Genomic DNA, 286,376 nt, shown 5'->3' with positions numbered 1-286,376 from the left:
GTTCCAGAGGCAGTTTATAACTTTAGTGAGGATCGGGAGATTAATCAATTACGCTGCATTAATGACGTCTGCGGTCAGGTGCTCTCATGTTCGCTCTGTTTACGTAGCTTTGTTAGCTCGGTAATTTAGACCAGCGGTCCCCAACCCCCGGGCCATGCACCTGTACCGGTCTGTGAGTTGTTTAGTACCGTGCCGCGAGTGTTGAGGTTCAGGTGTGAAATTTATGGTTTACAGGGTTTTTTTCTTCATTTTATTGTTAATATTTATTGTTTTTATCGTTACCTTGGTTTCCCTGTGTCTTTTCCCGTATGTTATGAATACATTTTATTTATTTATTTTTGGTGCCGGTACTCATTTTATTTTGTTGTATTTATCCGCGACACCTTAAAGGCCGGTCCATAAAAATATTGTCGGACATAAACCGGTCCGTGGCACACGATTAAGGCAAAACTCGGGCCACTCCTCTACTCTGAGCCCCTCCCGGATGGCCGAACTTCTCACCCTATCTCTAAGGGAGAGGCCAGCCACCCTTCGGAGGAAGCTCATTTCTGCCGCTTGTATCCGCGATCTCGTTCTTTCGGTCACTACCCACAGCTCGTGGCCATAGGTGAGGGTAGGGACGTAGATCGACCGGTAAATTGAGAGCTTCGCTTTTACACTCAGCTCCTTCTTCACCACGACGGACCGGTGCAGCGTCCGCATTACTGCAGCTGCAGCCCCAATCCGTCTGTCGATCTCCGGCTCCCTTCTCCCATCACTCGCGAACAAGACCCCGAGATACTTGAACTCCTCCACTTGGGGCAGGAACTCATCCCCGACCCGGAGTGGGCACTCCACCCTTTTCCGGCTGAGAACCATGGCCTCAGATTTGGAGGTGCTGATCCTCATTCCCGCTGCTTCACACTCGGCTGCGAACCGTTCCAGTGCGAGCTGGAGGCCCTCACCCGATGAAGCCAACAGAACCACATCATCCACAAAAAGCAGAAATGAGATTCTGAGGCCACTGAAGTGAAAGCACTCCGGTGACAAAGGCCAGCCCTGGCGGAGCCCATCACCCACCAGGAACGAGTCCGATTTATTGCCGGCAATGCGAACCAAGCTCTTGCAAGGGTTGTATAGCGATTCACGGAGAGGACAAACAATGAGTAGTTATTCTACAAGAGATAGTCCGTGACTGTGACATTTGTCAGAGATATTGCAAAACCAAGCCGAGACCTGCTGTTGGTCTACCCCTGGCTTCTGAGTATAATGAGACAGTAGCGATGAATCTACATGAGCTGGAGCCCGACGTGTGGTACCTTCACATCATCGACCACTTCACACGCTTCAGTGCCGGCAGCATCGTAAAGACAAAGAAAGCTGCAGAGATCATCAACTTCTTCATTCACACCTGGATAAGTTTTCATGGTGCCCCCAGGCAGCTCTACACGGATAACGGCGGAGAGTTCGACAACACAGAGATTCTGGACATGGCTGAAAACCTCAACATTGAGGTAAAGACAACGGCGGGGTATAGTCCCTGGAGCAACGGACTACTGGAGAGACATAACATGACACTTACAGAAATCCTCCTGAAGGGAAAAAAGGAACGAGGATGTGACTGGCACACTGCGCTAGACTGGGCCCTTATGGCCAAAACAGTATGCTTAATATACATGGTTATAGTCCACATCAACTTGTGTTTGGCCAAAACCCCAACCTTCTTTCTGTGTTGATGGATAAGCCACCTGCCTTAGAGGGCTGAACATATATCAGCATTACATGCTTCCAGGAAAGCATTTACTGAGGGAGAGTGTTCAGAGAGGATCAGGAGAGCACTACACAAGCAACTTAGGCCTAATTTTAAAACTTAGTAGCAGCCGCCATTGTTGGCAGCTTAAATTTGGCTGGGCCGCGCTATGAATTCTGGGATATGGTGGGCCATGAAGGACACACCCGACCCATCCTTCAAATTCGGGAAAATGAAGGACGCATTTGAAGGAGTCGACGAATTGGGACAGCCTTCGTCGCCTGGTAATCGGCCTTCAAATGCGGCCTCCAGAGGATGCAGCCGACGTTTTGGGACACAGTGGAAGTGAATCAGGCCTTTATGGTCAAATAGCTGCAGAGAAACCAGGCCTAAGGAAAAGCAACAAGCAGAACAGATTTGTTTGGGCCAAGAAACACAAGGAACGGACATTAGACCAGTGGACATCTGTGCTTTGGTCTGACGAGTCCAAGTCTGAGATCTTTGGTTCCACCTGCTCGGTCTTTGTGTGACACAGAAAACTTTAACAATGGTCTCTACATGTACGGTTCCCACCGTGAAGCATGGAGGAGGAGGTTTGATGGTGTGGGCGGGCTTTGCTGGTGACACTGTTGGGGATTTAGTTAAAACTGAAGACAGACCTGACCAGCATGGCTACCACAGCATCCTGCATCCCAATGCTCCAAACGTGACTTGGAAAAAATGCACCACTTCTATTTTATTGGTGACTATGTGATGTCATTTGAACACAGTGCTAATTACGAAAAAAAAGTATCTTTTCTTATTTAACACAACTTTCTAAATCACACATTTCTTGTATGACAAGAATAGCATTTAAAGTGTTTCAACATATTTATCTGTTTTGTTACGTTTGGCCGGAGGTGCTGTGATGTGTGCCTCTTGCAACAGAGGGCGCTGCAGCATCCCCAGCACCCATATTTCCCATGGCCTTGCAAAGGTGTCATGGGAGACAGTAAACTTTCTGACATGTATCGATGTACCATCCTGGAGGAGTTGGACTACCTGTGAAACCTCTGTAGAGTATGGCTTTATGCAGCTAGTGGTGACCTGACCATTGCCAAGTAAAATCAGTGGAAAAAAACAAACCGTCAGAAAAGATGAGGAGGAAAAAACTGTCAGTGGCCTTCCTGTTTGGGGGTTGTGTCATTGTTGCCCCTCCACTGTAACTGATGTTAATGTCATTAACATCAAAACACCTGAAACTGATTAACAACGTCCAGTTACTTACTAGCTAAAGTCTCAAGTTTAATATGTCAGATCTTTACAAGATCTTTTGTCGTATGTCTCTCTGCTTTGCTTTTGCAGTATGATGTGGTTCTTTTTTTTTTTTTTTTTTGGCCTGTCCCGTTTGGCTCTTTTGCATCAGAATTGTTGTCTAAAGGCAAAGAAAGATGCCCAACGGATTTACTTTACCAAATTGACCATCCCAGCCTTGCCGTAATGGTCCATTTGATTCACCTTTTATTGTTTATTTTATTTTCACTTACTGAATACGGGACAGACTTGACTGGGGGAAAGAAGGGGAGAAAGAAAGAGGGAAAGAGAAACAGCTGAGAAGAGGGACGGGGGAGAAGGGCAAAAGACAAAAACCAACAGAACGGGCAGAGAAAAAAAAAAGCATATATCAATCACCTGGATCACCTGCTGAGAAAGAAAAAAGAAAACAAGCAGAAGAGAACAAGAGTAATAGAATAAACAACATCACGATGATATATGGGAATATGACAGTAAATACTAAATGTTAAACATTATTGTGCAGCACATAAGATCAACAGAACACAGTGTGCTTTGAGGTAGGAGCCAAAAAGGGTGTAGTTTGTGGGTGTGATCACCCGTGTGTACACCTGTGAGCATGGACGCGCTTGTTTTTTGTTTTTTTAAAAGGTTCCTTCATGTAATGATCTGCTAGAGGGTGTGGGGGGGCCACAGCCCCGTCCTCCAGGGTATGAAGCAGGTATGGAGGAGATCAAAACTCCAGACATCCAGAGGCCCCCAGAACACAAGAGACCAAGGAAGACCAACAGAGGGGCAGCTGCGCCACTGTCCCGGAAAGAGCTGAGGAGAGTCCCAGATGAGGGTTCACTCAGCAGCCGCGGAGCAGAAGCCAGGGGGGGTTGCAGTGACGCGCCCGTGAGCTCCGCCGGCAGCCAGCTGCGCCTGAGTGACCGAGCCCCAGGCCGAGAGGCCGGGGGCACCCCACCTCCGAAGTGGCCCGAGCAAGCCCCAGGCTCCAGGCCCCGATAAGCGGCCGCCAAGGAGTGAGCCGGTGTGTACCTGGACGCCCATCCCCGGACACAAAGAACCACCAACGCACCGATGTCTGAGGGGGTCCGCCACTGGCAGGGGAAGTGGTGGTGGGTGGAGATAGGCCTCCAAACCTTGGAGGGCCTGAGATGTCCCCAGAGAGGTGGCGTCTGACACCCAACCTGACATATAGACACAAACATCCATTCCCACCCTCATGCTCTCATATGCACTTACTCCACACTCAACCAACGTGGAGACAGACATAAAGAGACGCTGTACACACGATCACACTCCCCAAGCGTACTCTACAAACCGGGTCTAGGTGCCCTTGCCCCTGGAGGGGGGAACTGCACCCAGATGTGGTTCTTAATCTTTTGCTCCGTGAAAACATCATTATTGAGCTCTTCAGCCAAATACTGAGCCTCTGAAAATAATTTGAATAGAATCGTCAGTAATCCCTGCACAACAGTTTTGTTAAAGCTGTTGAATAAAAGCTGAAAATCTGCATGACTTAATATTACAATCTAACAAATCAATTACTTTGCGTGTGTGTGTGTGTGTGTGTGTGTGTGTGTGTGTGTGTGTGTGTGTGTGTGTGTGTGTGTGTGTGTGTGTGTGTTTGAGGGTACAGATGGGGCCCATTTTGAATATTTTTCATTACTTCTGTTTGTTATCAAGATTCTAAAATGTGCACTTCAACTGGTGGCAGCTCTGGTCTTTACTCAAACCTTACGTTATTTATTTCTATTTATTGACTTTTTTGTCAAGTACTGATGGATACTTTTGTTGTGAGAAGACATTTTTTCATTGAAACTGTGCAAATCTGGAAAATACCACCCTATTTCAACTGAAATAAAGAGTTGTTTTTGTGGTTGCAATGCTGCTGCAGGGATAAAGACACGTACTAGAGATGCACAAATTAAGCTCACTAATTTATTCAAAACAGATTAAAAGGATGCTTAAGCATTAACGTGTTTGCAGGGACAGTCTGGCGGCACTACATGACCTTCATATACTTGCTACTTAATGCAGAAAGGTGTAGGAAGGATGGCTCCGCCCTAGAAGGCTGAGGTGTAAATGAGCCCAACCATTTCACCTAAGAGTAATTAACAAAGACGTGGAAGACAGAGAGAAACAAAACCTCTCCACAGTTCTGCCAAACCATAACAGTATAATGTGGGGAGGCTAAGTGATATCCAGGGTGGGTGGGGGAGATGGGTGAAGAGAAACTGAATCTTTTTGGTTCTAGTTATTGAAAGTGAGCTGTCGTGGCTTACTCCTTCAACTCAACCAGGGCCATAAGTTTCCCAGTCCCCAAAAAACCTCCTCAAGCTCTTTCTCCTGTAAGATGTCTGGAAATGAATAAGAAAAGGAAATGAAATACACCTACAGACCAGCAGAATGAGCCAAACTGTGATGTTTACCCAACATGAGCAGCAATGTTACCCTCGCTACAGTAGAGTGTGTTACTTGGGTATGACTTATCGGTCTATTATTTGACTTATCTACGTGTTTTGCTTAAGGAAAATAAAATAGAATAAACATAGACAGGACGACTATGGGGATGTACAGAGCTTCTGTCATTTTGTATTCTAATAAGTGGAGGAAAGCACTGTGCAACATGCAAGCAGGTACAAAACAGAGGAGTTCTGCTTCCTGTGAAGGCAAATTGGTGTTATCCTCATCAACCAGTGAACTCTAATGCCATACGTACGGAGACATTGGAAGACACCACTCGCACACACTCTGCAATCGGTCAGCTTCATTACTCATTACAGTGTGTGGCTGTAGGGGGATGAGGCCAGTCAGCAACATGTCTGACTTTCCGAAGTTTCACAAATGGATCCCAAGCAAGCACGTACCAAACACGAGCTTCGGTATTCTAATGTGCATTTATTACACGTTTTAAATAAATAAATCATCCGTAAAATTATTTTACACATCCTCAAATAAAAATATATTTATATATGTATAAAAACAGACATTCAGCGAGCAACGAGAAGACAAAGGGTTAGGGGATGTGTCCGTGGATTACACTTACACTTCAATGCATTTTGTACACATCGAGACAAAACAGTCAGAACACAAGCCTGTGAATATCAAGTATAGCTGCCATGTTGTTCCATTCAATGCTAGTGAATGTCTGTTTGGTTGAACTGTGTGAGCGAGATAATGAGCAATCCCAGTCAGGACGCAGCGCCCAGCAAAAAGTGTGGACTGCAGTGTTACCAACAAATAATTCTGATTATAGTCCTTGTTGCCTCCTGTACACTACGAGACAGTTTGTGTGTCTGAATATAGCGTTCCCTGGCAGTGAGGTCAATCAGGGTCCTTCAAGTCTCCTTGAGCAGCAGGCAAGAGTCCAAGAAGTGACTCCACTGATAAAAACAACGAACAATAATCAACACAGGGCACTCTACTAAAACGATATCCTCAAAAAGTCAAACACTGAGTCATGAGGATTAAAAACAAACTTTTCTTTTCCTTTACTTTTTTACACAAGTCAGTACTAAAAATCCGGAGTACAAAAATATATGTTTTTTGTCTTTGTGTGGCTTTTTTTACTTTACAAAAAATAAACTACTCATCAAGGTATCATATTTATCAGTATAAAACTGTCTCCAGAGGTTTTTGGGGAGAGAAGAGAAATCCAGTCAGGTTCTCCTTTTTCTCTGACTTTTCCGTTTTATTCTCTGACGGGTATCACGTACGCTTAGTCCTTTGACTGAAAGGGTAGTGGATGAAGTCAAAAGGCCGGTGGTGGCTCGGATGGGTGGGCTGGTGCCCCTTTGGCAGCCTCTTCATGAAGTGGACTTCACGTTGGTGCTGGCGTGTCCGTGAGCCCTTCCGTGGACGCCCCCGCCGAGTGAAAGCCATGTACCAGCCCTCATAACGGACGTTCTTCAGCGCCGTGTAGTTGTTCTCCAGAACGATTTCGGTGAAGATACAGTCACGGCCTTGTCCGTTTTTCTGCAAAATCACAAATGACAGAAAAAAGAGGATATTCACAAAAGATGTTAAAGATTTGCAGAATGAAAACCTTCCCCTCAAATGTGCAGCGTATGCTACAGTCATTACAAATCAAACAGAGGAAGATCACTATTCTCCCCCTTCAACAGACCTCCAGCAACCCTTGTGGGTCAGTTGCAGCAGCGCACACCTTCCTGTCATAAAGCCTTAATCAGACCCTAAGTGTCACTTTCATTCCAGGTTTGACTTCCTGTTGCATTTGTGGTTAAATTTAACAGCTCTGGTCAGCCAGAATAACAATCAGTAGATGCTTAAACACACATCACCCCCAGGTCTGCAGAGTTCAGTGAATCCCATTGAATTTAAGTTCCAGGTTACATCAGGTCTTTACGACAATAAAAGGCAGGCTATGAAAGATGGGTGACGTATGGATGAACGTGTGATGTCCAGTTGGTAACATCATAAAGTAAAAAAAGATGAGACAAAGTGTACAGTGTAGTTCTCTGAAACTGCACTAGCACGCAGTCCTGGCCTACTGTACAGAGTGTGTTAAAAATAGTCCTGGCACACTCCTGTACACACACTGAAAACACACACTTTCTGTCAATTCTTCAACACAAGCACACACACGCATATGCACGCACACATATACTGCGGGTGAGGTAGGTGGTGACTGGGCCGGTAGCTTGGGGCAGATGGTGTTCAAGGTAGGGTGCTGGGTGGGTGGAGCGTGTGTGTGTGTGGTAGGGTTACAGAAAGGCTGGCAGCTCTGTTTATTAGCCATCACAGTGAGAGAGGTCAGGCAGTCACCCACTAAGACACATCTCACATGACAATGTTAAATGCAGTATTGTGGAAGAGTCTTGAGCCAGCCCGCATTTCTTTATTTCTAACCCTTCCAAAGAGCCAGACTTTTGTAACTTTTAAAAGTGGTCCTTAGTAATAACTCTATGGGCTTTCCGAAGGTCTTCTTCAGTCATTTTCAGTCTGTCTGTTAGGCCACCTAACACTGACCTATGAATAATACGAGCATAAAAAAGGCTAAACCAGCGTTGTATCTACAAATAACGGCCAGCTTCAAAAAGAACCAGTTTTTCAGTTGTATCTTTAAGCATGTTGTTACTAGCAACCATTTACAAAAACACATAGTTTGTTTCCATGTCTTTTGTTGAATCTAAATGCCAAAGATAACAATTTAAGAACCATAAAGTAATAGTTGTGCACCAACAAGATGATTCCCAAAGAGCTATTAAGTGAAATGTTGGCATATCTCAGCATGGTGTGAAGAAATAGTTGAAGAAACTGGACAAGTGGAGGATAAAAGAAGAAGTGGCACATGTAAAAATATCTGCAAAACATGAGCAGATGAACGCCATGTCCTTCAGAATCAGGAAAAAAAAGAACCCAGATGTTCCTGTCTACTATACCGGCCACTGGGTTATGCGTATATGCCCTGTGTGCTAGCGTCTTGCATCCTGTGGTTGTGTGCTGGATTGTCTCCGGGGTATCTGCACAGCCTGCTCCTGGGCTCTTGTCTGGTGAGTTAGGGTCCAGCGTCTATAGATCTTGTGCTTACAGTTCGTTCTTGTGCTGTTTTGATTCGTGCCTCTGTGCTGTCTTTCAGTCCAGCTTTCTTCAGCCATTAGTAGCATGTTTCGGTATCAGCCAGTAGTACGTGCCGTGCAGGGGCTCGTCCTTCTATGATGGTTCCTGTTCTTGCTTCTCTTCTTTCTCTGGTTTTTGCTGCCTGACATATTCACTAAGCACACGATCAGTTGTGGCCATCTTCCTGGTGTACTCATTGGTCTTTGTTGTTTTATCCTAGTGGTTTTGACACTCACTAGTCCTCGACCTCCTTCCTTCCACTTAATGTACAGCCTCAGGGTGATGGACTTGGGGAGAAACCCTCCTTGCATGGTAAGGAGCTTTCTTGTCTTAATGTCACAGGGTGCTATCGCTTCCTCTGACCAGCTTATTATTCCAGCAAAGTATCTGATGACCATCAGGGCATTGGTGCTGATTGCCCGGTTGTTGCTTTTCCAATTCAGCTGACTCCTCAAGACAGAGCAGAGAAGACCAGTCGCTGCACCACCGAGATTTACTACAAGAAAGCCTTTGATTCAATCCCTGACACGGGGATCCTGGAATGGCTTGAACTGTACAAGACCAACAGGGCCCTAAGAACCTTCATCAGGAATTCAATGTGGTGAACAACACTACAGGCCAAGTTCAAGACAATTGCACAGGTCACCATCAAGTGCAGGATTTACAAAGGAGGAGCCCTGTCCCCACTGCTGTTCTGCATAGGCCTGTTCTGCCTCAGTGAGATCATTATGGATACTGACTATGGAATGGTGCAATCGTTAGCTGCCTTCTCTACATGAATGACATCAAGCTGTATGGATCAAACTAGGATCTACAGCAACAACATCGGAATGTCATTCGGATCGGAGAACAACAAGGAGAGGGAAGGTAATCAGAACTGAGTGGATTGCACTACCAGAAAGCATACACTGAGGACAGCTACAAGTAGCTGGGAATCCCACGGGGAAATGGAAACCATGAAGAGGAAAGCCACAACCACCAAAAACCTGCAGAGAGTCAGGCAAGTCCTGAGGAGTCAGCTGAATGGGAAGAAAACAATCTGGGCAATCAACACTGACTGCTGGTCATCAGATACCCTGCTGGGGTAATAAACTGGCCAAAGCAGGACAAAGAAGTTACTGACACCTCCCAAGACCCCAGAAAGAAGAGGAGTTAGAGGAGGAACCATCATGGAAGGACAGGCCCCTACACGGCATGTACCACCGCCAGATCTGTGTTCTAATCAGTCTACTAAAAACTCACTTTAATACATTTAGTTCAGTTTTAAAGTTTTGAAATCACTTCAGTCTCAACTTCACACCAGCTGGTGCAGGTGCAGCAGGAGGGGAGGAGTCAGAGAGAAACTCAGTTCGTAGAAGAGAACCTGCCCGCGAGCAGGTTACGTCGCAGCGTCTGTTACCCTGGTAAGTGACTCAGGGTTAAAGTTAACTCTCGTTCTGGAACTGAGAACCCAGAATTCCCCTCATCTCGGGTCGTTAGCTAAACCTGTTTCCTGGAATAGGACCAAAATGCTTTTGATACCCATCAGCAAGCTTCTAACATAATTCTGGTTGGATATTTGACCACTTTTCTTATCTGGCTGGTTTACTGGTATGAACCTGACTTTTAAGTATAGTCCACATGCCCATGTATAGCCCATGTTAATGTCAGCCTAGTTTATTTATTCCAAAACCAGTTTTTATGTGTGTTTGGGATCATTGTCCTGTTGGAACACCCAGCTGTGTCTGAGTTTCCAACATCTGTCGATATGATGTAAAGTTAAAGAATTAGGAGGTAATCCTCTTTCTCCTTTATTTCACCCATTTTGTGCCACGTACCAGTATCACTGGCAGTAAAACAGCCCCAGTGAATCCTGCTTCAAGCTAAGCTTGAAGGTGTTGTCACAGTCTCCGTCCATGGCAATGTAAAGCTGGTTTCATTATGGGCGGTGATGCTGGCATTGCAGCAGCTTTCACTTATGGCAGGCTTGAGTCCTGGTTGTTCCTGAATATCCTGGGCAAATTCTTTTCTATCTGAGGACAAAAGTTTGGGTTTCTCCTGGGACTTCCAGAAAGATGACACATCTAAATCACTAATTACATATAACTGCTTGAACAGATGATCATGGAATCTGCAACTGTTTAGAAATGGCTCCAAGAGACCCTCCCACTTTGTGCAAATCTTCACTGAGCTCCTTAGACACATTGTTACAAGCGTTGCTCTCAAGCAAGTTATTTTTATGTTGCAAAGAGAAACTACCAGCTGTAGTCAGTCCTGATCACTAATGTGATTTTAAAAGGCCTGGGCCTTGTCAAATTAAAAGACATAAGTGAGTGTGCATCTATATTTGAGTCCATACGATTACTTTTGGCCATGTGTGGATTGGAGAAAATCCCAAATAAATTCAAACCCAATTCTTGTTTTTTAAAATGATTGAAGGTGTGTTCTGTACATTCATTCCACTTTGGAAAATCAACAGTTCAAAGAAACTGTTAAAAGCAAATTTACCATAACATTTATAATAATTGTGTGTACACTTCTGGCCACACAGCGTATGTTTTGTCAAAACTGTGGGAGTGTATTCAGTCTGGACTATTTTCAGCTGTTGATGCCAGTGTCATTATAACTCTGTATTGACAATAAATTACCTGTAAAAATGCAATAATGATAGTTTAACATTAATGTATATATTTAGATAATTCATTGTCTATGAAAAAAGCCTTTTGTAAAGCTTGGACATCTTATTTACTTTAAAATAAGTTTAGTCAGGATCACATAAAGTCAGCTTCAGTTATCAATGAGTCCATGAATTTCTTTTAACCACATATTCATAGTTGTCCCACAGATTTATCTTTCTGTACAGCAACTTTAAAAAACTCCTCGTATTGATATCGACACGTCTCTGTGATTAAGCTTTCTGAGTAAACGTCGATAATTACTTTCCCACTATTACTAGACTTGATAAAGTGTTTGGTTCTGTGCTCGTCCTGTTGCATTAAATAATGTTGACCACTGTTTGATCAAAACTCAGATTATTAAACTTTTCCCTAAACCAGCCAACCAGTGGAACCAGCTCCCAGTTTGGACTGGGTTGACATCCCTACTTTTAAGAGTACACTTAAAGGTTTTCCTTTTGATGAAGCTCGCAGTCGGGGCTGGATGAGGTGATGCTGCAATGGGACTTGGCTGCTGGGGCTTCCCATGATGCAGTGTTTCTTTTTCACTCTTCATGTGTTTGGACACCACTACTGTATGTAATCATTAGTAATTAATTTTAAACCATGGGTCTCTTTCCCCTCACCCCCACAGGCAGCCTCGTTCTGCCTGTTTCTCTTTGTTACAGGAAACTTTCCTTCCTGCTTGCTCATGGGGTTGTTAGGGTTGTCTCTCTAATATTGTGGGATCTTTACTGTATAATATATGAATGTGAAATGAAATGGGATTGCACTGAACTTAATAAAATAATGTTATAGATTAGCTTGATTGATAGAATTAATCAATTAGTATTATTATTTTTTCTAATGCGCCATTAATTTTATGATTTTTTTTTTTGACCAGGATAATAGTCACTCTGACATTTAGTGTGAGGAAGAAGCTGTTTCCAGGTTTAGTCTTTGTTTTGCTTTTAATGCGATTTATTCACAGAAAAAAATAATGAAATAAAACGAGTAAATCAAAAATGACTGTTGCTGATGTCATTGATTAAAAGCATCACTAATATGGAATAATTTTCTTTAATGTGACAAACAAATGACTTGTTCTCTGACATGCTAGGCCATTTGGACCCTGGATACATGACCCTTTCAGTCATATGGTCAAAGTCTGATTCTTTTATATCAAAGAAATCTATTTTATTTCTCTGATCTCTGCAAATTTCTCTTGAGGTCTGCTTAAAGCAGTGGATGGAGCAGTATTTTCTTGAGCTGTACTGCTCCATCCATTATCATTTAGAATCAGCTAGTGAGTCGTTGGAGCATGAGCTGGCTGAAATCAGCTTTGAGCCTCACCTTGCCAATGAGCTTCCCTCTCTTGTTCATGCAGATGTATAGGTCAGTCTCAGCTCCCCTGATGCGCACTCGACTTCCAAAAGTATCTGTTTCCACAATGAGTTTAGCTACAGAGATCAGACAAAAGAGTTCAGTCAGCAACTACAACACAGAGATGGTTTCTGTGCCTTTTGTTAGACATTTTGCGTAAACATTAAATTCTGAATAAATGACTTTGCAGACTATGCAACCAGAAAAAATGAATCAAAAACACACACAAAAACGCTTGCATGTATTTCCAAGCATACACACTCTCATTCACAGGGAAGCCTATGGGACCATTCCTGGGGATTCATGCAAGTTGGAATTTTTGCAAAATGATAAAACCACGTGTCTCCTGAGCCTTTGAAACCTAAAGAGGCGATCCTGGCAGTCTCATTAAGACTCCCTTTTCAAATAATTCAGCACTGACCTCATGCATAGAGCGCCACATTTATCTCTATATCCTGAAAAGTACTGAAAGACATAGGAAATACAGGATTTTCATGTTTATGTTACTTTTTTACCCAAATACAAAAAATATTAGTAAATTCTCCTGTTGAAATAGTGCACCGTATTTCTATATCTCCTGGGTTTGCAGTGCATTCCTCTGACATTCACACACATATTATTTCAGAGCACCTTAAGACAACAGCAGATTGTCTATAACATTAAATAAACAATGTTTCAACAGTCACATTGTTTTAAATAGATTAACTATTGAGAAGCAGCAGTTACAGCTGAGCTGAACGATGGGCAGAGAGAATGTAGAAAGCACACAGACTTCCCCTTTCTCACTTTCTCTTTCATTCAAAAATGTACTTCAGGTGATCCTAGTTCGGACACACACACACACACATTCTGCAGCAGCAACATTTTAGACTCCTGTACAGACAGTAGTAAGAAGGACACTAAACACTATTGATGCTTAAAGAATAAGTAGATTAGCTCCATGGAAGACTCGAAATAAAACAAAGAGTGTAAAGCTCGATGAGGCCCATTAGATTCTGAGGCAGGACAGAGAAGGGTTAAAGGTGGGGGCTGACATGGGAGCAAGAACTATGCAGGAAATGTTCAGGAGGCATAAGTAGGATGGCTTCTAATAGCTCTTCCAGATCTGCATGATCTCTAGAGGATCGCCTCCAGCACCATCCACAGCCAACTGGACAATTTTTCTAGGCCTCTTCCCCTCGAATAGTACAGACTGAATTCAGATAGAGTGCAAAGAGGCTACAAGTAAGTAACTCAATACTAAGTAAATAATACTTAGTATTGAGTAAAAAAAGAAGATAATGTTGATATCGTTGCCTTTCTTGGGAAATTTAAGCATCTTCAGACAAGACAGAAACACACGGCTCCGGGATTAATGATTGAAACGAACTGACACATTTATAATGCACGTAATGTACTTGACGATGTTTAAAGGATCTTACTCTTTTAAAATAATTTCAGACATTTAAATACAAAAGGTGATTTTGCAACTATGTTAATGTTCTCTCTTAATTTCCATATAGTACAGTGGCCCACCTTTCACTGTTAACATGGTTGAATTACAGTGAGAAACAAAACCAAACAAACAATTGTGAAATATGTCAAATACTTCGGAAGCTTAAAAAAGAATGAACCAGGTTTCATTTGTAAGACTATAGTTTGATAAGCACAAATTATGGTAATGTTTAAAAGTAACTGAAATCTACCTAAATGAACGCAGATAAATCAGGTTCCGCGGCCTCTGCGCTGTGTGAAAGCGATTTTAGAGAGTTGTCGGTGCAGTTATTACAGCAGGAGTTACTGGATTTCTCTTACCGTGCGCATCTCCATCCTCGGCCATGGCGTTGATCTTCTTGTTGGGCAGGACCTGTACATGTTTGCCGCTGGTCCGGCTGTAAAGCTGGTAGATCCGGATCAACCTGCGGCTCGTGCGGTCCGTCACTTTGCTCTGTTCGCTTACATGCTGCGTGAAATTAGGCGGGGACTGATTGGTTACCTGTCAGAAATTAGACGGCATTACTTACTTATTTATTTAAAATTTACAAGGTCGGTCGCGCGGCTTCGGGTCGTTGACGGGACTGAAGCGCAGAGAGAAAACGCGTCCGTTTGTTTTTCTCACTTCTTTCTTTCTTTCTTTGGGTTTTTTGTTTGTTTGTGTTTTGGGGTGGTGGTGGGGGGTAACTGTAACAAGTTCCAGAAGAGCGGCTGCCAGATGAAATTAACAGGTTCCAAAAAGACGCACGGTGTGATAACAGGTTGTGCATACAGGAGAATGCGCGCCGCAATGCCCAGAAGAAGAAGAAAAAAAGACGTCGTATGATTGAAATAAAAGCTCCACTACTCATTCATCATGGTGTGAAATATTATGAAACTACTTTAACTTCGTTCTTAATGTGTGTTTTTCTTTCACTGCACTCTCTCTCCGTCGCGTTCCGCTGTGATGGAATGAGTGGAAGTAACGGAAACGTTGGATCTTTCAACCCCCAATCTGTGCCCGAGCATCTTGTGCCAGGGCCAATATGTTCATCAGCAACCTGTCAGCAGGCCGCGCGCCGTGGGAGCCATTCGATACTGCCGTATTACAACATGTTATGTTACCTTTCCCCCTCTCTTTATGATTGCTGCGCATCGCTCGCTTGGACTGACGGTTTTTAACCTAATTCTTATTTTTGCAACTAAAATAATTTGCAGTATTTTAAAGACAAATTGTAGTAATGACATACCTGCGCGTAGTAGAACAATGCAAATAAGTGCAGGAACCTGCAAAAGAAAGAATACCGTGCATTCAGTGACTTAATACGGGGCTGCGTGGAAAAACATTAATAGTGCGTAAAGAGTCGAGGTTAAGCAGGACAGCACTCACACACAGCTGAACCTGGATGGGATGGGTCGCATGTTGGATGAAGTCAATTTTTACTAGGATCCGTTAATAAGAGCACACAATCTACAAAATAAGCAACCAAGTCCAAAGATTTCAAAGGGATCCAGAAAACGGTCAGATGCGCTGACAGACAGGTTTAAAAAAGCACAAGGGACACATTCTTCATTACATCTGTGACCTTCGCCGACAAAATCTTGCTCAGTTGAAACGGCAGTTAGTGCTCATAATGTGTCACTAAGGTATAGCTGCCCGCGTCTGTCACAGAGCTACCCAAAGTGCACTTGGAGAAGAAAAGCTCTGCGATGAAGTTTCTTTCTTGTTTCTACGTACAGCCCGTCACTATATTCCTCCTGCTTTATAAATCCTCGTGGGTCCTCTACGGCCTTCAGGTGTGTTTGCAGAGTGAGCTTACTCGGTGTTGTTGCACTGGCTCGATGCTGCAGCTCCGCTCGGCTATGGCTGGACTACAGACAGGACTCTCCTCTCTCTGCTCTCATCCCGCAAAGCTCCCGTGTCAAGCCTCTCGCTCAGTGCTCACACACCCCCGGTAAAAATGGCAGACTGAGAACAAGCCCCCTTTTTCTACAGAACAAAAGCGACCCCCCACACCCCCAGCCCCACTCTTTCCTCCCTTGCCTTGATGCGAAACATCTCTTTACCTGAGTAGCGCTCCGGACTTTGTTGAGGAACAAAGAGGCGAGGAGGAGCCCTGGCTGCCCTAGGGACTGCATGAAAAATTAAAACCACCAAACAAATACAGTAAATTACAATAAGGCATCAGGGTGATGAACACTTTTCTGCGGGCTTTACCTGTTTGTCACAAAGGCGATTTGATGACCCCGCAGACGCTCGCGTTGATCAGTTCTGGGATGCAAACATTGAACAAACAAACCAAAACAAAAACACCCAAATACAAATACAAACAATTAAAAAAGAAAACAAAATCTGATAAAGACCACAGCCTCTCTTTCCTGCAACATTTAACTAGACTGCAGTGACTATCTGGCTTTTAAAGCCTTAATCTCATGGCAGAGGGAGACATTGGTTCATTAAGGCAAAGCAGACAGCAGCATGTGACCTTCGCACCTCACAGCCTCCCGAGTTATATTTAAGAAAGCCCTTAAAGACTTAAAATGGCCAGTGAGAACTTTATATTGCTTTGATGTGTGAGGCGGTTGGATGAGGAGGTGCGGGTTAATTAGATCAGGTGGAGTCATTCCTCTTTTTTTTAGATTATAAGTAATGTCCAGGTTTGCTCTGATGAGTTTTTGTTAAGAACACCCTTAAACCTCATTAGACCAAAGCCCCCCAGCCACTGAAAGAAGATGGTTTCAGTGAAGCATGTCATACAGACTGAAGCCACCAGTGGGTGCTGCAGCAGAAATTATTAGGTGTAGGAAAACACTGGTTGCCCCCAGTGTTCGTAGTGACAGTATACTGAATGACAGTTTAAAAAGAGAGTGACATTTCATCTATTATCTGCTCTACTGACAGGCTTCATGTTGGCACATAGTTTGTTTTTCTGTTTCCTCCCCTCCCTCTCATTAGCCTCCTCTGCTCCGTGGATGTGCGCACATGTGGATATACATCTGTGTGCAGCGACAAGTTAAACATGTAACCTCAGTTGAAACATTACATGGGTCAGTGTGTGAGGTAATGTGTGTATTGTGGCTGAAAACTGTAATAAAACTTTTTGCATGTGTCCTTATGTGTATTTGTGTCAGTATTTGTGTTAGATGAGTGGCAGGTAGCTGCTATTCTGTGTCCTGGCTCAGGGTCCTGTTGCCCTCCCCTTAACCCTGGGGGCCCTGCATCCATCAGCAGCCCTGCAGGGGGCAAACACCCTTCCCCCTTTTCTCTTCCTCTCTCTCCTCTTCTTCCACTTGTGATCACAGACACACCATTGCATTTATGAAAGCGCTGTGGTTTGAAGACGGTGGAAATGCTAGGAGTTTTATTGGGAGAGACCGGAGACGACAGGATAAAAAAATGAGTATATTGGAGGGACAGGTCAGGTTGAGGAGTTTGGAGACAAAATTAGAAAGCCGAGGTGAAGATGGGTTGAACATGTACAAAGGTGGGATAGCAAATATTTTGGTCAGAGAAAGTGAAATATGGAGCTGCTGGCCAAGAAGAAAGGAGGAAAACTGGTAGTGCAGAACTTGCAAAGAGTTGGTCTGACTGAGGAGGATGCTGGGATGGCAGCGGATGCTGTGGTGACCCCTGAAGACAGCCAAAAAAAGAAGATGACGAAGTCTCAGGCTTTTCAGGGACCCCCTATCACCCCCTCTATCCTTTTCACTACTAAACATTTGCCTTTATTAGATGTTGTTAACTTTAGTCTGTTATTTGCCAAAGTTTATGTGCTTGTTTGTGGTATCACTTTTTCTTCGTTCCTTCAACATTTAACCAGCCTTGACAGATGAGTGCCTTCCTAAGCATCTTCCAGTAATCAGATCAGTGTCTGTGTTCAACATATGCAGGGTATCTTTCTGTTATGTAGATTCACTTCCCCTAACATTGGCGATCAGGATCAGTTACAAAAAAAGATCAGTCAAAACCACAAACAAAACAAAACAAAACAAAACAAAACAATCATTAACATTAGGTAAGTCCTTGTTAGAACGTGAATTAATAGTTGATCAACGTATGGATTCACTCTGCCTTACAGCAGGTTACCCCTGAGTCCTACCAACTGTCACAATTAACAAGTGGCATAGAAACATTTAACAGTATTCCACAAAAACCCTCTTTTGTCTGATTATTTACTAATTAAATTTAAATTTACAATAATGGATTATGCCAGTCTCTCACAGCAGGCCTACTTGTTGTTCCTAGAGTATTTAAAAGTAGAATGGGAGGCAGAGCCTTCAGTTTTCAGGCCCCTCTTCTGTGGAACCAGCTTCCAGTTTGGATTCGGGAGACAGACACTATCTCTACTTTCAAGATTAGGCTTCAAACTTTCCTTTTTGCTAAAGCATATAGTTAGGGCTGGACCAGGTGACCCTGAACCCTCCCTTAGTTATGCTGCAATTGGCCTACAGTTTCATGGTCCTCCCTGGCTCCCTGCTGGAGTTTGGTCCTTTTGCTTCTTCTCTTTGTTTATTTTTGTTCTCTCTGTCTGGCCTTTGGCCAAGACACCTGGGCCCTATTTCAGGAAGCCGGTTTAGAAAACTCAGAGTGAAAAATGATACTCAGGGTTGAGTAACCCCGAACTGTCCAACTCGGAATATTCGGTTTCAGAAAGGCTGATAACAATTAGTTCAGTCAACGCGGAGTTGCTTTAACCCCAAGTTAAGCGCGCGCACGAGGATACATAAAGCCCTGATTAGTGGAGCACAGATTAAGCGAGTCACCATGGAGACGGAGGGAAAGAAGGCGCGGTCAATGTATTTTACAGCGCTTGAGGCCGAAATTCTGATGGCAGCATATGCCGATAACATGCAAATTCCGCGGAAAAAAGTAACACAGCCTCAGCTGCAAAAGAAAGTGAGCATGCATGGCAAAACATAGCCGACAGAGTCAATGCCTGAGTGTTAATATAAACATTGATCTAGGGATTTCCACCCATTTAACACGTTATTTTATTATATTATTTTATTTTTTATTTCATACATTTTATTTTGTGATGTGAGCGCAGGTGCAACCCAACAGGCCCCAAACGTTCCTGGCAGCAAGTAAAAATGAAATATAAAAATATAGTCCAAACAGGTAAGGTGTAATTGTATTATGAGCCATAGTGCTTGGTCTGTTTGTCCGATGTAAATCAATTGCAGTTAGAGGCTACATTAATTTCCCCTCTGTAAGCACTTATTGAAATTATCTGAGCACATTACAAGTACATATTTGCTTACTCTGTATGCTCAAATGTGACCCGTTATAGCCAACAGAAAAAAAGCGGAGGCCCGAAAAACAGGTGGGGGTCCTCCACCACCACCACCACTCACAGAGGCTGAGCAGTTGGCTTCCACATTTGTGATAATGTTGGCAGCATCACATATGATCTTCACAGTGCAGAGAACACAAATTAGCATCCATTACTGTAATGAAATAATTTGTTAGTTTGAAATGCTACAGGGAACTATGTACCTGCACATTAATGCTGTGGAAAGACTTCCTGTTCACATAGTCTCCTTCATTTACTGAAGGAGCAATGATTGGAATGTGAGTGCCATCTATACAGCCAATCACGCCTGGGAACCGTGAGAATAAATGTAAAATTTAAGTAGTAGTTCAAATATCACCACATCATAAATTAAGTTTTGTTCATCCTGATACCTGCAATTTTGTGGCATCCCTCTTTGATAAATCTTGTGGGTCTATGACCGGGGAACACCACAAACGAGTACAGGAGACGTTTCAGTGCAACTGTAACATTCCTGACTGCCCGACAGACGGTAGCCTTGGAAACGTGCAGCGTCACCAATATTATACAGAAAGCTCCCGTTTGCAAAAAACCGAAGTGCAATACAAATAATATGCAATGAACTGAGAGCATGTCCGCGATGTGTCACATGAGCAATATTAGGCCTGAGGATGTTATTCAAATAAATTATCGATTGTGCTGAAAAACGGTAACGTTCACACAGGAAATCATCAGGAAATGATAAAATGTCCGAACGCGCTCTAATCACTCTCTCCCGGCGGAGAGCTCTGCGGAGAATTTGGGCTTCAACATCTACTGGCTCTTCAAGGAAGGAGCACGCCATGTCTGACACTTCCTACAGTCAGGTTTCTGACAAAGAGGCGGAGAAGGTCAGGGTTAGTTGAAGTAAACCTGCTAGGGGGCAGGTTAGCTTCACGGAGTGTGTCGTCATAGTAACTCACTCAGAATTAATCTAAACTCGCTTTGTGAAACCGAAAACCCAGAGTTTCCGTTAACTCAGGATATACTTACTCAGAGTTTGCACTAAACCGGCTTCCTGAAATAGGGCCCTGCTGACAATTAGCCACCTGCAACTGACACCTGACCTCATCACTGCTGCCACTACTTTAGGTGATGGCTGAGCTGCAGTCTTTGCTGCATCATTGTACTCACTCTACAGGGAGTGCAGAATTATTAGGCAAATGAGTATTTTGTCCACATCCTCCTCTTCATGCATGTTGTCTTACTCCAAGCTGTATAGGCTCGAAAGCCTACTACCAATTAAGCATATTAGGTGATGTGCATCTCTGTAATGAGAAGGGGTGTGGTCTAATGACATCAACACCCTATATCAGGTGTGCATAATTATTAGGCAACGTCCTTTCCTTTGGCAAAATGGGTCAAAAGAAGGACTTGACAGGCTCAGAAAAGTCAAAAATAGTGAGATATCTTGCAGAGGGATGCAGCAGTCTCAAAATTGCAAAGCTTCTGAAGCGTGATCATCGAACAATCAAGCGTTTCATTCAAAATAGTCAACAGGGTCGCAAGAAGCGTGTGGAAAAACCAAGGCGCAAAATAACTGCCCATGAACTGAGAAAAGTCAAGCGTGCAGCTGCCAAGATGCCACTTGCCACCAGTTTGGCCATATTTCAGAGCTGCAACATCACTGGAGTGCCCAAAAGCACAAGGTGTGCAATACTCAGAGACATGGCCAAGGTAAGAAAGGCTGAAAGACGACCACCACTGAACAAGACACACAAGCTGAAACGTCAAGACTGGGCCAAGAAATATCTCAAGACTGGTTTTTCTAAGGTTTTATGGACTGATGAAATGAGAGTGGGTCTTGATGGGCCAGATGGATGGGCCCGTGGCTGGATTGGTAAAGGGCAGAGAGCTCCAGTCCCACTCAGACGCCAGCAAGGTGGAGGTGGAGTACTGGTTTGGGCTGGTATCATCAAAGATGAGCTTGTGGGGCCTTTTCGGGTTGAGGATGGAGTCAAGCTCAACTCCCAGTCCTACTGCCAGTTTCTGGAAGACACCTTCTTCAAGCAGTGGTACAGGAAGAAGTCTGCATCCTTCAAGAAAAACATGATTTCCATGCAGGACAATCCTCCATCACACGCGTCCAAGTACTCCACAGCGTGGCTGGCAAGAAAGGGTCTAAAAGAAGAAACACTAATGACATGGCCTCCTTGTTCACCTGATCTGAACCCCATTGAGAACCTGTGGTCCATCATCAAATGTGAGATTTACAAGGAGGGAAAACAGTCCACCTCTCTGAACAGTGTCTGGGAGGCTGTGGTTGCTGCTGCACGCAATGTTGATGGTGAACAGATCAAAACACTGACAGAATCCATGGATGGCAGGCTTTTGAGTGTCCTTGCAAAGAAAGGTGGCTATATTGGTCGCTGATTTGTTTTTGTTTTGTTTTTGAATGTCAGAAATGTATATTTGTGAATGTGGAGATGTTATATTGGTGTCACTGGTAAAAATAAATCATTGAAATGGGTATATATTTGTTTTTTGTTAAGTTGCCTAATAATTATGCACAGTAATAGTCACCTGCACACACAGATATCCCCCTAAAATAGCTCAAACTACAAACAAACTAAAACTACTTCCAAAAACATTCGGCTTTGATATTAATGAGTTTTTGGGTTCATTGAGAACATGGTTGTTGTTCAATAATAAAATTATTCCTCAAAAATACAACTTGCCTAATAATTCTGCACTCCCTGTAGTTAGTGTAGCCAGTAACCACCTCGTGCTTTCATTGTCGTGCTTCTGTGTGCTAACGCATTTTTCCTCTCCCTGGATTATTCCCTTCCCTCTTGGACTGTGGTGAGCGTGTGTTCTGTGAGGGTGAAGAGTGCTGGAGACTGGATGTTTGTTAACGGTTACCTGGATCCCCGGAGCCAACCTGGTGGTTGCACTGTCAATAAACGCACTTCTAATTGTGAAAGTCTCGAGTCCTGCATCACTTGGAAGTAATAAATGCATGAACTAGTTTTTCAGCGTCACTCTGAGACAGGATGTTTCTAACTTTAGAGATGTTGCACAAATGGAAGAAAGCAGTCTTACATATTTGTTTAATATGTGCGTTGAAGGACATGTCCTGGTCAAACATGACTCCAAGGTTCCTCACAGTGTTACTGGATGGCATTACCTTGGCCTCCAGTAACGCTGTGAGGAACCTTGAAGTAAGCTTTTGAACCCTGTGGAACTCCATAATTAACCTCAGTGTGTGAAGAGGACTCTCCATTTACATGCACAAATTGGAGTCTATTAGATAGATATGATACAAACCACTGCAGTGCAGTACCTGTAATACCTACAGCATGTTCTAATTGAGTCAGGTACTTCTGATTAGAGACCTTAGTTTTCACAGGAGCTACAGTATCCAGAGTCGTACGTAGTGAGGAGGTGAAATTATTAACAAGATGATCGACCTCTGTTGGGGCAGCGTTCAGATAGCTGCTCTGCTCTGTGTTGGTACAGGGCATTGGAGATGATAACAGTGGGTGGATTATATTCTTAAACTTAGTTACAGCGCTTTCAGAAAGACATCTACTGTGATAAAGTCTACTCTCCTCTGCTGTGTAATCAATTATTGTAAATGTAAATGTTATCAGGAAATGATCAGACAGGAGAGGGTTTTCAGGAAACACTGTTAAATGTTCAGTTTCTATGCCATATGTTAAAACAAGATCTAGAGTGTGATTACAGTGGTGGGTGGGTTCTTTTACATTTTGAGAGAAACCAATTAAGTCTAATAACAGATTAAATGCCATGTTGAGGCTGTCATTTTTAGCATCTATATGGATGTTAAAATCACCCACAATAATTATTTTATCTGAGCTCAGAACTAAATCAGATATAAAGTCTGAGAAATCAGAGAGAAACTCTGTGTAAGGCCCAGGTGGACGATAGATGATAACAAGTAAGACTGGTTTCTGAGTTTACAGCTGGGGTGGACGAGGCTAAGCATCAGGCTTTCAAATGAATTAAAAGTCTGTCTGGGTCTTTGGTTGATTAACAGGCTGGTGTGAAAAATTGCTGCCACACCTCCCCCTCGGCCTGTGCTTCGAGGTTTCTGGTAGTTAGAATGACTCGGGGGTGTTGATTCATTTAAACTAACATAATCATCCTGCTGCAACCAGGTTTCTGTAAGGCAGAGTAAATCGATTTGTTGATCAATTATTAAGTCATGTACTAACAGAGACTTGGAAGAGAGAGACCTAATATTTAATAATCCACATTTCACTGTTTTACTCTTTGGTTCAGATGTGGATACTGTATTGTTCTTTCTTTGTGTTTTTATTTTATTTTTTTATGTTTAAGTTGTTTATTTCAGATTTTTAGTTTGTTTGTAGTGTGTTTGGGAGCTGGGGGTCCCCAATTATCTATGAAGCCCACATCGTTTCTGGGACACCACTCAGACAGCCAGCAATTTAAGGAGAACATGCAGCTAAACATGTCACTCCTGGTCTGATTGGGGAGGGGACCAGAGAAAACTACACTGTTAAAAGTCCCAACATTGTTTTGGCAAAGTTGCACACCGATTCAATATTGATTTTAGTGACCTCCGATTGGCGTAATTGGGTGTCATTACATCAATTGGATCACAAAAGCGTGGATAAGTTTTTCAAGGTCCCTGTGTGGTATATAATGCTTAGCTTTAGAAATCTGGCACAATTGAAAGAAGCCAGATTTAACTGCAGATGACACTTGCTCATCGAGCTTAAAGGAGCTGTCCAAATAGACACCCAGGTTAATTAGAGAATGGCAGGGCGACCTGAGTCAGCAAATACAAGAAGATCATTGTAGACGCTTAGCAGGGCCGTTTCAGTACTATGGTGTGACTGAAATTTGTCAGTGATATTATTTGCTACTAAGTAGGCCTGTATTTGGAGAAAGACGACTTTCTCTAAAATTTTTGATACGAACGGAAGTTTAGAGATTGGCCTATAATTTGCAGGGTCTTTCTGATCGAGGTTACTTTTTTTAAGCACAGGGTGCACTGCCGCATGTTTAAAAGCAGTCTGGACACAGCCCACTAACAATGATAAATTCATTAAAAATAAGATGCAAGGCCCAATTTCCACAAAACCTTCCTTGATAATGTGGGACAGAAGGATATCGTGCACAGAGTTTGAGCTTCTCGATCGTTCAATTAATCCCTTAAGAGTAGGGAGTGACAACAGCTCTCTTACTTTATTGACATCAATTTAAAACAGACATTAAACTAAAAGAGCCATTAATTCAGCTGCACATATACTGTTCCTTGATTCAGAGCTGTGGTTTACCAGTGTGCAAATGGGAAGCCAGATGAAGACAAGGACATGGAAGATCCCAACACCAAGACACCCAATCACTTCCACTTTAGGTCTTCGGCTTCTGAATAAGAAAAACACAAGTTGTTAATATATTCAAAACATGAAAACAATCAAATTAACCCTCTGTGTAGCTAACCCTACTGCAGCAACACACTAGTGATATGCATAAGTTGTTACTCAACTTTAAGGACCTCCTTAAAGTAACAACAAAAGCTGGAATTGCATGGATGTTAAATTTACGGATTTCGGTACGTGTCCACACAGGGCTCTAACAGTGGATGTTAATGGGGAGGCAGTGTAGCTAAATAAGTGTAACATGTGAGTAGTCTGAAGACTTATTCAGCCTTTTCAACCACCTGCAGCTATTCCAAAGAGGTTTTGTCTTGTCAAAGCTTGTGGTCACAGGTGAGGGCAGGAATTAACCAGTAAATCTACAGTGATCCTGTAAATGTCCCATTCCAATCTCCCCTTACTTCTGAACAAGACTTGACTTAAACTACTCCACTTGGGACAATTCCAACCTGGAGTGGCTGCTCCACCCTTTCCCTGCTCAGAACTATGGCCTCAAACTTGGAAGTGCTAATTCTCATTCCCACTGTTTCACACTCAGCTGCATCTGACACAGTGTGAGCTGGAGGTTACTGCCTGATGAAGCCAAAATCACCACATAATCTGCAAATAGCAGAGAGGAGCACCTAAAACTTCCGTTTATAATTGGCTCCAGCTGGAAGTGTACTGGGAATTATTGTAACTTCCTACCAGCAATACAAACCAAGCTCCCACACCTCTGGTTTCCCAGACGCAAACAGCGATTGTTTAGCTTTTTCTTCAGCTTGATGACCATTTTCATGCCCTGTGTCCCCTAGTTCAAGGATTGTCACCTCAACAGGTACCAACCACCTTGCAGCAGCAACTACTTGTAGCCATTTCAGCAATGAATTCTGTTGTCCCAGGCTCATCTGTATGGAGGACCACATGGTTCGAATTTGGTGCTTAAATAATGAATTGTAAAATAAATGATGTATATGTAAATAAATTTACAAATGTATTTATTAACTTATTTTATTTATTCAAACATTACTTAATAAATGTATTATTTAATAATTTAATTTAAAATAAAAACACTATTTTTAAGTAAATTTTTCAAAATGAATTCTACATCAATAAATACTTCACAAATTCTCAATAAAAACACAATCCCAAAAACCATTTTTGTATTCCAAATAGAAAAAAGGATTTTGTTGAAATAATTTTCATAGAGGTCTAAAAATCACTGCCAATAATCTGGTTGTTTTAAAACACTTAAACATTTTTAAATGTTTTTGTGTGTCTGTAGGTCTGTTTGATGATAGTTTGGACTCCTCTGGGAGATGAGGACACACCCACATCCGTTCCATACCACAGTCATGGTCACAGCTCTGAGTCAGCTTTGTGGCATCAGACAGCCACACAGGAAAACCAGCACTTGGACTTCATATGGGAGAGAATTTACTTAGGAAGTCTGTAACTTGTACTTTTATTTGTTTTATAAGTTACATTTGATGGGTGGCTGTAGCTCAGGTGGTAGAGCAGGTCAGCCACTAATCAGAAGGTCGGTGATTCGATCCCAGGCTGCCTCCTGGCTGCATGCCAAATATCCTTGGGCAAGATACTAACCCCATGTTTGCCTACTGGTGGTGGTCAGAGGGCCCGGTGGCGCCAGTGTCCGGCAGCCTCCCCTCTGTCAGTGTGCCCCAGGGCAGCTGTGGCTACAATGTAGCTTGCCATCGCCTGTGTGTGAATGTGTGTGTGAATGGGTGAATGACTGAATGTAGTGTAAAGCGCTTTGGGGTCCTATGGACTAGAAAAGCGCTATACAAATGCAGGCCATTTACATTTAAGAAAAGTAAAGTTATTCACAAATTTTTATTCCTTTGTATTATGTACCACAGTCATACTGAACTTTACAGACCAGTTGTCAGCCACCTCCTGTACGTGGATGACATCAAGCTGTTTGCCAAGAGTGAACGAGACATCGATTCACTGATCCACACCACCAGGATATACAGCAATGACATTGGAATGTTGTTCAGACTGGAGAAGTGTAGTCGGATGGTAACAAAGAGAGGGAAGGTAGTCAGAACTGAGGGGATTGAACTACCAGAAGGCAACATTGCAGACATAGAGGACAGTTACAAGTACCTGGGGATCCCGCAGGCGAATGGGAACCATGAAGAGGCCGCTAGGAAAGCTGCAACCACCAAGTACCTGCAGAGGGTCAGGCAAGTCCTGAGGAGTCAGCTGAACGGTAAGAACAAGATCCGGGCCATCAACACCTACGCCCTGCCCGTGATCAGGTACCCTGCTGGGACAATAAGCTGGCCAAAGGAGGAAATAGAAGCCACGGACATCAAGACAAGAAAGCTCCTAACCATGCATGGAGGGTTTCACCCCAAGTCCAGCACCCTGAGGCTGTGCACTAAGCGGAAGGAAGGAGCCTGGGGGCTCAGGCAGCAGAAACCCAAGAAAGAGTAGGGAGAGGAGGAACCATCATGGAAGGACAGGCCGCTGCACGGTATGTACCACCGGCAGATAGAGGAGGTGGCTGAAATTCAGAAATCCTACCATGAAACCAGATAACAAGCCAATTAGTCAAACTGCTCTGTGTAATACGGTGACTACCCAAATACTTACCCTGTATGGCATTACTTTGGCCTCCAGGAACACTGTGAGCATATGTCCTTCCATGTGCATATTAAACAAATATATTGCATTGCTTTCTTGCAAACTTAGAAAAATTCTGAGTGTGGCTGAAAAATTACTTCATGTGTTTATTATTTCTGGGCTAGACTATTGTAATTCATTTTCATCATGTGTCCTACAAAATCCCTGAAAAACCGTCACTTGAGCCAAAGTGGTACTGAGCAGGAAACAGAGACTATATTCATTACATACTGGCCTCTCGTCACTGGCTCTGCACTGAATCAAATTTAAAATCCTTCAATTCCTCAATTACAAGCTCTTGAGATAACATCCCATCTTATCTTAAACATCTAATAGTACCCCAAAAGAGCAATTCACTCTCAGACTGTTGGTTCACTTGTGGTTCCTAAAAGTAGTACGTGAGGCAGAGCCTTTGGGTTCCACACCCATCATCTGTGGAACCAATTTGATTAGGGGGAGTACCAACCCCTCAGTTTTTAAGATTAGGTTCAAACTTTCTTTTATGATAATATTATAGTAAGGGCAGAACCCTGGTTCTGCCATGGGTTGCTTCCTGTTAAAAGGGAGTTTTTCCTTCCCACTGTCACCATGTGCTTGCACATAGTGTGTTGTCTGATAGTTGTCTTTTTTCTTGTGGCCGAAATGTGGTCTTTGGGGTCAAGATCATTCACAAGGATGAACGCAATTGGGATCGCTGGTTATGCCCTCTGTGGTTTGCAGTGCAGGAGGTTGCCCCAGGCCTCCATGGGCAAGGGCCCTTCATGGTGACATGGCGAGTATGCGATGTCGAATCAGAAGGTCGGTGGTTCGATCCCAGGCTGCTTCCTGGCTGCATGCCAAATATCCTTGGGCAAGACACTTCACCCGTTGCCTACTGATGATGGTCAGAGGGCCCGGTGGCGCCAGTGTCTGGCAGCCTCGCCTCTGTCAGTGCGCCCCAGGGTGGCTGTGGCTACAATGTAGCTGCCATCACCAGTGTGTGAATGTGTGTGTGAATGGGTGGATGACTGAATGTAGTGTGAAGCGCTTTGGGGTCCTTAGGGGCTAGAAAAGCGCTATACTTTACGCTATGCTTTACGCTATGCTTTACTTTTACACTAAGCTCTCTGTTCACCACAACAAACCTGTACAACATCTCTCCCAATCTCAAGTGGACACTTCACCCTTTTCCAACTGAAAGCCATGGCTTCAGACCTTGAGGTTCTAATTCTCATCTAAACTGCTTCATGCTTGGTTACAAACTCTTGGTATGAGCTGAAAGATGTTCCTCGGTGAGGCAGACAAAAATCAGATCATCAAAAAGACGAGATGCTAAGACCACCAAACCTTTCAGGTTTTACAGCTATGGCTAAAAATGATTACGACTAAGAATTGGTGACAAAGAATGGTAATAAATAAGTAATAAATGGTGGATGAAATGTGGACCGAGCTCTCAGTGCCTGTGTGTGGACCTGGTACTATTCAACAAGGGGCCTGACCCCCATATTAAACAAAGAACTGGTGCAGTGTTCCACACTGTTCCTCCCTGATCCACGGTTTGACACCAGAGCTCTGGCACAGACCTTCCCAACGAGGCTGAGAAGTGAAAACTCCGAAGTTGCAAACACGTCTTCTTCATTTTAAAAAATCTACCAAAGGAATCTAAAGTGACCAGTACTGTTAAAGAAACGTGAGGATTACAATATTGATTTCTACGTATGCTTTAAAACAAAAAACGAATATTTAATTTTTAAAATGTATTTATTTATGAACCAAATGTGTAATGCAGAGCATAGGATGATCTGATATCCTCGTGTTGGTGTTGTTCCCAGACCATCATGAAAATGTTGTTCCAGGTTCAACATTGCAAGTGACCAATCACATTGTTGTGACGTTATTCTTTTGCGCGCCAAGCCATTCGTGCATTTATGAAATTCCAATGTTGCAAGGACAATATCAGTTCTGCTTACTGTTTATTAAAGGGTCAGGGTCAGTTGATCGGCGGACAGAGGCGGTTTCTCGCAGCTTAAGTACAGTTTTTTGTTTTACGCCGGTTTTTCCCGAAGTCGCAAAAGTATGACGTCACAACATTCTTGATTGGTCACTTGCAATGTTGATCCTGGAACAACATTTAGTATGATGATCTGGGAACAACACCAACACGAGGATATCAGATCGTGCCAGAGCATATGCCTCCTATCCAGTACTAACAGGAAGGAATTATTTCACTGATCTTTCTGTAACTGTAAGACAGACCAAGATAAAGGATTTGCTATGTGATGGTAAGCTAAATGTTTTGGCTGTTCTCTTGGTGTGTGTGTGTTCATGTGTGTTTGTTGGGGGTAGGAAGTGGGCTGTACTAGTTGATACATTTGATTTGGGATGAGTCGCCTCTGACAGCAGCTGTCACAGGAATAGCAGGGGATAGTCCTTATCAATCAACCCTCCCCCTAGCTGCCAATCAAATCCCCTGACTACAGCAACTAGGGACCTGTTATCTACACAGCTGTCAGCCCTCTCTCTGCCCAACATGAAGAATGATGCAAATGAGTCAGGGATGGGACAGCGTCCCTCTGGGCCTGACATAATAAATGTGTCTTTTTGTTCTCAGCGTTATGAATCTAAATGTGAAACTGTTAAACTGGGAAAAGTTTTATTTTCCCACCATATCTCATTAGAGACCCCTCAGACACTGAGACGGTGCATGAAGCTGCATGGCTGTTTAAAGGAGAAGCCAACATGAATATATCTTTGGGCTGTTTCCTTCATCTGTGTGCATACATATTTACAAACAGTAGAATTAAATTGACCTGAACCCTCTCACAATATTTGGCAATATTTCGTTTTGCTCGTTCCCAAAGTCATGATAGAATTAACAAAAGAAACGTTTAGAATCTCTTTTCACTGGAATAATGCACACAAGGATCGTTATCGTTGCAGGACAGGTTTGAGAAAATTTTACTCTTCATTGAGGTCATAGCGCTAAAATTGGTTACACTGCACAGTTTTTAAAAATGTGTTACACAGTGTGTCTCTCTTTCACACACACACACACACACACACACACACACACACACACACACACACACTGCACTACAGTAACAGAGAGAAAGGCAAACTATTCCTTTTGTTGAACTGCAGCAGAATGAATATGTAAAAAAGGCCTCATCAGAGAACTGAAAGAACCCCAGCAGAGTCTGTGCTGACTCCCCCCCCACACACACACACACACACGCACACGCACACACACACACGCACACACACACACACACACACACACACAAAGACACACACAAAGACACACACAGTGGTCTTCTAAGGGACAACCAGGATCTAGCAAAGGTCTATATTTGAGGGATGTTTATGGATCAGTCGGCTTGGATGAAGCTAACAGAACGATGCATGTTGCCTCCTTCCCTTCCCATCTACCTAGTCCTGGCCTTACAGCAGTTATCTACTTCACCTCTGCCACCATCAGGGTCCCACTTCCTGCCATCATTGAAGACTTTGTATTTCAATGAATTCTGTTCAGTTTTTTTAAACGATTCTTCGTCCTTTTACAGCTGCTCGCTTTAGTGTCACCACAGTGGATCATAACATTTTCATGATTGTACCCATCTCACCATATCCCCCTGTCTTCTTCTGTCACAGCAACCCCTTTCCAAGTCCACTTGGTCTTTCTCTTTTCCACCTGCCTGGCTGCTCCATATCTAATATTGTTTGTCCAGTATGGCCAGTACCCTTCCTCTGTACATGTCCCAACCACCTCAGCCTTGCCTCTCTAACTGTCTCCAAACACTCAACATGAGCTTTGTGTCTGATATCCTCATTTCTGATTGCTGTCCATCGTTTCACTCCCAGTGAAAATCTTAACATCGTCAGATTTGCCACTTACAGCTCAGCCTCCTTTTTGTCAGTGCCGTCATCTCCAAATTATACATCATAGCAGGTCTCACCACAATCTTGTAAACCACACTTTCAGTCTCACTGCTACCCTTCTGTAACAAAGCACCCCTGACACTTGTCTCCAGCTACTTTAAGTTGTCTACACACGTGTGAACTTTCTGGCAGCTGCGGCTCAGGTTGTAGAGCGGGTTGTATAGTAGTCAAAAGGTTGGTGGATTGATGCCCGTATCCTTGGGCAAGAAAATGACCCCACTGGAGTATGAGTGAATGTTAGATAACACTGCTGTGGTAGCAAGTGCTGTGAGAGCTTCGATTGAGTACAAAGGTGCTATATAAGTATTGGTTCATTTACTGTCAGTCGTTTTAAATGGTTGACCCCAAGTATTTAAATTCATGCACCTTTGTTGTCTCTACTCCTTGCTGCAGGAGTGCGGTCGGACAGCAGGACAAGCTCTGAAACACAGCAGATCCACCTCTGATGGCGAGAAAAAGGTTTTTCAATAGCTTATAAAAGTGAATTGAATTGCCACAGTGTGTCAACAAAGTGGATTGTGAATCGGTGCAAAGGAAAATCAACGAGCAGAAAGTGTGTGTTTGTGTGTGACTGTGAGAGGAAGGAGAGGTTCAGCATAGCAACATAGTTGAAATAGGTGATGTCAGTTTTTGTAGAGTCGGAAACGCTGCATAGACACATGTGTGTGTGGTCATGTGTTTGTGTTGCTCTGCAGCCGCACTGTGCTGTTTGTCTCCAGTCTGTGGATCCCCGCCATCATCTGCAGAGCCCTGCCAGCCTCTCAGGCGTTCTCTCTCCAGCTGTGTCCCTTCAGTATTTCAACTTTGGCCAGTTTTATCGATTTATTTGCAACAATTATGAATCAGTCAAAAACATTTTGAGGAAAATTAAATTATGCCTTAGAATTTCATTGTACAGGGTGGGCCGTTTATGTGGATACACCGTAATAACATGGGAATGGTTGGTGATATTAATGGTTGGTATATGTGTCTTTCTGGCTGCTGTTACAACCAAATTTCCCCTCGTGGGACAATTAAAGAATTATTCTATTCTATTCTATTTTATTCTATTCTAAAGTCCTGTTTGTGGCACATTAGTATATGTGAGGGGGCAAACTCCTCAAGATGGGTGGTGACCATGGTGGCCATTTAGAAGTCGGCCATCTTGGATACAACTTTTGTTTTTTCAATAGGAAGAGGGTCATGTGACACATCACACTTATTGGTAATGTCACTTCTGTACAATTAAGAAGTACTGCTACTTAGTGCTGGCTGTTACTGCTTTCACAAAGGACATGAAAACTGGACTGACATCATATTGCAGTCTAAGCACAAGACAGATTAAACGTGGTCAAAGCCACAGAGGCCCTGATTTCTAAGAATTGGTTCCAGCACCAGAAAACAAGAATTTTGCATTAATACAGTTCTTTATCTTCCCTCTGCTGTCCCTTTGAAACGCCATCACGTCTGGCCTCATGTGGTAACCTTTGGTTTCCTGCTTGCATTAACCTTGATGACATCAACAATGATGTCACTGGATTTTTATCACAAAAGTATAGAAAATACAGTGACAAGCAGCACATTTATTATATTCGTCCACACATTGAGCTTTCATATTCTCTTCTGCTCTCATTTTCCTCCTACCAATCCTGCCAGCTCCCACCAGTCATTATTGTGGCCTCCTGGCCACTGCTGGTGCTGTAATCATCATAGCTGTGGTGGCCTGCTCATTACACAAGGGCTGAGCTGTGATTTGGACAAATTGTGATGAGATGTCTTCTCTTTTCCAAGGGTAAAAAACACTGGTTGGAACACACGAAGCTGGATCAGGAAAAAAGAATATAGAATATAGACTAGAAAGGGAAGAGAATGTCGTTTTAGACTTAGGCCCTTATTTTTGGATATTCATGCTGAAGTGCAGCCATGTGACAGGGTGTTGCCTGAATACCTGTGTGTGTGTGTGTGTGTGTGTGTGTGTGTGTGTGTGTGTGTGTGTGTGTGTGGTGTGTGTGTGTGGTGTGTGTGTGTGTGGTGTGTGTGTGTGTGTGTGTGTGTGTGTGTGTGTGTGTGGTGTGTGTGTGTGTGTGTGTGTGTGTGTGAGGGAAGAAGAAATAAGCTCCATTCAAAGACTTCAAAGTCAACTAATGAACAAACATCCAATTAATGGAAGTTGTGTTGAACACTTTGGTGTTTTTATTTTTATTGACTGAGTCAAGTCTCAGTACTTGACTGAGACTTTTTATGGTAAATGGTAAATGGCCCGTCCCCCCTGGGGACCCCAAAGCACTTTACACACTCAGTCATCCACCCATTCACACACTGGTGGAGGCAGCTACAGTTGTAGCCACAGCTGCCCTGGGGCAGACTGACAGAAGCCAGGCTGCCATATCGCACCATCGGCCGGGGCTCGAAACGGCAACCTTCCGATTACAAGGCGAACTCCCAACTCTTGAATACATAATCATAAAAAGTCTCCTAACCAGTCTCCTGGATGGATCCGACTCAGTTACTTTACTGTATTTAATGTTTTTACTAAGGAAGTCATTGGTATTAAATCCAAGTGAGTTGGACAAAACGAGCTACAGCCAAGTCCGATGTCCACAGCAGTGTATTTGATTTGTTTCTGAGCTTCTGACCCTGTGTTTGTGTTCCTCATTTCATGTTACACATTTCTCAAAGCATACATTGGGACCTCATCCAGAAAAACGTTGTTTTTTATGATAGAATCCTGGCTTCAGAGTTCACCTAGGTCAACCTCACAGATCGTCTTGGCCAGGTTCAGAATGTGGCCATTGTTGAAATCATAGGTTAGACCTGGTCAGTTTGTGCTGGCCTTTACGTGGACCGAGCTGCACCCAACAAGGTCGGACACACCTCTGACCGCAGCGCTTTGGGCCAAACCCACACTAACTGCTTTTGCCTTTGTTGTGCTGTTGTACAGACCATGTCATCCACAAACACAAGTTAATAAATTATTTGATCATTTTAAAGTTTTGATAACTTGTCTCGGGAGTCTCAACTAAAACTCTAAAAAATAACCTTTTGATCTTCAACATGTTTATTCATTCGAGCTTTGATGTCCTCTGCTGTGCAGTTTCTTCAGTGCTATTCAAATATCCACATTATATTTGACTATTTCTCTCTAGACAAACAGAATTAAAAGAACAAACTGTTGTGTGTCATTGAATGCAGTGTCCCCCAGCTCGTGTTTTTGTTTGTGAGAGCTGTCAAACACCATTATAGCTACTGAGAACATCACCACCTTCTAGCTGTCAACTGAACATACTACCACCTGCAATTGTCTCCCATCAGTGGAAATTGTTGTAATTTTCCTTCACACAGACTTGTACTCTGAAGACCATTCACTATGTAAATGTCATGAACATGTTGACAGGCTTATCTGTCAGGTAACGTTTGAACGTTTTGAGGCTGCAGTGCACGAGTGTAAACAAATCTGGAACTATATCTGCTTTGAAGGTTGTTGAGTTTGAATGTGATATCAAACATTTAGATGTTAGCCTTAAACATGCAAAGAAGCCGCTGTTAACAGCCAATCAACCCAAGGAGGGAAGTGTACTTTTACATCCATCATAGGAGAAACTAGAGAGGCTGCTATTGTTGTGTTTTGTGCATTAGTGACCATAAAGAGCTCTCAGAGGGCCCAATAGACCCACTGCTGGATTCCTTACACGGGGTCACAACTGTGAAACTGCATTGTTATTCAAAGAGGCTGACACTCAGGTCTTCTTTTTGAGGGCTGTTGGGGGATCCAACATTACAGGTAGTTGTGAACTACTACTTGTTGAGATGAGAACTTAGAATACAATGAAGTGCTGAAGGGCACAATGACTTCAAATACACTTTAAAGCAAACTCCCCTTGCACAATAGGAGGGCTGAGGCACTTCAAGTCACAGACACTGAGCCGCTTTAGGTATTGAACTGTATATTGATGATTTGTTGTTCTCTGGGTTTTTAATGTTGTAAACGAACAAAATAATAGCACGTCTGTGCCACATTTACTAGTGAAAGGAGAGTGAATGGAGGTGGCTCTGGTGATGTTTTTGTGACCCTGCAGAACAATAACGACGTGAATAATGCTGGGAAGCTTCCTGAGAGCCTGGTGCAGTTAGCAGCAGTGTGACTGAACTGTAAAGATGCTGTCACACGTTTCATTTCCACCTGCTGCTCTTTTGTCCTCGCAGCACACACTGTGTCATTAACGGCCTCTAGTGGCAGTGAAGTGTAGTTCAGGACAAGTCACCTCTTCATCTGTCTCCAGTCATTACACCACTACATACAGGGTGGATATATAATGTAATTATGTTTGTGGTGATGACTAAGTTCGGATAAATAGCACTCTCTTTAATGTTGTGGCTCATATATAGAGTTTTCTCAGTAATTACCTGAAGTAGCTCCAGTATGATTGTTACAAAAATACTGTGTTTAATGGGGACTACTTATTGTGAACTGAATTATTTGCATTTGGAAAAAACGTGTGTTGGTCAAAATACAGAGTATGTATTTTATAAAATATGTCGTCATTGTTGGCCTGAATACTTATATCTACAACATCTTCACTCTTACGCTTGATTTGTTTAGGGACACGTGTTGAATGAACCATGCCACATTCGGCAGCATTCATACTCTAAGCTACTTTTCTTAGTTTCAGTCTATATAACAAATACAAACATGCAGACACACTAGCACAGGACACTGATTGGAGTGCAATCAAACAAGTTACAGCAGTTTTTTCATGACCGGGTTAAAGAAAATCTCCCCTTCGTTCAGGGTCCAGCTTTATAGGTAAGGAATTCCACATGTTGATATCGCTAACAGGAAATGCTGTTTGCCAGATGGAGGATTTCTTGAATTGCACCTTGGACTTTCCTACAACTCTGCACTGCTGAACCACAGAGTCATTGGACACTTGGAGAGCTTATGTTTGGAAATATTTGTATATTCGTTTTAGATTAGCAAATATAATGAAATTAACAAAGCCTTCTACAGAACACTGCAGCTGCAATATAAAAACAAATAGGGATATGACTTGATTTTGACTGACAAGACCAATTATGTGATCTAGGACTAGTTCTGAAATAGTTTATTCATTAAACTAAATTATGATGCCAATTTTTATGGCCTGCAAATATTTCTATGTAAAATATTTATTAGCAGTTTTATACAACTGACAAATGAAATGCTTGAAAGCACATCAGTTTTTTTGGGAAACCAGTAAATGGTTAATCATTAAACTGACCCTGACAATAACTTTACATCTTCACTCTCACAACACTAGACATCAAAGCTAACAGGTAGAACAAGGCCCTAACACATACACATTGAGGAATGAAAGGCTACGGTCAATATACGACTGCCTTTGATGACGCAGGAGAATAAACATGTGAGCAGTGAAGGAGTCAGCCCTCAGATGTTTATTGGGAAGCCTTGTTAACATGTCAGCCTGTCTGTGGCCCCAGGGCAAAGGCAGTGCAGATTATCATTGAAAACTGAACCAGGACCAGTTAACACAAAGGTAACACAATCTGGCCTTCGCTGTAGATCCGATGCACTGCACAGGTTTGCAGAACAGCACCTGTAACGTACAGACCAACATGTATGTGTTGTAACGTGTTGTAACTGGCAGTGTGCACTTCTTTCATCGTGACACCTGCCCTTGTTTCCAGTGCAGTGAAACTGTTGCAAACTATTACACCGTGCCTTCAGTTTAGGTTTTTTCTTGTTGTTATTTGCATACAAGCGCATCTTTTCATCCACTTAATAGGTTCAATTCCAATATTGCTTCTCTCACTGCAGATCTGTGACACACAACAGAGGGAACTGGCCTTTTATTTATGTCGATGTTTCTTTCTGAAATGCAGCATGTTACCCTGTAAGCTTTGTTGTTTCTTTTAAAAAGAAAAAGCTGTTCTTCTTCTCTTGATGATGCGTACAAGCCTCAATCCGAACTCTTTTCATTTTAAATGTGAAGGTTACAAACCTTCCTTTGCTGTTGAGCTTTGACGGTGAAAAATATAATGAAATGGTAAATTTAGTTGACAGCAGCTTAAAATCAATCAGGTATCCACCAAGTATAAGAAAGGATGAAAGAACTGAGAAGTCTTGTAAAAAGTCGCATTATTTACTATAATAACTTTTCGTAAGTATCTCCCTCAGTGTGTCCCCCCCCCTTTGTTTGTTTCTGTGAGCTGGTTTTATATTAGAAATTGAGGTGTTGTTAATTTTGCAAAAATGACAGATTTTGAGCAGAGGTCTTCTTTAATTATTAATTCTTTAATAGGATGAAAATTTAAGCAGATAAACCAAATCACATCATTATGGTGTTTATCAGGAGTTTGGCCCCTTATATCCAGTAAATGTTGCTAAGACGTTTTGAACAATTCCAGGCTCCCAATAGCAGCAAATCTACAAACACAACCGGAAACCCTCTCTTAGCTCACATATAGTTACAGTTCTTAGCAGGTCAACATCATGTTGTGGTTTGTGGTTAAGAGCAGTTGTAAAAGATTTTATATCTGGATTTGTGAGTACTGCTGTGATTCACCTTAAAGCTGGCCGATCAGTGTCTGTGTGTGTCAGACTGGCTGTAGGAATGTGGAAGATAAGAAACGTGTCTCTAGCCAATCATCATGCATGAAGCACAGAATCATTCTTTACATTGAAACTAATCAGACAATAATCTAATATAGGTTAAGCAAGATAATGAATAAGCAAATATATTCCGAATATTGAAATGATTCTAACAACAGGCCTCTGGAGGAGCTGGTTTGTGCTAGATGACCTTGGGGTTTGTGTGTAAGAAGGATGGGGGGGGGGGGGGGGGGGGGGGGGCTTAATTATAACGTAACGGCTTAATTATTGTTCCGAGGATGTTTAAAAGTAAGTGCCTTCACCTTTCAGGACACTCTCCTGTGGGACTAGCTCGCAGTTTGGATTTGGGAGAGAGACACTCTCTCCACTTTTACGATTAGTCTAAGAACCTCCCTTTTAGTTAAAACATGTCTTAGGGCTGGACCAGGTGACCCTGAATCATTTTAGGCTGCAATAGGCCTAACTGCTCGGGGCTTCCCTTAATGCACTGAGCATTAAGACTAAGTGTTTATACACCACTCATTTAGTCATCTTTGGGCGGGGCCTTGTAATTGCCAAATTAATGTTTTGGTATCAGCCTGAGGAACTTGGAAACAACTTGAAGTTCTGGACTTCAAGTATCATTTCACGTCACATCAGAGAAGCTTCCTTAGGTCTAAAACCAAATGGTGGAGAGTCACAGACATTTAAATCTCCATCTCATTTATTTTCACTGTGGCGTGTGAAGACCAATATAAACTATCCGATTAAACACTGTAATTAAATAAAATATTTTCTTATTCAAATGATTACTGACATATAGATGAGAGAAAGAGAAAGGGAATCAGCACTACTGGGAATCAGCACTACTGGGAACCAGCGGCGGAGCCAGACATTTGAAACGCCCGGGGCTTAGCCCAAAAGGGTAGTATGCATGTGGGATTTGGTTGGTTTTTTTTTTGTTGGGGTAAGAAATGACTGAAAGATTAATAGGCTCTGTTTTGAGTTTTGTTCAAAAAAGAATGACTTCATATAGGGAAAAATATATATCACATGTGCAGGACACCTTAAACTAGTTTTTTAATTAAGCAGCGAGGCAGAACAAAGTCAGGGCTGTATCAAGGCACGAGGACTAAACCCCAATTCAACCAGACCCAGAACTGATCCAGAATTAAATCAGGACTACTGAGGACTTAACCAAGACAGAACCAGAATCAGAACTAGATGATAGCAGCACTAAAAATCATCATAGACCTGCACTACACTATTTTTTTAATTCTACCAAAGTACAATATTTAGATTGAGAAAAGTTTATATAATTATTTAGCCTTGTTGTGCAAACAAGCTGCATAACTTAATAAATACAGAATTTGAAAAATAACAAACCTAAAAAGAAACACTAGGTACGAGATACATGAGGACCTATGATACACTGATACTTTTGGTAAACAACCATTTGACTAACATGTGTGTCTCACCTGCTCTTGTTCATCTCTGTTCTGTCCTCATTCTCCATCTCCCTCTCTGTTCCTCTTTGTGCTGACAATCATCAAATATACAGTTGAAACCAGATATTTACAAACTCTTCAGATAAAAACACTTTTTTAATTGTAACATCAAGCCTGGGGCTCGCTCGGGCCACTTCGGAGGTGGGGTGCCCCCGGCCTCTCGGCCTGGGGCTCGGTCACTCAGGCACAGCTGGCTGCCGGCGGAGCTCACGGGCGCGTCACTGCAACCCCCCCTGGCTTCTGCTCCGCGGCTGCTGAGTGAGCCCTCATCTGGGACTCTCCTCAGCTCTTTCTGGGACAGTGGCGCGGCTGCCCCTCTGTTGGTCTTCCTTGGTCTCTTGTGTTCTGGGGGCCTCTGGATGTCTGGAGTTTTGATCTCCTCCATACCTGCTTCACACCCTGGAGGACGGGGCTGTGGCCCCCCCACGCTCCCTAGCAGATCGTTACATGAAGGAACCTTTGGAATGCAAGCATGCTGATCCACACAGGTATGCACACAGGTGTACACACGGGTATTCACAGACGCGGACTACACCTTTCTTGGCTGCTGCCTCAAAGCACATTGTGCGCTGTCTATCTTGCGTGCTGCACAATATCGTTTATTATTTAGTATCTACTGATATCTACTGCTAGCTAGTTTATTGTGATGGTGCCGTTTTTTTTATTATGTTGCTCTTTGCTGTTTGCTTTCTCTTCTGTTTTTTTTCTCCATAGAGGTGATCCAGGTGTTTTGTTTGGGGTTTTTTTTTCTCTCTTCCCCCCCTTCTCACCGTCTCTTCTCCCCTTTGGTTTTCTTTCTCTCCCTCTCTTTCTTTCATTCTCTCTCCCTGTCCTATCCCCCAGTCATGTCTGTCCCGTTTGTAGCAACTGAAAATAAAACAAATTCATAATTATAATAAAGGTCAATCAAATGGACCAATATGGCAAGGCCATGATGATCCACTTGGTAAAATAAATCCACTTGGCATCTTTCTTGGCCTTAAGACAACAATTCTGATGGCTAAAGATCCAAACGGGACACAAAAAAAGAAAAAAAAAATTGTAACATAAAATCAGACTAAATGTTTATTTCTTTAGATTGATAAATATAAAAAACATATTTGTTAACTTTAAGCGTAAAGAGAGAAACTATCTGTATTTCTTAATTGTAAATGGCACCAAATTGTATTCAAACTGAGCCACACTTATGGAGCTCCACAGTTCTCTTCCTGGTGTTTTGTTGACATCTCCTGATGTCCCCATGTCACAGAAACAGGCTCTGTGTTTTGCCTTATGTGCATCCACAGCTGTGCCACCAGTTTACTCACATGGACTCTACTAACCTATCAGAAGCTTCTTCAGCTCAGAATGGAATCGTCTGGAGTTTCTTATTAATTAACAAACTTAGTGTACATGTACTCCTAAATTGGATCAAAGTGATAATAAATAGAAGCTCTGTCTCTCTTTATTCTGACATTTAACTAATTCAAAAGATGTTTCAATATTTATCTAAAACAAAAGTTTACTCTAAATTGATGTTGTGCAGTAAAAATGTTTTATGTTTTCTCCCTAAAGTGTAAATATCTGGTTACAAATGTGAATATCCTGCTGTGTACTGAAACCCCTCTTGGGCTACGTCCACACGTACACGGGTATTTTTGAAAACGGAGATTTTCCGCTTCCGTTTAAAAAAATAATCCCGTCCACACGTAAAGGCAGAAATGAAGGAAAACGCTGCTAGGAACATGCCAAAGCAGCAGGTGGCGCTATACTCCTAACTGTGTAGAAATGTTGGCCAATCAGAAGTCGGCGGGAAAAAGTAAACAAAGCTGGGGCATAGAAGCAGAACCGTGTGGAGGGACAGTAACTGTGTGTATATGTAAGCATTTAAACACTGCAGAGAGTAGAATTAACAGTAACAGTATTGTAGAAATTCATTTCACCGAAACAATAACGTGGCGCACAGTGTGACGTCAAAAAAGGCGCACATCTTTGACGCTGCGTTTTCTCCGTTTTTCTCGTCCACACGTAAATGCAAAAACTGAGTTTTAGAAAATATCCACCCTGCCCGGAGTTTTAAAAAATCTCCGTTTTCAGTGACCAAAAACGCCGTTTACGTGTGGACGAAAGGTTCAAACACATAGAAAAATCTGCGTTTTCAAAAATACCCGGGTACGTGTGGACGTAGCCTTGTTTTGCATAGAAATATACTGAACAACATACAAAGCATAATATATAAAATAACATTTACCTGAGTTTTTTCTTTGAAAGAAGCCTCTCATGTCCATTCTTATCTTTCAGTGTATAACTGAAACCGATTTAGTCGGGAGGGTAAGAACTGAGAATATGAAATAAACACACGTAAGCTAAGACTCTAAAAAAAATAGCATTTGTTCGGCTTTTCATTTCGCCATTTGTTGATTCACTTGAAGAGCAAGTAACGTAATATTGGTCAAGTGATCAGTTTGATATCAATCTTTCGTGATGCACCGTCATATTTACATTATTTGTACGGTACGAATGATTTGCTTTGGTACCTGGTCAAACTTAAGCTCTCCTTAGTATGGCTGGCTCCGTCTCTCCAACAGCGCACTGACGGGCAGCAGCTGCCCCGCCCCCTCGCTCAGTCGCTTAGTGCCTGAGCTCGGATCATACCAATATCAGGGGGGATTCACGCACAGTCGTAAATTCCCACAGTGTGCACTATGTGCTTCGAATATTGTGTGTACTTTTTGTTTTATACAGTTGTCAGCCAGACATCTAACTATGAAAAAAATTACACTCCAAAAGACCCCGGGCTTAAGCCCAGTAAGCCACCCCCACGCTCCGCCCTGCTGGGAACCAGTTACCAAGAGACAAGTCAGAAACAGATAGAAGACAAAAACCTAGAGCAGAAGCTAAGTAGGACTGAGGGACCATGACACTGCCTGCTTATAGAGTCCACCTATTGGTTCTTGCGAGTGATGGTGTGATGAAGCCCTGTGAATGTGCCGAATCTTTCCAGCCAAACTCCAACTTACAACGCCTCCATCTCACCTGCACCCGTTTTGCACACACCCTACAGTAAAATGGAAAATGACAAAGTTCACAGGTTGGGGTCAAATGCCAATCATACATATTCTCTCCTCTGTAATATGCTTTGTCAATATTTTTGATATTTATAATTGAGTGATTTGTATATATTAGTGCTATTTCTTGAATTTGTAAACTCTGCAATATATTGTATTGTGTTGTAGGAACTGTAACCCACACAATTTCCTTAGGGACTAATAATGTGATCTGATTCTGATTCCTGATACTGAATCGAGCAGATCACACAAAGACCTGTTTGACAGCTCATTTGGATGTACTGACATCTACTGGTTATTCGAAGTACAGCAGCCCTGTTGTGATAATACATGGCTGTGTCCCAATTCAGAGACCGCACGCTTGACGTACGCATTTTCACCGCCACGCGACGACGGCTGTCTCAATTCGAAGTGTACTTCAAATGCGTACTCCAAATGCACCGTCGATTTCCCCAAGCGTGGTCCGGTGCACGCTTCGTGGTCCCATATATCCCACAATTCATAGCGCGGCGGTGGGTGTGGATAATTTTGCCGCAAAATACCTCACAAGAATGGCGCTCCCAGTGGCTGCAGCCAGACCCTCCAAAATATGGCAGACGGCAGAAGAGTGAACTGTCAAAGTAAGCACTGAATATGATGTCACTTACTTATGTGCAAATGTTTAATAACAAAGAACATTAAAACATTACTGTTGGCCACATGTCGGCAAAGTTATGTGACATTAGTGATGTTTGTACTTTCAGCGTTAACTTGGTTTTAAAGCCTCTCTCTCTCTCTCTCTATATATATATATATATATATTATATTATATATATATATATATATATATAATATAATATAATATATATATATATATTATATTATATTATATATATATATATAATATAATATAATATATATATATATAATATAATATAATATATATATATATATTATATTATATTATATATATATATATATATATATATATATATATATATATATTATATATATATATAATATATATATATATATATATATATATTATATTATATATATATATATATATATATATATATATATATATATATATATATATATATATATATATGCACTAGGGCTGCCACAAACAATTATTTTGATAGTCAACTAGTCACCGATTATTTTTGCGATTAGTCGACTAATCAGATCATCATCCATTGGACGTACAGCGTACAGCTTATTGCACCAGCAGCATCTGCTCTTATATAACTATCATTAGCTTACAGCTTTAAGTGTTTAAGGTCTGTGCTAACTAAAAATAAAGACAAGATGGTAGTTTATTAATTTTTAATGAAATTTGCAGATTGTTTCGGTGAAGTTTAATAAACTCCTTGCTATCTAAAATATAACAGGACACCGGAGTAAATTCTCCAGCATCTCACACTTCTGATGATCAGCTGTCTGCTTGACGTTTATTCAGCTGTGTAAAAACTATAACTTTAATCTCAGCCAAACCGATTTACTCAGGAACAAATAAAATACTAAAGAAAGCCAAACAACAACATATTTAATTTATCTAAGTGACTCATATATCATGTTTAACCTGAGTAGTGAAAGACGGCGGTGGGTTTGAAAACGATTTGCCGGGAGTCCGGTGTTCTCACGGCTCTAGTGACCCTTGACCCCGGCTAGCTATCGAGCTAGTGGGTAACAGACGTCTCCGAAAACGTCGGAGCGCTTTTGAAAATATGCGGTGTCCTGATAAACTGAGCAGATATTTGAGGTTTACACAGCTACATTCTCGCCTGAAAATATGTTAAACGTTTATTTTGTGACCCAGAAAGAATAATAAGAATAATATTAAAACTAACTAGCTGCCGCCATTGTTGGAAACTGAGCTGGGCCGCGCTATGAATTCTGGGACACAGCTTCTTCTTCTTCGGGGTTTAACGGCAGCTGGCATCCTTGTACATGCAGTGCTGCCATCTTCTGTTTCAGTCCGTTATTACACTCTTAAATCCTGCTACTCATTCCTGCATCCTTTGTGATCTTACAAAGCTTCAAACGATGCGTCAACTATTAAATTAGTCGTCGACGATTTTAATAGTCGACATAATCGTGACTAGTCGACTAATCGTGGCAGCCCTAATATGCACACAAGGGCAGCACAGTGGCACGGTGGTTAGCACTGTTGCCGCACAGCAAGAAGGTCCTGAGTTCAATTCCAACATCAGGCCGGGGTCTTTCTGTGTGGAGTTTGCATGTTCTCCCCGTGTTTGCGTGGGTTCCCTCCGGGTACTCCGGCTTCCTCCCACCGTCCAAAGACATGCAGCTTGTGGGGATAGGTTAATTGCTTAATCCAAATTGTCACTAGGTGTGAGTGTGAATGGTTGTCTGTCCTTGTGTGTTGGCCCTGCGACAGACTGGCGACCTGTCCAGGGTGTACCCCGCCTTTCGCCCTATGACAGCTGGGATAGGCTCCAGTGCCCCCCGCGACCCTGAAAAGGACAAGCGGAAGCGAATGGATGGATGCACACATAAAACCTGAGATAATGAATTTTCATCAGCTTCACTGAAGCTTCAGGTATTCTAGATCTTTGGGTTACTTAACTCTCCATATGTGAATGAAAAGCAGATATTTTGTTAAGGCTTGAACACACATTTGATTGTGTTATTGAAATTTTCTTTAAATGTATATGATAAAAAAGACGAGTATTGTTGGCCCCTGGATGCTTTTTTCCACATGCAAACAGAGCAAGTGTGGGTACAGGTGCACAGTTCTGTTAATGGGGTCACACTATTTCAGCAGTCAGAAGGTAGTAATAGGCCAAGATAAGCAGCAGTGCTTAAATATATTTTTAAAATGTGTAAATGTTCATAATTTTGGCATTGTTTACATTGTTTACAAGAATGGTTTTTTCAGTTAGACTGGACTAGCAGACACTTCTTTTCTGACCACTAGAGGTCAGCAGGGAGTTAGATTTGTGTTTTTGAGGGTGAATAAAAAATCCAGTGCCTTGGATTCTTTTGTCTTTCCTACAGTTTAGATATGTTAGTAGCATAATTTTCTTATTACTGTACAATGCTGCTGGAACATGACAGTCAACTATGCTTGGTAATGAAAACACAGAAAGCACAGTGGTATAGGACTTCATTTATGTAGTTATCTTTTGACAATTCACAACTTTTAGACTTATGTACACATTTTCATGTATTTAAACTGTTTCACTTTCTGTATAAATTATATTTTAGCAGACTTTGCAAAACAATTCAACCAGCACAGCGTAATGACACAGTCTAAAATATCAGGACCAACTTGAGAAAACATCATGTTTAACATCAGGTAATATACATATGGAACAAATGGTGACATTTAACAACATGCAGTTTGTTATTTGGATTTCTTAGATTGTGACTTACTGACTACAAAAGATTAAAAAAAGATGTATTTCTGTCATGTACTGTGTGTGGTACTGTGCACAACCCGTTTCTTACAGGCTGTTGTGTCTACAAGCTCTTGTTTCCTACTGAAAGGAAGACAGTTTATTCTGTGCATGTCTGATTTCATTTCACTCATGCTGGCTAAAAAGCCAATTTACAGAATTTACCACCCAAACTGTCTGCAGTAAGCATCTTTTAAAATATACATAAAAGTGCAGTAGCAGTAACAGTATCCACAGCATCTGAGGTTTTTCATGATCAAAGAAATAACAATTTGTTTAATATTTATTATTTCTATAAAGCTGGGTCAATCTCATCCTCTCATGTTTTCTTTGTCCCAACAAAGATCTTATCTAATTAATTGCTTCCCATTCCACATGCTAATGCTGACTAAACAGAATATGAACTTGTCAGTTGTAAGAAACTAACAACCTAAACAACCATCAGCTGCTTAAACCCAAAAAATGTAAAATGACACACAAAAGGGACAAACAGCTGGTGTCTGAGCTCCTTCTGGGACAATTATTTTTTCACTTGTATTTTGGTTAAGTGTAGAACCCAAAATGACTGGTTACAGTGAGGAGAGAAATGAAGTTTACCTTTCAGAAGAATTACTAGCTGGGCTTTATTTGAAAATGACCTGTTTTTCCATGACCCCAGAGGTCATTTGTATTTTAGTTTTTCATGAATATACTTTCCCTTCCACAGACAACATAATTAAAACGGTTATTATTTTTTTAAGTACAGTTGTGGTTACAATTTCTTGCAGTTGTGCACATCACTGCTAACATTTTTCATAGCACCGTACTCACCAAGATAATCAAGGTTGAAATCATGACTGACATAAAAACATATTTATTTGCTGGGTCGAGATAGAACAAGGGCACTTACCTAATGTACCTCAGGGAAACTGAAACTAGTATTTTAGTGTAGAACAACCATTGAAACTCTGTATAACACTCTCGTCTATTTTCTTACCCAATTATCAAACTAGGGTTGTTGGGAGTTACAGTCCGTTCCATAGGCAGATCTGGTCCATTACAGCAGGCCAAAGAGGAAATGGGTTTTTCAAATGTAATGACATTTGTCTTAAGTCTGCGTACCATACAGGTTGATTGTTTCCAACCTGTCTGGCTGTTTCACTATATGTATAGTCCTGTGATGTCACCATGCTCCCAGAGTAATACTTTTGAATTAGCACCCATGAAGTAAATTTTCTTACAAATCTTGGATATAAATATTCAGTTGACAGAATAACTTCACTCAGCTATAGCACACTGGGTACAGGTGAGGTGTTGTTTTGTTACAATGTACATACCAAAGGAATGAATTGGCTGTGAAGTCTGAGTTAAGGTACAGACAAAGAGCTGTCAAACTCCACCGAAGCATGTTCTAGACCACCGTAGCCATTCAGCTTCCGCAGCTTTAGCTGGTCAACATGGATCAGACTCTGGGTCTCTAAGACTGCTTCTTTCTTCGAGAACATCTGGCTGATTTCCATGAAGGTCTTGTTTTTGGTCTCTGGGATCACAATGTAGACATAGACGGCAACAGATGCACAAATGGTGGCAAACACTAAATAACAGTAAGCTCCGGCTGACATCTGGTGGTTGGTGTTGCAGGTAAATGGAAGAAAGAAAGAAAAGGACAATTGGTTTTAAATCAAAGGTGACCCATGTCACTTTGAGTAAACTGACATTGTGTATGTCAGAATAGGTAGTTACTCTTACACTCTGACGTTTCCTTGGACTACAGGGAGTAAGAAACTGAGAAGGATTTCTGAGGCATTCACAGTGATATATCGACTTGAGGGAGATAAAACAAAGCGTAACACTGCATTACTCCCATTATGCAAACTGAGCATTAGTTCTGAAGTCGAGCTCAGCCAGCAGCACATCAGCTCACGACTGCACCGGTGTCCTTCTGTCTTCATTTAGCAGGATCGATGTAGGCGAAGCACTTTGAAACCTAGAACTACCCCGGTCTCCTCCACATGCTGTTAGTGGCTTCACCAGTATCCTGTCTGCTGTCACTGACAGCTGCTCTATTCCATCCTGTGTGCTCCCCCTGATTTAACAGCTCCCTGACTTTATGCTTTTAATAGATTCTTAAGGAATCTATTAAAAGCATAAAGACCTAAACTGGATCCTGGATAAGTGGGTACTCGAGGACTACATCAATCAGTTCTCTGCATACTACGTTTGTAAAGAAATCCACGACCGTGTATAGCTTCTACCTGTAAGAATGGGAAGACGAATCCCACAGTGAAGTTGGACAACCAGTTGAGTGAGCCTCCTATGATGTAGGCTGCAGGTCGGTGAGATTGTTTAAACAACTCTGCCGTGACCAGAAACGGCACTCCAGCTGCAACAGGAAAAAGACAGGACTTACCAAACATCAGTCACACATTGCTGTTGGATGCTCTCGCAGCGATTTCATAGTGTTCACAAGTCATTTAGTCTCACATTTGAGACAATTTATAAGTAACAAACACAATCTGACTCTTTTGGTCTCTAGTTCCAAAGTTCTTCATCCTATAGCTCCAATTATTGATCAGGATAAGGCACTTTGTCCACCTTACATCCATATGCAGCTTTATAACATGCACCTGGATGAAGCCGGAGCATCCAGAGGAAACACAGAGATAACAGATAGTTTTTATTACAAAACTAATGTGCAGATTAACAGGGTGTGTGCAAGCAATTATATTATTTATGTTCATGATTTTATAATACATGTTCATTTATCATCTCTCGTACCAATACAGCCTTTGGGCCTAAAAATCCGCATATGGACACGAGAAACGTGTCAAAGAATGCATATCATTAATATTTAACTGTTATAGTCAGTAAAAACGGCTTTATTTGTCTCTCTTACAGAAGGTCCTAGAACCTAGAGTCAAATATACAGTCAGGGAACTTCAAATTAGAACATTTGAATGCATATCACTTTTATAAATAATTGCATTTATTAAACTTTTAAATGTCTGAATAAATGAAAATGTAACTAGAGCTGCAGTACAAAAGATTTTCAGAGACAAATTAGAGACAAATTTTTAAAGGCATGACCTGCAGAGGGTGCTGTTCAACCACTACACAGAGCAACCCAAACCTCCTGCAACTCACAGGTTACAAAAGAATAACATCACACATCAGCTGCAATCAGAGCAGACTACACTCACCTGTTTACTACTCTAGAAACTATTGTCATCCACCTGTACAAAAGCTTAAATTACATTCTGGTTTATATAACTCTTAAAACTCTTTTAGCAGCAATCAGTGATAGTCTGTTTATCTGAGATCATGCACGAGTCTCTAAACACACTATTGTTCATGGCTCTGCCCAGCAATAGTTCACATATAACCCATCCACAAATCCTGGCTAGTAAAAGATTCCAGTTTCCAAACACACGCGTTTAAATGGATATTAAACATACCAAAAATTCCAAAGGTTTCTAAAACATGTGGGAAAAAGAAAATCGTTTCGCCTGTAGCTGTATGAATGCCATGCCTGCTGACATAATGTTGTCTACTTGATATTAACCCTCTCCAGGCAGGCGTTGCCGATTTCCAACAGTTAAAAACTAACAACCTGATTACCCCACATACATATTTTATGAGTTTCTTTTACCACTGCAGGACTTGGTTGTGCATTAGCAACAAAAAACTTGAGCCTGAGAGGGTTAAAACCATTTAATCACTGTCAAATATGAAATGGGCAGCAGTTAGATTTTTGCAGGCAGCCACCGCTTTGATGCATCAACTAGTTTGTTTTTTGGCTCTTATGTTTTTATTTTTTCATTTTTTGCTTCTGTCGACATCATGTGATAACCACACCAAAATAATACTTTGAACAGGTAAATCTGTTAATAGTTGTCATTTAAATGAACCAGTCCTTTAACATGCAGTATAAAGCAACTTGCCTGGGCCAATACAGAAGCCAGCAATAATGCCCACCACACAGCAGACACTGATGTAGCGCATGAATGACAAATGAGCCTGCAATGAGAACAAACAGCAGAACATTGAAGAAGTCTGACAGTATTTATGTAGCTTCTCTAAGCGAAAATGAGTCTTTTTGTTAAACACTGCTTTAAATATGTATTCTCTCTCTCACACACACACACACACACACACACACACACACACACACACACACACACTTACCTGTAAAATGAGGGCCAGTGTTATCCCAGTACTGCAGATACCCATCATAGCAAAACCCCCAATCATGAGAGGCCTGCGGCCCAGCTTCTCTATAGTAAAACACTCAATAAGGAGAGACAGATGCTTTATTAGACACTACTGAGTGGAACACATGTGTTTGTGTTTCGACTCAAGGTGTGTTTACACCAACTTAGCATACAAAATGAGAAGCACTAGCCTAGCTCACCTTAGAAATACAGAGTCAATGGGCTAATGATGATGTTTAAAATAGCAGTTTGGATGGTCGTTAGGTGTGTCGCAATACTAGAGTTTCACATTTGATGCTAATATACAGGATACTTTGGTACCATAGGGGGGAAAATGACGACAACAACAAAAAAACATGCTGTTGCTGATCAGGGCTTCGTTCCTTTTGCTGGAAGCTGAATGTTAGGACTTGGAATGATGTCACTCCTCAGTTAACCAAATGTCAGAAGCAGCATGAAAGAACTTGTGGAGCCAATCATCCATTTGCACCACTGTGACAATCTGTTTTTGTTCCAACTTAAATGCAACATCATTTGAGTTGTTAAGGAACCTATGGCGTTATTTTTGTGCCACTATTCTGAGCGCATGTAAAAAATGTTTGCAGGTGCAAGTTTTGCATTTTGAGGAGAAATTTACTTTGAGCGAAGAAAAACTAAATTTGAATGAACAAAATTCATTGCTGCGTGCAAAAAGTGTATTGCAGTGTTTGCTATTATCCACACACACACACAACAGCAGCCCCTCTCACTCAGTTTTTGCATTTGCGCTCGCTCACAACGTGTTTCTCGCGCTCTCAACATTTCTGCCCGTGTGCGCTCAACTTTCTGTACACCGTTATATTTGTGCCACAAAACCAGCCAATCACAGACTTGGATGCAAAAAAATCTGATTGGCTGTTTCCAGCAAACATCCGCTGATACTAGAAAGTAATATTAAATCAATTCTAACAACAGCTGATCAAGCTTAAACGTGCTGCTGTTGTTTAGCGCGACATCCGCTGGTTTCCTCTTTCTGGCGCAAAGTGGGCGATAAACAAGAGAGACGGGACTTGTGATCTTTGATCAGTTTCATGACTGAAGTAACAACAGGAGAGGGAGGGGAGAGAATGAGAGAAGAAGAAACAGCTGTGCAGCAAAAACACAGAATAACTCCAGCTTTGTGTCTTTTTCATTGTAGCTGAAGTACCACACAAACTGTTCCTCTTCCCCTCAATACGGATGTGTTAATCAGTGTTGGTCAAGTTACTTGAAAAAACTAATCAGTAACTAATTACTGATTACTTCCCCTAGAAAGTAATCCAGTTACTTTACTGATTACTTATTTTCAAAAGTAATTAATTGCTTAGTTACTTAGTTACTTTTTAAAGTAACAGCCTGAGTAGGTGATAAAGCGATAGATCTTTCAGCCCAATTCTACTTTTTCTACATAATCCATCATACAAAATGTAATCAAATGGAAAAGTCTCTTTTTAAAACTTGTTTTATTATTTTTAATCTTTTAACTTTATGCATCAAGCAAAAATTTAATTATCTGCAACATTCTCTGAGTTGAATAAATTAGTTTAACATTTAAACCTATTTTCTGCACATTCCAGCACATAAAATAAAATATTTTGTGTGTTTACACTCAGTCTTTCAAATAGATGCAAGTAAAACACAGCAGAAAATAAATAAAGTCAAAGACTCAGCGGTCCTGTTGCTCTATTTTCACCTGTAAAGCAGGAGTGGGGTAGGCGGAGGTTTACCCTGGTGCAGGTGTGCCGCGGTCAGTGGAAGAATCCGCGAGTGTCTCTGTGAGTTTCCCATTACGTCGTAGCTACTCGGTGCTTGTTGGAAGTTTAGGGGTTTTTTTCGCTGTAAAAAGAAGTTTTCTTCCCACGCACAACGGACACTAATGTTTTTGTCACTTTTTATGGAATCAAACTCAAAGTAAGGTCAGTACTTCCACGCTTTAAACGCTGCACGCTCATACTCTCTCTGCACTCGATATATGATCCATTGTTGATCTGCACACAGCTGTTGTCACGAACGTCGCACTCGCTTACGTCCCTGTCGTGAGACATTCTCGCAAAAAATCACGGTTTTAGTAACGCAGTAACGCAGCGTTCCTACGGGAAAGTAACGGTAATCTAATTACTGTTTTTGCAATAGTAATCCCTTACTTTACTCGTTACTTGAAAAAAGTAATCAGATTACAGTAATGCGTTACAAGTAACGCGTTACTGCCCATCTCTGGTTGTAATTGGTCCAGCCCAGAGTTGATGATGACCAATTGACTAATCCACCACCTTTCATTGTTTATACTGTTACAAAAACAAACAAACATAAAACTTTGGCCAGTCCAGCTGTGCGGTCAGCTGGTGGGTAACAGGCATCTCCGAAAACGTCAGAGCACTTGTGCAAATATGTGATGTCCTGATGAATCGAGCAGATATTTGAAGTTTACACAGAAACATTCTCGCATGAAAATATCTTTAAAGTTTATTTTGTGACTCAGACAGAGTAATATTTCAAACTCCGCCACTCTGTGTTCCTCCGCGACTGCCTCGTTTGAGTTTTGGACAAATGCATTCTGGGATATTGCATTTCGTCATTTCGAGCTGATTGGAGACCAAAACAGCCAATCAGATTTTTTTGCATCCAAGTCTGTGATTGGCTGGTTTTGTGGTACAACTATAACGATGTACACAAAGAGTTGAACGCGCACAGGCAGAAATGTTGAGAGCGCGAGCGACACATTGCGAGCGCAAATACAAAAACTGAGCGAGAGGGGCTGCTGTTGTGTGTGTGTGTGGATAATAGCAAACACTGAAATACATTTTTTGCAGGCAGCAATGAAGTTTATTCGCTCAAATTCAGCTTTTCTTCGCTCAAAATAAATTTCTCCTCAAAATGCAACACTTGCACCTGCAAACATTTTTTACGTGCGCTCAGAATAGTGGCACAAAAATAACGTTGCTGGTAAACTTTTCTCAGACGTTTCCAGTTTCAGTTTTGGACATAAGACTTTTTAGACAACAAATATTAGTATTATGCTATCATGTGATGACTGTGTATTCGCATTAACATATGGGCAGTATGATAAACTTGCTTCCTTGCTTAGCACTGGTTAGCACCATTGCATGCACCAGTTTTTTGGAGCCATTCTGTATGGAGTCTTCATGCACTCCTACTTCCTTTCACAGGTCAGAGATGTGTTATGTTAATTGGTGATTCCAAATTTTCTGTTTCATATACATTACCTATAAAGGCCTATCAACAACTGGATTTTCACCATTTGACCATTTGTCTGATAAATACTTGCAGCAGCATTTGCAGTGTTGTTGTCAGCTACTGTTCATGTGTTCAGCTTTGCGCCACCTTGTCTGCTGCAATGCAGTGTGAGTCAGTGTGTGTCATCTGGAGGACGATGGTGCTGTTGCTATCGACACTGTTGCAAACTAGTACCTAATGTGATGGACTGATTCTTATATAGTGTTTTTCTGATAAACTCGAGCACTCAAAATATTTTGCAACAATGGAAACAGCTAGGCAAGGTGTTTCTCTCAGCTTAGCTTAAAGGAGGGAAGCAGGCCCCAAAATCACTTCCTGATTTCAGTTCTGTACATGATGAATATCTGTTTTTGTGGAAATAAAATGCAATACAACACTAATACAAAGGTAACATCAACTGCTATATAATTGCATGAATTCTAATTTGTATGCTTACCCCAATGAGTCCAGCAATGATCTCTATAATTCCTGTTCCTGCTGTGGTATACTGGATCTCTGGAGCTGGAATTCCAGCATTTTCAAAGATGCTGTTGGTGTAGAACCATATCTGTGGTGAAAGAGAAATGCAGGTAAATATCTGACAGTCAGTCAAGGTGTGATTGAAATGCTCACTTCCATATTTAATACAGTGGGTTAAAGACAAGTATTGCATAAAGTGTACGGAATATTTCTACATACAATGAACAAAAATATTAACGCAAACTTTTGTTTTTGCTCCCATTTTCCATGAGCTGAACTTAAAGATCTGAAACATTTTCTACAAACACAAAGGAGCCATGACTGTCAAATATTGTTCACAAATCTGTCTAAATCTGTGTTAGTGAGAACTTCTCGTTCGCCGAGATCATCCATCCCACCTCACAGGTGTGCTGATTGGACAGCATGAATATCGCACAGGTGTGCCTGAGACTGCCCACAATAAAAGGCCACTCTGAAATATGCAGTTTGATCACACAGCACAATGCTACAGATGTCGCAGCTTTTGAGGGAGCGTGCCATTGGCATGCTGACTGCAGGAATGTCAACCAGAACTGTTGCCTGTGAAATGAACGTTCATTTCTCTGCCATAAGCCATCTTCGAAGGTGTTTCAGAGAATTTGGCAGTACATCAATCGGACTCACAATCGCAGACCACATGTAACCACACCAGTTCAGGACCTCCACATCCAGCATGTTCACCTCCAGGATGGTCGACCAGGTGGAGACCAGCCACCCAGACAGCTGCAGCAACAATCGGTTTGCATAACCAAAGAATTTCTGCAAAAACTGTCAGAAACCGTCTCAGGGAAGCTCATCTGCATGCTCGTGGTCCTCATCGGGGTCTGGACCTGACTGCAGTTTGTCACTTTAACCACCTTGTGTCAGGTTTCAGTTAACGGACTCAGGCGCAGACCGGGACTCCTTACAGGATTTACAGATTTTATTTACACAACGACACCAGGTGATGCTATTTACAAAGTGCTGGAGGGAGGGGAGGGGGGTCCAGGGTTCCGGGGTATGTGAGGGAAAAGACGGGAATCTGACGTCCTCCAAAGGCTCTCTCTCTTCACTCCCCACACTGGGGAAACACCATCCACTCACTCGTCCACGGGATGACAGGCCGGCTGGGAAAGGTCCGGGATAGATCTGTACACAGAGATTATAGTTAGAGGCGAACAGACGGAACGAACTCACAGATCCTTATTTACAATCTACTGAGCGACTGACGCTGATAACTCAACGATCCAGCGACGAGTGACACAGTGCTGCTGTCTTAAATCGGCCTTGTGATTATCCCGATAGGCAGCAGGTGCGTGGGCCAGGGGCGGGAGCCCATAATGAGCATCGCCCCGGCAGGAGAGAGAGAGAGAGAGAAAACATGTTGCCTAATACAGAATCAGCTGGTGAGGCACAGGGACCATGACACCTTGAGTGGGCGAATGCTCTCATTTGATGGCGTCTGCCACGTTGGAGAGGTGTTTTGATGACAGATGTTTTTACTGTGCAGGGCAGATGGCAGACAGCTTGTGTGGCGTTGTGTGGATGAGCAGTATGCTGACGTCAGCGTTGTGGATTGAGTGGCCCATGGTGGCGGTGGGGTTATCATTTATCCATGACCATAAGCTCATGTTACAGCATGATAATGCACGACCCCATATTGCAAGGATCTGTACACAACTCCTTGGAAGCTGAAAACATCCCAGTTCTTGCAAGGCCAGCATACTCACCAGACATGTTTGGGACGCTCGGCTCGGCGTATACGACAGCGTGTTCCAGTTCCTGCCAATATTCAGCAACTTTGCACAAGTATTGAAGAGGAGTGGACCCACAATCAACAACCTGATCAACTCTATGCCCAATGCACACCATTTGCCTCACGCAGGCAACACATCTCCATTGGATGTGTTGCACCAGATACTGACTGGTTTTGCGACATCTGTAGCATTGTGCTGTGTGATCATACTGCATATTTCAGAGTGGGCTTTTATTGTGGGCAGTCTCAGGCACACCTGTGCGATATTCATGCTGTCCAATCAGCACCTTGACATGCCACACCTGTGAGGTGGGATGGATGATCTCGGCGAACGAGAAGCTCTCACTCACACAGATTTAGACAGATTTTTGAACTATATTTGACAGTCATGGCTCCTTTGTGTTTGTAGAAAATGTTTCAGATCTTTAAGTTCAGCTCATGGAAAATGGGAGCAAAAACCAAAGTGTTGCATTTATATTTTTGTTCAGTGTAAATCCCTAACAGTTTTGGTCTTTATTATTTTACAAAAAATTAACAGATGGAGATCTGGAGTTTATTCTTTAGTGTTGAAGTTCTATTTATTAGCTCTTCATTTAGAAAACATGTTAAAAGTGGCCAAATCACCAAAAATGTAAACAAATGATGATGAATGCACTTCAGCAGCAATAAGTGTCATGGAAAACTACAGTAATCCTTCCTTGGTTAAGTAAAACCCCTCTACAACATCAAGAGCACTCTTAAGAAGGTTGGCATGTCATTGTCAAACTAACACCTTGATGCATGTAAATACAGAAGGTTTACAAGGTGCAAAACACTGGTCACACTCAAGAGGATACTTTACTAAAAAATATAACTAAAAGAGCCTGCACGGTTCTTGAAAAAAAATCTTTGGACAGATAAAATCAAGATTGGCTTATACAAGAATGATGGGAATGGTATGGAGAAAGAAAAGAACAGCGCATGACCTGATATACACCACATCGTGTTTTAAACATGGTGGAGGCAATATGGTGGCATGGGCATGCTGAGACGAGTAGCAGGGGGAACTCTGAAGCGTAAATAGCTACACTGCTCAGATTCAGCAAAATGTTGCAGATCTGTTTGGACAGCACTTCACAGCACAGGGATAATGTTTGTGGCACTGTCCCTTTGCTTTGAAGAAGCAACCCAATAGTTTCTCAAAGTAAAGACACAGGATATTGTTCAGGTAAATAGGTCACCTGATCTCAACCAAGTAGAGGATGCTTTTCAGTGACTTAAAAAACACGACTTAAGGCAGAAAGTCATCTTTACTGTCTACAGTAAAGGCACTACAGAATATCAGTCATTTTGTTGAAGAAAAGCAAATGACAAAAGTAGTCCGTGCAGTCAACTTGTTGTATTTTTTTTTGTGTGGTTTATTAAAGAAAGGAAATTGGTCATTTTGTTTAAAATTATATATATATTATTAGGTTAATAATAATAATAATGATAATAATTTCTTAATAATAACGTCTGCTACAGAACTGCAATACAGTGCACAGAGAAACTCCAAGGGCTAAATCTCAGAGTTCTTGTTTTCAGTTCATAAATGTAAAATTAAAAAACAAAACTGAATATTTAGCTTTGAAAGAGTCACCAGAAAAAACACTAACAGGAAAAAGAACATTGCAGTATGTTTTAGCTTTAGCTGCTGAACAAACCACGAAACCTCTGGAAAAATGTTGCTTGGACAGATGAGACCAAAGTGAAGATATGTGACAATAATGCACAATACACAGCAAAAACACCTCATAGTGCTTTGTAGCCACAAGACCCAGGCACTTTGTAGTCACTGAGTAATCCATAGGCTTGTCTGAATACCAGAGTATTGTAGAGTCAAAGGTGAAGTCATCTGTCCAACAGCTAAAGCTTGGCCAAAACTGAACAAACTAACAGGAAAATAATCCCAAACTCAACAGCAAATCTAAAACAGGACGGCTGAAAATGAAAAGAATCGAGGTGTTGCTATTGCAATAACACAACTTTTTCAGCTAATATTTTAAAATAAGTATCATGTGATATATCACATTTTTGTTCATCGGAAGTTGTATTTACCTTATTTAAGTCCTTTAAGACCAGATTATGACTTATTATGATTATTATTTTATTAGAACTGGAATTTGCTTGTAAAAAAAAAAGGCAAAGCAGGCCATTAAGGTTATAATGACAATGGTTTTTAACTTTTTTTTCTTTAAAAAATAAAATAAAATAAACATAATTCAACAACAAAAAAATCAACACTATTAACCATATAACCATTAACCTTTTTTTTATATGTAAATTTTTATGTAAATTATTGACTCTCCTCAATTGTGCAGTTATTTACCTCTTTTTTTTAAACTTTTTTTAGAAGAAGTACACACACACACACACACACACACACACACACACACACACAACATATATACAAGGCATTTACCACTCTGATATCTTTTTTTTTAACATTGGTGACCATTCATCCAGAGACCGTTTTTAACTTTAGTCTTTCAGCAGTTTTTTCCACGACATAAACGGCCGTCAGACAGTTTTTTCACTCCTTCATTAAGATCACATTAAAATACATTACTAAATTAAAATACCTCCCCTCTGTAAACCTTTACCTTATCGTTGTAGAGGGGTATGTGTGTCCCTGGGATCCCAGGGGGAATCTTGCTGGTGGGCGTTTTGCCCCCTGGTAGGTATCCCATGGGAAATTGGTCTTGGGTGAGAGACCAGACAAAGAGCGATTCAGAAAACCCTATGAGAGCCTTAAGGGAACAGTTCACACTGCCCAGGATGGGGTTACCGCGACCAGGGCACTGCCATGGAGCCAGGCCTGGGGGAGGGTGAGCACCTAGTGGCCGGGCCTTAGTCCATGGAGCCTGGCTGAGTGCAGCCCAAAGATGGGGCATGAGATCACACTCCTGTAGGTCCATCACCTGCAGGAGGCACCGTAGGAGTCAGGCGCAGTGTGTGTTGGGAGTCGGACAAAGGCAGAGACCCTGGCGGACCAAAACCCAGCTTCAGAGGTTGGCAATGGGGACATAAAACCTGAAGGGGAAGGACCTGAACTAGTGTGAGAGGTGACAGATTGAGAGGTACTGGCTAGATATACTGTAGTTGGGCTCACCTCAACATAGAGCTTGGGCTCTGGAACCAATCTCCTGGAGAGTGGGATGGCTGGTTGAGGGTGCTCCACCTGGGGACTTCTTACTGGGAAACTTCAGTGCTCATGTGGGCAATGACAGTGAAAGCTGGAGGGTTGTGATTGGGAGGAACCAACCAGTCGTACCTGATTCTTTGCACAGTTCTCTTCTGCAAACCACAGTTTGTCCATACTGCACACCATGGTCAAACAGAAAAGTGTCCATAAGTGTACATGGGACCAGACCCCCCCGGGCCGTACGTCGAGGATCAGCCATGGCTGCATGTTCTGGAGGCTTGGGTGAAGTGAGAGACTGAGCTGTCAGCTGATCACCACTTGGTGGTGAGTTGGATTAGGTGGCCAGTGGAGGACACTGGACAGACCTGGTGCACCCAAACATATATGGAGGGTGTTCTGAGAACTCCTAGCAGAGGCCCATGAGATCATCAACTCTCACCTCCGGCAGAGCTTTGACAGGATTCAGGGAATGAGGACACTGAGTGTCAATGGACCCTGTTCAGCCCCATTCCTGAGGCTGTTGCACTGAACTGTGACTATAAGCTGGTTGGTGCTTGTTGTGGTGGTAACCCCCGAAGCAGCAGAAATTACATGCTTACTCACAGCAAAGTGGCTTTTCCTGGGCTTTCTCTCCTGCAATTGCTTTGCAATGTCTAATTAGTTCTTGGTATTTAAGAACCAGCTGTTTTCCACCAGATCCTTGTCACCATCATGGTGACCGTGATTCACAGTTTGTTTTTTGCTCCGTAGTACTCTGTTCTCATTCATTCCCTTGTTCCTTAGCAATTCCAAGCTCACTAACATGCATTCCTTGTAAAGTTTGAAGAGCACTGTCAGTTTAACTTAACTGAGTCAAACTGATAGCTGCCACTGCTTTAAAAACAAGGACACACCTGCTTTCCCACTTTCCACTGAACCACTCACCTTTCCTCTTGATTTCTGCCCATTCGCTGTAAACCCTCTGAAACATACTGTAAATCATGCAAGATACTGTCTCCAGTTTCACCATGGCCACAGTTAACTTCTCCTTTCATCTCCTACAGACACTCAGCTCTGCTCTGCAGATTGAGTTTTTTGGACAGAGAGGACAGATGGTTTGAAAGAGGAGTGAAAGAAGCATCTATGTCCACTGTGAGCAACCATCTTTGAACAGAGGCGGGGTTTACGACACCAACTCTCTGCCATCTATAATCCAGTTTTGAGATCCTTCCCAGACACCTTAACGCCCACTCACATCCTGGGCCATCTGACCTCAGGAATTCGCATGATAAGGTGGGGCCAGGTATCACAATGAACACACCCGAAACTCTGGCTGATTGGGACCCACACCCAGTTTCACACCTTGGCTCAGGTGATTAGAGGATCATCAGGGGTCCTTTTGTCCCTCTGTGGGGGGAAACTCCCACTAGGTTTATATCTGGGACTCTCCACCATTTGACCTTAGAACTGAAGAAGCTTCTCGGATGAGAGGTGAAACGTCTTCAAGCAACTTAAAGAAGTCCAGACGCTTTTCTTTGCAAGCGCCTTTGACTACGATGACCTGGATGACTGAGAACCTTCACAGACATACTGAGTTTTCTGTTTTCCAGCCTGAAAGTTCAGAGTTTTGTCTTGTGCAGGTTCACTCATTCACATCTTGGCGTTTACAGAGCCTGTGCCTGAGTCTGCCAACTTAAAGACTGTTAATTGTGCTCTTGGAACAGTCCTCTCAAAAAATATATTTTTTGTGTGAGCTGTGTGGAGGCTTTTGCTTCTCCCAGAGTCGAGTGCCCCACTAATCCCTGTCTGAGCCTGGGGCAGAGGTCTCCATGCAGCCAGCAGACTCTATGCTGTCAGCGTGTGAGTGCGAGCGCTTCAGCGCCAGAGCCCGTTCCACATGGTCTCCACATTCCAAAGATTCCTCAGTCTGGGTCATTGCAGTCCCAGACTTCAGTGGACTCCACACTGCCATGAATCCACCCAATGGCAAGGGTTAAATGCCTTCCGCGTAAGATGAAAAAAGCAGACAGGACTACTGGGAAGTCAGCAAAGAAAGATGGCAAAGGAAAAAGTTTATGGGGAATTGTATGTGAGGCTGGACACAAAGAATAACAAAAGGATTTCTATTCAGTGGCTAGAGAGGGAGAGGTCAAGCTGGGTGTGCAGCAGGTCAGGGTAACACTGATTACATGGAAATGTACAAATGAGTACTTTGAAGATCTGATTATGAAAATGATGAAGACAGAGAGGAGAAGGAAGTGCAGAGGATTAGGGCAGCTAGGAAGAGGATGGAGGTCAAGCAGAAATCTGCACGGAGTATTATTTAATTCAATTACATTTCTATTAATTCAAATCAGAACAGCAGTCGCCTCATGGTGATATTTAGATATATACTGTATTTATATTGTAAAGTAAAGAACCTAAAATAATACAGAGAAAAGAGTGAATGCCAAGACATGATGTTCACAAATAACACTGTGATATGTAGAGTAGGAAGCAGGTAGAAGAGAGCGAGTCAGTAGAAGTAATAAATAACACATGAAAATGACAGAGAGACAGGTGTAACAGTGTAGATGTAACATCATGTTGGGGCTGGTCCTAACAGCAGTAGCTGCTTCAGGCTCTATTTGTGAAGAGCACATTAACTAAATAACAATGGTAGTAAGATAGTACTGCTGGGATGTCTTCTAACAAGCTAACATGAGCCTCATGAGTCATTTGACTTACTGCATTTTAAAAAAGGATTTTGTTGAGTGTTTAATGTTTTTTGTGTAAAACCTTTTTTTGTTTGAACAATTAAATGATGGATGAATAATAACGTATTTAGAAATATTTATTTATAATTACACATATTATTTATTATTCGTTAAATTCTCACATGATTAATTTAATGTCTCACTCCACAAATTACGTTAAAAAGTCATTTGTAAATGAGTTTCATATTTTATATTCATATTTAACTGCAGACTTGCTGATCCATTCATAACATGCTTTATTTCAATGTGCGTGACTCTCTTGCTCCTCCATGCTTTAACACCTCAGCAGCTGTAAAAATGCAAAAAGGTTGATTTCTGCTACAACATCTACACGTGTGTATAACTATTTACTGTTCTTACAGCGTCGATGCCAGACAGCTGCATGCCAATGTTGATGACCACCACACTCAGCACCTGCCATCGGACCGTGTCATCCAGCATCAGTTTCCATACTGACAGTGTTTCCACTGAGAACAGGGAGCGCTGCTCCTCCTGCATCTCTTCAATCTCAGCCTGGATGTTACATTTAGCTCTGTACCACTTCAGAGCTAAGAGAAAAGAGTAGCGTGGTTATAGTGCATCGTTTAAAAATACACACACACCACATATACTTACCAATATATGTATATATATATATATATATATATATATATATATATATATATATATATATATATATATATATATATATAGTGAACTGGGGAGGAGGACTGTGGTCTGAGAGAAACTCCCTGGATTTATGAGATTTACATATAAATAAAAAAATAACAATGTTTCTGTAATGATTGCAGACAGCTTTTGAACTCCTCTGGGTTTCCACCTCAACACCTGAGAACACTGGACTTTCCCTGGCCTCAGTCAAACCTAGAAATAAAATCTTGTTCCCTGCGACTCTGACTTCCTCATCAACATGCATGTTGCATTTCCTGTTTATTAGTGGAGTATTGGTGATCTGAATCTTATAAAACAACGACAGCTGCACCTTTCAACCTGCCTGTATGTCTGAGTCACATGTTCTAACAGTTGTGTGAGATTTTTGGTTGAGAAGTCTACGACACGTAACACTGGCTGGTTTTTAACATCTTTTTTTTGATAAATAATATATACTGTAGCTAGGGCTGGATCAGGTGATGCTGAATCCTCTGTTACTTATGCTTCGAGGGGCTTCTTATTACATCACATGACTAACATGCGTCAACGTTTTCGAAAGTCTCCGTTTTCACTGTCCACACTGCGACGCGAAAGCACCGTTTTCAAATGCGTGTGTTTTCGAGAGCGTTTTCCAAACGCTGCGTTTTCCTTGAGCAAAAACGGCTTCTCAGTGTGGACGGGCGGCCAAAACGGAGAGAAAATGTGTGGACGTAGCCTTCGTGTCATCTGCCCGTTGGTGAAGCGATTGGCCAGAAATGCAGTATTTGACATATTTGTTAGGGTTCATCACACCATCACTATCATGTGATTGTAGCTGCTACCTGAGCATCCCTCTCTGGCACGCCGGCTGCTGTACGTACCCGGGGCTTCGGTCACCTGACCTTCCTAGCTGTTACAGGTCACATCCATGCCGCTGCTACTTCAGTCTGAATATGGTTGTTGATTGAGGCTGCTGGTCCTTTTGTTGTGATTGCCTGCAGATTATTTTCTCAGAAGCGTTTCCTCCATGGATTACTGGTATGTTCTTATTTTGTCCAATGAATTTAATTACTTTACTGGGGAGTAAACAGGTGAGTTTATAGGTCGTAGCTGCAGAAGCATATCGTTGGCCGTTTTTTATCTGGGACTCGAGCAGAGCAATTTGATTGGTATATACTTTTGTCATTTTTACCTTGAATGCAAATTTTACTACATATTGCAGGATGTTTGGGCCTCGGTGGGAGGCTCAGGCACAACCCACTGGATCTCTGTGGTGACCCAGAATGTTTAAGTCTTTGTAATCCCTCTTTTACGATTAGTTGATTTTGTGTTTTCTGTGGTATGCAGCTACTTTTGCACCCCTGGTTTAAGCTGCACCTTAGTGAGAGCTCATGTAAAGGTTGATGATTCTTCGGACTTCATCATCATCTGGCATCCCCACTAATAAGCCACAACTCTGAATCAATTACCAGTGTAGATGCAATTAAATTAACAACTTTTATTTGATATCTGTTTTTTACGTAGCTGGCAATAAACTATTTATTTTACACCCTGAACCACATTTCTGTCCGAAGCATAACAGACCTGAGTGCCTACTAGCATAGTTTGAACTAGATATTCCCAGGGTGGCATTTTGTGGTGTCCTTGTGATTGTAAAGCTTTTAAGCTCCCAGTCACCACACCACCGTCTCAGTGTGTGTGAATGTGCCGTGCTCATTGGTTTCTTTTCCTCATCACACCCCCTGGCCACACTAACAAAGTGGAGCTTACATTATCACGGCTTCATCATCACTGGTGTCCAGTTCCAGCCTTCCACACTGTCAAACAGTCACACAGGTACCTTAGAGCTTTGTGAAAATTTCCTGGCTGTAGATTTTAATCAAGACTGGTTGCCTTTTCTCAGTTAAATACACATGTTACTTGTTTAAAACTGCGAGACCACCTCAATCCAGGATTAAAACTGACTGGTGAAAAGGAGGCTTTCTTTTCTTTTGAGCTTCTCTCTCTGTCATGGAGGTACACGAAGCTTTAAAGCTTTTGGTCTTGATAAACTTGATCCTTATTTTCTTAAAGTTGAGCCACTAACTGATATTTATAATCTTACCCCCATGAACAACAAGATTCCTGACATATGGAAAAATAGTTTTAAATACTTAATTTTAATCTCATATATTCAGATTTTTTTTCTCAGAATATAGCACCCCTGTCCCAGCTCCATCTTTTTTAAATCAGGTCAGCATCTATTGCAGATCATTACTATAATACAATCAGTTCTACAGCTTTCTTTAAGCTGTCACACAAGCTGCTGAAGCACAGTAAAGAAATCAATGTCTCCACTGAACACTTCTGTAAGTCTAACCCTTCCTACAGACACGGTGCCGCTGTTTCATCCTCCAACCTAAATAATGTTGCACTAAAAGCAAACTGACCTCTGATGGTAGCGTGGATGTTGTGCTTCTCAATCAGCAGGTACCTAGGACTCTCTGGGAACCATGGCAACAACATCAGCTGGATGAAAGTGGGCACAGCAATCACTGAAAGAAAGAGGGGCCAGTGCTCCTCCTACAACAGTAACACAACAGTTATGCTTACCAACAGTAAGTGCTGAGAAAAACACCAGCAATAATTCATTAATAGCAACATTTTGGTTTGGCAACAAATCAGTCACAAGCCTTTGAACATGGGGGGACCATGTATAACATTGTCTTTGGTTCCTAAACAGTTTTTAGAGCACATTTTGTAAAACCTTCTGAACGTTTGAAATTGAAAGTCTTCAATCACATCTTGACTGTTTGATTTAAAGTATACTGTTAGCAGTGTATGCTACAGTCCAGTCCGCACGCAGGTTGCTTGACTACCTTTCCTAGAAGCTCGTGTAGACCGAGGATTTGGGCAACAAAAACTCCAGTTCCAATGAAGATGCTCGGCACAAGGCCAAGGAAACCTCTCAAGTTCTTTGGTGCTATCTCACCCAAGTACATTGGTACCACACTTAGAGAGATGCCTGCAAGAATAAGAGCAAAGAAGAAGATTGTTATGATATTACTCTGATTCACTTTTAAACATTAATTTAATTGAAAATAAAGTATATAAAGAGTTGGGAATGAGGATGTGTTTATTACAGAAGAGGATTAGGGCTACTGGGAAAAAAAGAGTTTTTTATCACGGTGCTTTGCCAATATTTCTTCCTCTGCACACAGGGAATGGCCTTCCTCAGACTGGTGTGTGTGTGTGTGTGTGTGTGTGTGTGTGTGTGTGTGTGTGTGTGTGTGTGTGTGTGTGTGTGTGTGTGTGTGTGTGTGTACCTGAGTGGATTCCTGTGATGAAACGGCCAATGATGATCATCTCAGGTGACCCACATATCCTGCTAAAGCCCATGAGTAAAGCAGCAATAAACACCAACACTGTTGTGTTTACCACTGTCCCCTTCCTGAAAGTACACGTACAAAGCACATAAAAGTAAGTGACCCAGAGGTTTATGAAACAGCAAGGGCAATAATGGAAACCCCATCCCCTGATACACACAGTCATAACCAACCCAGGATCATTGCAAAATGTTTAATAGACACACCGGTTCACTGCGTCGGTTTCACACTTTGCCTCTCAAAAGCATGAAATGGACATGCATGCAGAAGCTGCAGTAATAGCAGAGGGAGACACTTCATTTATTCAATAATATAGGAATGTGTGTAAACAGGCATTGTTAGCACATGCTCGTGTAAATACATATTAGCTGCCCAGCTATTCTGGCAGTTCAGGACTCTGGAATGTAGTGAATTTTGTTCACTGCTGATTTCTTGGTTTTAAGTAGCTTTCTCTGCTGGAAATGCAACTCCTGCATGTGTGTTCACTTTGTCAGGGTTCCTGGGTCGTTGACGCTGCATTTTCAGTTCATGTTCACTGTTTGTTTTCCTCATGTTCCATTTCTGGATTCATTATGTTCAGCCGTGTACTCACCGGTCTCTCATCATCATCCTCGTGAGTCGCTGCATTTAAACCCTCAGTTTATCTCGGTTCAGCGTCAGTGTTGCTGTTAGGTTGTCGCCATATGCTCAGTTCATTCAGTCAGCCAGTCATTTCCTGTTCGTTCAATAAACACCAGCTTTCACCGCGAGTCCTGCATTTGGGTCATCTCTTCCTCTCCTCCACACACGAAACTCCCGACACATTTCATGCTTTGGATAGTGTGAAATGAACACGGTGGACCGGCGTGACTATTTCACGCTGATATCGGGTTGACACACATGCAAAGCTGTTTAAGTCCCAAATAGCCACAAACTTTGCTCATACGCTGTGATTAACCATAAATCTGAAGAATGTGAATGAATGTGAAGAAATTGATCAGCTTATAAATATGATTTTATTTTCATTTAAATGTAGACTGACAGGAATGTGGAAAAAAGGAGAAATGTGTCACCAACCCATCATCAGAGATGGGCAGTAACGCGTAATCCGATTACTTTTTTCAAGTAACGAGTAAAGTAAGGGATTACTATTGCAAAAACAGTAATTAGATTACCGTTACTTTCCCGTAGGAACGCTGTGTTACTGCGTTACTAAAACCGTGATTTTTTTGCGAGAATGTCTCACGACAGTGACGTAAGCAAGTGCGACGTTCGTGACAACAGCTGTGTGCAGATCAACAATGGATCATATATCGAGTGCAGAGAGAGTATGAGCGTGCAGCGTTTAAAGCGTGGAAGTACTGACCTTACTTTGAGTTTGATTCCATAAAAAGTGACAAAAACATTAGTGTCCGCTGTGCGTGGGAAGAAAACTTCTTTTTACAGCGAAAAAACCCCTAAACTTCCAACAAGCACCGAGTAGCTACGACGTAATGGGAAACTCACAGAGAAACTCGCGGATTCTTCCACTGACCGCGGCACACCTGCACCAGGGTAAACCTCCGCCAGGTATTATGGTGTTTTTAAAATTATTTTGGGGGGATTTTTATGGAATTATATTGTATGTTGCATATATGAAATTTCAGCCCACACATACCTGGACGGTGCTAATGCGTTAACGAGCTAACAGTGCTAATGCGTTGATGCCGTGCAGTCCCGCGCACGGGGCGATCCGCGCTAACTCGCTAATGGAGATTTGCCGCGTTAATGCGGTTATGGCGTTAACGTCATTTTAACAAGATTAACACTGACAGCACTACTTATCATATTGTAACGATGGTTAAGTGTTATTGTACATGTTGGTTATCTTTGCACACTGTTTGTTCCTTTAAGATTCATGTTTGGTTGTGCTGCAGGAAGTAGGAAGGGTGGTGTGGAGGAAGGGGAGGGGGGACCTGGGTTCTGTGTTGTGTGGGTGCCAGGCTGAAGAGAGGTGTAGCACGAGGGCGCTCTCCCCTGAGTTAGCAACCCGCTTGCTTATGTGCCGAATAAACGGACAAACTGAGACCCAACCGTCTGGTTCTTGTGAACGTTACATTGGTGTCAGAAGTGAAGAAAGAAAAAAGAACCCCAGAACACCCGACACCCTGTTGCTGGCGACGCTTGCCGTTGCGAGACGAGGATGTTGCCGGGCAGGATTAAGAAGGAGACGGAGGAGAGGGAGGTTCGTCCGCGCTCGCCCGCCCATGGAGTGAGGGAAACGGCGCTGCGGCTGTCTGCCGAGGCTGGATTTTCTCCAGGTTTGACTAGGCTCGGGAACTGTTCGCACAGCGGCCGCGATTCCGGCGGGAAGGAGTCGACCTCGCTTGGCGCGCCGTCACGTGATGTAAACAAACATGGCGGCGCCCAGCAAGCTGCAGCGCATATAAAAACGCCTAAGTTCAGCGGCAAGACGCCATGGGAAGTGTTTATCGCACAGTTCGAGCTGTTAGCTGTTGCAGCTGGCTGGTCTGAGGAACATAAAGCTCTCCAGTTGGCTTTGTGCCTGTGTGAGGATGCAGCTGCATGCCTGCTGCTGCTAACCGAGGAGCAGCACCAACCAGTGCTGCTGAGGTCGGAGTTCCACAACAGACGCAGATTGCCAGGTGAGCCCCTCCGCATTTTGGCCCATGAAGTCGAGTGCCTTTGCCGGAGGGCGTATGACAGCATGCCACCATCAGTGCAGGCGGAGTTAGCTCGGGACCAGTTCCTGCAGGCCCTGAGCCCTAAAGAGCTCCGTATGCAAACTCAGCTTGCTCGTCCGGCCACACTCAGTGCAGCCCTGGAGCTAGCGTTGGAGAGGGAGATGCTTGCGGGATCCTCTGGGGGCGCTGATGACGCACACGTGGTGAGGGCTGTGTCAGCACCTGTGGAACAGACGGAGACGCCAGCGAGCCTGTGCAGTTTGGTGCAGGCGGCTTCGCTGCAGTCGCCTTCCCCTCGGGCTGGCCCACACCGCCGACCGCAGAGCTGCTGGGGATGTGGACAAGTCGGACACCTCATCAGGCAGTGCCCCAAGCTTGCAGCGGTTCAGGGAAACGCCCATGGGCCCGTGTAGGCGGGAGTACACGGGCCTGGGAGAACGACATCCCCACTCCACCGCCACCCCCACCTGGTGCGGCCATCGCTGTGGGCTGGACCCAGGTTGGCGGCTTTTGCCATGTTCCAGTGACGATTGCGGGGGTGTCCTGTACGGCCCTGCTGGACACGGGGTCCAATGCAACGCTGGTCCGACCCGATGTTGTCCCACCCGGAGCTGCTGTGCAACCGACTAATGTGCAACTTAAGACTGTGACCGGTGATCTGGCCCCAATGAGAGGGAGGGGAGTGTTCCAGTTCAAGGTGGGGGACCTCGGTGTGTCTTATGCTGCCTTGGTGGCTGACGTGCAGGACGCCTGCATCCTTGGGCTGGATTTTTTACGAGCCATTGGTGGTGTACTGGACTTAGGCAAAGGCTTCCTCGCACTCCCTGATGGGAAGAAGGTGCCGCTTATTCCCCCCCCGGTCTGCACAGCATCTGCCGCGGCGTCCACCTCCACCGCAGAGACCCCTGCAGACCCGCCAGCAGAACAGCGAGCGGAGGAGGAGGAGAGGCTCTCAGCAGTGAGGAGTATCTGGTCAAAGAACTGTGAGGGGCTGACTCCACAGCAGCAAGAGAGTCTATGGCAGGTACTAAAAGAGTTTAGTGACATTTTTGCCCTGAAAGAAAGTGATGTTGGCTTGACACACTTGGTAGAGCACGTCATTGAGACCGGGGATGCCCAGCCTATTAAAGTGCGCCCCCGCCGCCTGCCCCTGGCTCATCAGGAGGCTGCAGACAGAGAGTTGTGTGAAATGATGAAGGCGGGCATCATAGAGCCATCTGATAGCCCGTGGGCCTCCGCGGTGGTGATGGTGCCTAAGAAAAAAAGTCCTAGGATGCGTTTCTGTGTGGACTACAGACCACTCAACAAAGTGACGAAGAAGGACTCTTACCCCCTTCCCAGGATTGATGAGTCTCTCGACTTAGTAGCCGGGTCCTCCTGGTTCTCCACCCTGGACCTGCGGAGTGGCTACTGGCAGGTGCCACTGTCCCCGGAATCCAGACCGAAGACAGCCTTCTGCACTAACAGGGGACTATGGCAGTTCAAAGTCCTGAGCTTTGGTCTTTGCAATGCTCCTGCGACCTTCGAGAGGCTTATGGACAGTGTGCTGGCTGGCGTCCCACGGCAACGGTGTCTGGTTTACCTGGATGATCTTCTAGTGCACGGGAGCTCCTTTGATGCTGCCCTGGATGCCCTGAGACAAGTGTTGGAGAGGGTGGCGGCTGCAGGCCTGAAGCTGCATCCCGACAAGTGCCACTTCATGAGGAGGGAGGTGGAGTTTCTGGGCCACAAGCTGGGTCGTGAGGGCATCAGCACTTTGGAGGAAAAAATTCACACCATTACCGAGTGGCCCACACCAGCAGACCAGAAACAGCTCAAAAGCTTCCTAGGACTGGCGTCTTATTACAGGAGGTTTGTGAAGGGCTTTTCCTCCATAGCCGCACCACTCTTCCACCTGCTGCAGAAGGACCGTGACTTCATCTGGACCCAGGACTGTCAGCAGGCGTTCAACACCCTCCGCAAATCGCTGACAGAGTCCCCAGTCCTCGCCCCCCCTGACCCCACCCTGCCTTTTGTCCTGGACACTGACGCAAGTAATGTGGGGCTGGGAGCTGTGTTGTCGCAGGTTGGGCCGGAAGGTGAGAAGGTGGTGGCGTACTTCAGTCGGGTCCTGAACAGGAGTGAGCGGCGCTACTGTGTCACACGACGAGAGCTGCTGGCTGTGGTGGCAGGGGTGAGACACTTTAAGTACTACCTGTGCGGCACATCATTTGTTATCAGAACTGATCATGCTGCCCTCCAGTGGCTGATGTCTTTCAGGGAGCCAGAGGGACAGGTGGCTCGCTGGCTGGAGGAGCTCCAAGCCTTCAATTTCACTGTGGAGCACAGAGCAGGGACGCACCATTCTAACGCAGACGCCCTCTCTCGCCGCCCATGTGCTGCAGCTGGCTGCCGTTACTGTGAGAAGCGAGAGGAAATAGAGCGGGAACTCACGACAATAGACGGAGCAGCACAGCTCGCCTGCAGGGCTCTTCTGGTGGTGGATGCAGCGGAGTGGAGGGCACGGCAGGAACAAGACACAGACCTGCTGCCGGTCCTGCAGTGGCTGGAGAAGGGGGAGCAACCCCTTTGGGATGAGGTCACTGGATTTTCCATCTGTACCAGGGGGCTATGGGCCAAGTTTGCAGCTCTCAGGCTGAAGGAGGGGGTGTTGGAGCGTGCCTGGAAGGATCCTGCCACGGGGGAGGAGAGGTGGCAGGTTGTGGTGCCAAGGTCGCTGAGGTCAGCGGTGCTGGAAGCCTGCCATGGGAGCACTGGCTCCGGCCACTTTGGGGTCTCTAAGACTCTCCGCCGCCTCCGCCAGGGCTATTACTGGGGTCAACAGCGGAGGGATGTGGAGGACTTTTGCCGGAGCTGTGATGCATGTTCCTCACACAAAGGGCCACAGGACCAGTCCCGGGCTCAGCTTCAGCAGCAACCAGCAGGGGCTCCAATGGAGCGAGTAGCTGTGGACGTCATGGGCCCATTTCCTCGCACAGACAGAGGAAACCGCTATGTTCTTGTGGCCATGGACTATTTTACCAAGTGGCCGGAAGCATATGCCATCCCAGATCAGGAGGCTGAGACTGTCGCTGATGTATTAGTGGAGGGGATGTTCAGCCGCTTTGGAACAGCAGAGACCCTCCACAGTGACCAGGGGCGTAACTTTGAGTCCAAGGTATTTGCTGCCATGTGTGAACGCCTTGGGATTAAGAAGACCCGCACCACCCCACTTCACCCCCAAAGCGATGGACTGGTGGAAAGGTTTAACAGGACACTGGCCCAGCAGCTAGCCATCCTTACCTCAGAACACCAACGGGACTGGGACTACCATCTTCCCCTTATCCTCATGGCCTACAGGTCGGCAGTGCAAGACTCCACCCAATGTACGCCTGCCCTGCTCATGTTAGGGAGAGAGCTGAGAACTCCTGCAGAGTTGGCTTTTGGGAAGCCCCCGGACGTGCCAGAAGCACCACCAGGCCGGGACTACGCAAGGAAGCTGCAGGACCGGCTGGATTCTGCACATTCCTACGCCCGGGAGCAGCTGGCGAAGGCAGGCCTGCGCCAAAAGAGGAATTATGACATCACCACTAAGGGGAGGCACTTCCGTGCTGGGGAGCTGGTGTGGGTCTACAGCCCAAAGAGAAAGAAGGGACGGTGTCCTAAACTGGATAGCAGCTGGGTGGGGCCTTGCAGCGTCCTAGAGCGAGTGGGGGAGGTTGTTTACAGGGTGCAGTTGCCTCCTAGGGGGAGGATAGTAGCGCTGCACAGAGACCGGATGGCCCCCTACAGAGGGCAGTCCCTCCCCTCCTTTCCAGAGGGACGTGTACAGAGCGTCCATGACCCTGCTCAGAGGGGCCCCCGACCGGGGCTGCGTTCCCCTCCCTCGGACTCTTCACCCCAAAGCCCCGACGCTCCGCGCCCACCTCAGGGGCTCAGGAGGTCAAGGAGGGAACGTAGGCTACCACCCCGCCTCAGAGACTGTGTCGTTCCCTTGGGGACGAGGAACTTATTGCTGGGGGGGCAGTGTAACGATGGTTAAGTGTTATTGTACATGTTGGTTATCTTTGCACACTGTTTGTTCCTTTAAGATTCATGTTTGGTTGTGCTGCAGGAAGTAGGGAGGGTGGTGTGGAGGAAGGGGAGGGGGGACCTGGGTTCTGTGTTGTGTGGGTGCCAGGCTGAAGAGAGGTGTAGCACGAGGGCGCTCTCCCCTGAGTTAGCAACCCGCTTGCTTATGTGCCGAATAAACGGACAAACTGAGACCCAACCGTCTGGTTCTTGTGAACGTTACAATATGTACAGTAGAAACTGTTGTATACTTCTCAGTAATTAAGTTTAAAAAAAAATGAAGACGAATGTTTTACCTGCCATAGCGTGTGACCAGCATCCCCACAATGAGTGAGCCCAGCAGACCTCCAACCGCAAAAACAGACACAGTCAGAGAGTACATGAGGGTCAGGGTCTCCTCACTGAGTCCTGTTCCATTGCGTCGCACCACTGTCTTGTTGTAGAAGTCCTTGATGTACTGACAGTGTGAGGAAGAGCACAAATAGGATGCATTTAGATAACAGACATACAAATAAGATCAAATAAGAATAGAAACAAAAAAGTATGAAAGAAAGACATGCATCCACCCATCCATTCATCCATGACCTGTACAGCGTCGACATCCTTCCAGCTGCTGTCTGCTGATCTCCCGCTCCCCTCACTCGTGAACAAGACCCAAAGATATTTAAAGTCCTCACGTTAGGCAGTCACTTGCCCCTGACCCGGAGTGGGCACTCTACCCTTTTCCGGCTGAGGGCAATGGCCTCTCCACCACTGATGAGAGCACGTTGGCATAAGAATTAAAACCTCTTCTTTCACTTTGAAACAAAGAGCCCTGACACAGCTGAGGCGCTTCCACCAGCCACTGCTCTCTCGTCTTCCAGGAACACCAGGTGAGGCAGGTGCTGAAAGCTGTGAACAGGAAAGCTGCTGGGCTGGACGGAGTACTTGGTAAAGAACTTTGTGCCTACGCTGACCAGCCAGAGGGAGTCCTGACCAGGATGTTTAACCTCTCACTGTCACAGTCCACTATCTCTCCACAACCATCATTCCTGTGCCAAAGTCATCTGCTCCAAAGTGCTCAGTGACTACACACCCACTGCCTTAATGTGTGTAGTCATGAAATGTTTGGAGAGGCTTATGCTGCTATCCGGTCGTTAATTCTGACGTCACTAGCCGTGTCTGGGCCTAAACTCCGCTGCAGGTCCATATATCAAACGATCACTGTGGCATTACTGAGAGTTGAAAAACTGTCTAAAGTCTTTCATCTTTAATAAAATGATCAGCGTTCTGCTCTACCAGGTGTAACAACTGAGTTTAACATCCAGGCATCCATGAAAACGGAATTTATGACATTTAACGGAGTTAGAAGTTAGCAGGGAGTTAGCTCGCTAGCTTCTATCTAAATACAATATAGCATGTCCTGACTGCCGGGTTTTGGAAACAAATTCAAACGTACAGCTCTGTTATCACTTCCAACATAAATGAAGACCAAAAACTAAACAGCAGTGACGTTTGTAGGGTTACTGAAGTTGGGCTAGCTGGTATATAATGATGTGCTACGTGACCGCTAGCGACACAGCTATGTTAGCATAATATAAACAAGCTAACTTTTTTTCCACTGGATAAAAGTTAACGTGAGTGTTCTCGGTGGTCAGGAACAAATGTAATCGCATGGCAGGATGCTGTAAAAGGACCAAACTTCAGCCAGGAGAACAACTGAGATAATCCATCCACAATACGAGGTTAGTCATTCATATACTGCTGCATGGGCTGGGCTGTAGTTACATCCTAAGGTTTTAAAAACTGAGCTTAAATAAATGATTAGCGGTAATAAAAGCCGAGGGAGGTCAACAGGGATCACTGACTGTTTTAGGAGCTTTTTGAGATCAAATAGAAGAAAATACAAAACATTAAACATGTTAACAACACAAAAGCCATATTAAACGCAGACTACTTTAGACCCGGAAGTAGGATTCGTCACGTCATCACTTAACGACCGGATACATAAAGGCCTGTCTTCCACATAACCGGGACTCAGGGTAAAGTCAAATGGACAGGGGACACCATTCCCACAGCCCTGCACACATTCCAGAGCTTTTGTTGTATCTCTTTTTTTAGGTTAATCTTTTTGTTTATAGTAATCCTGCATTTTAATTTCTATTAGCTTTACTGTCTAGTTTCTGTTCGTGATTATTATGTGTATTGTGTTTTTTCCTTTAGCGTATCCTGCCTTCAGTGTTTCCCTGTTACCCTGTTGGTGTTCCCTGTTTAGTTATTTCCTGATAGTCATGTGTTCTTATGAATTGCATTCAGTTTTTGTCCCATTTGATTAGTCATAGCTGTGTCTCATCACTGCCTATTTTAGACTTTAGTTTGTCTGAATAAAAATGAATAAATAAATTCTATTACTGGCTGCCATTGCACAGTCTGCTCACGTAAATATTTTTTTGGGAAAAGGTTTTTAAGGTCAGATTTTGTTACAGAAATAAAAATCATTTTAGAGCAGCTTGCTAAAGGTGGCCCAAAACGTTCCAAGACCCCCTCAATATACTGAGGTGGTGTGGGATCATATTGACAACAAATGTTTGAGAACTATTCATGAAGTCTAAAAGAAATTACAAGAAAGCTTCCCAAAGGGTTCAGGCTGTGTTAAAGAACAAACGGGGGTAATACCAAATATTGAATCAAGCTTATCAGAACTGAACAGTTTTTGCCTTGGATACTGTATTTCTGTGTATATTTGTACATTTCAATAAATAAATGCACAAATTTTCCATTTTCCATGCAAAATATAAGGAATCTATACATGTGTGAATTCATCAGATTCCTAAATACAATTCAGTAAAAAAAACCTGTGTTTGTATCATGTGGCTTCGACATCATGGTTACATAAGAGCAAGACAGACCTTCAGTTTTCACTCTGATATTTTGGAATTAAAGCCACAAGTCTTGTCTGACCTAAACCTCCTGATCATCAGTTTACATGTGCCAGCACGTGTTAGCGCTAACTTCAGTTTCCCCTGAACCATGTGTCACGTGCCGGGAAAACTGACAGACACATGCTGCTACTCGAGCATGAGCATGAGCAGCATGCCTGGTTTTTCAACAAAGAAGATCATTTTTATTTGAGATTTTCATTACCCCCGTGTGAACTGAGACCAGCCATGGACCAGCATTTTCAAACCGAATATTTACTTGTAACAGATACGAAAAGATCTCTCATGACTAGCAAGAGCACTCAAAGACCAAACTCCTTTGGGTTTCCTGATGATCATTATTATCAGATATATTTTTCAGTCAGTAAAAGCAGCAGTTTATTTTGTGAGAAATATACAGATATCAGGTGCCAGCACCTACCCCTTTATGTGAACATTTATATTACTACATTCAGATAACTTTAGCTTGAGCAAGCAAGGTAACAGACCGAAGCTTCCTCTTCTTGACAGAGCTAACCACTGTTAGCTCAGATTCTTGGTTCTAACCCCAGCTGGGTTTATTCTCCTTTGGACCCTGACTTTTTTCCAAATGCTTACATTTTTGAATATCTACTTTGTGTGTTTACATCAAGTTGAACAGTGCTGAATTAGCAAAACCAATCAGCTGCTATTATATTTATATTTATATTTATTTCACCTCTCTTAATGTGACTATCCAGAGACCAGGAAACAGCTTCTCTCCTCTTGTTACCCCCCCCCCCCAAATAATTTAAACACTAAAAAAAAACCACAAAGAAAGAACAATATATTATCCACAACTGCACTAAAGAATAAAGCAGTGAAATGTGAATTAATAAACATTAGCTCTCTCTCTTCTAAGTCCCTGTTAGTCCCTGTGAATTAGCAATTATTTGCAAATTGATTTACGCTGCCTTCCAGAAACCTGGTTACAGCAGGATGATTATGTTAGTTTAAACGAATCAACACCCCCGAGTCATTCTGATTGTCAGCTTCCTCAAAGCACAGGCCGAGTCTCTGATTTCTCAGACTTTTTATCTGATTTAGTTCTGAGCTCAGATAAAATAATTATTGTGGGTGATTTTAACATCCATGTAGATGCTAAAAATGACAGCCTCAACATGGCATTTAATCTGTTATTAGACTCAATTGGTTTCTGTCAAAATGTAAAAGAACCCACCCACCACTGTAATCACACTATACAGGGTGGGCCGTTTCTATGGACACACCGTAATAACATGGGAATGGTTGGTGATGTTAAAGTCCTGTTTGTGGCACATTAGTATATGTGAGGGGGCAAACTCCTCAAGATGGGCGGTGACCATGGTGGCCATTTAGAAGTCGGCCATCTTGGATACAACTTTTGTTTTTTCAATAGGAAGAGGGCCATGTGACACATCACACTTATTGGTAATGTCACAAGAAAAACAATGGTGTGCTTGGTTTCAACGTAACTTTATATAACATAACATTTACATTCACAATAATTGATTACACAGCAGTGGGGAGTAGACTTTATCACAGTAGATGTCTTCAATTAATTCATGCTTGAGTCTTAAATATGATCAACCTTTCTCTGTTAATGGGTTGTACCACAGGCCTTTACACGCAGTAATTAAACCTTTACTTAAAAAGGCATTACTTGACCCAGTTTCTTAGCTAATTTAAAGCCACTCTCTAATCTGACTTTTGTCTGAAGATTTGTTGAAGGACAAGGTGTAAAACAGCAAACTGATCATCTGCAGAGAAATGCTTTATTTAAAGAGTCTCAGTCAGATGAAAGGCTACCAATGATCTTCTTATGGCCTATGTTTCTGAACAAAATCATTTTTAACTGCGCTGCTAATGTTCTTATATACAATACAAAATTGAAATTAAAACATACATTTAATTTATTGCTGGATGTTGTGATGCCCAACAATTATTGCAATGCAAATATTTCACGCAGAGATCACTCCTCGGGCTTGCTACTTGAAACTATTGGAAATCTTCACTGTTCACGTTTTCCAAATAAATGAACAGTTATAGTGGTAACGATCCCAGTCACATCTGCTTTCTTGGTGGAAAGCATTACTCAAGCTATCTGCCACTAATCTTAGTATATCTTTAGTATATCACCTTTGCGAATTATTTTAATACTCTGGTTCCAAACCTTCGCACTGTGAAAGAGACACAAATCCAACAACTGGTACATATCCCACAAATAAGTGTCCAGGCTGAACTATTTCTTTCTTCAATGATTTGGTTAGCTCGTTATACGTACAAAAGCTCTATGTGCTTACAGGTAGGAGAGGATTAACCTTCAAATTCAACCTGGTCTTAATGAGCGACAACGGATTCACAACAGATTCTTTCTTCACACATCAGGTGACCAAACAGCCACCACAGAAGCCAACGACTTCCACACCCAAATATTCTCTCTATCCTATCGCTGTGATTGTAACGTATGAAGTATTTACAAAACACTGGGAAAATAAAAAGAAGAGGACCGTTTTCATAACAAACTTTATCACAATGTTAAAATGAGGGACTTCTGCTTTTCTAATTTTTGTGCTTGTTGTTCAGCTGCCAAGTTTAATTTGAATTTTATTGAAATGATCGTTGCTTATTAATGATGGTGAGTCTTTCTACAGACAAGCAGCAAAGCCCCATCTCTGCATGTCTGGAAATCTTTCTTAGTGAATGCCATTGATGTGTTTTGACCTTTAATAAAAAATAATCACTGATAAAATCCTGTTTTCAGAATTATGCAGTTCAGAGTGTGTTATTACAACTGTTCTTAATACATCTGCATTTTTAACAGAGTGTAACTTAAACATGTACAGAAGTAATTTCGACTTGATAGGATGACTTAACAGTCACATGCCAGAACATACCTCTTCAATTTATTTAGATCCGCTGAGTCGGAGAAACAGTTTTCATGAAAACTGCGACATCAGAGTATGAGTCTTATTTTTATCTCGGGGTAACTGTGAGGGCACGTGCTCCCCTCCCTCAGACAAACTGTCGTTTTCAACAGAAAACACCAAAAATATATATATATATTTTTTTTTACAAAATACCAATACTTTGTGTTTCAATAAAGAAAGAATTCCAAGTGCACCAATCACACATTTACACATAAATAAGCTAACCAATCAGCAGTTAAGGGGGTTGTACTGGCTGACTGGTTAAACCCAATGGTTGTACCACAGCCCAAATGGACTGAACCACTACAGATTTAAAGGGGAAATGGTCCCAAACTTAGTTAAATATCAAAAGTGCACAGAAAAATGCAAACAAGTTAAAATTACACACAGCAATCACAGGAGCTATAAATAAAATGAATAAGAAAAATCTTTGTCCTTTTCCATCTTGGAAGCTGTGCCAGAAATGTTTGGATATCTATGTTGGCCGAAAGCGGCAACTTTGAGTGGCTGTATGATTAATCGATATTACTGGGACTACAAACTTAAACACACTGAAACCACAAAGCTTCCAAAACCAAATTCCTGGCCAGTAGATCATGCAGATTCATATGCAAGATCTGGCCATGCAGAATATAACGGCTGTTATAAACAAATGCACTTCAATAAGTTACTTTCCAGATGTGTGTGTGTGTGTGTGTGTGTGTGTGTGTGTGTGTGTGTGTGTGTGTGTGTGTTACCACAGCAGGGGAGTTTACCACAGCCAGATTGTACCCATAAAGCATAGAGCTCCCAAAGGAGGTAAGGAATGCCACTGCCAGCAAAGAGGCAGTGAGGTGCTGCAGACAGAGCAGGAGAGACACATGCAGAATATGATGGTGAGCTCACAGCTTCTTAAAGTTAAGACAAAACATTTTATACGCTGTGTGAATAAAAAAATCAGTTAAGTTTTAAGTTGTCATTTTTTCACCAACATTCACAAATCTCTGATTGTATGTCACATAAGAAAGTTGGCATGTTTGTGTAAAGCAATCAGATTAAAAACATCTTAAAAACAAGTCTTTCACACACACTTTCTTTATATTTAGCTCTAATGAGTCAGACTTTCTTGTACTTTCTGGAAGTCTTTCAGTGCTTTTCTTTGGACACCGGCTACTTTTTATTCATTTTCAGTGCACTCATTGCACCTGACTATCTTTTAGAGGACTGTGTGACTCTTAAGCTATTTAACACTGACTCTTGAATCGCTCAAGCACTGATAAGGCACCAAGCCTTTCCAAGAGAATGAACTGGTGTGTCTATACGTAACAGACAACTCACCAAATTACTCATTTAAAATTGTATCTTCAGACTCTGTGTTTCTATATCATGTTGTAAAAATATATATATAATGTATTACTGTCAGTTTGACAGGCATACAATTGTACTGTTGCACCAACAGCAGTTAAATGAAAATATTGATAATAATGATAATATTGCAAACGACAGATGCAGCACCAGAGAGATGCATTTGATCCATCTACTGTTCACCAAAGCTTGCTAAATTACACAAGAATAGACCTGAACATCAGTGCAATGGGTCTTATGGAGCGATCAGGTGCAAAAGTAGGTACGAGGTACAACAGATTGTCTACAACCATGTCTATAACATGATGCCGTGGCTCCTTTGAAGTTCACTGTTACTGAAGCAGTATAGGGTAATCTTAACAACAAATAGAAAAATAGTCTGGAAACATGGAAAGAAGAGCTTTGGACTGTTCTTCAAGAAGCTTTTGTGTTTTGACTCCTGGCTCCACCTGCTGCCGCACGGTGCTACATGACAAAAAGGGTTCAGACTGTGTTGAAAAATAAAGGTGGTCATTCCAAATATTATCTTTCAAGCTGTTTTTCCCTGTACATTGTATTTCCATGTATCCTGACACATGCTTCAATCAACCACCATACCTTTCCCATTTTCCTAGCAAAATATTAAGAAATGAACAGTAGCTTATACACAATACTACAGTATTGTGTGTAAGTCTTAACAAGATGTACAAAATCTAAATATCTGCAAATGTCTTTAACTGTATATAAACTTAACACAAAAAGTAAAGGAATTTGTGTTTAGTTAATTATCTTGTTGTAACAATAGCTATAGGCAATAAAACACATGTTTCAAAAACCTGCTTATTTCCCTTTAAATACAGCCACATTTGTAAGGACGATGACAATGTTTGAATTATGACCACCAGCCATAATAAATGGTTCGCTTTTGGTCAAAAATCCTGATTTTCCTTTGTCTGTGTTTGGGTCCCTAAAGCTTTATTTGGTGTAATATAGAAATAAAATTAAAAACAGATTCTTACAGCTGAGAGTTTTCATTGATTTTTTACGAATGTACGCGACAAATTAAATTCAGAATGCTTTCTGTTCAGTTATTAAGCTCGACCCACTGAAAACATTATTTTGTTTACTCAGTTTCCAAAAATGAGTAAATCTTGTGTCATTTATTTAAAAAAAAATAGCGATTTCTTTTTACGCAATAAATTTGTTTCAACTTTCAACCTCACTTAAATAATAACACTAAATAAATTATAAATAAGAAAGCAGAGGCCTCTTCTCGGTATTAAATGCTATTAGCTGCTATAATTAATGTCCAGCACAGGATGGGATCAGTCAGTTGATAGTTCTGCTTCTGTTTAGTGCCCGTCTGTCTGGACTTACCGAAGTGATTTTCCCCGACGGTGGAATTAAAACCTCCTCAGCCATTTAAGAAACGTGTCAGCTGGTCCCAAAAAGTAAAAAGAAAAATATGATTTCTCTACACTGCAAAGAATCTCATCTCCTTCGCAGCAGATGTGGTCAAACAGGCTCTTAACCACAGACTGAAGTATTCCAGGCTTTTTCTCCAATGAGCAGTCTGTTTGCCCCCAGTAACAAACCCACATCGTATCATCACATGATGGAGAGCAGCGTGACACAGTTGGAGAAAAGCCTGCTGGAAGCAATTAGCTCTAAGTCAATTCACTAAGAAAGAAATCGATGCTAGAGAGAGGGAAAGAAGAGGAGTAACAGAAAGGGAACACCAAGTCAAACAGGTTCCACATGTGAGACAAGACAGACGTCAAGAATGAAGGCAAAGAGGAAAGAGAAGATGAGAGACCGTTTAAGACAACATGCTTTCCAAAATAAACTCTGTGATCTGCAGTGCACGGCGTATATACTTATCGTGTCAGTAAAAGAGAACTGTCGGTATTTCTTCTGCATTTATAGGAACCACCACACAGTGAGACTGTTAATCTTTGAGTGCATTTGTCCTCAGTGAACCTTCCACCCCGCCCTACCCCCTGTAATCACAGTCATCATGTGCTCATAATTTTGGTTGTAGTTGAAAGAAGAGGGGCAGTGTTTACTGTGACCGTGAACAATCACCTGCTTTGCATTACACATTTCTTAATCCTGTGACTTTACCTCTATTGCTGTTCCTTGAAAAGCTGGTTTTGTTCTAAAATCCAGCCTCCTGGCACACACGAACTCTACTGCACTCATTAACTGCGATACCGCTAGATATCTCTGAAATTTGCCCGAAAGTTAAAAGAAATTTTTTTTGTGGTGTTGGATTAATAATAATAATAATGGATTGCATTTATATAGCGCTTTTCGGGGCCTTCAAAGCGCTTTACAATGCCACTATTCATTCACTCTCACATTCACACACTGGTGGAGGCAGCTACAGGTGTAGCCACAGCTGCCCTGGGGCAGACTGACAGAAGCCAGGCTGCCATATCGCGCCATCGGCCCCTCTGGCCAACACCAGTAGGCGGTAGGTGAAGTGTCTTGCCCAAGGACACAACGACCGAGACTGTCTGAGCCGGGGCTCAAACCGGCAACCTTCCGATTACAAGACGAACACCCAACTCTTGAGCCACGATCGCCCTAGGAAGGATTCGGAAGGATTCAGAAGAATTCGGCTTACTGTACTTTTGTACCTGCATGTTGGTGCAAGCTCTAGGTTACATTAGAACAGAAGGCATAGTAGAAATAAGGTTTGAGACAAAGAATTGCAGAATTATGAAGGTTATATGTGCCAATTTCTGTCCTTTTTAAAACATGCAAAGGCCGAACAGTGTTCTTCGAGTACAACACAAGTCTTCATGCTGTTTTAGTGCTTAAACAGAACTAAAAGTACACGTTAGGTGTGTTTGTAGGACAACACACATCCAGAACAGCATTACCACTTTTTGCTTTTGGCAGATTAGTCCTACATGAAAATCATTTTTAGAAGACAAATATAGAAGAAGACATAAAGTCTGCATTCATTTTTGACTCCTCCTGGAAACTTTTTTCATGACACGTGGAAATTCATTTAGTATTTTTAGCCCATTATTTATTTTATTTTATTTATTTCAGGTTTAGCTGGCCACACTGTCAGGTACTAAAACTACTTGAACAGTGTTAGCTAAGGGACTGTAGTTTTAGCTAAAACACACCTTTTCACCGTGGTAACCACTAAGATTACCACAGTGATTAGAAACTCATTTTCAACCCTTTCAGTACCAACTGTGACTCCTCCAGCTGACACACAACTTCACACCTCACCAACTGCTGAGTATTTAACATTCATTCAATTTTAGTTAACACTACACAGAACTTTAGGTTGAAAAGGTCAGTAAGGCTCCTGTTTCAAAAACACTGAAGTATTAAACAGTTGCCATAAATGTTAACCTGCTAGCACACATGGTAACATGAGCTATTACCTGACGATAGCAGCCATCTGTTGTAAGTAGCAGCTAAGAGACCGTAGAGAGATGAATAATTATGGCGGACTGAGCAGGTGGCAGATGTAATATTGAGTACATTGTGGACACACAGAGAACAGACGGTTGCTTGCTGCACACAGCAGCAGAGGAACTCCAGTTGAACCGAGCAGAGAGTCCAGACTGTGGGAACGACACTCTGGGCGAGTAAATCTGGAGCAGACGAATCAGATGGCTTTCGGGCCTGAAGAGCTGAGTACGTGGAGGGGTGCAGACTAAGCAGAATGCAGCTGAATGCAGGATGAGAGAGAGGCTCCAGTCATTTTTGATTTTGTTGTAACCACCTGTGTGTTTATCATAACTAATACAACACTTTATCCAAAGTTCATTTTTAGCTTTTCCAAAATGCTCTTCTTCGATCATCAATCAATTTCAATTTATTTATAAACACATTTAAAAACAACAGGTTGACCAAAGTGCTGTACAAAGTAGAACAAACAAACAAAAAGAAAACCTCAGCCACAATAATTAATTTGAATTCATAATTGAATTATGTAGCCGTGTTAGATACCGTGCTCTTTGTTTAGGTTTTACTTTCACAAACTGTAATGACATTACCCAAATATTTTGTAAAATCAATAAAACCATTAAACTTCATTTTCATTACCTATTTCATCCAATCGAACTCATAATTGGAAAAGAGAAATGTTGAAATTTAACAAGTTACCTTTTGCACTTCTTTGCCATTACTTCTGTTGTTTTAGGACAGGGTCAGATCTTCCCCGTGTGTGTGTGTAGATTGCTTTCCTGGGTTTAGAGTCTCAGCATTACTATAACGACCCCGGTAAGCACAAATTAGAAGGACATTTTTAGTAAACTAGGAAAACCCTCCAGCAAAGCTTTTGCAAGCAGTTGACATGGGAACATTTTTTATTTGAAAAGTCAGACATGCTAGGAGGATTAATACTAACAATCTACCAAGAAATCAAAGTCTCTCAAATTTCACTAGCAATTAAATTCCTTGAGAAAAGCATTAAAGCAGCTGTGTTTGCCTCTGTATGTGAAAAATACAAAAACACTTCAGAAAGGACCGTAAGTCATAAAAACTACTGATGCAGTGAATAATAACCAAAACGGGATGACAGGCACATGCTCCAAGCTGTGCTAGGCATGTGACACTTATCTAAACCAGAGAGACTGCAAACATCAATCGAGACCAGATAACACTCGATAAGGACAACAGAGCTGTGTGAGGGAAAGCACAACAGACTAAATAAACTGTGAAAAGCAGTAAGACTCTCAATTCAGTATTTTAATTCCTAATTTGAAATTTGAGTTCATGCAAATTAAAAAATGAATGAAATGAAGTTTTTTTAATAAAATGTTGGGCTACTTTAACTCAACAAAGACACAAAGTCTCCAGAACTCCAGAAGCAAGAAATGTCAAACTAATTTTACACTGTGGACACAAACAGCCTGCTTTGATCTGAAGTGGGCCAAACTAGTGAAACTAGTGAAAAACAACAACAACTTTAGTGTTGAGAAGTAATGACACATTTAATGTCAGGGTGTGGTGTGTGGCAAGCAGAATAGGGCCCAAGTGCAGGACTCGCAGACAACAACATAATGAAATGAATCAAAGGTGACGGCTTTAATGCTGTCACTCTGAAACCTGAAAAGAAATACAAAAACACTGAAACTAAGATCTACGAACTGGGAAACTATTCATAGGATCATTGTAATACATAAAACAAATTTAACAAACTTTCAAGTCAATTTTATTTATACAGCAGCAAGTCACTCAGAGACAGGATATTTCTAACTTTAGAGATATTGCACAAATGGAAGAAAGCGGTCTGACATATTTGTTTAATATGTGCGTTGAAGGACATGTCCTGGTCAAACATGACTCCAAGGTTGATAAGGTGGGGCCAGGTTTCACAATGAGCTCACCCGAAACTCTGGCTGATTGGGACCCACACCCAGTTTCACACCTTGGCTCAGGGGATTAGAGGATCATCAGGGGGTCCTTTTGTCCCTCTGTGGGGGGAAACTCCCACTGAGTTTAAATCTGGGACTCTCCACCATTTGACCTTAGAACTGAAGAAGCTTCTCGGATGAGAGGTGAAACGTCTTCAAGTAACTTAAAGAAGTCCAGACGCTTTTCTTTGCAAGCTCCTTTGATTGTAGCCAATGCAATTTACCCAACAGTCGCTTACTCGCTTTCTTGTTATGATGGAAACGACTGCTTTTCACTTGGCTTGTAGGATCTGCTTTTATCTGATTTTATGTACTAATGGTTTATCTCTAGGTAAGCTAATTTCAAACTGATATTACTTTTGCCTGGAATAATAAAAGGGAACACTGTTTAACACAGTCGTTTGACACACGTAAGTTCTGCCACACAATCATCTCCATCACAGCACAGTTTTAGGTAAAATTCATCAAACATCACTATCTGTATTTATATGTTTCTACATTCACCATGTTGCCAAACGTATTCGCTTGTTGTCCTTCAAACGCGTTTGAGCTTGAGTGACATCCCATTCTTAACCAACAGGGTTTCATATGATGCTGGTCCACCTTTTGCAGCTTGAACCCTTCTAGGAAGCTTTTCCACGAGGATTAGTGTGTGTGTTTATGGAAATATTTGACCACTCTTCCAGAAGCACATTTTGTGAGCTCAGACACTGGATGACCTGACTTGCAGTCTCCAGCCCTAATTCATCCCAAAGATGTGCTGTCGGGTTGAGGGGGGGACTCTGCAGGCCTCTGCAGTTCTTCCACTACAGGCTCGGTCATCCCTGTGATCTTTATGACCTTGCTTTGTGCAATGGTGGTCACTGGAACAGGAAGAAGCCGTCACCAAACTGTTCCCACAAAGTGAGGCGCATGAAGCGTTAATAGCAGGTTTCACAGGAACTAATGGCCTGAGCTCAACTCACTAAAAATGACACCAGACCATAATCACCTCTCCACCAAACTTTACACTTGGCACAGTGCAGTTAGACATGCGCCTTTCTCTCAGCAACTGTCAAACCCAGACTCATCTATCGGCTTTCCAGTCAAAGAAGCATCATTACTCACTCCAGAGAACATGTCTCCACTTCTGCATCCAACATTTTGCATCATTCTTGGTGATTCAAGGCTTGGATGCAGATGATTGGCCATGAAAACTCATTCCACGAGGCTCTCTGTGCACTGTTCAGAAGCTAAGTTTGGAGGTCTGTAGTGATTGACTCTGCAGAAAGTTGGCAACCTCTGCAGACTATGCACCTCAGCATCCACTGACCCTGCTGTGGCTGAGTTGTTGACATCCAGTGTGTTATAATACCACTAACAATTGTCTGCTGAATATTTAGTAATAAGGAAATTTCACGATTAGACTTGTTGCACAGGTGGCATTGTCACGGCGGGGTACGCCGATGTGTTGTGAGCAGGACCCAGAAGCAGATACTGAGAGAAGAGTTGCAGGTGAACAAAAGGCGAGGCTTTATTTTGGCTGAAAGCAGCAAAAACCATGAAAACTAGACAAACTATGAAGAAAAGTGTGAATGCAATGAGCAACTATGAAAACTGTGGCAAGAATAACAGACGACCTGACAATGAAACACAAAAAACAGAGGACTTAAATACACAGGAGGTGATCAGGGGAAGTGGGAACACATGGGGAAACAGCTGACACACGTGGATGTACATGGCTGACAACTATACTTAAGTACGCTGATGTATTTAAAAGATTCTCATTTGGTAGTCAGAGGCCCAAAGGTACAGTGGACACGTGTGACCTTCGTCACTCATCCAAGTGACTTCTTCAGTCAGACTGAAGAAGTCACTTGGATGAGTGACGAAACGTTTCTCCCACAAAACGCTACGTCCAGATGAACACAATCAACATGTAGCCTCGGGGGGCTGGCCAGGCAGACACAGGGAGCATGACAGATGTCTTTAATGATGGTGACATTGTCGACATGTCATCTGATGTACACGAGTACAGTAGTTTTGTGAATTTAAGGAGCTTGGAAAAAAAGGTGACTGGTATTCTTCTAGGTCCTGAGATGAAAACTGATTCCAGTTTGTGCACTGGAAGCGGTCCTATAGGTGTGAAGTTGCTTTTCAGGACGTTTGCTGTTTGCTGGATTGGAGTTAGAAAGGTGACAGGTGCTCTAAAGGTTTGAGCTCCAGATGTTTTTTTTAGGTGACCGTGGCTCAGGGGGTTGGGAATCGCATGTTCAATCCCGGTTCGATCCCTGGGCTCTCTGTCCTGGTCGTTGTGTCCTTGGGCAAGACACTTTACCCTACTTGCCTACTGGTGTTGGCCAGAGGGGCCGATGGCGCGATATGGCAGCCTGGCTTCTGTCAGTCTGCTCCAGGGCAGCTGTGGCTACACCTGTAGCTGCCTCCACCAATGTGTGAATGAATAGTGGCATTGTAAAGCGCTTTGGGTGCCTTGAAAAGCGCTATATAAATCCAATCCATTATTATTATTATTTTTGAATAGCCCCAGGTCTCATAAGATAATTGTTTAGCTTTACTCATGCATCTGCTTATGACAGGCCTGGTCACACGTGACACACTCCCATCTGTGTCTGACCAAACTACCCGAATCATATCAGCACAGCCGATCATCCCTCTGGTACGTCCAACCTAATATCAGCATCTGAGCTCATGGTTCAACAAACTGAACTGAACAGTGTTTGTGCTGCTGATCTAGTGATGATTAGTTAGCAAAACGTTCAACAATGGACAGAAGAAGTCTCCTTAAAAGCAAATGAGAATAGGTGAGGTGGAGAAGGACCTGCCTTTGTTTGTTGTTGCAGCAGACACAGGGCATGAGATGTGTCTCGGATACAAACTCAGCTCAGTGAATCGGAGGCCTTCAGTGCTTTTAAACAGATTATTGTTACAGGTCACACACACGTCCATTTTGTCATGTTTGCCTAATCAAAATATTCATCACTCATAACAAAGTTGTTAAGAACATCAGGGGGACAAGCGATCACTAAAGGGTAAGGTTGTTCAGGCTACGGGAGTCCTTGCATCTGCTGTTGTGGTGTGTAACATCACATCGCCTGCTAGTTTGATAGCTGCGTCTCTGTCATGGCTCCATGTGATGCTGTCCCCACCATCCTCCACTGTAGTCACAGCATAGGCCTTAGTTCCCTCAGACCATGTCCTGAGAGTCCTTCAGGTGCCTTTTTGCAAAACTCCTGGTGGGCTGTAATGTGCTTTTTACTGAGGAGTGACCAGGCCTGACTGGTGTTGCAGAAATAGATGTCTTTCTGGAAGGTTGTCCTCTTGCCACAGAGTAATGCTCATCAGAATTACTACCTGGTTCACTTTGCCCTTCCACCCTGATCCAGACCTACAGGCTCTTCTACTTCAGTCACTTGAGCTGGTCGTGTGGCCACTGAGGTTTGGCCATGAATAATCCTTTTGATTCCAAACGTCTTGCATTTACAGATGAAGAAGGCCACTGCGTCATACTGTAGAACTGTTTCTGTATCATTACCAAGATCTGTGCTTTGATAAGATCATATCTGAGGTTGTGTTGGGCTCTTGAATAAAACTCCCACTCAAGCGATAACATGGAGCAACAACAATCTTTCTTTAATACAGCTTACTCTCGTGCTGTTTTACATGCCACACACTTCCCGTTGAGTGGGTAAGTACTGCCACCTAGTGGCGCATGATGTACATCAGTATCGATTACACCACATCCCCCTTACTGAAGTTAGGCTGGTACATTCGTTTGCTCTTCAAACAAAACATAACTGCATAATATTTTTTTTCAATACAGACATACCCCAGCATTTCAGGAAACATAAACTTTGGTATTTTCATAAACACTTTCTCTTACACTCTTAACACAAGTTAAACCTTGTCCTTTTAAACATGCTATTCTCAAAAATGAAACTTAGCGTTTCGAAATACAACTTTTCCCTTTCCAAACAATCAGCTTCACAGATCAAGTCTTTTCGGTTTAATCACTTCTCTACAGACCAGGTTCTAACCACACCTGCTGTATGGGGTGCGCTTGGCTCAGAAACAGCCTCTATAGGGGTGGACTGGATCTGTTTTGCGTCGATTTGAGTCTCTGTTTGGGGGATCGGCACAAGATGAACGCAGTTCCTTCTGATTGTCCCTTGGGGTCCACTGATGATGTACGATGTATGATGAGAAGTTGAGCCGGGCTGTAGCCATTCACCAGTGCTGTTGTTCTGCATGCCAGCAATGCCTTGTATGGATCGCTGGCTTTCTTGAGGAGATTTTTGATGGTCTGGACGCCTCTCTCCACCTCGCCGTTGCTCTGCGGGTACCTGGGACTACTGGTGACATGCTCAAAACAGTAGTCCTTTGCAAAGTCTTTCATTTCTTGACATGCAAATCGTGGGCCATTATCGGTAATCAATGCTTCAGGTATTCCATGGCGTGCAAATATTAACTTTAAATGCACAATCACATTGGCTGAACGAGTTGGGCTGAATTGAGCAATCTCGACATATCTCGAGAAATAATCTACTACCAACAGATAGTTTTTGTCTTTTAGTGTGAACAAATCAGCTCCTACGTTCTGCCATGGCCTCTCAGGTAAACGTGTGGGCACAAGAGGTTCCCTCACGTTGACTCTCTCCTGTATGCACAGCCTGCACTTAAGGACAAGTTCACGGATCTGATTACTTAAGCCTGGCCACCACACTGCTTGTCGGGCACGTTCTCAGCACTTAACTACCCCTTGGTGACCCTCGTGTATTTTGTCCAAAACTGCATTTCGCATGTTTGCAGGTATGACCAACCTTGTGCCTCGCAGTAGTAGTCCATTGTGTACACTCAAAACTGCTCTTTCTGACCAGTAGTGTTTTACCACTCCCTGCAGCTGGTTCCTGTCAGGCCAGCCCTCTGCACAGAACTTCAGACTGTAGCTGCTCGCGGAGATCTGCAAGGTATTTGCTGCTAGTAGGAAGGCCCTCCAGCACTGCATCCACGTAAATATTGGTGTCCTCCATAAGATCATTGTCTCTGGGCATCACACTGCCTGCCAGCGGTACCCGTGACAGCTTGTCGGCTGTGGTGAGGCTTTTGCCTGGAATGTGCCTTATAGTGTAAGAATACCTCATCAGGCGCATGCGGAATCTCTGTATCCGCGGTGGAAGCAAATCCAAGGCTTGCCCTCCAAGTAGGCTCACAAGTGGCTTATGGTCGGTCTCAGGCTCAAAGTGTAGCCCTAGAATAAAGTCACTGAATCTTTCACAGGCCCAGGTGAGCGCCAGCGCTTCTTTTTCCAGCTGAGCGTAGCGCTGCTCTGTGGCTGTCAATGATCGTGAGGCACACGCGACTGGTGACCACACGTCATTGTCTTTCTGTAGCAAAACTGCCCCCAACCCGTATGAAGAGGCATCTGTGGAGATCTTTTGGGGTTTGTTTGGGTCGTAAAGCTGCAGTACTGGAGCGGATGACAGTTCTCCTTTTAAACTGCTAAACGTGTTTTGTTGCTCGTGCCCTCAGTACCACGTTTTTATTTGAAAGCAAGTCTTTCAGTGGTTTGTCTTTCTCAGAAAGGTTTGGGCTGAATTTCCCCAGCTGGTTCACCATTCCTAAGAAGCTCCTAAGCTCACTCACGGTGCTTGGCTCTTTCATATTCTGCGCCGCACTATATTTGTCAGGGTCAGGACTCATGCCTTCAGATGACACAATGAGTCCTAATAATTTCACTGCTCTTTTGCCAAACTCACATTTTGACATGTTCAGGGTGACGCCCGCCTTCTCTGCACGGACGAGGACAGCGTGGAGTCTCATGTCGTGCTCCTCTCTCGTGGATCCCCAGACCAGGATGTCGTCCATGTGGCACACGACTCCCGCGAGGCCGGCTGTCACTTCCGTCACCACCATGTTTTGGAAATGCTCCGGTGCACTGGAAACACCAAATGGCAAACGATTGAAATGGTATCTACCAAAAGGCGTAATAAATGTGGTGAGGAGAGCAGATTCTTTGGCCAGCGGTATTTGCCAAAAGCCCGTGTTAGCATCGAGCTTGGAGAAATACTGCGCACCTGTGAGCATGCCTAGTGTTTGGTCTACAGAGGGGAGGATCTTTCACGACACACTGACTCATTTAACGGTGTCATGTCCACGCAGATGCGGACTTTCTCTTTGTCCTTTTTGGGGGCTACGTCCATGCCGCAACACCAGTCTGTTGCTCTTCCACAGGACTGCGTGTTTGAGAGAAACAGATAAAAAAGAACAATGTTTTTTAAAATGCAGAAATGTTTAAGCAGGCTTTTCAAGGCTTAATATCCTGAAAGTAATTTTCTTTGATCATTTTAAAAAGGGCTCAAGTTGGTTCAGTGATTTATGAAAAAAGCAGAAAAACATTGTCGTTTGTGGATTTTACGGCAGATTTTGTGCGTGTACATTTCTGTCCACGGAGGTGTCGAGGCGGGCACACGGGCCAAGTATTCAGAAGCTCCAGGAGAGGGCGGTGAAGTCATTCGGTGCAAAAGGAAACTGCAATAACAACAGAGAAGACCAGGAAGCAGCTGCAAAGATTTGCGCATGCGCCATACACTGTACCAAGTTAAAACTAGAAACGACGGTGAGTTGTTTGTCATTCTCTGCATAAAGTGTAAAACTGCGTTTTATCTTAACAGCGTCTGGTCTGTGAAGTTGTTGCGACTTGTGACTTTGTTCGAGGGCAGCTGGAGCTCTCAGTGCGTGGGCGCTCGGAGTGTGGTTACACGCCGTGCTGTCAGCTGCAGCATCGGAACTTACTCTGTAAGATGAAGCTGAACTTTACCGGAACCTGCCTTCTGCTCTTGTTTAAAATACGCATGTGCCGTTAACAGTCCAATCCACATGGCCTTAATAAACAGAGGAAGCCCCTAAACCCGAGTGGGTGATAGTGGAAAAGGGCTGTGTGAGAGGGTGTGGGTCATCATCAAAAAGTGAGATTTGAGGCGTTACGACGTTAAAGGACGTGAGGGGCCGTGGGTGTAACAGGGAGACGCCGAAGCGTCCTCGTTAATGCTCTCGGTGCGACGCAAAGAGCCAGCTGGGCTGTTTAAACGATTCGGTGTCTTTTCTTACAGAAACGTCAGTAACGGTTAAAGATGACGACCTCGTGGAGCGACCGTCTGCAGAACTTCGCTGCTCTTCCAGCCAACATGGACGGTGTGGCCATGAAGAAGTATCGTCGTGAAGCCCACCACAGGTAGATGGTAGTCTGTCCGCTGATGCTCATAAAATGTGCAGTTACACAGTGCTGCGTGAAAGTCTTGAGCCGCCTCTCCTTTAGCATAGTTTGCATGGAGAATGTGTGCAGTTGTAACAAGCTTGGAAGTCCACGTTGGAGTGAGCACCTGCATGCTTTCAGCTTTCCGGGCTTCGTTCCCGAGCTGTTCTCCTGATCCTGGCCGTCTTTGTTGTGTTCTGTCAGCATCACTCTGCTACAGGATGCTGTGTGTTGTTCTGTGCAGGTCTGCTTTTACCTCATTGTCCAGTGTTTTGGGACTGTGCTGAATGTATGTGTGAATTTTAAGATTGTTTGTGAGTGCTCTAAAGTTGCACACATTTGTTTGTGGAGCATATATTACACAACTGTAACCAGTATTCCAACCAGCGATGCTGGGGATGTTGATCACTTGCGAGTTATGAATGCAGAAAATCCACCCTCTGGCAACAGCTGCAGTTTTTAGCCGCCAACCTTCTGATTAGTTGATGATCTGCTGCCCCTCCTGAACTACAGCCACCCAACCCCAGGCCAGTTCTTGTATATATAGAATCCACAGCATGAACACAGTGTTTTAAACTATTCACAAAATGTGCTGACATCCACACATAAATTCAATACAGTTTGACTACATGTAAAAGTATTTTGCAAAGACCAGTTCTGCATTCCATGAGGGTACATCTGTCACCATCTTACAATATTGTGATTGTAGCCGTCCCCAACTCTCTGTGAATGGGACTCATGGCCATTGATTCAATTCAACTTTATTTACACAGCGCCAAATCACAACAACAGTCGCCTCAAGGAGCTTTATATTGTACAGTAGACCCTACTGTAATACATACAGAGGAAACCCAACAATCATATGACCCCCTATGAGCAGCACTTTGGCGACAGTGGGAAGGAAAAACTCCCTTTTAACAGGAAGAAACCTCCAGCAGAACCAGGTTCAGGGAGGGGCGGGGCCATCTGTTGTGATTGGTTGGGGTGAGAGAAGGAAGACAGGATAAAGACATGCTGTGGAAGAGAGACAGAGGTTAATAACAAGTATGATTAAATGCAGAGAGGTCTGTTAACAACATAGTGAGTGAAGAAGAAACACCCAGTGCATCATGGGAATCCCCGGCAGCCTACACCTATTGCAGCGTGCATCGAGATATCGGGTCGTTAGTACGCTGCTGCCCTTTTTATGTGTTTCATGCAGCTTTAGTGCCTGCAGACCAACAGACCAGATTTAGAAGATGGTGCCTGTGTTTGGCTTTGCTGACCTTTGACTTTGTTATTTTTACTCTGTTGTGTCATGACTTTAGCCATTTTTCTCTGTACCCAAATATTCAAGTTCGTACTTGCATGTTTGCTCAGAAGGCTGTGGACTGGGAGGATGCAGTGTCATCATTCTTTAATGACATCACATCGGGTCACATGGGTTTTAGACCTGCCCCTTCTTCTTTTGTCCAGTTTCCTCAAATATTTTGAAGATGGACACAGTGTCAAGTTACACTAAGTTTTAGCTGACTGGCTGAAACGCTCCTGTGAGAATGCTGGATGGAGTGAAATGGGTGAAAAGTGTTGTTCAAAATCACATTTAAGAAATGATCAAGTCGGGCTCCTTGGAAATAAAACGTAACGAAACTAGCACCGGCTCAAGACTTTTGCACAGTACAGTATTTCAGATTGGATATGTGATCAAAAAAAAAATGGACGTACATTTAAGCAGCTTAAAGAAACATGGAACATAGTTAACTTCAAGCAGTTGTAGCTGAAGTTAAAGCAAGTTGGTAGAAAATACACACAAGTATTTTATGTACAGTTTTCCACTTGTCATAAATAAAACGGCAACATTTAAATTTCAGCATGAAGTGAATTTTACGAGTGTACGGTGTCTTGGATGGGAATCCATTAGAGTTTAGTGATTCTGATTCCCTGATCAATATCACGCTCTCTCATTGGGTTCTTATTGGCTCTGCTTGGAGAGCCGCCGCCATTTCTGCAGCATATCAAAGACTTGAGTTGCATGCTGCGTGGTCAAATGTTTGTGCACGTTGGAGGTCTTTCCTGTCTTTGTTGTGCTCGGTGTTGGGTTTATTACGCAGAACACTAAAACGTAATGCAGCACATTGTTTAATTACTCCCAGGAGAAATGAATCCATTACACTGTCTCCCTAAAATGACACGAAACACGTAACATAATTACCACTGAACAGTACAAACCCCCCCCCAATTTTTGCACATGTCGAGGAGCGTGTCAGGCTACATTTCACTGTGTGTTATACTTGTATAACTATGCATGTGACAAATAATAAAGAACCTTGAACCTTGAACCTAAGGCATGAACACAAAGCCAACAACAGTTTAAAGTGATCGTCACAGTGATTCTACATAAGAAACACGAACAGTAGAAACGAAGGTTGCAGCCTCATCCATTTGTTTCCCGTTCAAATTCAGGGCTGGTCGCTGGGCTGGGGCCACCGTCGCTCTCGGGTCCTTTTGTGTAATGGTCACATCCACACTGTGTCGCTGCTCTCTTCCTCTGGCACAAGAACTGAAATCAGCCGATTGTAACAGAGAGCACAGAGCAGCAGGGCGACAGCAGGGCCAGCCTGGCTCTTGTAATAAGGGGTTCTGTCTGACTTCAGGTTGTGCACTGCCCTACCAATCGTTACTCTGTCATTCATACCCAGTGCATACCATTCAGACATGTTCATGAAGAAAAACACACCAGTGCTGTAACAGAGGCCTCGTCCTGTTGGCTGCGGTCAGCTGTGAGCTAATACAGGAAGGATCTAGTCTTTGCAAAAGAGGAAAAAAGGGAAACAGAAGTGGACGTCTTACAGAAATCTACGGCTGCAGCAGTTCTCTTGACTCATTCTTTAAATATCCAAAGCATCAAAGTGACAGTATTACTGCAGGGTCTACCTTACAATATAAAGCACCTTGAGGCGACTGTTGTATAAATAACATTGAATTGAATAGTTATGGTTAATTATTCAAATAAATAATGGTTGAGCATAATAACTATGATTTTTAAGGCCTTTAAAAATCATAATTATAACTTATACATATGGACTATTAACCTTACTGTAGATTCACAGTTCAATTACTGTCACCTCAGATTAAAAACATGCATATCGGTCTGATCAGTTTGTCATTATCCTGAGTCTCTGTCTCCTAGCACAGCTGCTGTAGCATCGGGGGTTTGCTAGAGTTGGTGTCGGTTTTGTTGAGGCGCTCTCAGCCAGGCAGGAACTCGGATGGAAAACGTACAAGTTCAAAGGAAAGTCCTTAATCAGCTCTTGTTTTCCACTTTATCATTTAGTCAAGGCTCAACCTGTGATATCACTCTGGCATGACCGAAGGATAAGAACAAGCAACCAAAATGAAATAAGACTGTTTCTTCTCATTCATTCTAACCAAACAAAACACTGACTCGTCTCAGATGTGTCACTTATAAAGCCACAGACCCGGGCTTTGTTATATTGCTACTCAGATGTATTCAGAACTGTATTAAAATGTCAGCTGTGCCTGTTTCTTGTATGTTCATAATTTTAAACGAATAGTAGGTAATGAAGGCAGATCTAATTACTTTTGTTAAGAGATAAAAAGACTGTCTGCAGTCAGAGAGCAGCAGGAGTGGTAATATTAGCACTTCTGTGGTAATACTGCGTGTATTTTCTATTACAAAGCTTTCCAAAGGATCTGGCTCAAAACCATCCTGCAATGAGGTATGCCGTCCTATTGTTACTGAAACTGTGAATGGTGACGACGTTACTTTTGAGTTGTGATGTCTGTGATGTGGTTTGACCTTCCATGAAGCTCTCAGCTCATGGAGCTCCATAATATTAATGATTGGGATTTCTCACTGTGAAGAGAGCAGCTCTCATTGTGGGTTCTTGGATTTGCATTTCTCTTCTTTCTCCATCTGCCCTTTTATCCTTTTATTCCATTATTATACATCAGATGAACTAAAATCCAAAATTACAGGTTGTCAGTTCCAAAATTGTCTTCTGTCGTTATTTCGCAGTGTGCCAAATGTTTTTAGCAGATGAAACGTCTCGACTGCAGAGAGGCCAGTTCTGTACTTTCTGCTGCCGTGCTGGTATAGCTGTACTTTGCAATTTAGCATTGTCATGTCTAAATATGCAACACCTGAAGAAGATGTCTACTTCAATAAATCACTTAAAGCACTTATCGAAGTAGACATCTTCTTCAGTAGACATCATCTTCGAAGTAGACATCTTCTTCAGGTGTCACTTAATCACTTAAAGCACTTTCTACTACAAGTAGAATCCAGTCACACATTGGTACGGCCCTTCATCTGTGCTTTTTTTAAAGATTTGTTTTGGCTTTATTGGACAGAGAAAGTTAAGACTGAGGAAGACATGAGGCAAAGGGCCGCAGGTCGAATTCGAAGCCGGCCGCGCTCAGCCATGCGGCATGTTCATCCAACTGAGCTAAACTGGTGCCCTGCTTAAGCACTTTTAACTTGAATCTACATGCGCACTAATAAATTGTGGGTTCAGTAGTTTTATTTCAGTAGATTTGCATGTTATTGCATTCTGTTTTCTCTTTATGTTTTCAATTTCCCCAAACTTTTGACGTTGGGTTTGAATCTCCATCCTTTAATCTGTACGTCTTTTATTCTTTCCGTATACACATTTATTTGGATTTGGATGCTGCTTCATGGAAAATGTTGTCAAGTCTTTCAGATTTTTCCCATTCCTGCTTGGATAATACCTGAAACATCAAATTTTCACGTTCCGCAAGTAGAAAAATCCAAGATTTCATTTGGGATTGTTGAAAATAGTTGATGGCAATGTGCATGAGTTTGGTTCTCTGTTGTGAGCTCCCACTGGCTCATCTATTAAACTGCAGTTTGTGGCTGGTTAGCTGAAGCCAGCCTGTGTGATATGAGTGGCTTCCATGTGCTAAAGTCATATGTTGCCTTTATACAACATGTTGGTGTTAGAACATTCTGGTAACAGTGTTACCAACAAACTGCAAATGGCAAAAATCAACTGGAAACACTGGATCTGGTACATCTGGATTTCTGCTTTAGCTCAGGTCACATTATCAGCTCAGTGAGGACGATATGAGCTCACACATTTGTCTGCTGTTTGGGTATTTGGTGACTAATCTGAGCTTTACATTACTTCCACTTCTCACACTGTAAAGCTCATCGCTGACATCGCTGGTCCAATCATCTTCCTGCTCGCCTTCTTCAGGCCAGTCAGCCTCTACTCTGCATGTTCACTGCTTACCCGTCATTCTCCCTTGCAGATGCCTTCATGCAACCAACTCCGTCCCGTTTCCGCCTCTCCCATGTTACTCAGGCTCATTCAAGCCTCCATCTTTATCTGCACCACCTGTGTGTAGACTCTGGGGGGTCCTGCCCTAATTCTTATAACCGCTGGGATTCCATTCTGTGATGGGCCATCAGTCTAATGGCCACATAGCTTCATTTTTACATCGTGGGAAACTCCCCCTACTGTCAGTGTAGAGAAGTTACATATTTACCAGTTTGTCTACATGATAAAGAAAAAGCAGCTGTGACAAAGACAGAAAACAGTCAGCACGACTCTTTGGACTTAAACTGTAAGAACCAGTTAATGGACTGGTTCTTGTTAATGGACTGGTTCTTATAACGCTTTTCTACTCTGAGCACTCGAACACAACCTGCCTCATTTACCCAGGAACGTTTTCTGTGCTCTTTCTATGTGACTGCTTTCTGGCTAACATTCATTCTCCTATGGATGCATCGGAAAGCCGGGTTATTATCTTGCCCAAGGATATTTGGCATGCAGACTGGCACAGATGGGAAATGAACCACCAACCGTCCAGTTAGTACTACCTGAGCTACAGCCACCACGCTAGCTCACTGCTCAGACTGTCCAGGTTTTTTTGGTTTGTTTTTTTTAACTGATTTCGTAAAAACAGAGGGGCAGAAATTTCTGCAGTTGAAAGTCAAAACGGAGACTTTTCTCTCGTGTAATTGTTCGTTGCATAATGACTTTGTGTAGTACGATTGGCAGTAAGGGATGTTTTCATTAGAAAGTAGTTGGGCATAGAAGAAATAATTGAATGGGTGAGTGAGGCTTGCAGTATAAAGTGCTTTAAATGCTCGAGTAGAGTATAAAAGTTTTTATATAAGAAATAGTCTGATGACATTTTTCTGACCCCTGACCTTGAGGCCGAGGTCACTGAGATTCAAACTCATCTCAGATTTGTGGTAGATACACGTATGATGTTAATTTGAAAGTCCTGCATCACATTACCTGCCCAGCAAGGTGACATCATCAGCCTTTTCCAGCTGATGGTAATAACAAGCGTGAGTTTTATCTGAGGGACTGAAGCTCGGCCTGCATCGTGCATTAAGACTTTGCACTGTTCTGTAGTTTCTGTCCTTGCAGACTGATTTGTTGACTGTTTACTGTGGTCTGGGTGTGTGTTGTGGGAAAAGTAAGCAGTGTTGTTTCATTTGAGTTTTAGATTTCATTACACTTTCATCTGCCGTGCAGTTGCTGACCGAACGATTCTCCTGTTTCAGAGTGTTTGTTAATCGAAGCCTGGCCATGGAAAAGATCAAGTGTTTTGGTTTTGATATGGATTACACTCTTGCAGGTGAGTGAGTCTTTTCTTTAATGTAAATTCCACTTATTTATTTTAGGTCATCCTCCTTAACTCCACATATATGTGTGCAGCGGTGGTATCCCAAACTGTTTGGACAAATATGTCGACCATCAACGATGGTGGGAGAGAATCAAAGAGAAACTGGCTTCTTCTGTGTTTATCTGTCTGACACACTCGACCCAACAAACAAATACAAAATTAAACAAAAAGTTAAAAATCAAAATGTCTCTTCCAGTGATCTTAAAAACGCTGTATTATAGCTATATTAATACTGAAACAAACAAGAAAAGAAGGTCAGATATTCCCTCCAAACAAAACGTAGAAATTCTTTGACAGAAAAACGAGCATGTTTTAGCCGCGTGAGTCACAGTATTAGCTGCGGTAAGCTGAGCACAGCAGGATGGTGGACACGTACATGCTCGTGCAAGTCAGCCGTGCTCGAGTCCTTTGCTGGCACCGTGCGTCTGCACCGCTTTGGTTACATCCTCAGGTTTCTCTCTTTCATCCAGTTTAAAGTCAAAGAATTCCCAAATTGGCGACTTTGTATTTTTTGGCAGCTAGTTCCTCCATGTTTGGACTTCTTCTGTGTTCTAAACAGTCCGTGCATGATCACGTTGCCCCGCCCATCAGAAAGTGGCCTGCGTGAATATATCGCCTATCGTCAGAAGAATATTACAGAATGTTATCAGCTGTAAACAAAAGCCCTCCCTGCACCTAAATCTGCTGTCAGAGAACACGACTGATTTAAAGCACCGAGCTGAAGGAACTTCCTAGATAATGCCATCATCTACGTCTACCTTAATTACGTGATTATTTAAATATTTAGACAAAACCTATGACGGTAGGAACCTGAAATGTTCCTTTTTTTGCATTTTCTGTATATCAGTCTGTGAAGTTAACTTTTAGAATTCACATTATAAAATAATAACAGAATATTAAGTGGAAATATCCACCCCCACCCAGCCACAGGAACCGCTACGTTTTATGTAGAGTTTAAATAAATATGATCCCTAAAAACGTTGCCAAAGCACAAATGTGTTTGTTTGAATTTATGGGCATCAAGCATGCAGTGTGCTCGTGGGAGATATGACCGCGATGCAGAAGAAGACCTTGCTAGCTTGTTGTTTAAACGATAGACGACACAGTTTGGTTTTGTTTGGACCGCTGTAGCAAGATACCAAAGACATGAATAAGACTCTTTCCATGGTGGATACAATGACATCCGTTACTGGAAGGATTGTTGTGAACCTGAGCTTGTCTCTCTGCTTTTTTAGTGTATAAATCTCCTGAATATGAGTCCCTGGGCTTCGACTTGACAGTGGAGCGCCTGGTATCCATTGGATATCCACAGGAGCTGCTGAACTTTGTCTACGATCCCTCCTTCCCCACCAGGTAGGTTCACAGATCCCAGCTTTATTATTTCACTTCACCATTGCACCGAATGGTGAATGTCAAGTGTTTATGTTTTCACCTATTTCCGTGCTTCACAGAGGTCTGGTGTTCGACACAATGTATGGGAACCTGCTCAAAGTTGATGCCTATGGAAACATTCTGGTGTGTGTGCATGGGTTCAACTTCTTGAAGGGGTAAGGTCCATTACTCCCACTTTGCTTTAAACTGGGCAATTATACAAACCTGTGTCTTTAAATTCAGCTTAGGTGATAAAAACTGTTGAAACTTGACTGTCCTGTCAAGCGCCGCTCAGAGGAAGTGCTGCATGCCGGTGTTTCTTCAGAGCACGAAACCTTTCGCTGGTGTTCACCAGTACGTTCACTGGTTAAGCCTGTTGGGGGGATTGTTGACGTTGTCGTTGTGCTTTCGAGGACGTGATTGTGGATCAGGTCAATATTTCTCTACTTCAGCAACCAATGAATTTTTCTGTGCTGAAGGTCAAAACTCAAATACAGGTGCTGTGGACATCTTCCAAGTACAGCTGAGGCAGGCAGGAGTTTGATTACAGATTCTAGTATGATGGTGCTGCTGAGCTAAAGCACCCAGAAGCCATTCAGTTCTTTAGCAGCTTAATTGTGGCTAAAACGCCGCTACACTGGTTTATCTGTGTGTCTGGCTCATGAGCTGCACATCTGGGTGAGCTACAGACCGAAGAACTGAGCACACTGGATTTAATCTGCCAGCAGTTTTCTACCTGTGACTGACTTCTTGGACTCATCCCTGTATTCCTGACATCTTCCCATGCTGTGTGCCACACTCGCATCATGTTAACAAGCATGCTGGTTTCAGTGTAGAGTTTGGACCGCTGCAGAGGGAGATAATAATGTTGTGAGGTTTGTATGCTTGTATTTATATTTGCTACTTCTTGGTTACTATTTCTGCTCAGACCTGACATCAGAGAGATGTACCCGAACAAATTCATCCAGCGTGGAGACACAGACCGCTTCTATATCCTCAACACTCTCTTTAACCTCCCCGGTAAGTAAGCAAAGCAACTCTGGAAGTTTTCTGATCTTAAAATTCAAACCTGAGCCTGATGCAGTCTGTACAAAAAGGATATAATAAAACAAAACATGCATGTCTGCAGAAAGACTACATGTGCTTTATCAACCTGGGAAAGGCCTTTAACTGTGGGCCAGCTGTCAGCCAGCTGTTGTATACCATTTACATACAGCTGTGGTGAGAGCTGGGTTTGCATTGGCAGCATTAATGGGGACTCTGTAGGTCGGGTTCATCGGTGGTAGCACGTTGGCGCTCCATGCTAAAGATGGGACTGCCTGTTTTAACCACAGGGAGCATCTGTTGTCAGTCTGTCAGAGGCAGTGTCGAAAATATAACACGTGTCGGGCTTGTGTGGAGAAGAGTAGAGGTATGACCGTCTATGGTGTCAGCTTCTTAGGCACAAACAAAATCCCGTTGACATGCTGGATTGAGCAAATATATTTAGCAATATCAGTAGATCGTCTAATCCAAAGAGAAGCAACCACAACGGAAATCTGGAGTTTTCTGATGGTGCTCAGGAAGTGATTTCATTAAGTGGATTTTTTGGTGTCACTCCATTTCTAATCTTTTTTTTTCTTTAGAATATTTTCTCATGAACAATCATTGCTTTGTCTAAAATATTATAATCCAAAGTTTCAATTTATATCCAATGATTGCTGTTTAATTTTAGCTTATATGGCAAATCTTTTTTTTTAAATCTAAAGACTCATCATAGTGATAGTGTGAGGAAGCTCGCGCTGGAGCACTGACACCTGCTGGTCATTCGATGTACTGCATCATGTGCTCACATGTTTGTGATCCTCAGAATCACCTCAGGTCCAGTTCACACAAAAACAAATTCTTGCATCTTTAACAACCTAAATAAAAAGGTCGGTTTTAAAGCTTTCAGTACATGCAGATTTTTATAAATACCCCAATAAATTCATTGCAGTAAATGTTTATGTAATGATTCAAAAACAAATAAAAGCAAAGCAAAAATAACCAAAAACAGTTTGTTACACTTGTGCATAATGTTAGTGCAAGGACAAGGGCGTTTACTGTCACAAGTGACCTCAGGAATCAACCCTGCAGACTGAGGATCAGCTGTACACTGCTTGATCCAGTCTATGACGCGTGAGTCAAACCCAAACGTATGCAGAGCTGCTGATGGGATTTGCAGTTCTTTCTCTGTATGCAAAGAAAGATGTTCAGTAGCGTTGGCTGAGTGTACCTTTGATGCTGACATGAGTGAGAGTGAGCGGTGGCTGGATGGGAGGGTAGGATCTTCGCTTGTGTTAAGAAGCAGAGTTGATGTTTAGAGCGGCCTCCTCTCCATCTGTCGTGTTGTTTACACCTTTGTCTGTCTCTGACTCCTGTTGGGACTGCTGCTGCTCCTCCTGCACTAGTGTCAGCAACAGCGACCGTTGGTGACGGCTTTGTTTGAGATGGTGCAGCCGCTCACACGTCAGTAAATGTGATTTCATTTCTGTCTCTCACGTTTACTTTGCCCTTTTGTTTGTCCATCTTTATCAGCCTCTTGTTCCACATCAGACTCTGCTCAGTGTGTAACGACACCAGACCCGATGACAGTTTGATTAACTCACACGGTTGCTGTTACAAACACTGCAGCTCGCAGCGCCACACAAACACCACCACAGACAGACGGCTGTTTATGCTGTCGAGCGTGATTGCAGATGCCGAGCACGTGCGTCCGTCAGCATCCAACACTCCATTAGTTTAACCACACTGAGCTTTGTTGCAGGGAAGAAACGAGGCTACAGGCTGTTGACTGGTTACAGGCAGATATTACTTTGAACAGGACGCCCACATCCACAGCTCCCTCACACACTCAGCCAAAGAAAGAGGGATGGTCGTGTTAATTTATAGAAAACTGTAGACGTGAAACAACTAATACGAGTTCTAAATACGGCTGTGAGGAACATTATTAAACAGTATGTGAGTGAGTTTGGTCTTTGCTGGTGTCACCGCCCTCGCACCAGTGCACCACTCACGCCCTCGCACCAGTGCACCACTCACGCCCTCGCACCAGTGCACCACTCACCGCCCTCGCCACGACTACTTGTTAGCTGGGCTTTTTTCCTGCAGCAGACTCGGGTTGTGTGCAGGATTTCAGCTCATGACTCAGGCAGTTCATAAACTCCAAGCCCAGAGCTCGTCGCTCAGGACAGCTCAGAGTAGAGATGCAGGTATTTATCCTGAATGTCTCCGGAGTGAGGTCATTAGGGCGTGTCCGCCTGGGAGGAGGCCCCAGGGCAGACCTGAGCCACACTGGAGTGATTACAGCTCCCGGCTGCCTTTGACGGCTGGGAGAACTAGAGCAGGGGGCTTTGCCTGGGTTGCTGCCTGTGACCCGTGCCCAGGTATCCTGCAGAAATGAACAATGACTGCTGTGTTTCTGCTGGTTTTGGTTTGTTTTTCCAATGAACGGGTGCAGACTCACTCTCCCTTTCCTCAGAAACCTACCTCTTTGCCTGCCTGGTGGATTTCTTCAATAACTGCTCCAGATACTCCAGGTACTGTAGGCTGAGTGATTCAGGCAGCGAGGGGCAGCCGCTCCTCTGATGATGATCTGTTAATGACTGATATTGCTGTAGTGTTTCATCATCATAGTATTCTTTGAGAAACATGGAAACGCTGTAAACATAATGTGTCCCTGTAGCTGTGAGACTGGATTCAAAGACGGGGACCTCTTCATGTCCTACAAGAGCATGTTCCAGGATGTCCGAGATGCTGTGGACTGGGTTCACTTCAAGGTAGAGACTCCTGTGTCCTAGTTCCACGTCCTTCAGTCCCTGCTTGGTCCATGAATGTCCTCAGTAACCTGATTTACTGTCACAGGGCTCCTTGAAAGAAAAAACCGTTGAAAACCTGGAGAAGTACGTGGTGAAGGACGTAAGTGGAGCAGCTCCGATTCTACAGAGTGAAGCTGTGGTGGTGGTGACACATATTGTTGAGAAATGTATAAATGAAATGATTTTAATGATTCAGTTTTTGATGTGTTTGTAGCCGAAGCTTCCTCTGCTCCTGAGTCGCATGAATGAAGTCTCCAAAGTGTTTTTGGTCACCAACAGTGATTATAAGTACACACAGGTAAAGCTCACAACAATAAACAGCTGTTTTCATCTTCTTCTGTAGAAAACCTCAGAATGAAGAAGTCTGACGGCTGCATGAACAACATCATCGAATTAGTGCATCATTTATTAACTATTAAACTAGTCTTTTTTCCTTTACAGTTTAACTATAGGTCAGGCTTATCTCCAACCTTTTAATCTCAGAGATTAGTAGAAAAATCTCTACTACAGAGAAATCGATGCTGGATGACAAACACCAATTAGTTAAACCACAAGAATTGTATTCAGCCCGAAAACCTTAGAAACAGGGTGTCTAACCAGACACTTCCTGGGATTAGCTTTGTCTCCAGTAACTGTGAGGAAGCTCCCGCTGAAGCACTGACACCTGCTGGTCATTCGATGTACTGCAGCCCGACTATGAGGCGGCTTCGACCTGGATGCTCATCGTAAACAAACATGAGTGTCTGCTTTCTCTGTAATTAGAACCTCAGAGTGACGCTGAAAATGTTTTCAACTCTGAGCACGCTCGCTGCTGCTGCCATGGAGATGCTGCCACCACCAGTTTCCCTGCAGGATGTTTACCAGTGTTGGTGTTTGTCACTAAACTGGAGAAGCTTTTTGTCCCTTTCAGAGCTTTCAGTGCAGTTTGACTCCCAGCAGGCTGAGGGAAGAAGCCTTGTAGGCTGTGCCTAATACATGAAGCACTGCTAAGATGCTTCCAGCAGGTTCTCCCACCTCTGCAGAGGATTTGTTTTGTTAAAGTGATTTTTGGAGTCACCTTCTCATCTAAGGACCTTCTTCTCCGGTTCATCAGTTTGACCGCAGAGCCAAACATCTTCAGCTTCACAGCTGTTGAAGCTGCTGTGGTCTTTAGATCCCCACAGTCTTTGACACTGTTTCCCTCTTCTGTCATTTACCAAGTTCTCCCTTCAGCTTTGATCTATCCAGGGAGGGAGGAAGGGAGGGAGGGAGGAAGAGAGGGAGGGAGGGGGGAGGGAGGAAGAGAGGGAGGGTGGGAGAGAGGGAGGAAGGAAGAGAGGGAGGGTGGAAGAGAGGGAGGGAGGGGGGTGGAAGGGAGGGAGGAAGAGAGGGAGGGAGGAAGGGAGGGAGGAAGAGAGAGAGGAAGGGAGGGAGGGGGGAGGGAGGGAGGGTGGAAGAGAGGAAGGGAGGGAGGGAGGGAGGGAGAGAGGAAGGGAGGGAGGGAGGGAGGGAGGAAGGGAGAGAGGAAGGGAGGGAGAGAGGAAGAGAGGGAGGAAGAGAGGAAGAGAGAGAGGGAGGGAGGGAGGAAGAGAGGAAGAGAGGAAGGGAGGGAGGGAGGGAGGAAGAGAGGGAGGGTGGGAGGGAGGGAGGAAGAGAGAGAGGGAGGGAGGGAGGAAGAGAGGGAGAGAGGAAGGGAGGGAGGGTGGGAGGGAGGAAGAGAGGGAGGGAGAGAGGGTGGGAGAGAGGGAGGAAGGAAGAGAGGGAGGGTGGAAGAGAGGGAGGAAGAGGGGAGGGTGGGAGGGAGGGAGGAAGAGAGGGAGGGTGGGAGGGAGGGAGGGAGGAAGAGAGGGAGAGAGGAAGAGAGGGAGGGTGGGAGGGAGGAAGAGAGGGAGGGAGAGAGGAAGGGAGGGAGGGTGGGAGAGAGGGAGGAAGGGAGGGAGAGAGAGAGGGAGGGAGGAAGGGAGGGAGGGTGGAAGGGAGGGAGGGAGGGAGGAAGAGAGGAAGGGAGGGAGGGTGGAAGGGAGGGAGGGAGGGAGGAAGAGAGGAAGGGAGGGAGGGAGGAAGGGTGGAAGGGAGGGAGGGAGGAAGAGAGGAAGGGAGGGAGAGAGGAAGGGAGGAAGAGAGGGAGGGAGGGGGGAGGGAGGGAGGAAGAGAGGGAGGGTGGGAGGGAGGGAGGAAGAGTGGAAGAGAGGGAGGGAGGAAGAGAGGGAGGGAGGGAGGGAGGAAGAGTGGAAGAGAGGGAGGGAGGAAGCGAGGGAGGGAGGGAGGAAGAGAGGGAGGGTGGGAGAGAGGGAGGAAGAGGGGAGGGTGGGAGGGAGGGAGGGAGAGAGGAAGGGAGGGGGGAGGGAGGGAGGAAGGAAGGAAGAGTGGAAGAGAGGGAGGGAGGAAGCGAGGGAGGGAGGGAGGGAGGGAGGAAGAGAGGGAGGGAGGAAGGAAGGAAGGAAGAGTGGAAGAGAGGGAGGGAGGAAGCGAGGGAGGGAGGGAGGAAGAGAGGGAGGGTGGGAGAGAGGGAGGGAGGAAGAGGGGAGGGTGGGAGGGAGGGAGAGAGGAAGAGAGGAAGGGAGGGAGGGAGGGAGGAAGGAAGGAAGAGTGGAAGAGAGGGAGGGAGGAAGCGAGGGAGGGAGGGAGGGAGGGTGGAAGAGAGGGAGGGTGGGAGGGAGGGAGGAAGGAAGGAAGGAAGGAAGAGTGGAAGAGAGGGAGGGAGGAAGCGAGGGAGGGAGGGAGGGAGGAAGAGGGGAGTGTGGAAGGGAGGGAGGGAGAGAGGAAGAGAGGAAGGGAGGGGGGAGGGAGGGGGGAGGGGGGAGGGAGGGAGGGAGGAAGGAAGAGAGGGAGGGAGGGAGGGGGGAGGGTCGTCATTGTGGTGTGAAAATGGAAAATTTCAAACATGATTGATGAAAAAACTCTTGTCTTACAGAAAATTATGAGCTACCTGTTTGACCTCCCTCATGGTCCGAAGGTAACACGGATGATTAAAGCTTACGTACACATTTGACCTACACGCTCAGACTGATGTGTTATTGTGTGTGTGGATGGCCTTGCAGCCGGGCACGCCCCACCAGCCCTGGCAGTCCTACTTCGACCTGATCCTGGTAGATGCCCGTAAGCCCGTCTTCTTCGGGGAAGGAACGGTGCTACGACAAGTCGACACTGTGAGTGTACTCGAGTGTAGCCGGCTGCGTTGTTGCCGTGTCTTTGATACGGCTAGCATGATGACGAGTGCCGTTTCCAAAGTAACGTCCTGTGCTGTCACACGCTCGATGCATCTTCACCACACGACCGTTCCTGTGACGGTGCTGCAGTTAGAGCCACTCACCGGTGCCCGAGTGTACGCTTCCTCCCACACAGTTACACCAGCCGCTGAAATGTGGCTGATGACCTGCAGCTCACTCAGCACCAGGCCTGTGAAGACATGAGAGATGTGGTTTGGCCTGGGCTTCCTCTGTGAGCTTTGGGTTCTCATGTCAGGGGAAATTCTTCAAAGTACCTGTGATACTGAGCTTAACCCACAGATGATGTTCGCTGGCTGCCCGCTGATACTGAGCGAGAGCAGGAACTTTCATTTGCACAAAAGATAAGTTAGTAAATGCTGCTTATGTGACGTGTTGTCTTTCTTTCAGAGCACAGGACGGCTGAAGATCGGCACGTACACTGGACCTCTTCAGCACGGCATCGTTTACTCTGGAGGTAAATTTCAAAAACAGAGCTGTGCTGATGTTGGACAGGATCTGATGTTTAGATGTTCTGATCAGTCAGGACTTTGTCGTATTTACAGTCCTGACCTGTTTTTGAGTAAAGGGCTCGTTCCTTAATCCGTGACTCTCACTGCATGATGTAAGAGGTTCGTCTCTGAAACAAACAGAGGTGATGTGCAAACATGTGTGAGCCGAGTCACAGCTCCAAACCTGAAGCTGATGGTTGTTCCTGGAAAGCTTGTGCTTACAACAGCTCAGTTTAATCAGACCGATGCTTTGTTGTAGAGTCAGGTTCTGTCGCTGTGGTTCGATGGCTGTCCTCGCTGGTTTCCATCATGCATCCAGTGCTGTGAACATTTTTGTACCCTCCTTCTGACCGATCCCTCTGATGCTCTGTAACCATCTGCAAACGTTTCGCCTTTTTTGGCTCAAATTGTAAATAATTCACATTCCAGGTGAGAAATGTTTTGAAATGATTGATTATGGTCATTTTAAGAAGTGTTTTTTCTGTCCTTGTTTTTGTGTCTCAGGTTCTTCAGACATCGTCTGTGACCTGCTGGGCGCTAAAGGAAAGGACATCGTCTACATCGGAGACCACATTTTTGGCGACATTCTCAAATCTAAGAAGCGTCAGGGTTGGAGGACGTTCCTGGTGATACCTGAGCTGGCCCAGGAGCTGCATGTGTGGACTGACAAGAGCTGTGAGTCTGGGCTCACACGTGTGCACATGCACATAAGAATAAGCATGTTTATCCTGTGGGCTACAGGCAGCACAGACGGAGAACTGTGTGTTTGATTCTTTCTTTTGTTTAAATCCGACACCGTTGCAAAGCCAGTTTGTTCCTGCCGAGGTCGATGTTGCAAAGTGTTTGTAGAGTCAAAGGTGAGACTGTGTAGAAACAAACTGCTCAGCTGCACCCGGGTCTCAAATTCACACATTCCCCGGTGCGTTGGTCACTCTGGCATGAACAAGTGTTCAGAGGGTGAAGGTCAGGAGTGTGGGCAGGCCGTTCCTCCTGCAGGTACAGATGAACTGCTGGGCGTGCGGGGGCAGAGGTGTGGTCATCTGGGATGACAGTTTGGTCCCAGACTATGGACACGTAGGTTTGCCACTGGCTCTTCTCTTCACATCCCTCTGCACTGAAATTGCCTCCAATCACGACAAACCTGTTTCCAGCGAGGGAGATGCTGCCGCCACCTGATGTTGCAGCAGTCGCTCCAGCATTCTCCACCTTTGAACCTACGATCCAGCTGCAGTAGGCAGAACTGAACTCATCACTGAACATAACGTTCTGCACATGTTCAGGTTTCAGTAAGTACGCAAACAGGCAGCGAGGCCAGAACTGCAGCTCTGTGCAGATCAGATACCAGCTGACCGGTGCAGCAGGCGCCTCAGCGCCCGGGTACCGGAGGTTTAAACTGTGACAGGAAAGATTTGGTATGTTCATGCGTTCAGCTCACACACTCGTCTGCTGTCCGGCCCACAGATGCATTGTGCTTCCAAATGTGGCTCCGTGCACGGAAACATTCCCACAGTTTAAGATTGATTTCCAAGGAGCGTTGCTGCAACAAAGAAATAATCACAGTTCCCGTGCTAAGTATGTATGAGTGCAAGCTTTTATACAGTTTGTTCATTTAAACAAAATAATTACTGTTAATATTTAATTCATGTTAAATGTTGAGTAGGCAGCTCGGCACCACCTCAGCCCATCAGTCGTGCGCGTGCCTTTGAAGCATCGATGAGGCCGTGATGAATGAAGTATTCTGATGTTTCAAACTGTAGATTCAGTGCCTGTGTCCATCGTTGGTGTGTGGTCTGTGGAATAGCTCAGCTGTACTACGTTACCTGTCTGTGGAAGTGTGAACAGTAAAGATTTCACTGATAACTCTGTGAAGGAAATAAACTGACACTGTTTTGTTTTCTAGCCTTATTTGAAGAACTTCAGTCACTGGACTGTTTTCTGGCAGAGTTTTACAAGTAAGGTTCTTCTTTTGTCTGATAAGCAATTTAAAAACAACAAGAAAACATGTTGTGGGCTCGGAGTTATATCTGCAACACTGATATTTACAGCAATACAGAAAGAAATGTTGAGTGTTTTACCACCGATCACAGCAAACAAGTATATTGATGACAGATGAACAAAGTGTGAGTCTGAGGCTACAAGCCTCCAGCAGCATTGTCTTGTAGTAGCAGCGGCACAGCATAAAATGCAAAGTTAAATATAAGAACCAGTGTAGGTAGCCTGGGAGGTTGGGCAGGTATCGAGCACAGATGTAACAAACCTAAATATATTATATTGCCTTTAACCAGGAATCATTTCGAGCTGTTAACAGAAAGATCAGTGCAGAAGCTTCAACCTTCAGCTGTGGAAACTACATTTCAAATGACTTGTCCTCAGGCACATGGACAGCAGCAGCAACGAGAGGCCTGATATCAGCTCCCTGCAGAGACGCATTAAGGTACAACTTCCTCTGAGGCTGGCTCAGCACAGCATCACTTCTGTTATCAAATGCATCAAATGTAAGTCGGTTCTTTTTCTAAAGACATGTTAAAGAAATGCAGCGTTTACAGAAACACAGGTATAAAGGTTTTTGCACCTACAGTTAATGTCCAGTAAAGTGAAGTGTATGAACAGTGACAGCATTGTTAGAATTTCCCTCTGTACGCTTCCCCACTGGATTTGTAATCCACCAGACGGAGGCATCAGTCTCAGCTCATTCACAGCAACAGCTGCATCAAGGTGCTTTATGTTGTAAGGTCGACCCTACAATAACACATACAGAGAAAAACCCAACAATCATATGGCCCCCTGTGAGCAGCACTTTGGCGACAGTGGGAAGGAAAAACTCCCTTTTACCAGGAAGAAACCTCCAGCAGAACCAGGCTCAGGGAGGGGCGGGGCCATCTGCTGTGATTGGTTGGGGTGAGAGAAGGAAGACGGCATGCTGTGGAGGAAGCGCATCACTCAGTAGAGCTGGCCTGCTGGTCTTTAAAGCACAATGTTCCCTGGCTTAGCACGCTGTGTGTAGCTACGGTTGAGCATCGTAGTCTGGGCTGGCAGGTGAACTGAAGCGGTCTGTCAGTGGGATGGCCATGGGCCGGACCTGTTCCACAATCAGTCTCCTCAGTGTGTGGTGTGTGTCATTTAGGGTCATTTAAACGTGACCTTTTTTTGGCACAGGCACGAGGCATGACCTCTTTCACAGCACGGGAACCCTTTGTAGATTCATGCTCGCCCTGAAGATGTGATGCGACTGTGGAGTGGAGGTGTGGATCTATACAGCGTTCCACAAAGTTCCATAGTTTCCCAGTTCTCAATCAAAGTTTTCCTGTGGAACGCCCCCTGAACTAGGATTTAAAATCGGACAGGAGTTACAATCTAGTGAATCAGACACAGAAACAGGTGTCAAACTAAACCTGTGTATGTATGCAGAGCACTGAGCAGGCTCTGCTGCAGCCATGTTCTTAGGTGCAAAGACAGCAAGTATTATGGGATGTTGCTAGTGATACATGAATAGCTCTACCTTCATAAGAATCCTGTTTTTTCCTTGTTTTGCCAACTTTCCTGTTGGAACACACTTGAGTTGTGCACTATGGTGCAGAGTGCAGTTGGAGAAGGACACATTAAAAGGACTTTAACAAGAAGAAGAGGGACTGTGAGGTGGGGGAGGGAGAGAAGTGTTTATATGTATGCATGTATATACAGTGGATGCAAAAGTATTGGGCCCCCTTGAACTTTCCCACATTTTGTCACATTACAGCCACAAACATGAATCAGTTTTATTGGAATTCCAGGTGAAAGACCAACACAAAGTGGTGCACACGTGAGAAGTGGAACGAAAATCAGACATGATTCCAAACATGTTTTACAAATAAATAACTGCAAAGTGGGGTGTGCGTAATTATTCAGCCCCTGAGTCGATACTTTGTAGAACCAGCTTTTGCTGCAGTTCCAGCTGCCAGTCTTTCAGGGTCTGTCTCTACCAGCTTTGCACATCTACAGACTGAAATCTTTGCCCATTCTTCTTTGAAACAGCTCCAGCTCAGTCAGATTAGATGGACAGCGTTTGTGAACAGCAGTTTTCAGATCTTGCCACAGATTCTGGATTGGATTTAGATCTGGACTTTGACTGGGCCAGTCTAACACATGGATATGTTTGGTTGTAAACCATCCCATTGTTGCCCTGGCTTTATGTTTAGGGTCGTTGTCCTGCTGGAAGCTGAAGCTCCGCCTCAGTCTCAAGTCTTTTGCAGACTCCAACAGGTTTTCTTCCAAGACTGCTCTGTATTTGGCTCCATCCATCTCCCCATCAACTCTGACCAGCTTCCCTGTCCCTGCTGAAGAGAAGCCCCCCCAGAGCATGATGCTGCCACCACCATATCTGACAGTGGGGATGGTTCAGAGTGATGTGCAGTGTTAGTTTTCCGCCACACATAGCGTTTTGTATTTTGGTCTCATCTGACCAGAGCAGCTTCTTCCACATGTTTGCTGTGTCCCCCACATGGCTTGTGGCAAACTGCAAACGGGACTTCTTATGGTTTTCTGTTAACAATGGCTTTCTTCTTGCCACTCTTCCATAAAGGCCAAGTTTGTGCAGTGCACGACTAATAGTTGTCCTATGGACAGATTCCCCCACCTGAGCTGTAGATCTCTGCAGCTCGTCCAGAGTCACCATGGGCCTCTTGGCTGCATTTCTGATCAGCGCTCTCCTTGTTCTGCTGTGAGTTTAGGTGGACGGCCTTGTCTTGGTAGGTTTACAGTTGTGCCATGCTCCTTCCATTTCTGAATGATGGCTTGAACAGTGCTCCGTGGGATGTTCAACGCTTGGGAAATCTTTGTGTAGCCTAAGCCTGCGTTAAATTTAAATAACTTTATCCCTGACCTGTCTGCTGTGTTCTTTGGACTTCATGGTGTTGTTGCTCCCAATGTTCTCTTAGACAACCTCTGAGGCCGTCACAGAGCAGCTGTGCAGCTGTTCTGCAAAGAAGAATGGGCAAAGATTTCAGTCTGTAGATGTGCAAAGCTGGTAGAGACAGACCCTAAAAGACTGGCAGCTGTAACTGCAGCAAAAGCTGGTTCTACAGAGTATCGACTCAGGGGCTGAATAATTACGCACACCCCACTTTGCAGTTATTTATTTGTAACAAATGTTTGGAATCATGAATGATGTTCGTTCCACTTCTCACGTGTGCACCACTTTGTGTTGGTCTTTCACCTGGAATTCCAACAACATTGATTCATGTTTGTGGCTGTAATGTGACAAAATGTGGGAAAGTTCAAGGGGGCCGAATACTTTTGCAAGCTACTGTATATACATAACTTAAGTGACCAATCACAATAGGTTTGGTCTCCAAACTAGACATCACTGAAAGACAGGAGGACGAGCTGCAGAGCTGAATATGCTTCGATTTTTATTAGAAGTGATCCAGATGGGAAGGATTAGAAACCAGTATGAGAGGGACAGGCTGAGGGGTTGAGCTGGTATGGACGTACGCAGAGGAGGATGCTCTCCTGTGGTGAACTCTAAAGAGAGCAGCCAATAGAATAAGCAGGAGGTTATCATAGAGTAACCAACATATTACTGTACTGTTACCAACTGGTGTTGTCTTGGGCATCACACCACCTGCTCCATAATGCTGGGATGAGGAACTGCGTATCCTACTGGTTTGATGCTAACAGCAGCTGGGACCTTTGACTCTGCAGCACCAGCGAGTCTGACGTGACTGTGCATGTTTGTGACCTTTTCAGAAAGTGACTCATGACATGGACATGTGTTACGGCATGATGGGAAGTCTGTTTCGGAGCGGATCCCGGCAGACTCTGTTCGCCTCCCAGGTGATGCGCTACGCTGACCTGTACGCTGCCTCCTTCATCAACCTGCTCTACTACCCCTTCAGCTACCTGTTCAGAGCTGCACACGTGCTGGTGAGAAACCTACACCCGTAGTTGTGAATGCAGTAAGTCGAAAAGCTCTCAGGAGTTTCAGATTCACACGAAGGTCTATCGGTGGGTTCAGTTCAGTACGTTAGACATTTAATACTTAGGCAACCATTTATGTCGAGTATAAAGACCCCCCCGTGCCCACCCACACCCCATGGGGGTCGTTGTTAGAGACGAGAAAGTGATTCTTGATTTCTGTCACTCACTGAACCGTGTCCCTCCCAGATGCCTCATGAATCCACAGTGGAACACACACACGTCAACATCATGGACATGGAGTCGCCGCTGGCCACAAGAGACCGCCACGACGTCGACTTTAAGGAGATCGAGTGCAAAAGACACCAGCTGACCCGATCCATCAGTGAGATCCAGCCGCCGCATTTCTTTCCTCAGGCCCCGCAGGAGATTACCCACTGCCACGATGAGGATGATGACGAGGAAGAGGAGGAGTAGGGGAGGGCCGTGAACCTTTCCCCAGAAGAGCCTGTTTCCATTTTTACGTTTGTCTTTACTTTGATTCGTAGCTGCAGCGAGCGAGTGCTCACAGAGAGGGACTCTCAGTCCGCGCTCTGCTTTTATCTGGGCTTATACGTGCTGTGCTCCATGCTGCGCAATATCAACGGTTGGTTCTCACATGTACCGATTGTGCACCGAGAGTTTGTGCCACGCTGCAGTCACGGCGGACTTCTGCTGTGACTGTGGGAGAATATCAGAAGTTCAAACTGGGTTTGTTGTTGCTGAATATCACGGTCTTCCACTGATGTTAATCTGTGACCAGTCTGAAAGGGCTCTCATTGGTTCAGCTGTCAACATGTTGCAGATGTGCTGTTCCTGGAGTGGGCTGAGATCAAAGTGCCTCAGTGTTATTACAGATGCTGTTCAGTGTACACGCGCTTTTCTTTTCTCATGTTTTTATGCTGCTGCCTTGATTTTAAAGAAACTACAAATATGTCTGACCAATAAAGCTGCAGCGAGGGCCTTAAAGGTTGTAATTTGGCTGTATGCTGGAGTTTTCAGGGGCAGCGTTCCTGCATTGGTACAGATGTGCCAGAGGGAGCAAGACTGGTGCCGACAAACGGGGCTCGTAAAGTATCAGGTAAGATACTTAGATCTGACTGCCAGAAGAGGGAGACAGGCAGCATGTTCAGGGTCGCCAACAGGGTCAGGCTGCTTCGGCTGCTGCTAACGAGCGACTGCAGTGATCGTGCTGCAGGCTGAGACGGGTATTCGTCCTCTGCTCTTCTTTTCTCCTTCCTGTGGGTCAGTTTGAGTGACGGTCCTGTGAGGTCTGAGCTAAAATCAAAGGATGCTTTTTGAACCTGGATGTGCCCAGGAGGACTTTCATAGGACGGACTCATCATAATCCATGAAGCTGAAAGCATGTTTTTATGTTTTATTCAAATTTCATATGTCAGCAACAGAGAGTGCAAATGCTTTTTTTATTTTGAATTATGCTGGGGGGGAATGATAACATGCATTGTTCTGCAGTTGACACGCTTTTTCATGGCTGCAATAAAATATATTCCATTGCTGCTGCGTTTTGATTTTGCTGTTAAATTTGCACTTAGAACAGAATAATCCTTTAATTGTGCCACAAGGGGAAATCTGGTTGTAACAGCAGCCACAAACAAACAGCACACAAACATGCACATTTCTTTTACATTTTTACATCAAGGACAGCAGTTACCAGAGTACTGCACTGTTATTACATTAAATAACTACAGATAAGAGGCCGACCTGGTTGTCGTGTGAATCGGTTGATAAAATAGTGAAAGTTACAGCACTGATGTAAACATCTGTTTGTTGGGAGCAGTTCTGATTGTGCAGTCTGGCAGCTGCAGGGAGGAAGGAGCTGCAGAAACGCTCCTTCATGCATCGAGGACGCAGCAGTCTGTCTCTGCAGCAGCTCTGCAGCAACATCTACATGCATGTAAATGTTGGGAGACTCTGTCCATCAGAGATGTTATTTTGGCCAGAGTCCTCCTGTCTCCCAGCACCTGCACTGGGTCCAGGGTGCATCCCAGCACAGAGCTGGCCTTCCTGATGACTTTATCCAGCCTCTTCCTGTCAGCTGCCGATAAACTGCTGCTCCAACATACAACAAGTGTTCCTGTAGCTCCTGATAAGCCTGGTTGATGATAAGAGGTCAGCTGTGCTATCAGACTTTATCTTTTCTACTAATGTTTCTCTTCAGTAAAGTTTTCCTTGGTTAATTTCATTGTAACTGGTTCCAGTTGTCCCTTAATGGGACGGGTCACTGCAAACAGCTTTTACATTTTTGTTCTGATTGTGACAAACGTGTGAATCTCGTGCTGCGACCTTTTCACTCATTCAATCTGAACACGCTCTGACACTTAGGGAAGGTTTGGAGCCAGTGTGAGACAGAATGATGAGATTTCTTCTGCACCGCTGATCTTCATCCCACCTTTAAACGTCCCCATCAAAGGTTTAAGACCACCTAAAAATGGCAAAAAATGATATTTTTCATGGTTGGATCTCAACAAGCTTCAACAAGAAGAAATGGAGGGAGACAAAACGTTTTTTCAAGCATTTATTAAAAACAAAGCTTAAACTGAAACGGGCTGTTTTGCAGCTGATCAAGGACCACACCTCCAGAAAAACATAAACCCCCTAAAACAGCTGTGCAGCAGTATATACACATCTGTGCTGGAGGCCCCGGGGCCGACCCAGGACACGCTGGAGAGATTGCATGATGGTGGATGTGTGGTCTGTTGTTGATGGTGAATAATAATGACCGAAACACAAATCAAGCTGTTGCTATGGAAAAGTGCAAACTGTATTTTCACAGAACTATACATGAACTATGAGAGTGTGTGAAACTCAGACAACCTTGTGATTGTCTGGAACCAGTAACGACACTGAAGTCTCGAGCTGATAACAGCATTGAGGCTGTGGGGACGGTTCCCACAGGACGTCCTGTTGGCCTGAGCTCGTTACAGACATCTGACAGAATGTACTAGAGAAGGTCACGATGATACTGAGGCCCCCGGGGTGAGATACTCAGAGCTGGAGTGAATAAGACTTGTAGAAGGAAGACCTTTGAATGCTTGAATAAAATGGTACGACCTAAGTTGATTTACTGTGAGCACATGATCTTTCAGGGAAATTCTTTTGTAACAGCAGCTGAAATGATCAGTCGTTCTTATTATTATTGGTGTTTTATATTCTTCTGCTTAGAGTGGCGGGGATGCTGGAGCCTGTCCCAGCTCCCTCACAGCGAGAGGCCGGTTACACTCCGGACCACAGCATCACACCACAAACAGTTTCTGTAGTTTTGCAACAACCTGCACACAGACTGTACTGATGGCCCCGCTACGTGCCTAGCCTTGGATTTCGCCTCCTCAGCAGCCTTGAAGTCTTGTTGAACACGTGTGAACTCAGGAACACGGCTACAGGGACACCGGCAGGGCTAAGAAGCTGTTTGGCCTTCAGCTGCTGATAAATTTGTCCTTTTGCTCCGTGTCATCAGTCAGGGATGATGAAGAGCCAGCGTAAGAGAAAAACGTCCCTCAAATCTGAGGACTGTTTTTGATAAAGGCTTTGCCCATAATTTCATTTTGTTCCGTTGAGGTTGCCAGACTACAGCCTGGTATGTGGATAAAACACTACGTTTAAACTTTAGTTTAATATCCTATCAGATGAAAACGTGGCCACAAATATCCCTTCCTGTTCAAGAACGGGCACAAAAGTGCTGAAGCTGCAGGTGACTGCAGGTCCCGATGACTTGGCTTCACTTCAGCCTTTTATTCGATTTTGACTATTTTGTACGAGCGCTGCGTTCTGTGGTGCAAGCAGAATCATCTGCAGCTCAACCTGATAAAGCAAACGACTGTGGACCAGCTGAGGTCCTTTAACATGTGTAGGGTGACACCCTGTTGAGGCCAGTGCGTCCTGGATGCTGTGACATGCTGGAGCAGCAGGTTGAGGGTCGCAGATGCCAGCACACTCAATGCACTGATCCACAAAGCAGGTGATGCTGTGGGTGTGGAGCCGGACTCTCTAAAGGTGCTGTTGAAGAGGTGGATGTTGTCCAAGATGAGGAGATGCTGAAAAGTATCTCCCACCCACTCGGTGACGCGCTGGCCGGTCACAGGAGCAGCTCAGCGTCATGTTTCTCCTTAATGCAAGACAATGGACCAGCTCATTTAGTACTTTTATTCAGGTCTTTGATGTTATTGTCACACAGCCGTCCCACAGGTGTACATATAGTCCAGTATGACAGAAGCATGTGTGCTGTTTGATGTGACTTTAATGAACACAACATTTATGTCAAGTATCCCACGGTGGTTCACTGACGCAGAGACGCGCCTCCCTTCAAATGTTATCTCGTTTGAACTAAAAGTCCAACAGTGTCCTGAGACGCCGTCTGCAGACCGTGTAAACACAGCATGTCCTCTCCGTTACTTCAACAGGTGTCTCAGCTGGTCCTGCAGGTTTTTCGAGTGCTCCACACTGGAGGACAGAGGAACAGAACCAAGCTTACTGCTGAGAAATGCTCCAGCTGTTTCTCTGAGGCATAAACAGCTGTGGTCACACTTACTTCTTCTGAATGGCCTCCTGCCTTAGACAGAGACAGACAGAGAGACTTTACAGCAACCAGTTTAAGCAAAGCCAACAGGTTTCATACATGAAAGAGACGAGTGCTACTTACTGGTACTGTAAATGTGTGGTGATAATGGACATTTTTCTCAGGCTCTGCAAGAGATGAAGAGAGAGAGCAAGAGCACAGACACAGTTTTGGACCTCAGCGAACACCGAGTGTAAAATTGTTTTTGAGGATTTTCTTTCTCCAATAATGAAGCACATCTCATGTGATCGTGGAGATTTCCTCTGACCTATCAGAAGACTACTCACGTCCTCAGAGTGCAGGATAGCATCCTCCTGAATCACCATGCTTCTTGCTGCTTGACCGAGAAGCTGGAAGAGACATCCGCGGCAACGCAATCGTTACGATTATTCAATCAGTACTTCAACTGAGCAAACAAACCTCTATCACCATAGTAACATCTCACAGCTGTTTGTCACAGAAATATCAGGACAGCCGTCTGCAGTTGGAAACCCTGCGACAGACGGGCAGCGCGTCCAGGGTACGCAGCCTGTTGCCCTGTGACAGCTGAGCTTTGCTAAAGCAACCGTGGAAAACTCCACACCCACAGCACATTTAACAGAAAATCCTGAAAACAGGGAAACTCCTCAGGAAAAGGACAGCAGGGTTTTGTTCACTAGGCAAAAGTCTGTTTATTCTACATTACATGGTATTCTGGGATTTGTATCTCCTCCTGGGATCAAACTGGGATCAGGCAAACACTCAGACCCACTGGGTCGTGTTAGCGTTGGACCAGAAGAGTCAGTGTTTGTTTAATATATCGATTTGAAAGATTTGGTTAACAAAACAAAACGAAATTAAACCAGACGCCAGCTGTGCAGACGCACACTAACAATCAGGACTTACACATTTTTAACAAAAACTTCACTTCTCTGGCTTTTAGAAACAGATCTGTTAGGAAGCTTCGTTGAACTTAACTCTTAACTTCACAACAAAACAAGATTCACACGTCCGTGTGTTCGATGAATATCACAAACCTGACTTCCTACTATTATCATGAAGCTGCTTTAAAACAAACCTGCCCAAGTACCTGGAGGAGTTACTGAGATAAGTACACTGTGGCAACGTGCACACACAGACCTGCCACCAGTCGGGATTTCTCCCCACAGTCCAAAGACATGCGTGTGACGTGTAAACACTACGTTCACACGGTGCTTTCACATGAGTCATCTGCTTTATGTTCTTTCATTACAGATGTTTGTAGTAACAGACGCATCACATTTAGAACTGAAAACACGGAGTTCATACAGGACAGTAAATGTCTCTGCAGCTCAAAACTCACAAAGCTGCAAACTACCAGCAACAGAAGACCGTGAGTGAGCGAGTGAAGCACTGCAGCAGGTCAGTGCCCGAAGCATCAGGATGGCCCCAAACTTCTTCCCTCAGCCCATTTGGACTAATGTCACAGTGATATGTTCATGATCCCAGCAACATCCGCTGCTTCCTGCTTTAACTGTTAAACCTAATAATCCTCAACTTTCTACATATGTTCCGCTTTTAATCAGCAGGATTTTCAGTACAATACACACACGTGCGTTTAAATGAAGTCAGGGCACCACGTGTCGAATTTGCCAGAACAACAACTGTCAGCTGTTCACATCTGAAACACCTGGCGCCATAAGACAACTCCAGCTGTCAGAGCAGCCGTCCACTCGTGTCCTGTTTGATTAATAAACAATGATCAGCTACAGTAACGCATATATTACAGCAGCGCTCGTCTTTTGGTGGGTTTTATTTTCTTTGTCAAATATTGAACATAACAGGCTGAATCCTTCCAGCATACACACTGATCTAGTTCCTGTAGTGTTTCCGTTAGCTAACAATGGGCTTTCCATTAGCTAGTTGCTCAAAGCAGACGCTAAAAATCACTAAACTTGAGTTAAAATCACTTGCGTGGCGATACCTCCTGACTGCGGGATCCTTTTAGCACTTGACGTGTCAACGCGATAACATCCCCGCTGCAGGAGCCCACTTTATCGGATAACAAGCCTTTGACAGACTGTCCGAACCGCGGCTGGGAATCAGCTGAAGCCATTTTCCTATGTTGGCTAGCGATGGTGCGCGGGAAAGGACAAACTACACAGCAACGAGTTCAGTAGATTAGATAGGGCTCCGGTGCAGACGCGCAGTCTGGCTGTGTGCAAATAAACTCCGCGTGTTTCTTTCTCACTTGCATACAGTAAAATCACTTTTACTCCATTCTGTTCATCTAGCTTATTATTGACACGTTTCAGATGCGTGACGCTGATTAAAGTTGTACATAGGGTTGCCAACTCCCTGAAAAATAAATAAGGGACACCTCGTGGCCAGGGCCGGGCGACCCAGTTGTCTTCACCCTTCCCAGTGTGGTGAATTTTCTAGCTCTTTTTTTGTGTGTGAAATTATTTTTTTAACCATTTGACTTGAAGTTGATTTAAGTAGATGCATATTCTATTCTTTGTGATATCAACACATGTGAAACAAATGATCATTTAGCCATTTATTTTTAGCTCAAAATGACAACATTAACACAATAAAACAGGTCTCCTTCTTAAACAGAAGCCTGTCATGCTTAACTTTTGAGAATATAAGTAAATCTTTCTTTAAAAGAACTCTGTCCTGCTTAACTTAAAATAATAGAAAACAATAGAAAGAAAAATATTCTTGTAACAGTGCACATTTAGTGCATTTAGTACAATTGGCTTCAGTTGAGGTATTATTTCAGCTTTTCTAAAGCTAATCAGCTGCTCCCGTTTGAAAACCCGCTTGTTCCCATGATTACGCATCTTAACTCATCATCATTATTCATCTATGTATTACTTTTATGTATTAGTCATCTATTTGTTGTAATCATCTATCCTTGCAGTTGCTTATTACACAAAATAAATTATATTATCACACTTCTGGCCACATAGCGCTGATATTCACTGCACATGCCCATATTAACTTTTTCCAGCCAGGTGTTTTCCTTTTCCCATTCTTCCCTTTCTCTGAGGGGAACAAACATTGCTGCTCTAATGCTGGGCTCACACTGTGCGATTTTAGGCCCATTTTGAGCCGATTTTTGAGTGATCGGACCGATTTTGGCCTTCATCGTGCGTCGTGTAGTATACGTGGGGTAACGAGAAGCGATTAACACCTCACGACCAGCTCCCGATCATCAATCGCTCGTGAGGTTCTCACCACAGCCGCTCACACTGCTCATGCGCAAACACGTAAACATCGGTGAAAAAGACGGAGCAGCACGGCTGTGCAGCGTGTGATCTGGACACAAGTGATGGAGGCACAACTTGTAGAACTTTAGAAAGCTCATCCGAGCCTTTTCGATGTGGCATCACAAAATTATCACGACCACAACAACCGTGAAAATAGTTGGATCTACACTGCTGCTCAATCACAGCTGCCTGATGAGTGTTTTTCATTAGCAATTTAGCAAAGTTGATGGTGGTGGTGTGTCTGTGTGAGTGAAAGACAGAGAGAGCGAGCGACAGATTTTCTGTTATAACCTTCATGTTATGGACGCACAGTGTGAGCACTCAGGTCGCATCAGAGCATCGGGCGGTATAGTGTGAGACCTGCATCGTGACCTACCAACTTCTAACCCCTGTGAGTCAATCGTGCAGTTTGAGCAGGAGCTGAATAACGTGACTGAAAAAATCGCACAGTGTCTGCCCAGCTTTAGGTGTACTGTCATCCGAGACTTGCACCGCCGTGTCGGCGTTTGTTTCCCTGTTGGCCATGCTTCTTGTTGTGGTCATCTGTTGTCTTCCGGTATTTTCTCCGTAAGCGACCTTTCCTCGACCAATGAGATAATCTGAATTGTCATACTCGAATTGTCATAAGTGTGCTGTCAGCTCATTGGTCACAAAGCAGGAGAGGGGCTGGGAATTATGTTTTCAAACAAAGCGTTAATTCCATTAAAAGTTATAGACTACTTTTGATTCTCACTGTATTACGGGACAAAGTGCGTCGCTTATTAGCTCAATACGGGACGTGTACTTTTGTTTCTAAATACGGGACGATTCCGTTTTTTAAGGGACGGTTGGCAACCCTAGTTGTACAACATCCAGATTTAAAATGAAACTGTGGTCACATCATATCTTACAGCAAATCAAACTAGGAATGCTACAAAGCAACACATACTCCACCACAAATTAACTTCGTGCATTCGGCGTTTTCCTGCGTGGTTCCCATGCCTTTAATAGCTAACTGGGTCTTCTTTATGATGTCCTGCACAGTTATACACACTTTTACATGCGCGTACTCGCTCATTAAACTGACGTAATACTCACTCTACTAAGTAACTAAGTCCTTTCACACTGTTTCCTGTGTGTGCCTTTGTCTTGTTTTCTATATATTTCCTTTGTTTGCTATTTATTGATTTTACTTTTTCACTCCTGCACAGTTGGTGTGGAGCTCCTGTAATTTCTTTGTACGTGTACAAAGTCAATAAATGGCTATTCTATTCTATTCTGTTCTATTCTGTTCTGTTCTATTCTATTCTGTTCTGTTCTGTTCTATTCTGTTCTATTCTGTTCTGTTCTATTCTATTCTGTTCTATTCTGTTCTATTCTGTTCTATTCTATTCTGTTCTATTCTGTTCTGTTCTATTCTATTCTGTTCTATTCAATTCTGTTCTATTCTGTTCTATTCTGTTCTGTTCTATTCTGTTCTGTTCTATTCTGTTCTATTCTGTTCTGTTCTATTCTGTTCTGTTCTATTCTATTCTATTCTGTTCTATTCTGTTCTGTTTTGTTCTATTCTGTTCTGTTCTATTCTGTTCTGTTCTATTCTATTCTGTTCTATTCTGTTCTATTCTATTCTATTCTGTTCTATTCTGTTTTGTTCTGTTCTGTTCTATTCTGTTCTGTTCTGTTCTGTTCTGTTCTATTCTGTTCTATTCTATTCTATTCTGTTCTATTCTGTTCTGTTCTGTTCTATTCTATTCTATTCTGTTCTATTCTGTTCTGTTCTATTCTGTTCTATTCTGTTCTATTCTATTCTGTTCTGTTCTATTCTATTCTGTTCTATTCAATTCTGTTCTATTCTGTTCTATTCTGTTCTATTCTATTCTGTTCTATTCTGTTCTATTCTGTTCTGTTCTATTCTGTTCTGTTCTATTCTATTCTGTTCTATTCTGTTCTGTTTTGTTCTATTCTGTTCTGTTCTATTCTGTTCTGTTCTATTCTATTCTGTTCTATTCTGTTCTATTCTGTTCTATTCTGTTCTGTTTTGTTCTGTTCTGTTCTACTCTATTCTGTTCTGTTCTGTTCTGTTCTATTCTATTCTGTTCTATTCTGTTCTGTTTTGTTCTGTTCTGTTCTATTCTGTTCTGTTCTGTTCTGTTCTATTCTGTTCTGTTCTATTCTATTCTGTTCTATTCTGTTCTGTTCTATTCTGTTCTATTTTGTTCTGTTCTGTTCTATTCTATTCTGTTCTGTTTTGTTCTATTCTGTTCTGTTCTATTCTGTTCTGTTCTATTCTATTCTGTTCTATTCTGTTCTGTTTTGTTCTATTCTGTTCTGTTCTATTCTGTTCTGTTCTATTCTATTCTGTTCTATTCTGTTCTATTCTGTTCTGTTTTGTTCTATTCTGTTCTGTTCTACTCTATTCTGTTCTGTTCTGTTCTGTTCTATTCTATTCTGTTCTATTCTGTTCTGTTTTGTTCTGTTCTGTTCTATTCTGTTCTGTTCTGTTCTGTTCTATTCTGTTCTGTTCTATTCTATTCTGTTCTATTCTGTTCTGTTCTATTCTGTTCTATTTTGTTCTGTTCTGTTCTATTCTATTCTGTTCTGTTTTGTTCTATTCTGTTCTGTTCTATTCTATTCTGTTCTGTTCTGTTCTATTCTATTCTGTTCTATTCTGTTCTGTTTTGTTCTGTTCTATTCTATTCTGTTCTGTTCTATTCTATTCTGTTCTATTCTGTTCTATTCTATTCTGTTCTGTTTTGTTCTGTTCTATTCTATTCTGTTCTGTTCTATTCTGTTCTATTCTGTTCTGTTCTATTCTGTTCTGTTCTATTCTGTTCTATTCTATTCTGTTCTATTCTATTCTGTTCTGTTTTGTTCTGTTCTGTTCTGTTCTATTCTATTCTGTTCTGTTCTATTCTATTCTGTTTTGTTCTGTTCTGTTCTGTTCTGTTCTGTTCTATTCTGTTCTGTTTTATTCTGTTCTATTCTATTCTATTCTATTCTATTCTATTCTGTTCTGTTCTATTCTATTCTATTCTATTCTGTTCTATTCTGTTCTGTTCTATTCTGTTCTATTCTGTTCTATTCTGTTCTGTTCTGTTCTATTCTATTCTGTTCTATTCTGTTCTGTTCTGTTCTATTCTGTTCTGTTTTGTTCTGTTCTGTTCTATTCTGTTCTGTTCTGTTCTGTTCTATTCTGTTCTGTTCTATTCTATTCTGTTCTATTCTGTTCTGTTCTATTCTGTTCTATTCTATTCTGTTCTATTCTATTCTGTTCTATTTTGTTCTGTTCTGTTCTATTCTATTCTGTTCTGTTTTGTTCTATTCTGTTCTGTTCTATTCTATTCTGTTCTGTTCTGTTCTATTCTATTCTGTTCTATTCTGTTCTGTTTTGTTCTGTTCTATTCTATTCTGTTCTGTTCTATTCTATTCTATTCTGTTCTATTCTGTTCTATTCTATTCTGTTCTGTTTTGTTCTGTTCTATTCTATTCTGTTCTGTTCTATTCTGTTCTATTCTGTTCTGTTCTATTCTGTTCTATTCTATTCTGTTCTATTCTGTTCTGTTTTGTTCTGTTCTGTTCTGTTCTATTCTATTCTGTTCTGTTCTATTCTATTCTGTTTTGTTCTGTTCTGTTCTATTCTGTTCTGTTCTGTTCTGTTCTGTTCTATTCTGTTCTGTTTTATTCTGTTCTATTCTATTCTATTCTATTCTATTCTGTTCTGTTCTATTCTATTCTATTCTGTTCTATTCTGTTCTGTTCTATTCTGTTCTATTCTGTTCTATTCTGTTCTGTTCTGTTCTATTCTATTCTGTTCTATTCTGTTCTGTTCTATTCTGTTCTGTTCTATTTTGTTCTGTTCTATTCTATTCTGTTCTGTTTTGTTCTATTCTGTTCTGTTCTATTCTGTTCTGTTCTATTCTATTCTGTTCTATTCTGTTCCATTCTATTCTGTTCTGTTTTGTTCTGTTCTATTCTATTCTGTTCTGTTCTAATCTATTCTATTCTGTTCTATTCTGTTCTATTCTGTTCTGTTTTGTTCTGTTCTATTCTATTCTGTTCTGTTTTGTTCTGTTCTATTCTATTCTGTTCTGTTCTATTCTGTTCTATTCTATTCTGTTCTGTTTTGTTCTGTTCTATTCTATTCTGTTCTATTCTGTTCTATTCTATTCTGTTCTGTTCTATTCTGTTCTATTCTGTTCTATTCTATTCTGTTCTGTTCTATTCTGTTCTATTCTATTCTGTTCTGTTTTGTTCTGTTCTATTCTATTCTGTTCTATTCTGTTCTGTTCTATTCTATTCTGTTCTATTCCATTCTATTCTGTTCTGTTTTGTTCTGTTCTATTCTATTCTGTTCTGTTCTATTCTATTCTATTCTGTTCTATTCTGTTCTATTCTATTCTGTTCTGTTTTGTTCTGTTCTATTCTATTCTATTCTGTTCTATTCTGTTCTGTTTTATTCTATTCTATTCTATTCTGTTCTATTCTATTCTGTTCTGTTTTGTTCTGTTCTATTCTATTCTGTTCTGTTCTATTCTGTTCTATTCTATTCTGTTCTGTTCTGTTTTGTTCTGTTCTATTCTATTCTGTTCTATTCTGTTCTATTCTATTCCTGTTCTGTCCTGTCCTGTTCTATTCTATTATATTCTGTCCTGTTCTGTTCTTTTCTACACTTTTACAGCATCTTGTGTAGTTCTAGAAAGACTGAGTGTCATCTTATCTTGTTTGAGTTGTCACAGTCCTACAGATTCAAGGACCTGGCCTTGAAGTTGCTGCATAAAAGCAGCGCTCCGCAGTGGTTGGGAAACCTTGAACAGATATTTCCTGGGATGTTTCAGCTCTGTTGAACCAAGCGCCTCTGTCACTGATATGGCTTGGTTTTGGTATCTGTGTGTGTTCATGTTGGTGGGCCTCACTTTGTTAGCACTGCAGTTCAAGTTCAGGATGTCTGCACACGGTTCTAGGGAGCCGCCACACCTCCCTGCACTACCACTCATTGGCAGCCTGCTGAGCCTGCAGAGTGAATTACAACCACATGTGCTTTTCAAAGAACTGCAGGTAAAATACGGACAAACATACTCGCTGATGATGGGCTCCCACAGCGTGATTGTCGTCAACCATCATGTGCACGCCAAAGAAGTCTTGCTCAAGAAGGGAAAGACGTTTGCAGGAAGACCTAGAACTGTGGGTATAACTCTCTCCTAAATGTCCTGTTCTGTTTGGTTGTTTTTTGGATTGGTTTCCATCATGTCGTGTTTGTGATGAAGGTAACTACAGATATTCTGACTAAAGATGGGAAGGACATTGCATTTGGAGACTACAGTGCTACGTGGAAGTTCCACAGGAAGATAGTCCACGCAGCCCTGTGCATGTTTGGAGAAGGCTGTGCCTCTATTGAGAAGACCAGTGAGTACAGTTCACTCCTCTAGTTTGATACCACTCTCTCATGTGAGACTGCGTATGGCAGGCAGATCAGCAGCAATAAATCACAACAGGCAGACGCACTCATTTAAACGAACACACTCGAGGACTTTTTTTACTCTTCAAAGCATTTAAGCATAGATTTAAGTTAAAGAGAAATATCTAATGCAATGATCAGTCAGCAGGTGGAAAGGATCTGTTTTTACAAAGTGATTGGTCGTTCTACTCTCATTCTACTCTCATTCTACTCTCATTCTACTCTAGCACAATGAAAATAATAAAGAGAAACAATAACGTTTATTTATATAGAGCTCACAACAAAAGTTTGGCAACAGTAGGAAACTGTGTGTGTGTGTGTGTGTGTGTGTGTGTGTGTGTGTGTGTGTGTGTGTGTGTGTGTGTGCGTGTGTGTGTGTGTGTGTGTGCGTGTGTGTGTGTGTGTGTGTGTGTGTACAGAGAGATTTCAAATGCTCCAAATGCAGTAATATCTGCTGTAGTGTTTCTAAGTATGATAAATATGTAAGGTAATGAACTTTGTCTTGCCCAGTTTGTGCAGAGGCCCAGTCTCTGTGCTCCGTGCTGTCAGAGGCAGCAGACGTGGGGCTGGCCCTGGATCTTTCTCCCGAGCTGACTCGCACCGTCACCAATGTTATCTGCTCTCTCTGCTTCAACTCGTCCTACTGCCGAGGCGACCCAGAGTTTGAGAATATGCTGCAGTACAGCCAGGGCATTGTGGACACTGTGGCCAAAGACAGCCTGGTGGACATTTTCCCCTGGCTGCAGGTAAGCAGCAAGAACTCAGAGCAGAAACAATCAGACCGCAGTGTAAATGTAGGCAATCAACAGAAAGATAAAGGCCGCCTCGTTGCGTTTCCTTAGTGGGATTACTGCCACTCTGGTGTTGCTTAGAATCTATGGTGAAAGAATGTGAAGAGTGTCTGATCCACACACATTTGCAGTGCATGTTTATAATGATGCTAGCACGATCGAGCTCTCGCAGCACATTGTGAGCGATGAGCAAGAAGGTGACAGTTGGACCGTGATGTTTATCAGGCTGTTTTTGTCTTTATCACAGATCTTTCCTAATGCAGACCTACGTCTCCTGAAACACTGTGTTTCCATGAGAGACAAACTTCTACAGAAGAAATTTGACGAACACAAGGTAACCCTTTAACCACGGGGCCATTAGTGTTTGAAATTTAAAGGTAGTGTACAGTACAAACTGCTCTCTTAGTCATGTGCCCCGTACCTTATACCACATACTTGGTTCCTTTCATTTGTACAAATGCATCGGCAACATTTGAGGCAGAAAAACCACAATGTTGTAGTAGAGCTGTGATCCTGTGCAGCTGTGAGATGGTGGACATTATCACACAGAGACATACTTGACTACAGCGGTCACATTAGGTTGCTTTGCTAAATAAATACAAAGCGTTCTGTACGCTGTATCCTGTACGCTGACATGCTGCTCCCTCACAGGTGAATTACAGCGACCACGTGCAGAGAGACCTGATAGACGCTCTGCTAAGAGCCAAGCGCAGTGCGGAGAACAACAACACATCAGAGATAAGTGCAGAGTCCGTGGGCCTGAGTGATGACCACATTCTCATGACAGTGGGAGACATCTTTGGCGCTGGCGTGGAAACCACTACCACTGTGCTCAAATGGGCCATAACGTACCTGATTCATCACCCAGAGGTAAGGCTCGATCAGCAGCAGTGTTTCCACGAGGCGCGTGGCGTGGGTTTCAAAGATGTCTGATGAAAACGACCCTTCTCCTCCTCTCTGTCTGTGGTCTAAAACATGTTTAAAACTCTGAATCTAATTAAGTTTAAGCATCTTTTTACAAACTATACCTATGCAACATCATCAACACACACAAAGTCATTAATAAAGTCAGTTGTTGTGAAGCTGCAAGAAAACCACAGCTGAATGAAGCATACAGACTCCAGGTGGCTGCAGCTGCAGATCAGGTTACTCACCTGCCCGGAGTGTGAATGTGAAAGCACACATATGAAAACATGCCAAGTCTCACAACACGTAAGTGATGTTAATCTGAACTTGTGTAGTAGCATGCCACACCCTTTATTCCCATTAATGTCCAACTTGCAGCAGCCAATGGGAATAATATTTTTATTGATTCTAATCAAATGCAACAGAGAAAAACGTGTGAATCCTGAGTGTGTGAAGCTGTTAAAGAGCATCTCCGATGCACAGTGACTCTACTGCTTCATGTTTAGATGCAAAGACGTATCCAGGATGAGCTGGACAGGACGGTGGGTGACAGCCGCTCTCCTAAACTCACCGACCGAGGCAGTCTGCCCTATCTGGAGGCCACCATTAGGGAGTTATTACGGATTCGCCCCGTGGCACCTCTACTCATCCCCCACGTGGCTCTCTGTGACACCAGGTACAGCGATGCTCACTGAGTTCACCCATTTAATAAAGCCATGTTGACACACAGCAGAGGTGACTGCTGACTGCATCGATCTATTAAAATGACACACTTCTGTGAAAAGTGACCAGGCTGTTTATTAGGACAGGAAGCTTACTGCTCTGTACTGACAAGTAGGACTGATCTGGGATCTTCTGTTTCTGAATGAAGTCTTAAAAATACATTTACCTGATGCACAAACACCATTGTCAATCCCATGAGTGAACTGGGAGCTCTTGTCTCTGTAGCCTTGGAGATTTCACAGTGAGGAAGGGAACTCGAGTCATTATCAACCTGTGGGCTCTGCACCATGACGAGAAGGAGTGGAAGAACCCAGAGCGGTTTGACCCTGGTAAGAGCAAACATCTGTCCACAGTTTAATATCCAGTTATGGAAACTGATTTTATTCTCTGAGGCAAACGTCTGTTTGGTTTCTTCCCTCAGTCAAGGATGATTAATGGTGATAGAAAGGCAGACACTGTCTCTGGCTCCTATCATTGTTATGGCTTTTGGCTACTTAAGTTAATACACAATAACAGTGACATCAGGGTGCTTTGAATTGTATGTTAAAGACCCGACAAACACCCTGTTTTTGATGGTTTTTGGGTTGAAGAAGTCACCTGGATGAGTGACGAAACGTTTCTCCCACTAAAAAAACGGCCACGTCCAGATGAACAGAATCAACGTTTGGGGATTTACTTACCTGGATCATTGAGCATGCCATCCATCCATCCATTCGCTTCCGCTTATCCTTTTCAGGGTCGCGGGGGGCGCTGGAGCCTATCCCAGCTGCAGCATTGAGCATGCATCAAACAATAATTTTTGGACTTTCAAATTCTCCAAGGAATCTGAAAGTCCAAGGAGAAAGGACTCTAATAGCAGCAAGTCAGTGTCTCACCAGGAAACCCTCACCTTAGGGGATACCTGGAGTCTTGTTCCCGTTTGATTCACCGCCACTGTTTTAAGATCGAGACAAATACATGAAATCCTGAACCAACATATGTATACAGGCTGGATCTGACAGTTCTTTTAGTTTAGCTTCTGTGACCATCCCAGCTGGTGAAACCTGTTGTTGTTGCTCTGCAGGCCGGTTCTTGAATAGTGAAGGCACAGGACTGACGATCCCATCACCCAGCTACCTGCCCTTCGGTGCTGGGCTGAGAGTATGTCTAGGTGAGGCCTTGGCCAAGATGGAGCTCTTTCTCTTCCTGTCCTGGATCCTGCAGCGCTTCACTCTGACTGTCCCACCAGGCCATGATCTGCCAAGTCTGGAGGGAAAGTTCGGAGTGGTCCTGCAGCCGGCCAAGTACAAGGTGAATGCCACAATCAGACCAGACTGGGCAAGACATAAGTGCCAGGCAGAATAGTCCTATGGCTGTGAATACGTACGCACCATCAAGAAGGAAAGCAAGCTTGCAGCACTGTGACATGAAATCTTATTTTTCTGAAGTGTAACACAGTCTCCTGTAACAGCTCCAAACAGTCTCTTTATTTTTCTACTGTGAGGAGAACGTATCGGCCGGTGTCGCTAACTCTGCTGACATCAGGAGGCAGGATGCTTTCTCATTTTCAAATGTACAAGGTGACGTCTGTGATGAGATCATATAACACAGGATGTCCATTCACAGGATGTACACCCAAAATTTACTGCAAAAACTAACCCACAACACAAAGATGTAACCAGGTAATCTCAAAATGTATCCACTTTATTTTGATCCTGAGAACACAAATAAAGGTTTACACGGTAGAAATGTACTGCAGTGAAAGGAACAGGATGTCCCTTGTGGAGATACAGAAATTCTTTTATTGCTGCCGTATAACCTGCATCATTATAACTGCATTAATAACATTCTTTACAGCATCATTCCACTTAATAATATTTCTCACAGTATTGATACTGCATTACAGCTGTTTATTGAAGATGTCCATTTGAGGATCCTTTTATTATGATAACTTTTATTACAGGTACAGCCAGAAGTATTTTATGCACATTGCATATCTGTGCTTATTTCGAGTTGATGTTCGGTTCATTAAAGGTTTTAAGCTTCACTGGCGTGACTGTCCAGGTGATCCATGCTGAGGGAAACTAGAACATAGAAGGATAACTGCATACATGCTCACAGTACATATAATACATATAATCTAGGAATGTGTCCGGCCTGAGGCCTTAACTCATTTGGAGTCTCACTATATTTTATTCTACTTGGTAACAGACGACCAGAGTCAATAATTAGCCTCAGAGACCCTGAGGGCTTGAAGTTTACTACCTTGTATGGAAGGTGTTATAGAAAAGAGAAGTTCTATGTCTGCTTATAGCTATTAAAGATGTACGATTAACTGTGACTAATGTCTGGAACCTATTTTAATCTGTCATTGACGCCATGGGGGGGCGTGTACCCCACTGCTTTATAAGTATCCACAACATGTATTTTGGTCAGAGGACATGTGCTGATGTTTTCTCCTGGTAAATAAACTCATCGTTTGATTGCACTTCTCTGGGGCCTCCGTGGTTTGTCTCACTGCTCTGCATTGATCGATTTCGCGACACCCCCATCAAATGTAAATTATGTTTACTCAATATAGTAAATATACTTGCATATACATATAAGTAGGAGAACTGCTTAAGGACAAGGATGTATACATAAACATATCCAGACCCAGCTCGCAGGAACCTGTGACAACAGTTTGTCTCCTGTTGCTCCGGCTTTTCTTTTAATTTGGTGTTGAGTCATAAACGAATCATCGTCCTGCATCTGCACCCTTCATCAGTGTGACTGCAATCACACCTGCAGCGTCACATCAAACGTTCCCATTTTATCCTTCTCACCTTACTACTCTACATTGTTGCTCTGTCCATTAAGGGCCATTCTGTTTTATTTAAAGAGCAAATATTGGGCCCATGTGGAAACGTATGCTCTAAAACAACCTCTTTCTATGTTTTTATGTCTCATACATGTAACTGCAAAAGCACTTCAAACCAGTTTGTCATACAAGAAAAATTTAATATGACACGAGAAACAAGTTAAAAGAATTACCCCACAAAATACTTCAATGTGGCATCACCAGGTTTTCACCCAACAAGAATCAGATGCTGCGTTTAGACTTTGGGCTTCAGGATGTATATCATACAAACCCTGGTGTCATGTTTCTTGAAGAACTGGATCATAAATGTGATGCAAATATAAAAATGTTGTTTTCTGGGAAGTTTCTTATAAAACATTTAGCATGATAAACTTAAACCCTGAGAAACAGCCAATGAAATGATGGCAAAGAGCCTCAGATCTGTTTACATCCTCTTACATTTCAGTCAAAATGTATGAAAAACTGATCAGCATTTGTTTGGCTCATGGTTAGGCCGTGAATGCACAGCCCGAATTCATATAGCATAACAATTAGAGTGCAAACATGTAGCTCGGACGCTAAGAGAACACCAAACGTTCTGGGCTCAGAATGAGGTGGAAGAAGGTTCTTTCTAAAGCCTCGTTAGACTTACAGCTAACATCACTGGACCTACATTACTGTCTTTGAAATGCCAAAACTCTAACAGCAATGTTTTGTTCATTTAAAAAACCACATCACAGATCAAACGTTATGTAGTGAAGAAATGAGAACAGATAATATAGGATACGTAAAAACAGGAAAACAAACAACAGTCAGAAACTCGGGGAATCCTGTGTGAGCTGTGTGAAAGAACCTGATGTGCAAGTAACAAGTACAAGTACAAGTACAGTAACGCGTTACTGTAATCTGATTACTTTTTTCAAGTAATGAGTAAAGTAAGGGATTACTATTGCAAAAACGGTAATTAGATTACCGTTACTTTCCCGTAGGAACGCTGCGTTACTGCGTTACTAAAACCGTGATATTTTTGCGAGAATGTCTCACGACAGTGACGTAAGCGAGTGCGACGTTCGTGACAACAGCTGTGTGCAGATCAACAATGGATCATATATGAGTGCAGAGAGAGTATGAGCGTGCAGCGTTTAAAGCGTGGAAGTACTGACCTTACTTTGAGTTTGATTCCATAAAAAGTGACAAAAACATTAGTGTCCGCTGTGCGTGGGAAGAAAACTTCTTTTTACAGCGAAAAAAACCCCTAAACTTCCAACAAGCACCGAGTAGCTACGACGTGATGGGAAACTCACAGAGAAACTCACGGATTCTTCCACTGACCGCGGCACACCTGCACCAGGGTAAACCTCCGCCTACCCTGCTCCTGCTTTACAGGTAAAAATAGAGCAACAGGACCGCTGAGTCTTTGACTTTATTTATTTTCTGCTGTGTTTTACTTGCATCTATTTGAAAGACTGAGTGTAAACACACAAAATATTTTATTTTATGAGCTGGAATGTGCAGAAAATAGGTTTAAATGTTAAACTAATTTATTCAACTCAGAGAATGTTGCATATAATTAAATTTTTGCTTGATGCATAAAGTTAAAAGATTAAAAATAATAAAACAAGTTTTAAAAAGAGACTTTTCCATTTGATTACATTTTGTATGATGGATTATGTAGAAAAAGTAGAATTGGGCTGAAAGATCTATCACTTTATCACCTACTCAGGTTGCAAATTGGGTTTTTAAAAAGTAACTAAGTAACTAAGCAATTAATTACTTTTGAAAATAAGTAATCAGTAAAGTAACTGGATTACTTTCTGGGGGAAGTAATCAGTAATTAGTTACTGATTACTTTTTTCAAGTAACTTGACCAACACTGGCTGTGTGTCATTTGTGGGCGGCTCTTGTACAGCTCTGTATGTTAATGTGTCTTTTGGGCGTGTCTTGTAGGCGGGGCTTCTGTGTGCCTTGTGGGCGGGTGTTCTACAGCTGTATGTGTTTGGTCATCACAGATGTCTTATTCCCCAAAGTACCCAGACTGTTGCTTATCGTTTTATGTGTTGGGTTTCATCACACGCTCTTCTAAGATTTTCTGACACCAGCAGCACAGACACTTCTTGTCCTAATGTAGCTAACACCAGCTCCGCCCTACACGGCTAGGACACCTCAGAGCATCTGTTGGTTGCCCAATAGAAAGCCTCCATTTTGATGTAAAATAGGTCTAAATATTCCCAACTGATCATTCAGGTTACTCTTCAGTACTAACAGATCCTGTTCTGCCTTCACACAGGTTGTTAAAGTGGGCAGAAAGAGGACAGCTCTCAATGGAGCAATTTCAAAGATTGTTGCTGGGCACCTCAAAATCAAAAGATGACAACTATAACAGGAAGTAAAGTGTGATGTTTGTTCAAGGACAAACGGGTAATTCCAACCATTCAGTGCCATTTGAGTCCTCATGACAGAACCGAGTATATTTTGTATAAAAGTGGGCCTTTGCTCATGTCTAAAAGCTCGTCCTACACTATTCCCCCCCCCACAACGTAATCATATGTATCCAAGCTTAGTTACTTTTACAATAATCACTGATTTTTTAGTACAAGTAAAGTTAATAAGCCATGTTCCCAATCATCTTTGTTCAAACCCTTTTGCAAGAAATGTCTCTTCATGACTTTAATCATTTTATTAAAAAATTGATCATTTTAAATAAAATTTCTAAAATGAATATGAAACTTTTCCAACCTTTAGGGGAAATATAACTTTATTGAACATTAAGGATGACTGGGGCATAAAGTCTCTAATGAATGTAAATAAAACCGTCGATCAGGTGACTCTGAGGCTTCGTTGTGCTCTTCTGTTTTCTGCCTTGTAGTTTAACGTCTGTACGCGTCGTTCTGGTGGAGGTCTCTCTTCTTGTTAGCAGGACGTTCTTCCCTCTCACAGCATTAATTTATCAACAGTCTTATGTAATTAAGGGTTGCAGTATTCATCTTACAATGTAAATCACACTGGAAAAACTACGGTTAAGAAGTGAATTTTATTCAAATCAAACAGTGTGTGCCACATTCAGCCATGTCCAAACCTGACATGACAAATGCATTAAAATCTCAAACTAAAATAAACTGAGACAATGAGTTGATACTGTTACGAAAATATAAACGAATCCTGATGCAGATGTTCCTCTGGATCCAGGTGCTGTTACAATAACAAAATAATGTTAACAAGGTAAATATTTGTGTAACTCTAAATCCTAAATGATGGAGAGGAGACAGATGTGGACAATCCTGGTGACAGCATCTACACACACTGTCCACATAGCCTTTTATCATCTGTTACCATCACAGCAAAGACACTCGGTGGTCCGACACAGGTGATGCACAAACCTGCTTCATTGTCTAAACACACGTATTACACTTTAATCTCCAAGTTCAAACAATAATGTCAGATTTGGACTATAACACCCGTCTCTCTCCAACAGTTTGTATCTGATATGGTTTCACGTACAGAGGGGTGACATTTATATTTACAAAGAGCATAAAGTCTGTCCTGTAACAGGATCAGTGATCCCGACAGTAGACTGAAGGACGCTGTGCTTCCAAAGATCTTCTCATATTTGCTGTTCTGCAGAAATCTGATCTAACATGTTGGAACAAAACATCCCAAACTGTGTGTTTCATCACTGTTAATGGTGATCCTGTGATCCTGGAAAAGACCGAGCCATCAAGTTACAAATGTTTTATTACAGGTTAAAGGTCATCACTCAGGACAGCTGTGTGTGGATAAACTGTTGACAAACAGGCAAAAATAATGGAGTTTTTCCCATTAAGTCTTATCTCAGTGTGTTACTGAATGTATATTAAACCAGGCTCCCTGAACACTCCCAACATTAAAACACTGGGTGCAGGTACTTTGGGATGTACCGCTCACCCAGGGAGTCCCACCTGGCTTCACAGCAGGACAACAACGACAATATTCCAGCAAACAGTTCCCAACCCGATCATCTGAAAGCAGGGTCGTGTTGCAAGGAAGCAGCTGGACCTGCACAGGATTCAGCAGACGGCTGGAAAGTCCGATTTAACGCTCCGTTTCTCTGTAGATAATTTGAATAAACTGGGGTTGCTCTTTAAGTGAGACCACAAAATGTAATGTTACAGGTTCCCAAAACTTCTAACAAAGCACTCTTATCACAATCACAAGGAAAACCAGAAAGAACAGGAAACAAACGACTGATTGGAGTGTGAATGACCACGTGACCTTCTGTGGACCCTCTGATCTTCTCTAAGTTCACCTGTGGGTCAAACAGGACTCCAGCATGAATATATGCTGGTTTCACTGCAGCGCTGCATGTCTGCAGAGGGACTGCCATCTATTGGTTAAACTAGGTCATTACAATATTGTTATTTGTGTTAATGGCAGCTCAACTTCGTGAACTCACCTCATCACCCAGCGAGGCTGCAGACACATGCCTGAGCCACGTCAGTGGTTTCAAACAGTTTCCAAAAGTAAATCATTTTGTCCTCGTCAGTCTCAGCAGATCATCATGAAAACATTTCTCATGGTAAGAGTTGAAACACAGACAGCAGTAAAGTGGAGGGTCCACTTTCATCCAGACAGACAGACGAGCGCAAATATTCCCAGGATTAAACAAAAGGAGCCATCGAAGGTGAGCATGTGTGATCAGAATGTTAAACTGTGATGGTCTCTGCAGCTCGCTCCTGTTATCTGCAGTGAAGCCTTCACTGAAATGGATGAGCTACAAATATAGCTGGATAATAATTCTCACAAGGCGCACATGTCAGGCACACACACATTATGAAATCATACAAACGTATGGCGTCTCCCATTGTGCATTATGTTTTTGAACATTTCATAAAGTAAAGTAAATCCGTCGGGTATCTTTGTTGGACAGACATCAATTCTGACGCCTAAAGAACCAAACGGGACAAAAAAACACTTTTATCATGTCTCCCTGTGTTGATCTTCATTGTGCAGCACCTTTGTCAACATTCGTTGTTTTAAATGTGCCATAAAAATACATTTGACTTTGACTATGACGGCAGAGCTCACAGCAGAATACGTGTGTAATATTTAACAGATGTCTGACCTGTTCCAGCGACTCATCAGAACTTTGATTTTTGCTGCTGTTACAGGGACAAAGTGCCTGAAACCCTGGAGAGAAACACTAAAAAACATCTGTTTGTGCATCCGTGCAGCTTCTTCTGCTAATTCAATTCACACTTGTTGCCAGATAGTGTGAGAAATGAAGAAGATTCATCAAACTGCAAAGAATTTTGGGAGGCCACCAGAGATGCAGATACATCGGTATTTAAAGGAAAAAGCTGAACACCACGTAATAAACAGGCTCCAGAAAACCTTCCCAGCTGTGTGTTGGTGCAACCAAACAAAATTTGAAATCACAGCCAGTGTAGCCTGTGGTGCACCGTGCGTGCAAGACTTATAAAAGCACCATTCATCTTTTTCAGGTTAATTCAGCTAGACACCAACCCACAGTCCAACACAGCTCTGTAGCTGTCAGTTAGTTCTGCACAGCCAGGCTTCCTGGTTAAAAGCCAGGATAGAGAGCGGCGGTGGATAACTCGGGCTTTCAGTTTCACGTGGCAACAGGAAACACCTGCACACGCGTGCGCTCCAGTCAGAAACACCGTCAGAGGAACATGCAATAGAGGAAAGTACAAAGAAGGCAATGTTGTAGAAACCTCGTGAATCATTACTTTTATTTCGTGCTCCCAGCAGGAACATGTTTATTCATGTTTATTCCACCACGTTCAAACGCAGATACATCTTAAAATCTCGACATTCATGTCTGACATCGTCCAGCTGAGTCTGTGGACATTACATCACGTGTGGGCTGATCACAGTTCATTTTACTCGCCGACGACTGTTGTGTTCAGGTTGCTATGGTGACCTAATGGCAGCCACGTTCAAAACAATGAAAACAGTTCATTAAACCTCAGCATCGGCTGCTCACTGACGCTCCTCTGCTCGCAGGTCAGACCTGCTCAAAGATTTCATCAGCTGTCAAACGAAACCTGACAAAAGTGCAGGAAACAACAGGAAGGTTGTGCTGCGGCCGTGTTACATGCAGAGGAAACACAGACGTGTCCAAAGCTGCAGAAACACGTTGGCTGCATCAGGTTCAACAGAGCGTCAAACTCGCACCTTATAGAGCACCTTTCTAAACTCGCCTCGTTCACACCATCAAGCACTTTCTTCTGTGTAAGTGCTTTCTGTCTGACACGGACGGATGCATCGGGGAGCAACGGGGGCCAGGCCCTTGCCCGAGGGTATTTGGCATGCAGACTGGAGCAGACGGGGATCGAACCACCAACCTTCCAGTTAGTAGGTGACCTGCTCTGCCAGGAGGGACACGGGGTGGCTGTGCTGAGCAGATAACCAGCAGATCAGCACTCAGTGGCTTCCCAGCAGCTTACCACAGAATTACGTCCAAGCAAAGGTTTGTTAGCTGAACTCTGCTGGGTTCACTGGCTCTCTGAGATCTAACCTCGAGCAGCAGCCAGTCAGAAGCCTGACCTTTCTGAGGGTTTGACATCAGCAGTATGTGTCGTCTTCAGGAAGGTAGTGATCCTTATTGCAGCTGTGAAGTGAAGCTGACGATGGGCGGAGCACAAAGATGCAGACTGGAATTTATTTAAAAAACAAACATGTTTCAGGATGTGTATGGAGCTGTGGTCTGTGGTGGAGCTCCTGTACACACTCCATGAACCAGGCTAGCTCAGCTGTGTCTGCTGGGTGGATGATAGCCTCGACCTCCCAGAAGGATCAACAGAAGTACAGAGGGGGCAGTGGTGTGAGCTCGGTCAGTTTTCAGTCAGTGATAGTGCCAAAGCTGCTTGCAGCGCTGCCTCTTCATCGATGCTGTAGTCCTGACCAAATACAGAAAGCACTGATTACTGTACGAATGTATCTGCCAGTCTAACGAGCTTTTGTTTAGACGCTCTGTGATTCAGATCGTTGAACTGTCAGGATTTACAGCCTTACAGTCTGAATTTCTCCAAAGACACTTTTCTTCATTTTGTTTTCTTATAAATGATCATGTTTTACTTTTCTTTCAGTCAGAGTTTCTGTCCAGCTGCACACACTCTGCAGCAGCAGCTTCACTTCAGTTTGATCACAAGGTGCCAATTTACTTTATTAATACAGCCCCGAATCAACGCAGCAGTTGCCTCAGGGCGCTTTAGGTGCCATCCACCGATTGGTCAAAAAGTACGGGGCCATGTACACATACGTACACGTACTTTGGCAGCCCCGCCCTATAACTTGGTTTGTCACTTCATGACTGCATACTGTGGTTAAAAGCACATGTTTCTGATAAAGTCGTTATAAAGTCGTTATACAGTCGTTATAAAGTCGTCATACAGTCGTCATACAGTCGTCATAAAGTCGTCATACAGTCGTCATAAAGTCGTTATAAAGTCGTTATACAGTCGTTATAAAGTCGTTATACAGTCGTTATACAGTCGTTATAAAGTCGTTATACAGTCGTCATACAGTCGTTATACAGTCGTCATAAAGTCGTCATACAGTCGTCATACAGTCGTTATACAGTCGTCATAAAGTCGTCATACAGTCGTTATACAGTCGTTATAAAGTCGTCATACAGTCGTCATACAGTCGTTATAAAGTCGTTATACAGTCGTCATACAGTCGTTATACAGTCGTCATAAAGTCGTTATACAGTCGTCATACAGTCGTTATACAGTCGTCATAAAGTCGTTATACAGTCGTTATACAGTCGTTATACAGTCGTCATACAGTCGTTATAAAGTCGTTATACAGTCGTCATACAGTCGTTATACAGTCGTTATAAAGTCGTTATACAGTCGTTATACAGTCGTTATAAAGTCGTTATACAGTCGTTATAAAGTCGTTATACAGTCGTCATACAGTCGTCATACAGTCGTTATACAGTCGTTATAAAGTCGTTATACAGTCGTTATAAAGTCGTTATACAGTCGTTATACAGTCGTTATACAGTCGTTATAAAGTCGTCATAAAGTCGTCATACAGTCGTTATAAAGTCGTTATACAGTCGTCATACAGTCGTTATACAGTCGTTATAAAGTCGTTATACAGTCGTTATACAGTCGTTATAAAGTCGTTATAAAGTCGTTATACAGTCGTCATACAGTCGTCATACAGTCGTTATACAGTCGTTATAAAGTCGTTATACAGTCGTTATAAAGTCGTCATACAGTCGTCATACAGTCGTCATACAGTCGTTATAAAGTCGTTATACAGTCGTTATAAAGTCGTTATACAGTCGTCATACAGTCGTCATACAGTCGTCATAAAGTCGTTATAAAGTCGTCATACAGTCGTTATAAAGTCGTCATACAGTCGTTATAAAGTCGTTATACAGTCGTCATAAAGTCGTCATACAGTCGTTATAAAGTCGTTATACAGTCGTCATACAGTCGTCATAAAGTCGTCATAAAGTCGTCATACAGTCGTTATAAAGTCGTTATACAGTCGTTATAAAGTCGTTATAAAGTCGTTATACAGTCGTCATACAGTCGTTATACAGTCGTCATACAGTCGTCATACAGTCGTTATACAGTCGTTATACAGTCGTCATACAGTCGTTATAAAGTCGTCATACAGTCGTCATACAGTCGTTATAAAGTCGTTATACAGTCGTCATACAGTCGTCATAAAGTCGTCATAAAGTCGTCATACAGTCGTTATAAAGTCGTTATACAGTCGTTATACAGTCGTCATACAGTCGTCATACAGTCGTTATAAAGTCGTCATACAGTCGTCATACAGTCGTCATATAGTCGTTATACAGTCGTCATACAGTCGTCATACAGTCGTTATAAAGTCGTCATACAGTCGTCATACAGTCGTCATACAGTCGTTATAAAGTCGTTATACAGTCGTTATACAGTCGTTATACAGTCGTTATAAAGTCGTTATAAAGTCGTTATACAGTCGTTATACAGTCGTCATACAGTCGTTATAAAGTCGTTATACAGTCGTTATACAGTCGTTATACAGTCGTTATATAGTTGAGGATAACGTAGTGAAACTGTGAATTATCATGTTTCCAAACTGCTCGCAAACACACATCAGAATTTCTGTCCTTGTGTGTTTGCACAAAGAATCTTTTCTTTTAAAAAATCATTTCTAAAGAACAATGGTTCCTCTGGACTTACAACAAACGTGTCATATGAGAACTTGTGTCTGTGGAGAAGATGCTGAAGAAAGTTGGAGCTCTTGTAGCTGGGGTCTCCCCACGGCATGGCTGAGCACACTGGACACACCTGGAGGGACGAGCACACAGCCATTAAAGGACACACACATCACAGGTGCAGCAGGCAGGAAGCTGTGGATATAAAACAACTAGATGAGTGTGTGTGGGCTTTCTCATAGAAACCTGTGCAAACTGGCATCTCTATATAAGGCTTCTCTGGTCTGACCGAGCTTCCAGCTTTTCTTTGGACTACAGGCCGTGTTTACTGCATCTACTGCACAAACACAGTTAGTTTAGCGCCTCTGCAAACACAGAGAAACCTGCTTGGTGAGAAGCAGCAGTTCTAACTACTGCACCATCACGCTGCCTGCACAGGGCTGAGGTGAGGAGGGAATCCAGCCGAACAAAGGAGATGAGCCACACGACACGTGTTAACAGGAAATTAGTGAGTGTGGTAGTCTGGAAATCTGTGTTCTGTACTGCTTACACCTTACAGCCATTAACACCTCAGTAACTTCAGGAGGAATTCAGTGGGAGCAGGAACAGAACTGTAACTCCGAGGCAAAATGGAAAAGACTTTTCCAAGATTTCCTAAAGATTCCCGGAGACGTTTGTGCGGCTGTTTCACGGACAGATTAAAGGCAACTCTGTTCCTGACACCCAGAAATAATCTAGATGGTGCTGATGTTATCCTGATACAAACACAGTTTGACAGTCTGGTGCAGTCGTCACTATCTCACCACTTTGTTTGGGTCATTACGATGGTTTTCCATACAGTGCTTCACCAGTTCCTGCTGGTCCAGGTTTCTGGCCCCACAGAACGGACACACAAATGTTGACCGGTTTGGAATATTGCTGCATATAAAAGGACACACACACACACAAATTATCACAAGGCTGGGCCGACGTGTGTGCATTTGTGTCACAGTGAAGCTGAACATGTACAGATGTATCCAGTCTCACAGGCAGCTACGCTGTTGGAAAATGTGTCCAACAAATTTGAACTTGTATTTGGAAAAAGTCACAAACGTGACATTTACACAAATACACTGAGAGCTGCAAACTCACTCACACTACAGGTCTGTGATCACAGCCTCTCAAATCAGGAAGGCTCAGCTGTGGGTCACACATGTGCACTTTGGCAACACTTCACTGTGTGACCAAACTGCACTTGTGCTGCAGACAGCAGCACTGCTAAATAAAATAGAGGCACTTTGAACTCTAACAGCAGAGCAGTGTGTCCCACTCTGAGACACACCTTCATGGCCACTGAATCACTATCACGTTCCACAGCATTGAGTTAACACAGGAAGTTTGTGTCAACTTCAGTTGTGTTATTGGCTGTAAATAAAACAGACGTGACACAAAACATGAATGAATTGAACACACACAGTGGGCTCGAGAAGGAAAGTACTGATTAATCTTTTAGCGACAGCAGCAGTGTCTCTGATACTATCGACATTTGGATCGATCCGCACACCTCTGGAGGCTGTTACACACCGAATGTGTTGCAATAAAAACATGAAACCATAAACGTTTCCAGATCCAGACTTGCTGTGTGATGTAGTGCAGTGTAAAGCTGCACTGTGAAGAGAATGAAGTGGACATGAAACGATGATAACGCTGATACAGGACTGAACTGAGAGTCCTTCCAGCTGACACGCGCAGGCAGCAGCAGGGAGGACGTCTCGGCCGAGCAGTGGAAGCTGAATCGTGGCCACGATTCAGGATGTTAGTGGGGCACTGAGAGCTGACTGACCCAGAGCAGCAGCTAGCTGAGTGTCTCAGATAACACAGCATTAGTGCACACTGCTATTTACACTACCAGTGTGCAGTATGACTGTGCTTGCTGCCAAATGCAGGGTCTGATTGGTCACACTGGTTTCTTTGGATCTAAAAAATCCAAAATATCGAGTTTGGTTCTAAGAAGTGCCTCAAATCCATCCAGTGAAATGATGGTGTGAACGGCTGCATTCAGGTGAGGTGATTAAAGTATCATGTATCAGCTGTGCTGCATGAACATGGTTGCAGTGTGGGTACCTTGGTATAGGCTGGGAGGTGGGCACCACAGGAACAAACTTGGGACAGTTGGCCATCTGCTCCTGCACCTTGGAACAGGAAGCAATGTGGGACCTCATCTTTACTAGAGCCACCTGAAAGCACGCACACACCTGAGGTTATGACTGTACATGTATGTAAAGAGTCACAGTGACACTGCATGGAGGGGGGGCGTTTAGTCTGCTCTTCACTTCTATTCATCTTACTCTGATTCTCAGACTGTCGTCCATTTTTATAGTGACTTTCATTTCACCCATTATCACTTTTGACACGTTTATTTCCTTTTTCAGTTTCACAGTTGAATTTGCACAAATGGCCAAAGACTATAAATAAAAAAGAAAAGATTTACATTCACAGTGTGAATTGTGCAACAAATAATATTTTTATAACACTGTGGGGGTCTGTTATCTGCTGGAGCAGTCATTATCTACCTTCTTGTTACAACCCCTACAGGGTGCTTTATATGAAGCCAGCTGCTTCTCCACACTGGAGGACCGCTCCACCTTCTTGGGGTCGAAGGGCACGCGACAGAGGGGGCAGAGAGGTGAGGTCACCTGGAGACAGGGCTGCAGACACTCCCCACAAAACCTGGAAAAGCAAACAGCAAAGGTAACATCTTTACTCAGGCCAGCAGAGCGCTGCTGGCTCCTCCACTGTCACTCTCGTTTAAATCCATCTTCAAAGGATTTCTTTCACAATTAGGCTGTTTTTAAGTTTCCTGGGTAATTACATAAAAGTCACATGTCTCTTATTCATCAATGCTTTGCAGTCTGACTAAAACAGAAAAAACATACAGAAGTTCCACTTGCAGTTCATTCAAAGCTGTTGTCAAATATTTAGCTGAGCTCAGGTGGCAGTAAAACTCAGAGGAACCCAAAGGAAACCATCCAAATTTGTGGCTCAAGCACTTAATGATCAGATGGGTGTTGCTATTCTTCTTTCTGTTTATTCATTTTCCTTCTTCCTTCCTGTACTTGACCAAGGACTGAACAAGTTAAACAAACCTGCACAGACAGCATGCTAACAGTCAACAAGAGCCCAGCTGAGTGAGTGCAGACCCCAGCACACAGAACTTCAACACATATCTATCTTATCACCAACGGTGATGAGACGGCTTACAGGGAGGAGGTCAGCGCCCTGACCCACTGGTGTCAAGACAACCATCTCACCCTCAACGTCGCAAAGACAAAGGAGTTGATAGTGGACTTCCGGAGGTGCAGAGAAGTACACACCCCCATCACCATCAATGGTGCTGCTGTGGAGAGAGTGAGCAGCTTCCGGTTCCTTGGAGTACATCTGGCTGAGGATCTTACGTGGTCAGTACACACAAACAAAACAGTGAAGAAGGCGCAGCAGCGCCTCTTCTTTCTCAGGAGACTGAAAAGATTCGGCATGAGCCCCCGCATCCTCAGGACCTTCTATCGCTGTGCCATTGAGAGCATCCTCACTGGATGCATCACCACCTGGTATGGCAACAGCACCGCCTACAACTGCAAAGCTCTCCAGCGAGTAGTGCGGTGCTCTGAACGGATAATTGGAGGTGAGCTTCCCTCCCTCCAAGACATCTACAGGAAGCGCTGCCTGAGGAAAGCGGGGAGGATCATCAAGGACTCCAGTCACCCCAGCCATAAACTGTTCAGACTGCTTCCATCAGGAAGGAGGTTCTGCAGCATCCGGTCCCGTACCAGCAGACTGAGAGACAGCTTCTTCCACCAGGCCATCAGACTGCTGAACACGTCATAGACACCTCAGCTTCACTACTGGAACTTCAACATTATGCACTCCATACTGTACAGTAATGCCACTGTTTTGCACATATTCAACTCTGTATATTTTATATATTTTATTATTAATATTATTATTATTATTATTATTTATTTATTTTTTTAAATTTTTTTTTAACTATTTAATTTGTAAAAATGTGTACACACACACACACACACACACACACACACACACACACACACACACACACACACACACGTAGGAAAATATTTAGTATACACATCCAGAAATGCATACACTATTATATATTGTACATATATTTATTAGTTTCAGGTTGGCCATTCTTGTATTTTGCTCGTTTGTGTTGTTGTGTTTGCACATCTCTGTTGCTTGTGGGGCTCGCACACAAGAATTTCACTCGCATGTGCTGTGCCAGTGTGCCTGCACATGTGATGTGACAATAAAAGTGATTTGATTTGATTTGATCAATTTAAATATACTTAAAAAATCAAGACGTAGTCCTGTGTTTATGAGCTCATGAACAATAGTTTACATAAAAGACGGCTGCTATAAACATCTGATTTAAAGATACAAGCTCTTAAATAATCAGGCCCCATCTTATCTTAATGACCTTGTAGTACCATATCACCCTATTAGAGCACTTGGCTCTCGCTCTGCAGGCCTACTTGTTGTTCCTAGAGTATTTAAAAGTAGAATGGGAGGCAGAGCCTTCAGTTTTCAGGCCCCTCTTCTGTGGAACCAGCTTCCAGTTTGGATTCAGGAGACAGACACTATCTCTACTTTCAAGATTAGGCTTCAAACTTCCCTTTTTGCTAAAGCATATAGTTAGGGCTGGACCAGGTGACCCTGAATCCTCCCTTAGTTATGCTGCAATAGACTTAAGCTCCCATGATGCACTGGGTGTTTCTTCTTCACTCACTATGTATTAACAGACCTCTCTGCATTGAATCATATCTGTTATTAATCTCTGTCTCTCTTCCACAGCATGTCTTTATCCTGTCTTCCTTCTCTCACCCCAACCAATCACAGCAGATGGCCCCGCCCCTCCCTGAGCCTGGTTCTGCCGGAGGTTTCTTCCTGTTAAAAGGGAGTTTTTCCTTCCCACTGTCGCCAAAGTGCTGCTCATAAGGGGTCATATGATTGTTGGGTTTTTCTCTGTATCTATGAAGCGCCTTGAGGCGACTTATGTTGTGATTTGCTGTATAAATAAAACTCAAATGAACTGAATTGAACGAACATGATGCTGCACATTAAACAGTATACACAGTATTTAAAACGAGCTCAGTCTTAAACATATGAAGCACTAACATTAATTGATTGAACATGGGGACACATTTTTCTGCAGGATAATTATTTTTATTCTTCACAATAGAGTTTTTTGTGTACTGAGGTGATTCATAAATGGAAAGGTCTGTAAAATTCCTCCACTGCTTGTTATTTTCAGCTAATAATAAATGCTTGGTGAATGCTGTCACTGCATTCAGCTAGAACATCACGTCAGTAGTAACGGCACCCGGGTATTAACATTAAATCAGTGTGCAACTAAACCGTGTCGGAGTTTGTGGTTTTCTCTGGTCTTTCCCAGTCAGAGCAGCAGGGACACGTTCAGCTCTCACTTCTAAAAATCTGTCCAACTTTATTAAAACCTCCAAAATGTGACAATCCAGAGTTGGGACCAGGAAGCAGAGCAGTCTGCTATCTTCTTTGTGTTGGACTACAGCGAGTAGATGCAGACTCACCCGGCCTACAAACGCTCCACAGCATACAATCTGTGTTCGATTCAATTTAATGGATATTTAATATATTTTATTTAATGGAGGTATATAAACCAAACTACAGATATTTCACAGCCAGGACATCACAGAGTGTTAATGAGTCGACTATAATCGAAGACTAATATGCTGCACAGTGTATAACATGAGAGGAGCATCGCTGAGTCACTGCAGCAGGACAGCAGCAGTGAACCAGTCCTGATGTAAACAGGACTATATGATATTTATGCTGACACAACATAAATAAAATGAGCCTTGATTCTGTGTTTCTGTGTCGCTGCTGAAACGATTTCTGTCTCAGCACACTAAAGAGCTGACATCTCTTTACCAGCCTCTTCAAGGCTGGAAGAAACAGATTGCAAACCACCTTTACTGAGGTCAAGTGTGTCTCTAACACAGTTTATTCAAAAATAGAAACAGAGATGATGACAACCAGATGCCGAAGATCTAAAATTATTATTCAAAGCTGCAGAGAGTGATGCACATGATGGGACATCGTGCTGAAAGTTCAGCTTAGAAGGAGCGAAGAAAAGAAATCAACTTAATCAAAGAACTGAGAGCCAGCAAATGTGACAGGAAGGAAAAGGATTCAGAGCACTGGGTTTATCCAGAAAACTCCCACAAACACGAGTGTCAACACAGCATCAGCACGAAATGAGCTGAAGGAGTACTAGGACCAAGTCAAGAGAAGAAATATTGTTGACCATTCTGAGATTAAAGTCAGAAATGTGACCTAAAAGCTGAGTTTTTAAAAGCAGACGATCGTTGTTGTTCAGTGAGTCCTGTAATCTCCCCGTGTGGAACCAACACTCGTCGGTACACTTCAACCTTTGGAGACCGTTACTCTGAAATCTGGATTAGTGAAATATTTATCCATTCTTGTCTTAAACTGACAGGATGTTGCCATCATTTTAAAAATAGAAACGACTGGCATTTAGGTCCTGCATGTTAAACCCTTTTGTACGTGTGTGGAGGGGAACGTGAGAGAACAACACTGCACACTCCATCTGCTTTCAGCTGCTCTCTGCAGCAAGTAGCTGAACTGGTTTGAACCCAGTTCCTGGCACAACCCGAGGATGAGGCCAAGATTGAACTCTAGGTCTTCTGCTTGTTTGGCTCACCAGTGGGCCTACTGGTGTCACGCACAGTTATAGTTTAATTTGACAGTCTTGTAGTGCTGACAATGGATAAGTTACCGTTTATAAACATTTTACTGTCATCTGAAAGTGTGCGCGTGCATGCACATATAAACTCCGTGCACGCACGCGCACGGATCGTCGTGTTCGGGCTCGGTGCCGTCAGAGGATGCTGATGGACACATAAACTTACTCAGGTCAGCTGCTGTAAAGACACACATGTGTTCTTCGATAGAAGACCACAGCTGGACATGAAAGTGACCGTTCACGGTCATTTACGTCCACGCACGACAGCAGAAAGCAGAAGAACAAGCGGCTACTTTACGTGTGAGCACAGCTGGCGATGCTGACGGGTTTGTGGTAGACCTCCAGGCAGATGGGGCAGGAGAACTGGCTCTCGATGCTCTCCGCCGGGGCTGCCAGCGAGCCCGGGCCGCCGTTGGGCTGCTGCTGCTGGCGGAGCTGGGAGCTCGCCGACACAAAGCTCCTAAACATCGCCATCATGGAGCCGCAGACGACCTGAAATCGTCGACAACTGCTCGGTGCCCGAAAGAGGAAGCGGTCCAAGCACTCAGACAGCTGGTAGCTAGTGCTTCATGTCGGGAGTTTGAACTAACGTTCTGCAAACATGATGGCTTTGGCTCGACATAAAATCCTCCACTGAGCACAGCATCACCTTTCCGCGGCTGAGAAAGACACGCCGAACAAGTAAACAGTGGGAGTGTTGTTGGCGAGTGTGCGCACGATGCCGCGAGGATGAGCTGAACAAACAAAGTGAGCTACGAAAGCAACGCGCAAGCAACGCGCAAGCAACGCGCAAGCAACGCGCAAGCAACGCGCAAGCAACGCGCAAGCAACGCGCAGCGCCACAGAGCCGCTCGCTGTCAGCTGCCAGCGGACGCGCGCGAGGCAGCCACAACAAACAGCCTGTGCGCGCGACGCTTTCTGGAAGCTGGAGTTCTTCTTCTTTGGTGTTTATTGGCGGCTGCTCGGTGCATTACCTCCAACAACTGGTCTGGCATGTGGATCGAGCCTATCATACAAATGCGTTTGTCTAAGATGAAGAGATATTCCCTGATAATTTCCCGAGTTATTTCTAAATCAGTTAAATCTAGTTTCAGTTCGATTCTGTTTGGGTTTTGAATCCGTTGTCTTCCTTCTTCCCGACAGTGTCATATAACGAGCTGCTTTGGCTCATCGCCACAGTGCTCACGCTTTCCAATGTTTGCCTGAAATGAAGAGTGTGCGCTTCGGCCCAGTGTGCCCAAATCTGAGACATGAAGTCATCCTCTCCTCCTCCCCCGTCTCCTCGTTTCTCCAGCTGTTTGATTTCGATGAATATATCTGGTCTACTTTCTGAATTGTAAACGTACTAATGATGAACTGGAATCTGAACAAATGACTGGTCTTAATGGTGTGGTGTCTTCAACCCAGTGGCTGATAAGGTTACAAGCATTTCTCCTGTGTGTAGCGAGTCCATCATTTATCAGTTTCCCTACTTTGATATTAAACTCAGGTCAAAGTAAAAGCTACTCTATACTCTTTACAGTTATACACAAATATATTTCTGTACTGTACGTGGGTTTAAAGTAAACTCCTCATCCTCATTTCTCTTTTCCACCAAAGTGAAATCTACTGTAGCATCTGGAGGTATCCACAGCTGTATTACTGCTAAAGGTTCTATTTAACTTGAGCTTGATTGCTTTTGGTTTCACAGTCCAACCAAAACTCCTCATGTTTTCTTAGACCCAGCAGGGTTTAACCATTCCCCGAGTTGGATGCGCCTCCATCACCATCTAAGCTTTCCCGGTAATTTAATGTCAGTTGCTCTTTTCTAATATTAAGTACTATAGACATGCATACTATATACTTCTCAGAATAATTATTTCCTATCCTTACTTGTGTTTGCCTTCCAGAGAGAAAATCCTTGTCTACATTCACCCTGCGATGCCATCTTCCTCATTTGGATGAATAAACCTTGTCTCCACATCGTACCCTGTGCTTTTTCAATTTCAAAAGTGTCTGTGTCATCTTTGCCTGGCGTGCAGATCTTTACCATTACTGCTTCTTTCCGTTTCCCAGATTTTATTGTAAATAATATTCTTTAGTCACAAAGTTGACTTCTCGTTAGATAACAAACCTGATCTTCGTGGTGACTCTGATTTGAGAGGTCCATTTATTGAATCATTTACATCTGCGTGTTCTAATAACTCTCTATTCTCTGACGTTTCTCTTCCTGTTTTCCCTTCTACAGTAATATTATCTGAACTACGTATTTTAACAGATGTTTAGCCACCAGCTATGCTTTTCTGTCAAGCTCCAAGTGAGCGGCTCGTGTTTCCCCAGTTCCGCACCTGGCCGGGGTCCTGGCCACTCCCACTCACCTGTTCCTCATTCCGTGGCAATCAGTGTGGCCTACCTTAAAAGCTTATGAATCCGATTTAAACCATCTCTGGAGTCTTTCATTTAAAAAAAACCCAAACCCCTAAAAGAATTGTGTTGTTGCCATTTATTTATAAAGGTAGTAATGTTATGTTACCAGGGGAACAACAGCCTGTGCAAGAAAGGTTACATTAAACTAACCATCAGCAGGGATAATGTGTGTTTTTAGTTTGAATATGTGCATAGTGCATTGTCATCTAATACGAGATTTCTGGTATATGTAATGATTGCTTTTATCCATTTGCCTCTTTGAGGCTATGATAGCGGTTTTTCTGCAATGATTCTGGGTTTCATTGATATGTGAGGGTACATAAAAACAACACTTACAGTTGCAAAACATTTAAACCTCACTGAGAAAATCTAAAATACAAAGTCACCATATCAGATAGTTAATAGTTACAGTTTGGTACTTAGTTTTCTTGCTTATATTTCGAAATGTATATAAAAGGATAAGCCCATTTCTACTTATATTGTTTATACTTAAAGACAGGGACAACAAAACAATGTCTGCGCCATAACGGCAACACTGAGGTCACGCTGTAACACGTTTACATCACCTGAGTGACGTATACACCTGTGTCTGCAAGAAAACACTTTCCAGGATTTTAAACAAACAGCCTACTCTCCACACCACTAGGTGGCGACATACCTCACGGTGTACCAAAGAAGCGTTTCCTACGTCATCAAACAGCGACACGATTCAGACACGAGCCTGTGGTGTGGAGGCAGTGGGTCAGTGCTGGTCTGCTGATGAAAAGAATCAGCTGCTGGAGCTTTCACTGATCTGGCAGTTGGAGCTCGCTTTGGCTGTTTTCTCTCCTAACGGCCGCGATGTGTCAGGTGGAGGAAGATTACCGGGGGGAGATGGAGCGCGCCGCCGCGCCCAGGTAGGCTGAGGTCTACAGTGCTGACAATAAGTATGTTTATGGATGATAAAAAGGCCCAGCGATGAAACGCAGATAAGCTTAGCTGGGATTTGATCGATATCATAACCGCATTAGTTTGGATATCACATGGAGGGGAATAAGAGTCCAGCAGCTGGGATGTGTCTGTGAATGTTGTAGCCAATTCATCTGCATCGTTTAAAGTGCTAAGATCCGTAAAGCTTAGCTTTATCACATGCATTCATGAGAACAGCTTTAAATAATGAGTCTGCGATAATGCAGAGACAGAGCTGCTCATCAGTTCTGTCCGGAGCCGCTGGTTGAGTCTACGTCCAGATTTAAGCATCTTCTTCTTTGCTGATCCTTAGTTATTATTACCTCTAAGTATCTCACTTCATTTTAACCTGTACATTACAAATACATGTACTGGAACGTCCCTTAATAGCTTCAAGTTCACACTTGATAATATTGAGATCAGAGGAACACTTGTCCCAGAGCAGCAGGCCATCTGAGCCCAAAATCGTCGCTTCCCCAACCCGTACGAAAAGGTGTAAAAACATTCGTGTAATAAGTCAGGACGCCGTAAAAACTCCACCTGAACTCTGCACCGAACACCAGCCAGGTCATGGAACACCGCCCTTTACGTCACGGGCTGTGCAAACCGGCGTTTTGGGCCGTAGCTGAGCTCGCTGTGGTGGCATATCAGTGACACTGGGGACACTCATCCACTTAATTTAAACTCCATTCAGAGGAGGAGTGCAGCCCACTCCAGTTCATCCAGGTTCACTTTGTTTGCCTCTGTAGATGGAGGAGGTACAGTCTGTGTGCTAAGCCCACCGTGGAGTTTTGATGTTTTTTAAACATAAAGCGAACAAAAGGCAGAATGCTGTGACTGAATCAGCAGACCTCCTGTTCATCTGGACGTAGAGAAACGTTTCATCATCACCAGGTGACTCCTTCAGTCAGTCTGCAGGTTTCCAACCTTAGACTGACTGAAACTAGCTGGGAGGTCAGTTTATAATCATCCATCCACTTCCGCTGGAGCCAATCCCAGCTGTCATAGGGCGAGAGGCGGGGTGCACCCTGGACAGGTCGCCAGTCTGTCGCAGGACTAACGCACAGGGACAGACAACCATTCACACTCACATTCACACCTAATGGCAATTTGGATTATCCAATTAACCGATAATGGGAGGAAGCCGGAGTACCCGGAGGGAACCCACGCAAACACGGGGAGAACATGCAAACTCCACTCCACACTGTTGCTGTGCGGCAACAGTGCTAACCACCGTGCTGCCCAGTTTATAATCATTGATGTGGGAATGATCATGATCATTGATCATTGGCCGTGAGTGCCGTTCACAGAGAGTTGGGGAATGGCCTCAGGGCCCTTTGTTCCTCAGTCATAACCAGACGGGTTGAAATGTGGGGATTTTTGGCTGAGATGACCTGCAGGATTCTCTGGAGGTTTATTTATTTACACACTGAAACTCAGCATCACAGAAGCGGACCTCTCTCTCATATATGAAGCCACAGCAGAACTTACAAGCTTCAATGCAATTCCTGAAGTGATCCTGATATTAGGAAAATAGTAAAGACGCTGTGTTTACTGAAAATAGAATAAACGCAGCATATCAATTATTGAAACTGAGAAATGGTTTCAGTAAACACTTCACTTCAACAACACTAAATATGTTTAAAAATGCTTATCGTATAAATGAAAAACAACCTTAGTCATGCATCACTATTTGCTACAACTTAAGTCTTTGGAACTCTGCTGGAGGAACCATGGAGAACCACAGGGAACCATAGAGAACACAATCCCAGATCGCCTCACTGTCATCATCAGTGTCATTCCTGCTTTAACATGGCTGCTCTTCTCCTGTTTGTTAGTGTTTCAAAGAAATGTGTCAAATGCAAAGAGGCGCCTGCAGCTTTGGTCATCAGAGCAGGAGATGCGTACTGCAGGTAAGCTGCGCAGCATTTCTACATGTAGAGCTGTGAGAGATAACACTGAGAGCTCATCTGTGGTGGCTGGGGTGTTTTTAAGGTAAGCAGTGTGCCTCACTGCAGGGATACATGACTGCATCTGTGATGACGGTGAGCGTAGCCACCACCGTGCGCTCATGGACAGTGGAACAGACCAACTACAGGGTGGGCCGTTTCTATGGATACACCGTGATAACATGGGAATGGTTGGTGATATTAAAGTCCTGTTTGTGGCACATTAGTATATGTGAGGGGCAAACTCCTCAAGATGGGTGGTGACCATGGTGGCCATTTAGAAGTCGGCCATCTTTGATACAACTTTTGTTTTTTCAATAGGAAGAGGGCCATGTGACACATCAGACTTATTGGTAATGTCACAAGAAAAACAATGGTGTGCTTGGTTTCAACGTAACTTTATTCTTTCATGAGTTATTTATAAGTTTCTGACCACTTATAAAACATGTTCAATGTGCTGCCCATTGTGTTGGATTGTCAATGCAACCCTCTTCTCCCACTCTTCACACACTGATAGCAACACCGCAGGAGAAATGCCAGCACAGGCATCCAGTATCCGTAGTTTCAGGTGCTGCACATCTCGTATCTTCACACCATAGACAATTGCCTTCAGATGACCCCAAAGATAAAAGTCTAAGGGGGTCAGATCGGGAGACCTTGGGGACCATTCAACTGGCCCACAATGACCAATCCACTTTCCAGGAAACCACACCAAACCATCACTTTTGTTGGTCCAACAGTCTTGGAGGGATCCATCCACTGTGGGTTAGTGTCAGACCAATAGCAGTGGTTTTGTTTGTTAACACCATTCACATAGAAGTTTGCCTCATCACTGAACAAAATCTTCTGCGTGCACTGAGGGCCCTGTTCCAGTTTTTGTTTTGCCCATTCTGCAAATTCTGTGGCCGATCTGGGTCATCCTCGTTGAGATGCTGCAGTAGCTGGAGTTTGTAAGGGTGCCATTTGTGAGTAGCTAATATCCGCCGAAGGGATGTTGGACTAATGCCACTCTCCAGTGACATGCGGCGAGTGCTACACTGTGGGCTCTTGCTGAATGAAGCTAGGACAGCCACTGATGTTTCTTCATTAGTGACAGTTTTCTTGCGTCCACATTTTGGCAAATCCAACACTGAACCAGTTTCACCAAACTTAGCAAGCAGTTTGCTAACTGTAGTATGGGAGATGGGTGGTCTCGTAGGGTGTCTTGCATTGAAATCTGCTGCAATGACCCGGTTACTGCGTCCACCAGATATCAACACAATTTCGATCTGCTCCTCACGTGTTAACCTCTTCGACATGTCAATGGCTGTGAACAAAGAGAAACTTGTAAATAACTCATGAAAGAATAAAGTTACGTTGAAACCAAGCACACCACTGTTTTTCTTGTGACATTACCAATAAGTCTGATGTGTCACATGGTCCTCTTCCTATTGAAGAAACAAAAGTTGTATCCAAGATGGCCGACTTCTAAATGGCCACCATGGTCACCACCCATCTTGAGGAGTTTGCCCCCTCACATATACTAATGTGCCACAAACAGGACTTTAATATCACCAACCATCCCCATGTTATTACGCTGTATCCATAGAAACGGCCCACCCTGCATAACTTTGCTTGGCATGATGCATCCAGCTCAGCCAGACTGGCTCTGGCCTGTTTCCACAGCCCACCACAGATGCTTCTTTGTCAGGTGGACTTCCTCCCTCAGTGGAGACGCGCGGCTCAGGCTGGTGAAGAATAGACGTACACTGGCTGCTGAGAACACAAAAGTTTTTTCTGTACTGTGAGCCCAGCACAGTTTCTGATGTTTGAAAGAAATGCGTTTGTACATGGAGGTCATGTGAGGTGTTAGCGTGTTTGCAGTGGCTGTGCTCACATCCTGTTTCTGTGTCGTTCAGGCTCTGTTTCAAAGATTTCTTCATTCACAAGTTCAAAGCTGTGCTCGGCAAGAACAGGATCATTTTCCCCGGAGAGAAGGTAAGTCGTTCCTGACTCAACACAACAAAATTCACTTTGCTCCATTTTATTGTCCGAGTTTGTCTTTGAGCCAGAATAATCAGCAGAAGCTGGAAGTGTTTGTGACAGCGTCAGAACTGTGTGCCTCCTTTGATCCAGGTCCTGCTGGCTGTGTCCGGAGGCCCTTCTTCCTGTTCAATGCTCAGACAAGTTCAAGAGGTGTGTCATTGTCACCACAAGTCATTTCACTTCAGTTTTATTTATATAGTGCAAATCACAACAACAGCTGCCTCCTTATAATGTAAGATAAAGACCTTACTATCATACAACAGAGAAAAGCCCTGCAATCAGTAGGACAAGCAGTTTGGTGACAGTGGGAAAGAAAAACTCCTTTTAACAGGAAGAAAGGCTCAGGGAGGGGCGGGGCCATCTGCTGCTACTGCAGGGGTGGGCAACTCGAGGCCTCGAGGGCCGCTGTCCTGCAGGTTTAGATCTCACCCTGGGTCAACACACCTGAATCGCACGATGAGGTCATCAGCAGGCCTCTGGAGAACTTCACGACATGTTGAGGAGGTCATTTAGCCGTTTGAATCAGCTGTGATGGATCATCATCTGAAAGCTGCAGGACAGCGGCCCCCGAGGCCTGGAGTTGCCCCCCACCCCTGCGCTGCTGGTTGGGGTGAAAGAAGAAAGAGGGGGCAAAGACTCGCTGTGGAAGAGAGCCAGAGGTTAATAATAAGTCATATTTAAATGCAGAGAGGAGAAACACCCAGTGCATCATGGGAATCCCCGGCAGCCTACGTCTATTGCAGCATAACTAAGGGAGGATTCAGGGTCACCTGGTCCAGCCCTAACTATATGCTTTAGCAAAAAGGAAAGTTTGAAGCCTAATCTTGAAAGTAGAGATAGTGTCTGTCTCCTGAATCCAAACTGGAAGCTGGTTCCACAGAAGAGGGGCCTGAAAACTGAAGGCTCTGCCTCCCATTCTACTTTTAAATACTCTAGGAACAACAAGTAGGCCTGCAGAGCGAGAGCGAAGTGCTCTAATAGGGTGATATGGTACTACAAGGTCATTAAGATAAGATGGGGCCTGATTATTTAAGGAGCAGGATTTTGAGTTGATGCTGGATCCACTGTTGTGGTAGAAAAGCATGAAATATTATATTATAGTCTATCAACTTCTTAAAACCGGCATTAAAATATCTCTAACTGCCATAAATAGTTAATGATGTTCTTCACAGGGTTTAAGTCAGAAAGCGAACAAGAAGCTGAGATTCGTGCCTGGCGTTGCCTTCGTCGACGGTACGTCTGGCTGCACACGGACAGTAAAGGCTCTTCTCTTCTATTTCTGCGTCTCTGGTGACGTTTTTCTGAAATGATTCTGGCTAAAAAAGAAACCTTGTAAAGGGGTGTGTCTTTGTTCCCAGAGGGTGCTGCGATAGGTCAGTCGGTGGAGGAGCGACAGAGGACAGTGGCTGAGCTCCAGGCAGTGTTTCAGGCTACTGGTTTCCCCTTCTACATCTTACCTCTGGAGCAGGTCTGTGTAGAGCCGGCCGAGCCTGCTGCTCTTGATGTTAATTAGACTGAAGCTGGTCACAGAGCGGTCTGTCTGAACCAGCGTCTGTGTTAAATATACGCCGATGTTCTCTAAGGTGCTGGACCTGCCCGCTTCGGTCGTGGCGACCAATCCGTCGCCCTCAGAGCAACCTGCCAGCGCCTACAAAGCAGCCGTGCATCACTTTGTCGAGACTGACGGCAGCAACTTTCCGAGGCCACAAGAACCAAAGAAGACGCTGCTGCCTCGCGTTCAGGAGTCGCACACGCTGATGCTGCAGCAGCTGCTCGGTTCAGTTAAAACGCTGACGGCCAGAGAAGAGCTGCTGAACACACTAAGGTCAGGCGTCAAGCACTCGCTTCTCCTACTTGTGATGCTTTTGCTGCTTAGACACGAAACGGTTCTTTGATTCCCGACTGAGTTTGTCCACCACGTGAGCCCCTGACCTGACTGTGTTGTGTTCCTCAAAGGCAGCATCTGCTGGTGCACACAGCTCGTACAGAGGGCTACAGCAAACTGATGCTGGGAGACAGCTGCACCCGACTGGCTGTTAAACTTCTCACCAGTATATCACTGGGCAGAGGAGCCCAGCTGGCCCAGGACACAGTGCGTATACCTCGTCGCCTCGTGTAAAGGATCAGGTCGTATTCCAGCATTTAAAGTTTGACTTAAAGCAAATCTGCTCTTAATGCTGTCGTTGTTTTAAACAGGGTTTCTCTGACTCCAGATACGGTGACATCATATTAGTGCGGCCAATGAGAGACTACTCTGCCAAAGAAGTAGCTTACTACAACCATCTGTTCACTGTGCCCTATGTTGTTATTCCAAGTGTGGACACGAAGGTAAAGCATGAAACATTCAAAGTGTGTGAAAGGCTTTAATGTGCAGCAGCGTCAGAGCAGCAAAGCAAACGCTCCAGTCACAGCTGGAACAGCTGTCAGTCACAGCTGGAACAGCTGTCAGTCACAGCTGGAACAGCTGTCAGTCACAGCTGGAACAGCTGTCAGTCACAGCTGGAACAGCTGTCAGTCACAGCTGGAACAGCTGTCAGTCACAGCTGGAACAGCTGTCAGTCACAGCTGGAACAGCTGTCAGTCACAGCTGGAACAGCTGTCAGTCACAGCTGGAACAGCTGTCAGTCACAGCTGGAACAGCTGTCAGTCAGCCTGTGGGGGGCGCTGCAGGCGCTGCCAGCTCATTGGACGGCCTGTTCACGTAGTACAAAAACAAACAGGAAAACAGAAATGTTTCTGAAAGTGGTTTGTTTGTTTGTTTGTTTGTTTGTTTGTTTGTTTGTTTTAAATTTCATGTAACAAAACTGCAAACATGAACAGATTGTTTTCCTCCCTCTTAACTAACACACGGCTCGTCTGCGCACACACGTCTGCTGTGTTCACATCTAACACAACACAGCTACACACATGAGCCACAGCACGTTTGCACTCTGCTCATATTACATCCTTTACACAACTTGTTTTAACATTGCACTCAACAACAAACACAAAGTCACTTCAGGGACCAAACTGCATCATATTTCTTCATGTTAACATGCAGGCCGCAAGAGGGTGTAACATGGGCCACAAGTGGCCCCCGGGCCACGGCTTTGAGACCCTGCTTCAGACCTGTGTTATGGACAGCCTGTAGGACGTCGGGTTCAGGCGTGCGCCCCAGAACAAACAGGATTTTACTCTCTGATCCCGACTTCCACAAATAATCAAGGTTATTCATGAAACGCGCACCATCAGTACAGATGTGTACAGATGTGTACAGATGTGTACATGACCTGTGCCGCTGTGCACTGTTCCCACGGGACAGTTTCTGCTTCCCTCCTTACATCTTTGAACCATTCATGTTTATTAATGTCCTTGTTCGAGCAAAGCGCTCCATCTTCTTTTTCTTCCCTGTAACTAAACGACCTCAGATTAAATCCAGGCTTCTTCACCGGCTTATCAGGAAGAAGTCCCTTATTGTAGGTTCCTGGATGGTTAAGCTGGGCTTCATCATGAATACGATGGTTTGGCTTGAACTGTGTGAGCAAAGCTCTCTCAGAAACTGCGCGAGGGGAAACGAGGCTGCTAAACTTTGGCAGAGACAGAAATGGGTGTTATCACAGACGGAGGGAGGTTTTCTATGTTTGACATATTTGTTATCATCACCTGAGACGTCAGGACCTTTGCTGTGTGCATCGTCTCTTCCTCTCCTTGCGCCTCCTCCAGGAGTCTCAGGGTTTCCAGCCTGTGTACAGTTTTGTTGCTCTGTGCTCCACAGACGGTGGATAAGGCCAGCATCCAACGTCTCACAGAGAGTTTTGTCACCAAACTGCAGACAGACTTCCCCTCCACTGTCAGCACCATCTACAGGTTGCAGTTACACACATGCTTCATGCACATCAGCGCTTTGAACATATCATGTGTGCTGCAGGTTTCCTCAGACAGTCTCGCTGTTAAACCCAGCACGTGTGTTACGCAGGACCAGTGAGAAGCTGCAGACTGCATGTAGGAAAAGGTCAGGAGCCGACGGCTGTGACCGATGTCTGCTGTGTCTGTGCAGCCTGGATACTGCTGTGGGTGAGTGAGGCGCTCCACAGGCAGCGCCAGCCTGCAGATCACTGACACACACAGGAGTAACTGTGCACATTACAGTGCTCCACTTCAGCTTTATTTATAAGCAGGGCTGCACATAAGGGGTCCGCAGGTGCGCAATGACTGTCAAAATAAAAGACGCGCACCAGATAAGAAGTTGCAACGCGCGTTTGGACTGTGATTGTCCGCTAGAGTGGGAGTGGGATTGTCACGGCACATTCTGCACCACATCTCCGTGCGCTCATCGTTTGTTTGAAGCCAGCTCACCTCCTGCAGCCACTTCTCCAAGAATACGCGCTTCTGTTGCGGTTCGGACGCCTGACATTTCTTTGGAGGTGGAGCAACACCAACGTAACTGCTTAGAGGAGCTTTCTTCTTCGACATCCGTCAGAGTTCTAAACAAATGTCTGTCCTCCTCTCATGTACGCAAACGCGCGTTGCAACTTCTTATCTGGTGCGTGTCTTTTATTTTGAAAGCGAACCACTGGATTATATCCCTCTAAATGTGGAAACAAGGCCAAAGTGCTGCAGCCACAGGACTGTAATTACAGCTTTGAAGATTATGTTTTCTTTCTTGCTCACATTCACAATGTTAATAACAGACTGTGGAGCAGTTCATACAAACATCTTTGAGCACAGAGCAGCAGAGCTCGCGTGTCAGAGCCCACATGGTCCCATCAATAATGGATCAATACTCTGTCATAATCAGGAAAAGACCAGCAGACGCCATTTCTGCTACAGCTCAATAATCATGTAGAATAACGGTAATATTGTGGTAATGGCACGTTATGACCACCTAATTACAAAGTAGTGTGAAATACCAGTGTTATAGCTGCTGTGGTAATAAACATATTAATAATAGTGTAGTAACACTTAATGCTAACAGCATCGTCTAATATCTGTATTTAAATCTGTTTATATGCTGACTTGTGGCAGTGACCGCACAGGGTAACACTGGATTATGAGGCTCTAGGCTGCTGTTCATTGTTAGTGTTATAATCCTGGGATGAAGTCTCTGGTGAAAACCATCTGCAGGACATCGTTCTGGTTCAGGACGGCGCGACTGAACCGGTCTGTCTTCATCTTTTCAGAGGCGGCGTCGGCCTTCCAGGCCACGCTCATATCAGATCAGCTGTCCGGGTCCAAGTGTCTGCGAGGCAGCGCTGCTGAAACCCCGAGGCCAGAGCCAGGTACAGTGACTGCTTCAGAACTGAACAAGCTCCACTTTACATGGATACAAAGCTGTGTTTTTACGACGGCTTCTGTTAAACAGGGAGGCCGGAGTCGCCGCCTCTCACCGCACAGTGCTGTTCCTCTGCAGAAGGGCGGGGCTGTGGGAGAGCAGGAAGTGATGGAGGCTGCTGTTCTTCTGCTAAGTAAGTGTTTATTTTCTCTTTTTCAGACATATGTGGCAAATGTTTGCTAAACTGTATGAGGTGCATCCACTAGGTGCTGTGTCACACTCTGACACATTTCTTTGATGAGAGTCGGTAATGTAAGAAATAAGCTTTGACATTTTCTTCACTGGCCTGGCTTCTTGGTTACCTCTAGTTTAATCCCTGCTTATTTTGAGAATGCTGTAATGTTTAAAAATAAGAGCTAGGATTGGTCCTTCTCAGCTCGATTGATCTGTAACTGCTAAGGTTTGGAGGAAAGCTCGTGGCTAGGCAAGTTCAGGTTTCTTGAGATAATTGCAACCACAGGCCCCTCTGTGGGTATAAGACCTGTAACATTACAGGGTAATCTATTACAGTGGCAGCATGCTGTCATTTGGACACTTTCATGCTTTCATTCACACGTGCCTGCAACAAAGTGTTTGAGATTATATCCTGTAGGATGGATTTCATCTAAAAACCAGTCAAGTCCTAAAAGTGAACTGGGAGGAACGTCTTCCACATTTCTTCTTCTGTGCATCGTGTGCTCGTCTGCTGTTTCCTTTCTTCATTGAAACAGTTTTTGAAGCATCGACTGCAGACTCGTCCCTGTGGGTGCTCATAGCTGAGCTTTCTGTATTGCACTTGTATTACAGACTACCAGAAACAACACGTCTGAAGAGCCTGTTGTGTTACAGCTGTGCACTGACTGTCAGAGACATGGTGAGTGATGACGTGTTCGACCCTTTCATGCATGAATTATGACGACCGTTATTCTTCTTTAGGCATAAAAAAGATTTTTGAACTTGTACTTTTCAAAGACTTTGTTACACTTAGATGGACGCTGATGTGCAAGTGCGCCATCAACACTGACACAAATACATGGAAACGGCTGTCCACTGCAGCGAGGTCAGGGAGAGCGGGGTCATTGCTGTTTTTGTGTATTTGTTGGAGTTGTGGCATCAAGTAGCAACACTTCAAACATTATAACACATACCTGTGACTCAGACGTAGTCAGCCATCAGCGCAGCGAACAGGACGACCGTGAGCAGCACACACCATGTTTGGTATGAACCAATCAGAGTGTGAAGATCTGACATCCAGCCTGTTTGTTTCCTTTCCAGTCGACAGTGAATCACCTCCCTCAGTACATCCTGTCAGAGGCTCAGAGGAGGCAAAGGAGGTGGGGGCTGTTTGTTTCACTCTTCTTTGACGGCGTTTGCATCATAGTTAGGAACAGTTCCTCACTCTGAGGGCAGTTTGCAGACCTCCCTGCGTGATACTGACACTGTACCCATGATGTGATGTAAAGTATGACGTCATATGTACGGTGGCTTTGGGAAAGCGTGTTGGACAGTTTGAGCTGCGTGTTTGTCGCGGTCCTCTTTGCAGTCACCCGCCCTGAAAGTCGTCTGTGTTAGTTAAACCGACCACAGGTAAAACGTGCTGATGTGTAAAGACTGGCTTATTTAAAAAATAAAGAAGCATCACAAGGATGTAGTGCTGTTTCCTATTTTGTTCCAACCAAACAACGTTGTTCCAAATCGCATCGTTTCCACTTCTTTCTATGATCGTCTGTCTGCCAGCTGTGCTTTCTTAGGAATACAGATGTTGCATTTACAGTGAGACTGCAGGCGATCGAGGGCTGACTGGGTCGTTGTGCTCTGCAGGTCTCAGATGAGAGAGGAGATCAGTGACTTCCTGCTGGACGATGGTGACGAAGGAAATTAGAAACAAAAGGAGAAGCCCCGCCCCCCACGCCAGAAGAGGGTGGAGGAAAGGTTTCTTCAAGGAAACTGGACACCGACACTCACACTTAAGCTCTGCAGGAAGGAACCGAGTTCATGTTTAACAATCACATCATTAGAGATCGTGTGTGTGTGTCTGTGTGTGTGTGTGTGTGTCTGTGTGTGTGTGTGTGTGTGTGTGTGTGTGTCTGTGTGTGTGTGTGTGTGTGTGTGTGTCTGTGTGTGTGTGTGTGTGCGTGTGTGTGTCTGTGTGTGTGTGTGTGTGTCTGTGTGTGTGTGTCTGTGTGTGTGTGTGCGTGTGTCTGTGTGTGTGTGTCTGTGTGTGTGTGTCTGTGTGTGTGTGTCTGTGTGTGTGTGTGTGTGCGTGTGTGTGTGTGCGTGTGTGTGTGTGTGTGTGTGTGTGCGTGTGTGTGTGTGCGTGTGTCTGTGTGTGTGTGTGTGTGTGTCTGTGTGTGTGTGTCTGTGTGTGTGTGTCTGTGTGTGTGTGTGTGTGCGTGTGTCTGTGTGTGTGTGTGCGTGTGTCTGTGTGTGTCTGTGTGTGTGTGTCTGTGCGTGCGTGCGTGTGTGTGTCTGTGTGTGTGTGTGTGTGTGTGTGTGTGTGTGTGCGTGTGTGTGTGCGTGTGTCTGTGTGTGTGTGTGCGTGTGTCTGTGTGTGTCTGTGTGTGTGTGTCTGTGTGTGTGTGTGTGTGTGTGTCTGTGTGTGTGTGTGTGTGTGCGTGTGTGTGTGTGCGTGTGTCTGTGTGTGTGTGCGTGTGTCTGTGTGTGTGTGTGCGTGTGTCTGTGTGTGTCTGTGTGCGTGTGTCTGTGTGTGCGTGTGTGTGTGTCTGTGTCTGTGCGTGTGTGTGTGTGCGTCTGTGCGTGTGTGTCTGTGCGTGTGTGCGTGTGTCTGTGTGTGTCTGTGTGCGTGTGTCTGTGTGTGTGTGTGTGTGTCTGCGTGTCTGTGTGTGTCTGTGTGCGTGTGTGTGTGTGTGTGCGTGTGTCTGTGTGCGTGTGTCTGTGTGCGTGTCTGTGTGTCTGTGTGCGTGTGTCTGTGTGCGTGTCTGTGTGTCTGTGTGCGTGTGTCTGTGTGTGTGTGCGTGTGTCTGTGTGTGTGTGTGTGTGTGCGTGTGTCTGTGTGTGTGTGTCTGTGTGTGTCTGTGTGTGTCTGTGTGTGTGTGTCTGTGTGCGTGTGTGTGTCTGTGTGTGTGTGTCTGTGTGTGTGCGTGTGTGTGTGTGTGTGGAGCAATCTTGCATTCTTTTAAATGATTTAGTTCTTTTCTTTGAGCTGAGTCTTCTTGCTTCTGTTCTCGTACAGATAAGATTGTATCATGAATGTGACAACATGTAACATTAATCTCTTTATTTCCATCACATGTCCTTAATAAACCTTCACATATCAAAAAGACAATATGGCAGTGAGTGGAACTATAGCAGGAGTCCATCTCCTCCTTGTGTGACTGACTGTTTACATCAACACAAATCAAACACACACAAAACAAAGTTTTATTCAAACACATTCAGTCGATCATGTCGTCAGAAATCGTTGAATTTCGATGAAACATTTAAAAACTGCGTTTTGTGTTTTTTATTAAAATCTACTAAAACTCCACCTGTGTCTGTGTGTGCGTACTTTACAGAGAAGTTGTTGTTATGGTAATAAAAATAAAATTTTTATCATTAGAGAAAAAATTACCAGTAATCATCCCACAGATGTAATATTATCTACAGCTACTCTTAGTACCATTGATGTTAAGTTAGACTCTTTTTCTCTAATTGATCTTTCTGGGTTAACTTCAATAATTACTTCCTCCAAACCATCAACGTGTCTTTTAGACCCCATTCCTACAAAACTGCTCAAAGAAGTCCTGCCATTAATTAATGCTTCGATCTTAAATATGATCAACCTATCTCTAGAAAGAGAGAGCAGATTTCTCCTGTTTGGCTTCCTGTTAAATCCAGAATTGAATTCAAAATCCTGCTCCTCACATACAAGGTCTTAAATAATCAGGCCCCATCTTATCTTAATGACCTTGTAGTACCATATCACCCTATTAGAGCGCTTCGCTCTCGCTCTGCAGGCCTACTTGTTGTTCCTAGAGTATTTAAAAGTAGAATGGGAGGCAGAGCCTTCAGTTTTCAGGCCCCTCTTCTGTGGAACCAGCTTCCAGTTTGGATTCAGGAGACAGACACTATCTCTACTTTCAAGATTAGGCTTCAAACTTTCCTTTTTGCTAAAGCATATAGTTAGGGCTGGACCAGGTGACCCTGAATCCTCCCTTAGTTATGCTGCAATAGACGTAGGCTGCTGGGGGATTCCCATGATGCACTGAGTTTTCCCTTTCCAGTCACCTTTCTCACTCACTATGTATTAACAGACCTCTCTGCACTGAATCATATCTGTTATTAACCTCTGTCTCTCTTCCACAGCATGTCTTTATCCTGTCTTCCTTCTCTCACTCCAACCGGTCGCAGCAGATGGCCCCGCCCCTCCCTGAGCCTGGTTCTGCTGGAGGTTTCTTCCTGTTAAAAGGGAGTTTTTCCTTCCCACTGTTGCCAAAGTGCTGCTCATAGGGGGTCATATGACTGTTGGGTTTTTCTCTGTATCTATGAAGCGCCTTGAGGCGACTTTTGTTGTGATTTGGCGCTATATAAACAAATAAATTGAATTGGATGGTGTCAAAGGGTGAGTGTCAATGAACTGAATGGATTTTGGGCTGTATCAGGACAAAAACTTCATGTGGATACTTTCCAGATCCAGCGTGTGTTAGTGCTGAGAGCGCTCTTGATGCTGCTGTTTACAGATGATGACGGACATGTTAAAGTAACTTTAAGGTTAGGGATTGCAGCTCGAGGTGGTACATGAGAAACCAGATGTTCTTCTAAGTTCTATCTTTAATGGATGTAGCCTTTTCAGTGGGAGGAACATTTCCTCGGTCTCTGAGGCTGTAATGGTCTACAGTACCTGCAGTGACCGGTCACATATCGAATGCATCATCAGTTACAGAAGGGTAAACATTTGTTGTTACTGTTGCAGCTAACCACAACCCAGTAAAGTTAAAGGCTCTTCTAAACTGATTCCCAGTTTGAACTGGGTTGAGTGTGTGGTTTGAGATTGGCTTGTATACCTGAAGCTCCTTCCTGTACCATCTGACTGGGGCTCATGGGATCCCTCTTCACCCAGTACAGAAATACTCTAACATTTACTGGCCAGCCATTATTTGGGCAACTGCAAGACATTTGTACTTTGAAGCAGATGAAGACATTTAGGAAGTACGAACATCTTGATAGAGTTGAAAGAGGCGAAGCCTTCCAGTGGTCCAAATCTAGTTTTAGACTTAATTGCAGAGCCTTAAAATGACCTGTTTGCCTAAATACTTGAATTTTCTGTGGCTTATCGTGAAAAGGTTAGATCCAATATGTCCTTGGTACGCACGAGAGATCTGCATTAACTCACTTTTCTGAATATATTTGAAAGTAGTGTCAATAATTGAAGGATGCTCAATCAGTGTAGCCCATTAGCACACTGGGAGGCTGGCCTCACACACAGCGAATGTAAGTCTGTAAATATTATAAAGTGTTAAATCCACTGTGTGAGTTCTATCTACAACTATGTTGAACACAATCTAATGATCTGATCATACAGCATCAACTTGCATTTAGGCACAATCAAGGAAACCTGAGATTCAAAGGTCGTCCATGATTTCCTCTGGGATTAATAAAGTACTCTGAGTCTGAAACCAACGGTCACAATGGGCAAGACAGGTCACTGAAATATCTCTGACTGTGACCGAGCTGTTATTTCCCATGCAACCATCCTCGGGGGTTCACAGAAGTGGAAATTTGCATCATGGATGTTTGTAGATCAGCCTGCAGCAACTGCACGGTGCCATCATCATGCCACCACGGTTGATCTAACCTGTAAAACATTCAGGCAGCTCTGAGGCCCAGTGAGTGTAGTCGATATTGCTACTTATTACTACAACTTACTAGTAAACGAGTTCAGTATTGTCCAGTCGTAATGCTCGTTGGCTCTCCAAGGATAACGAATGGTTCGATTTTACATGTATTGTGGAGGTAAACACAGACAACACGGAGCTCTTAGTTCTCACTCCTGCTTTATCCCTCTCCTCACATCAACTGAACACATGGTGCCACACAACACGGCAACACACTTCAACACTGGGTGTGAGTGCAGCCTAGTGGTCCACGCAGCATCATTCTTTTAACTATTCTCCAGTTCATGGTCACCGGGGGTGGATTTTAGTCTACGTTCACTCTGCAGGTCTTGATGCTCAAATCAGATTTTTTTGTCTGCTCGTTCACACTACAAATAAAATGCGACAGCAAACGCGCTCTAGTGTGAACGCTCAAAGCGGCCGCATGCGCAAAATAAGACGTCACACACCACGCGCTCTGTTTAGACCCAGAGCAACAGTATGTTTGACTGATGGCCTTAATATAAAGACTTTGGACTTTACGTTTCCCAATTTTTGCTTTAAGTTATTTTGTTATTGACATAATAATGTAAATAACCTAATAATGATCCTTATTGCTGTTTTAGAGGAGCGCTGCTTCGAAGGATAGCTGCAGATTTCTGTCAGAAGCTGCAGATTATACAGAACAAAGAAAATGTTCACGTTTCTCCAACGTTGTCTTCCCAACAGTTTCACCGGATGGTCAGGAAGCGTTCGTGATGTCTTCTCCGGCGCCGATAATTGGCGTCTGTCTTGTGTCAGTGACGTAAAAGACGGATTTAATGCGACATGACCATCAAACAGCAGCCGCTTTCTGAAACATCAGATATGTGTCTGATTCAGCACCACATACGACGGTGACCCCGGTCGGATTTGAAGATATGGGATTTGTGCCGTTCACACTGTCACACCATGATGGGATAGATGGGTCGCAGAGGGTCAGAGAAAACGGATTTGATGCGCTTTCACCTGCAGAGTGAACGTAGCCCAAGTTTCTCCTATGACAGTCGGCCTATTCTTTATGTTTTTAATGCAGGACAGTAGCACAGAGCCAGCTGCAAACTCTTCAGTTCAGGTACAGGTGGACATGACTTCGATGACCGTCCTATTAGCTGGGACGAGCCTGTGAAGATAGTCTAAGTTTGGGGACCTTTGCCCACAACTGAAAGACAAGTGTTGAAGTTACAAAGATGAACACAAAGCTGAGTTGCAGGTGTTTGAGTGCAAACGTGTCCTGAACTGAAACGCTCAGCGTTAAATGTTTAAGTTCTTACGTTTAATACAAACTCACCTCGTCTCCCTCGTCAGAGATGAGCCTGTGTGCTGCAGATTATTGTATGCATCGACTATAACTTCAAATAAAGCTCTTATTTAACACAGAGTTGAACATGAACACTTACAGCACAGCATGAGTCACCTTAAGTACAGCACAATGTTTGAGTCTCCTTTTCTTTAGAAAACCCCAAAGATCCACAGGAAGTGTCCCCTCGAGATGTATGAGGGAGAAATTGTTTGTTCTCTCAGAGATTAACATAACATTACACAGTACTTCTAATTACTCACAGTACAATTGGTGTTGTGAGTACGGCGTACTTAGTGTAACATGGGGAAATGTGTCTTTCCCGTCATAGTTACCGTGAAGCAAACTCAGTAACCTTAAATAAGACACCCTGACCGTCACCGCCGCGTTTCATGATGTTGGAAAGAACGAGACATTAGGTCCAAATAACTGAGCAGGAAAAAAGAAAAAAAGTGCAGTTTTATTAAAGATTGACACTTTTTCCTCACACAGATACACACAAATACACATACACATATTTACAGAGTCACAAATGGTATGTGTCAATAAGCAAAGTCAGTATGCACTTCAGATTTTGTTGATGTTGGCAGCTGGCAGGGTGGATTTGTCCAAGTCGTCAAAGTAAGGGTGCGTCATGGCCTCACGGGCAGAGAGCCGTTTGGGGGGATTGTAGGTCAGCATTTTCTACAGAGACGAGACCAGAACAGACGATTAAACCTGAACATGCAGGAGTTCCTGGACTGGAAACTGGCACCAGCTCCAGGTTAACATCTTTAACACGGAATACTGTGCTGTGTCACCACTGCTGACCTATAATATAGGAAACACTTGACCCCTGTTTCAATCCAGGGGGTCAGTGTTGACATTGTGGAGGACTATAAATACCTTGGAGTACACATTGACAATAAACTGGACTGGGCTAAAAACACCACAGCACTTTACAGGAAGGGCCAGAGTCGTCTCTATTTTTTGAGGCGACTGAGGTCCTTCAACATCTGCCAGAAAATGCTGAGGATTTTCTATGAGTCTGTGGTGGCCAGTGCGATCCTCTATGCTGTTGCATGCTGGGGGAGCAGGCTGAGGGTCGCAGATGCCAACAGACTTAATAAACTGATCCGTAAGGCCAGCAATGTTGTGGGGATGGAGCTGGACTCCCTCAAGGTGGTGTCGGAGAGGCGGATGCTGTCCAAGATAAAGACAATGTTGGATAACACCTCCCACCCACTCCATGACATGTTGGTCAGTCACAGGAGCTCGTTCAGTGAGAGACTGAGATTACCCATGATGCACCACTGAACGACACAGGAAATCATTCCTGCCTGTGGCCATCTCCCTGTACAACGCATCCACTTAACACACTGTTTGCTGCTACAGCTACACATGTTTCTTTTCCAACTATTTATTTATGAGTGACTTATGTATGTATGTATGTATATATATGTATATATTGTACTATTCTTAGTTAGCGTATTGTCTGTCTTGTCTTAATGTTGGTTTAAAATGGAGCACTGTAACAAAAAATAATTTCCCCCAGGGATCAATAAAGTATTCTGATTCTGATTAATGCTAGAAACGATCCTGGTGACTAGTTTCTTAGTGACATAGACAAGGCAAAAAAAGAAAACCTCTGAAAAACAAACACACTGCGACTGCAAAGCGCGGCGCATGCTGCCGTGCTGTTTCACAATTCACGACAACCACTTGAAATCTAAAACAACAATCATCCATTTGCTTCTGCTAGCCCTGCACACCCCCATCATCAGGGCAAACACTTCAAATCAGGAAATTCACTTTGTTTAAACTGAAAAGCTACTGATGGCAAAGACAAACTTCACTGAATAAATACAAAGAAATATCATCACTGATTTCTTTGAATTAATGTGATTTAATTTTGAGGGTAAAGCAGAATGTGGGGCAGAAACAAAAGCAGCACGTGGCTGCTTCCTGTCTCACAGCTGAAGCTCGGCTAACAGGAGGCAACAGGACAGTAACGATAGAAGTACTGCAGTATCACCTTAGGACCGCTGTGCAATAACAAATCCTCACTGATCTTAGTTACCTGAGGCCACACTGTAAAGAAATGTGGGTCAAAATTCCTCCAAGATAGAAACAAGACAAACATACAGTGGAACCCCGGCTTACGAAGACCCCATTTAACCAAAAATGTAAGTTACGAAGGCACTTAACGGCAATATTTTTGCCCGTGATACGACAAAATGCCCGCGTAATGAAATGCGTTTCGCTGTTCCACGTGAAAGACCTATTGTTGTTGCAGTGCGCTACTTTGTGTGCTTTTCCTTTGCAATTAGCCTGTCGTTCATTCAAATATGAGCAAGTTTGAGAAAATATCATTGCACAGTGTACGCACGTACATTAATTAACATAAATGTAAGTTTTAACCCATAGATGCACAAAAATGACCCCACGTGTTGTTTTTCTTCAAAATCTTTAAAATAAAAAGTTGTAATATATTCATATTCCAGGTATTCCTCATAAAATATGTTTGTAACATGAGGCCATTTGCATTTTTATTAATTTTTTCATTACTGGCCTTGTCCAGCGACAAGGCCAGTCAGACACAGAGGAGCCCTCTGATGAGGAAATGGATATCGAGTCTAACCGAATGACCTGCATGTTGTTCTAGTTGAATGATGTGGCGTCACCTGCTAAGGACTGCTCCATTATTCATGTGAACACTGATTAAGCATTCACATCGTTGTGTAAAGCTTCATAGGTGCTCGTGTGTCCTGGTTTCTTACAGCAGCTCTTCCACCTGATGTCTCCATAAATGTTCACGTTCATGCAGAAACTAACGACCACGTGCAGCCCATGATGGCGGTGACCTCTGAAGCCCCGATGATGCGTGACACTGATTTCCTTTCTGATCTGTTACCAAGTAAAAGTCAAGCTAGTGTCTTTGATTCTAATCTGACACTTTGTACAAAAGCTTCATGTGTTTGGAAAATCAAAAGCAGTTTATTTCAAATGATGCCCTTCATAACACTGAAGTATAGAGAGCTGTGATAAAGCTCCACGTTCTCCATGAACATGGAGCAAACACTCACAATCAGCCTTTACTGTCAACTCAGTCCCACGTGAGCCGTGATACAGTACAGCTGCATTTCACATCTCACTATGAAAGGCGGAAGAAAAAGTAGTTCCTACCAATCATACGTGGGGCCCGTGGGAGGGACACAAGTATTTCTACATGACTGTCGAGTTAAAACAAACAATAGTGAAGCACCCACACAGATACTTTTCAAAAAGCCTGGTTGAATATCACCATCACAACTTTGTCACGAGGACAGAAAGAAACACCTCCAGCCTCAGGAAACCAGGTGAGGTGACCAGGTGTCTGACCTGCTTCCCTCTGGTCACACTTTGCTGTACAATGAGAATAAAAGGCTATTCTATTCTATTCCAGGTTTAATTAGCATGCTGTGGTGCTGCCTTTGTCCTTACCGCCAGTAGGTCCAGGCCATTCTTATCCAGGTTTTTCACCATGGACGAGAGGTTGCCAGATTTCCATTTGGGAAAAGTGTTTTTGTAGTCTGGCAGACTCTCGACATCAGGCCACACATCATTGTTTGGGGTTCCCAGCGTCCTGGAAAAAAGACAAAGACTCCAGGGTCAGTTCATTTGTTTGTTTCCATGAGCCACAAAGTGTTAAAACACCAAAGACAGTCTACAGCTGAAGCTTTAGAGAAAACAGACTGTTTTAAATCTGACACACAGACACACTCGTCGTTGTTGTTTTAAATAGCTGCCAGAATAATGTGGAGATGTGAACACCAACCCTGCCTTACAGGCCTAATCTTACCAATCCCTGCTTCTCCACACAATCCAGGCGGCCTCAAACTGTAGGAATGACTCGGTCAGCTCTACGTTAGGACATCAACGTGACATTAACACTAACACAACTTCTCTGGCTCTACACAGAGTCAACAACAGATTATGCGTTTAAGATAGCTATGTAGCACTTATGTTTGCTATAACAACAATGTGTTGTTGTTCACCACACACACTTACATTCAAAGGCTTCATCCTGATGAAGTAATGATGTAGAAGAATACCAGGTAACAGATGTGTTAACTGTGACATGTCAATCACACGTGTGAGGTTGCTGTTCCACCTAATTACTTTTTTTATCTACGCAGCTAGAGACCTGGCAGATGTATAAGGCAGTCCAGAACCTAACCCACTACAACACCAGAAACAGCGTGACAGCTGAGGGTGATGCTGTGCTCGACGATGAACATGTTTCACGGTAAATAGACTCAAGGAAGCCACAGCTCAGCTGTCATGGTGCGAGGTGCACACTTCACTAAGAGCATCAGTGCATCACTGTCCCAGTCCTTCAGCCCACCATCCCTGAATTCAGCCGCAATCGTTCCACTACCCAGACAGACCATAAGCAGCCTGAACTGGCTGCTGTGATGCTGTGCAGACTAAAACTTCAGCAAGGCTGACCTATAACCCATCAGCATCTCCACTTACTGAGGGATCTAAAACCTGAACCTGAACAGGGAGCTGGTGACGACTGCATGTCTGTGTGGTTCTTGAGCTGTACTACAGCACACAGGGAGGCACTTAAAGGGTCATTAACAGAGGCTAAAACACTCGTTACTGGCCCCTCTTTTCCTCCCTGGAGGAAACCCATCACTGTGGGGACCTGCACACACTCAGGACACCAGGTGTTTAAGCTTCTGTCCTCCCACAGGAGATCCAGGACGCTGAGGTCATTGACAACCAGACCTCAGCCCTAATCAATGCTATCAGCTCTGTACATACTGTATATACACTTGGTACTTATTTGTTGTGATTTTCTTGCCTTTCCTTTAACAGTGATAAGCTACACTCAGAGTTGGTTGCCCCACAGCAGACACAGTAGTTGTGTGCACAGTCAGACTGCAGTCTTTAAGAGCCAGGCACAAAGCAGGGACAGCCAGTCCTCGTGAGTACACGAACACCACACGTGGAAACATGAGATCCACGGGTTCAGCCCATCGTCTCTCCCACTCACACAAAAGGCTGAGCTCATCTTGTCTCGCACCAACAGTTCTTCATATTTGCCCGTCGTTCTCAATTCAAATTGAAATCAGCAGTTCAACTAAACTTCAGCTTCTATTGTTCCTAAACACATGAAGATGTTTTTGCTGTGTCTACCTGAAGATCCTGAAGAGCTGGTCTATCTCAGAGTCTCCATGAAACAGAGGCTTCTTAGTAGCAAGTTCTGCAAAGATTGTCCCAGTGCTCCAAACATCAACGGGGGTGGAGTATCGGGGTGAGCCCAGCAGGACCTCTGGGGCCCGGTACCAAAGAGTGACAACCTGGGAACACAAAGCAGGATATACCAGGCTGTTTGTGACCGTGTCAGATTTACAAACTAGTCGCGCCGCCTTGTTTGATGTCATTCTCACATGTCTGGATTCACACTCATGGTCTCAGTCTGACAGTTTATAATAACCATAAACATGTTTAATGAATTGTTTTTGTAACTTTATAACATTTTGTAACACAGTTGTATGAAACGCTTGCAGCCTGTTTCTGAACCACTACGATTACAAAGCAGACGGCAGTTTATTTGTGCGTCGCTCTAAAACTCTCCCCTCTCACAAACAAATGCTGCCTGACCGGTTTATTCATGCAGCACATTTCCAACAACGTGCTTAACAATGTAAAACATCACGAAAAATAATAAAATGCACAACAATGATGCAGTGAAATATAAAAGAGAAAAAATAAAATGATAAATATAAAAATAAATTATGCTTTTACTGTTTCTTCCTGTGCTAAATGTGACAATAACATTCAAGAAAAAGCATCACGCAAAATCACAACTCTGGTTTTACGCGGCGTTTCAAAACTGGTACATCGTTTGAAGTCCTCACTTTCAACACGAGTGCCTTGAAGCGACACATCGTAGATTGGTCATGTGATGCGCCCGTCGACCCCAGAGGGTCACCTGTACAGAGTCGGTCTAAATCTGTAAGGATTTTTCTTGGTTTTTAAAATTACAAGAAAAAGTAAAAGAAATGGTTTGAGATGCAGTGGCCTGCATATCCCAGGAGCTGTGAGCAAGGATCCTTACCTCATGGGTGTAGACCCTGACAGGAACACCAAAGGCTCTAGCCAAACCAAAGTCTGCCAGTTTGATAACGCCCTTGTTGTCAATCAGCAGATTCTGTGGTTTCAGGTCACGATGGAGCACTCGGCGACAGTGACAGAAGTAGATGCCCTCCAATATCTGGTAAAGGTAGCTCTAAACAGTGTTGGAGAACGAGCAGATCTTTAGATGAGCTGACCAGCAGCCAAATGACACAAAACCTTAAAATGTAACAGAAAGCACCTGAATTGGGAGGGTTGAGACTGCAATCTACTCATTTTGCACACTGTAACTTTAAGAATTTGGCTTATCAATTATGTAATATATTATCTGATAACGTAACTAGGGCTGGGTATCGTCACTGATTTCTAGAATCAATTCGATTCTGATTCACAAGGCCCCGAATCGATTCGATTGGATTTGAATCTGGGAAATTTTGACAGTCAGAAATATTATAATTCAGATCAGTAAATTTACATATTTTTGTATCTATAAAAAAGAAGCTGACACACGCAAGACTTGATCAAAAGTGTGAGCATCACAGCAGATGCCTTTGTGTCAAAGTAGCTGAAGATAAAACACAGAAAAACATGAAGGTGGTTTTCCTGGCCTGGATTTTATAAAAATATTCTGCAGTACATCAAAAACGAAAGAAAACCATTAATCAACACATGAACATCACCTCTGACGTTACAGCGGTTTTATTAGAGACACGGCTGAGCGTTTTGCATAATTTTAAAAAGTTTACATTTGTTCAGTATTGAACGGCAGAAATTAGGTTTTCTTTACAGAAGTATGTAAACGGAAAAAAATATATAGTTTGGAGGGAGATCAAACTAACAGCTTTAGAATCGGCGCAAAAAGGGCGTAAACACAAAGCGCCGACACATCAGAATCAGCGAGCTGTCGGCTTTCGGCCCCGACCGTGCCATTAGGTGAGAAAGGCGACATCTCACCGACTCTGATCCGCGGGTCGCGCTGTGTGTTTACGTCTTTGTGCAGAATCCGTGTTCCTGCTCTCGTTTACTGTCTTAGCTGTTTGGTGGTTATTGAAAGTTTGTGATCTTTCACCTGAGATTCTGGCATTTTGGGAAAAATAAATTTATATTAAAAAAATCGATTCAGGATTTTAATGAATCGATTTCACGTTATCCACGCCAGAATCGATTATAAAAACCCACCCCTAAACGTAACCCATCTCAGATTTAAAAGCTTCGAGTTCAAGCAACTATTGCACCACTGAATTAATGTAATACTTACCTTGACCAACATAGAGTCCATGTACTGGCCAGAGGGGATGGAGTCCAAGTATTTCTTCAGGTCCATGGACAGGAACTCGAAGATGAGGTAGAGACGAGATTCTTGCATTAGGACATCTAGGAGTCTGGATTACGCACACAAATACACATGAGTTCATACTTTATGTGTACATTTTCTCATTAGATGTGACTGAGCAGCAACTACTTGACCTCTTCCAGCACTCTGCACAATACTGAAACTGTTGATCCTGCAGTGTCAACTATTGCTACACATGCATTTATATAATGAACTTGATGCATATGTTCAAAACTTCACAATAGTTTCTATTGTTTGACCAACACCATGTCTCTCCATGCTGCACAAAGGGCACCAGACAATACAGAGAATATAGAGAAGTATTGTACATATAAAAATTCAAACCTCATGTTATAAAAACCAAAAGGATTTTAAGATCAAACAAAGAACTTGAGAGCTTACCGTACAACATTGGGATGTTTCAGCTCCTGGAGCAGAGAAACCTCTCTGACAGCTGTGCTGGGAACGCCCTCCTCCTCACTCTCCAGTCGGATCTTCTTCATAGCCACAATTTGCCCCGTTGCCTTGTGCTTACCTTTATACACAACCCCATATGTACCTGGGGGAAAGCACGAGCACTGGATGAAATGTGCTGGCAGCTTCCAAATTGCTGGACATCATTACTTGTTACCAAAGTAATTCTTGTCAAAAGAAAAGTTACACTAGAACAACTTTATAACCATGAGATTGTTGAGCAAACAGAGATTACAAGATGCACAAGAAAACTTGACTACACACATAATTACACATTTTTGAAGTATCAACATTTGTAGAGCTTCATGTGAATAATTTAGATGAACCATACGTTAAAACTAACCTTCTCCGATTTTCTCTATTTTCAGGTAGTCTTCCATTATTGCCTGAAAGGAGAAAGAGAAAAACAGGCTGTAACGTAAACAACTTCCGAGGACCTGCATTCACTTCGATCAGCTTACACACACATCTAATCATTTGTTGAGTGTCGATATTAGGTTAGATCGGCCTTTTATCTAAAAATGAACTTACAACAAGCCTGTTCGTATCGAGCACGACTTGTACGGAAATCATTCAAACTGGAAACTCATGTCACGTTAATTTACCCACTTACAGTAATGCAGACAGGCCTTTCGCCAGAACAGCAGGCTACCTCAAAATACGAACGGGGACGTTTTGAAACGTTAGTTTTGTTGCATTAAGCAGCTCGCACGTTTTCCCGTCGCTCTTTCACTCGTTTTAGTAACTAAGGCTGGTTAGATATTAAGCAGTCGTGAAATTAGCTTTTCTGATTAACGACCAAGAGAGGACCACTAACGTTAGCTTAACAAAGTGTTTAGCCGTCAAAGGCACCTTTTTTGAATGTCATGCTAACTGCTAAGACACGTTGTGTCGGGCGTTATGTTCCGCATTAGCTAAGGAGTCTTTTAAATGTAAAATTTTAATTTCACTTGTACTGACAAATATAAAAAATTACCTGTTTGTGCCTCGTTTTTTACAGACACGAACAAACTGCCGCTGGACCGCTCCCGGACTCTTTTGAAATGACTGGAGTGCAGCAGCAGGTTAAAACAGTCCAATGAGCTCACGGGATGTATTTTCAAAACAGCCAATAAGAGGAAAGGAAGGCTGTCATGTGGGTAGAGCGGGAGACAACCCGCCGATGTCCTTGGGAGCGTTCACTGACGCTGGGATATTTAAGCCCTACCCACTTCTAGGATCCGATTGACTTACATACTATTAATTTCTACAGTTACAGTTAGATTAAATACGTATCGTTGTGCAGTTTGTAGATTACACAGAATGCGTATACAAGAAAAATAGCCTACATTTACTTCTTGTGTCTTGTTATAAATTTGCTGTAGGTTACTTTATCAAGATAAATGGGCTCAACTGCCTTAATTTGGTTTACTATATTAATATTCATTTTCATGTATTAGCAAGTTGTGCATTTTTAGTCAGGAGTCTGACACATTTGCAGTTATTTTTGCTAAGTGAAAAAGTGTAATATTGGCTACATATCTCTTTCAGAAATGCATAATATCTATAACTACCCCAATTGTATGTCAGCGGCCCTGTACTATCCATTAACAATGCATTAAGGAAGGTAAGGGTCAGTACATAAGGAAGTAACAATGCCTAAAGTTGAAAGCAGATATGATGAGGCAGCTGTTGATTTGATTAATAATGCTTGCACTTTTTCCCTGGTGATCATTAATAACAACGTTTATGGCACTTTTGCACTGACTTCACTTTTCAGATCCTGATACAATGTATGCATTTTTAATTTTATATTTTACTGCTAAAGATCGCTGTGGTCCCCACTGTAATGCTGTAAGCCGCGCCAACTCTAAACATATAACACTGTGCAGACATGGATCAATATTCTGCTTAGAGAAATATATTTTTCTATTTCGTGTGAGATTAAGGAGATATGTCCAACCCATTTTTTTCATTTTAATATTTTTAATCATAATGTTGTTTATCTATTTATTTTTTTTACATTGATTAGTACCTTATACCAAATACAAATAGACCATATGTTACCTTTTTGTAATAACCAATGTGAAATCCTTTGCTAGACAGATGGAATAGTGCGCTCAGCTCTCATATGAATATCATGACTGCATGATTCCAACATCATGCCTTTTTGACTCAGTTACACTTTTTTTCACTCTTTCTTTTCACACCTGTTTGTCAAATAAAAAATAATGGAAAGGATTTCCACATGATTAAGGTGCTTCAGTTGTTCTGCCCCGAGACTTTGCACTTCCACCAGACCTCCGGACCACAAACTCTCTCACCACTTTTAAATCACGTCTCAAAATCATCTATTCAGAATCGCACACACCTGATTCTGTCTCAGTCCATTTTTACCTTGCTCAGCTTTTATACTTTCATGCTTGTTTTTTTCTGATTGACCTCATGTCTAAATTGTATTGCTGCTATTGTAAGGTGACCTTGAGGGTCTTAAAGGTGCCTATAAATAAAATGTATTATTATTATTATTGCTTTAGTTTAGCATTATTCAGTTCTGTTATTCCAACAATGTACTTGAGTTGGACCAACTTCATTAATGATGAATCATTTTACTTAATGTAGTCGAGCCAACCTATGCAAATTACATCAGTCCAACAAAAGTTCTGAATGCTAATAGAAATGCATTCATTACCGTGGAAATCCTTCCAATTCATGTAAAGAGCAAAGGTCATGTCTTTGAACGCTGGTCCTTGGTGCTGTGAGGCAACAGTGCTACCACCACACCACCAAGCTGCCAGTCCAGGATTTAAAAAGTGGGAAAGCTGTGACTACAAGGCCTCACACAGCATTTTCATTACGTTTCTGTCCTTGAGAGGTTAAACCGAATAAATAGCTTTTCTGCCTCTTATAACCCCAGTGATGTTCCTGTGGTTTGATGTATATAGTGCATCATATGTTGCACTATATACTTATGCATGTACATCTCTTTTTATGACTTCATAACTTGAGAGATATCAGCCGATGGTCATAAGCAGGATGAACTTTTACTGTAATGCTGGCATCGAACTGATGATGGCTGAGAGGCTCCGCCTCTTGAGCAGCAGCCCTTAACGTATGATTAAATCTGAAACGCTGTCGGTCAGTAAGACGACCGAAGTTCGACCTTCTGTTTGGAAACGATGTCGTTTGTCCCTGTGGCACGTTGTCTATCCTTTTGTATGTCTGTTATTTATTCCTGCGGTCTTACTATGTATATTTTATTCCCGCACAGCTGCGGTGGAGCACCCACACTTATACATGCCAATGACAATAAAGGGCTATGCTGTTCCATTTCATCAAAGACAATAGAAATGAATGATAGAAGCCTCTCAGTGAAACACCATATGTTGAACTTTTATTTCATATTGTACATCAATACATCAGTGCAAAAGCAGCTAAACAAAGAGTGAAAAAACCTCAAAGTGAGAAGAAAGGATATTGTTGTAGATAAAGACAACCCACACACACACAAACTGAGTGACGCATCCACTACAGTCTCTTCCTCAGACGCAGAGGAGACTGCACATTCCACTGCCTCGGTCCAGGAGCCCTGAACAAACAACAGAGCTGCGTTTAAACAGTTCACACGTCCCGTGCATAGATCGCTGTAGTGTAATAGCAGCACAACAATGTGACAAAGCTAGCAGGCCTACAAACACCACAGAGCAAACAAACCCAACAATGTGTGACTCAGGTCTTCTGGAGTTTGCTGCCATGTTTCTGTAACTCTGTTCTTAGTAATCAGGTGTGGTCGTTTCCACAGTAATAACTAGTAACTTTGTTACTGCCTCGCTCCTGTCTTCACTGCTGTCGCTGTCCCAGTGTGATGCTGGATTGTGTATGTGTTTGTCATGGTCATTAAGTGTAGTGCTCAGGCACTAAACCAGTTAATGCAGAACCAGCACTGAGTTAAACTAACACCAAGGAAAGAGAAGTGCACTCACTGGGCTTCACTCGATCGCACATGAAGCACGCTGCCCTCTTCACCTGCCGACACACACAAAACAGTGATTGTTATAAACAAGCTGAAGATAGTTTTCATTCACTACACAAAAAGCAGAGCGAACGTTGGCACCGTCAGCGCCTGGTCAGAAACCTACTTGTTCCCTGCTCACTGAGGATTGCGCTGAGTCCTTCATCAAAGGTCAAGTTGATTTTGACACCTAGTGGACAAACAGAGATGGGTCAGTCGAGGGTTTGTGGATTACATCATCAGTGAGATTATAACCAACAGAGTATGGTACCATAATGTAGTAAAGTACGGTGCAGAGTTTGGAGAGTGGAGCCACTCTGCTTCAGGTCCTCACTGAGCTCACAGCAGATACAAAGCTAACGACTGCACATCATATATTTATTGGTGAGAGGTCTGATACATGCTTATGCTTTTCTTTGTACAGCATGTCTCATTCACCCAACCATACCAACACTTTACATGTGCATGCATGGACCCGAGTGCAGACTTTTTAAAGTGTTCTGATCATTACTGCCCGCTCTGGTCCAATCCCGCAATATTTGTGTCCACCCCTGCCCATAGCTGCAGACACATTAATGATACTCTGCACGATGATGCACATTGAATGTGACATTTCTATAGAACAGCAGCAGAATAAATAAAAGCAAAACCAGCAAAGATCTCTCAGCTTTGAATCGTTAGTCAGTAAACTGAGGTTACAAACTAACCAGGGTGCCAGCAGTGCTACCCGTCAGGCTCCGCCTCCCATTGCTGTGGACAGTTCTTATGAATCATAACTTGCATCCATTATTGTTCTTTTAAAACAGCAAGAGTATACTTAAGCTAATTTTGCCATTTAAATCTGTAATGCGTTTTCCTTTTGGAGAAGTTGTCATTAGTTTGGTCCTGCGCAACAAAATCATAAAGCCAAACGTCGCTGCAGCCGTTCCACAGATTTCCTGCTTGGTGAAGGAGAATTACTCTTCTGTCTGTGAAGAACAGCAGGTGTGCTTCCTACTGTCAACACAAAGTTCAGCTCTTTACCTTCTGTGTTTAGAGGGATTTTAAATACCCAAATATCTCACTTTCCATTTTTTGTACTCTCCAACCTTCATTTTGGGACCTGCGTCTGTTTTAGCTGCCAGAGGCAACCTGGAACTTCTCTCTTACCCTTTGGTGTGCTGATGGCTCTGTCGCTGGCAGCTCCTTTAGCCATCACTAAAAAAGTCAAATGAAAACACCGTCACAATGGATCTCACACACAAAACTTGTGGGAATGCAGAGTGAGGATCTAACACTGCGTGCAAACAAGAATCAGACAGTAAGACCTGCTCACTGAGGTTACAACAACACAGAGGATAAAGTGCTACAAACATGTTTTACATGCTGTTTATGCATCGCTGGCCTCATTATGAAAGGACATTTATGGTTATGACTGGACTCAGTCCCGTAACATATTTGTCCATCCGCGTCGTCCCTGACAGTAACCTCTGTTACAGAACAATACTGTTTTACTGTTTCACCACCCTGAGGCTAAACTAATGTGTCGAGCAGTGAACTTCAAAGATGAAAAGACTACATGGGCTACTTTTGTGCATACATTTGACAATTACTGCACCTGAACTCTTGGATTGAAATGCTGCTGCTGCCTTGTTTCAATAGAGTCACACTTCACGGTGAGATCAGTGAAAACGATGAAAACTGCCCTTCATTTACTGTTATAATAGAAGAATGTACAGTTCTGATGTTTGCAAGCTTCAAGCACTGATGAAAGTTTCTTCACATGTTTCCTTGACATGTGTTGCTTTCCTTGAGTTCCTCTCCACTTGGCAGACATTCAGGATAAATGACATTTGTTCAAAGCAGTGAACTGAACAGTACCTGTTCCTTCCAGAGCGATTGATTTAGACTGGACATCGTCCTGCCTCCTGGGTCCACGCACACTGACAGACACACACAGGAATTTCAGTAAGTTAAGCCGTAGCTTCACACTGTACTGAATTAAACCAGCTAAAGTTTACATCTGCTCACAAATATGAACTCGTAGATGTGGCCGGGTCATTTCCAGCACTTCGTCTTTTCTGTGTCTAAGACTAAATGTGAACCAAAGGCTCGGTCTGCCGGTGATTACTGGTCATATGAAGGAGCCCAAACAGCGATCTCAGATATGAATCAGACTCTACAGTAGAGTGTAAGTGCCTCATACTGCTGGAAGCCTACCGGTCAGTGAGTGCCAGTCTAGCAGTCTGGAGGTTTGGACGAGGTGGCTGCGGTGTGGCAAAGGTACACGGCAGCAGGGCCGTGGATCTGACAGGAGAGCGCTGGGCTGAACCCTGAGGAGGAACAACGATCATTCATATAATAAATAAATAGCTCAGACCATCAGATGATAAGAAGAACGTTCGTTTAGAGAAAATATTTCAAGGAACTTGTACAAAAGTGTGAGGACTGTGTTTCATTGTAACACAATCCTCGTGTCCTGTTCTTAGTGAGACCTTTCTGGAGTCACTTGCTGCTCCAGCAAACATGAACGTTAGCCTGCTGTTATTGGAGATTGGTCAACAGATCAACATCAAATCCACACTACCTGGATTATATTCATACTCAGTATGCAGAGATTAGCAGGCATACATTCAGTCTACAGAGGATGATCCACAGTGGCGTACAACCACGGGCTCCCCCTGTCTGCAGCTCAGCACCGACTCCTTTTCCCCAGAAGAACGTCCAGCATGTAGCAGCAGATTACTTAAACTCTATATTCATCTTCACAGACTGTCTGTTTCTGCTTATTTAGAAGAGGAAATGTCCCCTTAATTTATTAAAAACAAGCGCGCTCAGACGTCTGTAAACCCCACACAGGCAGCGTGATCTGAGCCTGTCAGACGATTGGAGCACAGCTGCAGGTTTTGGAAGCGAGCGAGAGGACGTTACCTGCAGTTTAGCACATTTGTATGCACAGAAAGTCTTTTGACAGTGAAATCAGTGGGTTCATAGTGGTTTGCACTGTGCTCTTACCTGGGCCTTTTTGCCATCTCCTGCCAGGCTGTCGTTGTCCAGCTGTTCCACTGTCGCTCTCTCCTTTTCTGCTATTTTCAGAGCAAACTCCATTTCAGCTGCCAGCTGCTCGTCTCCAGAAAGAATCTCCTTCACCTCATTACGGTAGTCCTGCATAGTCACCTGATGTCAGACACACAGAGGTTAATGCGGTTCCCTTCACTACAATATTTTCTCTCTTAAGAGAGTAGAAACAGAAGCACAAACTGTTCTGCTGATGCTTTGCAGCTAACAGTGCTGTAAAGCTGTGGATTTTCCATAGTTCATGCAGATCATCAGTGAATATGATCATGCATGCTGGACTTACCTGCAGGTAGCCCACGAGATCTCTGAGAACAGGAGAGCGCTTCTGCTCCAGCAGGTTCTTCAGGCTAATGATGAGAGGAACAGTGTTCTCTATGAAGGCCTTCTTCCTAACCTGCGGATCAAAAGTGCAGATTACCTTCAATCAATCTCAAATATTTCATCTGCTGAAATATAAAAACGTTAAAAGTTACATTTCGAGCGTCTTCATTATACTTGGTGCAGACAGTTTAGCCTGATGCATCTCTGAGGATGAAGACCTCTATACTTCACCGCTCAGATGGATATAAACAGCATTTTGCTCATTTGGTTCATAATCAGAGTCATCAGATTCAGAATCAACTTCGCGACAGCCTTCATCTTCAAATACAAATATTTTAAATAGTTCAGAGGTCAGTTTGCCCCGCAACGCAACAGGAAGGTTAGAGTTGTTCTTTGTTGTAGCCAAGAGCACCATTTCTGTAGACTACTGACAGAAATCAGAAGAAAGCTGTTCAGGCTGTGCTGGCAAAACAAACAAGCTTCATGTGTTTGAATCTAAACTTAAGGTTTAACTACTCGATGTTTGGCTTTGTGCTGTTGAAACAGATGATTCCTCCTCAGCAGAGTACGTGTCCTCACAGGGACTTCTGACTGAGCCAAATAAACTAAACAGTCAGCATCATTCTAGATGTAAATGACCTCCAACCTCTGGTAGACGCACAAAACACCACCAGTTTTTCTAAACGCTGCTTAGGGGAGCTACTGCTTGTGGTTACAGCATCCACACCACAGGTGGGGATGTCCTTACAGTCCAGGCCTAGCCGACCATTTGAAGTGGCAAACAACAGTGTTTGTGTGAATGTGGCATGTTGAGTACAGAGTAGAAAAGCGCTCTATAACAATCAGTCCATTTACCAAAACCACTTTATAGTCACTGCATTGGTTATTGCATGCAGGACATATGCCATCACCACAAGCTCACGAGCATTAACACTGGTGCTTTGAGCCACGGCAGACTCGCTGCAGTCTTCTCTAGAAGAAACGCTGCTGCCATGCAGGAAGTAGCTGCTGTCGGCTCGCTGGCATCCTGTAACCTGGGAATCTTTGAGCTCCGATACTTTCAGATACAGAGCTCCTGTGTGGATGAATTCAAACTGGCTCTGCTGAGAACACCAGGTTACAAAATTGAGTAACACACTGGTAATGGGCGGTGCTAGGCATCGCTCGAAGTGTGTGTCATTTTATGGAAAGCCTAGTTTAGTGTCCTACAGTTGTATAGGTCACATAACATGTGTTATCTAACAGCTGTTTGTGTCGTTGTTACTATAAATGATCACGTGGTCTCCTGTGACTAAACAGCTGGTGACAGGAAGACTTGTTGAGCAGAACCAGGATGAAGGAGGCAAACCAACTGCCTCAGTAAGCTGAGATGAGTAGGAAGAGGAACAAAGGAACCAAATGCATTTTAAATGTAGAGAACTCGTCACCTGTGACACCACTTTCTTCTGTGCAGCCTGCAGAACAGCTTTGGCCATGGTGGCCATGTTCTCCTCCTCTGCTTCCTCCCCTGCAGCAGCGCCTGCTGAACTACATATGGTCTGCAGCTTAAACTCTTTAAGGCTCAAGATGTTGAAAGTCTCTGACAAAATGTTAGCGCCATCTGCATCCAGGGGCAGCTCTTCATCAGCAAAGCACGCTGACGTAGGAGGAGGTAAGAATATAAAAAGACAAAGGTTCTGGTTAATAGTGCTTTAACAACAGGCCCAACTCTGAAAAGAAAAACCTAAAACTTTACTTTTAAGTTTACCTAAAATGGTCTGGTTGATCTTGTTGGTGATGTTGAAGCGCTGAGCGTCTGTAAAGTGCTCCAACAGGAAGCAGTAGATTCGAAAGCGTTTCTCACGGTACTGTTCTCCTTTTAGGGAGAAGTGAACGCGTTCTCTGCGTGGATGTTCAAAGAAAAGGAATAAACTCAACAAACATGTCGTGACGTGAGGAAACAGCAAGGAGAAATCAAGCTGAGCGGGGTCATACCTCTCGCTTTGGGAGAATTTGTTGTAGGACTTGTGTTTTGTGTAGGAGTTGAAATGGAAGATGCACTCAATGAAGTGCTGGCTGAACATTTCTGGGTTCTTCTTCAGCAGCAGGTGGAGCAGGCAGTATTCAGTGAGACTAAAAGGAGGTAAAACATACCAGCCTCGGTCTTGTGAAAGCAGCTTTACGGACACCAACATTCAAATACGGACTATAGTGAGGAAAACAAACGCTCCTCGTGCTTCAGACACACAAGCCACAGCCTGAAACCTGCTCCTACGCACGAATCAACTGGACTTCCTATTAACGTGTTTGCTGAGTGCGTAATCTGCCGTGAATGCCAGTCGGGGATTCAAAAATGAATGGATTTGCGGTTGCATACCCCACTTTCACGTCCTGTCCGTGTACGCACAGTATGAATTACCTGACGATGGCAGGGACCGGGTCAACGAGAGCCACCATGAAGTCAAAGAAGAGGGAGCCCTTCCATTTCACAAATTCTTCCTAAAACGTAGTCATGAGAAAACCAAAAAGAGGTGGCGCTGAAGTCCATCCATGTTTAACATGTCAAAGTAACGTCACATCTGTAATTTGCTTCATTTTCCATTACATAATCCTGAAACGGGCATCATCTGACCATTGCTATGAACGTCTCAAAAGAGCACTGCTTACAGAAGTATGGTGACATTAAAGACAGCAACTCACCTGCAGCAGGTTGGTCAGCATGATGAGAGTCTGCTCTCTGATGACAGCGTCTTTGTCTCGCAGACAAGCAGAGATGTTGGGAATGTAGTGATCCACCATGTTGGTATATCGCACGCACAGATCACACATTATCACAACCACGTTGCTGCGTACTGAAACCTCTGTGCCAACCTCCAACTCCCTGGCAAACACGGGCAGGTACTTTTGGGCCAGTTCTTCACTCTGCAGGGCCAATTTACCTGAAGCACAGTCACAAACAAACACTTAGGCTCATGGCTCGGAGTGAAGAGTCAGAGCTAAACTTGGAGGACGCACACGCCTCACCTAAAGTGATGACTCCATGGGCTCTTACTCTGGTAGGCAGCCAGTTTGCTTTGAACTGGGAAAGAGGCAGTGAAGCTGGCAGCTCAGTCTGGCACTCTGTCAAAGATGGAATAAGACAAACAGGTTAGCAGAGCCTTCTAACCTGGCCGTGCCCTGGACAGTACAAGACTTCGTGGTACTTTGAAGAAGATGTGACAGCTCCTGACCTTGCAGAGTCTGAAACCTCACTTGATTTCCAACTGCGGCACATTCAAAATGTCACCTGACACCAGCAGCTGTGCTGTTGTCTCTGGAGACGTTCACTCACACACAGTATGCATTTTAGCATCAGTCTTTCCTACCTGCCAGTTTCTCAGAATGTGTTGTGAGCACAGATTCCACTAGCAGCACTGTCCTCTTGTTAACTTTGGCAGGACACTGAAGTGATGCCACACCCAGAGTGTGGAGATGTTTCACCTGAAAGAGAAAACGTTCCCCGTCCATCAGAGCCACAAGCGCTGCACGGCTGATCACATGTTGGTTTTCAGACGTGCACCGTGGCGTTTTCATCATCGGATTTTTGTTCTTCCTGAATGAAGTTTTGATAAAACTGTCATCACACCACAAACATTAAAGAACAGGCTGGATCTGTTTCATGCCTCGCAGTTCTTCATCTCACGTTTTCTTAAGCGTGAGGATTACTGAACAATTCCTGCCTTGAAAAGTTCACCCCAAAACCCAAAGGCTTCATTCCTTGCAGAGTTTTAATAGCTATAGAACTATGCAGTGATCTAATAGGGTGCAATGTGTGTTAGGCGGCAGCCAAGGGCGCAGGATCCCTGGCTAGGCTGCCAATTCGGTCATGGAACATCGGCTCCTTCCTCATGGGAGAGGTTGAGCGATACCAGCTATATCTACCTGGTCTCATCTTAACCCACGGCTCGGGCTCTGGAGCCAGCCTCAGAGAGGGGCTGGACTCTGTCCCAGTTTGGAGTTGGCGAGTGTGAGAGGTGGTGGGCTGCAGTGGGTATCCATGAGTGAGAACCCAGTCTGCCAGACGGGGTGGTGGTTCTCATCTTTGAGAAAGAGGACCAGAGGATGTGCTCCAACTACAGGGGAATCCCGCTCCTCAGCTTCCCTGGACAGGTATGCACCCTGCTGCTGTGGATCAGCTCCTGTACAGAGGGAGAGCTTGGTCTGCATTACGGGCAATAAGTTCGACTCTTCCAGTGGGTGGTGGACTCCAGAGCTGCCCTTTGTCACCGTTCCTTTCATAACTTTTACTTGACAGAGTATCTGTGTGCAGCCAAGTGGTGGAAGGTTTCTCCCTCATGTCTGCTTTTTGTGAATGATGTGGTCCACCCCACCAGGTGGGGACCTCCAGCTCGCACTTGAGCCGTTCACGGCTGAGTATCAAGTGGTGGATGCTAAAATGAGCACCTCCGAGGATGGAGTGCCCACTCTGGGTCAGGGACAAGTTGCTACCCCATGTAGAGGAGTTCATGTATCTCGGATCTTGTTCCACTGAGGGATGAGGGGCTCAGCAGCTGCAGTGATGCAGGCGTTCTGTCTGTCATGGGAAAGAGACAGCTGAGCATAAAAGCAGAGCTGTTAGTTTACCGGTCGATCTACATCCCTACCCTCACCTATGGCCACGAGCTGTGGGTAGTGACTGAAAGAACAGGATTGTGGGTACAAGTGTCAGAAATGAGCTTTGTCTGAAGGGTGACTGCTCCCTTAGAGATAGGGTGAGAAGTTCAGCCATCCAAGAGAGGCTCAGAGTGTACAACGCCTTCGCATTGAAAGCAGCCAGGTCAAGTGGTTAAGGTATCTGATTAGGATCCTCCTGGGCGACTTCTGGGTGAGCTGTTCTGGGCAGGAGGCGGCCCCGGGGTAAACCCAGGGGCCAGCCCAGAGATCATCTTTTGCAGCTGACCTAGCTATTCCCCGAGGCGAGCTAGAAGAGGCTGGCTGAGGAGAGCGAGGCTTGGGTTTCTATCACTAGGCTGCTGCTTTGTAAATAAGTGTTAAGAGATCAATTGTTCTTGTCTAGCTGTCATTCCAGAGAGAACAGCACAAGATACTGAGGGTTGCAGAGTATGTGTCAACACCACTGAACATAAGTTCAAAGTGAAAGTTTACCTTTCTGCCACAATCATAAGGACATTTCTGGAGTAACGAGGACAAGTCTGCTAAGAGTTTATTCTCACCATCAGCTCCTCGTCGAGGTTCTGAGCTCCATTGTCAGTTAGGATTATGCTGGCCAAATATGACTCGCAGGCAGACACCAACTCCCCACAGCGCTGGTTCAGGAAAGCCTGACAAAAACACAAGACACACTCACAGTGGGCGTCAGTCATATCGGATTCAAACTTTGAGCAGGAGTTTGGCACTGCCTGCTTCCTGCTGCAACTTACAAGGTTAACTGTTCTTGTGTTTGATCCTCATCCAAACAGGATGGAGACCAACAACTGTTTCTGTTACTGAAAACAAGATTTCAATGCTGTCATAAAGTACGTCAGCCTCTGAAGTATAGATGTCTCTAACCTGAGTCTGCTTGATGTCTTCACTGCAGCCAAACTGATAAAGAGTCTGAACAGCAGAGCTGATCACCTCCAAAGGCAAAGTGAAAGTCTTCAACCAAGACATCAGATCAGCTGCAGAGAGACGGTGAGAGAGACTGAGTCACATCATTTCTCTCAGTAATCCCCCGCCATCTGTCCCCTTACTCAACCTACCGACGACCCTTTCCTTTGTGTCTTCATTTAAATGCACGGCAATGTCTCCCATCACACACAGGATGTGACAGCATGTTGTTGCGTTTACATCCTTTGATCTAAGAGGAGACAATCAAATCATTAATACATTTATCTGCAAATAGCAAAGCAGTGATCGCTAAAAACATTAACATTAAGAGACTGACTTGTTGTTAGTGAGAAGTGATTTATGACCATTTACACTTGGTGTCACCCTCGACCATTTTACAGGGTGTGTTTGGGGATTTGTTAACCCTCTGCAGAGTCTAGCCTCTGTTTCAACTTGTGTCAGAAGTGCAAAAGTATTATTATTTTTATTGTGCTGATAGGCCAAACCTCAGATAAATAATTTACACCATGTCTTATGATACATACTGTCATCGGATTTGGTGCAGGAAGAAACAGTTAAAAAAAGATCTCCTAAGAAGTAGTTTACTTCAAGTACAAGAAAAAACCAAGACAAAAACATGTCAGAGAAAAATCCACCATGTCAGAAATGATATGGCAGCACATGGTGTCTGGTTGCTGACAGGGAGGCAAAGATTGAGCGAGTGATGGTGGTGAAAGAGTTTTGTGTTACACAAGAAGATGTAAACGCAGCACAGATTCCTGTGTTTCCCGCGTCTGCTGACAGTGGCCACAGCCACTCTCCAAAACATCAACTCTTTGCTGTCCAAACCTTAAACCAACCACAATAACATCACATCTCCCAGAGAGGGGAAAGGTGAGTGTTCCTTCTGCGTCACACGTCACCCCCTCCTTACAACGGGATACATTTGTTTGTATGCGCACAAAGCCTATCATGCATCAGTCTACCCCCGTGTACAGTGTTGCTCTTCACCTTCTTTGTTTTGTTTCCAAAAAAGCCCACAATACACAGCAGGGCTGCAGGTTTTTTATTAAATGGTGGAACTGAGTTTGCATCCAGAAGGTGGAGCGAGAACAAAACAAAAACAAAGAAAGGTTTGCAGATTTCACCATTTTCCACCAAATTACAGGCCAGATTATAAAGGGCTCATTTTAATTCACATAAACGTGGCAGACTGATTTGGACTTGCCCACCTGACCATCTTGTCCCAGGCGTCCAGAATCTTGCCATGAGGCAGTCTGGAGGATGAAGAAACAACCTTGGAGAGCAGCAGCCAGGCTCCGGCAGCATGATCAGCCTCAGTATGTGAGATCAGGTTGGAGACAAATAACGGGGTGAACTTCTTCTGTTTGGACCAGATGGTGAAGGCCTTGCTAAAGTAACGACTGGAGACCGGGTACAAACACATTCAGTATTTAACATTAAACATGTTGTTTCGTACGAGACAAACGCTGGGCTGGCTTCACCTGAGCTTCTGGCACTGGTGACACAGTAGGCCCAGCAGCTCCCACATCAGCCTCTGACTGGCATCCAGGTGGCAGCCAGCAGAGTACGGTTTGACCTGACTGAGCAGCACCTGGTCCAGCGCCTCCAGGGCCTTGTCTTGCACCGAGGTCTCAGAGTCCGCCACAGCTGGCACCACCCCCTGCAGCCACGCCTTTTGCACCACACTGCACTCTGGTTTAACCTGGCAGAGAGACGTTAGGGTTAGATCTCACCCACGGTCACTTCAGTGACCGTCCCATCAGCATGTGGCTCCACTCACACTGAGCAGGTCCCCCACACACTGCAGGGCCTTCTTTTTCACAGACACAGATGGGTCTCTGCAGCGCTCTGACAAAGTCTGAAGAGTCTCCCAACTCATGGGGATCACGTCATGTTTCAGGAGACCCAGCAGGGCCTGTGCAGGAAGAGCACACAAGTCAGCCTGGGAACATGCAGATATTCAACCCGCCCCCCCACAAGAAATGACTTCAATCTAAATCGTGGCTGCTGCTGGTTAAGTTCAGCTCCAGGTACCTGCAATGCTGCTTTCCTCACATTAGTCTTTGAATCCTTCACACGCCGCAGGAGGAGGGCCAAATTCTCTTTTGCTGCATCAAATACAGAAACTATGTGATTCACTGACCTCCAGGGTCCAGACCATGAAAAACACATGAATGAAAACAAACACGTGACAAAAGTGATTTAAATGTGTGTTAGCCTTGTGACAACCTGGCAACCTTGTCCAGGGTATACCCCGCCGCTCGCACCGTCACGTACACGATAAGATATTAAAGCTATTCAATAATAGAAAAAGGATAGACTGATGGAAGCTCTCACCATAACAAGCAGCGCTGTCAGTGCTGCTCAGCTCCACAGTCCTGAATGGAAGAGTGCGGTAGGTTTTCAGAGTGTGCTGGGTACTGAGAGTCCCTGAAACAGTCATATCAACAACACCATTAAGTACAGTCATAGTCAACACAGTAAGAGTTATGTCAGTGAAACAAAAAATAGTGTCGTCTTTACCAGGGCTCAGGCGAACACCACCTGAGATGCAGTAACATCCTTTATTTTTGCACTTTCCTGTTGTGCTAGCTCCAGGCTGCGTGCAGGTCGGAGATATTTATGCGGAAACCTTTGTTTTCTTTACAGAACGAGAGAAATAAGCCCTGCAGTCACAGCTCTCTTCAGGTCCAGTCGGCTTTAGGGCTGGACTTTGACTGGACCACTGCAACAGCCTGATGCTTTAATGAGAAAACAGGTCCTTCTGGCAGGAACCAACTTCTCTGCATTAATGTGATACATTCTCAAAATCGCTCCTTGCACCCGGGTTAAGAGCTTACGTGTTGTTTCTGGCAGCTCCTTACACTTTGAAACACACTAATAATATCGTATATATAAGTAGTCAGCTATGCCCATCTCTCACAGCTCACAGTGTGAAGAAACCCTGAATTGGATAAGTGGAAAGAGATGGATGAACTATGACCTCTAAGATGTAGCTCACGTGGTTTCTGCTCATGTTCTGACCTCAGGGTGAACGGAAACGTAGGTTTGCACGCACTGCTTCTGCATGTTGTTTCAGTGTTTACTGATCTCAGGCTGAATTCAAACTGAAGTTTAGAACTGATAAAAGCTTATACTGTCTCCTAGCCATGGCTGTATACACCGAGTCATTATGACACTCTTAGAAATTAGCTGGAAAACGGCCTCAATGTACAGGCTGCCTGATCCATATCAAAATGACACTTTAAAACTGTTGTACTGCCGGCATTACATTCCTCAGGTGTGTGTACGTAGGCCACCTGCTACTGCTATTATTAGAGTCTTTAGATAAGCTATCAGCTATGGGAATTGTCATAATGGATCTCTGTCAAAGTGGGGTCAGAGCGTGACACTGAAGGTCACTTTCTTCATGTTTTGTGGTCCTGTGACAAAGTTTCCGCCTTTTCCCAGGATATATAATACCTGTGAGATTCACAGAGAGCCAGACTGTGGCTTTTGTTTTTTAACCTGACTACAGGAAATATAACAAAAACAAACTTTACCTTCTGTGATTTCACCTTCCAGCACCGTCTGGGTTCCAGCTTAACCGAGCAGAGAGGAAACACAACAACTTTAATGATTTCGTTTGAAGGCCTGTGTCTTTACTGTACTCCTGTGTGTGAGGGTGTCTCACTGGCAGAGAAGAGGTTGTGGATGGCTCTGGTGGCATTGAGAGAAGGCAGCTCCAGGCACTGAGCCAGGCAGTTCAGAGCATGGCCCTGGACAGTGGGAGATTCATCCATCCGTCGAGCAAAGAGCAGGTTCTGGATAAGGGAGCTGTGCATCAGGAAACAAACAAGGTCCGGATCTCGACACTCCTCCGGTCTTCTCTCTGGCTGCTCCAGCAAAACCATCACCACATCCACAGAGAACAGCCGGTGCACCATCTGTAGAGGCCATCGCAGTCAGTACCACTGACAGAAGGTGATGAAGCTCACTGACATTTAGCTAAGTTCCAACATGCTCCGAAACAGAGTATCACACAGGAGGGTGGACACACTCTTTTTAAAGTGGCTTAAAAAACAGGCTCTCTGAGTTTTATCCTGATCTTTGAACGTGTGCTTCAACTTCAGCAAAGTCGCAGAAATTTATGGAGACACTAAACATTTGTCTGTGACACTGAAATCATTTGAGCAGCTGTTTGACTTAAGCTGAAGATCATTGATGAGACAGAAACCTGCAGCGGCTACGCCAGTGTCAGGAAGTGAAAGCATTTCTCAGACAGTTAAAGTAAAACCTTACCTTTGAGCTTCTGGAGAAGTTACACAGCCACTTAATGAAGCAAGCATAGTCTTCACTTGCCATCTGAGACGTCAGCATACCCACAGCCTGAGCTCCATGGCTTCGATACTCATTCTTTTCAACCATCTGTGTATCAGCACAACACAAACATGAATGATAACAATGCAACTTTGTTGTTGTCACATTGTACATTTTAAGCTGCAGAAAGTTTCTGAACGTTTGCAGAAAGTGAATTTATGCCGAGTGTTTGCTGGAGAATTCACCTGGAAGCAGATGTGCTGGAGGAGGATTTGCAGGAAAGGCAGTGCCAGCTGCTTCAGCTCATCCACAAGATGACTGCAAATATAAATATAGAAATCTTTCACACATCTGCTCTCCAAGGTTCAGAAACATCCCTGAACAGTCACGATCCCAGACATCTTCAAGTGACACATTAGCGCCGGTCCTTAAAGCTGCAGAAAGTAGAGGAGAGACTAGGATGCTCTGTGTGTGTGCACATACTGAAACTGATGCCTCTAACAATGTGAACAATCAGTATTTCTACCAATGGTCAGATATGAACAGGTCTAAATGTTTTTGGGGCGACCGTGGTTCAGGGAGTTAGGAAGCTCATCTGTAACCGGAAGGTCACCGGTTCGATCCCCTGCTCGCTCTGTCCTGGTCGTTGTGTCCTTGGGCAGCTGTGGCTACAACTGTGGCTGCCTGCACCAGTGTGTGAATGTGAGAGTGAAGGAAAAGTGGAAGTGAAGCGCTTTGGGTGCCTTGAAAAGCGCTATATAAATGCAATCCATTATTATTATTATTAGGATAGATTAGATAGAACTTTATTAATCCCTCGGGTGGGTTCCTCTGGGAAATTCGATTTCCAAAAAAGCACAGCACCGACAGAAGTTACAGAATATTTTTATATTTATATATATATATATATATATATCACAAAAGGTATTGCACAGTGAGGTGAAGAGGCACTACAGCTTAGTTGTTCCCCCCTCCTTTGTCCTCCTGTTTCCCCTCCCTCTCCCCTCCAGGGAGGAGTTAAACAGTCTGATGGCGTGTGTGGATAATGACACCTTTAAAAATCATTAAATTAAGTAGTGACTGAAGTGCAGACTTTCACCTTTAATTTAACAAAAGTAACTTAATTGTTTAAGTTATACAGTCGCCACTTAAGGAGGCTCAAAAGTAATGAGACAACTGACTGACAAGCAGCTTCAAACCAGCCAGTCTGCTTCCTTGTTATTCCAGCTGCAGTCTTAAGAGGCTTCCACAGCTGTGGTTTGTTCACTCTGGTGTGAATCAGTTCAGTCCGCCCATTAGCCTCATGTGTCTGAGGCGTGAGAAACAAAATAAATACAAGGTGCTGTGGACTCGTTTCTGATAAATCGTGTTATGTCACAGCTAGTTGCTAGCCCCTACAGACTTTGCATGTCTATAACACCTTCACGCACTGAGAACCAAAGCATACGTGGCTACGGGACAGTTTTTAGCACAAACTTCTAACTCATACCCGCTCGTTCAGATCAGGGTTGCATCACATTCACACCAAAAACAAACCACCCTCGAGTTTGTTTGAAACTGGGGGGAAATGAACCACAGCTGTGAAACACCTTAACACATCTCTCCAGAACACCGTCCCCCTGCACCGTGTCTGCTCCCAAAGCATCAGAAAACAACCACCCAGCAAAAAAGGACAACATAGGATCATCAACAGCACCAAAACCCTCAAGAGTGAAACGTAGGTTATTAAACATTGCGTGTGTCTATTTCCTGTTTGAAGTCCCTGTTAATACACGAATTGATCAACAAATGTACTCTGCCTCACAGAAACCTGCTTACAGCAGGATGATCATGTTAGTTTAACGAATCAACACCTGACAATCAATTATATACACAGACAGCTTGAATTCATTTGAAAGCCTGATGCTTCGCCTCGTCCACCCCAGCTGCGAAACCAGTCTTGTTATCATCTATCGTCCACCTGGGCCTTACACAGAGTTTCGCTCTGATCTCTCAGACTTTTTATCTGATTTAGTTCTGAGCTCAGATAAAATTATTATTGTGGGTGATTTTAACATCCATGTAGATGCTAAAAATGGATTTAGGAAGTCCTAAAACTCGCTGAAAAGCCTTCAGCTGATCCAAAATGCTGCAGCAAGAGTCCTGACAGGGACTAGAAAGAGAGCAGATTTCTCCTGTTTTGGCTTCCTGTTAAATCCAGAATTCAAAATCCTGCTCCTCACATACAAGGTCTTAAATAATCAGGCCCCATCTTATCTTAATGACCTTGTAGTACCATATCACCCTATTAGAGCACTTCGCTCTCGCTCTGCAGGCCTACTTGTTGTTCCTAGAGTATTTAAAAGTAGAATGGGAGGCAGAGCCTTCAGTTTTCAGGCCCCTCTTCTGTGTTTGTATGAATGGGTGAATGTGGCATGTTGTATAGAGCGCTTTGAGTACTCGGGGAGAGTAGAAAAGCGCTGTATAAGAATCAGTCCATTTAAGCTCTTTACCTTACAACAAAAATAAACTAGAATTGAACTAAATTCTCTCTGGACACTTTCCAAAGACTGTGGTTCAGTTAACGGGCAACTCTAAACCAGCCACAGACGTGAATCTGTATCTCTGAGATAGACTGGTGACCTGACCCCGTCTCTCAGGGTGGGGGACTGAAGCCTAACCTGTCTGCGATAAGATGAGAGAGGCTCCCATAGATGGAAAAGGGGCTCCTTTAAAGACAAGCCTTCATTAACAAAACTATAGTCATCATCAAAATCAATTCAAAAACTGAAACAGATCACAGGTTTAAACCTTTTCTTTCCAACATCCACCACGATGAGATGTAGACAAGTAAAAAGTATCAGATCAATATTAAAACAAAACTATTTACCAGACAAACTGGATGGCCTGGTCACGAGTAGCGAGGACGGTCTGGCTCGGTACGAGGAGGGACGGCTTCCCAGTGTTGCCCTTTTTCATCATCAAAATCACGTAGAGGAGCTGGTGGAACACCCTCCTCAAGGACTGGATGGCACAACAGATAAACTCCATTAAAGAAGACATGATACGTTTGAAGACTCTGGTGGGAACATAGCACATGGGTTATTTTGCAGCAGTCTGTGAGAGCATTTTAACATTTTCTCAGTTGAATTTTTCTCCGAATCGTGTCACAGCTTGTTTGTTCTGTTGGCTTCATCGGGTGGTGTTCATTCCATTACATACTGTTTGCCCCTTTGGATCCCACTGGAACAGGAGGAAGACCGCATTATCCACCAACTGCACTGAAGACATGATCAACTTCCTCTCCACAGGTTTTAAGAAATCACATTCAAATTTAGTAATAGCTCGAGCTGATTTAATTTTGGGTCAAGGTCACACGAAAAGTGAAAACAAATAAAAACTTCATATTACCCGACATTTTAAACTTCATGTCGATATCCCAGGACTTGGGGTTGGATTGCATTTGACTATGACCTTCAATGTTAGCATCCAGGTCACAAAAATATTCTGCAAGCCATATCAAGTACAATTTATCATATGAAAGGGCATGCAGAGAGCTGTATGAAGCAACTCCTCTTTCTATGCCTGTATGTCCTATAGTTCAGCAAAAATCATCAGTATTTTTTGAAAATCTCACGTTTTCACAGCTTCTATATGTCAGAGACATTTAGGCTCTTTGAGAGACTAAAGAGTTGGTCCGGTGGAGTGAAACACTGCTTTCCACTCCTGAGTCTCCTGACGCTTTGCCAGAATTGCTTCAAGGAAGTCAGAAAGTCTTGTTCCATAGCCTGACTGCCTCTCACGCCCAAGTTTCTGCTTCAAGCACCAGCCAAGGTGCTTGCTGTTTGGCCTGCCCATACTCATCAGCTGCCTCCAAAGTCCCACAGGCTAACCATGTCCAGTAGGACTCCTTCAGCTTGATAGCTACTTTGATTCAGGGATTATCGCCACGACGAGCACCAACTACCTCGCAGCTGCCTCAGCAATGGAGGTGCAGAACATGGTTCAGTTGGAGTCCACGTCCCCAGCCTCATTCATAATGCTTCCAAAGTTGTGTCTGAGCATTCCCAGCACACCCTCACCATACGTTTAGGTGCGAACACCACTCTGCTTCAGATCAGCCAGGCCTTGCTCCCAGGTCTCATGGTCACTGCTCACGTGAGCGTTGAAGCCCCCCCCTCAAATACCCCACTCACTAAACTTAAGAAGGCTAACTGATGTTCGGCGCATAAGTGCAAACAGTCAGGATCCATTCTCTGAACTGAAGAGGCAGGGAAGCAACCTAGTGGGGAAGCTAGTCCAAATCTTTGAATGCAGCCAGCCTGTGTCACCATAAAAACAATATTTCTACAGTGTTATGACGACATCTACTGAGATAGTTTATAAGTAGTGTACGGGATCTTACTTCTTTCTGGTCTCCATGTTTTGGCAAGCAAAGCAGCTGTAGGCCGTAGAAAGCCATCTCTGGAATGCTCCTTAGTTTGGTAACGTCTCTGTGCAGAAATTACACAACTATCACAGTTTGTTCTGATACATTAAAAAAAAGACAAAATAAGCAAGAAAACTCACTGTTCAGCAGCAAAAGCTGGTTTGCCAGTGGTGGGTTCAAAGTAAAGCAGGTTACTGAAGATCTGGACAAAGAAAAGGATTCGCTGTGAAAACCTGCAGGTTCCACAGTGTGAAACGAACCAGGTGTGCAGATACAACCAGGTGGTACCTGCATACAGTGGATCATGGTCTGAGGACTGTCTTTTAGTGGAAATGTTTGCAGAAGTCTCAGTAAGCTTTGAACCAGGAGAGCTACAGCATCTCTGATCCTCATCAGGTCCTTTCCAGAAAGATGAACTTCCTCTTCCTCCTCATCCTCCTCCTCCATTTCCATCTGATAATAACACATAGGTCTGATCATAAATGTGTTCCACCAGAGAATACGTTTACTCACCTTCACACAACTTTAGCAACAAAAAGATCAGTACCGTTTATTGGTTTGTTTTTCTCTTCAGAAAGTTTTAAGAAAATGAAATGAGGAATAATTAATGAAAATTCCTTCTCGGTGTTGTATTAGCTCCCACATTAAGTCAATCGGACAGTCTGAACAAAAGAAATTCAACACTTAGATGGACCTAGTTATGAAATGAGTGTCTCAAAGTCACTATTCAGCCATCACATTGCAATGATCCTTGGGAGTGTACCTCTGGACTGTCTTTCCTCTGTGGTCTGGAGCGTTTTCCCTCCGTCTGAGAACTCTTCAGGTCTTTTTTGCGTTTCTTTTCAGAATCCTGAGGCCAGCAGTGACGGGTCAGGTCCAAACATGTGTCCAACAAAACTTCATGAAAAACCTTGTTGGAAATGCTCCCTAGAAACAACAATAGAGAGAGCCAGACACACTCACACCGCTTACCCAAGCAAACATCTTTTATTGTCCAGTTTTCCTAAGCTCGTGTGAATTGTAGCCTCAGTTTTTTATTCTTAGTCAACAAGAGCGACACCCATCGTTATCTGCTGCTGCTTTAGCACGTCAGCTTCAAGGTTCAACAGGTTGTGTTCAGAGAACTTCCACTTCCTGGATTTTATTTTCTTTTTGTCATTTTTGAACCACTTACACTTACAGTTCAGTTTTGAATATTACATAAAAAATAAACAACACAAAGTGTTTTTGAATGGCAGGTATGCAGAAACATGTGTATGGGCAGAAATCTGTGCCATCAGACACTGAATTTGAATAAGTTCAATTTGAATTTGAATTGCTCAGATTGAATCTGAATTGTAACTTGAATAAATGCTTTTGAAAGCTGAATTTGAATTAGTCTAATTTGAAATTGAATTTATGGTTTGAAAATGAATTGATTTGCTTTGAAACTGCATTTTATCCTTTAAAAATTCAGCTCTCGAATAATTTCAGTTTCACTTCTCACCATTCAGTTTCAGTTCTACAATTCAATTTCAGTTCCAAAATTCAGTTTTTTGGAACTTACATCCGGTTCCGGTTCAAGCGCAGATTAATAGAACTACGTTTTACTAGCGGACCGAAAGTGTTACTGACGGGAATCTACAGCGTCTTGAGCTGAATTAAGACTTCAGAAGTCATTCGTCATGTCGAATGACCAGCGGATAAACTCTCAGGTTGGTAATAAATGTACTACATGTATAAGAACAAGCGTCATGTTAACAAATGATAGCCGTACAGTAACTTTTATGCTTATTGTAGCTGCTAGCTAAAAGCGCTAATTTAGCGTAGTTTGCCCTGAATTCAGATTTGACAACAAATATGATCGACTGTTTCTAGTAGAATTCCAAAGTTGTCATCTTGGACCCTCTCAGAGTACCCCCTCTGTATGCTTGCAGAGACCCCTACAGTAGGGAAACATGCAAAACGGTGTCCAAACCTTTGTGTTTTAGCTTTATTTATGTCTTACACAGCATCCCAACTCTTTAGCTAACTTAATAACTTTAGCTAAAGTGAATAGTTAGTCTAATTCATTAGTGCATTAGTGTGAGACCCTGCATCGTGACCTACGAACTTCTAACCCTGCGAGTCAATCGTACAGTTTGAGCAGAAGCTGAATCGCGCGACTGAAAAAAATCGCACAGTGTCTGCCCAGCATAAGACATAAATAAAGCTAAAACACAAAGGTTTGGACACCGTTTTGCATGTTTCCCTACTGTAGGGGTCTCTGCAAGCATACAGAGGGGGTACTCTGAGAGGGTCCAAGATGACAACTTTGGAATTCTACTAGAAACAGTCGATCATATTTGTTGTCAAAGCTGAATTCAGGGCAAACTACGCTAAATTAGCGTTTTTAGCTAGCAGCTACAATAAGCATAAAAGTTACCTTACGGCTATCATTTGTTAACATGACGCTTGTTCTTATACATGTAGTACATTTATTACCAACCTGAGAGTTTATCCGCTGGTCATTCGACATGACGAATGACTTCTGAAGTCTTAATTCAGCTCAAGACGCTGTAGATTCCCGTCAGTAACACTTTCGGTCCGCTAGTAAAACGTAGTTCTATTAATCTGCGCTTGAACCGGAACCGGATGTAAGTTCCAAAAAACTGAATTTTGGAACTGAAATTGAATTGTAGAACTGAAACTGAATGGTGAGAAGTGAAACTGAAATTATTCGAGAGCTGAATTTTTAAAGGATAAAATGCAGTTTCAAAGCAAATCAATTCATTTTCAAACCATAAATTCAATTTCAAATTAGACTAATTCAAATTCAGTTTTCAAAAGCATTTATTCAAGTTACAATTCAGATTCAATCTGAGCAATTCAAATTCAAATTGAACTTATTCAAATTCAGTGTCTGATGGCACAGATTTCTGCCCATACATGTGCATGTAGCACAGAGCCATGGCTCAGTGTCTAAACGAGTCTCACAGGCCTGAGTGTGTCCAGATAGCTTCCTAGAAATAAGTCACAGGATAGACAAACAGACACACACACACTCCTTGAAAATTAAGACATCTATACCAACGTTAGAATTTACAGTCAATAAGCAGTGACAATCATCTCATCAACGTTAGTTCCACCTAGCTCCAAGAACCGAGAGACTTGTAGTTACTTCCATTTCAACTTTCCTTACCTGGAGTTCTCAGAAGTAATAGGTACACTGAGGCTGCACACAGGCTGTTCACCCTCTGGTGGCCACTGGCCACTTTAGACTTTCCTGCCAGGACAAAGAAGGACAGCACAGCCACCACAGACTTGACTGATATGCCACTCTCCCCCAGAACTGCCCAGACACTCTGCAATGCAAGATAGGAGACAGTCAGCTGACTGCTACCTTCAGATGGTGAAACAGACACTACAGACTACAGGAAGACTTTAGACTGAGCAACTGCAAGCGCTTCAAAGAGCCACAAAAACTAATTTGCTTACCTGTGAAGCTCCATCACTGCCTGCAGACTGATATTGATCAGCATGTGCCAGTAAACACTGGTACAGGGCTGTGAAAGACTTCTCTCGCCTGGCTGTAAGTTCCTCTTCTATAGTTTTATCCAGTGGTTTCCTTTCAGTAAACTCCACTTCCCACACCGCGTCCACCCAGGCTAGAAAAAGAAAGAATAATATTATCTCAAACATGTAAATAGAACTGAAATAACAAGAGAAAAAAAACTTAAAAACATCAAGTTTTTGTGAAAATCTCTGTCAACACAATGTTTATGCTTGAAAAGGAGTAGATGAGTTTTTTTTATTTTAAATTACATCATTTACATGTTTAACTACATACAAGTCTACACTCAGCTCATAAACCAAAACAACAACAAACTACACTTTACATAAACTAAGCACTCTGTGTAAACACCCACTAAATCTCTGAGCTTTGTAAAAATGATCTCTTATATCACAAAATCACTGACTTTCATTTACTGCTACTTTTAATACGTTTGCCTGTCAAATGTCAGACGAGCCGATGTTTTCTGTCTGCCATGAATCCACAGATATTAAGTTCATTACAACTGCTGACTATAAGATTTGACGACAATCTGAATATTCAGCTGCTTTATTTAATGGCAGATAATCTACACTAATGTCGCTTCACGGTACATCTCTCGGCTCAATGACCCAGGAAACAGCTCCGTTAACAACCAAGTTTGACAGACCGCCGGGTGTTCAGTAAACCACATTTCGATAACAGACAAAAGAGTTTTACCTTCTGGGACATCGTTTAACCGAAGAAACTGCAACGCAGATATCAGATCCATCTTATTTTGGTTTGTCTTTTTCTTTCTCGCTTAATTCGCCCGCCCAAATATAAAAACTCCGGACATGCGCACTAAAGTCTTCGTTTTATTTCTTTTCCTGGTTATCAGCCTCAGTGTTCAATACTGCCACCTGCTGGGCTGGAATAGTTAGTTATTATTTTTTAATTTGCAAGAAAAGTTAAAACTGGTCGCAAAGTTTCAAACTAGTTTATTGGAACATGAACTAGTTCATAACAGTTTTAATATGACTAATACTAAAGTCATATAGATAGTTTCAACTGATAAATAATAATGTGCAAAGAAGGTATTTATAATACACACTATATTCCCAAAAGTATTCACTTTTCTGTCTTCACATGCATATAAACTTGAGTTATATCCCATTCTTAATCCATAGGGTTTAATATGATGTCAACTAACCCTTTAACAACTCTTCAGCAAAGGCTTTCCACAAGGTTCAGAAGTGTGTTTGTGGGAATGTTTCACCATTGTTTATGGGCTCAAATTATGCTCATGAAAATTTTGTACTTGTAAATCAAATGTGTACCGTATTTTCACGACCATAAGACGCACTGTACTAAAAGGCGCAGTCTCAGTTATGTGTGCCATTACTGTATTTAACACACACATAAGGCGTACTGGATCATAGGGCGCATACAAGTACCGTATGCGTATTGAAAAATAAAGCGGGAGCAAACCTGAGTTCGGTACCTTACTCACATTTCTATTGCCGGTAATCGTCATCATCAACAACACACAAGCATACAAGTGTGCAGATGTACTCATTGTATTTTTATATCTTGTGAGGGCCAGAAAGTTTGATCAACTTTAATGTTATAAATTGTGGACAAAAAGGTGAGAAGGATTCTCCTCCCTTCATGGTTCATCCAGCTGTGGACACACCTCTCCCAGACACTGAAGGTAGAAACACTCCTGCAACAAATACACCTGTGCTTACATCATTATAGCTCCTACTACAGCTTCCTCCTTCATCCTGATGCATTTATGGAATAGAGAAATCCTTCAGCATGGACTATTGAAACTGCTTTTTAGAAAACAGGCAGGAAGAAAAGACGAGGAGTCACAAATGAGACGAGCCTCCTGACTGAACTTCATTTGTTTATTTTAAGCTGTTTGCATGTCATCAGACAGTGAAGCAGACTGATCAACTGTGTCAAGATAGAAATAACAAACTCTCTGAATCACTGTTGATCTTCAGGTAAGAGCCGTTTCTGTACCGTGTCTGGATCTGATTGGTACTTATCAAAAAGGTGAAAGGTATTCATTCAGTTACTTATAAACAACTTTTCAGATGTCTTGCGGAGCAATGAGAGATTAGAAATAGCTCTATAATTACTGATTACAAATGGATCTAAGTTACTTTTCTTAGCTAGCAGTGTGATTACACCACAATGGAGAGAAACCGTGAAAATGCCAGCAGTTGATAATAATAACATAAATTAATATAAGTCTATGTGGCAGGGGTGTGGTCTCTGGCTTGCTGCCCTCCTTCACTATTTAAACATACAGAGAGGAAGAAGATGATCACCTCGAGCAGTCACACCTGCCCTCTCTGCCACACCTCACCACTGCCTGAGAGCTCACTGTAACACAGGCCAGAGACCACGCCCCTGCCACAGTCTATAAGCAGAAACCAAAAGTAGCAAGAAATACTCGAGTAAAATAAATGTAGATTGTTTTACATTTATTAGACCATCGATTATAAAACCAAGGAAACGATTGAAAACCTCAAATGTTAAAGTACACTTCCTGATTGTACTTTTATTACCTGAGCTTATGTGGATGCTCTAAGAGCAGCCTGACTGCAAAAGAAGCACACATTTGGAGAAGCTGTGCTGTAACTTCACATATTGAAAAAGTTTTCTTGCTTTTCTATGAGAAAAGAAAAACAGATAAGTCATAAACTCCTTGCCATACTGATATTATGTAAGTAATGCACACAGACGTCATGTGAAAAAGATGAGCTTAACAGCTACTTAGTCCATACAGTCCAGGACTGTAACAGGACTGAAAAAAGGTGTTATAATAAATAAAACATAAATGTTAATTGAGTCATTTTATTTTTTCTAAATTGAAAAATTACTTTCTGTCCACCATTTGTGTGACTAACAGTCTCACTACCAGGTAACTGTTGTTGTAATTTGGTGATATATAGATAAAAGTGAATTGACACTTCTGCTGTACAGCTTACTAAGGGGTGCTGTGATGGGCAGTGTGCAATCACACAAAACAACAACTTAAATGTCACCATAACCCTGACTGGAGAAAAGAAAGTTTGGAAAATTCAATGACATTACATTTGTTGTACATTACTCTAAAATCAGTGCTGTGAGAGTAACTTTATGGTCACAACCTGATTTAAAACTCAATCTAACATCAACATTCTTAATGATACCTGTAGCTCTAAGACATTAAGAGAATATGGCAAATGAGATCACAGGATGGCCAAAATGTACTTTAAAATGAGATCTTGTTTCATTGGACTGCGACAGACTGGCGACCTGTCCAGGGTGTACCCCGCCTCTCGCCCTGTGACAGCTGGGATAGGCTCCAGCGCCCCCCGCGACCCTGAAAAAGGATAAGTGGAAGCGAATGGATGGATGGATGTTTCATTGGAACAGTAAAGTACCGTAACAAAGAATACGTGCACCTATGTAAGAACAAGAATCACTGCTATGGAGGTTTCATGTTTTACATACAGACTCAGGGTTGCTAGTCTCCTCAGAGCCCTCTCTTTAAAAATGCTTTGTTTCCTTTTACCATCAAACATTTATTTTAGTCATCTGAAGCTGGTCGATTTCAAAAACTCTTCGCTCGTCAGAAGGCTGTAAATTGGTGTCACTGGTCAGATCAAAGCCATCCCTCTGTGTTTCAGTGGCCGAAGCGAGAGCCTGCCTCCCTGAAATTACTTTATTGATGGGTCTGGGAAGAGGTCAAAATCTCTGCCGGGGGTTACAGTCAGGGGACTATTTCCAGCAGGTGAAAGTCAGGCCGACAGGAGCTTCCGGTAACTTGGGGTCGACGGGGGCAGGGGTCAAAACCCCCGAACTGCTGTTTCATGGGGATCAGGTTAAACCCCGCCTCCTCCGCACGCTGATTCGTCAAAACTAGAGCCTGCCTTTCTGAAATTGCTGTATTGATCAGTGATTTTTCTTATTGGTAAAATCTAGGGCCACATCTATTTTATATTGGTTTATTACCGGGTCGGGCTGAGACGTGGGACTGACTTTGATTCTGATTTTCCTTGTTTGGATTAAACAAACACACTGGGACATGCAGCCTCCAACTCTCCCCATCCTCACCAGTTTAACTAAGAACTTTACTGTGGTTTAACACATTTACACACACAGACACACACAGACACACAAAGTCATTTAAAAAGTTGGCATTTTTGATCAAGAAACTAAAGTTTTTGGCTTAAAAAATGACAAAAAAAAAACAAAAACCCAAACTATCTCAAACATCCTATCCATCGCCCTATTTTCATGATCATATTTTTTGGATTATTGATGAACAAATTATGAAGTATCACAATTGTATGAATTTTTATGACTGCCATTAAGTTTTATTACTTCCAAAGTCATGAATCATTTGTCAGAGGAGCCATAAACCAGTAGTTTGACATAAGGGGTGTTATATCCCTCCTGTGAAGTCTTTGATTTTTTATTTGTTGCTGCAGCCAGTGGAACATTAATGATGAATAATGATGAGCTTGATGAGTTTGAACTGATTATATCTAAATGAATCTGTAAAATTAAACTGTTCACTTCAGATTGGATTAAGGACACAGCTCAGCTAAAAACAACTTCCACTAACACAGTGTGAGTGTTTCTTTGATCTGCATTCAAACCAGTTTAAAGTGTCACTACAATAGAAACTGCAATAGAAACATCATTTAATGCTGTGCTCAGTAACAGGACAGAAAGCCTCCAACAAACATTTCCTACGTTTCTAAAGTCCAGACTTCTGCTTTTGTTTGGATGCAAACATCCAAACTTCCTCATAAACAACTCTCTCTTTGGTTCCTTATTAAAGTTTCACGTTACTTTCCTGATCTCAGTGTCAGATGATCATATTCAGCACAAATCTGCTGCTCCATAGTTCACATAATGGAATAACTCTGCTGATCATCTTTGGATCCTGGATCAGGAAGTAAAGCCGGTGAATATTTAGTGTTTAAATATCGTTTCTGTCTTTGTCTCAGTCTGCTGTCACTTTGTTTTAGAGAGAAAACGAGATTTCCGATTAACTGGTGTTCCTGCTGCTCCAGCACTAAAGGACTGTATAGGTGACCGCGCTGATGCCTGTTCATAATTTGTCCAAAGTTAATAAACTGTTGGCTAAATGTTCTCAAATCAGAAGTAAACAGAGGTGAGAGGAGCAGATAATAAGGTTTAAATATAATGCTGAATAACTAAATGCTGCTAGTCTGTGATGTAACTCCCAGCAGCATCACGTCATTTCTTTACTCTGACCTTTCACATTAGCTTAACTAGCAGAGCAGCCAGCAGTTAGAGTGTGAACTATAGGCAGTCAGCTTGGTCCTGGAGGATAACTGGTTTTTATGTTGACTGGTCTAGATTTGTTTACATATTCCAGTGTCCATGTTCCACATGTCACAGTTTCATTAATTTCATCGTCTCAAACAGAGAAACAAAGAACATGTTTATTTGTGAGGTGGCTGTCGTGGAGTTTATTGAGTTAAAGAGATAAACTTAGACAACACTGACAGACTTTGTTTGTTCTCCATAACACCTGGCACTGATTTTAGTCTCAGATGGAGTGTTAGTCCAACACATCAGACACGACCTCTGCAGCTCTCAGTTGATGTGCACGTGAATGATTTGTGTTTCCTCTGCAGGTAGAAAGTGTGTGTGAGCTGATGTGAATTGAGCAGCATGGATCAGTGTGAGGACAGAGAGGAGGGAGTCCCTCCCTCTAAAAGCACTCTGTGTGGGGAACATGAGAGCCAGACCAAAGCTCAGAGGTGAGATGACCATCTCTAACTGTCCATGACTCTTCTCCATGTCACAGCTAAGCACTCACATCTCTGCTCCATCATTACTCACAAGGGGATGAGACACAGGAGAGGAACACAAATGGGAGTAGACGAGGGTGTCATGATCCTGGGTCTTTTGGCCCAGCGTTTTGTGTTTTCTATCATTGTGATGTATTTTGGTTCTGGTTTTCTAGCTCTTTGGTTTTTGGTTCTGTTCTTCCTCAGTTTAGTGTTTAGTAATTTCTGCCTGTGTGTTCCTCTGTGTAAAGTCCGTGTTTCTTAGTCTGTGTCTTTGCATGTGTGAGTTTCTGTTTTATTTTGTAGGTCTGTGTCGCTTGTCAAGGTTTCTAGTTTCGCTTCCCCTTGTCTCATTATGTCCAATTAATCCCAGCCATATCTCCCTCCTGTTTCACATTCCCTGATTGCCCTGTGTTTTCTCGTGTGTGTTGCTGGTTTGTCTGCGTATCTCCCTCCGTCATCCTGTGAATTCTCCCTGCGCTGGGTCCATCTCTCGTGTTCAGGTTTGCTGTTTAAGTTTTAGTTTTCCCAGTATAGTTTATTTCTAAGTTCTGTTTTGCGCCACACTCACCTTTTCTTTGTTAATCACTCATGTTCAGGCTCAATAAAGCCCTCTCGCTTCACTGGATAGCCGCATCTTGGGTCCTTTGTTAAATTCTACAGGGCTTGCGCGGCGAGCCGTGACAGCACGAACCAGAACGCATGGACCCTGCGGCATTCAATCCATCCGATGAGCTCCAAGATGACATCATTTACACAGTCATGGTCCTGGGTCATGTGACCCAGTATTTTGAGTTTCTTGGTGTTTTTGTTATTCTTTTTAGTCTAGATTCATTTCAGTTTATCTAGTTACATTCTGCCATGTTTCATGTCTGTCGTGTTTTCAATAAAACATCCGTAGTAGTTAGCAAGCTTCTTTATTTTAACGTGGCTCACATCCATGTACGTAAACATAACCTGCCGCTGCTTCTACGACACAGTATATATCACAATTTGGTTACACAGCCCCCTAGTGGTGAAGCTGAACTACCCACATAACTCCTATCAACACATCCCCTTTTCTTTAGATGTTATCTGCTGAACAACACTATGGAAACATACCTAACATTGCATAGCTTGAATAACATCACAAACACTTGTGACAGTGTAAACTACGGAACACACAATAATGCAGAAAGTTCCTTTTTGATATATGCATATATATCTAGCTATATATGTATAGACCAACATATACATATATATATATGCTTAAAGGTTTAGTCTATCAGGTGGCTTGATAGAGCGTGCTGATCTTCTGACAATGGGTGACTGGTCTCTTTGCTCCACACTGTCCTTCACGGGTGTTGTTGGTTCAGGTGGTGTGTTGTTGTCATCACACTGTCCTTCCAATGGTCCCATTGTCTTTTGAGTGTACAGTAAACTCCTCCGATTTCTCCTTAATATCAGTCCATCTTCAGTTTTCACATTGTACGATCTTGGGTTTACCTCCTCCAGTACAGTTGCTCTCTTTTCCCAGATGTTTGCATCTTCCACTCTGCTTCATTGGGTGCGAGTGGTTTTAGACTTTTTGAGGACTTGTCAAAGTTGACCTTTTGTCTCTTCTGCAACTGTTTCATTTTGTCTCTCACTTGTTTATGTTTCCTGGTTGTTGTGTAAGTAAGAGTGGTCCGTAGTTTTCTTCCCATTAATATTTCTGCTGGTGACTTGCCATGCTCCAGTGGTGATGCTCTGTAGCTCAGTAGTGCCAAATAAGGATCTGCCTTACCATCTTGTGCTTTCTTTAGTAACTGTTTCACAATGTGCACACCTTTCTCTGCTTTCCCATTGGACTGTGGATGCAGGGGGCTTGAGGTCACATGTTTAAAGTCATATTCCTGAGCAAATAGTTGGAATTCTCTACAACTATAGCAAGGTCCATTGTCACTATGAACAATCTGTGGTATCCCATGTCTAGCAAATATTGATTTCATGTGCGTTATGACACAAGTAGCTGACATGTTGGACAATAATGCCATCTCTGGATAGTTTGACAAGTAATAAGATAAGATAAGATAAGATAACCTTTATTAGTCCCACACGTGGGAAATTTGTTTTGTCACAGCAGGAAGTGGACAGTGCAAAAGTTATGACGCAAAAATTAGAATACAATAAGAATAAATACAGTACACAACTGTACAGAATAGAATAAAATAATATACTATATACAGTAGAATAAAATAGAATAAAAATATACAATAAGATAAAAATAGAATACGAATGCTATATACAACTGAGTAAAAATACAACGATGCCAGAAAAGATTATTGCACTTAGTATTATTGCATATGTATGGATGTGTGTGCTTGATCAGTTAAAGTCTTTATTATGGAGTCTGACAGCAGTGGGGAGGAAAGACCTGCGAAATCTCTCCGTCCCACACCGTGGGTGCCGCAGTCTCCCACTGAAGGAGCTGCTCAGTGCTGTCACAGTCTGCTGCATGGGGTGGGAGATGTTGTCCATCAGGGATGACAGCTTAGCCGCCGTTCTCCTGTCACTCACCACCTCCACTGGGTCCAGAGGGCATCCTAGAACAGAGCTGGCCCTTCGGATCACCCTGTTCAGTCTCTTCCTGTCCCCAGCAGAGATGCTGCCGCCCCAGCAGACCACGCCATAAAAGATAGCAGAAGCCACAACAGAGTCATAGAAGGTCTTCAGGAGTGGGCCCTCCACTCCAAACGACCTGAGTCTCCGCAGCAGGTACAGCCTGCTCTGCCCTTCATCAATAACCAGCAGGTAGTTTTTTCCTCCCAGGTGGAAAATGTCTGTTCCGACTTTCTGCCATGGTTCCTCCGGTATGTCTGTTATGGTCAGAGGCTCTTTTGGTTGTTTTGCCTGGTGTTTGATACACGTATCACAAGTGGAAACCATTTGCTCAATGTCTGCATTTATACCTGGCCAATAGACTGCTGTTCTGGCTCTCCGTTTGCATTTCTCTATGCCTAGATGTCCCTCATGCAGTCTTTTCAGGATGTCTCCTCTCAGTGAGTGTGGAATTACTACTCTGTTTTGTCTTAGCAGAAGTCCATTCACAACACTTAGTTCTGCTCTTATGTTGTAGTATGTTTTGCATTCACCTCTTGGCCATTTCCCATTCAACAGTGTTATAACTCTTTGCAGACTAGAGTCCTTTTGTGTTTCAGCCTTGATCTGATGTGATTTTCTGTCTGACACAGGAAGTGACTCTGCTACCAGGTTTACATGTATATTTACATCCATCTCTGTGGAGCTTTGCTCTTTGTTTGGGGTTGTGGCCCTAGAGAGTGCATCTGCTAACACAATGTGTTTACCTGGTGTGTAGATCAAGTTGAAATCATAGCGCTGTAGTTTCATCATCAATCTTTGAATGCGTGGAGACATTTCACTTAAGTTTTTCTTGATTATGGCTATCAATGGCTTGTGGTCAGTCTCTGCCACAAATGTTGGCAAACCATAGACATAGGTGTGGAACTTTTCAAATCCAAAAACAAGCCCCAATGTCTCTTTTTCTATTTGGGCGTAGCGAGATTCTGTCTCTGTCATTGCTCTTGAGGCATATGCCACTGGCCTCCAGTGGTCTCCATAAGCCTGCAACAACACTGCGCCGATCCCGGCCTTCGATGCATCTGTTGACACTTTTGTTTTTCTTTTTGGATCAAAATACGCCAAAACTGGCTCTGTTGTAAGTGTCTTTTTCAGTTGTTGCCAGTCGTTTTCCAGTTCTTTATTCCATCTGAACTCGCAGCTATTGTGTAGAAGCTGTCTCAGGTGCACTGTTTTGGCCGCCAGGCTTGGGATGAATTTTCCAACAAAGTTAACCATTCCCAGGATTCTCAACACACCTTTTTTATCTTCAGGACGTGGCATTTCCAGTATAGCTCGTAGCTTTTCCTTGTCCGGCTCGATGCCTTCGGCTGTCAGCTTGTCACCGAGAAAGGTAATGTCACCCACGCCAAACTGACATTTTACTCTGTTCAGTTTAAGTCCATAACGTTTCACCCTTTCCAAAACCTTTACTAGTCTCTCATTGTGCTGCTGTAGTGTGGATCCCCACAAAATGATGTCGTCCATATAAACTCTGACTCCCTCGATTCCTTCGATCATATGCTCCATGGTCCTGTGGAATATCTCAGGAGCTGAAGAAATTCCAAAAGGCATTCTCAAGAAGCAGTAACGCCCAAATGGCGTGTTGAACGTGCAGTATTTTGTACTGTCCTCATGAAGCTTGAGTTGCCAAAATCCTTGGGACGCATCTAGTTTGCTAAAAAATTTTGCACCAGCCATTTCACTTGTTATTTCTTCTCTTGTAGGTATCTGGTAATGCTCTCTTTGTATGTTAGCATTTAAGTCTTTCGGATCCATGCAGACTCTAAGAGCGCCGGTTGGTTTTTTAATGCACACCATGGAGTTAACCCATTCAGTAGGTTCTTCAACTTTTCTTATGACTTCCAGTGCCTCCATCCGCTCTAGTTCCTCTTTAAGCTTGTCTTTAAGAGCAGCTGGAACACGTCGAGGTGCATGAACCACAGGCTGAGCTCCTTCTTTCAGCTTTATCTTGTAGGTGAAGGGTAAGACTCCAAACCCCTTGAATATGTCTGGGTACAGATCCACGATTTCTTTCACACTTTTGGGCTCAGAGCTGTTTATACTGTATACCCGTCTGACTAGGCCGAGTCTCTCACATGCTTTATCTCCCAACAGAGATTCATGTCCCTCTGGCACAATGATAAACATCAGACTGTGATATTTTCCTTTTACTTGTACCCGGAGCCTGCATTTACCTTTGGTTTTGATTGGTTCTCCATTATATGCTTGGAGTAAACTGTTATTTTGGAATATGTGTGGTTTCGTTTTCATCGCTTTCACATCCAGCTCATTCACCAGATTAGCCTTGGCTCCTGTGTCCAGTTTGAAAGTTACCAGGGCTCCGTTCACTGGTAACATCTCTGTCCATTTGTCCTGCTTCACTGTACTGACTGCAGGTTGGTCCATGGGTGTATCTTGCTGCATTACCATTCCCACAAAAAACGTGTCACTGAGAGCAGTTTCTTCTACTGTGTGTACTCTTTCTTTTTGTTTATTCTTTGAAAAACATTGCTTGGCAAAATGGTTTTGTCCATTGCATTTTTTGCATATTTTACCATAAGCTGGGCATTGTTTCCTTCCATGTTTTGTGCCACATCTTTTGCACAAGAAAGTGTCTTTTGATTCTTTCTGTTCTTTTTTGTACGTGCGCCCTGCCTGCCGTGTATTAACTGCAGCTACAGCTGTGCTTTCCGTGTCTGTTTCCCTCGGCGACCCGCTGAAGGTTTTTGCATGTTGTATGGCGAGCTCGCTGGCATGACATACTTTCACAGCACTTGCTAAAGTCAGATCCGCCTCTCTCAGAAGCCTCTCTCTTATCTTTATATCTTTTATTCCAAATACGATCTGATCTCTTATCATAGATTCTTGCAGCTGTCCAAAATTGCATGTTCTTGCCTTTAACTTGAGGTCAGTCAGAAACGTATCAAAACTCTCTGAAGGTTGTTGTATACGTGACCGAAAGACGTACCTCTCAAATGTTTCATTCTTTTTGGGCGAACAGTGTTCATCAAACTTTCTCACTACTTCGTCAAACTTTTCTTTGTCTTCTGCAGTTGCGAACACAAACGTGTTATATACTTCCACCGCTTGTGGACCTGCTACGGTAAGAAGCAGTGCAATTTTCCGTGTATCAGGCTTACTATCTAGGCCGACAGCTTGCAGGTATAGCATAAACCGCTGTTTAAAAGTTCGCCACTCACAGTCCACATTACCGTTCCAGTTGACGGCATCTGGTGGCTTAACACTGTCCATGATGACCTGCTTTACTGGTTCACTCCTGGTACCATGTCGTGTTTTCAATAAAACATCCGTAGTAGTTAGCAAGCTTCTTTATTTTAACGTGGCTCACATCCATGTACGTAAACATAACCTGCCGCTGCTTCTACGACACAGTATATATCACAATTTGGTTAGACAGCCCCCTAGTGGTGAAGCTGAACTACCCACATAACTCCTATCAACACAATGTCCAAGTTTTCTTTGTTTGTCAAGTTCAAGTCATGTCTGTGTCTCCTTATGTTTCCTGTTTTAGTTTGAAAGAGCTTTGTGTTTTGTGTTTATTGTATGTAGTTTCACTTTCCCTGTCATTAGGTTCATGTGTATCAGCTGTTCCCCCTCATGTGTTTCCACTTCCCTTGATCATTCCTTATCTGTATTTAGTCTCTGTGTTTCATTCAGTCTGTGTCGCGTCGTCTGTGTTCCCACCCTCCATGTTTTCGCGGCCAGTCTTTGCAGTCATCGTCATGGTTCTCTGAGTCTCCATAGTTTATCACAATATTAGTTTCCCAGTTTAGTTATAGTTTAGTTTAGTCACGTATTTCTGCTTTGTTTGAACTCCATGTCATCAGCCATAATAAAGGCTCGCTTTCAGTTTAAGTTCACTCCCGTCTACTCACTTGTGTTCGCACCTGGGTCCACCACACACACCACTGCACGGTCTGACTCCACAGACCGTGACAGCCCATCCAGTTGTTGCCTGCTGCGCCTCTGGCTGCCACGCTGCCGCCGTCTGGCTCCGCCTCACCTGGTCCAGCATCATCCTCGCCATGTTCCAAGCCGCTGGCTGGCTGCCTTCCGCGCCATCTCTGTCGTCGCCGCTGCTGCCTTCTGCGCAGCCGGCCTCTGGACCAGCTCTGTCACCTGCACCACTACCACTTTTCACGTGGTCGGCCCCCTGACTTAATCTATGAGCTGTTGTGCTGCCACCCACCTGGCTGGCCCTCTGAACTGCCCTGTTATGAACTTTTGTGCCGGCGATCTCCGGGTCAAATGCCTGAACTGAACTTCTTTAGACCCCTGTGTTACTGTCCTCCGGGTCAGTCTACTGAACTGTTTAAAACTGCGACCCAAGCTCCTGTGTTTTTTGTGGACTTTTCGTTTTGAACCCTTGGTGCTCCTGTTTTGTTTTGTGCCGAGTACTAAACTGTAAGGCACAGGAAATAGAATAGAGCTGCTCTCTCTGATTCTCATGTCTTTGTGATCTGTTAAACAGTCTGAGAGGTCACAAAGAGGGATGATCTGATATCCTTGTGTCGGTGTTGTTCCCACATCATCATAATAAGTGCTGTTCTAGGTTCAACATTGTAAGTGACCAATCACATTGTTGCGACGTCATACTTTTGCAAGCCAAGCAATTCATTCATTTATGACATTCCAATGTTGCAAGGACAACCTGTATAATGCTTAACGTTTATTAAAGAACAGTATCCTGAAATGCAAAGAATTCAAATTGCTGGATCGGCGGACAGAGGCGGTTTCTCGCAAGTTAAGTAGATTTTTTCTTAAGGCGTTTTTTTTCTGAAGTCGCAAAAGTATGACGTCACAGCAATGTTGTAAGCGCCAGACGTCTGCTTCATATTTTTATTTACGATTGAGCTCATGTTTGTTTTATAATTCATAGATTCATTACATAAGTCATCTTTTCAGGATTAATAAATGTGAAAATATGTGTTTACATAAAGTAATTTTAAGTCACTGTTTTGGGATTGGAACCTAAAAGGGGGTACCTCTCACTTTAAGTATGTAAGTGCAACAGTAGCATGAAACCCTGTGTGAGAGGGAAGGGGAGGAGCATGGACAGAGAGGTTAGGAGTCTCACGGTTTTCTGACCGTGTGCACAGGTAGTTCTGGATAACTGCTATTTTTTTGGAACTTTCATGCTTATTTAGGAAGGAGTTCACTGTTACATCTTCAGTTTGTAATAAATAAACAGTCTTCAAATCATAATGCAACTGGAAGCATTTCTTTTGGAAACCAGGAACACGCGTCAGCCATAGACTCCCTTTTTGAACTTGGTTTATAGGAAATTACCGTACAAATGTGATTAGTCACTTGCAATGTTGAACCTGGAACAACATTTATTATGATGATGTGGGAACAACACCGACACGGGGATATCAGATCGTGCCACAAAGAGACCCAGGGTAACGTCTAAGCAGCTAAAGGCTGGATCATACGAGGTGGTGTTAATGAGACCTCCATCAGGATAACCCTGAACAACAGTGTGCTGTCATGGCAGCATTGCAATGATAAAGTACTGCACTCTGAAAATACTGCATACAGCTAAATCTGAAATATTTCGTATCTTAATCTTAACAGAAAAGTATCTCCGCTTTTACTTTTCTCTGTGATCATCAGAACTTCTGCACAATCTTTTAAATTTGGATATTTGTATCAACATTCAGTAAATGATTTTAGTGATAAAGAAATGTGTTCACAGAGGGAGGAAGAGGAGTGGTGTTTGTGAGGAGGAGCAGCTGCCCTGTTGTACTTTATGTCAGGACGTCCTGAAGGATCCAGTCTCTACCAGCTGTGGACACTGGTTCTGCAAACAGTGCATCTCCTCATACTGGGACCAGTCTGCTTCATCAGGAGACTCGTCCTGTCCCCAGTGTGGAGAAAGATCCAGAACCAGAGCTGGACTGCAGACAGCCAGTCAGAGCAGCTGTGTACAAAGTAAGACTGAACATCTGTCTGCTGATGGACTCATTTCTGAAAACTGGACTTCTTGTTGTTGTTCAGACATTGAAGAGTTCTCTGTCTGTTTTTCTTTCTTTCAGCAGATGTTGGTCTGCAGGAGGTTTTAGATGAACATAAGATCAGCCTGAGGAGGAGATGTGAATGTGTGACTGAAGGAAGTGATGAAACAGGAAGTAGAACCCTCCTGAATAGGATCTACACTGAGCTCTACATCACAGAGGGACAGAGTGAAGAGGTTCATACCCAACATGAGGTGAGGCAGCTGGAGACAGCTTCCAAGATATACGCCCTCCATGACGCTCCAATCAGGTGCCAGGACATCTTTAAAGCCTTACCTGACCAACAGAGACCCATCAGAGTGGTTCTGACCAACGGCGTGGCTGGTGTTGGAAAAACCTTCTCAGTGCAGAAGTTCACTCTGGACTGGGCAGAGGGCTTGGAGAACCAACATGTCAGTGTGGTGGTTCTGCTTTCATTCAGGGAGCTGAACCTGATCAGAGATGAGCAGTACAGTCTTCTGGAGCTGCTCCATGTTTTCCATCCAACATTACAGAAGGTCTCAGCAGAGAAGCTGGCTGTCTCTCAGCTTTTGTTCATCTTTGACGGCCTGGATGAAAGCAGACTTTCATTGGATTTCACCAACAGGAAGCTGCTGTCTGATGTCACACAGAAGTCATCAGTCAGCCAGCTGCTGACAAACCTCATCCAGGGGAATCTGCTTCCCTCGGCTCTCGTCTGGATAACTTCCCGACCCGCAGCAGCCAATCAGATCCCTCCTACATGTGTTGACAGGCTAACAGAAGTACGAGGCTTCACTGACGCCCAGAAGGAGGAGTACTTCAGGAGGAGATTGAGTGATGAAGAGCTGTCCAGAATCATCTCCCACATGAAGACATCCAGGAGCCTCCACATCATGTGTAGCATCCCAGTCTTCTGCTGGATCACTGCTACAGTTCTGGAGCACATGTTGACTACAGAGCAGAGAGGAGAGCTGCCCAAGACCCTGACTGACATGTACTCACACTTCCTGCTGGTTCAGACAAAGAGAAAGAAGAACAAGTACCATGAGGGACATGAGACGAGTCCACAGGAGCTGACGGAGGCTGACAGGGAAGTTCTTCTGAAGCTGGGGAGGCTGGCGTTTGAACATCTGGAGAAAGGAAACATCATGTTCTACCAAGAAGACCTGGAGCAGTGTGGTCTGGATGTGACAGAGGCCTCGGTGTACTCAGGAGCTTGTACAGAGATCTTCAAAAGAGAGTGTGTGATCTTCCAGAAACCAGTCTACTGCTTTGTTCATCTGAGCATTCAGGAGTTTCTGGCTGCAGTCTACATGTTCCACTGTTTCACCAACAGGAAGACAGAGGTGCTGGAGGACTTCCTGGGAGATTTTTGTATATACTCTGATTCTGACTCTGATTTTGAGTATGATAATAATTCTAGTTTACTGATAGATCAGATTCCCCACATTAAACCTTCTCTGGCTGAATCCTCTGTGGATGAGTTTCTAAAGAGAGCCATGTATAAATCCCTCCAGAATAACAATGGCCACCTGGACCTGTTTGTTCGCTTCCTTCATGGCCTCTCTCTGGAGTCCAACCAGAGACTCTTAGGAGGTCTGCTGGGTCAGACAGAGATCAGTCCAGAAACAATCCAGAGAGTCATCAACAACCTGAAGAAGATCAATAGTTATAAGATCTCTCCTGACAGAAGCATCAACATCTTTCACTGTCTGATGGAGATGAACGACCTCTCAGTACATCAGGAGATCCAAGAGTTCCTGAAGTTAGAGAACAGATCAGAACAGGAACTCTCTGAGATCCAGTGCTCAGCTCTGGCCTTCATGCTGCAGATGTCAGAGGAGGTTCTGGATGAGTTGGACCTGCAGCAGTACAAAACATCAGAGCGGGGACGACAGAGACTGATTCCAGCTGTGAGGAACTGCAGAAAGGCTCAGTGAGTCCAGATTTGATCATTAACTTCATTAATTAGTGTAGATTAGTAGTTCAGTTCTTCAGATATACACAGTACTAAAGGACTCTCATTCAATTCAATTCAGTTTTATTTATATGGCACCAAATCACAACATCAGTCGCCTCAAGGCGCTTTATATTGTACAGTAGATACAGAGGAAAAACCCAAATATCATATGACCCCCTATGAGCAAGCACTTTGGCAACAGTGGGAAGGAAAAACTCCCTTTGAACAGGAAGAAACCTCCGGCAGAACCAGGCTCAGGGAGGGGCGGGGCCATCTGCTGCGACCAGTTGGGGTGAGAGAAGGAAGACAGGATAAAGACATGCTGTGGAAGAGAGACAGAGATTAATAACAGATATGATTCAATGCAGAGAGGTCTGTTAACACATAGTGAGTGAGAAAGGTGACTGGAAAGGAAAAACTCAATGCATCATGGGAATCCCCAGCAGCCTACATCTATTGCAGCATAACTAAGGGAGGATTCAGGGTCACCTGGTCCAGCCCTAACTATATGCTTTAGCAAAAAGGAAAGTTTGAAGCCTAATCTTGAAAGTAGAGATAGTATCTGTCTCCTGAATCCAAACTGGAAGCTGGTTCCACAGAAGAGGGGCCTGAAAACTGAAGGCTCTGCCTCCCATTCTACTTTTAAATACTCTAGGAACAACAAGTAGGCCTGCAGAGCGAGAGCGAAGTGCTCTAATAGGGTGATATGGTACTACAAGGTCATTAAGATAAGATGGGGCCTGATTATTTAAGACCTTGTATGTGAGGAGCAGGATTTTGAATTCAATCCTGGATTTAACAGGAAGCCAATACAGGAGAAATCTGCTCTCTTTCTAGTCCCTGTCAGGACTCTTGCTGCAGCATTTTGGATTAACTGAAGGCTTTTCAGGGAGTTTTTAGGACTTCCTGATAATAATGAATTACAGTCGTCCAGCCTGGAAGTAATAAATGCATGAACTAGTTTTTCAGCATCACTCTGAGACAGGATATTTCTAACTTTAGAGATGTTGCACAAATGGAAGAACGCAGTCTTACATATTTGTTTAATATGTGCGTTGAAGGACATGTCCTGGTCAAAAATGACTCCAAGGTTCCTCACAGTGTTACTGGAGGCCAAGGTAATGCCATCCAGAGTAAGAATCTGCTTAGATACCATATTTCTAAGCTTTTCAGGGCCGAGTACAATAACCTCAGTTTGATCTGAATTAAGAAGCAGAAAGTTAGCGGCCATCCAGGTCTTTATGTCTTTAAGACATTCCTGCAGTTTAACTAATTGGTGTGTGTTATCTGGCTTCATGGATAGATAGAGCTGGGTGTCATCTGCATAGCAGTGAAAATGTATGCTATGTCTTCTAATGATGCTGCCTAAGGCAGGGGTCCCCAATCCCAGTCCACAAGGGCCAGTGTCCCTGCAGGTTTTAGATGATGATTAGTTCATTACCAGGCCTCTGGAGAACTTCAAGACATGTTGAGAAGTTAATTTATCCATTTAAATCAGCTGTGATGGATCAAGGACACATCTAAAACCTGCAGGGACACCGGACCTCATGGACTGGGATTGGGGACCCCTGGCCTAAGGGAAGCATGTATAATGTAAACAGAATTGGTCCTAGCACTGAACCCTGTGGAACTCCATAATTAACCTCAGTGTGTGAAGAGGACTCTCCATTTACATGTGCAAACTGGAGTCTATTAGATAGATATGATACAAACCACTGCAGCACAGTACCTGTAATACCTACAGCATGTTCTAATCGCTCTAATAGGATATTATGGTCGACAGTATCGAACGCTGCACTGAGGTCTAGCAGGACAAGCACAGAGATGAGTCCACTGTCAGAGGCCATAAGAAGATCATTTGTAACCTTCACTAAAGCTGTTTCTGTGCTGTGATGAGCTCTGAAACCTGACTGAAACTCTTCAATAAGCCTCTGCAGATGATCTGTTAGCTGTTTGACAACTACTCTTTCAAGGATGTTTGATATGAAAGGAAGGTTGGAGATTGGCCTATAATTAGCTAAGACTGCTGGGTCTAGAGATGCTTTTTGAGTAAAGGTTTAACTACAGCCAGCTTGAAGGCCTGTGGTACTAAGCCGATTATTAGAGATTGAAGCATTAATTAATGGCAGGACTTCTTTGAGCAGTTTTGTAGGAATGGGGTCTAAAAGATATGTTGATGGTTTGAAGTAATTATTGAAGTTAACTCAGAAAGATCAATTGGAGAAAAAGAGTCTAAATCACCAGGCCTCGAGGGCCAGTGTCCTGCAGGTTTTAGATGTGTCCTTCATCCAACACAGCTGATTTAAATGGCTAAATGACCTCCTCAACATGTCTTGAAGTTCTCCAGAAGCCTGGTAATGAACTAATCATTTCATTCAGGTGTCTTGACCCAGGGTGATATCTAAAACCTGCAGGACACCGGCCAATGGTTGTAAGTCCCTTGCTTAAGAAACCTGGTGTAGTCCCTGCTTAAAATTAGCAGGGACTACACCAGATATTAAACTGCTGTTTATAACAGTAAGAACAGCCTGGCCTATGCTAGGAAACATCTCCTTAAACAATCGTGGTGGGACAGGATCATTTGGAGAACCAGAGGGCCTCAGGTGGCTAACCACATCCTCTAAATAAGAAAGAGTCAAACTGTTTAAAAACAGCAGAGCAAGGGATCAAGACAGAGGGGTCAGACTCAGGGGAAGAAATGAGAGCCCACTTAGTTGCAACCTTCTCAATGAAAAAACATAAAATCATTAGACAGTTCATGAGAGACCTCCAAACAGCCACTTTGTGGAGCATTTAAGACTAAGTCAATAGATTTAAATAACACACGTGGATTGTGACTGTTGGAGCAAATGGTCTTAGAGAAATATGTTCTTTTAGCCTCTTTGACTCTATCCTGATAGAGGCGCCAGCAGTCCTTTAGGATTTGAAGAGACACCTGCAGTTTGTCCCTCTTCCATCTGCGTTCAGCTCTACGACACTCCCTCCTCACAGCCCATGTGGTGCTATTAAACCAAAGCTCGGTTTCAGCCTTGGGTTGCCTGGTTTTTAATGGTGCCAGTCCAAGATAGTTTGGCAGGAAGATCCAAACCTTTGTGTCCACAGGAAGTAGATCAGTGGGGACAAACAGAATAGAATAGAATAGAATAGAATAGAATAGAATAGAATAGAATAGAATTCAATTCAACTTTATTGTCATTGCACATGCACAGGTACAGGGCAACGAAATGCAGTTTGCATCCATCCAGAAGTGCTTAGTGATATAGATATATTACAATATATATTAGCAATAATATAGATATGTAAGTATATTACAGAAATGGGTCTATTATGTTATAATGTACACGGTATGAAGTATGTTGTGAATATTCTATAACTATAAGTATGTACAGGCTGTAGTGAGTACAAGCTATGTACAGGCTATGAACAGGATATAAATATGAAAAACTATACAGAATATGAAATAAATAACTTTACAGAATCTGAGATATACAGCTATACAGAAATGGGAACTATGCAAGTTGTAAACAGTTGTAGGATTAAAAATTATCGAATGTACAGAATGATTATTTACACAGAGCTATACAGTAGTGCAGTTAAGATAAGTGAGGGTGTAGATAGTTTCTACAGAGGCTATATAAAGTGCTAGTGGTTGTGAGTGGTGGTTCACTCCATGTTATTATTGTGTGTTTGAGGGTACAGTTGTCCATTGTGTGTGTGTGTGTATGTTCAGTCCATGAGTTAACGTGGGTCAGATGTCAGGAGGCAGAGTTCAGGAGTCTGACAGCTGTGGGGAAGAAGCTGTTCCGGTACCTGGTGGTCTTAGTCCGGAGGCTCCTGTGGCGCCTCCCAGAGGGCAGGAGGGTGAAGAGTCCATGTGATGGGTGACTGGGGTCTCTGATGATTTTCCCAGCCCTTTTCAGACACCGCTTCCTGTAGATGTCTTTTATGGCAGGAAGTGGTGCTCCGGCGATGCGCTGGGCAGTTTTCACGACCCTCTGCAACGCCTTCCGGTCCGAGGCAGAGCAGTTCCCGTACCAGACTGTTATACAGTTGGTCAGGATGCTCTCGATGGTGCAACGATAGAAGTTCACCAGGATGTCTGAGGACAGGTGGTTCTTCCTCAGAGTCCTCAAGAAGAAGAGGCGCTGGTGAGCCTTCTTGACGAGCTTGGAGCAGTTGGTCGTCCAGGTGAGATCCTCGGAGATGTGGACTCCCAGGAACTTGAAGCTGCTCACACGCTCCACAGCCGTCCCCTTAATGTGGATGGGTGGATGTGGGTCAGCATTCCTCCTGTAGTCCACGATGAGCTCCTTGGTCTTCTCGGTGTTAAGCAGCAGACGATCCACCTCCTCCCTGTAGGCGGCCTCATCGTTGTCACTGATGAGGCCAATCACCGTGGTGTCATCTGCAAACTTAATGATGGTGTTGGAACCATCAGCTGGCTAAAGGCAGAGGAGAACTGGGTGGCAGTGAAAGAGTTAATGATCCAACAGTGACAAACGGAAGCACTGGTTTGAAGTGCAGTGTGCAAAAACACAAGCTCAAATAATACAGCCATTTGGTTGGAAAAGGCAGTGACAGAGATTTTAATCTTATCTACCCACACAGGCAAAGACATTCCACAAATCTTACATGTCTATTTCTATTTTCTATTCTATTTTCTGCCTAGCCGTCAACTAGAGATTTATATCCCTGATAAGCAGAAGGAGTCTCGCTATCTGGTTAGCATCTCCTATGAACTTACAATGGCCACACTGTGTGTGATAGAGCATAAGGCCCATTTGTGGTGCACATGCATGCAACTGGTGAAAATGTGATTCTACAATTACTAAATTGATATGGGTAAAATACGAGATCAATACAACAAAAAAAATCTTCCACCACACCGTGTTCATGTGTGGGACCAGGTACTGACTGATTAATGGAGTCAGTGAGGCTTAAAAAATCCTTCACCAGAGGTTTGTCAGGACAGCAGACATGGATATTAAAATCTCCCACAATACAAATGTGATCATAGTTGGGCATCATCCCAGCTAGAAATTCTGAAAAGTCACTTATGAAGTTCTTATTGTAATTTAGGGGATGATAAATGATAGCAAAGAGAACAGAGCGCGATTGACTTTAGAACACGTCAGCTCAAAGCTGGAAGATGAAGGCTGTTTATATTTAAAATCCTTTTTAAAAACAACCACCATACCTCCTCCTCTCCCTGATGTCCAGTACAGTGGTCCCTTGTTTATTGCGGGAGTTATGTTCTAAAAATAACCCGTGATAGGTGAAATCCGCAAAGTAGCCAACTTTATTTTTTTCTTTAATTTTCTATTTTTTTTCTTTTACAATTATAGAAGTTTTAAGGCTGTAAAACCCCTCAATACAGACTTTATACACTTTTTCTCAGACAGGCATGAACATTTTCACACTTTTCTCTCTTGTTTAAACACTCTAAGTTCAAACCTTGGTAGAAAAATAAGTCCAGTATTATAGAATGAAACCAAAAACCTTTGACGGTGCAAAACGTTTCGTGGACACTGTTGTGTTTGTTGGGAAGAAAACTTACAAACATACAGTACAGCACACTGCTACTAAGATTTATGTCAACTTGACAAGCTGAACACATTCTGTACTGTACAGGACACAAGATTGATTGAAGACAATATGCTGTTAAAAAAAAAACATGCAAAATTGCACACCAAAAAATCAGCGAAACAGCGAGGCCACAAAAGGTGAACCACGTCATAGCGAGGGACCACTGTATTTGTTAAAATAGGAACAACTCATTGTTAAAAGTTCAGATAAAAAACTAGACTCACCAGTGTTTAGCCAAGTCTTGGGGACATACATGAAGTCCATGTTCCAGGAGGTGAATAACTCCCTCAGAATAAGAGATTTGTTTACCAGCAATCTGGCATTTACCAGGCCAACCATAACAGGAGCTGAGGCAGAGCTATGAACCTCAGCAGCATAGTGAGCCCGACACAGCGGCCTCATATTGCAGAGGTTTGATCTGGTGCACATTGAGCTGAAGAGGACAGGGGTCATGAGTGGAGCATCATCCAAGCCGACCACAGGGATTGGGCAGGAATCCAAAGGGTCCAGGAATTGCCGATGCATAAAAACTTCATGATATAATCAATGAATTCCTTGGACGGGAGTGGGACGATGCAACAAGGCGAGCTTGAGTATAACCAGCCAACCACTGCCCCTACCCTGACTCCTTCGCTGGGGAGGTAGCATGACAACACGGCATAGGTAAGTTGGTATTTGTGACAACAGCGGGCACCAGGATTTCTTTCCTCTGTTAGCAAACAGAACTGTATTTTGACAAGTACTTCGGAGATTCAGAAGCAATTTGCGGTTGTACATCAGTAATGCTGGTTCCTGAGTCACACATGACAGGAGCAATATAAAAACAAACAAAACTGACGGCAATAGATGAGCATCCACATACATTGGGCGCCATCTTCAAACCTGCTTTTATAATAACACATTTTATTTTTTCTATAATTACAGAATGACTCAGTGTGAACTCTCAGAAACTCACTGTGAAGTTGTGGCCTCTGCTCTGAAGTTCAACCCCTGCCATCTAACAGAGCTGGACATGAGTGAAAACAACCTGCATAATTCAGCAGTGAAGCTTCTATGTGCTGGATTGGAGAGTCAAAACTGTCAACTGGAGATTCTGAGGTGAGTTCACTGACTGAAGTGTGTTGTTTTTCTATGTTTAAGAAATTTGATTGATGTTTGAAACTTCTGTTCAAAAATGTTCAGGATGTGTCTGAAGACAAATGCGAAGAAATTTGAGTGGTTTCAGAAATGTTGTGTCTCTCCAAAGGACTGAACAACAGTTTTTCCTTTTGGCTCCAAATAGAAGTGACAGACTTGAGCAGGCTTCATTTAAAGGCTGACAGAAGTGGAGTGGTGACGGGGAGATGTTTGACAGGACAGTTTTTCAGCCTCAACAGGTTCAATGTTGTGCTCTATCAGTCAGTGAAGATGAAGTCAGTACAGATGAGGCTGTAGAGTGTGACTGTATGTCTGGACTTTTCTTTATTTCTATTGGCTGTCAGTGAGATTTCAGAGCAATCAGAGACTGTGGATCTGTGTATGAAGTATAATTCATGTACAGTTGTTGGAGTTGTAGAATGAGAAATGGCCGTTTTTGTCACGGTCCTGGGTCTGTAACCCAGTGTGTTGAGTTGTTTATTATTTGCTGTATACAGTGGCTTGCAAAAGTATTTGGCCCCCTTGAACTATTATTATTGTGCAATCTACTGTACAATATAAAGCGCCTTGAGGCAACTTTTGTTGTGATTTGGCGCTATATAAATAAAATTGAATTAAATTGAATTGAAATTTTCCACATTTTGTCACATTACAGCCACAAACATGAATCAATTTTATTGGAATTCTATGTGAAAGACCAATACAAAGTGGTGTACACGTGAGAAGTGGAACAAAAATCATACATGATCCCAAACATTTTTTACAAATAAATAACTGCAAAGTGGGGTGTGCATAATTATTCAGCCCCCCTGAGTCAATACTTTGTAGAACCACCTTTTGCTGCAATTACAGCTGCCAGTCTTTTAGGGTCTGTCTCTACCAGCTTTGCACATCTACAGACTGAAATCTTTGCCCATTCTTCTTTGCAAAACAGCTCCAGCTCAGTCAGATTAGATGGACAGCGTTTGTGAACAGCAGTTTTCAGATCTTGCCACAGATTCTCGATTGGATTTAGATCTGGACTTTGACTGGGCCATTCTAATGCATGGATATGTTTTGTTTTAAACCAAAATGTAAATAGTTGGTTTTTGTATTATATGATTTATTTATTACATTTTATGTGGAGTGAATAAATAATAGTATATTTACGGTGGCCCCAAGAGACAAAGCACGTACAAACACGTACAAACTCTGAAGCACATACAAACCCTGAAGCATGTACAAACTCCAAAACACGTAAAAACTCCAAAACATGTAAAAACTCCATAGCACGTGGTCTAAGGAGCTTGGAAAGAAAAGCGTCTGGACTTCTTTAAGTTACTTGAAGACGATTCACCTCTCATCCGAGAAGCTTCTTCAGTTCTAAGGTCAAATGGTGGAGAGTCCCAGATTTAAACCCACCTTCCGTCACTTAGCTCTCACCCGTCTGTCACTTACTTCTCATCCATTCGTCACTTACCTCTCATCAGTCCGTCACTTACCTCTCCCCTTTGCCTGTGTCTGACGCCTGTTGCATTATGGGTAGCAGGGATTCCAGGCCAGCCAATCAGAGTAGAATTTGACAATAAAGCCAAAGATGGCCTCCAGTGAAGGTGGGACATGATAGCTGACATCACTGCAGACTGGAGCCTGAACCAGGATCTGCCAGTTCCATGTAATCACATCATTTTAATGTCATTATTTTACTGATCAGATTTAGAAACATCACTGCCTATTTTATTGTTCACACTAAATCCATCCATGATGGCTCCATGTGGCCACGGCTGGATGTTCAGCTTACAGAGCCCTGGTCACAAATGTGTGATGGATTTGAATGCTCGGCTTCTTTTCCTTCTTCAATAATTCCTTCTTCAATAATTAGACATACAGGGCACACAGTGTGTGTACAGAACAGGTGAAATCATTATGAAGGCCTCACTGGAATATGGAAAGGAAGCATCACAGTACAGCTTAACTGAAGCTTTAAAGTCTCTGATATGAAATCAGAAATGAAGCAGCCAGAGCTTTTTCATGAGTGACAATCCACTGTGAATGTGACCCATATAGCAAGCCGTGTCAAGCCGGCACTGCTGGCTGACTTCTGGCATAAGACGTATGTCATCCAAATATGGGCCAGGCCTGGCATAGATGGTACTGTCTATGTGATAGCATGCCATATGTGGTTTGGTTTATGTGGCCCAGGCTCATAGAAAACAGGTCTGGCCCGGATCTGGCATCAAGCTGGCACTTCTGACTGACTGGTGTCATGGCAGGGTGTATGTCAACCAGATGTGGGCCAGGTCTGGCAATGATGGCACTATTTACGTTCCTATTTTCCTATTTTTGTCATCGTTGTATTTTACTCAGTTGTATATAGTATTTGTATTTGTATTCTATTTTTATCTTATTGTATATTTATTTTATTTTATTCTACTGTATATAGTATTTTATTTTATTCTATTCTGTACAGTTGTGTACTGTATTTATTCTTATTGTATTCTAATTTTTGCCTCATAACTTTTGCACTGTCCACTTCCTGCTGTGACAAAACAAATTTCCCACGTGTGGGACTAATAAAGGTTATCTTATCTTATCTTATCTTATCTTATTTTAGTTAGAAGACCCAAATGCCATGTTGCAATACTATACTGCTATAGTAGACAACGTTTCAAATGCAGTTTGACAGATTTGTGAGTGTACACTTTATCCAAAACCTAGTGACGGTTTACTCATCTTTCCCAGTGGGAGGCTGTAGCTCAGGAGGTAGAGCAGGTCACCTACTGATCGGAAGGTTAGTGGTTCAATCCCTGACTCCTCCAGTCTGCATGTCAAGAGTGTGACTGTGTATTGTTAGGAAGCACTCTGTTTAGAGAAAATGTGTGACTGGGTGAATGTGGCATGTTGTATAGAGCACTTTGAGTAATCCGGGAGACCACCAGAAAAGTGCTATATAAGAGTCAATCCATTCACTGTCTGAACAGAGGTTTGTCATGTTACTTTTGCACTATTATGTTCCGGCACATGTTGTTATTACATGGTTTGATTAAGGTACACATTAGGCTGACATCGGGGCCAGAGCTGAAACGGTTCTGGGCCAGCACAGGGACAGAAGTGTGTCTACAACTGGCACTTAGCTGTACACAACTTATACATGCCCACATACCACAAAAAATGACGGCCCTTTAGTGGCCCAGATCAGGTTTGCCAGAGGTAATCCATACATGAGCCAGCACAGGGGCCAGTATGTGGGCCACATCACTTCTGCTGATTTCATTCATTTGGAAGTCCTGTAGCTGAGTTTGGGAGAGACTAACAGCCTCGGCAGCAGAGCGGAGAAAGGCTGTAACATCACCAATTTACTCTACCTGTGACATCATTTTATCAGAAAACATATGCTCATGTTTTTAGTATGCTTGGCTTGAAAAGCTAAAATGTAAGAAAATCAAATGGTGCTCTTTATTATTTTGTTGGTTTTGTTTCCCGTCTCTTCAATGGACCCCAGCTGTGGTCACAGTGTGTGTTGGATAATCTGGCCCAGGATGAGGCCAAACTGAAATGGGATTAAATGCCTGTTGGATATTTGAGCTTAGTGTAGTTACATCAAATCACAACAAAAGTTGCCTTGAGGCGACTTTTGTTGTGATTTGGTGCTATATAAATAAAATTGAATTGAATTGAATTGAATTTCTGCCCAATTTAAAAACATTATCCATAAATATTGAGTAATAACTTGACTCTCACACAGCGTGAGTAAAATGCCTTTAAACATCTGGGTTATCCTGCAGATCAAAGTATTTGTAAAAACACGTTTGTGAATCATGTTTGGTTTATGAGGAAAATGATTCAACAACTTCCTTTTAATATACAACATTTTATCATATTTATTTATAACCCTCTTTTGTCTGACCATTTGAGTCACATTAGAATTTTCAATAAAGGATCCACAGAGTTTGGTAAAAATTATGACAGTAGGTGTTTGTGTGAAAGTGCGGGAAGCAAATTTGTGTCTGATTTTCTTTCAGTGTTGCACTTTGTAGACGCTCCCTGAGCACTGGTCTCACAGCCAGCTCCACATAGAGACCTGTGTTATTAGTCCAGGTCAGAAGATGACTTGTCGGAAGGAAAATGAGCTAGTAGTTTGTTTACTAGCTACTAGAAAAAAGGTGTTGGACTTCAAATATGTCCATTTCTTTCTCACTTCACCTTTAAAAGTGAAGCCATGTGGTTCCTTGAATGGAAAACACAGCTTTTTCAAGTCTTTTTCATGGTTTTATGATAAATGTACAACTTTAATGTGAAAAATTCAGAGGTTTTTTTTCCCCTCTTGCTGTGTTTGTTTGAAGCTGCTTCCTGTTGGCTTCAGCTGTTTGGAGTTTCCATTTTCTAAACTTCTACATTCTGAACCTTCTTCAGCTCTGAACAGATTATGAATCGCTGAATGATTTCAAGCTCACACTTTGTCTAATAAACGTACATCTTTCATTCTTTCTACAGATTGAAGCTCTGTGGTTTGTCAGAGATCAGCTGTTATTATCTGGCAGTAGCGCTGAAGTCCAACCCCTCCCATCTGAGAGAGCTGGACCTGAGCCTGGACAACCTGCAGGATTCAGGAGTGAAGCAGCTGTGTGGTTTTCTGGAGAGTCCAGGATGTGGACTTGAAACTCTGAGGTCAGTCAGCATGTTTTAGTTGTGCTGAGATGAATATGATGTGAAAGTTGTGCTGACACTAAACTGCAGACATCAGGCTGATATTATACTGATCTACACTGAGGATTTTCATGGTAAAGCCTGTTTTCTTCTTCTCTGGTTTAGTTAATTGACTGTAGGAGAACAATGTTCACATTTCCAATAGTCATATTCAAAGTATGGCCCATGGCCCATGGCCCACACGGTGCCGAGCAGCCTGCCGACCTTTCCAAATTCAGAGAGAGGGGACTCTGATTAACTATGTACCGTTCTTCCTCAAATTTCTAAGTATCAGACACAGTTGTGAATAATCCACAGCTGACTCTCTTTAGCTGGTCAAAGGTCACGGCACATAGCAATCTGTGAAACAAACAGTTTGGAGCAGGAGTTATTGCAAATTTACAAACTGACACTGCTGCACGGCATGCTGGGTAATGCTAACTGGTCAGGTATGTGTCTGCTGTTTGGAAGCTTTTGTGTGGGCGGGGCTCAGGCAGCTCCGCTTACAACGTGACAGTGAAGCAGCTGGAGAATAATAAATAAAGATTTCAACAGCAGGCAGGATTTCATAAGCTGATGTACAAACATCTAGAATGATGGTGGCAGGTACAGAAACAGGTCCACAAAGACTGAAGCGTGTCTCCATTCCTTTGCATATTCCATATTTTATACTGAGAGTTTCCAGAAGAGCAAACAATAAACATGCCTCCAAACTTGTGACGAGTCAGACTGATATCATTTCTACAGAGAACAGTGTGAGGTCACTTCAATCAGGACAAACACTGCAGCAGGAATGACTACACCCACTCAGTCTGATATCCCCCGTGAATTATCAAAGTTGAGAGAGGAGATGAATGAGAAGCTCAGTGTTATCAACACTGACTTGAAAGAAATGGCTCAAAGGATTAGAGATGGCACGATACCACTTTTTTATGTCCGATACCGATACCGATATCATAAATTTGGATATCTGCCGATACCGATATGAATCCGATATAATGTTCTTTAATCAACAAAACTGTTTTTTAAATATCTTGCTGCATTTTGTATAAGTTCATACTCAAGTTTAAAACAACAACTACACTAAAGCTATTCTGTTATACCTGTATGCAAAAAAAAAATATTTCATAGTTCAGCAATACTGATCAATCTAATAAACTTAGACCTACACCATCCTCCCTATTCTGGTATTTTAAAGAGTACTTAGCATAAATATTAAGCAACCTAACTAATAGGGTTCCAACTCCCAGCAACAACAAAAATAAATAAATAAAAAATAGGGAACCACCCCTCACGCTCCACCTCATGATGCTTAATCAACGTAATCAACCTTAATTTGATGCAGTGTGAAAAAAAATGCACAGAAATCAATTATTTTTCAAGAAATATTAAATAGATTCAACATCTTTCTTCAACAAAATTGCAGACTGCACAGATGGTACCTTCCCAAAGGAAAAAGTACTATAGCTTACTAGGGTATATATATTAGACTTAATAGTCACTATATACAGTAATTGACTTCTATTCATTTTACATCAAATTAAAACTTTGTGTGTCAGATAATTATTTATTAAAAGCTAGACATTTTAAATGAGAATAAGAAAGAAAAGTATGTCTTTGTGCCCCCTTTTCCCTGTTAATGCCCTGGTGCAAAGTGGGCCAAAACCAAAGAAGAGAGACGGAGTCGCGACAGAAAAGCCGATCAGCTGATCATTAAGCAGTTTCATGATTGAAGTAGCAGCAGGAGAGGCAGTCGCTTGTTAAGCTTAACGCAGGAATGCTTTACAAACATTCAGAGATGAACTTACACACTTGCTTTACTTCTCTCGGGGATAACTTTGTCGGAGATGAAATGCCGGGTTGCTAGCGAAGCTCCACATGCTATCCAGACCACCGACAGGTCCCGCATGCCACAGCCGCTCTATCACGTGATGCATACTGCTCCGACGTGCTAACGTTCTGAGGTGAGTTACGGCGTGTTGCAAGTTTTGTGAGGTGCTTTCGTGATATTTAATGGATCGGATTACATTTTTTATTTTTCTCCGATATCCGATCCAGTAATTTAGGTCAGTATCGGACCGATACCGATACGTAATATCGGATCGGTCCATCTCTACAAAGGATTGAGGAGACTGGACGGAGAGTGTCTGAAATGGAAGGATTTGGTATGGATGTGAAAGACATGCTCTCCCATACACTTAAACTACAAGAGCACCTTCGGGCACAGCTAATAGACTTGGAGGCACGCTCATGAAGAAATAATGTACGTATTCATGGCATACCGGAGGGAGCGAAAGGAAATAATATAATGGAATTTATTGACAATTTTATTAAGACTGAGCTGGGACTTCCTGACACCCCGCTAGGGATACAAAGATGTCACCGCTTGTTAGGCCCTAAGCCTCCGCAGGAATTGAACCCAAGATCTGTTGTTATATGTTTCCTTGAGTTTAAGATTAAACTCATGGATAACAAAAGACAAAAATAAAAAGGCAGGAAAGGACCCAAACGCAGGACTCTCAAAGATGGGACTAAACGCAGCTTTTATTGTTGGAAAAACGCCTCATAAATATAAGTCACAAAAACAAAACAAAACATAGGAACTGAAACACAGGAACTGAGTCACTAAACCGGAGTACAAGACAAAACACACAGGATGTGACAGAGAGCAAAGGAAAACGCATATATCAACAGGGGAGTAATCAGGGAATGTGAAACAGGAGGGAGACACAGCTGGGAGAGATCAGGGCTAATGAGACAGGGGGGGGGGGAGTAAAACTGAACACACTGACATCAGACATGAACCTTCAAAGTAAAACAGGAAACAAGAAACAATTTACAAAGACGCAGGCTTGACACTGAACTAAATGTAGAATAATAATAATAATCAAAACAGCATCACTAAAGAAAGACACCAAAATATAAGAAAGAGAAAATGCTGGGTCAAAATGACCCAGAAACGTGACACATTCAGTATAAAGGGAAATGCGTGTTTTCTGAGCAAGATTATACCAGTGACACCCTGGCGAAGAGAAAGGGATACGCCACTATTCGAAGAGCGTTAAAAGAAAAAGGCCTTCGTTTCCAGACACTCTATCCAGGTTCATTTTAAGTTCATTTTAACACCGGACTGGTAATCTATAATGAAGCACAGGAGGTGGCTGCCGATCTGAGGCGAAGAGGAGAAGAGGACTGATGGACGGTGGAAACCTGATCCCTGTAGTAGAACTGCTGAGGACAAGGATGAAACGACCACCATGGGAAACTGCAGAGGCGCCACGCTACAACAGAGAGATGAGAGTACAATGCATTCAGGAAAAATTACATTCCGACACAACGTGAGTACCATCTGAGGATTTCCTCTTTACAATCACCAATGTAACTTTATGGCCAATGTAAACTTTCCTCATCTTTGTAAGTAATCATGACCCTTTGGCTGAAAAACCCACGCTTGTACATTACTGCATGTGCGCCGATCTGGCTAAAGCAGGGGTGTCGAACTCCCGGCCTCGAGGGCCGGTGTCCTGCAGGTTTTAAATCTCACCCTGGGTGAACACACCTGGATCAAATGATTAGTTCATTAGCAGGCTTCTGGAGAACTTCAAGACTCATATGCTCGGACTCGAGCTCGTCACTGGCCAGTTTGCAAGACAGTCACTCAAAATGCAGGCCTGACATTCTGATTGAGATCCAGCAAACACTATTCAGATATATTATGATGTGGCTTATGGTCACATTCTTATGGGTATCAGTGCATCATGGAGTTGAAGGAAGTGAAATGGCATATAGGAGAGCAAAAGAAGCAACAAGGAGACCGATGGTAGATATGGATATTAGTGTGCGAACATGTTTTATTGCATTGTCAGAAGTATGATGTTGAAAGAAGACATCTAATCACAAAGCTGGACGATATGAAAGTGAACCTGGACTTGATTGATTTCTTTCGCATGAACTCTATAAGTGAAAGTTAAACAAGTTTTGGTTTTTAAGGCAGACCCATTTGTTTGGGAGGATTTGAATTTATTTTTTACTTTTTTGTCATTTCGGTCCACACTCCACACCAGTTGGTGGCGGTAATGCAACATTTTCCTGTTTCCTGTTTTCCTGAAGAAGACTTCAAGACTCCAGAGGCCTGTTGAGGAGGTCATTTAGCCTCTTAAATCAGCTGTTTAGACATTCATATTTCTCCTCATAAACCCCCCCCCCCCCCCCCCCCCCCCCCCCCGACCTTACATCACATGCGGAGTCAAGTCGGAGGCTGGTAGTATTATGGAAAAACACTGAAATGTACAATACAATGGGCAAGTTGAGGAGGGGAAGAGGGAGCTCTACTCATGCTGCGCTCCTATGGGAGGACAGCATGACAACAGAAAACAAAAAACTCCTCTGCACAAAGAGCACATAAATGTCCACATCACAACATCATGAAGCACGTTACAAGCCACAGCGGTGGGTAAGGGGTGAGAAGTAAGCTGATGCAGATACAGCCATCCTGCCCTGCAGCTATTCATCCAGCGCTCGGCCTCGGAGATAAGTGAACAAGAGCGTTTGGAACGAAGAGTCTAAACACAGATTGTTATGTTCAGCTCCAGCCTTGAGACCACAGCTGGCGCCGATATGGTAGCCGCATGAAATAATGGTGGTGTTCTTGCTTTAGTGCGAACCACTGATGTCCCAATGTCAATTTTAAAGTCTGCTTCTCGTCAAGAAGAGGGTGTCAATTGCATTCAGGGACTAGTTGATCAAACTGGTACCTATTAGTGAAGGGTTTTATTAACCATAAAGAGGTTACACTGTTAAATGTTTACAGACCGCTAGGAAGAGACAGGCAATTGATTAAAAGAGTTTTTGATTTAATATGTGCAGAAGTATCTGGGGTGATAATATGTGGGGGTGACTGGAACATTCACCTTAATCCACCATTAGACTCTTCAACAGGAACAAAAAAGATATTACCTGAAGCAAATCAAGTAAATAAATTGCTTAAAGAACTAGGCATGGTGGATGTATGGGGAGATCTTCATCCAAAGACGTTTTTCTTTTTTTTCTCACTCTCATTCGATGTTTTCTAGACTGGACTACTTTTTCATGCTCAACTCAGACAGACACAGGGTTATTGATTGTGATATAGGAGTAAGAGACATTTCAGATCATGCTGGAGTTTATTTGACATTACACTTGGACACTAGGCGTAAAGCGACCCTTTGGACAGTCTTGGTCGTTGTGTCCTTGGGCAAGACACTTCACCCGTTGCCTACTGGTGGTGGTCAGAGGGCCCGGTGGCGCCAGTGTCCGGCAGCCTCGCCTCTGTCAGTGCGCCCCAGGGTGGCTGTGGCTACAATGTAGCTGCCATCACCAGTGTGTGAATGTGTGTGTGAATGGGTGGATGACTGGATATGTAAAGGGCTTTGGGGTCCTTAGGGACTAGTAAAGCGCTATATAAATACAGGCCATTTACCATTTAACTCCAGCCTTCTCAATGAAACTCAGTTCTGTAAATCTGTAGAAAATGAATTTAAAAACTATATGAATGATAATAACAGTGGAGACATTTCACCCAGTGTGTTATGGCAGCGGTCCCCAACCCCCGGGCCTCGGACCGGCACCGGTCCGTGATTCATTTGGTACCGGGCCGCGAGAGTTGAGGCTCAGGTGTGAAATGTATTTTTTTCAGGGTTTTTATCGGTTTTCAGCGTTATTTTGTTATCGTTTTTATCATTTACTCTGTTTTCCTGGGTCTTTTCACGTGTGTTATGAATAAATCTTCTTTTTTTCGGTACCGGTACTAGTTTTATTTTGTTGCATTTATCCGCGACACCTTAAAGGCCGGTCCGTGAAAATAATGTCGGGCATAAACCGGTCCGTGGTGCAAAAAAGGTTGGGGACCGCTGTGTTATGGGATGCTGCTAAGGCAGTTCTCAGAGGTAAATTTTTAATGTGGTCACCTATTAAGAAAAAGGGAAAAGAGAGACAAATTGAGGAGGCAGTCATGAAACTCAGATGGTTAGAAGACTAACAGTATATTGGAGACAAGCTCTCATCTCTGTAATACCAAAGTCTGGAAAAGACAAAACCAAATATAGCTCCTACAGACTCAGTATTAAATATAAACTATAGAATATTTGCAACAATATTGGCCAAGTGACTTGAACCTATACTCCCTGAACTTTTGATACTGGTCAGAGAGGATTTGTAAAGAATAGACAAACACATGATAACATAAGACGGGCACTTCATCAAATAAATGATATCAAAAACATAGAGATGGTAGTTCTTAGCCTTGACGCTGAAAAAGCCTTTGACTCCGTCAGATGGGAGTTTTATGTTGGGTTCTAAAACACCTTGGTTTTAATAACCAGATGATTAGTTGTTTGAGGTCCTTGTATAATTCTCCTTATAAAAGGATAAACGTTAATGGGGACCTCTCAGACTTAGTTCTTAAAAGAGGATATAGACAGGGCTGTCCTCTTAGCCCTGCTCTATTTGCACTGTTTATTGATCCATTGGCACAGGCCATTGAGAATGCGAGGAAGTTACAGGTGTTATCATCAATGGCAAAGAGTACAAGGTTTGTTTATATGCAGATGATGTCCTTGTGACTGTTACTAAACGCACTATTAGCCTACCAATATTACTATCTTTGCTCAATATGTTTGGCTCATATTCTGGGTACAAATTAAACCTTCACAAAACTCAATTTCTTATCTCTAAATATAAACCAAACAAATATATTTGTAAACTCCTAAAGGGTAGTTGGAATACGAACTTAATTAAATATTTAGGGGTTGAACTGCTCAAAATATGATAAATTAACTACTGAGAAAGCCTCAGCAGGACTATTTAGACTGAGACAGACCTACTATGACCAGGGGGAAAAGGCAGGAAAACTTTTGGCATGGCGCATAAAAACGCTACTGAACGAACAAACAATAAATGAAATTAGAACTGCAGACGAAAACACCACAGATCCTTACAGAATAAATGAACTCTTTGAACTCTACTACTCACAATATATACCTCAACAGGAGATGCGACTCAAGAATCACTAGAATCCTTCTTTGACTCAATAAGCACCCCTTCACTGTCTGAAGAAGCTCGATGTGAACTAGACTCTCAGTTATCTATGAGTGAACTGTCGATTGCAATTGATAAATTAAAAATGGGAAAAACTCCCAGCCCAGATGGAATCCCACTAGACCTTTTCAAAATATTTAAAGACAAATTAGTACGCCCTCTATACGACATGCTAGCGGAAAGTTATGATTTAAAAGAGCTTCCCCCCTCCTTGCGTAATGCACTCATAACGGTATTCCCTAAGCCTGGGAAACCGCCTACAAAATGTGAATCTTATAGACCAATCTCATTAATAAACTCTGACGCCAAGATAATAAGTAAAGTACTGGCAAACAGACTTGAACGGTACCTTCATCTTCTCGCTGATACTGACCAGAATGGTTTTATAAAAGGCCGGCAAGCGCAGCATGGTATTCGCAGAGTACTGAATGTACTTTACTCAAACTCAGAACATCCAGACATGGCTCTGCTCTCCTTGGATGCAGAAAAAGCTTTCGATAGGGTCGAACATAACTATCTCTATAAGGTACTGTCTCAATTTGGCTTTATTTCATGACCTGGGTCAAAATATTATATAATAAACCTATAGCCTCAGTTAGAACTAACAACATCATATCTGGACCATTCTATCTAGGTAGAGGTACGCGTCAAGGCTGTCCCCTTTCGCCTTTTCTTTTCGTCCTAGCAATAGAACCACTGGCTATTGCGATAAGGAACAATCAAAATATCTCTGGCATTAGAACAAATAATATTGAGTCCAAAATTGGATTATTCGCAGATGACATTATCTTAATGCTGTCCAAATTAGAGAGCTCAATTCCCCAGCTACTCAAAACAATTAACTTCTTTGGCAATATCTCCGGTTATAAAATTAATGAATCCAAGTCGGCCATCCTCTTCTTTAAACATTCTGAAAGAATTAAACCACCTATTCAAACAATGTTTCAAGTTGCCAGAGACAGTCTTACCTATCTAGGTATAAAAATCACTCCAAAAATTTATGATTTGGTAGATGCAAATTACTCTCCTACTATCAACTCTGTTGTTGACTTAATCAATAGATGGTCTATGCTACCAATCTCGTTGATTGGACGTGTAAATATTCTCAAAATGAACGTTCTTCCAAAATTTTTATATCTCTTCCAAGTTATTCCTCTCAACCCTCCAGATGACTTCTTCACAAAGGCAAAAACAATATTCATTAAATTCATTTGGAATAACAGACGAGCCAGACTGCACCTCTCGCTACTATATCTCCCATACGACAGGGGAGGTCTTTGTGTTCCAAACCTCAAATGGTACTACTGGGCTGCCCAGCTCTCTGCGGCCTCATGCTGGTTTTCAACAACAACCTTACCCTGGGTAAATTTAGAAAGGACAAGTACTACCCCCTTACCACTCAGCATTTACCTGTACTCTGCAAAGTATAAAGATCTGATGAAAGATACATCAAACCTCTTTGTTAAAAATACCATCCGTGTGTGGTTCGACGCACTCGAGTTTAAAAATGAAACCCCAGCACTATCCCAATTCTCACCTATCTGGGGCAATAGGGCCTTTAAACCCGGTTGGAAAGATTTGGGCTTTAAAATGTGGGCCGTCAGAGGCCTGTGCAAAGTTGCAGACCTATTTGACAAGGACACCCTACTATGTTTTAATGGCTTGACACAGAAATTTGGCATTCCAACCAAACATTTTTTCAAATTTCTTCAAATCAGAAGCTTCATTTCAAAAACTCAAAAATCCCTAACATTGCCCACTCTAAACTCATTAGAGGACATAGCAATAAACCATCAGCTGAAGAAGGGTTTAATATCCCGTTTCTACAGCAATCTCAGAGATGGCTCTCAAACGTTCTCAGAAAAAGAAAGACTTGCATGGTGTCAAGACTTAGAGTGTAGAATAACTACAGAGGAATGGCAAAAAGCTTGCTTGAAAGCCCAAACACAATCTATAAACACCCAATTTAAACTAATCCAGTATAAATGGTTATTGAGAACATATATCACTCCAACATTATTAAACAAATTCGACCCCAAAACTCCGGACATATGTGTTAAATGTGGGGGAAAAGGCACACTGATGCATTGCCTGTGGGAATGCTCAGAAATCCAAAAGTTTTGGAAAGAAGTTTTAGATTTAATTGCACATATTACAAGTGTCAAGCTCAATCTATGTCCTAAACTATGCATCCTAGGAATTTTCCCCGCTGAAATCCAGCTGAGCAAAGTTAACCAAAAAACCACAATCTTCTGCCTGTTACAGGCGAAATATAGCATAGCCAAATCATGGAGATCCATTAGTAGACCACACTCGAGAACTTGGTTATTGACACTGTCAAAATCCCTTGCTTTGGAGAAACTTACGTCTATGATAAAGGGTAAACATGCTTCCTTTAAAAAAATGTGGGGAAATTTTTTGTTATTCTTGGAAAGTAAGGAGATGATCGATAGTGAACAGAAATGACTCTATCCATTTAACCTGTATGGGAGAAGTAGTGTTGCAGCTGTTAAAGAGAACCTGGGGGGCATGCGAGTGCTGGACTGCTAAATAGAAGGACAGGAGAAGAGATGTGAAATTAAATGGACTGGAACTGAAGAGGACACAGCTTATCGTTGCAACCGCTAGCTCGGATGCCTCTCTAACTAACTTGACACCCTTGGACTAAACTTCAGCCCGAAGCCCTGGAATAATGCACTTAAACCTAATGTCTCACTATGTTATACCTTTGTTTTATTTATCTATATATATATATATTTTTTTTTCTGTAATAATATCTGAATGATCTACATGGGAGAGTATATATAACTATATCTATGCGTTTCCCTAACACTGTTCATATACGATGTACATACATTACTATTATACACTCAAATTTTTTTATTAATTTCCTCCTCTATTTTATTTGAACTCTCTCTTCCTGCTGGTTAAAATGCTGTTGGAAAGGCAATAAATCAATCTTTAATAAATATAAAAAAAAGCAGATTTTGACAGATGGTTGCTACTGCCAATGAATATGCATAACAGGATTGAATTAATAAAAATGACGGTACTACCTAAACTGCTTTATTTATTCCTGGCATTGCCCGTCGAGGTGGGGGGAGAATAGAATAAAGTATGAGACATTAGAGTTACCTAGAAATAAAGGAGGCATGTCTAGAAAACTTATAAAGCTACACAGCTCAGAGTCCTGATTGCATGGTGCAACCCAACATGTGACACCAGATGGAAAAAAATAGACCAGGTGGAAATTCATGTCCCTCTTCCAGCTAGTATCCTACTGCATAAAAGTACCAAAATATCTGGTTTTGGGAACTTAAAGATAAAATCTTAGAAAGAGACGCGAGAATACTATGGTGGCCAGCATATGACACAGCATTCACCCCTGCAAATATTGACAGTAGGTTTAAAAACTGGTGCAACCTAGGTATCACTGCATACCGGAAAATATCATCTGAAAAAGGTTTAGATACCTTCCAACAAATGTCAGTCAATTACATCTTGAGGAGAGGTGATTTTTATTTATTTATTTATTTTAGATATCTCCAATTAAAATTGCATTTTAATATGGAGATTGTTGTCTAAAGCTGGGCAGACACTGTGCGATTTTTTTCAGTCGCGTTATTCAGCTCCTGCTCAAACTGTACAATTGACTCGCAGGGGTTAGAAGTTCGTAGGTCACGATGCAGGTCTCACACTATACGGCCCGATGCTCTGATTGACCCGAGTGCTCACACTGTGCCTCCATAAAATAAAAGTTATAACAGAAATTCTGTCGCTCTCTCTCCCTCTCTGTCACACAGACACGCACACCACCACCATCAACTTTGCTAAATAGCTAATGAAAAACATTGATCAGGCAGCTGTGATTGAGCAGCAGTGTAAATCCAACTATTTTCACGGTTGTTGCAGTCGTGATAATTTTGTGAGGCCACATCGAAAAGGCTCGGATGAGTTCTACAAGTGCCTCCATCCCTTGTGTTCAGATCACACGTTGCACTGCTGTGCTACTCCATCTTTTTCACCGACGTTTATGTGTTTGCGCGTGCGCAGTGTGAGCGGCTGTGGTGACACCCTCACGACCAAGTGATTTATGATCGGGAGCTGGTCGTGAGGTGTTAATTGCTTCTCGTTACCCCACGTATACTACACGACGTGTAACCGGTTTCTGCTTCATCCCGCTGCAACAGTTCGGCCCAAGCAGACTCCTCGACTCTGCGTTGTGTTGAAGAAGACAAGGAGTCTCTTATCGATCGTTGCCACTTTATTGCCTGAATGGAAACAACGGTGTTTTATCAGTGGACAGGCTCACCACACACCACTCCGCACAGCACACTACGGCAGAACATCCCATTAGCATTCCACTTTAGCATACAGTTTTACACAATAATAAACAAATGAAAGTACATAAACTGGTGTTGGACATGTGTCCACTAAGCACTTATTACACTTGGTGCCCATCAGCTAATCAAACATGTTTTATGTGCTGTACTACTTAGCTATATCGTGGGCGGAACAATACAACTCACCTCTCGTATGGCTACGGCAGACTGGCAGCGATTAATGCAGCCAGCCACACCAAGGGGGGGGCGTTGTTTCCCCATTACACTGACATTTGTTGCAAGTGGTATTTAACACCACATAAACACTGTTACAGATGCACGACGCACGATGAAGGCCAGAATCAGGCTGATCACCAAAACAGTCGCACGACTCAAAAATTGGCTCAAAATGGGCCAAAAATCGCACAGTGTGAGCCCAGCATAAGGAGGGAAGATCTCTAGTCCACATTTTTATACATATATGCAAAGGGAAACTGCTAAAAAAAAAAACTAATTTCCATGATCTACTCAGCACTACAAAAAGAAAGGAAACTGTTGTCTACCACCTACATTAAGTTTAGAACTATGGACAGAATTCACTTGGAAAAAAACTATGAGGTTTGTTTTGTTTTTTAATCACACCTAAGATTAAAGAACTCCAAAGCAAAAATGTTGACCAAGGGAAATGTTGGAGGAGATGTGGATATACTTTGGCAGGCCATTTCCATGTCTTTTGGGAGTGTTCTAAAATCTCCCCCTACTGGTCAGTTGTGATTGAACACACTAAGCAGATAATTGGGTCACAGCTTGAACGGAGTTTCAGTGTCTTTTTGTTTAGGCAATATACCAACCAGATTGAAGAAACGGGATAGATAACTGCTACAGATACTACAGGCAGCCAGCAAGAAAGCTATAACACATAAATGGCTGAATGAGGAACCACCAACTGTTTCTGACTGGACAGAAATAATACACGAAATTCATACTATGGAACGACTGTCAGGGTTCCTGGGTGGCTCAACCAGTGTTTTCAGTTTGTTCATGTTCAGTTTATTTTGTCACTCGTTCTCATTTCCTGTTTTGCTGTTCCAGTTGTTTCCATGTGTCTTTACTCAGATTAAGTTCAGCCATTTACTCACCAGTTTCTAATCACTCACCATCCAGCCTGTATTTAAACCCTCAGTTTCTCTCGGTCCAGCGTTTTGTCATTGATGTTGTCTACTCAGCATGTGTGTACTCAGTTCAGCCAGCCAGTCTTTCAGTCAGTTCAGCCATCATACGTTCTGCTCGTCCCGTCATTATAATAAACTCCAACTCTCACCGTGAGTCCTGCATTTGGGTTATCTCTTCCTCTCATCCACACACATCCCTGACAGAATGACAAGACCCGTGCCACGAAGACACGTCTGTGACCCAGTGGACTCAGACATTTTCGAGTGGCAGGAGGCAGTACTTTCCCTTTCTTACTCCTCACTGCAAGCCAGAGACTTTTCACCATCTACCTAATCAAAAGACTGTGTTTTGTGATTACATTCTGGACTATCCAATTAATACTCACCATTCTGCCGCCGAAGAAACTGTTTCATCATCCCAGGCCATTATTAAAAATATTCACACCTCTAAACCTGTCAGTATCACTCATCCAGTCATTATTTCCACACCCATTGCTCAGACTTTTCCTGCTAGCACAGCGGCTCAGATTCTGCCTTCACCTTCACCTGTTTCACCTTCTCAGGTGAAGGCAGCAAAGGCTCAGCCTGTCCCTGCAACAGCTCCTCGAGCAGCTAGGGCTCAGCACGTCCCCGCACCGGTACCAATTCCTCTGGACGGTGCTGCTGACGCACAGCCATCACCCATTCCTTTGCTAGCTCCCAGGGTGAGGGCAGCTGTGACCCAGCCTACTCCTGCAGCCGTTCCTGTCCCTCGGGTGGGGGTGACCGGTGTCCAGTTTGCTCCTGTGCCTGTCCCAGCACCCAGGGTGAGGGCTGCCAGGATCCAACCTGACCCCCCTAGAGGCTCAGCTGAGGCTTTCCAGCCATTGTCCTCACACTCTGGAGGCTCGGATTTGACGATTCCCACAACACCGCCTCATCCACATCTGATTCGGGGTCGGCGGCCACTTTCCAGGAAAAAAATACCCAATAAATATAAAGTTTTAAAAAACTACTTGTAGCAGCTACATTTAGTTACAACTGACTGCCTTCTTTGAACAATAAGACTGACTACTATTCTAAAAACAAGCACACAAAGAACCAATAAGAGTGAAGAACAGAATAAAGAGCTCCTGTGATGGTAGCAAAGAAATGAGCAGCAGACTGTAGCAGTTTATATCTGAATGAAAGTAGAACTAGCTCAGTGGAGCTCAGTCCCATATCTTTGGTTAGAAAGGAACAACATCAAGGATATACTGCTGCTCAAGCAGATTTGAGAAGTGCATGCACATCACAGCAGCTGATGAGAGAATCTGTGTATATGAGAAAACAGCTGATCGCTTGCAGCTCGTGCACTGTTGGATCTCCAGATGTTCACTTGGCTAAAGTCTGTGAAGAAACTGTGGTTCACGTAGTTTACACGGTACGGCCTCAGATTGGACTGAGCTTCCAGGATCACCCTGATGGTCCGTCCACACCAACAGGGTCTTCTCACTCACCTGTTCTTTGTCCTAGTCCTTTATTGGAAGTACTGAGTCCTTGTTCATGCAGTGTTGTGCCCATGTGGCAGCGCTGATGTTCCCACCTTTTATGCACAACAAGTATGGTGCTGGTCTTTCTTCGGATGGAAAAGCATCCTTAACTGATCCAGAAAAAAGATCCAGAGTTTGATCCCTCCTAGTAGGCCAGGAAACATACTGATGAGAGTTTCAAAGTGTCTTTGTATGCAGACATAATTCAAATGAGCCAGAATGAGTTTGGTTCCTGCAGTTTGTGCATCATAAACGGTGCTGAAGCAGAGGCAGATTGTGCCTGCAGTGAATGTACACTGCTGTCATAAGAGCTGTGGAAAAAGGATGTAACAATACTGCTGAAAGTTCCAGGACAGTCACAGAGTTATTGCATCATTTGTGAACACAAAGAGAGAAAGGTCATCCAAATTTCAGGATTAAGAGTCTGTGTCCTGGTTATGTGCAGTAAAAGACGTCTCTGTGAAAGCTTCAGTTCAACAGGCTCCTGCTCATTTCCTCGCCAGGTTCTTGATTCTCTTGTACCATCTCACTGTCATCCTCCTCACTCGCTCTTTGCACTCAGTCTTTTGTGCATCATTAAAACCATTACCATGTGGAAAACCAACGTTTAATTGAATAGAAGACAATCATCAGTGACGCCGCCTTTAAAATACTCTTGTTAGAAATGTACGACTTTAATGTGAAAAATTCAGAGTTTTTTCTCTTGTTGTGTTCTTTTGAAGCTGTTTCCTGTTGGCTTCAGCTGTTTGGAGTTTCCATTTTCTAAACTTCTACATTCTGAACCTTCTTCAGCTCTGAGCAGATGAAATAATGAAACAATAAATAGTTTCAAGAACACACTTTGTCTACTAAAACTTACTTCTTTCCATCTTTATACAGATTGGTTTGGTGTGGGCTGTCAAAGATCAGCTGTGATTATCTGGCATCAGCACTGAAGTCCAACCCCTCCCATCTGAGAGAGCTGGACCTGAGTAGCAACAATCTGCAGGATTCAGGAGTGAAGCAACTATGTGGTTTTCTGGAGAGTCCAGGATGTAGACTTGAAACTCTGAGGTCAGTCACCTTGTTTTAGTTGTGCTGAGATGAATATTATTTTAAATATGATGTTGTGCCTGACCCTAAACTGCAGACATAAGGCTGATATTATACTGATCCACACTGAGGATCTTCATTGTAAAGTCTGTTTTCTTCTTCTCTGGTTTAGTCCATTGACTGTAGCAGAACAATGTTCACATTTCAAACAGTGACACTCTAGGCTACACTAGGCTGCAGCCCTCCACAGGGCGGCAAGCAGCCTGCCGACCTTTCCTAATTCAGAGACACAACAACAAATAATCCACAGCTGACTTGCTTTAGCAGGTCAAGGGTTACAGGACACAGCAATCTGTGAAACAGAAACAGTTTGGAGCAGGAATTATTTCGCATTTACAAACTGACACTGCTGCACGGCTTGCTGGGTAATGCTAGACTTCAACAGCAGGCAGGATTTCATAAGCTGATGTACAAACATCTAGAATGGAGGTGGCAGGTACAGAAACAGGTCCATAAAGACTGAAGTGTGTCTCCATTCCATATTTTCCAGAAGAGCAAACATCAAATATGCCTCCAAACATGTGACGAGTCAGAGTAAGGACAAACAGTGCAGCAGGAATGATTAAACCCACTAACAGTGAAACAGCGAAAAATTCACAATTTTTTTTCTTGTTGTGTTTGTTTGAAGCTGCTTCCTGTTGGCTTCAGCTGTTTGGAGTTTCCATTTTCTAAATTTCTACATTCTGAACCTTCTTTATACAGATTGAGGAACTGTGGTTTTTCAGAGATGTGCTGTGATTATCTGGCAGCAGCACTGAAGAACAAATCCTCGCATCTGAAAGAGCTGGACTTGAGTAGAAACAACCTGAAGGATTCAGGAGTGAAGCAGCTGTGTGGTTTTCTGGAGAGTCCAGGATGTGGACTTGAAACTCTGAGGTCAGTCACCATGTTTTAATTGTGCTGAGATGAATATGATTTTAAATATGATGTTGTGCTGGGTGTGGGTCCCAATCAGCCAGGGTTTTGGGTGAGCTCATTGTGAAACCTGGCTCCACCTTATCATGCGAATTCCTGAGGTCAGATGGCCCAGGATGTGAGTGGGTGTTAAGGCGTCTGGGGAGGGAACTCAAAACTGGATTATAGATGGCAGACAGTTGGTGTCCTAAACCACTGCCTCTGTTCAAAGATGGTCGCTCACAGTGGCCATAGATGGCTTCTTTCACTGTCCAAAATGTGAACATTGGCATCCTCGAAAGAGTGTTTTTTATCCTTAAGATGCAGATGGACTGCTGAGTCTTGTCCTGTGGAGGTGGCTCTTCTATGTTGTGCCATGCGCTTGTGAAGTGGCTGTTTGGTCTCTCCAATGTAGAGGTCTGATCAAGCAAAATGATCACAGAACAATCCCTTGTATCAGAAGCCCTTGATAGATCATTATAGACCATTAAGAGAGCGTTGGAGTGCTGCTTTTGAAAGCCAGACTGGAAAGGGTCAAAAATCTGTAATCTGCATAGTAAGGACCTAAACTGATTTTCTACAATTGTTTCTAGTAATTTGTTTATAAATGGCAATTTTAAAATAGGCCGATAATTACTAGTAGAGCTAGGATCTAGATTCTGTTTTTTTAAAAGAGGAGTTACCTCAGCATGTTTAAAATGTGATGGAACACAACCCTGCCTCAGTGAACTGTTGATGATGGATAGCAGTGTGGGACCGATGTCCGAAGCTGTGTCCAGGTCCAGGTCTGGCAAGTCTCAGGATTATTTTACCGGCAGCAACCCAGGAATACAGGCCCCCGAAGATCCACTTCTCTCCAAAGCAGCACAAGAAAGCCAGCTCTCTTCCTCCAATGAGGCCTCTGAAGCAAAAAATGAGCTGATCAGCAAGAATGGACATAAGCCGGTTGCTGTGCTACGCTCAAACTGCGTTGGAAAAACAACCTTGTTTTGTTGAAAATTATCCATAGCAGATTTGATCGCCAATAATGCATGACGATCATAAATCTGAAGGGAGATGACGCTGGATAAAACTGTAGCATAAACCCTTTTTAAGTCTTTTCATGGTTTTATGATAACTGTACGACTTTAATGTGAAAAATTAGAAAAACAAGAGTTTTTGTATTTGTTTGAAGCTGCTTCCTGTTGGCTTCAGCTGTTTGGAGTTTCCATTTTCTAAACTTCTACATTCTGAACCTTCTTCAGCTCTGAACAGATGATGAAACACTGAATGATTCCAAGCTCACACTTTGTCTAATAAACTTACATCTTTCATTCTTTATACAGATTGTGGAGCTGTGGTTTGTCAGAGATCAGCTGTGATTATCTGGCAGCAGCGCTGAAGTCCAACCCCTCCCATCTGAGAGAGCTGGACCTGAGCTACAACTACAAGCTGCAGGATTCAGGAGTGAAGCATCTGTGTGGTTTTCTGGAGAGTCCAGGATGTGGACTTGAAACTCTGAGGTCAGTCAGCATGTTTTAGTTGTGTTGAGATGAATATGATGTGAAAGTTGTGCTGACACTAAACTTCAGACATCAGGCTGATATTATACTGATCCACACTGAGGATCTTCATGGTAAAGTCTGTTTTCTTCTGTTTCTCTGGGTTGACTTAGTGCATATTAATCAGTTGCGTTTTAACGTTACTGTCTGCAGTTTCAATAACAAGACTATTAAATCTTCCAGAGACAAAACCAGTGAGTACTTAGTCTATTTGTCATGTTCATTAATATTTCATCAATACCATATCACGTGACAGCTAGTTTGTACTTATTTCATTCTGCAAAAATCTATAAATTATGTTTGCTCGTTTTTTGATGATTTTTTTTTTAGGTACTGGTTTTGGTCAAAATATTTTAATACTTTTTAAATCTTTTTAGTGAGTGAGAAGGTTGCAGCTGAAGATGGTGGGTCCCTAAAGAAGAAAGAGAAATCCCTCACAAACAGTTTGTATTTTGTTAGAAAACCACTAACAAATGAATATGATTGTAAACAGCACCAGTTAGAGTTCCAGGGAATCCTGAATTATTCAGTGTTTGTCTCTCATCAGGTGACTCTGAGGTCAGACTCAATCCAGACTCATTAGACACACAGCTTGATTTGTCTCAGGATGACACAGAGGTGAGAGAAATGCACGTGGATCTGATTATTGTGTTATGGAACAAAAACAGAGGCTTTCAGCACAGAAACTGTGTCATATGTGTTACAGCACAAGGCAGATCAGTCAGGCCAGACAGCCAATAAGGTTTAAGATTTAGTGTCATCGTATGTACAGATCAATAATGTGTACTCCATGTAGTTTCTTCACTGCTTACTTGTTTATTGTTGCTTTAAACAGCTGATGTTGTTTCCTCTCTGAATTCCAGCCTCCATCAAGCTTCACCCCTGAAGTACAAACTGAATCCACACAAATCTCCCTACAGGTGCTTCTAGTTTCACATTAGGTTGATAACATGTATGTAATGATGTGACATGACACGTGTGATACAGCGGGAGGTGATCAGACCTTAGCTCATACAGGCTGGTTGAAGTGCTTCAGCCCTTCTGTGTCCTACAGGTTCAGGTGTCCTGGTCCAGGTGTGTTCCAGTGTACTTTGACCAGACTGGTGTTTGTTATGGCTCAGGAGGCGGAGCTGCTGTACCAGACTAACCAATGGGATGAGAGCCTCCTTCAGCCAGCTGGAAAAACAGCTGCAGGGCCGCTGTTCAATATCACATGCTCTGAGGATGCAGTCCGTCAGCTCCACCTGCCACACTGTGAAACAAAGGAGGGTGAGCACTGTAATGCTGACTGCTGTGATGATGCTCTGAAAACATCTGTGTTACTGTGTGGTGCTCAGTTAATTCAATTCAATTCAATCTTTATTGGAAGACTTCATGTCCATAAAAAACAAGACAGAAACACACACACAACACCCCCCAACACAAGGTATAAACCATTAAATATATATATATGTATATAAATAAGTATATAAAGCATTTGTAAAAATATAAAACCATAATATACATAAAACACAATTACTTAAAATAAATCAATAAATACACAAAAACTTTAACCAGTGCTTTCTCAGACTGGATGAGTAACGGGAACCACTCAGTGTTGGATCTGTGAGTGCTAAAATTATACTGTTACTCGAACCATCCAGTCGTTCTCTAAAATTGAACATTAACTTTCTTAAAAGTGCTTTAAAAGTCCAGACACCCACAGCTACAAACATCTGACTGGCACTACCACTTCTAGGTATCCTGCAAAGGATTCTCATCACATCATTATATGCAACATGCAGCTTCTGCATGCTACATTGTTTGTAGGATGACCACAAGGGGGCAGTATATAGCGGTGTGCAATACGCTTTAAACAAAGCCACTTTAACTGGAAGTGAACAAAAGCTGAATTTGCGTGCAATAGTATTTGCCTGCACATAGAGCTTACATCGTTGTCTGTATATGTCATCATCATCATTCATTTGCTCAGTAATAAAGTGACCGAGGTATTTCACCTTTTTATGAACTTCAAGAGTTTTTTGTGCCAGTTTAAAAAAAGGGAAATTTAGCTGTTTATCCTGCTTGGTTCTACATATCAAAACAGCACTTTTAGCAGCATTGTACTCAATGTCATATTGTACACCATATTCAGTACAGACATTAAGAAGATCCTGTAACCCAGCACTGCTTGGACTAAAAACAACCAGGTCATCTGCATACATGAGATGATTTATCAGTGTTTTACCTAATATACACCCAGTGTTACAGGCTCTCAGCTGTATGGACAAATCATCAACATACAAATTAAATAAAATTGGAGACAAAATCCCACCCTGTCTGACACCATTGCTGACACCAAAGGGGGCAGAAATACTGCTTCCCCATTTAACCTGCATGTTCTGATGAGCGTACCAGTAAGAGAGAATCCTCACGATGTACTGAGGAACTCCCCGTGTCTTCAGTTTATCAAAAAGTTTTCTGTGGTTCACTCGATCAAAAGCCTGAGAGGCATCAATGAAACACATGAGGAGAGATGAATTTTTAGCCCTGTACAAACTGACTATTTCCTTGAGTGCATATATGCACATGTCAGTGCCGTGCTTTGGTTTGAAGCCAAACTGATCATCCAGAGAAGAGATGAACACACTAACTCTATCAAACAAGATTCTTTCTAACACCTTAGGTAAAATACTGGCAAGTGCAATTGGCCTGTAAATATTATACTAAGATGAACTGTTCTGCATTATACAAATAACCATAATGCAGTTTATTTATAACAAGAAAGGATGGAAGTGAACCTGTAGTTTGGAGGAGATGTAATTCTCAGGTATGGTGAGAAGTAAATCTGAACTCTCAGAATTAAAAGCTCTTTGCTTTCACAGCACTGCATGTTGATGGCCTGCTGTCTGTTTCCCACATCTCTGATGATGGGATGAGCATCTTGGAGCCGCTGGAGATCACTGCCACCCATGTGGTTGTGAAAGTCCCTCACCTCTCTGCCTTTGGCCTCATCTGGGATGTCTTCAAGCGGTTCCTGAACATGGCAGAAGCCATAAATGGTCAAGTTCTGCTGTTCTTCCGACCTCTGGAGACAGGATCTCGAAGAATCAACATGTTTCTGCTGCAGGAAAATATCCCTTTGCCAGAGGTAAACAGTTTCAACATCATCACTCTATGGTCCTCTCAGAATCCAAATGATTTCTCAGCATTTCTGATGTTTAACTAAAATTATGTACAGGTTTACTGGTCATTCCTCCCTGATTACCTGAAACACAGGATCAGACTCCAGTTAACTTTTATGTAATCACATTCACCTTCAGACTTGTCAGATCTGCTGACCAATCACTACTCTTCATTATTCACTCCCAGTAATGACCCTGAGCTGTGAACATTTGATGTTTGTGAACCATAATGTCAGATCTGACACTTTACTGATAAAAATAAAGTCCCAGAGCTTTCCTTCTCTGTGCAAAGTTGTTTTATCTCAAGAATTATTGTTTTTCTTTGATTCATACTCACACATGATGTTCTACACCTGATGCGTTTAAATGAGCTCTACAGGTGAATAGACTTATTAACATTACCAGCATAATAAACTGTCCTGTCTCTGAAGGTGGCTGCCCAACAAGGACATGGTGCTGAATACATTGAGACCCCTGCTGACTGTCTTTTCAGCTTAGGTCAAAGGTACAGTATCCACTGTGAACCTGAGAGCAGGATACAGCCGGAGGTGAGTCAAACTAAATGCTGCTTAAATTAAAGTCCTGGATAACTCACTCGTCATGAAAATGGCATCTTTCTGTTGTTTTTAGCAAACACAATTTCGCTTAAAGTTTGGCCCAAATTACCATCCAACATTTCAAGTTTTCCTGAGTACCAGTCCAGAGATTTTGACTCTGACAGTCAAAGACCAAGAGGGGACAGAAACCTGGAAATCATCTCTTTACCTGCCAGGTAAGGTTCCTGCCAAATGCCAGAGCAGAAATTACCGTGCAAACTTCTGCTACTAGGTTATTTTATAAAAGTTAACTGAAATCATACTTAAGTCTCTTTTCATCTGCAGTTCAGAGTGTAGTTAAATTACTTTTATCTGTCTTTTTCCTTCAGCACCAAGAACAGAAACCTTAATGAGGGATGTCCCCGCAGAGGCCGGAGTCCCGGTGGATGAGAGACTGTTCACAATTCGCTCACGGTTTATTGAAAGAGTGTCTGAATCTGTTTTAAACAAACTTCTGGATAAACTCCTGCAGCAGCGTGTTATCAACGATCAGGAGATGGAATCAGTCAGATCACAGCAGAGCAGAGCAGATAAAGCACGAGACGTGATCGACACAGTGCGACGAAAAGGAAGTGAAGCCAGCTCACTTCTGATTGCTGCTCTCTGTGAGGAGGATCGATGCCTTTCCAAAGACCTGAAGTTAATGTGAAGGAAGACAGATTTCTAAAGAATCTGTGGAGCTGTGACGATGAATCTCAAAGACCACTGACAGTCACTATTGTGATCTTCATGGGAGGTGTGTCTAGCTGTTTTTTTTGTAAGGACCCCAAAGCACTTTACACTACATTCACCCATTCACACACACATTCACACACTGGTGATGGCTACATTGTAGCCACAGCTGCACTGACAGAGGTGAGGCTGCCGGACACTGGCGCCACCGGGCCCTCTGACCACCACCAGTAGGCAAACATGGGATTAGTATGCAGCCAGGAGACAGCCTGGAGTCTCACTATCTGTTTAACGTCTTCTGATACTACTATTACTAAAGTGATATGGTTAAAATATGTGATTAATACATCAGAAAAGAAATCTGCCTGTACACTCATTACCTCCAGGCCAGAACCAGGTTTCCTTATTAGCCTCCAGGAGGAACAGATAGAAACTTCAGTAGTACCTTAGCCATTTAGTGTTCTGTGCAGAAGAGAAACCAACTATGACTGTTGGCAGTAACACACACACACTTTTGTCCTGACTAGGGATGGGTATCGTTTAAGTGTTATCTGATACCGGTGCCAAACCGGTGCTTTTGAAACGGTGCCGGTGCTTAAACGGTGCTCGAACCGGTGATTAAAGGATGGAGAACACAAACTTTGTCCAAAAACCTCTCATGTTCAGCTGTTTTTTGTAAAAAGATAACAATGTTAGCCTTTTCTGCAGCTATAGGGGATTTATGGCATCACTCTTGGCTGGAAGCAGTGCTTAAACAATGGAAAAAACACAAACTTTGTCCAAAAACCTCTCATGTTTAACTGTTTTCCACTTTTTCTTTGGTCATTTTTTGGCCAGGGCGAAGGGAGTATCTGCCATCATACAAGAAGACAGCCGCATGTAGCTATGATGGTGTTTGCTAGTTCACCTTACATGCATTAATTTAATAACGTGGTTAGTCTACTCAGCGTAAATTACACACGAACATTAATCAACCAAAGACCCAGACAGACTTTTAATTCATTTGAAAGCCTGATGCTTAGCCTCGTCCACCCCAGCTGTGAAACTCAGAAACCAGTCTTTACTTGTTATCATCTATCGTCCACCTGGGCCTTACACAGAGTTTCTGTCTGATTTCTCAGACTTTATATCTAATTTAGTTCTGAGCTCAGATAAAATAATTATTGTGGGTGATTTTAACATCCATGTAGATGCTAAAAATGACAGCCTCAACATGGCATTTAATCTGTTATTAGACTCAATTGGTTTCTGTCAAAATGTAAAAGAACCCACCCACCACTTTAATCACACTCTAGATCTTGTTTTAACATATGGCATAGAAACTGAACATTTAACAGTGTTTCCTGAAAACCCTCTCCTGTCTGATCATTTCCTGATAACATTTACATTTACAATAATTGATTACACAGCGGTGGAGAGTAGACTTTATCACAGTAGATGTCTTTCTGAAAGCGCTGTAACTAAGTTTAAGAATATAATCCACCCACTGTTATCATCTTCAATGCCCTGTACCAACATAGAGCAGAGCAGCTATCTGAACGCTGCTCCAACAGAGGTCGATTATCTTGTTAATAATTTCACCTCCTCACTACGTACGACTCTGGATACTGTAGCTCCTGTGAAAACTAAGGTCTCTAATCAGAAGTACCTGACTCCGTGGTATAATTCTCAAACACGTAGCCTAAAGCAGATGACTCGTAATCTGGAGAGGAAATGGCGTGTCACAAATTTAGAGGATCATCATTTAGCCTGGAGAAATAGTTTGCTGCTTTATAAGAAAGCCCTCCGCAAAGCCAGAACATCTTACTATTCATCACTGATTGAAGACAATAAGAACAACCCCAGGTTTCTCTTCAGCACTGTAGCCAGGCTGACAAACAGTCAGAGCTCTGTTGAGCCAACAATCCCTTTAACATTAACTAGTAATGACTTCATGAACTTCTTCACTAATAAAATTTTAATCATTAGAGAAAAAATGACCAGTAATCATCCCACAGATGTAATATTATCTACAGCTACTCTTAGTACCATTGATGTTAAGTTAGACTCTTTTTCTCCAATTGATCTTTCTGAGTTAACTTCAATAATTACTTCCTCCAAACCATCAACGTGTCTTTTAGACCCCATTCCTACAAAACTGCTCAAAGAAGTCCTGCCATTAATTAATGCTTCGATCTTAAATATGATCAACCTATCTCTAATAATCGGCTATGTACCACAGGCCTTCAAGCTGGCTGTAGTTAAACCTTTACTCAAAAAGCATCTCTAGACCCAGCAGTCTTAGCTAATTATAGGCCAATCTCCAACCTTCCTTTATATCAAACATCCTTGAAAGAGTAGTTGTCAAACAGCTAACAGATCATCTGCAGAGGCTTATTTGAAGAGTTTCAGTCAGGTTTCAGAGCTCATCACAGCACAGAAACAGCTTTAGTGAAGGTTACAAATGATCTTCTTATGGCCTCTGACAGTGGACTCATCTCTGTGCTTGTCCTGCTAGACCTCAGTGCAGCGTTCGATACTGTTGATAATAAAGGTGTGGAGCAGTGGGTACAGGGTGTATTGTCAGAGGAGACTGAACTTCATCTCATGTCTGTGGAACCAGATGAAGTTAGAGCAGGATCAGGTGACCATAAATCCTCCCTTAGTTACTTCTTAGGTAAGAAGTATTATTTTTCTCTCACTATGTGTTTATACACCACTCTGAATGTAATCATTAGTTATTAACCTCTGTCTCTCTTCCACACCATGTCTTTGTCCTGTCTCCCTTCCCTCACCCCAACCAATCACAGCAGATGGCCCCGCCCCTCCCTGAGCCTGGTTCTGCTGGAGGTTTCTTCCTGTTAAAAGGGAGTTTTTCCTTCCCATTGTCGCCAATAATATTATTTTAGGGTCTTGACCTTACAATATAAAGCCCTTTGAGGAAAATATTTTTGTGATTTGGCATTACATCAATTGGAAAGAAGTACATTAGTGTGTGAATGGGTGGATGACTGGTTGTAGTAAAGCGCTATACAAAATACAAATACAGGCCATTTACCATTTTTAGTACATTTCTATCTCAATCCTTAATGACCCTAAACTGCTGCACTTACATTTTAAAGAATATTAAGAGTTATAATTACCTGAATGCTACTCTAGTACCACCTTGACATTTGTAATTTGAAGAGCTACGTAGTGGGCCACCAAGAGAGATTAATTCCTCAGTTCTTTGGTAACCTACTGATGATGAGCCTCAGCATTCTTCTAATGTCATGTCCCAAACCAATACAATACAGTCATTATCTGGCTGCCAGCCAGTCATATAAGCACATATTTACAGTTGTTTCTGCCACTTAAATTTGCCAAACTTACGGTACGTCATTTGTAAACCAGCACTGGCCTAGTTAAGCCTGGTTATAGTTAGGGTGAGTTAGAGCTGTTTTCTTGCGTTGGCCTTGGCTCTCCATGAACTATGCTTCCTTCTGATAACATGTTGGCAATAAACCTTTTTAAAAACTGACCTCAACAGCCTCCTTATATTCCTTTTTCCAGTTTTATGTTAGTCTCCTCACCACTTAGACCTTCATGGGGATGCAACATAATTGTTACTCTTGGCTTTCTCATTTTTTCTTCTTTTCTACAAACATTAGAAACCCAATTGTAAGTACAGTAGCACTGAATAAGAATACTGTCTTAGTGTGTTTGACCCTACATTTGCAAATGATTGTAAAATTTGTAGGCAAATCTAGTGCTGCAGTATAGATTACAGGACTGTTAAGTGTGACAAAGTTGGGTTTACTGTAAAGCAGTGATGAGTCATGAGACACCAGATGGTTTAGAGACAAATTACTCTACAAATTTACTGTATTATTGATCAAACAAGTATAGTCCTGTATAAAAAAAGACTCAGGGTTTAGAGAACAAGGCACCACATTTAGTAGACAATGGTTTATATCCTTCTGATTGACCCATTCCACCTGCTTCCACTGCTGAAATCTATAAATTAACATGTCTGTAAAAAGGGAAAAGCATAAATGAACATTTCTGGTAGAAAGCTACAGTGCACAACAATAAGGATCAGCACAAACATACATAAATATTTGGCACCATATTCCTCAGTGTGATTAAGCTTTTTAAAAATATGACATTAATATCCAGGCCTGGACTTATTTCTAGACTCAAGAACTACAGGTTTACGCAGGGCTCTGGAATCTGTATTGCACTGGTGATTGATAAGTCTGCATACCAAAGTTTAAGCAGCAAAAGCATACGCACTTTATTGACCAAAGACACAAGGGAAAAACTATATACATTAGTATATATTCCCAACTTCCCCAACATCTAGAATAACAGAGTTTTAAAAAAATCCTGGTTTTGTAGGTTTTTTGTTTTTTCCCCCCCACCCATGCTCCAGGGTAACTGTCCATGAAAAGGTCCACAGCTCCAGGTCATCCAATCACACTCCAGTATATAGTGACAGGAAGTAGATGTACAGTAGGAAAATGGGATATATGAGAAGGGGCTTCTTTGTTTTAAATTCATCTCCGACAAGCAGTGAAGCAGCACTGTATGCAGCCCAGAAAACTCCAAAAAGCTGAAAGATGAGAAGACATTCATTCAACATTAAGAGCAAACAGCCACAGGGTGAAAGAACTTCATTGCTTATCTAAAAGCTAAAATTATTAACAATTTTCTATCATGCTGTGGGTTAAGACTCATTAAAAGACAAGCTTGTCAAGAACATACTGGCTGGAGTGCACAATTACAGCAATGCTCTAATAATGCCATCCTGCTCTGACATGATAGAATTGACCCAGTTTGTGTCCCTGACTTTGCTTGCATACTGCATGAACCAAGCAGCGGATATTTTCCTTTAGAGTAAAGGAGTGAATTTGGAACCAGGGACTATGGAGGACTCAAACCATCAGAAATAACAAGGCTCTCTATTTTTTTTATTCATACATTTCTATCTGCTTCTCGTGAGGAGAAATGAGGAAACTGTCATAGGCGCATCAGTGTCTGTCACGTTTATGAAGCTCTGTCTCCATGTTCACACCAACATGTTTTTGGACTGTTTCGTCCACACTGAGACGGCGTTGTTGGTCAGGGAAAACGCTCTCCAAAGCTCAATCGGAGGCTCTCGAAAACTAACGCATTTTAGTCATGTGATGCAGTCATGTGACCAATTCAACTAAGATGGCGGACGGCATTACACAGCAGCCCTATTGAAGATTAATTCTGATTCTAATATCAGTTTGTACATGCTCCAGAAGACGCAATGTTTCCTCAGAGCAACTTTGTACTCGTGTTACTCGCAGCAACAACTCCACCTCATTGTCTATTTGAACAACTCGGTGCTTTTCCTCAGAAGGAATGGCAGAAGGAAATGACGCAGGTCGAATTGCCCTATGTTTCACGCATGCGCACTACAGGAAGGTAAGTGTTTTCAGTGTGGACGAACTCTCGGAAACGACTGAAAATGATAGTGTGGACGCAGAGTGTTTTCGAATTTATCAGTGTAGATGTAGCCTTTGACTACAGCCGTCCAGCCTCCGTTTCGGAGCGGGCCCTCTCACTTACTCTCTACAATGATCTGAACACCAGCTTACTAGACTAGACCAGCTCAGCACGTGTTTGAGCCGTCTCTGCTTCCTACAATCTTTACAAAATACCCATACATGCATAGCACTACCGATTTGCTGTCATAATCATGTTCTTTATTTACATCTTTCATTTTGCTGTAGCCTATGAGGCAGGTTGTAACAACATGAAAACATAAGACACTTGTTTATTAAAGTGACTCACTTTGACTAGTGTAGAAACCACCTCGAAGCCTCCAATCACTAAGAGCAGAGGGGCTATGACGATGAGAGGAAGAAGGGAATACCCAATCACTCCAAGGACCTGACCGTATGAAACCTGCTCAGGAGAACAAAAGCATTTCTTATCCTCTGTATGTACAAGTTAGAGTTAACTTCAAGTGCTGCAGGTGTCAGCTGGATTTACCTCCCCACCAAGAACGCGAGCCAGCAGGAAGATGGTTAGTGATCCAAATATCCAGATGGTGATGATCCAAGACACAACCTGTGAATGCAAAGAACAGGTTGGTGTTGACACTGAATTATGCCACAGTGAGTATAAAAGAGTATCCAGCTAGTACATTATACATATGTCTGACGCAGATGCATATAATGTAGAGGATGCAAAGTACTGTCTAGTGAAGCTGCATTTGTTGGTCTACACAAAAGGACGTGGTTGGTTCAAAGGAAAGGTTGTATTTAATCCGATTAATTAGCACAATGTACTCAAGTTTCCACTGGACACATTTTCAATCTGTCGTTTCCAAATGTCACTTGGCACAAACAAAATGCCGTGTTTTTCATCAGATATCTGTCAAGAAGCCAGATGGGACTAAATAAGAACTATAACCAACAGCATATACAAACTAAAATCAACTCATCCTCAATGCAAACTTTTATCTTTGTAATAAAATAAATCAACTGCACTAAGTTACAAGATCTTCTCTCACTCAAGCAACTCTGTACTCTGCTGGTGGAAAGAGGTACAAACAATGAACCTGAGTTGGTGTGTACCTGACATATTTCACCTTACCAAACAAAACCAGGTAATAGGCCTAACCGAATTCAGCAAACAGAGAAACAAAGCAGCCGATCATCACAGTCCTCTTCCACTGGGGAAATTCCCTCAACAATGAAACGTAACACAGGTCTGCAACCAAAAAACTGCATACGAGTGTTTCTTATAGATTTGTACTCGCTGAAACCGGGAAAAATATTTTTAAAATTCCTTCTCGTCGCGTTTTCTTGCAAAACTCATGTTTTTAGTTTAACTCAGCGTAGAATTTTTAAACTGAAATCTGAGTTAAAAACCATATCCCATAATGATTTCTTACATTAATGTAATATTTCTAAGAGCGAGACTCCAGAGAAATACAAACAGAAAATGGGAGGAAAGGGAAGCGTGTTGGGAGCATCAAAGAGAAGCTTTCACAGACAAGAGTAAACGTGTAGTGTTACATCTATCATGAACGAATCGTTTTTTGTTTCTTCGTTCAATCATAAGAAAAATGATGCATAGTTAATTGTAACAAAATATTGACTTGTTTCATCGCTGTTGTGCTTTTTTAAGACGTGTCCAAATTCATGGGCTGCATCCTCCTGAGGACCCGGCCTTCGCAGTCTACGTGGGCCGGGTCCTCAGGAGTCGGGTAGGCCGGAAGTAAACGGCCGAGAAATGGGACGGTCTCACCTTCAGATTAGCGTCACCGCTGTCTCTGTGGAGTTTAATAAACTCGCCGTCTGCTCCGTGCTATCTAAAATATAACAGGACACTGGCATAAACTCTCGACTATCTCACACTTCTGTTTAATCAGTTTTCTGTTTGATGTTTAGTCAGCTGTGTGAAAACCAAGGAGGAACCCACCCGAGGTATTAATAAAGTTTTATTTTATCTAATCTAATCTAATAATTTTAATCTCAGCCAAACTGACTGACTCACGAACAAATAAAACACTGAAAAAAGCCCAACAATAACATTTTTAGGTTGTCTAAGTGAATTATATATCACGTTTAACCTGAGTAGCAAAATCCGCGGTGATCTGTGCCGTTCTCGGCTGCATCAGTTACCCTCGAGCTCCCGGCTAGCTATCGAGCTGGTGGGTAGCAGACGCCTCCGAAAACATCGAAGCACTTTTGCAAATATGCGATATCTTGATAAACCGAGCAGATATTTGATGTTTACACAGCTACTTTCTCGCCTGACAATATGTTAAAAGTTTATTTTGTGACCCAGAAAGAATAATAAAACTTAGTAGCGGCCGCCATTGCTGAAAACTGGAGTTTGGCTGGGCCACGCTATGAATTCTGGGATATGGTGGGCCACGAAGGACACACCCGTCCCATCCTTCAAATGCGGTGAAAAGGAGGACGCATTTGTCGGCTGCATTTGGAGGAGTCTACACATTTGGACAGCCTTCGGCGCGTCGCTGTGACGTAATCGGTCTACAAATGCGGCCTCAGGAGGATCAGCCCATGAATTTGGACACGACCTTAATGTAAATTCTTTGTGTTTTGCAAAAAAACTGTTCATGATGGAGGGAGATCATGTTTGGATTCAGCACCCTACAAACATCAAATTTACCTAAAATATCCCACGCAGCTGAAAAAATATATAAATATTTTTTGCAGACCTGTGCAATCCGTCTTCATTTTCACAGACTCACTGCTTCCACTGCTCACCATAGGACTGGAGCTACTTTTGTTGTTCAGGAAGTAATCCTAGCTATTACAAGTCTGGGCGGTAGAAACGTTATATGGTAGAAACGATATGAATTTGGCCAACGGCAGAGATTTTGACTATACAGCTCTACCGCATGTTGATGATGTCATCAAGCTGCACCTGTTTTGATTGAAAGCATTGCAGTGGCTGCAAGCATGGAGCTTACACGTGGGGACTGCATTTATATAGCGCTTTACAATTCCACTATTCATTCACTGTCACATTCACACACTGGTGGAGGCAAACCACAGTTGTAGCTACAGCTGCCCTGGGGCAGCCCCTCTGGCCATCACCAGTAGGGTAAAGTGTCTTGCCCAAGGACACAATGACCAAGACAGACAGAGCTGGGGATCGAACCGGCAACCTTCCGGTTACAAGATGAGCTTCCCAACCCCCTGAACCACGGTCGACCGGTGCTCATAAAGAAGACCGGTGCAACGCATTTGGACCTGGTTTGGGTTTAAGCGGTCAGATGTTGAGCAGAAAAATAGCAAATTATGCCGGGGACATTGATAGCAAAGAGATGGAATACCAAGTCTGCATACCAAAGGTTTAAAAGGAAAGCCAAAAACTGTGCCCTCCACAAACACCAGTCAGTCAAGTGGCTCTAACACCAGCAGACCGATCTTTTCCAAGCCTGTTCCAAAGGCACATTTTCCACTTTATTTTAAACAACATAGAATTTTGTGTATTGGTATTTGGAAAAAGATCTTAAAAGTTATTTGAAAAGTTTTGCAATTTAAACATTTAAAAAAAAAGTTTTGCACAATAAATATGCTTAAATGGCATTCTATACTGTTCAGTTCAGACATATATACAGAAGAAAAGAATATGTTGTGATATATATCGTTACAGCAATGTGGATTTTGGGCCATATCGCCGAGCCCTAATTACAAGTAAAGGTTTTGAGTTACTGGAGGCTACTGGCTCCAGCAGAGACTGGAACCCACAGCCAATCCACACAGATCTCAAAGTGCTGTGCAGCCCAGTGCACTGGAGCTGTTTGATACGGCCAATGCTATTTTGGGCTTTAGTTCTTTTCTGGATTCAGTATGAAGCTACATGAAAGAAAAGCAGTAACATAATGAGCACTACTTCAACTCCTGTTTAACCCACAAACATTGGTTTCAAATGCCATCCAGGCAGGACAGATGATGATGGTCTTGCTGTAGTTTGAACATGTTTGAATGAAGCGACACAGCTGTGTTTCTTGTGTCCTCCTCACCCTGAACTGTCCATAGATGGAGATCATGGAGAAGAGCAGCACCACAGCCAGAGGGCCCCAGAAGTCTGGGTTGTCTCGAACCACCTGCCGGTTGTAACCCAGTGATGGCATTGGCATCAGCACACATCGAATCTTGTAATAGATGTCCTTTATATCAATGTCCAGCTCCTCCCTGTTCAAAAAGAAGCACAACAAGATGACATGATCATCACTGGTGTTAAAGTCAAGTCTAACCCAGTCAGTTTCAATGGTGAAGATCACAAAAACAGGATCTACAGATGTGCATGTGTTTTGAGCAAGCAGCACAAGGTGAACTGAACTGTTCAGAAGCAGTGGAACAATACAACTGTCCAGCCCTTCACCTTAAAGGGGATCTATTGTTTTATTCCTCTGATATACATCTTGTTCCAATAGTGCATGCTTGTATTGTGTACTCTGATGTCTGTGTTATTCCATAGAGCAGGAACATCTCTGTCACACTGCTCTGGGTTCGGGTAGAGAATAAGTTCCCCGTAAGTAATCCTACAGTTTCAACATCTCAGTACAATTATAAAAAAGCAGAAACATTTCACTACAAGTACTCCCAGTTATCTAAAAGAAGTCTACACAGTGCAGACTTGGATGACATTTTTTTGGGGGGAAAGATAACCCACTATATAAGTTTATTGTAAAGATTAGCCAAGTTGATGTGAGTCATAATACAACACACTTAAAGCACTATGGCTGTTCCTGCAAAATAAAACCACCATGCACTTACAGAAGAGGTTTGCTCTCTTCATTGTCCTCTTCCTCCACCTCCAGCAGCCAGCCGTAGCCTCGTTGTCTCAGGAAGGTGGTGGCATACGGGTCCTTCCCACTGTCACTGCCTATATTCAGTTTAACATCTGGAGTGCTGATGGTGCCGCTGAGTTCTGAGGATGACATATTTGTTTACATCGTGTAATGTGTGCTTTTAGACTGGCATGAATCCAGAAATACACACCGCAAGATGTATGACAAAACAGCTTTAAGTCCACTATAACCAGTTCTCACTCTCAATGCAGCCTTACCAAGCTGACCAATAATCGTCCCAATTAAAATTAGGATGTCAAAGTAAACATTAGTGGCAGCGCCACTCTAAACATAAAGAGTGAGACCGATGCAGGCAAAGGTTAAATCTTTTTTCTTTTTCTTTTTTTATAAGGAAGATATTCCAGCGCACTCGCCTGGCATGGTTAACAAGCCCCTGTCCAATCAGTGCAGTTACACACACAGGGGATGGGACTAGGAATCGAGAACCGGTTCCCAGGAGTTCAGTTCCTTGGAAATGTTAGTCTGTTTATCTATTGATCTTGCTTACTTGATTGGAATTTGCATGTCAGAGGAGGAAAATACCAGCACAGTGTACAGCATGGATATGGACTTTTATTTTACTTTTATTGCACAAAAGGGTGAGAGCGTGATGGTAAAATGGAAGATGCATCCAGGACAGAAACAGCTGCTTTATGCTAATCAGACAGCAAGCTAACTCTAAGTCAAGAACCTGAGTGAACTCTGACCCCAAGCAGCCAGACCCTGAACTTCAACAGGCAACAAACAGCCTCCATTGTTACCTTCTGTAACGTTTCTGTACAGCAGAATCACTGTGGGGCTTTGAAGCGTCTTTGTACTGGTTTTCATTTTGGTTTGCCGTTTTCAGCTTTGTGTTCATACCTAAATACTGTAGCCTCAGGTTTATATTGTTCAACGGCAATTATGAGACAATGTGCTCCACCCATTTTATAGAGTTACATAAAATAACATTATTTTCTCCTTTGAGTAATAAAGTAACGTACTGCGTTACTTTTTATCCAAAAAGGTATTGCGGCCTAAATCACTGATCGAAAATCACGTATGTGTGTTCAACCCGGATGACATATAGTGACTATGAAAGCCATAACATGTGACCCATTCACAGTAACCACTGTGGACGGATGAATTTGGATGAGAGTGAAATGTTTCATCCCAGATAAAAGTGACCACTTACAGCAAGCCTGTATTGACAAGCAGTGACTTTTCCCTTGACGTGGAAACAAAACCCTCCGCATCATAACAGCAGCAACCAGACCCTCACCCAGGAGAGACTCAGTCACTTACTCCATCACAGTTTAAGTAGTAACATTTAATTTCTGGTTTAGCCAGTAAACTTGGTACTCGGCAGCTACGTTCTCCACCAGCCACGTATCAGTGCTGAAGTTATTTAGCAAAGCTAAATGACAGACTGTCTACCTGTGAAATACTGTGTACCAATTACTCAGAAATGCAGAGTCAGCCCACAGCAAAGTGCTATTTCTTAGTGTGGATGGATCTACGCCTGGGTATCTAATCTAACTCGAGACAAAAAAATAAACGACGTGAGCAGGTACGAGGCTAGCTCTTTTCAGGCCTGCTAGCTGCGTAGCTCTGCTAGCGATAGCCTACCTTCAGCCTCGGTCGAAGACACGAACGTGAAATCTCCGTTGGTGGGAGAGAACTGCATGTTTCAGTTTCTATTACTGCCACACGCCTTGGCTCCACAGAAATTGCATTTAGTGACACGTTAATAAAGCTGTCATTGGTCACAACTCTTCAGTGAAGTTCAACTACCGCATCTTGTTTTCTTTCCGACGTTGTGCGCTTGGACGTAAGCAGGAAGTGCAGATGATGCTAGAAAAGAGTACACGTCTTGTGATGCATTCATGTCTAATCATGATGGTCGGAAACTATCAGAAAATCTTTGTTAAGTTCAGTGTGCGGAATATATGCAGGGGTGGAGGGAAGGGGATCCACAAAAATAATTCAGGAACCACACGTGGTCTTTTATACTCTAAAGCCTGGTGGAGTATTTATGTCAATTTAACAAATTATAGATTAATTATAATTTCAGCTAAACGTCAGAACTTGACAACAGCCTTTAATAAAATGTTGCTTTTTTGTTTTTGAGTATTTTGTTGATGAAGTTAATGTACGCCATATTCTCAGTCTAACGTTTTCCTCTGCAGACACATGTGATGGGTACAAACTGTTAAATATCCCCCTTAATACCCCTTAAATCCTGTTCGTACTGTACTGTGTCGTTAAGTGCTTAATGATATTAGGGCTACGAAAATCCATCAGAACAAAATGTTGTTAATTTGAAAAAAATGAACAGTGCCCCAAGTACTGCAAAGCCTGAGTGTATTTTGTGCAAAGTAGAGTTCAGTGTGTTTTGAGGGTATTTAAAGCCAGGTCATAGATCATAGGCTCTCATCTACATCCAGCCGAGTGTGATCTGCTCACACTTGCCTGCAGTGCACATTTTTACGTGATTCTTTTTCAGCTTGGTATGGGAGATATTTTGCTACCAGATATATTATTATTATTATTATTATCTTTATTTAACCAGGAGATTTCATTCTTAAGATAGCAAATGAATTTACACATACATTTTGGTTTAAGAAAGAAAGCAAAATTCACAGATGCATTTGAACATGTCTTCTTCGCTTTTGCCAATGACTGTTTTCTACAGTTGGACTTTTGGATCCAGCCTCTAGTGGCCCTTTGGAGGAACTGCAGTATTACAGGAGGTTAGCACACTGTACCGGCGTACTTCGTTTCGCAAAGAGGCGGGTAAACAGTGTAACGGGACAGAAACATGGAGCCAATGGCATGTCGTCGAATCTCTGGTGGTGTTCCCACAGCCGCGACTAATGTGGAAGATTTGAGTTGCACCCACATCAACGAGATACGGGTCGTTACAGCAGCCCTATGGACACGACGTAGCGTCACGCCGGTGATGTTTTGAAGCACACTCCCTTTTCTATTACGTTCCCTGCCTCTTAGTGACTCTAGCCAATAGCAACATCTCCTACTGAAATACTTCTTTTGGCGCTAAAACCAAACTCCCTCTAGTTTTCTGTCGTCGAGGGCTCTGTTGGTGTCGCTAATTTCGAGAAAAAGGTAAGTTTAACTTTTAACCTTTAGTCGAATTACGTTAAACTGCTTTTGCGTGTTCTCGTCTGAGGAGAAATGTACACTGACATCAGTTGTAGAGCCAAGAAACTGACCAGCTACCTTTTAAACGACATACGATAACAAGGCGTTTCCAGTGTGATTTTCATCTGTTGAGCGCATTCAAAGCAGAAACGTCTGCGCTGACTTATCGTTGTTATTGTTACGGAGCGGGAATCGAGCAGCTCACGTGCAAATTATCAGACAAACATGAATAATTCACACGTGCTCATGAATGAACTGATAGGTAAATATAGGAATGTGTTAACGCCGCTGAACGCTGTTTACCACTGCATACGTTTATATTTACACGATACAAGTGTGACAACTTTATAGCTAAAGCTAGTTTAAAAAAAATAAAACAACGTGTGGCATTTAGATCTAAATCCGGTTTACTGTGCATGTGGCTTTAACATTAGCAAAAGGAAAGTAAATCTGAAGCCTTCAAACAATTCTTAAGTGAAATAGAAGGTAGCAAAATATTAGTCACTGTAGGTTTGGAGGATATTTTTGGTTGCATTGATATATCTGCTGAGTATGGGTAGAATCCAGTGGGCCTGTTGACTGACACTGACAGATGGCTGATTTTGTTTTATTTTTTATTTTTTAATCTGTAGTGTCCCGTCAGTCTTACACTGTCAAAATGTCATGGAAAAATGGAGCGCTGTAAAGAAAGCAAACAGAATTATCAACAAGCAAATCCGTATCGGCCCAGGATTTTGGAATTGATGCATCAGAAGAAACCTCCATTTGTGACATAGTGCTGTTAAACCTGTATTTAGTCCACAAAGTCCATTTTAGTTGAAGGTGTCCACGCTAGATGCACCCTCTCTGAAGGTGTTCTTTATCCCTTACTGATGATGATTTCTCATGTTCAGAATCGGCGTGACACCGATCACTGGCTCAAAATGGGAATCTCTGGACTGCTGCAGTTCATCAAAGATGCAGCAGAGCCCGTCAATGTGAAAAAATACAAAGGCCAGACGGTAGCTGTGGACACCTACTGTTGGCTGCATAAAGGAGCTTTCTCGTGTGCTGAGAAACTTGCTAAAGGAGAACCGACTGACCAGTAAGCAGTTGTGTTATTTTCAATCAATTAAAACGACCCTGTTGTTGTAGGGTCTTTATCTGTTGTTATGATTTGGCACAATGCAAATAAAACCAAAGTGAACTAAAGGTGTTCTGAATGAGGCTGTTTTCTGATTAGGAATGGCCTAAAGTCTAGAACTGACAGTGGTGTTGAATTTGCCCCATCCAGGTATGTGTGGTACTGCATGAAATTTGTGGACATGCTCTTGACCTTCAGTGTTAAGCCCATACTGGTGTTTGATGGACGCAATCTGCCTTCAAAACAGGAGGTGGAAAAGGCTCGCAGAGAGTGAGTATTTACTTTTGTTTGCTTCTCGCTGTAAACATATACATTTGAACAAGTTTAACCTAAAGTGAGAACAATCACAGCTCTTGGGATCCTGATAGTTTCTGAGGAATTTGCGATGCATCCAGATAGAAAGAAACCAAAACAGTACACTTCTGAGTGACTTATGTATGTATGTATGTATGTATGTATATATATGTATATATTGTACTATTCTTAGTTAGTGTATTGTCTGTCTTGTCTTAATGTTGGTTTAAAATGGAGCACTGTAACAAAAAATAATTTCCCCCAGGGATCAATAAAGTATTCTGATTCATTACAAAGGCTGGGCTTTTAAAGAAGAAAGAACACATAGGAGCAGTCTTACTGAGAGCAACACAAAATGATGTTTTCATGTTTAAGACACTCGAAAGAGCGTCAGTTTTGTGACTGCATGAGATATTTTTGCGTCTGATCTTAAGTCATATGTAGGAGTTTCTCTTACGGAAGGATGTGTTCAAAATTTATCATGCAAACCTGATTTTTGGGTTGTAGTTAGGGCTGCCACAAACGATTATTTTGATAGTCGACTAGTCACCGATTATTTATGCGATTAGTCGACTAATCAGATCATCATCCACTGGACGTAAAACTACAGCTTATTGCACCAGCAGCATCTGCTCTTATATAACTATCATTAGCTTTCAGCTTTAAGTGTTTGTGCTAACTAAAAATAAAGACAAGATGATAGTTTATTCAATTTTAATGAAATTTGCAGATTGTTTCGGTGAAGTTTAATAAACTCCTTGCTATCTAAAATATAACAGGACACCGGAGTAAATTCTCCAGCATCTCACACTTCTGATAATCAGCTGTCTGCTTGATGTTTATTCAGCTGTGTAAAAACTATAACTTTAATCTCAGACAAACCGATTTACTCAGGAACAAAAAACACTGAAAAAAAGCCAAACAATAACATTTTAAGTTATCTAAGTGACTCATATATCATGTTTAACCTGAGTAGCGAAAGACGGCGGTGGGTTTGAAAACGATTTGCCGGGAGTCCGGTGTTCTCACGGCTCTAGTTAGCCTTGCCCCCGCCTAGCTAACGAGCTAGTGGGTAACAGACGTCTCCGAAAACGTCGGAGCGCTTTTGAAAATATGCGGTGTCCTGATAAACTGAGCAGATATTTGAGGTTTACACAGCTACATTCTCGGCTGAAAATATGTTAAACGTTTATTTTGTGACCCAGAAAGAATAATAAGAGTAATATTAAAACTAACTAGCTGCCGCCATTGTTGGAAACTGAGCTGGGCCGCGCTATGAATTCTGGGACACAGCTGCTGCTGCTTCTTCTTCTTCTTCTTCTTCTTCGGGGTTTAACGGCAGCTGGCATCCTTGTACATGCAGTGCTGCCATCTTCTGTTTCAGTCCGTTATTACACTCTTAAATCCTGCTACTGATTCCTGCGTCTTTCAGGATCTTACAAAGCTTCAAACGACGCGTCGACTATTAAATCAGTCGTCGACGATTTTGATAGTCGACAAATCGTGGCAGCCCTAGTTGTAGTGTGGTATTTATAGCAAATTGCACTAAAAAAGCATGCCTGATGCGTTTGTGATAATTGCTTCTAGGAATGATTATTTAGAAAGGAGTACTGCGTGACTGACAGTTTGAGTGAGTGGCTCAAAGCTGTGGGCACAACACCGTGGTTCTTTCCTAAAACTCGGCCTTTAGTCGTCATGTTGGCTAACTTTTTGCCACGGTTGCACTGGTGCGCCTGGTTTTTTTTTTTTTTTTGTGGTTTATTTTTTCTTTGGGTTTATACAAAATTTTCAACTGCGTTGCTTAACACCGCAGTTTTACTTGTGCTGGAAGTGCTTCACTGAGTTGAAATGTAAACTTAAACATCTCAAGATATATGAAATAAAAATTAAATCTAAATTGGAAGGACCTCAAAGTGTCCCACAGTTTTCAAACATCTCAGTACCTGAGCAGCTCGATATCTATGGACTCTCCTCCATTGCAGTCACGTGCCCCTCAGATGGCCAACTCCTGTAATTTTGCCCCCTTTTTTCTTCTTCTTCTTTCTTTTTTCCCAGTGTGTCAGCAATGACACCATAAACATGGCGCACGCGACATCATTACTGTACGTGGGTTTACGTTCAAGCCATTTTTCTTGTGAAGAATTATTTCAGACTTGAAGTTGGTGAACAGAACATCTTCTTTGGAAACATCGTAGGTAATGTTAACCATAATCATCATGTCGGCCTCCTGACGGCCTGTTTGCTGCTGAAAGGCCGTGGGGAGCGGGGACACTGGGCAGTGCATTTATTGCAGCATATGTGTTTTCTGGATACACTGTGCTTTTTCAGCGTTTCAATTGGAAACTTATTAGCACCAGTCACAAATGCAGTATTGTCAGCCATGGTCTCTCCACACTCACCACAGAAAATGCAGTGCATCATGTTGTCAGCTTTACTGTATCTTAGCCGGGGAAAGTGGACAAGCCGCTCTCTTCCAAATGTATACACTACCCCCTTTTACTCTCAGTGGGCGCAGTCCATCATATGTGGCTCATTATCTGATGCAGTCTCTGGACCAGTGTTGGACATAAGCTGAGAGGTCGATGGCTCCGTGTCATGAATTTCAGACGGATCAGGCCTTAATGAAAAGGTTATCGAGTGTTCTTTTCATCTTTTCTCCTTCCCCACAGCTACATCCGCCTCTGGGCCTAGGCTGCTCACCTCTCTCTATCCGCCTGCACTTTCAAACGTACTCCACCCTTGACTGTTTGTGATTGGTTTCGATCAGGGGTCCCCAATCCCAGTCCACGAGGGCCGGTGTCCCTGCAGGTTTTAGATGTGTCCTTGATCCATCACAGCTGATTTAAATGGCTAAATTACCTCCTCAACATGTCCTGAAGTTCTCCAGACGCCTGGTAATGAACTAATCATGTGATTCAGGTGTGTTGACCCAGGGTGAGATCTAAAACCTGCAGGGACACCGGCCCTCGTGGACTGGGATTGGGGACCCCTGGTTTAGATCATGATATGGGAATAATGTGTTTGTTGACCACACGGAGACTTTCAGAGTTTCTGTGAAGGTTCCCGAGCAATGAGCACACATCCCCATCACAAACAAATACTTTAACTTCATGAAGCAAAAGATGTCCAAAACCACATCCTTGACGAGGGAGCTGAGCTGTGCCTGTGACTGTCCTAATTTTTTCTTTCCTGCTAACAGTGACACCACAGCATCGTATCGTATGGTTTCAAATCATGACTGTCACTTCCTTCCACCTCACGTTGTATGCCCTCAGTTTGATTTCACTTCTGTACTTTTCAGACGCAGAGAAACCAACCTACAAAAAGGGAGACAGCTGCTACGTGAGGGCAAACTGTCCGAGGCCAGAGAGTGTTTTAACCGCTGTGTTAACATCACCCCGGCTATGGCTCATAACCTGATTAAGGTGGGGTTCTTCTTCTTATTCGATCGACCTATGAGCGCTCACACGCGACGTATGAAGTGCTTCTGGTAATCACTGTCACCTATCGTGTTAACTTGTTCTGTGACAGCGGGGGTGTTTGATGCATGCCTTTAATCTTAAACCCACATTCACACAAATGCATTTTCACTTGACGCCGTCTTTGTCTGGATTAGCATTTGAGCCCATGCTCTCTGCATTTTAAGCTTCTTTCCTCTTTCTTTCTTGTGCCTCTTATCTATTTCTGGTGTTTCTACTTACTAGGGCTGTGCGATATGACCAAGATTTTAAATCTTGATATAAGATATTTATCGTCCTGACAACAATATCATTATAACAAATATATATCGCAACAAATTCACATTTTCTGTGAAATTCTGTGAATCTCGGGGAACTTGGCTTGTGTGAAGTGTTTTCAGCTGGGCGTCGTGTAGCTCTTTTTGCTTCTCATCTGTAAACTCTCGCCGTCCTCCGTCACGTGATACTTGCGTAGGTGGTAGAAGAGGTTGTTGTGCTTGAGTCTGCGGTGGGGACCAGTTTGTGCCTTAATCTGCATAGTGCAGTTTTCTGGTCCGTGTCAGACTTCTCATAACCAAACCACGTCCATGAGGTAGCCCCTCATTTAGGAATAAGGTCCTCGATGTGTTTTGACTGGTCCTTCTATTTGTTATCACTTCAGTTTATTTTGAAAAACCTCAACAGGATCTTCAGCTTTATTGTGAAAGGTTTATGTGGGGGGGAAAAAAACAAGCAGACGGCGAAGCCCCAGGCTGGGGTTACTGTCGTTGTTGCTAACGACAAAGCTAAAATCTTGTCTGTCCGCAGTGCGGTTATTTTAACTATAAGAGAACGACAGAACTTTAAGAAATGAATATAACCATGAAAACATGAAAACATTACCGTAAACACCATGAAACAAACGATAGATGTTTTCATGTCATCATCCGATATATCGTTATATCAAACAACCCTACTACTTATTTTTTACCTGATATAGTTACATTGTTACTTTGCGTTATTTTGATATCATATTTGCTCTATCCTGCTGTATCCTACAATTCTTATTGTATGTTGTTGTATGCCTTTATTCCTGTGTTTCTCTTGCTGCACTGAGCATGTGCATGACAAAAGAATTTCCCTCGGGATAAATAAAGTTCTTATCTTATGTACTGCACGTGCTTCTGTAAATGGGAAATGAATGGTTTGTTGCTTAATTAGCAATAAAATCTATACTTTCTGTGGAGAAAGTTAGGTATCACAAAGTGACCGAGTCAATCACAAAGTGACCGAGTCATCCTCTCACAAAAAGTCTCCATCTTTGCTTGTTTATGCATAAACACTCCAAAAAAACCTTAGTGGTCTAAAACTGTTTGCATGTGCAGAAAATACTAAAATGCGTTTACAAAAATTGTCATGTAAAGGTGAAGAAAGGCTTGTTTTGGTGTGTTCTTGGACCAGGCTGCAAGGGCGAGAGGCGTGGACTGTGTTGTGGCTCCGTATGAAGCTGATGCTCAGCTGGCTTACCTCAGTAAATCTGGTTTGGCCCAGGCGGTCATCACAGAGGACTCTGACTTGCTGGCATTTGGGTGCAAAAAGGTATCTAAACTCAGGAGGTGCATTTCCAGCTGCATGCATGCAACACCATATGTCAGTGAAGAATGAATTTATTTTAAACCTAGTGTAATCTCTAATTAGCAGGAGCAAACAGCACTGTGTTAAAGATGAATCTGTCTCTTTTTTTTCTTTTCATTCACAGGTTATTCTAAAGATGGACAAGCAGGGCAATGGCCTGGAGATAGACCAAAGCAACCTCGGCCGCTGCCGATCCTTGGGGAATGTTTTCACTGAGGAAAAGTTCCGCTACATGTGCATCCTCTCTGGCTGTGACTATCTTGCCTCTCTGCATGGCATCGGTCTGGGCAAAGCCTGCAAGCTGCTGCAGCTTGCCAAAGACCCTGATATACTGAGGGTAGGACAGGCCAAAACCACGAAGTCATCAATTTAGATATTTTATTGATCATGGTGTCTGCTTGGTCATTTGCAGTATATACAATAATCCTACTTATAAGAAAATCACGTGTTAAATGTCGGCTGTCTTTTCTTGTCCCTCACAGCTAAGTAGCTGTGGCACATGGCTGTCGGAGAGCAGAGCTTTCTTCCTGTTAGAAGGACGTCTTTGCTTCCTGCTAAGTGCTTGCCTCTTCAAGGAGGTTGTGTGATTGCCGGGGTTTCATTTTTCGTCTTTAGCTTATACTATAAAGTGCCTCGAGGCAATTGTTCTGACTCTTGCGAGTTAGAAATAAAATATATAAACAAAATTGAATTGAAAATGAAATGAACCCTGTCCACCCCACCCCTAAGATGCCGTAGTTGTTATTCTATACACGCTCTTAATTAGTGACAATGACAGTTATTTTGATCACGTCTGATCGACTGCTCATCTTCCTGTCAGGTAATCAGAAAGATGGGCCAGTACCTGAAGATGAGTCTCGTCGTTCCCGAGCAGTACATCGAGGGATTTGTCAGAGCCAATAACACCTTTCTCTATCAGCTGGTTTTTGATCCCGTCAGGAGGAAGGTCGTGCCCCTCAACCCATACCCAGAGCACATTGACCCAGCCACGCTGAGCTATGCTGGACTGTATCCTCGTGTCCTGTAGCACATCTGCTCTTATCTCCACTCGTGTTTGATTTAGCGAGGTGACTTGAGTAAGTTGCCTGCCTTGGCCTGTCCAGTATTTTGTCCTTGATGTTAAATTCAGTCATTTAGGGGATGATAAGGGCTTGCAAATGGCCTTGGGAAACCTTGACATCAACAGCATGGAGAGGATCGATGACTTCAGCCCAGACAAACCTATTCCACAGGTACTGGATCATGGTCAGTCAAAGGTGTTAAAATAAAGTGTTATTTTTAATATAGAACAACTTTCCAAACCTCATTTCAGCAATGCAAAAGCCGCAGTCACAGCTGGAACTACTCACCGGCCTCCACAGGGCCGAGTATATGGAGCAGAGGCTTTACGCCAGCCACCGCGGCACCTGCCCGGCCCCCAACCTCTCCAGACAGGCCTCCCTCCACCAGGGGGAAGAAGAGAGTCATCAACCTGGATGGCCTGAGGATACCCTGCAGAGAGCTGCAGGTGAAGAGGCCCGGAGAGGGTGAGATCGTCCTGCTGTGCTTATGTTGTGTAGTGGAATGTAACGAAGTACAAATCTGTTCTGTATCTACGTTTCATGCCTCTGTTTATTTACCGTGTTTCAGTATGTGAAGCATAGCTGAAACAATTAGCACGAAGATATTTTCATGTAGAAATACTAAACATTACACTATTGAGCTACATTAAACCGTGCAGCTTTGCTGATATCCATGTTAATGTTGTACATTTATTTTGCAGGTAATTGATTTGTTTGGACAGTTTTGTTGACACGAAGCCTGAAGTTGGTTTAGTTTGGCAGATTTCAACATCCACTAGGAAACTAGTACACAGACCTAGATAAAATATTATCCGCCCTTTCTAGATAGAGGTAGAATTAACAATGGCTTTCAGAGAGGTGGGAAGCTAGATGTACGGCTTAACAAGAAAAATGCAAATCAGGAAAATTAGCAGCCGGTGCATGTTGAACTCAGAGTAGTTGTGACTTCTTGAAATTTAGATTCAGAGAAGGACAAAAACATACAAAAGAGGAAATTAAACAATGGGTCATCATTTAATGGTTGCAGCTTCACAAGATTTTATTTGGTTTTTTTTTGGGGGGGTTTTTTTTTTTATTTTGTTATCTGTACTCTCTTGTAGACTCAAGTATATCGGACCAGGATGTGCTGCAGGAGTACTCTTCATCCAGCCCAAAGCGCTCCAGGTCAGACCAGCCAGCAGACAAGCCCACAGTCACAAGCCTGCCCCGGTCACGCAACATATTTGCCACTGTCCTGCAGAGGAGGAACCAGGAAGCTGAGGAGGATGGTCAGGTCACACGCAGCAGGTAACACTAGCCCGATTCTGACACTAACTGAAAGGACTCGATGCACAGACTGAACAATGTTTATTTGCAGTGTTGTCCAACATTTTTACTAGAGGTGGGAATCACCAAACATCCCACGATACGATATTATCACAATACTTAACGCACGATACGATATTATTGCAATTTTTAAAAATATTTTGCGATATTCAGATTCTGTCCATAAAGGTAAACTTTATCAATATTTATTTATCTAATAACAAAGTCTCGCACTCAGTCTTTCTCTCATTTCAGTTTTATTGTTGACAAACTGAACGGTTTGTATTACAGTCTAGTCCAACTTAACTGAAACCATCTGGTACAATTACAGCTATTCTGAACTATGCAATATGAAAACTATGCAGCCCCTGCAGCAACTGAAGAATTTGAAAGTAAATTAAAACAAAATATAATTTTGCATTAAATAAAAGTTTTAAACTTAATTAAAATAAAACATGTCTTAAATTAAAATCAGTAAACTGTCTTGTTTATTGCTGCCATAAAAAACAGTTAAACACATTTGGACAGCGTCAGGATTCTTGCTCAGAAAAAGGATCAACATGCTCTGAAGTCAGAGCAAAACCTTTTTTGTAACAAAATATCGATTTCTGCCGTCCCTGCATCGATACATTATTAGCAAACAAAATATCACGATACTACACAGTATCGATTTTTCCCCCCACCCCTAATTCTTAGTACACGTAGTTTTCCAGCTGCTTCCTGCTGCCCAGCACACACCACACAGCTCTTTGGTCAGGTCATGGAGGCATTAAGACACTGATGCTTGGTCCTGGCAGGGGCCTCCTGAAGTCCAGCTAGAAATGCTATATATACACACACACGTGTGTATTGATTGCAATGTATATTCTGTTGTATTAAGAGTTGGTCTTGACTCTTTGACACAACACCAGGGCAGCACTGCTGATAACACTTGTGCCTCTGCAGATCTTCATCCTAACAGGTTATGAAGTCATAACCAAATGTGATAATGCTATGTCAGCAGTGTGTTTCTTTTCAGTTACAAAATAGGATATTATTAGACTTTTGCACAAGTGAGATGTAGGCTGTGAGTTTAATCACACAGGCCAGTAGAGGGACTCGGCTGACATGGATTTTAGTTGTAGATAAATGAAGGTAGAAGCACAACATTGGACCCTTATTGAACACAGATGTGTGGAAAATAATTCCTCTCTTTGTCAGTGACAGAATCGGTAAGGTAGAGACTTGGTTCATATCAGGGTAGGCTGAAAGTTCTGTGAGATACTAAAATTCATCAGAACATGTTATTATTCAAGACAGCAAAAAGGAAGTAGGATAATAATATGATGCTGCAGCTCTTGCTTCTGATTAATGCCTCAAATTAGTGGAAAGAAAATCTATTTTGAAGCTCAGAAATAAACTATGAACTGAATAAAATATGTGCTTGACACATTCAGTGTGATGAAGGTGATACTTAATAATGTTTGAGTCATTTTGGTCCTTTTGAAATTTGAGACAAATGAAATTGGCACCCTGTCCTAAAGCTTTTAAATATTGCTTTAAACCAAGCACTGTAACTCAACCAAAAAATGCTCCAATAATATTTGTTCACCATCCCCCTCACTTTTAATGTGCAGTTATTTAAACCTGACCGTCTTCCCACGTGTAGATTCTTCAGCAGTTCCACAGCCACTCAGAAGTCCTCACCCAGCATTCAGAACTGTGACGCTGAGAGTTCAGATGGCCCGTCTCTGGAAACCACCAAGCCATCTCCATCACCCAGTACCACCAGTTCAGCCAGTCGTGGCCTCAGCCTATTTCGCTGGTCAGACGGCCCGTCAACTGAACAATCTAGCACGCCATTGTCCACCTCAAGCTTGTCTGCGCTGCAGCAGTTCCAGTATAAAAAGGAAAGCTGTTCATCTCCACCAAAGGTCACCAGACCCTCTGGAGATTCGGTTCTACCAGAGCCCTTCTCCCAGGACAGAAAATCAGAGAAGGATGAGCTCTCAGACTCCCCTCCCTCCCAGGACAGCGCTTATTTCTCCCAGTCACAGCCCTACCTCACTTCCTACCATAAAGAGGAAGCCCCCACCTACAGCTTCTCCTCCTCCTACCAGGAGGATGCTGCTTCGGTAAGTTGGTGTAAATCTCCCCGTTTTACAAATGCTGTTTGTCCCTTGTGGTTGGGTCAGCGTCATCACAGTTTCATTTCTGTTGAGTAGTTGCATAGAAAGGTTTTTTTCTGGTTTCACAGCTTTGTTTTTCTGTGTCTGACTTTGTCTGCTTCCTTAGGAAAGTAATTCAAGCAAAGATTCAGAGATAGAGCACAGTCCCACACACTCAGCAGAAGCAGAGGTGAAACCTGGCATGCCGAGAACTAAGGTGAGTTTGAACCAGAATCCAGCGTTGTGCAGGCTTTGTGTTTAATCACAGCTGAATGCACTCTTAGTTTGTTCAACACCGTCCAACACAGGGTTTTTCTTATGTGTCGATTGGCACGTTTGTTATAAACTGGGCGATAAAATGTTTAAATTGTTGTTTGTTGGTGACAACAAAGTGTTGATTGAAGTCGGTGAATGTTTTCACAGATGGCACAAAAGGCCAATAACAATGAGAGTCAGCCATACACACCAGTACATTAGGAGTGTGTGAGATACAAGAGAAGATGAAACAAATGTCTTACGAAATAAGACAGCCCAAAGCTAACTGCTGAGAAGACTGTTAAACACACACGTCTGAAGGATTTGTGGAGAGGTTTTGGCTATTTAAAGTCAAACACAGAGTACTACACTAAACTGCCTCATGTTTCCACAAAGGAAGTTACCACCACAAATCTGTATAATCTGAAACTGTGCCATTCTTGCACAGTTGACGGTTCATCTGCACAATGCAATGTGCGTGCTTTGCATTGTCCCATACAGCTTGTCCCGTAGCAATAAGACACAGTTATACCAAAGATGCAACAGCCCAAAGGTCACAGACAAATCCATTTTTTCTGACAATCTTGTGAATGCAACAACTCGACAAGAACCTAATGTCGGACTTTCATACCAAAGGTGCATCTGCGAAAAATCTCGATCGAGTTTGAATCCCACTGACCGTGACCTCAGGTCAAAATCAGAGGTTTTCTGAAAACGTGACTGCATTGAGACCGGGGTGACGTAGGATTTTGAAATTCGTACCATACTTACATCTACTAGGAGGGTGAGGGGCAGCACGGTTTCATTTTTTGTTCATCTGTTTGTGGGATTCCCCGAGAATTCAAATGAATCCATGCAACTAGAGCAGGGCAATATGACCAAAAATATTTATCACCATATACATTTGAAAATTTGCGATAACGATATAACTGAGGATATAATTGGCACGAGACAAAATAGTTTACAACTCCTCAACTTTATTAGTGCAAAAAACATCAATGTATTTTCACTGAAACAAGCAGCTGTTTTTTATCTGCATTAAAGTTATATAAAAACGTAACAGTGCAAATGCAAATTCCTCACTGACAGTTTAACCAAAAGGCATTTCCAGTGGAAACTGGCCGACACATCCTCAGCATAACCATGTATAATATCCACAAAACTTAAAAAGAGCTTATACACACACAGTACGGTAACATTATGTTGAAGCACAGTACGTATCACTCCGCGAGGCTCCGCCTACGATAGCCATAATGCTCCGACAATCCATCAAGCGGTGCGGCTTCGTAGCTCAGCAAAGTCGTACTGAAACATTTGACAGATTTTCGAGCGCCGTGCACATAAAATCGTCTCGAGGTCAGTAAACACAACCAGAGTTCATACATAAGGCACACGGGATTATAAGGGGCTCTGTCGACTGTCAGAAAAATCAAAGGATTGATTTTAAGTGCGCCGTATTTTCCAAACAACACGGTAATAACGACGGCCCGCTAGCATGCGCTACCAAAAATAGTGCTTTGTTGTGTATCTGACGGATGAAAGCTAAACCAGTTCCACACCAGTGAAGCTGCAGCATTTTACAAACCAGTTCAGGTTCATGGTTTCATTCAACGATCCGCTTTCACTCTTCTCATTCTCCGCCATGCTTTTTCTGCCATGTGCGTATGAAAACAAAGGCGGTATTACCATAAAAGGTGTGATATGGCCCAGCCCTACATGCAACAACAAAAAAGTGATAAGGTATCGATTTTTCTTCTAGGTTTTATTTTGTATTAATACCTACATTATTTATTTGGACCGAGGAATTGGTCTTCCATTTGGTTTGCATTCTTCTGTAACACCTGGAGCTTTTGACTGGTCAGTTACAGAAGGGGAAATAAGTTGCATATCATTGAGTGACATAAGCGCTTGATTACAACCCAGCAGGAAGTCTGGCTCACACACATTGCATGATCTCAGCTTGTGGCATGTATATACAGCACAACTGTCCACAGAAACAATCTCACCATTAGTGGCCCTCAGTGTGGAAGGTCTTTCCTCACAGGCTGAAGATGATCATGAGAACGGTGATGGGCCAATCAAAACCTAGACTACAATGTTGTTAAGGAGCTTGTTAACCTGAAGGGAGCTGGGACCACAACACAGTTGTTGGCACACAGTGAATATCTAAACGATTCAGAGAAGGCTTGAAGGAAACTGCTACAGTCAGATGAAACCATAATAGAGATTGACAGACCACGTGACTTTCAACAGTGGTTGATACAGTGGTGTACAGTAAATGTTTCTGGACTGCCTGCCGGTCTGACAGCTGCATCCATGCCCACACGCACAGTTTATAGATTTTATTCTACTCTTTACTATTTCTAAATTGTATTGATCCAAGACATTACCACGGTCTTTGCTCTTACATAATGAAAGAATGACTGTAAAAATGCTCAACTCTAACTGGGATTTCAGTGTGCATGAAAACCTGAACTGTGCAGAATAATCCTCTCCGCTCTGAGCTCGACATTGACTGATTCATTATGTCAGTCACCAGGTGTTGTCACCTGAAATGGCTCTGAACTATGTTGCAGTCCAATGACTGGTTTGCTCCAACGCTATTCTTGTTGTCATCAGTCTTTCATATTGTCTGTGAAAACATGGACAGCATGAATCTCACAGATGGGGAAACAAAGGCAGTGTTGCCATGACATGTGTAACTGCAGTTTCCTTACATATTAGGACGCCATGTTTTAAACCAAAAAGAAGCCCCTACCTCTTCACCTTTGTTTTCTGTCTCTTCATGCACATGGTCTCTCTTTCCAGGTTTCAGGTCTGCCAAAACCAAAGACCAGCAGCCAGAGTCAAACAGCAAGAGTGCAAACACTGGGTCCAGCGAGGGTCAGCGGACTGAGGAAAAGGTCTTTGAATCTGGGCAAGAAATTCCCCTCAGTGAATAATGAAAACAACCCTGGTGTCCAGGCCACCATCAGCAGCCTCTGGAGGAACTTCAGCTTTAAAAAGTAATTAGGAGAAATACTTCAGTGTCGAAGTCACAACAATCATAGTCCATCACCACGGCCATCAATGGTTCTGAGCTTAAGCATGTAAAACACAAGCTGGTAGTACTGACCTTCCAGAAAATCCACGTTAGCTTTAAAGATTCAATATATACAATTGTTATTTTATCTTTTGTACTGAGCGGTGCTTATTAACTCAAAGCCTGAAATCGGCACAGGAGCCATGATGTGAGATACACTTTAATTAGACCCACACGTGGGACAGCAGAAAGTGGACAGTGACAAGTTACAGCAGCAAAAATGAGGAAACGCAATGGAATAAGAGCAACATGCCATAAATAGAATAAAACAAATAAATCAAATAAAAAAATGTAAGTCAGGTAAAAGTGTGAACTGGAGTTGAACCACTGCTGCAGTGAGCCAGAAACAGCCAACAAGTGTGGTTAGTGTTACAAATGAAATCCAAACAGACGCTTTTTGTCTTTGTAGACCTTTTCTGGCCTTACTGACTACTCAAAGAAAACTGTAGGCTCCTTTTAACCAAACACTGCTTTCAGTACACTTCGAGCATGTTATCTACCTCCATTGTTACCAGGTTTATCTTGTTCTGTCAAATCAAAAGTTAATTAACGAACAGTTTGTCAGAAATGATTCAGTCGCTTCAAAGCCATCCAAGGTTTTTAAGGTGTCGAGCAGCACCAGTAACTATTCCAGCTTTTCCTCCTGTTGTTACTCAGAGAATATTTCTGAGGTCACATTGTTCACATTGTTAAAAGATGCTGTCAAAAGGAAACTGGGAGCATTTGTAGCTCATAGCTTCTCAGCAACATAGACATGGTATGCCTGTGATGAGTACAGTATTATTTAATTGAAGAGCTGTAAACTCTTCTACTCTTGTGTTTTCAGAGAAGCCCAGAAGATGACTGGCTGTCAGAAAAAAGAGCCCATGTCTCCAGTTAAAGACAATGTGCTGGCCAGCTGAACGTCAGCACACGACTGCATGTTTCACTCGGTGCTGAATGCTCGGCGGAGCGAGGCTTTTAAACATACCGTGTATGTACCTGTATTTACTGTAGAGTTTTAAATAAAGAAAGCGTCTCCCTCTGTGTAGTCTGGAGTTTTCTGACATGCCTCCCCTTCTTTACTCTTACCTGCCTTCAGCACTACAAGCACGTCACATATTAAGGTGACATGCTTTTAAAAATTGTGGCAAGCGTAGTTTTGTAAGTGCTGAAATGCACAACACGCAAGCTGAGGAATGTGGCATTAAAACTGCTGGCTGCTCAGGTACACTCACACTGCACAGGTTAGCAGTGTAACATTAGCTGTGAATGGTCAAACTTTGTCTTAAGTGTGTCTTTTTGTATAGAGGAACCCTTGAACCATGTCTCTAGCTCAGGGGTGTCCAACTCCAGGCTTCGAGGGCCGCTGTCCTGCAGGTTTTAGACGTGTCCAGCTGATTTAAACGGCTAAATGACCTCCTCAACATGTCCTGAAGTTCTGCAGAGGCCTGCTAATGAACTATTCAGGTGTGCTGACCCAGGGTGAGATCTAAAACCTGCAGGGCACGGCCCTCGAGGCCTGGAGTTGTACGCCCCTGCCTAAGCCCATTGTTGGTGATTTTGCTGGTGGTTTTCATTTGTCTGTATGTGAGAGCAGTTTATGTATGATTTACTTTTTTTTTTCCTTCCAGTACAATAAAAACATATATGCCACTTTGCATCAACTCTCGGGACTGAAAAATTAACTTGGCAATCCACTCAAAATGACTTCATTGTGTTTGTCCATCTTTTCACATTTGAGTTTAAATCCGTATATATGTAAGATGTAATCATGTCATCGTATCACACAGCACTTTGAAATGTTTAGTTTTATTGTAGAGATCCTTGGATTATGCTGTTGACAGCGTTTTGGCGTGTTCTTCCATTAACATAGACTGCACAGCGTGTAGCACTGACTCTTGCGGGTGCATACTGCATGATGTCTTTACTGCAGTAAAGCAACACTCCAGTACATGTGGCTTTTATTAATGTGCCTACTGAGGTTTTCTCTTCATTACAAATGTTATTAGTAACTAGGATTTTTTTTTTTTTTTTTAAATTATATGCAAACCCTTTAAATGGCCCCTATTTGAAGAGACATAATCATCTAAGGTGGAAAACAGTACCATTTGTTTAAAAACAAAAGTGGTGCGCTGACACTTGGAATGCTTTTAATGACGAGGACAAAGCTGCAGAGCAGGTTGACATTCTTCCTCATGAACTTTATCTCTAATCACAGCAATGATTACCACACACTACATGTTTGTCAAAGAAGATTCGATGGGCACATAGTGAATTTTATTACATTAGTCATTCCAACGGTGTTGCTGCAGGGCAGAATGCCTGAGCAGATCCAGATACCACACATGCTTCGGTGGCCTCTTAACCAGCCTGACTCATTATTGCAGAAGGCCCATTGTCCTCATTGCAGAGATTAAAGTTACAGCTTAATTCTGTTTCCTTTATTGTTTGCTTTGCACCTGCAGTTGATTGCTACAACTATAAAAGGTGAACATTTTTTCTTGGTATATTAGTTCAAGACATTATTGCACAGGTGTCCAACTCCAGGCCTCGAGGGCCGGTGTCCTGCAGGTTTTAGATGTGTCCTTGATCCAACACAGCTGATTTGAATGGCTAAATGACCTCCTCAACATGTCATGAAGTTCTCCAGAGTCCTGCTAATGAACTAATCATTTGAATCGGGTATCACTGATATCTAAAACTTGCAGGACACCGGCCCTCGAGGCCTGGAGTTGGACACCCCTGATGTATGCCAACCAGAAAACTGAGCTTTTGCTGTTGAAACAGGTTTATGTTCATTCAGTTACAAAAATTGAATTATCTGTTACAGAAAATCAAGTTAAACTATAGTTAAAAGGACTTCTTCTCTTCCAACCAAAAGAACACTGCTCTGTGAGACTTGAGTCTGACATGCCTGTGATAGCCCCAAGGCTGCAGTGCAGGGATGGGCAACTCCAGGCCTCAAGGGCCGGTGACCTGCAGGTTTTGGATCTCACCTAGAGCTGGGTGAAATGGCCTAAAATCCATATCGTGGTATAATTTGAAGCATGTGCGATAGCGATATATAGCGCAATATATTCTTTTCTTCTGTATAACATATTTTCCGCACTATAAGGCGCATTTAAAATCCTTTAATTTTCTCAAAAATCGACAGTGTGCCTTATGTATGAATTCTGGTTGTGCTTACTGACCTGAACCGATTTTATGTGCTACACGGCGCTCAGAAATCTGTCCAAAAATGTTTTAGTACCACTTTGGTGAGCTATGAAGCCGCACCGCTTCATGGACTGTCGGAGCATTACGGCTACTGTAGTCAGGAGCCTCGCGGAGGAATCTGGGTCCTAAACTCTGTCGCTTCAGGTCCCAAAGTCAAACGAACACTGAGAGTTAAAAACTGTCTAAATTCTTTCATCTTTAATAAAACGATCACCGTTGCTGCTTTACCAGGTGTAACAATTAAGTTTAACATCCATGCATCCATGAAAACAGAATTTATTTTTAAAAAAAATTTCCGCCTGTCCCATTTGGTTCTTTTGCCATCAGAATTATTGTCACAGTGTGCTTTGAGGTAGGAGCCAAAAAGGGTGTAGTTTGTGGGTGTGATCACCCGTGTGTACACCTGTGAGCATGGACGCGCTTGTTTTTAAAAGGTTCCTCCATGTAATGATCTGCTAGAGGGTGTGGGGGGGCCACAGCCCCGTCCTCCAGGGCATGAAGCAGGTTTGGAGGAGATCAAAACTCCAGACATCCAGAGGCCCCCAGAACACAAGAGACCAAGGAAGACCAACAGAGGGGCAGCCGCGCCACTGTCCCAGAAAGAGCTGAGGAGAGTCCCAGATGAGGGCTCACTCAGCAGCCGCGGAGAAGAAGCCAGGGGGGGTTGCAGTGCCAGCTGTGCCAGAGTGACCGAGCCCCAGGCCGAGAAGCCGAGGGCACCCCACCCCCGAAGTGGCCCGAGCGAGCCCCAGGTTCCAGGCCACGATAAGCAGCCACCAAGGAGTGAGCCGGTGGGTACCTTCCCTGGACACAAAGACCCACCAACGCACCGATGTCTGAGGGCGTCTGCCACCGGCAGGGGAAGTGGTGGTAGGGGGAGATAGGCCCTCCAAGGTTTGGAGGGCCTGAGGTGTCCCCAGAGAGGTGGCGTCTGACACCCAACCTGACATATAGACACAGACATACAGGCACACACAGACACAAACATCCATTCCCACCCTCATGCTCTCATATGCACTTACTCCACACTCAACCAACGTGGAGACAGACATAAAGAGACGCTGTACACACGATCACACTCCCCAAGCGTACTCTACAAACCGGGTCTAGGTACCCTTGCCCCTGGAGGGGGGAACTGCACCCAGACCCAGGTGGTGTTTCCCTTTTCCCTGCGGTGGGGAGAGGCAGACCGCCCCGACTCCGCAGCAGCAGGGAGGCCCCACACTCCAGACCGCAGTCGGACGGCCAACTCCTCCTCTTAGCCCCCCCGCTCCAGCAGGCCGCAGAGAACGGGGGTGAGAGAAGACTCCAAACCTCCCTCCACCCGCTCATTGTAGTGTTGATGCATGTGTGTTCTAAGGTGCAATTAAAACCCAGGAGGGCATGGAGCTACCTGCCAGAGAGCAGCAGGTAAGCGCATGGTCCCTCCTGCTAGCCCTCAATGTCTACGTGTATTTAAAATTGAGAGGTGAGCAACGATGCCACGGGTGAGGTATACACCCTGATGGTACTTTGGATGCCGTGTAGCGTGCCCACCCCCAAGATCCTATATGTATGTGTAATGAGAGTGTGAGTAATGTGAATGTCTAAGTTGTGGGATAAAATTGAGGCACAGGCAGCTAGAAGGGGACAGAGGGGGGGGATGCCTCCCCTGCACCCTGGTGACATACCCCTACTCCAAGGTCCTGCATGTGTGGGTGGTTGTGGTGGAGCGGGAAGAGGGAGGCAGCTGGAGATGGGGAGGGAAGGAAGGGGGGGGCAAGTGGCCCCTCCCTGGGGCCAGCTCCCCCACTGACCCCAGTAGGCACCCCCATACTCCGCGACCCGCCAGGGAAAGGGGGCCCAGGCCCATCCGGACCGGGGCCCAGTTCAGCAGCACCACCCGGCCCCACAGAGCCCGGGGCAGTCCACCCAACCCCACCACAGAGAAAACTGCACCCACCCCACCATCCACTCATCTCCCAGACTACACAAGACAACAGACGCCCAGGCTGAGATCTCCCTCCACCTCTCCTATATCTCCCCCACCTGCAGAGAGTTCCTGAAGAAAGGAGACCTCCTGCAAGATGTAACAGCCTCCCCCACCAGTTGAAGAGCCCCCCAGGTGGCTCTATGCACTGGTGGCACCCCGCGCCAGGGCTGAACCCCCATACACCCACCCGCCCACAACCCCGGCGACACACCAAGCCCAGCCAGGGCCCCTGCCCGGAGACAGAGCACCCCCCCCCCCCCCCCCCCCCCACTCCCACCCCCACTAGGTGATGGAGCTGATCAAAGGAGCCCAGAGCAATTGATCTGATGTGGTGGCAGAGGCTGTATCAAGACTAATGTAATCTAATAGATAATTTCTATATTGGTTAGAATTAAGATTATTTTTATTTTTCCAGTTCATGAGGACTGTTTTCTTGGCTATGCATAGAGCAGTGAAAACCATGTGGGCGATAGTCAAAGGAGCTTGGAAAGAAAAGCGTCTGGACTTCTTTAAGTCCTTTTGGGAGTCCTTTTGTCCCTCTGTGGGGGGAAACTCCCACTAGGTTTATATCTGGGACTCTCCACCATTTGACCTTAGAACTGAAGAAGCTTCTCGGATGAGAGGTGAAACGTCTTCAAGTAACTTAAAGAAGTCCAGACGCTTTTCTTTGCAAGCTCCTTTGACTACGATGACCTGGATGACTGAGAACCTTCACAGACATATGGGCTATATTCTTTTCTGAAGTGACATTATCTAAGCTGCCCAACAAACACACTAAGGGGGAAGTTGGAATGTTACATTTCAGAGACTTTGATAAGTCTTCACATATCTCGCGCCAAAACTTCTGAACTGGTGGACAGAACCAAAGAGCGTGGATATAATTTCTTTTTTACTATGGATTTAATTTGTTGATATTCTAAAAATGTTTTCTTGTTGATCCCATATTGTGTAACTAGTCCGTCAAATGGAATAAATTCTGTTCCGTCTAGTATATGTTCTAAATATTTGATTCCTTTATCACTCCAATCTGGAAATTAATCATATTATTGTTTTGTAATATGTCAGGGTTGTTCCAGATAGGTGTACGTTTGCATGGGATTAATGAAGACGCCGTTATTTTTAGAAACTCCCACCATGCTGTCAGAGAAGAGCTGATGTTGATGCTTTTAAAGCATTCATGTCGTTGGATGTTTGAGCTGATAAATGGTAGGTCTGAGATCTCTAGATTATTGCAGAGTGCTTGTTCTACATCTAGCCAAGGTTCACCTAAGAGGGTGTGTTTTAGCCATCCTGAGATAAACTGAAGCCTGTTGGCTAAGAAGTAGTGCTGAAAGTTAGGCAGTTCTAGTCCTCCTTTATCCTTGGTCTTTTGTAGTGTTTTTAAGCTTATACGTGGGGGTTTATTTTTCCAAAGGAATTTGGACATACATGAATCTAGAGATCTGAACCAATCTTGTGGCGGTTTAGTTGGGATCATTGAGAATAAATAATTTATTTTTGGTAAGACCATCATTTTTATAGCGGCAACCCTTCCCATGAGTGATATGGGTAGACATTTCCATCTAGCCAGATCATCTTCTACCTTCTTTAAAAGTGAGATATGGTTTAATTTAGTTAGATCTGCAAGCTTGGGAGAAACATTAATACCTAAATATTTTATATTTCCACATTGCAGTGGGGAAGGAGAAGAATTATGGAAGGAGCAATTAATCGGAAGAACTGTTGATTTCGACCAGTTAATTGAATAATCTGAGACACTTGAGAAAGAGTTTATCAATTCAATCACCCCAGAGATATTGGTTTGTGAATTTTGGAGAAAGAGTAACACATCATCCGCATAAAGGCTGATTTTATGTTCCACGTTCTTGCATTTTATGCCCTTAATTACTGAATTCTGTCTAATTGCTGCTGCTAGTGGTTCAATAAAAATTGCAAACAGTGAAGGGGAGAGTGGGCATCCCTGCCTGGTGCCCCTCAAGAGACAGAAGCTGGAGGATGTCTGGTCATTTGTTCTAACACAAGCTGTTGGGGAATTATATAATATTTTTAACCAGTTTATGAAAGAGGATCCAAAACCACATTTGTGTAAAGTTGCAAATAGAAATTTCCAGTTAACTCTGTCGAATGCTTTTTCTGCGTCTAAAGAGAATATTGTAGTTTCTAGGTTTTTACTGTATGAGTAGTCTATCAAATTAAGTAATCTACGTGTATTTGTTGATGAGTGCCTACCTTTTATGAAACCAGTTTGGTCAGGATGAATTAAGAGGGGGGTTATTTTCTCCAGTCTCTTTGAGAGAGCTTTGCAGATTATTTTAAGGTCTACGTTTATAAGGGATATTGGACGATAGCTTGAGGGATATACAGGGTCTTTGCCTGGTTTTAGCAGGAGATTAATGTTTGCAGAGTTCATATTTGATGGAAGTCTGCCCTTTTCTTTGATTTCCAACAACGTTCTGTAGAAAACTGGTGCTAGAATCGACCAGAATTCTTTGTAGAATTCTGCAGGAAAGCCGTCTGGACCTGGAGCCTTATTATTGGGCATACTTATCAGGGCTTCCTGGAGTTCATCTGGTGTCAGTGGTGAATCCAGTGCCATTGCTTGAGTGTCTAATAATTTTGGAAGAGTTATGTTGTCCAAAAACTGATCAATTTCCTTTTTAGACGGGTTTATTTGTGGTGAATACAACGTTTTATAGAAATCCCTGAAAATGTTGTTTATTTGTTTTCTTCTTTCTTGTTATGGGATGGTAAATTGTAAATGGACTGATTCTTATATAGCACTTTTCTACTCTCACGGAGTACTCAAAGCGCTCTATACAACATGCCTCATTCACCCAATCAGCTTGTTATGGGATGAGAAAGAAA

The 286,376-nt window shown here is 43.1% G+C and overlaps 12 protein-coding genes and 2 long non-coding RNA genes across 19 annotated transcripts; 7 read left to right on the top strand and 7 right to left on the bottom strand.

The window, feature by feature from the left end:
- Positions 1–5,896: 5,896 nt before the first annotated feature.
- On the bottom strand, positions 5,897–16,090 carry fgf8a (fibroblast growth factor 8a). Its single transcript, XM_004573797.2, has 5 exons — positions 15,449–16,090; positions 15,309–15,345; positions 14,401–14,581; positions 12,577–12,683; positions 5,897–6,985 (listed from the first exon to the last, which is right to left on the bottom strand). Exons 1-5 carry the CDS (start codon positions 15,478–15,480, stop codon positions 6,719–6,721), a joined length of 624 nt encoding a protein of 207 aa, XP_004573854.1. The 5' UTR covers positions 15,481–16,090; the 3' UTR covers positions 5,897–6,718.
- Positions 16,091–45,511: 29,421 nt separating this feature from the next.
- Positions 45,512–81,153, bottom strand: slc2a15a (solute carrier family 2 member 15a). Its single transcript, XM_004573798.4, has 12 exons — positions 80,663–81,153; positions 78,700–78,798; positions 72,414–72,574; positions 65,345–65,469; positions 64,898–65,043; positions 64,469–64,601; positions 61,770–61,957; positions 53,715–53,825; positions 49,980–50,081; positions 49,736–49,811; positions 48,050–48,177; positions 45,512–47,416 (listed from the first exon to the last, which is right to left on the bottom strand). The coding sequence occupies exons 1-12, from the start codon at positions 80,705–80,707 to the stop codon at positions 47,162–47,164; spliced, it is 1,569 nt and encodes a 522-aa protein (XP_004573855.1). The 5' UTR covers positions 80,708–81,153; the 3' UTR covers positions 45,512–47,161.
- A 9,699-nt stretch (positions 81,154–90,852) lies between these two features.
- On the top strand, positions 90,853–114,936 carry nt5c2a (5'-nucleotidase, cytosolic IIa). 4 transcript variants are annotated; one of them, XM_076891357.1, is made up of 19 exons: positions 90,853–90,997; positions 91,093–91,288; positions 91,782–91,903; positions 98,466–98,539; positions 99,823–99,940; positions 100,039–100,134; positions 100,887–100,978; positions 103,458–103,515; positions 103,662–103,755; positions 103,841–103,894; positions 104,009–104,092; positions 106,688–106,729; positions 106,815–106,922; positions 107,391–107,457; positions 107,996–108,166; positions 109,392–109,443; positions 109,865–109,925; positions 113,216–113,392; positions 113,633–114,567. In XM_076891357.1, the coding sequence occupies exons 3-19, from the start codon at positions 91,803–91,805 to the stop codon at positions 113,858–113,860; spliced, it is 1,677 nt and encodes a 558-aa protein (XP_076747472.1). In that variant the 5' UTR covers positions 90,853–90,997; positions 91,093–91,288; positions 91,782–91,802; the 3' UTR covers positions 113,861–114,567. The 4 variants fall into 4 exon arrangements, with proteins under 4 accessions (XP_076747472.1, XP_076747475.1, XP_076747474.1 ...); XM_076891358.1 differs by lacking the exons at positions 90,853–90,997; positions 91,093–91,288 and adding an exon at positions 91,324–91,467; XM_076891360.1 differs by lacking the exon at positions 113,216–113,392 and having other exon boundaries at positions 90,858–91,288; positions 114,425–114,936.
- Positions 114,937–117,569: 2,633 nt separating this feature from the next.
- borcs7 (BLOC-1 related complex subunit 7) lies at positions 117,570–120,111 on the bottom strand. The gene is made up of 5 exons (XM_004573801.4): positions 119,938–120,111; positions 118,283–118,345; positions 118,080–118,123; positions 117,969–117,989; positions 117,570–117,880 (listed from the first exon to the last, which is right to left on the bottom strand). The coding sequence occupies exons 1-5, from the start codon at positions 120,067–120,069 to the stop codon at positions 117,829–117,831; spliced, it is 312 nt and encodes a 103-aa protein (XP_004573858.1). The 5' UTR covers positions 120,070–120,111; the 3' UTR covers positions 117,570–117,828.
- Positions 120,112–126,001: 5,890 nt separating this feature from the next.
- cyp17a1 (cytochrome P450, family 17, subfamily A, polypeptide 1) lies at positions 126,002–131,549 on the top strand. The gene is made up of 8 exons (XM_004573805.2): positions 126,002–126,388; positions 126,472–126,610; positions 127,173–127,408; positions 127,701–127,787; positions 128,105–128,323; positions 128,866–129,035; positions 129,308–129,411; positions 130,146–131,549. Exons 1-8 carry the CDS (start codon positions 126,074–126,076, stop codon positions 130,424–130,426), a joined length of 1,551 nt encoding a protein of 516 aa, XP_004573862.2. The 5' UTR covers positions 126,002–126,073; the 3' UTR covers positions 130,427–131,549.
- A 6,052-nt stretch (positions 131,550–137,601) lies between these two features.
- Positions 137,602–151,071, bottom strand: rnf166 (ring finger protein 166). Of its 3 annotated transcripts, none has more exons than XM_076891356.1 (6): positions 150,933–151,071; positions 143,619–143,775; positions 143,170–143,282; positions 141,870–141,984; positions 141,092–141,199; positions 137,602–138,799 (listed from the first exon to the last, which is right to left on the bottom strand). In XM_076891356.1, the coding sequence occupies exons 3-6, from the start codon at positions 143,265–143,267 to the stop codon at positions 138,734–138,736; spliced, it is 387 nt and encodes a 128-aa protein (XP_076747471.1). In that variant the 5' UTR covers positions 143,268–143,282; positions 143,619–143,775; positions 150,933–151,071; the 3' UTR covers positions 137,602–138,733. The 3 variants fall into 3 exon arrangements, with proteins under 3 accessions (XP_076747471.1, XP_004573864.1, XP_004573865.1); XM_004573807.6 differs by lacking the exon at positions 150,933–151,071 and adding an exon at positions 148,167–148,754; XM_004573808.6 differs by lacking the exons at positions 141,870–141,984; positions 150,933–151,071 and adding an exon at positions 148,167–148,755.
- LOC105940456 (uncharacterized) lies at positions 148,483–149,835 on the top strand. The gene is made up of 3 exons (XR_001167245.2): positions 148,483–148,615; positions 149,588–149,650; positions 149,758–149,835. It is a non-coding gene; the product is annotated as an uncharacterized LOC105940456 (long non-coding RNA).
- On the top strand, positions 150,967–163,973 carry ctu2 (cytosolic thiouridylase subunit 2 homolog (S. pombe)). The gene is made up of 16 exons (XM_004573809.4): positions 150,967–151,170; positions 153,061–153,135; positions 155,070–155,148; positions 155,287–155,346; positions 156,369–156,429; positions 156,555–156,664; positions 156,780–157,021; positions 157,153–157,288; positions 157,393–157,524; positions 158,951–159,042; positions 159,152–159,249; positions 160,356–160,454; positions 160,538–160,640; positions 161,294–161,360; positions 161,762–161,820; positions 162,308–163,973. Exons 1-16 carry the CDS (start codon positions 151,115–151,117, stop codon positions 162,366–162,368), a joined length of 1,530 nt encoding a protein of 509 aa, XP_004573866.2. The 5' UTR covers positions 150,967–151,114; the 3' UTR covers positions 162,369–163,973.
- A 4,091-nt stretch (positions 163,974–168,064) lies between these two features.
- cdk1 (cyclin dependent kinase 1) lies at positions 168,065–176,675 on the bottom strand. The gene is made up of 8 exons (XM_004573810.5): positions 176,530–176,675; positions 175,897–175,939; positions 175,482–175,638; positions 175,005–175,128; positions 173,730–173,900; positions 172,805–172,968; positions 171,101–171,242; positions 168,065–168,322 (listed from the first exon to the last, which is right to left on the bottom strand). The coding sequence occupies exons 2-8, from the start codon at positions 175,931–175,933 to the stop codon at positions 168,206–168,208; spliced, it is 912 nt and encodes a 303-aa protein (XP_004573867.1). The 5' UTR covers positions 175,934–175,939; positions 176,530–176,675; the 3' UTR covers positions 168,065–168,205.
- Positions 176,676–178,900: 2,225 nt separating this feature from the next.
- Positions 178,901–201,568, bottom strand: ncapd3 (non-SMC condensin II complex, subunit D3). The gene is made up of 35 exons (XM_004573811.3): positions 201,453–201,568; positions 200,678–200,847; positions 200,382–200,544; positions 197,985–198,148; positions 197,510–197,674; positions 197,362–197,423; positions 197,198–197,285; positions 195,683–195,816; positions 193,059–193,131; positions 192,796–192,921; positions 192,188–192,440; positions 192,057–192,095; positions 190,852–190,944; positions 190,549–190,622; positions 190,295–190,429; positions 189,996–190,216; positions 189,723–189,914; positions 188,643–188,740; positions 188,452–188,561; positions 188,115–188,222; positions 186,267–186,381; positions 185,926–186,021; positions 185,602–185,840; positions 185,321–185,400; positions 184,897–185,034; positions 184,670–184,803; positions 184,350–184,558; positions 182,885–182,995; positions 182,539–182,700; positions 181,744–181,856; positions 181,405–181,466; positions 180,694–180,741; positions 179,672–179,734; positions 179,516–179,558; positions 178,901–179,121 (listed from the first exon to the last, which is right to left on the bottom strand). The coding sequence occupies exons 1-35, from the start codon at positions 201,502–201,504 to the stop codon at positions 179,061–179,063; spliced, it is 4,194 nt and encodes a 1,397-aa protein (XP_004573868.2). The 5' UTR covers positions 201,505–201,568; the 3' UTR covers positions 178,901–179,060.
- A 4,830-nt stretch (positions 201,569–206,398) lies between these two features.
- On the top strand, positions 206,399–253,307 carry LOC143421852 (NACHT, LRR and PYD domains-containing protein 12-like). Its single transcript, XM_076891967.1, has 15 exons — positions 206,399–206,512; positions 214,863–215,098; positions 215,203–217,078; positions 223,613–223,786; positions 228,299–228,472; positions 243,449–243,622; positions 244,364–244,537; positions 245,881–246,057; positions 246,250–246,290; positions 246,644–246,714; positions 247,074–247,365; positions 248,961–249,226; positions 249,692–249,808; positions 249,891–250,032; positions 250,186–253,307. The coding sequence occupies exons 1-15, from the start codon at positions 206,424–206,426 to the stop codon at positions 250,503–250,505; spliced, it is 4,323 nt and encodes a 1,440-aa protein (XP_076748082.1). The 5' UTR covers positions 206,399–206,423; the 3' UTR covers positions 250,506–253,307.
- Positions 206,923–207,445, top strand: LOC143421724 (uncharacterized). Its single transcript, XR_013101284.1, has 2 exons — positions 206,923–207,045; positions 207,142–207,445. It is a non-coding gene; the product is annotated as an uncharacterized LOC143421724 (long non-coding RNA).
- A 1,031-nt stretch (positions 253,308–254,338) lies between the features above and the next one.
- yipf4 (Yip1 domain family, member 4) lies at positions 254,339–262,724 on the bottom strand. The gene is made up of 6 exons (XM_004573812.5): positions 262,470–262,724; positions 260,788–260,941; positions 260,031–260,202; positions 256,514–256,591; positions 256,313–256,426; positions 254,339–255,101 (listed from the first exon to the last, which is right to left on the bottom strand). The coding sequence occupies exons 1-6, from the start codon at positions 262,525–262,527 to the stop codon at positions 254,964–254,966; spliced, it is 714 nt and encodes a 237-aa protein (XP_004573869.1). The 5' UTR covers positions 262,528–262,724; the 3' UTR covers positions 254,339–254,963.
- Positions 262,725–263,549: 825 nt separating this feature from the next.
- Positions 263,550–279,378, top strand: exo1 (exonuclease 1). The gene is made up of 14 exons (XM_004573813.5): positions 263,550–263,966; positions 264,896–265,086; positions 265,276–265,395; positions 268,721–268,844; positions 270,318–270,455; positions 270,616–270,828; positions 271,312–271,499; positions 271,621–271,723; positions 271,804–272,017; positions 272,653–272,839; positions 274,506–274,971; positions 275,132–275,221; positions 278,068–278,264; positions 279,168–279,378. Exons 2-14 carry the CDS (start codon positions 264,926–264,928, stop codon positions 279,241–279,243), a joined length of 2,277 nt encoding a protein of 758 aa, XP_004573870.3. The 5' UTR covers positions 263,550–263,966; positions 264,896–264,925; the 3' UTR covers positions 279,244–279,378.
- The last annotated feature ends 6,998 nt before the right edge of the window (positions 279,379–286,376 follow it).

This window comes from Maylandia zebra, linkage group LG13 (genome assembly GCF_041146795.1).
Source record: "Maylandia zebra isolate NMK-2024a linkage group LG13, Mzebra_GT3a, whole genome shotgun sequence".
Classification (NCBI taxonomy): domain Eukaryota; kingdom Metazoa; phylum Chordata; class Actinopteri; order Cichliformes; family Cichlidae; genus Maylandia; species Maylandia zebra.
The sequence above is the reverse complement of the archived record's forward strand: the minus strand, read 5'-3'. Positions and strand labels throughout refer to the sequence as shown.

Excerpts from the sequence above, each read along its gene's own strand:
- fgf8a (XM_004573797.2), bottom strand. The coding sequence starts at position 15,480 with ATGCGACCCATCCCATCCAGGTTCAGCTGTGT. Across the intron at positions 14,582-15,308 it reads CATTGTTCTACTACGCGCAG|GTAACCAATCAGTCCCCGCC; the intron begins GTATGTCATTAC and ends AATTTCTGACAG. Across the intron at positions 12,684-14,400 it reads CGAGGATGGAGATGCGCACG|CTAAACTCATTGTGGAAACA; the intron begins GTAAGAGAAATC and ends TGATCTCTGTAG.
- slc2a15a (XM_004573798.4), bottom strand. The coding sequence starts at position 80,707 with ATGGCTGAGGAGGTTTTAATTCCACCGTCGGGGAAAATCACTTCG. Across the intron at positions 72,575-78,699 it reads TGGTAAACTCCCCTGCTGTG|TACATCAAGGACTTCTACAA; the intron begins GTAACACACACA and ends TCACACTGTCAG. Across the intron at positions 47,417-48,049 it reads TCGTCTTCCCATTCTTACAG|ATGTCAGCCGGAGCTTACTG; the intron begins GTAGAAGCTATA and ends ACCAACCACCAG.
- nt5c2a (XM_076891357.1), top strand. The coding sequence starts at position 91,803 with ATGACGACCTCGTGGAGCGACCGTCTGCAGAACTTCGCTGCTCTTCCA. Across the intron at positions 100,135-100,886 it reads GGGTTCAACTTCTTGAAGGG|ACCTGACATCAGAGAGATGT; the intron begins GTAAGGTCCATT and ends ATTTCTGCTCAG. Across the intron at positions 103,895-104,008 it reads AGAAGTACGTGGTGAAGGAC|CCGAAGCTTCCTCTGCTCCT; the intron begins GTAAGTGGAGCA and ends ATGTGTTTGTAG.
- borcs7 (XM_004573801.4), bottom strand. The coding sequence starts at position 120,069 with ATGGCTTCAGCTGATTCCCAGCCGCGGTTCGGACAGTCTGTCAAAGGC. Across the intron at positions 118,346-119,937 it reads AAGGATCCCGCAGTCAGGAG|CTTCTCGGTCAAGCAGCAAG; the intron begins GTATCGCCACGC and ends TGTCTCTTCCAG. Across the intron at positions 117,990-118,079 it reads ACCACACATTTACAGTACCA|GCAGGAGGCCATTCAGAAGA; the intron begins GTAAGTAGCACT and ends TCTCTGTCTAAG.
- cyp17a1 (XM_004573805.2), top strand. The coding sequence starts at position 126,074 with ATGGCTTGGTTTTGGTATCTGTGTGTGTTCATGTTGGTGGGCCTCACT. Across the intron at positions 126,389-126,471 it reads TTGCAGGAAGACCTAGAACT|GTAACTACAGATATTCTGAC; the intron begins GTGGGTATAACT and ends TTTGTGATGAAG. Across the intron at positions 127,409-127,700 it reads ACATTTTCCCCTGGCTGCAG|ATCTTTCCTAATGCAGACCT; the intron begins GTAAGCAGCAAG and ends TCTTTATCACAG.
- rnf166 (XM_004573807.6), bottom strand. The coding sequence starts at position 148,345 with ATGATGGCGATGTTTAGGAGCTTTGTGTCGGCGAGCTCCCAGCTCCGC. Across the intron at positions 143,283-143,618 it reads GTAGGGGTTGTAACAAGAAG|GTGGCTCTAGTAAAGATGAG; the intron begins GTAGATAATGAC and ends GCGTGCTTTCAG. Across the intron at positions 141,200-141,869 it reads GTAATGACCCAAACAAAGTG|GTGTGTCCAGTGTGCTCAGC; the intron begins GTGAGATAGTGA and ends TCGTCCCTCCAG.
- ctu2 (XM_004573809.4), top strand. The coding sequence starts at position 151,115 with ATGTGTCAGGTGGAGGAAGATTACCGGGGGGAGATGGAGCGCGCCGCC. Across the intron at positions 151,171-153,060 it reads GAGCGCGCCGCCGCGCCCAG|TGTTTCAAAGAAATGTGTCA; the intron begins GTAGGCTGAGGT and ends CCTGTTTGTTAG. Across the intron at positions 157,289-157,392 it reads CCCAGCTGGCCCAGGACACA|GGTTTCTCTGACTCCAGATA; the intron begins GTGCGTATACCT and ends TGTTTTAAACAG.
- cdk1 (XM_004573810.5), bottom strand. The coding sequence starts at position 175,933 with ATGGAAGACTACCTGAAAATAGAGAAAATCGGAGAAG. Across the intron at positions 172,969-173,729 it reads TCAGGGTCTACACCCATGAG|GTTGTCACTCTTTGGTACCG; the intron begins GTAAGGATCCTT and ends TTGTGTTCCCAG. Across the intron at positions 171,243-172,804 it reads CAGCTCTTCAGGATCTTCAG|GACGCTGGGAACCCCAAACA; the intron begins GTAGACACAGCA and ends TCTTTTTTCCAG.
- ncapd3 (XM_004573811.3), bottom strand. The coding sequence starts at position 201,504 with ATGGATCTGATATCTGCGTTGCAGTTTCTTCGGTTAAACGATGTCCCA. Across the intron at positions 193,132-195,682 it reads CAGGCCATCCAGTTTGTCTG|TCATCTTGTGGATGAGCTGA; the intron begins GTAAATAGTTTT and ends TTATATTTGCAG. Across the intron at positions 189,915-189,995 it reads CACCAGTGCCAGAAGCTCAG|TCGTTACTTTAGCAAGGCCT; the intron begins GTGAAGCCAGCC and ends CCCGGTCTCCAG.
- LOC143421852 (XM_076891967.1), top strand. The coding sequence starts at position 206,424 with ATGGATCAGTGTGAGGACAGAGAGGAGGGAGTCCCTCCCTCTAAAAGC. Across the intron at positions 223,787-228,298 it reads TGTCAACTGGAGATTCTGAG|ATTGAAGCTCTGTGGTTTGT; the intron begins GTGAGTTCACTG and ends TTCTTTCTACAG. Across the intron at positions 246,058-246,249 it reads TGTGGACTTGAAACTCTGAG|TTTCAATAACAAGACTATTA; the intron begins GTCAGTCAGCAT and ends TACTGTCTGCAG.
- yipf4 (XM_004573812.5), bottom strand. The coding sequence starts at position 262,527 with ATGCAGTTCTCTCCCACCAACGGAGATTTCACGTTCGTGTCTTCGACC. Across the intron at positions 256,427-256,513 it reads CTCGCGTTCTTGGTGGGGAG|GTTTCATACGGTCAGGTCCT; the intron begins GTAAATCCAGCT and ends TCTCCTGAGCAG. Across the intron at positions 255,102-256,312 it reads TGGTTTCTACACTAGTCAAA|CTTTTTGGAGTTTTCTGGGC; the intron begins GTGAGTCACTTT and ends CTCATCTTTCAG.
- exo1 (XM_004573813.5), top strand. The coding sequence starts at position 264,926 with ATGGGAATCTCTGGACTGCTGCAGTTCATCAAAGATGCAGCAGAGCCC. Across the intron at positions 275,222-278,067 it reads CTGGCATGCCGAGAACTAAG|GTTTCAGGTCTGCCAAAACC; the intron begins GTGAGTTTGAAC and ends CTCTCTTTCCAG. Across the intron at positions 278,265-279,167 it reads AGGAACTTCAGCTTTAAAAA|AGAAGCCCAGAAGATGACTG; the intron begins GTAATTAGGAGA and ends TTGTGTTTTCAG.